The following is a 288,358-nucleotide window of genomic DNA, read 5'->3' on the forward strand; positions in this document are numbered from 1 at the left end:
ATAAATAATAGTTAAGAAATAGGCAATTAAGCCGATATATTATGACAGGAATTTCAAATGCTTGGGTGATATTTGTGTGGCGTGTAGATCTGTACTTGGAACTATAACTGTTTCACACAGTATATACTATATATATGTTATATTTATAATATGATGGGAAATTCAATATAGTAACGAATCAGGAAAGTCTTCCTCTGTGAATATGAAACGTAACGTAAGTTCATGGGAATTAAGTTTTAAAATCTCCATTTGATGTGACCTGCTCATACAGCGAACAGGTACGTGTTAAGATACACTAAAAGCTGAATGCTATTTTTAAAAGGAACAATCTATATTTAGATGATTTGCTAAGGCATGTCAGTCAAACAAGATTTTATTGTTCTTTTCTTGGTGTGTAACGTAGAATAAAATATGTACATAAAACAGAAGAGTATGTAGTCTCCTGCTCCAGTTATCGTACCGGAAATGTCTTGCACGACAGGTTAGTCGGATCAGTGACATCATTAATTAATATATTACCAATGGCTAAAAACTGAATTAAAGTAATTTTAAGCCCCCCCCCCCCCCCCCCCCCCCAAAAAAAAATCAAAAAAATCAAAAAAATAAATGAAAATCAATAAATCAATAAATCCCTGGCTCAGTAAATACTGCAACGATTCGGCTTATAAGGGGTATGATATCTAAATCGCCATATATAATGACCTCTTATTTACATTTAATGTAATGAAACTTTAAAACTGGTAGTTTTAATGCTTTTTTTGTGTGTCCCAGTGTATGATATAACCATCAATTTCATTCATATTAAGATACAGATAATATCCAAATATAAAGATATATAATTCCTTGTTGCTGCCCCTCAGGTTGACACGCTAAAGAACGGGAGCACCATGGGAATTGACTATATATATGCTTCGTTAGAAAGAGGTAATATGCCGCAGTTACTGAATAGCAACACAAATGACGAAGGAAGACATTTTATGACTCAAGCCATGACTGGATCTCGAACTCACGATCTACGGGACTTAATCCCTAGCCAGAAATACCTACAGCTTATACCACTACGCCACATCCACGTTCTTAAGGAAAGAACGGTCAATAGCGCAGTGATGGGTTCGACCCGATACCCCAGTTTAGGTGTTAATGTGAGATGCTCGTCTGAATATACACGTATGTTTTAATCACAATGGTTTATCTTTCTCTTATTTATATATCATGATATTTTTCTTCAAATAATAATTCATAAAAGACATGTTTAAGATTAAACTAGATTTCTCCAGTGTTAGATTTAACACGGGTAGAATCTCTTTAGATTCTAGTGTTCCCTGTTGATTGGTTCGAGGTGGAATCTCTATAGATTCTATTGTCCCCTGTTGATTGGTTCGAGGTGGAATCTCTATAGATTCTATTGTCCCCTGTTGATTGGTTCGAGGTGGAATCTCTATAGATTCTATTGTTCTATGTTGATTGGTTCGAGGTGGAATCTCTATAGATTTTATTGTCCCCTGTTGATTGGTTCGAGGTGGAATCTCTATAGATTTTATTGTCCCCTGTTGATTGGTTCGAGGTGGAATCTCTATAGATTTTATTGTCCCCTGTTGATTGGTTCGAGGTGGAATCTCTTAGATTTTATTGTCCCCTGTTGATTGGTTCGAGGTGGAATCTCTATAGATTCTATTGTTCTATGTTGATTGGTTCGAGGTGGAATCTCTATAGATTCTATTGTCCCCTGTTGATTGGTTCGAGGTGGAATCTCTATAGATTCTATTGTTCTATGTTGATTGGTTCGAGGTGGAATCTCTATAGATTCTATTGTTCTATGTTGATTGGTTCGAGGTGGAATCTCTATAGATTCTAGTGTCCCCTGTTGATTGGTTCGAGGTGGAATCTCTATAGATTTTATTGTCCCCTGTTGATTGGTTCGAGGTGGAATCTCTATAGATTCTATTGTTCTATGTTGATTGGTTCGAGGTGGAATCTCTATAGATTCTATTGTCCCCTGTTGATTGGTTAGAGGTGGAATCTCTATAGGTTCTATTGTTCTATGTTGATTGGTTCGAGGTGGAATCTCTATAGATTTTATTGTCCCCTGTTGATTGGTTCGAGGTGGAATCTCTATAGATTTTATTGTCCCCTGTTGACTGGTTCGAGGTGGAATCTCTATAGATTTTATTGTCCCCTGTTGATTGGGTTGATTGGTTCGAGGTGGAATCTCTATAGATTTTATTGTCCCCTGTTGATTGGTTCGAGGTGGAATCTCTATAGATTCTATTGTCCCCTATTGATTGGTTCGAGGTGGAATCTCTATAGATTTTATTGTCCCCTGTTGACTGGTTCGAGGTGGAATCTCTATAGATTCTATTGTTCTATGTTGATTGGTTCGAGGTGGAATCTCTATAGATTCTATTGTTCTATGTTGATTGGTTCGAGGTGGAATCTCTATAGATTCTATTGTTCTATGTTGATTGGTTCGAGGTGGAATCTCTATAGATTTTATTGTCCCCTGTTGACTGGTTCGAGGTGGAATCTCTATAGATTTATTGTCCCCTGTTGATTGGGTTGATTGGTTCGAGGTGGAATCTCTATAGATTCTATTGTTCTATGTTGATTGGTACGAGGTGGAATCTCTAGATTCTATTGTCCCCTATTGATTGGTTCGAGGTGGAATCTCTATAGATTTTATTGTCCCCTGTTGATTGGTTCGAGGTGGAATCTCTATAGATTTTATTGTCCCCTGTTGATTGGTTCGAGGTGGAATCTCTATAGATTTTATTGTCCCCTGTTGACTGGTTCGAGGTGGAATCTCTATAGATTCTATTGCCCCCTGTTGATTGGTTCGAGGTGGAATCTCTATAGATTCTATTGTCCCCTGTTGATTGGTTCGAGGTGGAATCTCTATAGATTCTATTGCCCCCTGTTGATTGGTTCGAGGTGGAATCTCTATAGATTCTATTGCCCCCTGTTGATTGGTTCGAGGTGGAATCTCTATAGATTCTATTGCCCCCTGTTGATTGGTTCGAGGTGGAATCTCTATAGATTCTATTGTTCTATGTTGATTGGTTAGAGGTGGAATCTCTATAGATTCTATTGTCCCCTGTTGATTGGTTCGAGGTGGAATCTCTATAGATTCTATTGTTCTATGTTGATTGGTTCGAGGTGGAATCTCTATAGATTTTACTGTCCCCTGTTGATTGGTTCGAGGTGGAATCTCTATAGATTTTATTGTCCCCTGTTGACTGGTTCGAGGTGGAATCTCTATAGATTTTATTGTCCCCTGTTGATTGGGTTGATTGGTTCGAGGTGGAATCTCTATAGATTTTATTGTCCCCTGTTGATTGGTTCGAGGTGGAATCTCTATAGATTTTATTGTCCCCTGTTGACTGGTTCGAGGTGGAATCTCTATAGATTCTATTGTTCTATGTTGATTGGTTCGAGGTGGAATCTCTTTAGATTTTATTGTCCCCTGTTGATTGGTTCGAGGTGGAATCTCTATAGATTTTATTGTCCCCTGTTGATTGGTTCGAGGTGGAATCTCTATAGATTCTATTGTCCCCTATTGATTGGTTCGAGGTGGAATCTCTATAGATTTTATTGTCCCCTGTTGACTGGTTCGAGGTGGAATCTCTATAGATTCTATTGTTCTATGTTGATTGGTTAGAGGTGGAATCTCTATAGATTCTATTGTCCCCTGTTGATTGGTTCGAGGTGGAATCTCTATAGATTCTATTGTTCTATGTTGATTGGTTCGAGGTGGAATCTCTATAGATTTTACTGTCCCCTGTTGATTGGTTCGAGGTGGAATCTCTATAGATTTTATTGTCCCCTGTTGACTGGTTCGAGGTGGAATCTCTATAGATTTTATTGTCCCCTGTTGATTGGGTTGATTGGTTCGAGGTGGAATCTCTATAGATTTTATTGTCCCCTGTTGATTGGTTCGAGGTGGAATCTCTATAGATTTTATTGTCCCCTGTTGACTGGTTCGAGGTGGAATCTCTATAGATTCTATTGTTCTATGTTGATTGGTTCGAGGTGGAATCTCTTTAGATTTTATTGTCCCCTGTTGATTGGTTCGAGGTGGAATCTCTATAGATTTTATTGTCCCCTGTTGATTGGTTCGAGGTGGAATCTCTATAGATTCTATTGTCCCCTATTGATTGGTTCGAGGTGGAATCTCTATAGATTTTATTGTCCCCTGTTGACTGGTTCGAGGTGGAATCTCTATAGATTCTATTGTTCTATGTTGATTGGTTCGAGGTGGAATCTCTATAGATTTTATTGTCCCCTGTTGACTGGTTCGATGTGGAATCTCTATAGATTTTATTGTCCCCTGTTGATTGGGTTGATTGGTTCGAGGTGGAATCTCTATAGATTTTATTGTCCCCTGTTGATTGGTTCGAGGTGGAATCTCTAGATTCTATTGTCCCCTATTGATTGGTTCGAGGTGGAATCTCTATAGATTCTATTGCCCCCTGTTGATTGGTTCGAGGTGGAATCTCTAGATTCTAGTGTTCCCTGTTGATTGGTTCGAGGTGGAATCTCTATAGATTCTATTGTTCTATGTTGATTGGTTCGAGGTGGAATCTCTATAGATTTTATTGTCCCCTGTTGATTGGTTCGAGGTGGAATCTCTATAGATTTTATTGTTCTATGTTGATTGGTTCGAGGTGGAATCTCTATAGATTTTATTGTCCCCTGTTGATTGGTTCGAGGTGGAATCTCTATATATTTTATTGTCCCCTGTTGATTGGGTTGATTGGTTCGAGGTGGAATCTCTATATATTTTATTGTCCCCTGTTGATTGGTTCGAGGTGGAATCTCTAGATTCTATTGTCCCCTATTGACTGGTTCGAGGTGGAATCTCTATAGATTCTATTGTTCTATGTTGATTGGTTCGAGGTGGAATCTCTATAGATTTTATTGTCCCCTGTTGATTGGTTCGAGGTGGAATCTCTATAGATTTTATTGTCCCCTGTTGACTGGTTCAAGGTGGAATCTCTATAGATTCTATTGTTCTATGTTGATTGGTTCGAGGTGGAATCTCTATAGATTCTATTGTCCCCTGTTGACTGGTTCGAGGTGGAATCTCTATAGATTCTATTGTTCTATGTTGATTGGTTCGAGGTGGAATCTCTATAGATTCTATTGTCCCCTGTTGACTGGTTCGAGGTGGAATCTCTATAGATTCTATTGTTCTATGTTGATTGGTTCGAGGTGGAATCTCTATAGATTCTATTGTCCCCTGTTGATTGGTTCGAGGTGGAATCTCTATAGATTCTATTGTTCTATGTTGATTTGTTCGGAATCTGCAAGTGATCTAAAGCTTTGTGCCATCAAATTTTGAACATTATGTTTTTAATGGGAATCCTTTCTAATTCCCCGAGGAGTTTCGAGTGGTATAACAGATGTACATACATATTAATAATAAAGTAACTAAGGACGTTACTACCTCTACGCAGTTCAACGCATGCGTACATGTGATTTTGCTTTTTTTATTTATTCATTTTATTTTTTTTTCTCAATTATGAGTAAATATTTTCACGATTGTCGCGAGGTTAGTGTTAGGGCTAAGGTTAAGGTGGTGTCAAGAAAGCCGGAGAAAAGTTAACGTAGATATTAAACTGAGTGGATATGAAATAACCAGGATGTTGTGGTTGGGAGCATCTTCGCTAACCAAGGGTTACTCTAGGCTAAGCTCCATCTCACGTGAGCTTAGCGTAGAGTAACCCTTGGTTAGCGAAGATTGGTTCGGGGGGGGGGGGGGGGGGGGGGGACTCATCAAACATCTTTAAGTGGGATTTGTGGAATGTAAATTTTGATGAACTCCAAAGATATTTTTATCAATCGCAAACGCTCGCTCTTAAAACGTCTCTGATATCAAAATATTTGGTTTTAGAAATCATCAGACTTTTATTTTCCATTCCAAGCTAAGGAAATGCATATATTTTCCAGTTATGAGAATTTGTTTCTTTTCCAAGAAAGGTGACTGGCGTTGCAAATCCATGACAGTGAACTTCAATGCCTCGCATTTCGATCGTTAAACACACCGAGGATGAGTACGGGGGCTATCACTTCCTGGTCGGCGACATTTTGTCGAGTTCAACGACACCGTCTTCCAACACACGAAAAAAAAGTCCCTAAATGTTTGTTTTCGTGCGATTCTGATCATATTGAAGATCCTGTCGGAGCAGTTAACGCGACAGTTACCACATACAGATGTAATGATTGTCAATGTGACCTATCCTGACGAAGTTGGAATCAAGAACACTACAGACTTACAACATAACGAGCAGTGTCTCATATATTGAGAGTTTATTTATTTTCGAGATTCAAAGACTTGTTCCAATTATCACTATATCAGGGACAGATGTCGGCTACTAACGAAACAAGAAATATCTTTAAAAAAGATAAACGGCATAGTTTTAATGCTGGTGGTTATAATGTAAAACTACTGGTGAAATAAGTTAACGAACTACATTGTAATTAATAAATGCGCAGTTTCAGCACGGATAACAAAATTATATCAGTTTGAATCATTTTTGGTGATAATAAGACTGCAAATGTGTCATTTGAATAGATGCATCAACTTATTCAGCTTGCATTCAATTTAAAAGGGACATCACGGTAAAAACGTTGCAATTTTCACTGACTGTACGCGTTTTGTTCCTTTCCAGTTATGTTTCTGTGCTGTCCCAATGTTCACAGTCAATCCCTATGTCCAGCTTGACCACTCGATTTAGTTGGGAATCCCCCTCTAAATTTAGCGCGGAAATTATTTTTAAATCATTACGTGACTGTTTTGAAATCGTGGCAGCACAAACACACGATAGTTTACAAGGCGATATATATATTCCATCTGGGTTAGTTGGATAACGATATTATACAGTGGTTTAAATAACACGTTCTGTATATATTACGGCACACATATTTATGTGTAAATAAGTGTAAACATTGTTCATATAGTATAGTGACAGTAGCGATGTACTGGTACAGACTGTATAAATATTACAGAGTTTGTGGAACTATTACAGAGTTTGTGGAAATCTTATCGAGTTTGTGGAAATCTTACTAAGTTTGTGTAAATATTACCGAGATTGTCATGACCTACTATCAAACAATCAAGCAGAATACGAGCGGCGTCCGTATTACTGCTGTTTTCATGTTTGAACTGTTACAGTCTATTGTACTGCTTCCCAAGTTTAATTCTAGGATTGTGTTTGACCCATTTTCCTATTATTCTCTTCATTGCGGAAGCTGTTATCGTTTTCAACCGCAGTCGATTCACATTGGAAGCCATTTTTGTTTCCATGTGTTTTAGTTTGTTGTGCGCATGCGTTTATCGTATATGTCACAAAATGTTTGCATATTCAGATTGTTTGATAACCTTTTAATAATTGATAATTGATGTTTTTATGTACATAGGCCTACATCATCGAATTCGAATGGTTATTGTTCAGAAGGTTATTTTTTTTAAAGATATAATATGATAAAAAATACAAAATAAATATTGGTTTACCGTGAGGTCCCTTTAACTTTGTTTCGTTTTTAACTGTATATCTGCATTTTGCATTGACCGCTACATTGACCAATCACATACTTCATCTTGACCAGAACGCCACCTGTCGCGTCATATCCGGGGCCAAAAGAAAATTAGACGGCCATGCCGAAAAACCCTTATAACATAGAGTTTCGAGATAAGACTTATGGTCGACATGATAATGTTTGGAAATGAATTATTTTCTTGTGCGATATGAAATAATGACTATTCGATACTTGTAGTTGTGCCTGGTGGTTCCGTTATCACTAATTATCATTGTCTTTTGTACACTCGCAAAGTGACGCTTTACCTCCCGGGATACATGGTCGTATTATCCTTGCGATTTATCCAGACATTCAATTCAAAATTAATTACCCCGTTTTATTCTGCCGCAATGAAATGGAGGGGGGGGGGGGGGGGGGGGGGGGGGGGGCATATAGTGTTACCCATGTTGTCCATCCCATCCCCATTCGTATTATCCTCGGTTGGCTATACCTACCCGAGGAGTTCCGGATGGTCCCGTCCCGTCCCGTCCCGTCGCGCCAATTTCTCGTTGCAATGTAACTAGGCTTAAAGTGAATAAACAATAACAATAATAGCTAATCTCGGGAACTGCTGATGTGATCCTCACCAAACTGTGTTCCTGGGCGTCAAGTGGCAGCGGGGGCATTTATGTCTTACATACATTTTCTTGTTGATTTTTAATTCCTTTGTGGGGGGATGGGGGGTCCTCTCTTGTAACCATTTCGTGTCGTATACCTACCATCACTACTGCTAACCATAACCATTTAGCAGTATATGGCGGATCCCGTATATCAATTAATTAAATTAGTATTTCTATCGGATCATTACAAAATTATAACGGTCACCGCGGTACCACGGTATCCATCCCAGACCTGACCACGTTCGATTTTGCTTAAAAACTAGCCAAAGTATATCTAGCTATTTGAATGAACCGTCACAATATCACAGTGTGAGTGGGAAATCTGTGAAACTGCTACTGTAACACTAAGTAATAGGAATCTAGTCTAGTTACTGATAAATAATCGAAAAAAACTTCGCCCATTTGCGATGCCGATATTTGACATAATTTCGGGTAAATATACGTAAACGTGCCAGCTTTTCGCTCACGAATGAATCTTTAATTGATCAAATAAAACTAATTCTGGATGTAACTTGTAACAACCTACTCCACGTAAACGCTACATATTGACGTTGAGAGGGGATGTGTGTTCCTTGCGAAGTTTAATACAAATACCCAGCGTTAATTGACATTAACATATTATAAGTATATTGCACCAAATCATTCTACATTTAAGATGCATTTCAGAACAGCATCCGTCACGATGGAATGTTTAATTACGTAATCAATTGAATCGGCAACCAACTACATAGCATCCTTTTCCGGACCGAAAATGGACTGGCATCGCTCTGCCATTCTTGTTACGGAGATCGGCGAAGTTTGCATAGCAAAGTTTTTTTCAAAGTTGACGAAAATGGTAAGACAATGTAAATATAAGTATTGAACAGTTGTTTTAATGTTGTTATAGTCGATAAGGCAGCAAGATGTATGGTGGGCAAATGTAACATGGGAACCCCTGGGAACTCTAACGGTTCACATGCTACATTTGCTCATCATACATCTTGCTGCCATATCCACTATAACAACATTAAAACCAGTTTTATTTCATTCTCTTTACATCTCTGTACATAGATAATCAACACAGCAATACATACATACAATAATTTGTTTACAGTTGATGAAATAGACACCAATGTGAACTTATTTATGATGACAGACAGTGGATACTATAATCATTGATACCAATTACATGGAAATATTTGTGTGATTGAGTATAAATATATGAGTCAAATGTTTTATATATGTGTGTGTATGTTAGTTTGTGTACTACTTAAATGATTACGTCTTGTGATTAAGATGTTATTTACTATCATGCATCTATCATTTTTCCTTTAGTCAATTTAATACCATGATCCCTCCTTCCTTCACTCTCCTTCTTTTCGCTTTTCTCATCCAATAATATTGTGCATACTTATGAATTTCTAAAGCCATCTTATGATGTACACATACGTGTAATAATATTATAAGGAACAGGCGTTTATAATGTTCTTGTAACTTGTGCCCAATCCTTTTGTCGTTATTGGCAATAAAATGTGTTTAAACTAAAATACACGAAAACCCTTGTGTCTAACGCAAGCCGATACTAATTCGCAATCGCAACATCTCGGGGAAATTTCCGGTATTTTTCGGAAATCAACTTCCGAAGATCGCCGGAAATTAGCTTGTGCATCGCCTCGTTACGTTTCGGACAGAAAAGTATCGGAAGTGACGTTACAGGCGTATACGTCCCTCAAATGAAATGCGCGATTTGATTGGTAGAATACAAGTGTATCGGCTACTCTACTATGCCCAGAATATGTTTGTTTAATTGTTCAAACATGGTAATACGAAAGCCCTGGAGGAATTAAGCCGTCTCGGCAGATTTAAATTTTAAGGTATAAGACAAGAGCTGTATATTTCTTTAACTCGTACTCGACTTTGTCTTGCTGTTTCACATCCTGATTATGTTTTGTGTGTTGTGTAATATGTAGTCATTAGCCGTGACAGTCAAAAAACCAAATTCAATCATGTTCTGTCGCACGATTCTTTACTATAGAACCTTTGTTTTGATAAAAGTATGCAATTAAGTTGATTGATTGTTAATGCTTATGATTTTAGCACCTATCTAATTAAGAGTTAGCACAAAAACTGAATTCAAGTGACACATACCTGTAGCTGTTTCGTCCTTCTAGGACTCGTCAGTGATGATCAGGGCCAAAAAAACTGTTGATAGAAATTAACCATTCTCTATCTAAACCGAGTAGATAAGGATTCGGAATATGTTTTTAAATACCACCTAAGATATTACATCATACAGCTGTTTCGTCCTTCTAGGACTCGTCAGTGATGTTAGGGACATCATACAACTGTTTCGTCCTTCTAGGACTCATCAGTGATATTAGGGACATCATACAGCTGTTTCGTCCTTCTAGGACTCATCAGTGATGTTAGGGACATCATGCAACTGTTTCGTCCTTCTAGGACTCGTCAGTGATGTTAGGGACATTATACAGCTGTTTCGTCCGTCTAGGACTCATCAGTGATATTAGGGACATCATACAGCTGTTTCGTCCTTCTAGGACTTATCAGTGATGTTAGGGACATCATACAGCTGTTTCGTCCTTCTAGGACTCATCAGTGATGTTAGGGACAACATACAGCTGTTTCGTCCTTCTAGGACTCATCAGTGATGTTAGGGACATTATACAGCTGTTTCGTCCGTCTAGGACTCATCAGTGATATTAGGGACATCATACAGCTGTTTCGTCCTTCTAGGACTTATCAGTGATGTTAGGGACATCATACAGCTGTTTGGTCCTTCTAAGACTCATCAGTGATGTTAGGGACAACATACAGCTGTTTCGTCCTTCTAGGACTCATCAGTGATGTTAGGGACATCATACAGCTGTTTGGTCCTTCTAAGACTCATCAGTGATGTTAGGGACAACATACAGCTGTTTGGTCATTCTAGGACTGATCAGTGATGTTAGGGACAGGGACATCATACAGCTGTTTGGTCCTTCTAAGACTCATCAGTGATGTTAGGGACATCATACAGCTGTTTGGTCCTTCTAGGACTCATCAGTGATGTTAGGGACATCATACAGCTGTTTCATCCTTCTAAGACTCATCAGTGATGTTAGGGACAGGGACATCATACAGCTGTTTCGTCCCTTCTAGGTTCTAGACACCAGAAACCTTTGCATTAATTCAGACGCAATCGTGCATCCTCTGCGTTTTGCAGAAAAATGTAGCAGTCGATTTGTAAGATGGGACAGTAAGAACGATGTAAGTGTGTGTGTCGTACTCGTGAGAAAATGCAGTAATAAAGACGTACGACAGATATACGACACACGTACGACAGACATACGACAGATATACGACACACGTACGACAGACATACGACAGATATACGACACACGTACGACAGATATACGACACACGTACGACAGACATACGACAGATATACGACACACGTACGACAGACATACGACAGATATACGACACACGTACGACAGACATACGACAGATATACGACACACGTACGACAGACATACGACAGATATACGACACACGTACGACAGACATACGACAGATATACGACACACGTACGACAGATATACGACACACGTACGACAGACATACGACAGATATACGACACACGTACGACAGACATACGACAGATATACGACACACGTACGACAGACATACGACACACGTACGACTGTTGTACGACACACGTTCGATACACATACTACACACGTACGACACGTGAACGACACATGTACGACACACGTACGACACATGTACGACACGAGTGCGACACACGTACGACACATGTTCGACACGTGCATGACACACGTACTACACACGTACGACACGTATTGAACACACGTACGACAGCCTTACGAAACGTACGACAGTCGTATGACAGACGCACGACACGCGTACGATATATATATTACACGCGTACGACACACATACGACGCATGTGCGTGTTCCTTACGTCTCTCTCACGTCCATGGCCATACTGTCACCCACGTGTTCATTACTTCTCTCTCACGTCCGTGGTCCTATTGTCACCCACGTGTTCCTTACGTCTCTCTCACGTCCATGGCCCTACTGTCACCCACGTGTTCCTTACGTCCCTCTCACGTCCATGACCCTACTGTCACCCACGTGTTCCTTATACCCCCATCACACTAGGTCACGTTCCCACTACGTCCAACCACGTCCTGGAAAAAATTGAAGAACGCAATGCGAACGCAGAAAGAACTTGTACAACGTAGTAAAGACTCAATAGAGACCGATAAGGACGTGTTATGGTCTTCATGGACCTGGAGGACGTGAACAAACTTTGAGCATGTTAAAAAAAAGCGTAGCGAGGACGTGGTCCAATCGGGACGTAGTAAGAACGTAACAGGGACGCAGTACCAGCGGTATTGACGTGGTAATGACGTAACCAAAACCCAATGAGAACTTCATTGACGCAGTGGAAGCGTAGCGCTGATGGAAAGGATTGTATTACGTTCTCATTGCGTTGTCAGTGCGTTCTTGCTACGTCAGTGTAGTTCTTATTGCGACCTCTCTACGCTTGTACAATGACCAAGGTACGCCAATACCACGTTGTTGATGACCACGTGTTAGGTTTCCAGTACGTTCTTACGGTGCTCATTAAGTTTACGACACGTCTGTCACAGGTTACCACCACGTCAAATCCACGTCCAGAGGATCGGCTGTATAAATACTCATTTCAAGTTTAATTCATTATCACTTTCGTTCAAACTACAAAAGAAGATGGTTACAAGTTATCAAGAACTTCTTATGCATCTTGCTCTGATTCAAGGACAACAGGTTTTTATTGATGCACAGGCCGCACTTTTGATGCTGCGAAGAAGGCGAAGAAGGAATAAAAGACAACCTAGGCTTTTTTGGGTTCTTGGACTGTCCGGATTTTCTCGGCGGCATATTGTGAATATTGCAGGGGAATGGAAAAAAGAAACAAGTCAAGTTGTATTTATAGGGAACGGGCAAACGCAGAGAGAACGTAGTAATTACGTAATGCACGCGTAGAAAGATCTTTTTGGACGTAGTAAGAGCGTATTAAGAACACACAGAGCGTGGTGCACGCGCGAACATGCGCGAGATAAGGTCTTAGTGGAAACGTGTAGGACGTAGTAAGAACCCAGCAAGGACGTAATGAGGGCGTAATATGAACGTGACAACTGCAAAATTCTCCATTTTTGCCACGACCCCGCTGCGTTTCTCGAAATTTTAAGGACGCAGTGCGGTCTTCGTGGTCTTTGTCTTAGTGTGATGGGGGCATTACGTCTCTCTCACGTCCATGGCCCTACTGTCACCCACGTGTTCCTTACGTCTCTCTCACGTCCATGGCCCTACTGTCACCCACGTGTTCCTTACGTCCCTCTCTCGTCCATGGCCCTACTGTCACCCACGTGTTCATTACGTTTCTCTCACGTCCACGGCCCTACTGACACCCACGTTAGTTATTAACTAATAACGAATCCGCTGCTTACTTCTGCCCGCTAGCGTCAGGTCCGTGGGTAACTGAGAGTGCGTGAGCTACAGGACGGCGTGAGAGAGTGCGTGAGCTACAGGACCGCGTGAGAGAGTGCGTGAGCTTCAGGACCGCGTGAGAGAGTGCGTGAGCTTCAGGACCGCGTAAGAGAGTACGTGAGCTTCAGGACCGAGTGAGAGAGTGCGTGAGCTACAGGACCGCGTGAGAGAGTGCGTGAGCTACAGGACCGCGTGAGAGAGTGCGTGAGCTTCAGGACCGCGTGAGAGAGTGCGTGAGCTACAGGACCGCGTGAGAGAGTGCGTGAGCTTCAGGACCGCGTGAGAGAGTGCGTGAGCTTCAGGACCGCGTGAGAGAGTACGTGAGCTACAGGACCGAGTGAGAGAGTGCGTGAGCTACAGGGCCGCGTGAGAGAGTGCGTGAGGTACAGGACCGCGTGAGAGAGTGCGTGAGGTACAGGACCGCGTGAGAGAGTGCGTGAGCTTCAGGACCGCGTGAGAGAGTGCGTGAGCTTCAGGACTGCGTGAGAGAGTGCGTGAGCTTCAGGACCGCGTGAGAGAGTGCGTGAGCTTCAGGATCGCGTGAGAGAGTGCGTGAGCGCCAGTGAACGTCTCGTGAATTTTTTACATGTACATACATGTATATTTTGTGGAACAGAAATTGCTTTTCATCTTTACAAGACGTTATTCCAGGCGACATGGATTTCTTTCTATTTCTTGGGTCTGTGTCTTAGAGTGACGTCGAACCAAAGTAATTAACGTGTCAAGCTCATGTGCGTTGAGTGACAATTGTTCTCCTTATGTAAAGCCAAGAATTGTAAACGGATTTATTTATTCATTTATTTATTCATTTATTTATTTATTTATTTATTCATTTATTTATTTATTCATTTAAGAGATTTTACTCCTGATTTTACGGTCATACCCGAGAACGGAAGGAAACATCGCTTTTAATAACAAATGTAGGTCTCTATGATTTAAATTTATTCGATTACAAAACAACACTCATATATAAAAGAGAGTGTTTAAACAAAACTGTAATTATAACTCAAAATCAATAGAACGAGGACAAAATATCAACAAAATATAAATAGATGACGACCCTTAAAATAGATGATGGCCCTTAAACGATTCAGTGGTGATACGAGCGTCTGTTCCAATGAATTCATTTGTTTGTTTGGTTGGTTTATCCCCATGTGACCAGCCATTGTCATTTTGAGGTGGGGTATCCTTGTAGTAGTTGGTGACTACCTCATCGAGCAACACAAGGGAGGCCCATCGCATGCCATCCATAGCAATAAATGTGAAGTGTCTTGCCCAAGGACTCAACAACGACAGCACAGACCGGCCTGTTTCTCAGATTCCCTAAACACAAACCAACACGGGTAGGGGATGTCGAACCACGTACCCCGGTACCTCGTATCTCCACCTGAGATTACGTGGGCGGCGCTCTAATCGACTGAGCTATCGCGGCCCCTTATTTCCAGAAGAGTTGGTGTCTACTACTTTATCGACAACATCCGCCATATAAGTCTATGTCAGATCAGGCAATGTCACTTCCTCAAAATATTAATCGGGTCAGTGAAAACGGAACCACTAGGCATACAGACTTATTAATGGCTATCGTTAATATTTAAAAAAAATAATCTTCATAAACTTTTGTTAAATGCCAATCAATGCCTAAATCAAGGTGCTATTCTATTCTCAGACTTCGCTTCACTTCTGTTGAATCAAAACCAAGTGTTATATCTGCTAGACAATGATAATCTGCTATAAGTATGTAACAAAAAAGAAAAGAAAAAAGTGTAGGCAATAGTTGGTGTTGTTTGTGATTGGTTTGCTTCTACATTTAAGCTCAGATATCCGACAATGGCTATCAAAAATATTTCTACATTTCAAATATATGTTTATACCTTATATTTTTCTTGTAGAATTTGGCAAACATGACTTTTAACTGGGAAAGTGTTAATTTGAAAAGAAAATTAATTTTGTGCGATATAAGTTGGTCGGAGAATCCACTGACGATGGAATACTGACAGTTAATATATCATTTCATTATCAGTTTAAATATTTGTACAAGATAAACACCAATGATTGGGTCACTTCAAGGTAAATTGCTATTATTGGTTTTTAATAAATCATCTGTTGAAATGTCAAACGTTAATTATGTTACTATTTCTGCTTGCTTGTGACATTTTGTTATCAGAAGCTGCAACAAGTTTACCAATTATATTCGGTCTTTAGCTAACCACACCTCCAAACTGTATTAAACTGTTAAAACTGATCAACCGATGCTGTTCGAAAAGCTCGGTAAAGTGAATCATGAACATGTTAGTTGATGATCCACACAGAATAATTATGATTACAAGGATTATTTTCCTTTATAAAACAATAATTCACTTTTTAAACTGTATTCTATGAGATATATTGCAGAGTACCATGCAAAACTGAATGCTATATTTACAGTGGAACTTCGTTAACTCGAACTCGGATAACTCGAATACCCCGCTTAACCCGAAGTACCTCGCCGGTCCCGGCCGAATTCGCTCTTTATCTTAGTAAAAAAAACTCGGATAATTCGAATTCGGATAACTCGAAAAACTCGGATAATACGAAGTAAAAATTTGGTCCCAACAATAAAAATCCTACTTGAAATGTTCGAATAACTCGAAGTATAATTTTCGTCGATCGGTGGCAAACGCCGACATTTTTTAAGAGCTAAATTCCGTTTGTAATACTGAACATATCGGCACTACTAACCTACATGCTATTATAAGTGTTTCATAAATTCATAAAAGAAATTGTCGGTTGAATCTTATAACAACAAGTCTTGGTGATATGTATATATAATATAATGTTCAGTCCAATATCATCACAGAACTTTAATTTACATTTCTAATGCTATAAAACTCTCTTATTGTGAGTTTTTCTCCTCTTCTTTAACGTAATATAGTAGTACAATGTTTGTGTACATTCTATTGTTCAATGTAAAGTGAGTGTTTTTAGGGACTTTCATCACAAAGAACGCCCTATTGATCGTTCATAGCCAATTAAGTTTAACAATAGTTTTAAATACCAGAACAGTTGATTTACTTGTTTAAAAAAGAAAAAGCATTTTTGTTGAATATATATTTTAAAATTTCCATTTGTATCCATAAAAGTATCATACCCTAAACAGAGTTCTGTCTGTGGTCTGTAAATCGTGGTTGTACTTGAAGATCATCTATCTACCATTTACTGTGTGACAGTATTAGTACACAGTGTTTAATACATTTACTTCACAATTTCCCACTGACACAATGTTAAGAGGTAGTAGCCACCATACACCTATATTTACATTTGCTCCGCATTTCCCCATTGACACAATGCTAAGAGGCAGGGTTCCCATGCTACATTTGCCCACCATACATCTTGCTGCCATATCGACAATAACAACATTAAAACCGCTGTTCATTGCTTAAATAACACCCGTCGCCTCAGGCTATAACACCCATTGTCTCAGGCTATAACACCTAGTGGGTCATATGACCTTTAAAAAAGACAGCGTTGTCTTGTTGGTTCAGTTATCAAAATTGACGAAAATGGTACTATAAAAAATAAGTACTAGTATAGAACAGTGGTTTTAATGTTGTTATAGTCGATATGGCAGCAAGATATGTGGTGGAAATGCCATGTTCATTGTTTAAATATCTACATAGATAATCTACTGTATATCCATATTGTATTACTTGGGTGTATTTACGTCATTTTATTGTGTTGTAAGTCATTAAATTTAAGATACATTTGTACCAGAAAGTTTCTATCTGTTCCGAAAGGGTACCTGGGGGGTAAGCGTCTTCGAAGACATCGCCATTGTAAATCCTGGTCAAATACACGCATTGTCGCGTTACCGAGACCTAGGGTGATGACAACGGAACCAGGTATTTCGACAAACAATGGTGCTGTTTGCTGGGTTTATCGCACTGTGAACAACCAGGGTCATTTCGAGTCAGTGTCTCCTTGTAGTAGTTGGTGACTAACCCACAGAACAACATACGGAAGGCCCGTCGCATGCCATCCAGAGGATTTAGAGTAAAGTGTCTCGCCCAAGGACACCTCCACGACAGCACAGACCGACCCGTTCCTCAGCTTCCCGAAAACACACAAACCGACACGGGTAGGGAGAGTCGAACCACACACCTCGGACCTTCACCTGAGGTTACGTGGCCAGAGCTCTGTCGCTGCCCCATCGACGAACAATGAACACGTCTCGCCAAACGTCATTTCGCACAAGGAAACATCATCCTTTCCAATGGGATTATTTTGTTGACCACAAAACTTCAGCATAGTATCCTCTGTTAATCCTATGCTGCTAGTTTCCCGGTCAACAGTTAACATAAATCAAGAAAATCGAAATAACGAAAACTAATTGAATATCGAATTAAGTAGGACATGAAACATCATCTATTAGGGAAGATGGCATACTAACGACAATAAATGGGAAATTAACAATACGGAAATTGAAATGATCACACGATCTAATTCTAAATATGGAGGCAATCTACCAAAGTAAAAGCTAGAGTATATATATATATATATGGAAAAATTAAAAAAATGACTCAGACAACATCTAACGTTTTCGTCCCGTCTAGGGGACTCTTCAGACTTCTAGACGGGACGAAAACGTTAGATGTTGTCTGAGTCATTTTTTAAATTTTTCCATATATTTTCTTCCACAAGGACTACTATTATTTTTTCTCTATATATATATATGTATATATTGGCCTCGATGCCAAACACTTTAGGGTGTATTCGATCGACGTTGCCGTTTTTTTTTTTGTTTTTTTTTTTTGTTTTTTCATTATAATCGGCCCCGCATGAAAAAAAAATCGGCCTACAATTAGATAAATAGATTAATCATTTCTGTACTCGTATTTTTTACAAAACTTTTATGTTCGAATGTATTCCATAATGGTATATATGTACCTGTACCGCCGCTCGATTTTCTATGAAAGGAGAGCTGTAAATAACATGAGAAATGACGTGTTTCTCTGATCAGGAATAATGGGGTATGGCTGATAAATATCGTAAAACAATACCGTTTATAATGACTGTCGACCAGTCAGTTCATCTGTGTCCTGTAGAATCTCACATAGGAAACCTTGATAATAATTCGTCATTTGATACAATAACTGCAAGGCCTTCCTTGTTCTCTATTCTGAACTTATTTCTAATTCAAATTGGAAACACGAGGAGCGTTAGCTTTAGACTCGTATGAAGACCATTTATTTTCTTCCTGTGTAATGCATGATATTTCCCAACAATATTAAGAAATCTCGCCAATTGGACGGTATTGATTGAGCATGTCCACATAATTCTCGAACGCAATATATATATGATACGAGAAGTTGGATATTTCTGCAGAGTTTCTTGCAGAATATAAACTTTATTCGTTTTACATTAATTGCGAAACAAGACGTCAAACCAACTGATGTTTGTGCGCAAGGGGTCTAAGTGTGGAGGAAACCGGAGTGCCCGGAGAAAACACATGGTAGGGCAGGTAGCCCCTAACCTATTTATGTTCGGTCATGGAATCGAACCCCGGCAAGTGTGTCACCATTGTGCCACCGACCGCCCAAACTTGTCCCTTTCATGATAGAAAGAAGAAATTAGGGAAGGAGATTATCATCCACAAAAGCATTTAGCATAACAGGATAACCCTTATCAATAACCCATACCACTAGTAACCCTGTATGAATGACCCATACCACTAGTACCCCTGTATCAATAACCCATACCACTAGTACCCTATATCAATAACCCATACCACTAGTACCCTGTATCAATGACACATACTTCTAGTACCCCTGTATCAATGACCCATACTACTAGTACCCCTGTATCAATGACCCATACCACTAGTACCCCTGTATCAATGACCCATACCACTAGTACCCCTGTATCAATGACCAATACCACTAGTACCCTGTATCAATGACCCATACCACTAGTACCCCTGTATCAATGACCCATACAACAAGTACCCCTGTATCAATGACCCATACAACAAGTACCCCTGTATCAATGACCCATACAACAAGTACCCCTGTATCAATGACCCATACAACAAGTACCCCTGTATCAATGACCCATACTTCTAGTACCCCTGTATCAATAACCCATACCACTAGTACCCCTGTATCAATGACCCATACTTCTAGTACCCCTGTATCAATAACCCATACCACTAGTAACCCTGTATGAATGACCCATACCACTAGTAACCCATGTATCAATAACCCATACCACTAGTACCCCTGTATCAATAACCCATACCACTAGTACCCCTGTATCAATAACCCATACCACTAGTACCCCTGTATCAATAACCCATACCACTAGTACCCTATATCAATAACCCATACCACTAGTACCCTGTATCAATGACACATACTTCTAGTACCCCTGTATCAATAACCCATACTTCTATTTCCCCTGTATCAATGACCCATACCACTAGTACCCCTGTATCAATGACCCATACCACTAGTACCCCTGTATCAATAACCCATACCACTAGTACCTCTGTATCAATAACCCATACCACTAGTACCCTGTATCAATAACCCATACCACTAGTAACCCTGTATCAATAACCCATACCACTAGTACCCCTGTATCAATGACCCATACCACTAGTACCCCTGTATCAATGACCAATACCACTAGTACCCCTGTATCAATGACCAATACCACTAGTACCCCTGTATCAATAACCCAAACCACTAGTACCCCTGTATCAATGACCAATACCACTAGTACCCCTGTATCAATAACCCATACCACTAGTACCCTGTATCAATGACCCATACCACTAGTACCTCTGTATCAATAACCCATACCACTAGTACCTCTGTATCAATAACCCATACCACTAGTACCTCTGTATCAATAACCCATACCACTAGTAACCCTGTATCAATAACCCATACAACAAGTACCCCTGTATCAATAACCCATACCACTAGTACCCCTGTATCAATGACCAATACCACTAGTACCCCTGTATCAATAACCAATACCACTAGTACCCTGTATCAATAACCCATACCACTAGTACCCCTGTATCAATGACCCATACCACTAGTACCCTGTATCAATAACCCATACCACTAGTACCTCTGTATCAATAACCCATACCACTAGTAACCCTGTATCAATGACCCAAACCACTAGTACCCCTGTATCAATGACCAATACCACTAGTACCCCTGTATCAATAACCCATACCACTAGTACCCCTGTATCAATAACCCATACTACTAGTACCCTGTATCAATGACCCATACCACTAGTACCCCTGTATCAATAACCCATACCACTAGTACCCTGTATCAATAACCCATACAACAAGTACCCCTGTATCAATGACCCATACCACTAGTACCCTGTATCAATGACCCATACTTCTAGTACCCCTGTATCAATGACCCATACAACTAGTACCCCTGTATCAATAACCCATACTACTAGTACCCCTGTATCAATGACCCATACAACTAGTACCCCTGTATCAATAACCCATACTACTAGTACCCCTGTATCAATAACCCATACCACTAGTACCCCTGTATCAATGACCCATACTTCTAGTACCCCTGTATCAATGACCAATACCACTAGTACCCCTGTATCAATAACCCATACCACTAGTACCCTGTATCAATAACCCACACCACTAGTACCCCTGTATCAATAACACATACCACTAGTACCCTGTATCAATGACCCATACCACTAGTACCTCTGTATCAATAACCCATACCACTAGTACCCCTGTATCAATAACCCATACCACTAGTACCCTGTATCAATGACCCAAACCACTAGTAACCCTGTATCAATGACCCATTCTACTAGTACCCCTGTAGCAATGATCCATACTACTAGTAACCCTGTATCAATGACCCATTCTACTAGTACCCATACGAGACTATATATGATGTATATGATTCGAAAAAAAAACCCCCCGAAATATTAAGCTTCTCGTGAGAGGCGACTAACGTCATGGGCACTGCATAACCTCGTCTTTCATATCGGGAACGTGGGGAAATCAAATTAGATCTTTTGTCTCATACTCATATCACATAATGCTGCTATCAGAAACTCTTCTCTACCAAAGTCATTACTGCTATAAGGGACGCAACTCTTGAACTAAACAGAACCTGAACACAAACCAAACTCATTTCTTTCATTCCTCGAAACCAAGCATTCTCTATTTCAAAACTAAAAAAAAAAAAGTTTCATAATAAAGATTAAAATCGGTTATCTATAACGAGTATAACTTATTTCAGGTGTAAATAATTAGCAATTGGGTATGTGTCCACTTACTGGAGATACAGAGAGCTTCACTGTTAGCTACATACAAATGTGTTTATAAAGCATGTTGATGAATTTCGTCATTGTGAATTAAGGAGGACACGGATTTTAAAACATTTTTTTGAAAAAGCTTTACCTGAATTCCTTACTTTTTTAAAGATTTATTGCTTGGTGTATGACCGAGTTTATAAAAATTATTTCTACTGTCTAATACAGATGAATTATGGAATTTGTGTAATGATATTTTATCATTATTTCTGACACTTTGCTTGAACAACATCTCCATATCCATCAATACGGGAGAAGATGCGTTTAATATGATATATATTTATAGAATAAAATCTCTAGTTTCTATACATACATGTCAGATATCGTAATTGACTTTGGAAGGACGACACACTAATTTTCTTCTTTTAATCCGTTAAGATATCATAATTTTGACGAGATGTTATACGCTCCCGGTACGACTTGAACATATAGGCCTACATGTGTTTAATGTTGAAGCAGGAGTATTCTACAAAGATTGATTGCCATGGAAACCCATTTTACATAATAACCAATTCCACATAGTATTCCGACATGCAGGACGATTTGTAGCATTTGAATAAGCATTTGATAATTTCATATGTGGCCGATTAAATCGATAAATAAATGGATATATTAGATAAATCAGAGACTTATATACTAAATTAATATAGGTCTCTGGATAAATGAATAGATATTCAGCATCGATATTTTTTTTTCATTTTTGTATTGTATTACCATGATTTAAGATATGCGGTGTGGAGACAAATCCTATAGCATTTGCGTTTACTGGAACACTGTTCTATGTAACTGTACGAGTTGTCTCTCTTAGAGAGCAAACGCTTTTAAAAACGTTCGTAAGTATATCCCATTTCCAAAATTACAATCAACCATATCGGAAGTCCCATAATGCACTCAGGGAATCGCCATTTCCACTTTCAGAGTTGGACTTTATTTTAAATGTTTGAAAGTTTGGCTTCTACCTTTAATTGGAGTGCACTGATCTGTAAATTTACTGGTAAGTTGAATATAAATTATGATTATTTTTACATTTTGATCAATAGCTGTGCGTTTCCTTGTAAAGTGTTTCTTTTTTTCGTTTATGTTCAGCCGGCCAAACCCAAGTTCGCGGAGAACTGACAATACACTGTCATTGCAATACACAACCCGTGTATTCAAAATCAAGTACCTGTCTGTCGTTTCTGAGTTGTTGTTACTATTGTTGTTCAATGACTGAAAGTAGTTATATAAATATAATATAAATCATGTGACATGTTGAATCAATATATGAAAGTATATTGGAAATGTGATATAGACGAGCTATCATGTGTCACACCCTATCAGTCGTGTGTTTACCATCTGTATGTCACAAATAACAGTTTGTGTACCATTCGTGTGGGGTCCACCCCAGCAGAAGTCCGCGACAGGAAGTGATTGTAAGATGACTTTCGGAGTGTTTACGTTAGGTTCCTGTATTGATCTTGGTTCAATGTGACAGCACCTCAGTTATTTCCCCTATCTGTTTTAGTATGACTCAGACATGTAAAAATAATGACTGGTTCGTCCAAGAAATGACCAGTAATAGCCTGATTTAGAGTAAATGTTGTAAGGAGACAGTGACAACGACAAAGTTTGTAAGACAGTGTCATTTAACATAAACACAGCTATCTGTATAAGTATATGTTTGTGTATATCGGATTTTTATCATGTTCAGTTGTTGGAACCGGCCACCCAAGCCTGCAGTCATGTCGAAGGCAAAGACACAGCAGCCTGCAGTAATACATAAAGTTATTATGGTTGGAAGTGGAGGCGTGGGCAAATCTGCACTTACACTACAGTTCATGTATGACGAGGTGAGTTGAACTGACATGATAAAGATGTGCATCAATGTTTTTATCAAATTATGATTACGCAGGACACTGATTGTTTTTACGGAGGTAGATAATATATGTCTACATACACTTATGTCAGCTGCCGGTTGTTTAGATTTCAAATTGATACTGAGCATGAAACATTGTGCATCAGATCAAATGATATCTTACCAAACTGTTTGGTTCCCAGTTCCATACTAACAGTGAATACTGTATTGATGACTTTGATGTGCAGCTGTATTAAAGTTGGGTAGTACTGTGATATTGGATCTAGTTTAATATTTTACAAAAGTAAATTTTGAGAGATTTTACTTGATCACATGGACTGTATTTCAGTGTGGTAGACAAGATGTATTCACAGATATTACGATTATGCTGTCAGGTACCCCCTGGTGATTATGTTTAAGATGTGTGTCGCACCTGCTGAGCTATAGCTATTCACCAAATGATACAACATAAACATTTACTGTAGTGTAAATGGTTCACACTGTGGGATATTACTTCTTGCTGGTCTGCAATATAAATATCAGTATTTTTTTTTGTCCACTTCCTCAATGCTGATAGGCTGAACTACAGCTGGCATCCCGTACTGGTCAGTTTTAGGTCAAGTAACACATATTTGAGATTTCATCAAATGTAAGTCTGTGTACTGCTGGTCCAGATACTTGTACCTGACTTCAAGATTCCACTAACAACAACAAATATTAATTATGTCTGATAATAAACATTAATTATCATGATATGAACCTTAGTATTGATCCACATATCTGTACAAGTTTTATTCTGGTCTAATGACTTGCGCCTGTGTTGTAATACTGGTCCAGATATTTGTACAAGTGGTGTTTATTGTTCCAAATACTTGTTCATGTTTAAGCATTGGACATGTGAGGTACATGTTTAGGTGTAGTATTGATCTGGATAATTGTACTGGTGTTATATATATTGGTCAATGATACTTTTATGTAGAAATAGTACCAATTCTGGCACTTGTGCAAGTGAAACATTGGCAAAAATACTTGTAAAGCCTAAAATTTATATAATATTTGTCAAGATCCTGTTACAAAGATGTACTGATAATGGTCCAAAATCTTGTACAGGTGTAATTACGATATTGATCCAAAATCTTGTACAGGTGTAATTACGATATCAGTCAGTATTAAGATTTGTACATTTGTAATCATTGCTCAGGTGGAGATTTATTATTAGTCGGAGGCTTAAGCTTGTACAGATGTAATAATGAAAAAAGACTGGCATGAGTCACTGGTGTTTAAAATTAGTCCAAACACTTGTCCAGGTGTAATGATAATATTGGTCACAGACTTGTACAGGTGTAATAATTGGTCACTCGAAAGGATTTATACATGTGTATATATTTGTCCAACAGACAAACAGGTGTAATATTGACCACCAAGATGACTTATAAAGTTATAATAGTTATACAGGTGTAACATTGGTCAGAACTCCTTAGGATAGTCTAGATGTACATGGTAAATGTCTGCTGTGGTTATAATGTTCCAATTCATCATACATGCACAAATGGCCAGACAGATGAGTGGGAAGTAATGAGCATTGATTTGTGACTCCTGTGTATCAGCTCACACTGCATTATAAATACATTGATTGGAGCTGATGTATTAGTAGGTCACCTGACCTCGTCTATGATAGGAAGCTGAGGATACCTGTCAGACCCTAGTGTCGGCAGCTGTATCAGATGTATTGTGTAATCAAATGTTAGTGTAAACAACCCAAAGTGTCTCTAGTACACATATTGTTTTGCATTGCACTGTAGTATATATAGTAATTCTAAGGCATATTTTATCTTGAAAGTTGGTATTATGAAATAGTGTTAATTCCTTTATAGAAAAATCCATCTTCTGTCAATTATATAATATGTTGGACACAGCAACCACTGAGAGTGACGGTTGTGTTTAATGTTTAAGAATGGCTGATCTCATCTGACCCCAGCCCCTATAAAATATCTAGTGTATACCTGGTCATCATTGTTGCATTGGAATTCATTTGCTTTCTTTTTATCATTTTATAAAGCTATCTCTGTAACAGTTACATTGTATCATGGTTTATAATTATAAAGGATGACATAATCACATAGTTAATTATTACACATAATAGAACAAAAACAGACTTATTAATCATATATATATATGTATATAAATTAAAATGATTCATACTTGACAAAGGTTTTTACAGGATATAATGATGTACTGTCGGAAATTACCCATACTTCCCCTCATACTGCTGTAACAATGGGGTAAAAATGAGATTGTTTTGTCAGTTAGGATTGTAACATAAGCGAGTGATGATGTGACAGCCGAAACATGTATGACGGTCAGAGGGTGGAGTTACATTTGTTTGTAGGGATGTTGAATCACTTGTACACTTCAGAGAAATTACTTTAACAGTTTGTTTACACCACATAATTCATCAAATTTAAATACCTTACAGATCTTTTAAATAAAAGTGTAGAAATACCTTACAGATCTTTTAAATAAAGATATACGGTAGTAATTTTGTGAGGCTTTCACAATTACCTTACAATGACTAGTTTGATTAAGATGTTGCACATTATATGTAACTTGAGTTTTTGTATGATATTTTCACTGACGTAACGAAAAGAATCATTCGGATGTGAAACTAAAAATGTTTGTCTCTCTTGTGTAAAGATAGTTCTGCTAATTATAATAACACTTCTGTCAATTTTCTGTATGCTTCAAGATAGACAAAGATTTTTAGCTCACCATTTAGGAGTAACTTGTGCACTGTTTGCGATAGCGCGCTCCCATCACTGAATCATTTATTGCACCAGTTTTGTTGTGATGAATTTTCAGCTGAATACTTGGCTGGGGATGACAATGCTTTTGAGGAAAGATATTTCAGTTTCTAACATTATAATACTAGTAGTTGTTTTCTGATAATTTATCTTGCATGTTGGACCAATTTCCAGCAAAATATTGCAGGCCATGTGGCAGGATAATAGCTTGAATACCTTGCATATTAACAGATCTAATCTACAGTAAACCAACATTTGTTTAGTAAAATATGCTATCCATGATCATATGAAATTAAAACATTGAAGAATGAAATGATTGAATTTGTTAGTATATGTGATTACAGAATGGTAGATTTAATACCCAAGAGGAAAAATATGACTTCAATAGCTACCAATGTATGCATCTATAAATAGAACTAGAGAACTAAACACTCCTGCAGTACTCCAATTTTAAACCAGCTGTGTTTTAAGGAAAGAAAAGATCACATTTTATGATAAGTAATTATTGATGCATCATGTGGAGTGATGAACTGGGTTGAAAGTACTCTGTATCTATAAAGATCAACTTCAAACTGGAGCTAGGTTGGTATGCCTTAGTAAGTCGAGTCATCCAGTGTTAAGTCGAGTCACCACATTGACTCATTTTTAGAAGTGTGGTTGAAAAAGTTATATAATGGATTCGACTCAGAACGCATGTCTTGTTGAGCTTGGTTGATATGGTGATGTCCTACACTGGATTTCCTGTTCTGAGGATCAAACTTGGTTGGTGTGGTAGAGCTGAGTTGTTCTGAGGACCGAGCTTGGTTGTTATGGTAGAGCTGGGTTGTTCTGAGGATCGAGTTTGGTTGGTGTGGTAGAGCTGGGTTGTTCTGAGGAGCAAACTTGGTTGGTGTGGTAGAGCTGAGTTGTTCTGAGTATCAAGTTTTTGGTTGGTGTGCACGTGGTAGAGCTGGGTTGTTCTGAGGATCAAACTTGGTTGGTGTGGTAGAGATGGGTTGTTCTGAGGATCGAGTTTGGTTGGTGTGCACGTGGTAGAGCTGGGTTCTGAGGATCGAGTTTGGTTGGTGTGGTAGAGATGGGTTGTTATGAGGATCGAGTTTGGTTGGTGTGGTAGAGCTGGGTTGTTCTGAGGATCGAGTTTGGTTGGTGTGGTAGAGCTGGGTTGTTCTGAGGATCGAGTTTGGTTGGTGTGGTAGAGATGGGTTGTTCTGAGGATCGAGTTTGGTTGGTGTGGTAGAGCTTGGTTGGTGTGGTAGAGCTTGGTGTGGTAGAGCTGGCTAGTTCTGAGCAGCTTACAGTTAAGCTTCATTGAAATCTCCTGTTCTGAGCACCTTAAGGTTGACTCCTATCTGCCCTTCTGAGGGTGGTTGATGTTGTGAAGCTCAGTTAATTTGGTGTATTGTACTTCACTTTTCTGATATAAAACCCTGTCTAAACAATCTGTAGGGTAAATGCATTGCCCGCTTAGAAGCAGACACTGTCTTGTTTATTTTAGAACACATTGTAAGGATTTTGAAATTGCTCTTTTATTCAGAAAACACTTAGCATACCAACTTGTTTGGTTGCATAATAAGTAATGTTTATAAGTAATGTTTTAATGAAACCATCATGTAGACTCAGATTTATATATATAGACTAGACTTTACATCTGATTAGCTTTAATTTCTAATATAAATACAGCTGTAGGCTATAGAAACGCAACTCAAGTAGTGAGTGTTATTCAGCTGTATATAGATATAGGTGAAGCAACCAGAGGGTGTTTTTTCCTTTTTGAAAAAAATAGAATTGGCATAATACTTTTCAATTGAAGATGATTAAAACAAACTAAACTTGGATCAGTGTTGATTATTATTTTCTGTCACATTAACAATGATATGGAGAGTCAGAATAATGAGTGAAAAATATGGGTGTATTGTTCTCAAGACAGATAAGGTACAGAGTACAGTCGCCCTGTTTTAACATCTTGTCCAACAGTAGTGTTTATTAGTCCCCTACTGATGACACTGATGAGGATACTATAGGTCTCCTCTCTGTCTGTTATGTTATGGGAGCCGCAGTGGCCGAGTGGTTAAGGTGTACCGACACTTTATCACTAGCCCTCCACCACTGGGTTGCGAGTTCGAAACGTACGTGGGGACAGTTGCCAGGTACTGACCGTAGGCCGGTGGTTTTTCTCCGGGTACCCCGGCTTTCCTCCACCTCCACAACCTGGCACGTCCTTAAATGACCCTGGCTGTTAATAGGACGTTAAACAAAAACAAACCAAACCAAACCTCTCTGTCTGTTATGTAACGTCAAAGCTTGTCAGCACTCTACTTCATTCCTTGAGGGATTTTAATTAATCTTCACATTATGATAAAGGACAATAATATATTATAATACAAGGGTGAATTTCAGGGATGTAAGGTCAAGGTCATTGTTACTATTGTTAGTGGGCTGGTAGGGGGACATGTATTGCTTTTTAGCTTGTTTAGATATATCAATGGAATATTTGTGTAATATTTAGGGGTTATTAGCTAATTTGTTGGAGTATCTTCATGTCAAGCAGCTGGCCACTTGTAATTCAAGGAAGAAGGTTATTATTGGTGCCTGGCCCATGTGTTTGATGTGGTCACATCCTGGATATCATGTTCCGTACCAAGTACACAAAATGGATGTCTCATAGACTGATATAAGCTGTGGTAGACCTCTGGATCAATCATTAAATCTTCCAAAGGTCAAGGGTCATGTTGAGGTGTACGTGTGACACTTGTAGTAGTTGTCTTGAAATTATATTCTGAATATCTCCAGTTTTTGTTGAGAAACGTTGTGGATTTGAAAATATTTCTGTCTCACAAGATTTCTTTAATAAATCACTCTTTGACCGGTCACTCTTTTAAGTCAAAGAACTATATATTTTATTAAATAGATACTACAATGCGAGGATAAGTCACTGATTTTTTCCCCATTGTGATACATGCATATACAAATTAGGGCTAAAACAATTGAGTATTTCCAGAATCGGTTATTCTTATTCATATGACCTTGAAGGCCTGCTTATTCTGTTGTGGTGCACGACAGCAGTCCATTTAACTTGACAGCCGGACTTAACACCAAGTTGTGTTCATCTGTTCTCACTCTCACAAAATCACAATAAATCATGGATCATTAGCCCTAATTCAAAGTACCGTATGTTGAATTGCTGAAGGCAAGGTTTCTACGTTTTGCTTTATTCTTTTTGACATAGTACAGATGCTGACAAAAACTAAATTTTCTTTATGAGGACATTTAGTGCACTTTATGTTTAGTAATAAGCTTTAAATAAGTGTATAATTCCTGTGCCTATAAAAAGTGAAGGTTAGGTGAGCGAATTAAAGTTCAGAGTCAATGACCTTTAGTGTAGTGGTTCCACCAGGTGATTGTCTACCTGTAAAGTATAATGACCACAAAAATCTCGGTTATGTGAAAGGTGAAGTGTAGCGTGTAGATTATTCAAATGAGCATTGTAAGCCATATGCATTGTAGCTGTCAAACCTAGGGAATATATCTTATGTCAGCTAGTGTGGCCATATTCAATGTTTTTGGCCGTGTTCAACGTTGAAAGCTGAAGGGTAATCAAAGTAGATTATACCCATGACCTAGACTGGCCACCAGCTCCCAAGTTTTTTGTTAGGAATTGCTCAGCTAAATTCTAAAACTAGAACATCTCCCCCTAGTTTGAAACTTGAGATTCAGACATCCTAGAGACCAAATTCATAAAACTCAATTTTATTTATAATTTTGATATTCTAGAGACAGTTGGCCAGTCTACCCATGATGCTGTGAGGCAGAATCGCAATTGGGATCAGTGTGTCTGTCTTTTTGACATTGGTTCCTTTCACTACAAAGGTCACAATCTAATGAAATGCTATTCACAGGATAAAGCAGTTTTTATCTGGTTAATATTTCTTTACTTTAACGTTTTTGACCGAGATATTGTACTTCTGTTTGACCTTTCCTTGATGTTATAGGCCGATTTCTATGAAACTTTCAATTAAACAGATCACAATTAATACCTCTGGAGTTAGAGTAAACTGTTATATGAACATAGCCTTTATAATATAACCTGTTTTAATACATTCACTGTTAAAGGTTCATTCCTGCCCTTTACCATGATAATGCTGTGAACACTTTCACTAATGGAAAACAGTCATTGAAGCTCCTGGTAATCCCATGATATTTTCTGGAACTTGTCTTCAGTATCAATGGAAAACCATGTGATGGTTAAAGTCGGGAGAGTTTATCGGTAGTAATAAAATCGGGGTCTCAACATCCTCCTATCACGATTACAGGTTTTATCAGTAAATAGAGGTACTCTTCACACATAGACATAACTTCTTATGAAGATCAATTTCAGGCTCCTAGCCAAACCCAGGCCTTATCTGACAGGGGTAGGCCTTATTACTGGTATATTGAGGCACCAGTTATGACCGGGGTTTAACATGTTTATATATGTTAGTAATCAGCTAATGAGAATGTTATTCTGTATGATGCTGCAGAACATTGTACCTGTATACATAGACTAATTTTTGTTTGTCCATTAATACAGTTGACTTTGATCTTTTAGTATTTGTTTAAGGAATTGGATCATCCAACAAAGGCTTTTAGTAATTAATGGCAAATTGATGATGAATATGTAGAGTTTTAGTTTTGTTTTGTTGATATTTACCTGTTGGTTTGTGTTTTTATTTATATCCCAGTATAGAACTGTACCGGATCCCCAATACGATGAAATATATTAGATTGGACTCCGTTATAATGTCTCAGAATTTCAACAGAACATCGATCAGCAAAAGTATTCATCAAATAAGGCTTTTTTTTCAAGGAGATTTAACTGGGGAGAGATTGTGTGATGTAAGGCAGAAATATTAATGAATCAATTCTATAGACTTTGACAAGTGGTCTTAATGGGACCAGCAGACAGTGATGTTCCTGTGTGGGCGGATAGCATTACATGTGGGATGGAAATAGAAACACATTATGATTAATTGGAAGTGCATTTCCAATCAATCTTACGGCTTAAATGAATAGGATTCTGGAGGAATCTTCTTTTAAAATAACAAACCATCCATACTGTCTAATTTGTTGGTTTAGGGTTTTGTCCTTGTATCGGGTCCAATATTAACACCACACTGATGAAAATCATGTGAATGCTGGGAAACTTACATGTTTCGAACAGTTTACAGATTATTTTAGTCAAAAATATATCCTTAAAACTGAGTTCAACGTTTTAATTAATAAAGTTACAGAAATTCAGTAGCTTAACCAGAAAAGTCCAGTTTGTGAAGGGTTTCTTAACTGGAGATCTTCAATTTTTCTAGTTTTGGCCCCTTGACAGGTACGGTAGTCCTCAGTGTATCTTTATATGGTAAAACAGAAAAAAAATACTGGTATGAATAATTAGAACAGATCAGCTTTAATTAGTGAAATAGATGTATTAGTACAGTGGTAAAGCCAAGGTAGGTACTGTTCTCAAATTTTACTGAATATAAGCAAGAGGTGCTGCTTTAATTGATAGGAAATTTATGAACTAGAGATTCGTTTATTGACAATTCTAATTTATTTGTTGCTAGTTTGTGGAGGACTATGAGCCAACTAAGGCCGATTCCTACCGTAAGAAGGTGGTCCTAGATGGAGAGGAGGTTCAGATTGATATCCTAGACACTGCAGGACAGGAAGACTACGCAGCTATCCGAGATAACTACTTCCGGTCCGGAGAGGGATTCCTTTGTGTTTTCTCCATCACAGAACAAGAGTCATTTCAAGCTACAGCAGAATTTAGGTAAGAACTCACAGGACATTTTTTTCACTACTTTAGGAACTGAGCCCACTGCTTTGAATTTAGGGAAAAAGTGCAGCAAACTCTCAAGTTGGGAAAATAACAAAACACCAAGATATTCAAGTTTAATCATAATTTCTCAGTTTAATTGTCCCCACTGTACTTTGCTGAAGCAAGCAAACAACCATATGAAGGCAGGGCTGGCGATCAACAAACTTCAAATTTGATGGCTCCAGCCAGAAATTTTGACATGGTATTCAGCACCAAATCCTGTCAAAAAAGCCTCAGTATAATTGTGAGATGGAGAGAAGGAGTATGTACGGACATATTATATAGACAATAGATATTTAAATGAAGACAGTCTGCCAGTAGCTTTATCACAGGATCAAGACTTTTTGCACATTTGCAAAAAGAACATGATTTTCATGTCATTCCTGATGTTCAGTATATATTGTCTCCAATGTGATATTTTGATACAATATGACATTTCATTATCATTAGATGATGTCACAAGAAGCCATAAAAAACCCACTGAAGTTGTGTTTATCAGAGCTGTCGTAACTAGATACCAGTGTTTTTTCTCTAGTGTATGAAGTAACTTCGACTAATTAGTGTCTAAAAGGGAAACAGAGCCAAGCTACATGTGGCAGAGCAAGGGCAATCACACAATATGATATCATTTAGATCAACGGATAAAGAGGTCACTTGACCCAGATTGTCTGTTCTACAATTTCTACTGTAATTTGCTTTTGCTTTGTTCGATGAAGAGGTCTCCATGCTGAATTACAAAACTGAAAATTGTTTTTAAAGTATGAATAGGTCACATGATTAGCGACTGGAAAAAATCTATCTCAATGAGGTCTAGAGTATAATAAAGGGAATAAATCAAACTAATGGATGGTGTTTGAAATAGAAAAATGTTAATTAGTGTCAAAGACTGTACAGATAAGATACATTTTTCATGCTTTTTGATAGTTTTATTATAAATCTTATTTGTTCAGTTTTGTTGACATGTTTTTATACTGAACAATCAGAGTCATGCTTCCTTTAACTAATTGGTCATTAGTCACTTTCTCTCAGCTAATTACTAATTGTGAATTGTGCCTTTGGTTTGTCATTGGTATATACTTGTGTTCATTGATAATGAAGTCCCAGGCAAAGTTTATAACAAGCCACATACTCGTAAAACATGCTATGGGTATTGTTAAAAGTTAGATTAAAACAATAAAAAATCAGGGGATCTGACAGCTCTCGACGAGGAATTATGATACTGTGTACGCAGTGGTTTAATTAAATGTTGAATGTCGGTCCAATGATCTATACTATAAGGACCTAAACATGTGATGTTCAAGTGTTTTACAGTTTTTGATATGTGAATAATTGGTTTGATGTAGGTGTCAGTATGTAGTAGAAAATGTACTGAATACTTGGTTTGATATAGATGTCAGTACGTAGTGGAAAATGTACTGAATACTTGGTTTGATATAGATGTCAGTACGTAGTGGAAAATGTACTGAATACTTGGTTTGATATAGATGTCAGTACGTAGTGGAAAATGTACTGAATACTTGGTTTGATATAGATGTCAGTACGTATAATGTACTGAATACTTGGTATGATATAGATGTCAGTACGTATAATGTACTGAATACTTGGTTTGATATAGATGTCAGTACGTAGTAGAAAATATACTGAATACTTGGTTTGATATAGATGTCAGTACGTATAATGTACTGAATACTTGGTTTGATATAGATGTCAGTACGTATAATGTACTGAATACTTGGTTTGATATAGATGTCAGTACGTATAATGTACTGAATACTTGGTATGATATAGATGTCAGTACGTATAATGTACTGAATACTTGGTTTGATATAGATGTCAGTACGTAGTAGAAAATGTACTGAATACTTGGTTTGATATAGATGTCAGTACGTATAATGTACTGAATACTTGGTTTGATATAGATGTCAGTACGTATAATGTACTGAATACTTGGTTTGATATAGATGTCAGTACATAGTAGAAAATGTACTGAATACTTGGTTTGATATAGATGTCAGTACGTATAATGTACTGAATACTTGGTTTGATATAGATGTCAGTACGTATAATGTACTGAATACTTGGTTTGATATAGATGTCAGTACGTATAATGTACTGAATACTTGGTTTGATATAGATGTCAGTACATAGTAGAAAATGTACTGAATACTTGGTATGATATAGATGTCAGTACGTAGTGGAAAATGTACTGAATACTTGGTATGATATAGATGTCAGTACGTATAATGTACTGAATACTTGGTTTGATATAGATGTCAGTACGTAGTGGAAAATGTACTGAATACTTGGTTTGATATAGATGTCAGTACGTATAATGTACTGAATACTTGGTTTGATATAGATGTCAGTACGTATAATGTACTGAATACTTGGTTTGATATAGATGTCAGTACGTATAATGTACTGAATACTTGGTTTGATATAAATGTCAGTACGTATAATGTACTGAATACTTGGTTTGATATAGATGTCAGTACGTAGTGGAAAATGTACTAAATACTTGGTTTGATATAGATGTCAGTACGTATAATGTACTGAATACTTGGTTTGATATAGATGTCAGTATGTATAATGTACTGAATACTTGGTTTGATGTAGATACTAGATGTCAATACGTAGTAGAAAATGTACTGAATACTTGGATTGATAATTATATAATAGGTGTCAGTACGTATAATGTACTGAATACTTGGTTTGATATAGATGTCAGTACGTAGTGGACTTGGTTTGATATAGATGTCAGTACGTAAAATGTACTGAATACTTGGTTTGATATAGGTGTTAGTACGTAGTAGAAAATGTACTGAATACTTGGTTTGATATAGGTGTCATAAATAGTAGAAAATGTACTGAATACTTGGTTTGATATAGATGTCAGTACGTATAATGTACTGAATACTTGGTTTGATATAGATGTCAGTACATAGTAGAAAATGTACTGAATACTTGGTTTGATATAGATGTCAGTACGTAGTAGAAAATGTACTGAATACTTGGTTTGATATATATATAGATGTCAGTACGTATAATGTACTGAATACTTGGTTTGATATAGATGTCCGTACGTAGTGGAAAATGTACTGAATACTTGGTTTGATAATTATATAATAGGTGTCAGTACGTAGTGGAAAATATACTGAATACTTGGTTTGATATAGATGTCAGTACGTAGAAAATGCATGACATGCCATACTAATATAGGGAAACTATGAATGGTGGATTTGGGTTCACGACTCTATATCTTTGAACATTACTACTGTCTTGTCAGTTTTATGACAGCCTTATGACTGCTACAGGGCAACATTAGTGTCTGCTGGTTCACAGTAGAAGGGATGGGTAGGCTGATATTAGTCCTTCTCACATGCTGATGTCAAATTTAGAAAATTACTGACAATGTAAGGACTCTGAACAGTATGTGGAATATCATCAGTTAAAATCAAGGACTCTGAACAGTATGTGGAATATCATCAGTTAAAAATCCTACAACAGTTCGAAACCTATTCTATCATTCGCTGGCAATCTGACTTTATGTGGTATAAAAATGTACTACTGTTTTATCCATTGTTCTTCATCCATTGTGGTGTGTTTTGTGCTGTCGGCCATGCATAAATTTACTTTTCACATTTCAAACTTCTTCTCAAGTTCCACCTGTGGGATTCAGCTCAAACTTGTCTGATATGATCTGAGATGGTTATTAATAACAAGTGTTGATATTTTCCAGGTTGGTCAGAAATACAAGATGGCTACCATGGCCAACAACACCACTATACTTGCAACTGAGTATGAATACCGCAACAGTCCTTTAAAGTCAGATGGCCATGCCATAACTTCTAGTTAAAAATATTTAAAGTTTTACTTTCCATTGAACCAGTAAAAATATAAATATATATAGAAAACTCCTTAATAGTCATAAATTAGAATATTGCCTAATATCTCATAGTGACTTGTATTTTACTTAATCCTTCTTACTTACAGCTCAAGTAGACAATAATTGGTGTTATTCCTTACAACAATTTGTGATCAAGAGGGTTACTTAATCCTAGACATATGAAACTGGTATTTTACATAGGTCTTCGTCTGAGGATAAGTGGGACTGGATGTACGCCTCACCATCACTTGAGAAATAGAGGTGTGTCTGTGAGAGGGATCACTGGCTGTACAGTGGACCACCTGTTACACAAATTTGTCTGTTTAATTAATGGCTCTTAATCATACAATTTTAGTGTTATTTAGGGATATACTGTAGTGTACATTTGCCATGAGGAATCATAAATTACATTTGACAGGCATTGTAGATTGGAGTGGTAGGTGGCACCATTTGGCAGGTTGAGTGTGTAATGATGGTATATATATAAACACTAACAGGTGCCCTTCCATATGTCACAAGAGTTAGTCTCCCACTCCCATCACCACAGCACGCCTCTGCCAGCAGTTGGTCTATATTTATTTTTTGAATGTCTTGATATCTATTAAATTCAGAAGAATGTACTTTAATGGAGGCCCGATTTTGCCCAGTTGTATAAATGGCTGCCAGCATGTATGCTGTGAAATAGCTGTGTGATGGATTAGTGTTATAGACCAGCTCTCTCATATTCCTTCTGGATTAGCATGATAGCGAGATTAAGTCTCTGGTATATATACATAATACTAGCCTAAATATTCAGTTATTAATCAACACAAAAGTTTGTTAAAATGTCTGTCTGGAATTCTCCTGCCTAGCTAGTCTTGGGTTCAAATCTAAGTATGCATGTGTTGAGTGACTAATGTCTGATATCAGTCGAAATCTTATTGAAGTAAAACCAGGGTAATAGATCTCGGGGGTATAAGTGGATTAGGAAACTTGTTGATTTATAACCGTCAGACAGCACTATTTGTTTGTCTATTAATTAATTTAGTGATCATTGGTTTAAATCTGGGCTGTCAAAGCTCAGGTCCAGATACAGTAATCTTCTTTGTGTCGAGTTCTACTTATTTTGTGATGTTTTTTAGCTGTAGGCTAAAGGTGGATATCAGATTTATTTCTAGATACACATTTGAAGCTAAGGTTCATTGATGACATCAATGTTGATATAACTTCTTCATTACCAGGTGCGTAGCTTGATACACTGATAAAAAGATAGAAAGAAGGTATTTGGGTTTTGATACAGTTCTGTGACATTTTGTATTACTAGCGGCTATCTGGCTTTTAGTTTCTGTATTTGGAGCAGAGAAACAAATGATATATTTATTTGAACATATGTAATGAGGAATACATGTCAGTTTCAACCTCGATCTGATGATAATGGCAGGGAAGAAGACAAAGACAAGATTTCCCTGGTTTGTAATTCTGTGTATCTAGTATACTGAGTAGGTTTTTATAGACAGAGTTATTGCCCTTTTTGTTGTTGGATTAAATATTCTCTTACCCTGGACAGGGATATCCACATTTCACAGGTGTGTGATTTTCTTATCTCTTGCTAGCTAGGGTTGAGACAATTACAACTACCTGAGCTCTTCACACGTGCACCTTCTCAACAATTGTATGACGTCACAGCAACAATACAATGATGTCCCATGTACAATTCAATCACATCACATCAACACTGCCTTGAATTGATGCAATGTTAATGTTAGATACATATGAGTATAAATAGGGTAAGATAAAAATAATCATTCACCTCTTAGGAGAGAGGGGGATCTCCACCAAAGGGGGAAGATTGATTGAGACGGGGATCTCCACCAAAGGGGAAAGATTGAGACAGGGATCTCCACCAAAGGGGGAAGATTGAGACAGAGATCTCCACCAAAGGGGGAAGATTGAGACAGAGATCTCCACCAAAGGGGGAAGATTTAGACAGAGATCTCCACCAAAGGGGGAAGATTGAGACGGGGATCTCCACCAAAGGGGTAAGATTGAGACAGGGATCTCCACCAAAGGGGGAAGATTGAGACGGGGATCTCCACCAAAGGGGGAAGATTGAGACAGAGATCTCCACCAAAGGGGGGAGATTGAGACAGGGATCTCCACCAAAGGGGGAAGATTGAGACGGGGATCTCCACCAAAGGGGGAAGATTGAGGCAGAGATCTCCACCAAAGGGGGGAGATTGAGACAGGGATCTCCACCAAAGGGGGAAGATTGAGACAGGGATCTCCACCAAAGGGGGAAGATTGAGACAGAGATCTCCACCAAAGGGGGAAGATTGAGACAGGGATCTCCACCAAAGGGGGAAGATTGAGACAGGGATCTCCACCAAAGGGGGAAGATTGAGACAGGGATCTCCACCAAAGGGGGAAGATTGAGACAGAGATCTCCACCAAAGGGGGAAGATTGAGACAGGGATCTCCACCAAAGGGGGAAGATTGAGACGGGGATCTCCACCAAAGGGGGAAGATTGATTGAGACGGGGATCTCCACCAAAGGGGGAAGATTGAGACGGGGATCTCCACCAAAGGGGGAAGATTGAGACGGGGATCTCCACCAAAGGGGGAAGATTGATTGAGACGGGGATCTCCACCAAAGGGGGAAGATTGAGACAGGGATCTCCACCAAAGGGGGAAGATTGAGACAGGGATCTCCACCAAAGGGGGAAGATTGAGACGGGGATCTCCACCAAAGGGGGAAGATTGAGACAGGGATCTCCACCAAAGGGGGAAGATTGAGACAGGGATCTCCACCAAAGGGGGAAGATTGAGACAGAGATCTCCACCAAAGGGGGAAGATTGAGACAGAGATCTCCACCAAAGGGGGAAGATTGAGACAGAGATCTCCACCAAAGGGGGAAGATTGAGACAGGGATCTCCACCAAAGGGGGAAGATTGAGACAGGGATCTCCACCAAAGGGGGAAGATTGAGACAGGGATCTCCACCAAAGGGGGAAGATTGAGACAGAGATCTCCACCAAAGGGGGTAGATTGAGACGGGGATCTCCACCAAAGGGGGAAGATTGATTGAGACGGGGATCTCCACCAAAGGGGGAAGATTGAGACAGGGATCTCCACCAAAGGGGGAAGATTGAGACAGGGATCTCCACCAAAGGGGGAAGATTGAGACGGGGATCTCCACCAAAGGGGGAAGATTGAGACGGGGATCTCCACCAAAGGGGGAAGATTGATTGAGACGGGGATCTCCACCAAAGGGGGAAGATTGAGACAGGGATCTCCACCAAAGGGGGAAGATTGAGACAGGGATCTCCACCAAAGGGGGAAGATTGAGACGGGGATCTCCACCAAAGGGGGTAGATTGAGACGGGGATCTCCACCAAAGGGGGTAGATTGAGACAGGGATCTCCACCAAAGGGGGGAGATTGAGACAGAGATCTCCACCAAAGGGGGAAGATTGATTGAGACGGGGATCTCCACCAAAGGGGGAAGATTGAGACAGAGATCTCCACCAAAGGGGGAAGATTGAGACAGGGATCTCCACCAAAGGGGGAAGATTGAGACAGAGATCTCCACCAAAGGGGGAAGATTGAGACAGGGATCTCCACCAAAGGGGGGAGATTGAGACAGAGATCTCCACCAAAGGGGGAAGATTGATTGAGACGGGGATCTCCACCAAAGGGGGAAGATTGAGACAGAGATCTCCACCAAAGGGGGAAGATTGAGACAGAGATCTCCACCAAAGGGGGAAGATTGAGACAGGGATCTCCACCAAAGGGGGGAGATTGAGACAGAGATCTCCACCAAAGGGGGAAGATTGATTGAGACGGGGATCTCCACCAAAGGGGGAAGATTGAGACAGAGATCTCCACCAAAGGGGGAAGATTGAGACAGAGATCTCCACCAAAGGGGGAAGATTGATTGAGACGGGGATCTCCACCAAAGGGGGAAGATTGAGACAGAGATCTCCACCAAATGGGGAAGATTGAGACAGAGATCTCCACCAAAGGGGGAAGATTGAGACAGGGATCTCCACCAAAGGGGGAAGATTGAGACAGGGATCTCCACCAAAGGGGGAAGATTGAGACAGGGATCTCCACCAAAGGGGGAAGATTGAGACAGAGATCTCCACCAAAGGGGGAAGATTGAGACAGAGATCTCCACCAAAGGGGGAAGATTGAGACAGGGATCTCCACCAAAGGGGGAAGATTCTTCATCCCCACGCCATGTGTTTGGCAAATTAAGAATCTTCTCCCCTCATGCTGACATCCCTTTAACTCTAAATCTAAACCCGAAGGAGGGGAAAATATTCTCTGTTTCCAATGAAGACATATAGCTATATATAGGCCTATAGCCTGTCCATATACTATGTTTTTATGAGGAACACACGTTTTAGGAAAGCATTCTTTTTGTTGTGTTCATTTTGAACCTGCACCTGTATTTCAAACACGCTGTTTACACACAAACCACTTATGTATATACAGTGGACCCTCGATAATCCGAACACCTTCGTTCCCAGTCCAAACCGTCCGGATTACGAGTTTTCCGGACTGCCGAATTTCGTGTACCAGGTCAAAAAAAAATGTCGTGTAAGAGTTATCTCCCTTGATTATATACAATCCGGGACGTTTCATAAACACGTCTAAATATTGTCAGACTTTTTAACAATAAATATACTTATGTTTCTGATATGATTCTTGTTTTGTTTTGTAGAAAGTAACAAATAAACTATGTTTTTTAAAGAACATGTAAAGTGAAAGTTGTTTTATTTATAGCGGGCATATGTGACCTACAAACAACACACATGTGTCACGTCCCGGAGGTTCACAAACAAGTAGAAATTACAAACGTTAAATACCTTAAATAAAATACCCGGATTTTACAACTTACCGTCAGTATGATTTTTACGTACCAGAAACCCCAAGCTATCTATTTAAAAGTACGCGACACCAGCGAGAACTACCCAAGATGTCCGTTAATTAGTATTCTATTAAACCCGTATTCACTTAACAATGTGACGCTTAGTAAGTATCAGACGACTATTGACTAATTTGTGTGTAATCAACCCAGTTCTTGTGATCACTGCTTAATACGTAAATGTGTATGTAATTAATAACATGCATCTTTCAATGAGTCGTCGTTTCACGTAACGGTGTTACAAAGCCGATATCCGTGTTTACCCAATACAAGTGTTAATGATGTTAATTTCCGATCATAAATTTATTACATGTATTTGAGATTGATTAATTATCGTATCACGTACTGTATGTTTGTGCATAAATTCTGTAACATTTAGATCGTAGAGAAAAAGCAATGTACCGTTATAAAAACAAAAGCTACACATTGTAACACAGGTAAACACCCGGGGCTATGACCTGGCAGCGGTCGCTATGACTACGCACAGTGTCAAGCGATAGTCTGTACAGTTGTCGACACGGGTGACTTGCCCCGACATTTTTTTCTCCTCGTGGTGAAAAAATCGTCCGGATTATTGAGGGAAATTTACTAATGAAAAGTACGTTCCGTTCCCAAAATGGGCTTCCGGAATCGGAATCCGAATTTCCGGACTGGTGAGTACAAATAACGTTACGGAAATCCGTTCCCGTGCATTTCCGTCCGGACTGTGAGTTTTCCGGACTATCGGCGTCCGGATTATCGCGGGTCCACTGTAATCCTATACAAACCTTATGATTGCTGCCAACAGAACAACAGTCTAAATCAGCAGAATATGAATGAACCAATTAACTCAGGCATTCCTCCCAGGATCAGTAATATCACATAGCAACAATAAAAAAATCTACATCAACAGCACTTCTAAAAGATGTGTAATACCTGTTAGTCACCACATCTGTGTGAATGACTGAGATAAAGTTCAGTAAAAATTTACTCAATATTGTATCCTTGTCATATAACTGGAGAAAACATTCTAAAAAAAAGTTATAATTTCATTGTCACGTTTCAAGCCCATCCCATATTTTGAGTAAAAATATTTGATCCCTGGGTTAATTACAGGATAAATATGGTACTAGAATTTATGGAAGAGAAATAAATACATGTATTACTAAATACGAGACTATACTACCTGCCGAGACTGAAATATCAGCTGACCTTACCAATGATAAAATGGTTTTCTGCTGCGTCCATGGTTAGATGAGTCAGGTAGTCAAGGGAGTTGGAATAATTATTGACAGATCACATGATCGATACATGAATTACACTGGTATTGATCCAGATGATCACCAAGGCAGAGCTACAGATGAAAAAGGACTTAGGGAAAAGGCTGGTATCGGCTACGTATACACTGTTGCCTAATTCCCTTTGTACTAAGATCCATGCAATAAATTATTCTGAAATGGGGGGAAAACAAATAATAATAAAATCAAGGACTGATCTGCTGGTGACAAATTATCTCAAATCATAATTCCTGGAGTTTATATTTTATTAATACATGTACAGAGAAATTTTAAAAATATCATGCTACACAAATTTCAGATTTGTTCAAGTGTGAACAGTAACAATATAATAACAACATGAAAATGAAAATAATGTGGTGATTAATCACAGAGGTGTTATGTTGTAATTAATTCTCTGATGTAAAAATCTCATTATTCCAAAAGACATCCTGTCAGTGCATGCATTTGCCTCCCTCCCAAGAGGTCTGTACAAACCAATTAGATTTCCTGGTATTTCAGCCAGTGGTCCTAGGAGACCGGCTTCGACACCCAGTGTGTCATACTCTCCATTGCACTTCAGCCAATTTTACCAGTGATCAGGATTTTGATGGAACTGATGTGTTTCCCCTAAGGAAAGACCCTACTTCTCATCCTCCATCCGGCCAACCATAAAATATCCCAACTACAACGAACAATCTGTAATAACATAGTGATCTGTTGTAATGTTGTATTATCTGAAATATTCAACAGATTTCAGCAGTACAAACCTTGGAATTTTGTGATGAAACTTGCTTTCTATAAAGTGAAGCTGTATTTAAAGAATTTTTTACTGTGACATGTGATGTCGTTTTTGTTTATGAGCCCCTCGATCGGCAGTTCCGTATTTAGATGTCAGGCTTGTTTGTAGTGGTGTTTCAATAGTCACAGTCATCCTCATTTACCTATAGGCTATACAGCACTGGTGCAACGTTGTAAGTCATGATCAAACGAACGTCATTATCTGTGACTGTATAGTCTGGAGGGAAAAACCCATCAATGCAAATTTGTCTCTGGAGAGGAAGTTCCTGAATTAGTGGTGCTGAATATGGATCACTGTCATGTTAGCAATATTCATTATATCTCCCCCCCCCCCCCCCCCCCCCCCCCCCCTTCCCGAGCTTTAGTAAGGGGGAGGGGGTATATTCGTCACTTTGTCTGTGCATGTGTCTGTCTATATCTGTTATTACCTTGTGTACAGTATGTCATGAACCCCTGGACAGAATTGGTTCATATTCACACCATAACATGATCACCATACCATCAACCCTTCCTCATTAATGATAAAATGTATACTGACTATATTCATTTTATAAACCTCCGTATCAGAAACATTGTTCTAGAAGCCTAATCAACTTGTTAATTGGTACCTTTTATGTACCTGTAACTAGGATGTTTTGAGGGTAGTTACCACAGTGTCAAGTACATTATCAGACCAGCTTGTTGATATGGTTCCTCCCTGGGCAGATAGGATGTGGTCCCCAGTTGATAATGCGATACCCACCCCTCCCTGTGCTGATATGGTATTTTAGATAGATATATAGACCTGGCTGTATGATAACCTCTCAATATTGCTGGTTTCTGTTGATATATGTTTTCTAGTCAGAGAGATTCCTTCATCAACCTCCCAGGTTGATTCAATACTGAATACTTCCCCTGTAATGTTGGGTATCAGAAACTGAAATCATGATCAGTGTCATTTGAAACCAATGTGATATTATACATTTTTAAATGTATTGTGATTCTTCATATGTTTTAAAGTCGATTTTAGAACTAGGGCCACTAATTATAATTAAAACTGCACTAATATAAAGACTAAAAGCTTTGCTGGTCATATTCTACAATGTGCTTGTATTGATCTTGACCTAGATCTCCTGTAAATTTCTGCTTATATTAACATAGTTATAACTAGGAAATTATAATCCATGAATTTTTAGGTCACCTGAGACTAATTTTAAGTCTCAAGTGACCTATATATATATATATAAAATCTAACCGTCTTTTGTCCGTAGTTGTGCATTGTCAGTTGTGCGACTGTAAACAATTTACATTTTCGACTTCTTCTCCAAAACCGCTGGACCAAATTCAATGAAATTTGACAGAAGCTACCATGGCCAAAGGTCAAACAAAATTGTGAATTATATAGTCCCAATCCCCCATGGGCCTGAAGGGTGGGGACAGAAAGGGTCAAATTGATTGAAATTTAAAAAATCTTCTCAACTCCCAGATATGGTAGAATCAAATACTTTACAGATAGAAAGGTCTTATAAAGTCCTTTACCAAAATTGTGAATTTCATGACACTGGGGTCTCACGTTCCCCCCTGGGGACGGGATAAAGTTTACTGTAGTTTATATAGGGAAACCACTTTTTTGAGCATTATTTGTTCCAATTGCCATTGGAAATAATACAAACTTGGTTAGAATTATAAGTAGGAGATGCCTATTGTAAACTACATGTATATTGGCACTGACTGAGCCCCTCGGCTGATGTGCGGGGCCAAAAAGGGTCAATTATACTAACTTACATATTTCAAAACTCAGGTGACCGTTTAGGCCCATGGGCCTCTTGTTTTCAACCTTATTTATTTATTTAAGTCCTATAATGAATTTGCAGATAACAAAATATTTCCATGGTCTAATGGAATTAGTTATAAGCTGTAATATATTACTGGCATAAGATCTAGTCTATTAGATCGTTTTATTCACAATATTTTTTGCCCATCCCTTCTGTAGGTACCACCTACGAAATCTGGTAGTAGATACCTCCCAGGGTACATAGCTAAGCTTATCCACAGGTGCAGGAAGCCAGTGTCAGTTGTCTTCGTTACAGGTCCAGGGGAGAGGTTGTACAAACAGTTCCTAGTGAATGAGGATTAACTGTTTCTCTTATCTCTGTGTGTTTACAGACCAGATACACAAAAAAACACTACACTCCAAGGATATGCTCAGTCTGATGAAAATCTGGTTTTATTTTAAGCCAATTAAAGAAGACTGTTGATAAACACCTACATGTATCTAACCTAGATTTTCTTTCTATTACTGATAGTAACTAATAGGTTTCAGGTGAAGGAAGAGTCATTGAATTAAATATAAAATTATCTGATTCTGTAGAGTTGAAAGAATAAAGAATTATTGTCTATTGAATTGATAGTGTCATGTCTAAGCAATTTGAGGTGAAAGAAGAGTCATTGAATTAAACATGAAATTATCTGATTCTGTATAGTTGAGAGAATAAAGAATTATTGTCTATTGAATTGATAGTGTCATGTCTAAGCAATGCCCCATTTAGCTGGTTAAGTATCTTGAGTGCTGGAATCTTGAAATGGTAAATGTCAACTGTCAACTTATTGATTCCCATCAGCTAATGTCACAATGATTATAGCTGTTTTCCATCTTAACCTATGAAATTGAAAATGAATTATTCCTGAAAATCATATTCTATGATAACAATAAAGTTATTCTGTTAACAAAATTTCAGAAAAGTCTTCAGAAAAGTCTTCCGATTTGCTCCCTTTAGGTTGTGAAGGTTTCATTATAGAAATATAAAAGTTCTTCCTCAGGTTGATAAAGGTGTATTATTCCTGGTATCCAGGCCTATTTTCCCTATCAGATTGCTATCACCAAGGATCAATACTGTTCAGAAGTGTTCCTAGAAAACATTAATGTAATGTAGATGGACATCTCACCTTTCTTTACTTAACTCACACAGCTCTAGCATACCAGCTAGGAGTGTTAATTGTTTTACGTCAGGTGTGCTACATGTAAAGTTATGTGAGGTTTTGGTTAGGATTTGTTTCGTCTTGTGAAGGACGTGAGGGAGGTAAAGCAGGGTGTGTTATGTAAAGGTCTCACACAACTAATTCAGCCAATCAGCTGGTGTTTCACCTGAACCAAGTCCCTGAAGAAAATGTGTTTCTTAGGTTTGTAGGTATTTCCTGAGTAAATAGCACATGAAATGGGTACTTTCTACATATGAAAATAAAGAGTAGGGTCTTGAGATTTTGAATATATTAGAAATATACACTCCTGGTATAAATAGAAAGACGTAGGATTCCAGGTGTAAAAAAGGTGGGGATTCGCCTGGTGGGGGTTGGTTCCCTATGATATCCACTGTAAATATCAGGGATGCTGTCTTCCAAGTACTGGTATGCTCTTATATGCTATTAAACCTATACAATAATGTCATTTTTCTGGTAATGAAATCTTCAAACTTAAATTTGATATAAATTTCACAACATTTGAACATCAAATGATTCATTGAGGAGATGGTGTCAATGGTAATAACATGTTATGAAATAATTAGTTGTGTGGGACCTGTATAGGGGAAGATGTAGCAGGATGTGTTATGTGGGGGAGGTAAAGCAGGATGTGTTATGTGGGGGAGGTAAAGTAGGGTGTGTTATGTGGGGGAGGTAAAGCAGGATGTGTTATGTGGGGGAGGTAAAGTAGGGTGTGTTATGTGGGGAGGTAAAGCAGGGTGTGTTATATGGGGGAGGTAAAGTAGGATGTGTTATGTGGGAGAGGTAAAGTAGGGTGTGTTATGTGGGGGAGGTAAAGCAGGATGTGTTATGTGGGGGAGGTAAAGTAGGGTGTGTTATGTGGGGAGGTAAAAGCAGGGGTGTGTTATATGGGGGAGGTAAAGTAGGATGTGTTATGTGGGGGAGGTAAAGTAGGGTGTGTTATGTGGGGAGGTAAAGCAGGGTGTGTTATGTGGGGGAGGTAAAGCAGGATGTGTTATGTGGGGGAGGTAAAGCAGGATGTGTTATGTGGGGGAGGTAAAGTAGGGTGTGTTATGTGGGGGAGGTAAAGTAGGGTGTGTTATGTGGGGGAGGTAAAGCAGGATGTGTTATGTGGGGAAGGTAAAGCAGGATGTGTTATGTGGGGAAGGTAAAGCAGGATGTGTTATGTGGGGGAGGTAAAGCAGGATGTGTTATGTGGGGAAGGTAAAGTAGGATGTGTTATGTGGGAGAGGTAAAGTAGGGTGTGTTATGTGGGGAGGTAAACCAGGGTGTGTTATGTGGGGGAGGTAAAGTAGGGTGTGTTATGTGGGGGAGGTAAAGCAGGATGTGTTATGTGGGGGAGGTAAAGCAGGATGTGTTATGTGGGGGAGGTAAAGCAGGGTGTGTTATGTGGGGAGGTAAAGCAGGATGTGTTATATATGGGGAGGTAAAGCAGGATGTGTTATGTGGGGAGGTAAAGCAGGATGTGTTATGTGGGGAGGTAAAGCAGGATGTGTTATGTGGGGAGGTAAAGCAGGATGTGTTATGTGGGGAGGTAAAGCAGGATGTGTTATGTGGGGGAGGTAAACCAGGTTGTGCTATGTGGGGAAGGTAAACCAGGGTGTGTTATGTGGGGAGGTAAAGTAGGGTGTGTTATGTGGGGAAGGTAAAGTAGGGGTGTGCTATGTGGGGAGGTAAAGTAGGGTGTGCTATGTGGGGAGGTAAAGTAGGGTGTGCTATGTGGGGAAGGTAAAGTAGGGTGTGCTATGTGGGGAGGTAAAGTAGGGTGTGCTATGTGGGGAGGTAAAGTAGGGTGTGCTATGTGGGGAGGTAAAGTAGGGTGTGCTATGTGGGGAAGGTAAAGTAGGGTGTGTTATGTGGGGGAGGTAAAGCAGGGTGTGTTATGTGGGGAGGTAAAGCAGGGTGTGTTATGTGGGGGAGGTAAAGCAGGATGTGTTATGTGGGGGAGGTAAAGCAGGATGTGTTATGTGGGGAGGTAAAGTAGGGTGTGTTATATGGGGGAGGTAAAGTAGGGTGTGTTATGTGGGGGAGGGTAAAGCAGGTTGTGCTATGTGGGGGAGGTAAACCAGGGTGTGCTATGTGGGGGAGGTAAACCAGGTTGTGCTATGTGGGGAGGTAAACCAGGGTGTGTTATGTGGGGAGGTAAAGCAGGGTGTGCTATGTGGGGGAGGTAAAGCAGGGTGTGCTATGTGGGGGAGGTAAAGTAGGGTGTGTTATATGGGGGAGGTAAAGCAGGATGTGTTATGTGGGGGAGGTAAACCAGGGTGTGTTATGTGGGGAGGTAAAGCAGGGTGTGTTATGTGGGGAGGTAAAGCAGGGATTTGTTATGTGGGGGAGGTAAACCAGGGTATGCTATGTGGGGAGGTAAAGCAGGATGTGCTATGTGGGAAGGTAAAGCAGGATATGTTATGTGGGGGAGGTAAAGTAGGGTGTGCTATGTGGGGAGGTAAAGCAGAATGTGCTATGTGGGGAGGTAAAGCAGGATGTGCTATGTGGGGAGGTAAAGCAGGATGTGCTATGTGGGGAGGTAAAGCAGGATGTGCTATGTGGGGAGGTAAAGCAGGGTGTGTTATGTGGGGGGAGGTAAAGCAGGATGTGTTATGTGGGGGAGGTAAAGTAGGGTGTGCTATGTGGGGAGGTAAAGCAGGATGTGTTATGTGGGGGAGGTAAAGTAGGGTGTGCTATGTGGGGAGGTAAAGCAGGATGTGTTATGTGGGGGAGGTAAAGTAGGGTGTGCTATGTGGGGAGGTAAAGCAAGGTGTGTAAAAAAGAAGGAGGTGAAGGAGGGTGGTTCTATACGGGGAGTATAATATTATGTGCTATGTTGGTTAAGCTATTGCAGGTGTTGGTAAAGTACAAGGTAAGTTGCATAGTAATAATTGAACTTAAATTTGAGGTAACAGTGTACATTAAGAAATAAATATAGTACATTCTTCCTGTAGATGCACTTTTCTGCTTACATTCTTGTTTGATAACTTGATACACTATCAGTACTCAAGTCAAGAACCATTGATAAGATGTGATGTACACTGGAGTATCATACTGGTGGTGGAAAGCTAACCATGCGCCCACTACTCTGTTCTTGGTCTGGTATACGTAGCCATTAAAAACTTCTACTCTTTGAAAAAACAACTAAACACTTGCTTTGACATCCTGCAAATTAATAAACACTGCATCCACACTAGTGTTCAACTCAGTAAACATGCTGCATTCTTACTCAACGCATTGTCAGAACTATAGCATATTGATTTAAACAACAAAACCCTGGCTGTCAAACTGAGCTATAGCAAGCTTCCCTTATATCCTCTAGTACTTTATTCTTTGAAAATTTAAGGATTTTGTTTAGTGATAGCTTGATATGCTTTTGAATATTTAGATAAATCGCTATTGACGGCACAATTAACTTGATATGGATCCATCATTTGTCATATCACCGAATTAACAGCCGATAAATAGAGGTATATTTTCACTGAATGTAAAGAACAATAGGAAAAGAATATAGCTCTTGTTTAAAGTTCAGCATAGTCTCACTTAACTTTGAAAGGCCTTAAAGTTGATACAGTGAAACAGGAATGCGGATGATGTAAAATTGACGCCTGGGTGGTGTCTGCTGCTGATACTGTTTACGATTAGCTACCATTATCTACCGTTTATACCTACTCTATTGAGTATTTTATAAACATCAGACTTGATCCCCATCTGCCGAAGTCTTACCTCTCATGCTTGTATTATAAAGTATGTTTTTGATGTGTTTCCCCGGGGAGAAGTCCCTAGTACACCTGTGCAGTGTAGATCGTATATATATGTAGCCATTATCACTTATTTGGGGAATGTTTGGCATGAGCAAACACAATGCACATGCAAGTGCTATTGTGATATATTGGATAATTCAAACAAATATAGTTACATGTTAGATTAGCTGATATTTTGGGTTTTCATAGGTTCTTAAGGAAATTCAGTCAAATATAAATAAAAGAGTAACTTGATTTGAATTTGCTGAAGTTTTCTTAACAATGTGAAATGTTTGCTAAGTTAAACTTTCACTGTGAAATGTTTGTTGCAATTCAGCTCTCGCTGTTAAATGTTTGCTGCAGTAAGCTTTCACTGTGAAACATTAACTGCAGTTCAGCTTTCACTGAAACATTAACTGCAGTTCAGCTTTCACTGTGAAACATTAACTGCGGTTCAACTCTCACTGTGAAACATTTACTGCAGTTCAACTTTCACTCTGAAATATTTGTTGCATGCATTTCAGTTTTTCCTGAATATCATTATACAGTTGGTAGTATGTAGTATTGTGGTACTAGTGTAAAAGGCCAGTTATCACTGGACAAAAAGTGTTATACTGGTACATTTATGTATTAATCATATAACTGCTTATCCAGTGAATTCACCCTTGTAATATTTTTTTGCATATTCCACTAGTGTAATATACCCTGGAGCGTTTTTTTCATTGACTGCATATGCCAGTCAGAAATCCAATGTGACCTCATAATATGGACAATGACATAAGCTCATGTATTGAGAATTAATGGCACAACAAAATGGCTGTCTCCGTTTGATTAAGCACTCCACATTTTGGTTTTAACACCAGTCAAAATTTATGTTTTCTGAATTACGTGATAAAAGTGCGCTTAAATTTGTTTTTATTTCCTATGAGATTTTATGGCACTAATAAAAACTAGTTTCATTGATAAAATCTCATGTGGAATGAAACTCAATTATGTTCCGTTATACATAACATTATATTTACAAGATATTGCACTGTCTGCCCTCTTGATTTTGTAGAAAACTAATTACCCTACCACTGTATCCCTATGAATAATATGAAACCAAAATGAATGTCCTTGAATTGTCTGGAGGTTTATTCCTACATTTATTCCTATTTATACAGTGATGGGCTGTACACTAAAATACCTTGGCTGTTATACAATGTTGACCTTCCCTTGTACTAATGATTTGTGTCTTGTCATTAACAATGGGAAAAGGAAATGTGCTGTTTCACCAAAGTACAGCCGACATTTTGTTGGAAATGAAGTCACACTGTGAACCAGCAGTGACAGAATGCTAAAGTCTACGGTACTCTCTGCAGCATTAGGATATGATTAGAAAAAATGTTGACTGCGGAAGCTGAGGCAAATATAATTGATCTGTAAAACACTAATACTGTCAACCAGGCACTGTTGGGAAAATGCATCTTCAACAGTCAATTACAATCACATCTGCAGTGCCTGCACATAATTCTGCCTATTGTTGCAGAGATAATAATTTCAAGACACAATTTTTGCAGCTTCTGTAATTAAGGCTGTGTGGTGCATTTATGTTAAGATAAGGGCATAGGAAATTAAAACACAATGTGGTCATAAATATCAGATTGGCTGTTATTGTTTACAGGCAAGATTGTGTACAAAAAGCAGAAACAGATCACCTGCTTTTATTGCGTTTGGCCTGCCTGAGTTGCTATAGTATAATGAGAATAATTAAAAAATACCCAGCTCACGCTTGGGTCCAAACTAAGAATCTCTCGTTTACGATTTTGTTTGTAAGTTTTCTGGCTTTATCGCCCCGTGAACATCCAGGATCATTTTGTGGTGGGGTCGCCATGTAGTAGTTGGTGACAACATATTGGGGGGGGGGGGGGGCATGTTATCCAGAGAATACGGGTCAAGTGTCTTGCCCAAGGCCACAACCACAACAGCACACAGGGCGGCCCGTTTCTCAGCTTCCCAAGAAACAAACCGACACAACACCATGACAGACAGGGATCATTGGACCCGTGACACACCTGATCTTCACTTGAGATTACATGGCCGGTGCTCAAACCAACTATCATGTATCCTGCATCAAGGAAGACAAACCCATCAGTCTGAGCTGGAAACGTGACCTTAGATATTCGCCACTTTACGTGCTCTCTGCTTCACAAAGACTTATACCACACAACAGTTGTGTTCTTATAACACCAATTATCATCTCAATCTCCTATATACCTTACACATTGAGTGATCAACGCACCAATACCACACAACTGTCAGGTTCTCAAACACCAATTATCATCTCAATCTCCTATACCTTACACATTGAGTGATCAACGCACCAATACCACACAACTGTCAGGTTCTCAAACACCAATTATCATCTCAATCTCCTATACCTTACACATTGAGTGATCAACGCACCAATACCACACAACTGTCAGGTTCTCAAACACCAATTATCATCTCAATCTCCTATACCTTACACATTGAGTGATCAACGCACCAATACCACACAACTGTCAGGTTCTCAAACACCAATTATCATCTCAATCTCCTATACCTTACACATTGAGTGATCAACGCACAAATACCACACAACTGTCAGGTTCTCAAACACCAATTATCATCTCAATCTCCTATACCTTACACATTGAGTGATCAACGCACCAATACCACACAACTGTCAGGTTCTCAAACACCAATTATCATCTCAATCTCCTATACCTTACACATTGAGTGATCAACGCACCAATACCACACAACTGTCAGGTTCTCAAACACCAATTATCATCTCAATCTCCTATACCTTACACATTGAGTGATCAACGGCACCAAAAGTCTGTTCCAACTAGCAACCTAATGCTTTAATCGGAGGTCCTACCATGATAATACCTACAGGTATCAGCCATAGTCAAAAGATGATCTTATACTCTGCACTTTTACAGTATGGCACATTTTACAGGGTTCATCCTGGACTCTAAAATCATGGGCCATTTTGACAAGATTTCAGAAATCGTATGGGCCAATTAAAACATAGAAAATTGAAGAAATTTGTGAGTTTTGGTCGGCCATTTTGGAAAATATGGGGCAAATGGCCCCCTCCAGAGTTATCCCTGTCTTATAACTTTTACAGTATGGAGCAATAACTGAATTTGTGTGTTTACATCTAATATGTATATAACGGGAAACTTTCACATGACTTTGTTTTCTATATTTTTTTCTTCATTTTGTCATTGCAGGGAACAGATATTAAGGGTAAAAAATGATGACAACATTCCTTTTCTACTGGTGGGAAACAAATGTGACTTAGAAGACAAACGTCAAGTAACAATAGACGAGGCACAGACACGAGCTCAACAATGGGCAGTTCCTTATGTAGAGACGTCCGCAAAGACTCGCGCTAATGTAGATAAGGTAAGCATGCAACAGATACAAAATAAGTCATTTCAAAAACTGTTTCAACTTAACAGTGGGAGACGGAATTGATTGAAACAAACCTTTACATGCTTAGGTTGGGATAGAGTCACACAAAGTTGTGTGATGTTTTCAAAGCATCACGTATACTCTTTCTCAACTGGATCTTACTGATAGACATACTTCTATACAGTTGATGTACCCCTGGCCCCATCAAGACATGTCACTGGTGCTTTTAGACAGTGACACCTCCATATCTATACAGACTGACTGATTAAGGCTGGTGTTATACTGCCTGTCAGAAAATTGGATGCCACTGTTTGCATGTAGACAAGTATATTCCATCATGACAACTGTTTGATAAACCATTTGTTATCATATAGGCACGAATAATCATGAACTATAAATTTTCTGCGTTTAATGGTGATATTTCATGCTGCTTCACCGCCAAAAACATGCAGATTCTCAGGCAAAAAATTGTGTTATTTTCCCAAATTACACAGAAAAATGAGGATTATCTTTTGAATTTTACTTAACATACTTTTGTATTTCACTTATTTGTGTGCAGAATAATCATCAGAGCTCTGATGCAGCTTGAAAACTGAGTAGAAAATAAAGATATTGAATAGTCTCTCTGGGCAGAAGCTAATCTGTACCTGTATCTTGGATAATACACATATGTCTAGAACATATATTTCTAAATTGGTATTCCTGGAAGATCTGTACAATCTACAGATAATGATGTATTTGATATTTCTTATGTATATGTTTGGTACTGATTACTTTGGCGTTTGTAATAAACTAAGATTTTCTAGAATGATAAATTTCCCCACTAATCACAGTGTTGGAGTTTGCTATAGAAATCATTTGGTCCTGATTACAGTTTACATCCACTGTAAACTTTACACTTGTGTTATTAGTTGTTATATCTAATAAGTATTCTGGATTTCTGTGAGGAAGCTGGAGAAAATAGCTGTGATTCCCTGCTGACCGAGATAACATACATTTTGTGCCTATGGTATAACTAGTGTTGAGGTCGAAGGCACAGCTCCCTATCTAACCCAAAAGCTGCTGCTATCTTCTTACCCAGTACATTTTATAAAACTCAGCGGGAGGCTGAACTTCAAACAGATTTTAGCTTATAGGTAAATGCCTATGAATTTGAAACAGAAAAAGGAGATAATAAATGTATCGTAATGCATAATACAGATTTTTGAGAATCTTTCCTTACATACAGATAATTAAATCTGACCATGCGTTTGTACATAAGTGCTGTACCATATGTAGTTACTGAGGTACATGTTCTTCAGTTTAAAAACTATGTTTCTTGTTAAGTCCCTTAAAATTGGCATTCAAATGAAAATAACCATTTTCATTTAACATCATTCAACAAGTTTTTGTAAGGCCCTTGGTTGACAATTATTTTATAATCATAAATATGAAACTAATAGTAGGTATAACAGTTTCTGTGGTCCCTTGGGCTGTAGGTAGGGCATAAGAATTATACTTGCTGTCCTCATTGCATGATTTTACCTTTTCTCTTCTTTCTAATCTACTATCTTCTTCCTAATGTCTCTCTTGACACTGTCTCATGTTTGTCTTTAGTTGTCTCATGTTTGTCTTTAGTTGTCTCATGTTTGTCTTTAGTTGTCTCATGTTTGTCTTCAGTTGCCTCATGTTTGTCTTTAGTTGTCTCATGTTTGTCTTTAGTTGTCTCATGTTTGTCTTCAGTTGTCTCATGTTTGTCTTCAGTTGCCTCATGTTTGTCTTTAGTTGTCTCATGTTTGTCTTCAGTTGTCTCATGTTTGTCTTTAGTTGTCTCATGTTTGTCTTCAGTTGCCTCATGTTTGTCTTTAGTTGTCTCATGTTTGTCTTCAGTTGTCTCATGTTTGTCTTCAGTTGTCTCATGTTTGTCTTTAGTTGCCTCATGTTTGTCTTTAGTTGTCTCATGTTTGTCTTTAGTTGTCTCATGTTTGTCTTCAGTTGCCTCATGTTTGTCTTCAGTTGCCTCATGTTTGTCTTTAGTTGTCTCATGTTTGTCTTTAGTTGTCTCATGTTTGTCTTCAGTTGCCTCATGTTTGTCTTCAGTTGCCTCATGTTTGTCTTTAGTTGCCTCATGTTTGTCTTTAGTTGCCTCATGTTTGTCTTCAGTTGTCTCATGTTTGTCTTTAGTTGTCTCATGTTTGTCTTTAGTTGCCTCATGTTTGTCTTTAGTTGTCTCATGTTTGTCTTCAGTTGTCTCATGTTTGTCTTCAGTTGTCTCATGTTTGTCTTCAGTTGTCTCATGTTTGTCTTCAGTTGTCTCATGTTTGTCTTCAGTTGTCTCATGTTTGTCTTCAGTTGTCTCATGTTTGTCTTCAGTTGCCTCATGTTTGTCTTCAGTTGCCTCATGTTTGTCTTTAGTTGCCTCATGTTTGTCTTTAGTTGCCTCATGTTTGTCTTTAGTTGCCTCATGTTTGTCTTTAGTTGTCTCATGTTTGTCTTCAGTTGTCTCATGTTTGTCTTCAGTTGTCTCATGTTTGTCTTTAGTTGCCTCATGTTTGTCTTTAGTTGTCTCATGTTTGTCTTCAGTTGTCTCATGTTTGTCTTCAGTTGCCTCATGTTTGTCTTCAGTTGTCTCATGTTTGTCTTCAGTTGTCTCATGTTTGTCTTCAGTTGTCTCATGTTTGTCTTTAGTTGTCTCATGTTTGTCTTTAGTTGTCTCATGTTTGTCTTCAGTTGTCTCATGTTTGTCTTCAGTTGCCTCATGTTTGTCTTTAGTTGTCTCATGTTTGTCTTTAGTTGTCTCATGTTTGTCTTTAGTTGTCTCATGTTTGTCTTCAGTTGTCTCATGTTTGTCTTCAGTTGTCTCATGTTTGTCTTCAGTTGTCTCATGTTTGTCTTCAGTTGTCTCATGTTTGTCTTAGTTGTCTCATGTTTGTCTTTAGTTGTCTCATGTTTGTCTTCAGTTGTCTCATGTTTGTCTTCAGTTGTCTCATGTTTGTCTTTAGTTGCCTCATGTTTGTCTTTAGTTGTCTCATGTTTGTCTTCAGTTGTCTCATGTTTGTCTTCAGTTGCCTCATGTTTGTCTTCAGTTGTCTCATGTTTGTCTTCAGTTGTCTCATGTTTGTCTTCAGTTGTCTCATGTTTGTCTTCAGTTGTCTCATGTTTGTCTTTAGTTGTCTCATGTTTGTCTTCAGTTGCCTCATGTTTGTCTTCAGTTGCCTCATGTTTGTCTTCAGTTGTCTCATGTTTGTCTTTAGTTGTCTCATGTTTGTCTTCAGTTGTCTCATGTTTGTCTTCAGTTGTCTCATGTTTGTCTTTAGTTGTCTCATGTTTGTCTTCAGTTGTCTCATGTTTGTCTTTAGTTGTCTCATGTTTGTCTTTAGTTGTCTCATGTTTGTCTTCAGTTGCCTCATGTTTGTCTTCAGTTGCCTCATGTTTGTCTTTAGTTGCCTCATGTTTGTCTTTAGTTGCCTCATGTTTGTCTTTAGTTGCCTCATGTTTGTCTTTAGTTGCCTCATGTTTGTCTTTAGTTGCCTCATGTTTGTCTTTAGTTGAGCGTTTGTCCTTCTGACATGTCAGAGTCTATTCAAATAGTGCTCAACATGTTTAGAGTTGGACAGCTCTTTCTCTCATATCTCGCCATGTTGGATAGAGTTTGCCCATGTAAGATAGCTATGTAAGATAAATCTATCTTACATAGCATTTCACGCGCGCGGATTAATCTGCGTTCAAGGGGGACAACTCTCACAACGTCGTCTACTTGTGTTCACATCCGACAGTCCTTATCGTCGGTGTCGGTTTTGAAACGTTGGACTTAACTATAAAAATACATACATTCTTAGATAAATATATATCATATCAGCAGTAAATCAATAGGGCTACACGGTTAAACGATTAGACATTTCATCTGAGCGAACATATAACTCCGTTACTGTAACAAACAGTTAGACTACGCCTACAGGCCTGTTGTAACAGTTACAGTACAATACAGACTTGCCTACCCGACAGATTTGTCATTTGTCATTAAAAACATGTAAACACACACAATCACCTGGCAATGACAGGAAGTAAAATAAAAGCCATACATAAAAAAAATATAAAAAAGAAAATGTCAAACGTCACAACCTATGAAATGGTTCCGTTTGCGTCAGCAGGGGGCCCTGGAATTTGTTTACTCTACGGTACTGTCAGTAACTGTTAGGCCTACTCAGTAACCTGTGTATTTGGAAGTTGGGAATTGGCTCTTAAATGAACGAACATTCGGTAAAAATGACACCCCTCGATGTTCATATAAAAAATATTTATTTCAATTGTAACTCAGAGTCTATATTTGTGTAGAGTAACCATGAAAACTAACTGCCATCCTAGCCTTTCAATATGATCATCGTTAGCCTATCGACTGACCTACCTTCGTCATTCCATCAAGACAACCGGTTAAACACATATAATCCTATGTCACAGAAAAGATCGAATACTCGTATAGAGTCACTGTTCGCTGGTTCACACACAAAGTTGCCAAAATCACAGTGAAATTAAAATTACCAGCCACGAAACATCGCCGCGTCATGGCGATCGAGATCGACATCACTCTCATTGAACTATGAATGGAATTCCAATGACAGTCGTGACGTCATGCAGTGACGTAGTATTTTATAAAAAAAAATTTGACTTGACATTTAAAAGTACAGTGTGTTCTGTGAAATGATTAAATATGTCGAGGTGCAAATCAAATTATATGTGAAGTTGGGAAACTCATTTCAGCGTTGGCTTTCAGTATTGTTGATAGAACTTCTTTTTCTCGGATGTTGACAATTTGATCACGGCCACGTAAAAGTCGGTCAAGTTACGGTAATTTTTATCGGCGAATTGTTCATTCGTTCATCACTTAACCACAAAATGAATGAAATTTGTGTGCAAACATTGTTTGCCAAAAATAGGGTATGATCTTTCAGAATATCATAAGTATATTTAGTAAAAACGTCAAATAAAGAAATTAAAAAATTGAAGAAAATGGATGGCTGAGGGACACTTTCGCCAGAAATTCGGTAATGATATGAGAGAAAAAGACTCTTTCATTATGTGTGTATGTAGGATAGGGATATTCCACCCTCGGGATCACAAAATGTGGTAAAACCCTCGGCAAGCCTCGGGTTTCACCACATTTTGTGACCCCTCGGGTGGAATGTCCCTATCCTACATATACACATATGAAAGAGTCTTATATTCTTTTGCCTGTAGTCAATATATTGTGACCAGGTGGTGTGTCCTGCTGGATGTCCTCGCCATTATACTTCAATGAGGTAGCACTTTAAGTTCAGTAGGTATAACGGTCCCTGTGGGCCTCTTGGCAAGGACTTGTTGACATGTCTAGATTATATATAGTTACAGTAGGTGTATAAGTTTGGCAGTGTCCTAATTGGTGCATTAGTATTATCTCCAGCACTGATCCTAATGTGTCCTGACATACAGTGATGTCTGTATGGTGTTGTATGATAGCATGACTCCATCATATCAAAGTTTGACCTGCTATTACACTTAATTCTATTTAGACATTTGTTTATTTGGCTCTGTACCAGAAATAGTAGCTATAGTCAGTTTCATATTAGTTAGAAAACTGGTCATGATTTACCAAAGGTTTATTTCAAATAAGTAATGCACTCGTAATGAATTGGAAGTAGTTATGTAAGGCAGATTGCTGAGATAGATCAGTAAAAACTATTTCAGCACTGGTATTAGTCTTAAAATGTCTATACAACATAAAATATTGGACAGTCTACTCACCGGTTTTAGACAGTTTGAGACTTACATCTTAACTAGAACTTGTTTATACGAGGACAGATCTTCCCCTTTGTGGATAGTTAGACAGTATTATATGTTAAGTATGTGTAAGTGCATCCATCACAGCTGTGTGAAATATGTCGGGAGTAGAATTTAATCTCATCCTAACTATTATATTGTCTGCGTCTTTTGAGGTACCAGCATTGGGTATTATAATGTATTACCCATCTGCTTGATTTATTGATTAAAAAAAAAATTAAAAGGAAAAAAGAAAAAGGAAAACACTTTTTCCACTATTATATTTCTGGGATTTTAATACATGTAGCTGCCACAAGGGATGGAATGATAGAAAACACAAATTGTTAAATAACAGCAACCACACATCCAAATTTTATAACCAAATATATGATATATTTCACAGGAAATTACTATTTATATCGGAAATGTATGAAGTGTCAATATACATATACAATTGTTGAATTGTTTCATTTACCGGTAATATAAGTGTTCAGTGAATCATAGTTTTTTTGGAAAATCATAATGCCCAGGAAACTTCATTGTATATAACACATAGTACTGGGAGTGCTCAAATTTTGATTCTGTATTGCATTCAAAAAATATTTATTTTCTAATGCCATCGTTACTATAAAGTGTGTCTTGCATGTATACCTGTTAAGTTACCTATTTCCAGGAAACATTTTGGACAGAGATACATGTAAATTAGTGTTGGGCAGATGGATGTAACTTATTGGGCAGAGATACATAAATTTACTGTTTGAGATGAATTTATTTTGGTTTACAATGTAATGCTAAATGATCGAAAACAACAGACATAGCTATAGGTCTGTGGTAAAACTCTAGTTGAATCGGTATATTAGTTTTTCTATCCTATTTACTATTTCTGTTAGAATCTCCAAAGGGTTTACAATAACTCAGTCGGATAGAGCGCCAGCCACGCAATCTCAGGCAATGATCCGAGATGTGTGGTTTGACGTTTCCTACCTGTGTTGGTTTGTATTAATTGGGGAGCTGAGAAACAGACCGCCCTGTGATGTCATGGTTGCGTCCTTGGGCAAGTCACTTTACCCTATTTGCTCTGGATGGCATGTGACCGGGCTTTAGTATTTTTTTCAGTGAGGTAGTCACCAACTACTACAAGGAGACCCTGTCTTAAAAATGGCCCAGGCAGTTTATAGCGCGATAAACCCAGCACACAAAGTATCTCCATAGACAGGTGTGTCCACAAAAGAGCAGCAATACTATTCAACCTTGATTTTGAAAAACATTTTAAATCTTCAAAAATGTATTTAAAAATTCATGTCTACCCATTTATTGGAGTAAGAATGTAACTGTCAATGCTACTATGGAGGATTTGTGTAGGAGCGAAAGATAAGGATATATTACGCAACTCACTGATCCCATTTTGTGATGTCTTAAGTAACTGACAAATGTGATAGATGAAGGATGGTAAAGGTTGATGAACTATAGGGATGTCATTATTCAATTGATCTATGAGCAGCAAAATTTATACGAAATAAAACAATTACTCAGCAAGTTGTTGGATGCTATTCTACTGTGGTGCACACTATCGATTCTATTCTAGCAGTTACCATTACTTTGTAACATGCTTGCATTATGCATCTTCATACAAATAATAATAATTACAGTATTGATTATAAAAATGTCAGATTTTAATCAAACTTCTAATTCCTAAAACCATCTGATTTGATTCTTTCATGTAGTTATGCTTTAGATGGATTCATATCAGATCCTGTGTACTATGGACAGATATAGAACTACGCCCAGGAACATATCTTCTATACCCAGAATCAAATTTGGCATGCTTTTATTTCACTGGTATTTCCACGCAGAGAAAATACCATTTTCCTTTCAAATTCTCTTAAATAAGAAAACTCTACCTGAAATTGTACCTTAGCCATTATGATCGTACATCAGATTGAGACACACCCAGTAAGCTCTAGGTACAGTGCAATACTACCAGAATAGTTGGTCTCACATTAAATTGGAATGACCAGCTGAAGGATATCACTGTCAGTCAGGCTTGGGAGATCACACAGAATCCTGAGTTATGGATTTGATCAGCTTCCAATACCATGCCTTTTGAACCAGAAACACTGACTTTCAAGTATAGCTGCATGTATTTTGGTGCACTCTGTTTTCAATGGCACATGTGTTTAACAAAAGTTCTACATAAAAAGATCTAAACCTGCTGTATCCTGCATGATAGTCTTTATAGGTAATTCTTAATGTATTGTGCTGTTTGTATTTCCTGTAATGATCAGTTGTCACATAAAACTTCGGAAGAGCTGGATTTTAATTATAACATTTCTTTTGCATAAATCCAAAATCAATTTAACTGTAGTCAATGGCAACAGGTCTGACCAATTAAATGACATGATTTTGCTCTGTTACATAGCTGTCATGAAGAACAATGTTGCATGTAGAATGTTTGTGGAGTCTGAAACTTGTGATCATGTTCCTTCGTAAAATCAATTTTACTTTGTATGCTGAGGTTACAGTATGCAAACTTGATTTTCTTCTATTAAATCTGCAACTGGAATGTTGGTATATAATATTGACTTTAATTTATTTTCTATCCTTGGTTCATGCACTTATTCATTTAACCATTGTTTGATATTTATTTCCTACCTAATATTCAGTATCTTTAATATTTTCATTTATTTTTTCCTTTTCCATTTTCTGTTCTGACTTTCCTTTTTTCAGAGTTTCTATGATTTATTGCGCAACTGTAAAAAGTGTAAGCTTGGGATCTCTAGTCGAGGTGGGCGTGCGACCTTCAAGAAGGTTGATGCCAAACGGGACAGCGTCGTTCAACTGGAGACAACTCCATACCCCAAGTCTGACAAAGGCTGCTGTGTACTTCTCTAACTCTATGCATACACAACTCATATTTATTCTGATTTTTGATGATTTAAGACAATAGATTGATTTAATTGTGATATTTCTAAGCAGCATTGTTGTACAACTACATATTTTAAAACTTTCATCAGATGTCATACATATAATACATGATTGAGGTACAGACATTGCTAGGCATGTGGAACTCTTCATATCTCCCAAACATTACTCGGATATCACACATGGATTTTAATTTCTCAGTAAGTATGGTTTTGATATCCCTACACTCAAGCCCTGCCTATACACATCGGAGCCATATAAACATCCACCCACACCTCTCCTGACTCTCCCAGAACCTCTGCAGTCATTTAAGTCCAAAAGGTGACAAATGTTAAACAGGAAGGTGACGCTTTACTTTAGTGCTACGTAACTTGCTCAGCCACTGGTCAATTCCTGACGATCACTCGACACCTTGGAGACTACATCTCCGGTGTCTCTAGCCCATTATTCGCCAGAGTCTCCAGCTTGTCAAGCTGCACAGTGCACCAACCTGTAGGCCATGAATGGATCAATCGATGTTGCATGGGTGTGGAAAGACATGCTGATCCCTACACACAATCTGAATTAATGCTTCATAACTAACGTTAGATGCACAGATATCAGTCTCTGGAATTTAAACCTAAAGGCCAAGGTGTTCATTTGATATTGGACAGTTTGCTGCCACAGTTCTGCCCACTTACTAAAACAACTCCAATAGAATGTATTACTCGATCTTCAAGACTGAATTTATTTTACAGCTTAGAAAACAATAGTACAAAGAAAACCTATGTGTTTTGCCATTATATTCCCTGCCTTTTCATATCTAATCGAGGAATCATTCCCTAGCCTTCAAGATAATACATTGGATGTTTGAAGTTGTACTTTAACTGAAACTTTTCATGATTTTCCCTGATCCTCTGCAGTCTAGTCTATATAATTATCATAAAACCCCGGTATAGTGAATGTTGATACTAATAAGGCTTTGATTTGGCTATTGTAGGATTTCCTTCCCAGACCACTGTCAGCCCTCCCAGACAACAGATGGTCCTCCCAGACTACTGACAGTCCTCCCAGGCTACTGACGGTCCTCCCAGACTAATGTCGGTCCTCCCAAACAACTGTCAGTCCTCCCAGACAACTGTCGGTCCTCCCAGACCACTGCCCGCCCTCCCAGACCACTGTCAGTCCTCCCAGACCACTGTCCGCCCTCCCAGGCTACTGACGGTCCTCCCAGACTAATGACGGTCCTCCCAGGCTACTGTCAGTCCTCCCAGACAACTGACGGTCCTCCCAGGCTACTGACGGTCCTCCCAGACAACTGTCGGTCCTCCCAGGCTACTGACGGTCCTCCCAGGCTACTGACGGTCCTCTCAGACTAATGACGGTCCTCCCAGACTAATGACGGTCCTCCCAGGCTACTGACGGTCCTCCCAGGCTACTGACGGTCCTCCTAGGCTACTGACGGTCCTCCCAGACCACTGTCGGTCCTCCCAGACCACTGTCGGTCCTCCCAGACCACTGTCGGTCCTCCCAGGCTTCTGACGGTCCTCCCAGACTAATGACGGTCCTCCCAAACTACTGACGGTCCTCCTAAACAACTGTCAGTCCTCCCAGACCACTGATGGTCCTCCCAGGCTACTGATGGTCCTCCCAGGCTACTGACGGTCCTCCCAAACTACTGACGGTCCTCCCAGACCACTGATGGTCCTCCCAGGCTACTGATGGTCCTCCCAGGCTACTGAAGGTCCTCCCAGACTACTGACGGTCCTCCCAGACCACTGTCGGTCCTCCCAGTCCACTCTGGGTCCTCCCAGACCACTGTCGGTCCTCCCAGACCACTGTGGGTCCTCCCAGACCACTGTCGGTCCTCCCAGGCTACTGACGGTCCTCCCAGGCTACTGATGGTCCTCCCAGACTAATGACGGTCCTCCCAAACTACTGACGGTCCTCCCAAACTACTGACGGTCCTCCCAGGCTACTGATGGTCCTCCCAGACTAATGACGGTCCTCCCAAACAACTGTCAGTCCTCCCAGACCACTGCCCGCCCTCCCAAACAACTGTCAGTCCTCCCAGACCACTGACGGTCCTCCCAGACTACTTACCGTCCTCCCAGACCACTGCCCGCCCTCCCAGACCACTGTCAATCCTCCCAGACCACTGTCCGCCCTCCCAGGCCACTGTCCGCCCTCCCAGGCTACTGTCCGTCCTCTCAGACCACTGTCCACTCTACCAGACCACTGTCTGCCCTTCCAGACCACTGTCGGTCCTCCCAGACCACTGTCGGTCCTCCCAGACCACTGTCGGTCCTCCAAGACCACTGTCCGCCCTCCCAGGCTACTGTCCGTCCTCTCAGACCACAGATGGTCCTCCCTGGCTACTGTCGGTCCTCCCAGACTACTAACGGTCCTCCCAGACCACTGTCCGCCCTCCCAGGCTACTGACGGTCCTCCCAGACAACTGTCCACCCTACCAGACCACTGTCTTCCCTTCCAGACCACTGTCGGTCCTCCCAGGCTACGATCAGTACCCCCAGACCAATGTTTGTCCTCGTAGGCTACTGTCAGTATACGTACTCCCAGACCACTGTCGGTCCTCCCAGACCACTGTCCTCCCTCCCAGACCACTGTCGGTCCTCCCAGACCACTGCCTGCCCTCCCAGACCACTGTTGGTCCTCCCAGACCACTGTCCGCCCTCCCAGACCACTGTCCGCCCTCCCAGACCACTGTCCGCCCTCCCAGACCACTGTCCGCCCTCCCAGACCACTGTCCGCCCTCCCAGACCACTGTCGGTCCTCCCAGGCTACGATCAGTACCCCCAGCCCAATGTCTGTCCTCCTAGGCTACTGTCAGTATACATACCCCCAGATCACTGTCCCTCCTCCAGTATTAGTCACTCTCCCCAGCTTGTAACAGCTCATAATACCTCAAAATTACAATCTCATTGTCATAATTTGTTTCATCATTTTGACTGCTTTTCCTTTATTTTTGTAGTCAATTACTCAGCGCCAAATTTAATCTGAAGCTGTTGTTGTATAGTGAAATTGAGTATTAAGAGCTTTCAGCCTTTGAGAATGGATTACTTATCAAAATTGTGTAACAATCAGATATGTCTATGAATATTAAGAAACATGTACGTAAATGTTCAAAGATCATCCAAAACTAAGCAGTTATCAGGTTATTGTGGCAGATCCTATGACGTAAGACATGCATTATCATTTGATAGTGTAATAATATCAGCACTAGGCTTGCATGCATGCTCCCATACCCATGCATGTGAATCCTGTTTCAGAGCTATCAGGCCATCTCCAAAAACCATTCCACGCCATGCACTCACTGCAAGATAAGATCATTGTAAAAGTAAAATTGTACATTATAGTTTTGTGTTATCAAAGCATGTGGGAGGTTTGTATAGACATACATATAATGGAAAGTTACTCCTGAAATAATCCCTGTGGTCCAACATTCTTAGTGAAGTTACTCCTAAAACAGTCCATGTGGTCCAACATTCTTAGTGAGGATACTCCTAAAACAGTCCATGTGGTCCAACACTTTCTTAGTGAGGTTACACCTAAAACAGTCCATGTGGTCCAACAATTTCTTAGTGAGGTTACACCTAAAACAGTCCATGTGGTCCAACAATTTCTTAGTGAGGTTACACCTAAAACAGTCCATGTAGTCCAACACTTTCTTAGTGAGGTTACACCTAAAACAGTCCATGTGGTCCAACACTTTCTTAGTGAGGTTACACCTAAAACAGTCCATGTGGTCCAACATTCTTAGTGAGGTTACACCTAAAACAGTCCATGTGGTCCAACACTTTCTTAGTGAAGTTACTCCTAAAACAGTCCATGTGGTCCAACATTCTTAGTGACGTTACTCCTAAAACAGTCCATGTGGTCCAACATTCTTAGTGAAGTTACTCCTAAAACAGTCCATGTGGTCCAATACTTTCTTAGTGAGGTTACACCTAAAACAGTCCATGTGGTCCAACACTTTCTTAGTGAGGTTACACCTAAAACAGTCCATGTGGTCCAACATTCTTAGTGAAGTTACTCCTAAAACAGTCCATGTGGTCCAACATTCTTAGTGAAGTTACTCCTAAAACAGTCCATGTGGTCCAACACTTTCTTAGTGAAGTTACTCCTAAAACAGTCCATGTGGTCCAACATTCTTAGTGAAGTTACTCCTAAAACAGTCCATGTGGTCCAACATTCTTAGTGAAGTTACTCCTAAAACAGTCCATGTGGTCCAACACTTTCTTAGTGAAGTTACTCCTAAAACAGTCCATGTGGTCCAACATTCTTAGTGAAGTTACTCCTAAAACAGTCCATGTGGTCCAACATTCTTAGTGAAGTTACTCCTAAAACAGTCCATGTGGTCCAACAATTTCTTAGTGAGGTTACACCTAAAACAGTCCATGTGGTCCAACAATTTCTTAGTGAGGTTACACCTAAAACAGTCCATGTGGTCCAACACTTTCTTAGTGAGGTTACACCTCAAACAGTCCATGTGGTCCAACACTTTCTTAGTGAGGTTACACCTAAAACAGTCCATGTGGTCCAATACTTTCTTAGTGAAGTTACTCCTAAAACAGTCCATGTGGTCCAACACTTTCTTAGTGAGGTTACACCTAAAACAGTCCATGTGGTCCAACACTTTCTTAGTGAAGTTACTCCTAAAACAGTCCATGTGGTCCAACACTTTCTTAGTGAAGTTACTCCTAAAACAGTCCATGTGGTCCAACACTTTCTTAGTGAGGTTACACCTAAAACAGTCCATGTGGTCCAACACTTTCTTAGTGAAGTTACTCCTAAAACAGTCCATGTGGTCCAACATTCTTAGTGACGTTACTCCTAAAACAGTCCATGTGGTCCAACATTCTTAGTGAAGTTACTCCTAAAACAGTCCATGTGGTCCAATACTTTCTTAGTGAGGTTACACCTAAAACAGTCCATGTGGTCCAACACTTTCTTAGTGAGGTTACACCTAAAACAGTCCATGTGGTCCAACATTCTTAGTGAAGTTACTCCTAAAACAGTCCATGTGGTCCAACATTCTTAGTGAAGTTACTCCTAAAACAGTCCATGTGGTCCAACAATTTCTTAGTGAGGTTACACCTAAAACAGTCCATGTGGTCCAACAATTTCTTAGTGAGGTTACACCTAAAACAGTCCATGTGGTCCAACACTTTCTTAGTGAGGTTACACCTCAAACAGTCCATGTGGTCCAACACTTTCTTAACCAGGTTACACCTAAAACAGTCAATGTGGTCCAACATTCTTAGTGAGGTTACTCCTAAAACAGTCCATGTGGTCCAACACTTTCTTAGTGAGGTTACACCTAAAACAGTCCATGTGGTCCAACACTTTCTTAGTGAGGTTACACCTAAAACAGTCCATGTGGTCCAATACTTTCTTAGTGAGGTTACACCTAAAACAGTCCATGTGGTCCAACATTCTTAGTGAAGTTACTCCTAAAACAGTCCATGTGGTCCAACATTCTTAGTGAGGTTACACCTAAAACAGTCCATGTGGTCCAATACTTTCTTAGTGAAGTTACTCCTAAAACAGTCCATGTGGTCCAACATTCTTAGTGAGGATACTCCTAAAACAGTCCATGTGGTCCAACATTCTTAGTGAAGTTACTCCTAAAACAGTCCATGTGGTCCAATACTTTCTTAGTGAAGTTACACCTAAAACAGTCAATGTGGTCCAACATTCTTAGTGAGGTTACACCTAAAACAGTCCCTGTGGTCCAACACTTTCTTAGTGAGGTTACACCTAAAACAGTCCATGTGGTCCAATACTTTCTTAGTGAGGTTACACCTAAAACAGTCCATGTGGTCCAACACTTTCTTAGTGAGGTTACACCTAAAACAGTCCATGTAGTCCAACACTTTCTTAGTGAGGTTACACCTCAAACAGTCCATGTGGTCCAACACTTCTGTAGCCAGGTTACACCTAAAATAGATCAAACTGAGGCCAGGCACATTAAAATACCTGTAATCAAGAAAGAATACAACATTAAATATCATTTACTTGACAACACATTTCTAGGCTCGTTTTCGTTATTGGAAAATCTGATAAATGTCTGGTAGTTTACACTGACAATTTAGAACAATAATTTTGTGAGGAATATAACATAACACAGCCCTTGTTGTGGGAGTGGAGAAATAATATCCTTCTGTATCTTACTGTATGATAGATTGTATAAGATGACTTAAAGTGAGCCCCTGAAGAATCGGGGATTTTATTCCATGTCTCCTATTTAGGGGACATTAAATAGACCAAAATATATCTTTGTCCCCATTGTAACACTTGTGATCTTAAATCTGTCCTTTCTTTCCTCACTGCTCTGCTGTGTTTCATTTTCCTCTATAGGCGTCTCCTCGGCACGTCTCCATATGACCTTGCAATTGGCTGTTTCCAGGATATTAAACCCCCTGAAAACAAAAACATGAAGATAACATATACAATTCATTTTTATCATGAGCCTATTAAAATTTTATGGGATGAAGAGCCTATTAAAATTTTATGGGATGAAGAGCCTATTATTTTTATGGGATGAAGAGCCTATTATTTTTATGGGATGAACATCAATTATTATTCAAATAATTTGCATTATGGAAGCTTAGAACATACCTAGATCAAATTCAGCTACTTCATGTGCTTCATCACAAAATGGTGTATTTTGGGTAATCATATAATTTTGGATAATATTTTTTTATTGGATGCTATATTTCAGTAAATTTTTGCTGATCAAAGTTTTAAAGATCTAACCACATTTGCCGTAACCTCCTTTTGAGACCAGGGGAGGGAGCCAAATGTTTCTCAAATTCATGCCCAAATGATTAAGGGAAAAAAATTTGTTTTAATTTGTATAATTTCACATAGATTTGTGTTTACCAGATTGTTGGAATTATGCCAGTGTATGATTTCTACAGACTTATCACAGGATGTATACGGGCTAGTTTGGGTTTTCCCAGTGGAACCACGACTAATGATACTGGTATACAATATGGCTCCCCTCCCTTACTCCAGAAGCCTCTGAGTAATCCTTTTTAGTGGTCAGGTCAGGAGATCGGTCAATTTCTCATATAAACAAATGTATGCCTGTCTGGGACTAATCTCATCTATTTCAGATGTTTTATCTGGTCTCTACCAACATGTTGAGAAACATAAGTAGGATCTAATAAAATCTTTTATTATACTACTTGACTTGCCTCATCACGCCAGTCGATCCTAGTGTATTACTAATGTATTACTAATGTATTACTGTTTGTTGTCATGTCTCCAAAATATTCTTTTGTTTTCCTTTATTTGAAGGTCAAAAAGACAACTTCATTTCATTGTCACACTACATGTCACCAATATCACTGTTCTATTTTTTTGTCAGATTTCAATGAAAAATTTCCTGGTGTGAGTGTTTAATATTTCTAGGCCTCTATCCGAGGACTTTTTGTGGCTGAAATTGGACTCAATAATGGGTCCATTCCAGGTTAAAATTATTTCATATCAAGGCCTCATTCCCAAGTTTGTTATTTTCTTCTGAAACTTTCCTTTCTGATTCACCAATTGTTAATATTGGTCAAACATAAGGTGAGATAAAATGCAACAGAAAATGGCTATTATGATCATTCACTTGGCTAATAGGCAGGTGGTGTGTGATATTGTTTCTATCAGTAATTAACAAATTATTCTTGTGAATTTTGTGAAGACATTTCAAGAATGTATATTATATAATGTATATCCTCAACCCTGAAAACTTGTTTTAGACGATACAATGAAATCCAGGTTGGGGTTGCCAAGGCGTTTTAGATGATACAATGAAATCCAGGTTGGGGTTGCCAAGGCTACTGATGAAATATGAACAAATGTTAATGGAAAATTCCTGAAGTATGCAATCCAAAAGTGATCTTTTGTAATGGAGGTTAAGACAGGCACATTGATTGGGAGAACCTGGATACATACATGTACATGTACCTGTGTATCTCTTCTGTTCCCGTGAACAGTTAGGGATGTTCCTGGAAACTCTCTAAAAAAAATAATAATAATCAGAGTCTAAAAGACATGATTAAAATTGTTGAATAATGTTTGTATAAACAAATTTTCATTTTACAGTGGAGATAAAATTGTGTACCTGGATATTTTATTATTTATTTATGCCACTTATTGTAATCCCTGGAAATCATTATTTATTATTATGAATATTAATTACAGACCAAAGACCATAAGGAATGTAACCTCTATAGTGAAGATTCACATGTTTTCATTTCATTCCGCTTGTTTGAAGTGTGTTAATTTAACATGTTATAGAAAACTGCTTTATTATGTTGGACCATTAACTTCACAGACATTGCTAATACTTTATTTGGTGATCAGGAATAACAAAGTTTTGCTGATAGGGATATGTTATAGAGTTACACAATAACGTATTTGGTATAAATGATGTGTAGGAGGATAGAATTGGTGGTTAATAAATCGTGTGGACTGTTATCAATACTGTACATGTTCATTAAGTTTTCTCTCCTCTTTACTTTTCAGGTATTTTATGATTTAATGAGGGAAATCAGATCACGGAAGATGGAGGCAATCCGACAGAGCAACGGAAAGAAAATTCGCAAAAAGGAAAGCAAGAAAAGGAAGTGTACCATTTTATAAAAGAAAAGTGTGCTAGGAAGACCAGCTGGTTTTAATAGAGAAACTTGACACACGGTGACCGAGTCACCGCAAAGAAAGGGAGATTACTCTCATCCAATATCTGAAGTGGGGAAACAATCAGTCTACATATGAAGATGTTCTTTGTTCCTTTGACTGTTTTCTGTCGTCCCCATGTTTTAGAATCTTCCTGTGGGGATTGGTTGTAGTCATACACCAGAAGTCTGTAGGATACTTTTTCTGAGGGAAGGGAGACCATCCTGTTCTAGTGTCAAGGACCCATCTTTTTTATCTGAAGGAAGGGAGATAACTCTTTGAGGTTTTACTCAATTATAACCCAGTGATTGTAACCCTAATGTGTCAACACAAGTTTACACAGTGTTTACTATTTTTGTGCTCAGTTTAAAACCAGGTGTTTTGTGATGATACTTCTTTTTGTGATGTGGAACTGCTCCAGGAAGAATCGGATCTGACATCCAACAAACTCACAATATATTTTCTACTCATACGCAATTCTTGAAAACTGATAATTTATTTCACTTCCATAATCAAGCCAGGAAATTCTCAGTCAGTACAAAGGGAGACAACTCTTGTTGAAATGGAGAAAATAAACTTGGTGCACCAACATACACAGACTAGATCTCGCTGTTCCGACATAGAGACTACAACTTGGTGCAGTGAGTGGGATTATCTGCACCAATACACAGAAATCGGCAGTTCATTGTCTTTTTTTTTTTTATTTATCTATAGTATACATGTTCAAATCCAATCTCCCCTCCTCAAACTTAGGAGTGACGCCATCTATTCCTTACGCACAAGAAAACTAAACAAAAAATCTTATTTATTTTTAAACAGTGACCCAGCCATGATATATTGTCAGATAAAATTCTAAACATCAGCCATCACTTTATTCAGAATTCTGTTGATATCAACAAATAAAACAATCTGGTAAGTGGTAATGATATCCATTTTTTTAGAGAGTTCATTTATAATACTTGTGATAAAGGCACTGTTGGTGATCTTTGCAAAGCTTCTGATTTAGCTGATAATGCTAAAGTATCAATTTGCTTTCTTAATACTATGGAAGTTTATATTTTCTGTAATGTCACACATGTAAATACCTGGCGATTCTCTTAAGATTTAAGTTAAATTGTATATATGGTGAACTCTTTCCTAGTGTAAAATATTGTGATGTATCCATACACCCATTACCGATATGTCAACCTTGACTTTTCATACATTAATCGTCCAAGTCATGCCATTTGTAGTTATTTTTCAAACATAGGAATCTTTTTCAGTCATAATTGCTTTTGGCTGCTGAACCATGTCAAACTTTACATCTGAATTGAATCAGAGCAGCTTTTAATATATTGTCTCCAAGTCAATGATCTCGAAAGGTTTAAGGTCAAACTGGAGGTGGAGGGGAGTGTGGTTTGGATCATGCAAAATTACAATTGTCCATGTCATGTTTGAAAGTTTTAAGCATAAAGCTATACATTTTTTGTATGTCACATTCAACGATGATCTCTTCAGTGACATGGTATTGGTTAAACATTTCACTAAGTATGTAAATGGTATTGTAAAGAGATTTCAAACCTAAGTCATATACACTACCTACATGTCCGTCATAACAACTTGAGTACATGTATCCACTGGAAGGCTGAATCATATGTATATGTATACCCTGTCTGTCAAGTAAGTAACATAATCTGTCAATTCAATCACAATTGTAAGCTTGAGTTTGAAATGTCTTTGTGAATGTCATCCTGTGTTTTATCTCCAAGACTTGGAAGGAAACATTTTACTTTTACTTCAACGTTTTTCAAGCTCAGATTTAAATGTGTCAAGGAATATGTGTGTGTGGTGTTGACTTAAGGCTGTATGCTGCCTTACTCTTGCATGCATCTCTTTCTCAAGAATTTCATACAAAAAAGAGAGAAACATAATATTTTACAAAGTTTCATTTACTCTAATTAAGTTAAAACTAATACATATAAATGATGCATCCTTAAGAAAATGTACTTTGTGATGTCACGAGTACAGTATGATATTATCATGTACTGTGATATGTCATACTGTGTGATGTACGTTATTCAGGGACCCTATGGTATCCTATAGCATTATGTCATAAGGAACAGTAATATTTTATGAAACCATGACGTCATAGTGTGTGATGACATCATGAACCTTGGGATACTACCGGTATACCAGCCTTGTAATGTAATCAGTGAGATTATGATGTCATGATGTAATTATGATGTCATAGTGTGTGATGACATCATGAACCCTGGGATACTACCGGTATACCAGCCTTGTGATGTAATCAGTGAGATTATGATGCCATGATGTAATTATGATGTCATAGTGTGTGATGACATCATGAACCCTGGGATACTACCGGTATTAATTATGATGTCATAGTGTGTGATGACATCATGAACCTTGGGATACTACTGGTATACCAGCCTTGTGATGTAGTCAGTGAGATTATGATGTCATGATGTAATTATGATGTCATAGTTTATGATGACATGATGAACCCTGGGATACTACTGGTATACCAGCCTTGTGATGTAGTCAGTGAGATTATGATGTCATAGTGTGTGATGACATCATGAACCCTGGTTGATGTAATCAGTGAGATTATGATGTCATGATGTAATTATGATGTTATAGTGTGTGATGTCATTATGAACCCTGTGAAACTACCGGTATACCGACCGTGTGTTGTTATATGGGAGAGCATGATGTCATGATGGTTCTATACCAGTCATATATGTAATTGTGTGTTATTCCGTTTCCTTTTATACTGTGATGATTGCCTTTTGTTGTGTAGGCACAACACACCCCAGTAGTTCAGCAGGCATGCTTGCTATATCTGTACCTCAACCATATTGTTCGTTATAATGTGTATATAAATATATAATTACAGTGTCCTTCAACCTGGGCAGTGTTTAAAAGATTGGGTAAATCAACAGGTCACAGAATTTGGTAGATCAACACATACAGGTATGAGTGAATCAAGCACAAGAGAGATCTAGAAAATTTTTTGGAAAGATTTAAAATAAGTTACATGGTACCCTGCCTGATTGGTTTAAACTCGCCCTGGTTTAAGGACACTGTCTCGGTGCAGCCAACGAAACTATGTTAGCATATGAGCTGGCTTCCTGTCTTAATGGCCTTTTATTTGTAAGTTGGTAGAAATACTTATTTTAATTGTAACAATCTTGTCGTTTACTTTTGAGCCGAGCTTGTATGTTAATTATGACATGCGTGTGCCAGTGTGTACGACAGATGTGTACGACAGGTGTGTACGACAGGTGTGAGTGTGTGTTAGCCAGGTGTGACAGTACTAGTTTTATACATGTGGTGTGTGCAAGGTTCTTGGTATGGTGTCAGAAAGTGTCTCGCTTGGTATGTGTGTTGTCGTTTGACGGCTAAGATTACATAAATGTACATGCAGATATATGTGCATTACCAAATATAGAGATTTGTTTTTGCAATATGTATGTGTAATTCTGTGCTGTGCTTATTGTGTGGGGGAACTAAGGTTTTATCCGATCCTCTAATAAATGTCATTAAACCGGTGGGATGTTTTTCCTCAGCTGGTAAAAAAAAATCATCATTTATTGGCTGTTAAAATACGTTTATGTTCAGATTTGTTCACTTTGTACAAGGATAGAAAATTCAATGATAACACAATTAAAAAAATATATCGGGAGATCGACAAGAAATAAAAGGGTGACCTGATCTTTGTGTAGAGGTAATACGGTAGTATCTTTGTGTAGAGGTAATACGGTAGTATCTTTGTGTAGAGGTAATACGGTAGTATCTTTGTGTAGAGGTAATACGGTAGTATCTTTGTGTAGAGGTAATACGGTAGTATCTTTGTGTAGAGGTAATACAGTAGTATCTTTGTGTAGAGGTAATACGGTAGTATCTTTGTGTAGAGGTAATACGGTAGTATCTTTGTGTAGAGGTAATACGGTAGTATCTTTGTGTAGAGGTAATATGGTAGTATCGGAGTCCCCCACACAGTAACGGCGGTATTTTATGGTGGACTGTGAGTCGACCATCGGTCTAGCTTGTATACAGAAGCTTACTATAAAATTTGTTAATTTTGTATGGACTGACCAATGCCATAAGTATGTACATGAATGTATAATTATTTTATACCAATATTATAAACAACTGTTTTATTAGGATATTTTTGAGTTGTACATGGTCGATTTATCAGTTAATTTTCAATAAGTCAAATATTGTATTCAATTCACTCATTATTAATAAGTGTGCATGAAATAGACGTAAGCTAAAACTATTAAACCTTCTTAAAAATCTTCAGAGTTGTGTTGTCTATTCACAGAACAAAACAACCTAGTCGGCATACACACAAGTCATACCAAAGAGGCCAACAAACTTGTTTCAAATGCATAAGCTGTTAAGAAATTAAAGGATTTTCGACACAAAAAAGTACAAGTTGTCTACAGATTTGTTCTCTGTAAAGCCTGTCAAAATGCCTTACACTCCTGAGTTGTGTACATACACGGCATGGGTCCATCTGGACAGCTGACCTTTATGCAAAATTTCATTGTGATAGAGAGGTCGGTCAGCCTCCTACGTCATTGGTTCACAGCTGCTGAGACGACAGATAAACTGAGAGGAATAATGGCTGTTAAGGACGTTAAGGACAGAAATAATGGCTGTTAATTATATATATAAAGTTAAGGAGAGGAATAATGGCTGTTAATTATATATATAAAGTTAAGGAGAGGAATAATGGCTGTTAATTATATATATAAAGTTAAGGAGAGGAATAATGGCTGTTAATTATATATATAAAGTTAAGGAGAGGAATAATGGCCGTTAATTATATATATAAAGTTAAGGAGAGGAATAATGGCTGTTAATTATATATATAAAGTTAAGGAGAGGAATAATGGCCGTTAATTATATATATAAAGTTAAGGAGAGGAATAATGGCTGTTACGAAAGTTAAGGAGAAGAATATACATGATGTATGGCTGTTAAGAAAATCAAGGAGAGGAATAATGGCTGTTAATTATATATAAAAAGTTAAGGTGAGGAATATAATTGCTGTTAAGAAGTTATGGAGACGAATAATGGCTGTAAAGAAAGTCAAGGAGAGAAGTAATGGCTGTTAATTATATAAAGTTAAGGAGAGGAATAATGGCTGTTAATTATATATATAAAGTTAAGGAGAGGAATAATGGCTGTTAATTATATATATAAAGTTAAGGTGAGGAAAAATGGCTGTTAATTATATATATAAAGTTAAGGAGAGGAATAATGGCTGTTAATTATATATATAAAGTTAAGGTGAGGAAAAATGGCTGTTAATTATATATATAAAGTTAAGGAGAGGAATAATGGCTGTTAATATATATATAAAGTTAAGGAGAGGAATAATGGCTGTTACGAAAGTTAAGGAGAAGAATATACATGATGTATGGCTGTTAAGAATATCAAGGAGAGGAATAATGGCTGTTAATTATATATAAAAAGTTAAGGTGAGGAATATAATTGCTGTTAAGAAGTTATGGAGACGAATAATGGCTGTAAAGAAAGTCAAGGAGAGAAGTAATGGCTGTTAATTATATATATAAAGTTAAGGTGAGGAATAATGGCCGTTAAGATGTTCAGGAGAAGAATAATGGCTGTTAACAAAGTTAAGGTGAGGAACAATGGCTGTTCAGAAAGTTAAGGAGAGGAATAATGGCTGTAAGCAAAGTTAAGAAGAGAGATGATGGCTGTTAAGAAGCTAAGGAGAGGAACAATGGATGTTAGGGAGAGGAATAATGGCTGTTAAGATGGTTAAGGAGAGGAATAATGGCTGTTAAGAAGTTAAGGAGAAGAACATTGACTGTTTAGATGGTTCAGGAGACTAATAATGGCTGTTTACAAAGTTAACTAGAGAAATAATGGGTGTTAAGATGGTTAAGGAGAAGAACAATGGCTGTTAAGAAGTTAAGGAGAAGAACAATGGCTGTTAAAAAGTTAAGGAGAGGAATAATGGCTGTTAATTATATATATAAAGTTAATAACAGCACATCCACATGTAGACAGACATTACTTGTATCGGGAATGTAATGTAATAAGTAATCCTATAGTTGTCCTGGGATTCAGGTTGATAAGGGCATGTCTGTTAGATTAATAGGCATGGAAACCTCAAGAAAGGCAGTAAAAATAAAAAGTGAAAGCTACAAAAGCCAGCCATTTAAAGCAAAATAAATAAATAAAAATCCTAGTACCGAATTGGCAACCTAAAATAACTATACAGGTGCCAGTGTAAACATTGTTCCGTCACATCGAGTCTGGAATGAGGAAGAATCGTGGTGTAAAAACCACCCATTGTGATATTGATTTACCTGACAACTTGCCATTAAGTTTCCAGACAACATACAAAAATTTGTACGACTTTATCAATGAAAAAACAGCGAGGTATCAATTCAAGACTGAACCTGACTTTCCATGATACAAAGATTCGGGGAAAAAAACTCTTACCAGAACAACTATACATACTTAAACACCACGAATAGATTGGAAAACAAGAGGCCCAAAGGGCCTTAACGGTCACCTGAGATTTGAAATATTTCAGTTAATTTAATTGACCCTTTTTGGCCCCACCCATCAGTCCTTGGGGTCAGTCAGGGCCAATATGTGCTTATCATTAAGCTGTCATCCCATGCTGATAATTTTAAGAAAGTTAGAATGAATTCCAATAGAAATAAAACAAATGATTGTCAAAAATATGAATTCCCTATATAAACTATAGCAAAGTTTACCCTCTCCCTAGGGGCAAACGCGAGACCCCAGGGTCATGAAATTCACAATTTTGGTAAAACACCATGAAACCCTTCCTTCTATGAAAAGTATTTGATTCTATTTTATATAGGTATTGAGAAGGAAATTTTTGAAATTTCAGTCGATTTGACCCTTTTTAGCCCCGCCCATCAGCCCCTGGGGGTCAGTCAGGGCCAACATATGCATACCATCAAACTGTTATCCCATGCTGATAATGTTGACCAGGTTAGAATGAGTTCCAATACAAATCCAACAAATAATATTCAAAAATGTGATTTCCCTATATAAACTTTAGTAAAGTTTACCCCCTCCCCAGGGGCAAACGTGATACCCAAAGGGTCATGAAATTCACAATTTAAGTAAAACACCATGAAACCCTTCCTTCTATGAAAAGTATTTGATTCTATCTTATATAGGTATTGAGAAGAAGATTTTTGAAATTTCAGTTGATTTGACCCTTTTTAGCCCCGCCCCTCAGCCCCTGGGGTTCATTCAGGGCCAACATGTGCATTCCATCAAACTGTTATCCCATGCTGATAATGTCGACCAGGTTAGAATGAGTTCCAATACAAATCCAACAAATAACGTCAAAAATGTGATTTCCCTATATAAACTATACTGAAGTTTACCCCCTCCCCAGGGACAAACGTGAGACCCAAGGGTCATTAAATTCACAGTTTTGTTAAAGCATCACAAGACCCTTCCATCTATGGAGAGTTTTTGATTCTACCAAATATGAGAGTAGAGAAGAAGATTTTTGAAATTTCAGTCAATTTGACCCTTTTTAGCCCCGCCCCTCAGCCCCTGGGGGTCAGTCAGGGCCAATATATGCAAACCATCAAACTGTTCTCCCATGCTGATAATGTTGACCAGATAAGAATGAGTTCCAATACAAATCCAACAAATAATAGTCAAAAATGTGATTTCCCTATATAAACTATACTAAAGTTTACCCCCTCCCCAGGGGCAAACATGAGACCCCAGGGTCATGAAATTCACAATTTTGGTAAAACACCATGAAACCCTTCCTTCTATGAAAAGTATTTGATTCTATTTTATATAGGTATTGAGAAGGAAATTTTTGAAATTTCAGTCGATTTGACCCTTTTTAGCCCCGCCCATCAGCCCCTGGGGGTCAGTCAGGGCCAACATATGCATACCATCAAACTGTTATCCCATGCTGATAATGTTGACCAGGTTAGAATGAGTTCCAATACAAATCCAACAAATAATATTCAAAAATGTGATTTCCCTATATAAACTTTAGTAAAGTTTACCCCCTCCCCAGGGGCAAACGTGATACCCAAAGGGTCATGAAATTCACAATTTAAGTAAAACACCATGAAACCCTTCCTTCTATGAAAAGTATTTGATTCTATCTTATATAGGTATTGAGAAGAAGATTTTTGAAATTTCAGTCAATTTGACCCTTTTTAGCCCCGCCCCTCAGCCCCTGGGGGTCAGTCAGGGCCAATATATGCAAACCATCAAACTGTTATCCCATGCTGATAATGTTGACCAGATAAGAATGAGTTCCAATACAAATCCAACAAATAATAGTCAAAAATGTGATTTCCCTATATAAACTATACTAAAGTTTACCCCCTCCCCAGGGGCAAACATGAGACCCCAGGGTCATGAAATTCACAATTTTGGTAATGCACCACAAGACCCTTCCATCTATGAAGAGTGTTTGACTCCACCATATCTGAGAGTAGAGAAGAAGATTTTTGAAGTTTTAGTCAATTTGACCCATTTTGGCCCCACCCCTCAGGCCCCTGGGGGGTGGGGACCATATAATTCACAATTTTGGTTGACCTTCAGCCATAGTAACTTTCTGCCAAATTTCATTGCATTTGGTTAAGTGGTTTTGGAGAAGAAGTCGAAAATGTAAATAGTTTACGGACGCACGACGGACGACGACGGACAAAAGGCGATTAGAATAGGTCACTTGAGACTTCGTCTCAGGTGACCTAAAAAACAACAAAAACTAAAATAGTTTGATATTTTGCTTTAAAACCCAACGAAAAAACGAAAATGGAAAAAACGCCAAAAATATCGATCATCATGATGTCATTCAAACTAAATTGTAGAACAGACGAAAATGTGTGTCGACATTTTTGGCAGTGACTTTACACTTGCACTCTGTCATTTGCACTCTTCGAAAGCTCTCGGACAGATTACTAGTAAATCACTCGATTTCACTTCGAGCTAACTATAAACATCGTTCTACAGGCGTTGTCCTCGTCTGTTGATACATCCAATGTGTGTGATGCATTGCCAGTACAACGGACGAGCAACTGTCATTGTACACGGAGACACCAGAATTTGTTACGGTCTGTGTATTTGGACCTACCCTAGTGTGTACAGCACATTTTCAGACGTCTTGGGATCCGGAGTCCCCCTCGGAGAAGATTTTTGAAATTACAGTCAATTTTACCACTTTTTTTTGGGGGGGGGGGGGGGGTTCATCTCTTCGGCCCCTGGGGGGTAGGGACCATATAATTCACACTTTTTTGTTGACCATTGTTCATTGAAAGTCTCTGCAAAATTTAGTTGCAATCAGTTAAAAGAGGCTTACCCGCAGACGGACCGGTAAACGGCACATCTCCGATCACTAAATAAACTTCAGTACACGTTTCTATGTGACAAAATTAGAGGCTTTCCGACTTTATTTCTTGAAAACAATTACAGAATATGTATTTAAAAGACGTTTTAAAACTCAACCTGAGAGGGAAATGTATGGAATATAACGGCAAATCTTCTTTGTAAATCGCCGCTGCCTTTGAAGTTATCACTGTGCGGCACTGTGCACGTGCTTGTTTCTTTGATGTGTCAATCAAATTAGACTTATTGCGGGTTGCGATTAAATAAATAATATTTAAAAATGAGGTTTTAATATCACTTTTCAGCGTTTTATAAGGAAACTAAAATGAAAAACTCAACAATTCCAACAATCTGTCATGTGTAAAAAATCTTTTTCTATTAGCCAATTTTTTCTGATCTCTCTGCGGGCAACCCTCTTTAAGGGGTTTCTGAGAAGTCAAATTGTTCAATAAGATTATTGACTCGTAACGGACGACGGCGAACAAGGCGATTAGAATAGGTCTCCCGAGACGAAACGACAAAAACTGCACAAGATATTATTTTTGCGAAGACGGTTTTGTATGAATTCACGAAATCAGAAAGCAGCTATGTGGACCGTCTACTTTGGTATTAATAGTTGATCGTGAACCTTTTTTGGTAAATAATTACCAGCTTTCAAAATATTGGAACAAATTCCAGGACCCTAAACTAAGGCAATCGTGATACCTCTTCAGGAAGCCATCGGAAAATTATGGACTGACAGCAATTCCGAGTCAATTATAGGCAAAAACACATAATCTGGCGGTATTGAAAAACTCGCTTTGATATCAAATCTTACAAAATCTGTTCATGAAAATGGGAATGTTGAGCAAAATAAGAAAAAATATGGAATACGTAACAACAAAACAATGTTGTGAGGGTAAATTTATCAAATCGACAGAAAAAACACACACATCCTATGTTTAGATAGTATTTCATAAGCCATTACATACATCTGTGACGATTATTATGATGTTAATTTCCGGCGGCGCGACGGCGTCGTCGACAAGGAACATAGTGCACTTTAAAGTTTTCCGTTTAGATCCGTCGCTCAAACAGTATAAGTCTAATTAACATTCACGAAACTTGATATATATATATACATGTAGTTAGATCACATAGTGGACATCTCAGTACACTCTTCATTTACGGAATATTACCCATAATTTATGGTCCATGGTCCCGTCTCTGGAAATTATGGATGCTCGGAATCTGGTATGAAACAGTTTTGTGTAGTTCAGTTTCTCAAAAAGTGTCCGATGTTATTTCAACCAAATCTGAAATATAGTTATATGGTAGTATGGGCATCTCAACACACTCAGATGTATGAATCTTTTTTCATTTGTATTTTGGTTTAAAAAACATAAATTATAATATGAAATTTGATTAATTTACAAATAGTGTATTGTCAAATTGAAATGAATCGTATAATAAACCAGATGTATTTTCTTCTCACTTTTAAGAAAGAGTCATTTGGGGGCAAACATGACATATTTAGGTGATTTTTGAGAATTAGAGATTTTGCGATTTTTTCCCAATGCGTCAATATTTAAACATGTCAATAATGTATATGGGTTGCTTCCGTACTAGCAAGTGGAGATTTTGGGGAGAAATTCTGAAATTTTACTGAGTAAAAATATCAGATGTGTTTTGTTTAAGTCAATTTAGGAGCTGGCTAAATGAGAAAATATATACATCAGAGAAAGAATGGGAAAGGGCGTTGATAAGTTGCAAAAACTTGTGCCCAATCCCTTTGTACGCTTTGACAATAAAATATGTTTGAATCAAAATCAATCAAAGAATGGGAAGTAGAGAGAGTACAGATAAAAGCACGGACCAGAGAATTTGTTACAGTTTACGTGTATCTGGAGCTTCCCTAGTGTGTATCACAGGGATCTGAGAATTTGTTACAGTCTTCGTGTGTTTGGAGCTTCTCTAGTGTGGATCACAGGGATCTGAGAATTTGTTACAGTGTACGTGTACTTGGACCTCCCTAGTGTGGAACACATATGGACCTGGGAATTTGTTACAGTGTACGTGTATTTGGACCTTCCCTAGTGTGGATCACAGGGACCTGGGAATTTGTTACAGTCTACGTGTATTTGGACCTTCCCTAGTGTGGAACACATGGATCTGAGAATTTGTTACAGTCTACATGTATTTGGACCTTAAATCCTTAGTGTGTATCACCAGAGACATATATATGTGTATATATGTCTCTGGTATCACAGGGACCTGGGAATTTGTTACAGTGTACGTGTATTTGGACCTTCCCTAGTGTGGATCACAGGGGTCTGAGAATTTGTTAAATTACATGTACAGTCTACGTGTATTTGGAGCTTCTCTAGTATGTCAACAATTATTGATAGAGATTCGAAACTCAAAATTAACACACGTTTATGATTTGTCTGGGGCAGAGACCTATATATAGGTCTCTGTCTGGGGGAAACACTAATTCTTTATTCTGATACTACCAGCGCTGATGCCGCCGATAAGTTATCCATTGATCACTAGGCCTAAGTATTACTAGGCCGAATTAAATGTGCCAAGGCTCGCCACTTTTGTCTTTCTTTACCCTCGCCAAAATACAGCTTATATTTTAAGACACTGGCCATGTATTCTCTATGTGTAATAATTTTACAGCGAACCAGGCCTACTATGCATTCTGTTGTAGAAGGCCAACAATCAAACAGGGACGAGACGTTGTGACAAACGGAAATCCATCAAAAGGTATTTTTAGATTAACAACATGGTACGATATTACACTGATGCGTCATGTTATTTTTTAACCAATGTTTTCAACTTTTTAACCAATCAAATGCCGTATTCCAAATGTACACCGTATGACCGGAAATAGAGATAAGTCCACTTCCTATCACATTGTTTTCCAAGCAAACAAATTTAGAAGGGATGTTTCTGTGAGGTATTATTCTCTCTAATCTACTTTGAAAATGATTAAAGCAGACGGTAAGTATATTGTGCTAAATAACGCCGACCAGACTTACAAAAATTAAACAGACCAGTCACAAATCGCCAAGTTATATTCACGAATAGGCCTAAACCAGTTTTCAAACGAAAGACGATACGCTTGGTATTATGTAACCTTTCTTCTTATGCGAGCAACGGGAATGTATGCCTAAAACCTAGGGTGTCCATGTTTGGTTTATCTGTGGTTTTAACACCCTAGCAATAGCTATGGTTATTGAAGGATGGCCTCCCCTGTGTGGGATTCTTTCTTGGTGCATGTTTTGGGAGCTTGTGCGGTATATGGTCGTGTTTGTTTCCTTGAGATACCGCAGAACTCATGCCGATTTTTAATCCTACCTCACTGAAGCATTACTGCCAAAAACATTCCACCCGGACACATTATACTGACAACTGGCTAATTATATAACCAGGCCAGTCGTCCCACTCCCAAAATGTTGAGTGTTGGAATAGTAGCTATTTAAGACCCAAATACATACCAGACTAGCTAGGTCGTCTGACGTCTAGTGTTGGAACTAGATGAAATTGGCCAGATGCCTGATAGTAAAAGGACCCAGTTAAGTTCCAATGCATTCATATACAATACAGTAATATTTATTTAACGTTGCATATATATGATACAATAACATTAGCTCATGAGAGCTATTATACCTTATTATCGCAACAAATTCAAGTTCAGTAGAGACTTTGACTTGAAGACATACAATCTTATGCGCTCACCATGGGATATTATTCAGTTGAGCACCATGGTAACTGTAGACTCTGTTTAAGATGAATCCGAATTCGTACCAACTGCCATGATCAAATCAAAATTCAAAATACCCCCCATAAATTATATATTCGTTACCTCCTTTTCAACGTTCATGCTACAAACACTGTGATGTCTGAAGTATCTCCCATTGATAATGCTTGGTAATTTTGTTATATAACCAGCTCAGACGATTTGTTATGAATTCCAACAGTAAGCTTGGAAATTACCTTCAATTACAGATATGCCTGACAAACACACTACACAATTGACAAAGTAATATTAAGTGTATTCGAGGTGGAAAGCATACCAAATATAATTTCATAGCCAATTATTTCTTTGGCAGACACTGACCCCCTCAATTGAATTCACTGAAGTCAGACACTGTTTAACAATAAAATGAATAAATAAATAAAAAAAACCCATTATTTTGAATATTTACATTAAAGTTAGTTTTTAGCTTAGACTGTTATGCTAACTCAATTATGACAGTGGACATTGTCTGTCCTGTCGCATTATTACAGTCCTTGAAGCCCAATTGCAATATGTAATCAAACAGTAGGTCAAACATCCTTTTTAACTTCTACTACTACTACAAAAAAAAAAGTTTCTTACTCGTTTTGCTCTTACTAGCACCCATGTGCACTTCCTATAAAGCCTTGCAGTTGTCATCATTGACATAGGGTTACACATTAAGAAAAGAGAACAAATGACAGGTGCCAATAAGCCAGATGTTCTGGATGTGATCCAGGGGAGATAATCACTCCATATTCATTACAATATTTGAACTGTTTTACCTTGCTGGTTATACCACCTTAACCCTTTCATCCCTACTGACCATATTGGACTTCAAATGATGAATGAATGACAGAGTCCATTAAAGTTTCTTAGGGTTGAAAGGGTTAAAAGTGTTATCCCTAAATATTCATTTAGGGGTTAAAGCTGTTTTTGCCAGGATTATTTTTAGTTATGATGATATCAGTTGTGGCTCATAGTTAATAACATCAGTCCTTATCTAAACACAAAATACTAACAGGTTGAAAACACTATTTAATATCACACTTCATAGCCTGAGGGCTGATGAGAACACATTTATAACGTATTGGTAACCAATAAATTTAACTAATTGTACATGTGTATATAATGTACATATGCTAGTAATTAACTAAGTATGGAATTATTTACACATTGTTTGAATTAATGGGATTAAAATTTTCAGGGATTTGACATGTGAAGCTGTGACAGGTCTATGCTGAATTGTGAGGATTGTGTGGTCGGCAGTGATCTGCCGCCATGTCCATACAGGATCGAGTGGCGCGGATATACTACACTCATGGATTGTTCTGTGCCAGTCACCCGTACTCCATCCTCTGTCTGGTCATCACACTCATGCTCATCACATTGTAAGTGACTATTCAAAGAATGAAATAAATAAATATTGTTACAGTATATATATTCAGTCTCACCTTTGTGACCAGTCATATCCTTGTACTGTCTCAACCAATCCATGTAAATGTGATTGATCTATTACAATGCTATGGCAGTTATATGATAGATAGAAAATTAAATGTTACCTGTTGTCAGTATATGTCATATATATTTCACATATATAACTAAATATTGATGTTTTTCTCAAGGGAAGTAACTTCTCTCGTACTCATAGTGAAATGTATACACAGTAATTATATACCCAAGTATATTCGAAAGGAAATTGTTAATTTTCTTTACTTATTAAAAAAAAAACAAGAATAAGCACCTGTATCATATAATCTTTGCTGTCTATTCTATAATGATGTACATGTTATGACTGACAACAATATAGTGCGAATGTAATTCAGGATTTCTGTACATGTTGTCATGATCACCTGATTAGGTTTGGTTCCAAATGTGCAACCTACACAAAATTTCATCTGAAAGGTCTCATCGTAAAAAATTTCATTTCTCCTTTATAAGTATGACAATATGCCATCTGAACAGAATTCTAATGGCCACGTTCCATTTGTATGAGCATTTTGTTGATACACATAAACTCTGATATCAATGAAAGAAATAATTCTATATACTTGTACACACGTCAAACTTTAATTACTGCTAATAGTAAAGTTGATATATATATATAGAAATTAATTCCACTTATAATGTAATTTAGGTCATTTGACCATTCTATACAAGAATTTTGACTACTAGCTTGGGGCCATATTTTAATTTGCTGTGTATCAATGCTGTTTGTATATAGGTCATGAGGAGAATAGATAAATTATATTGAAGTTGAAACACATGCCTAGTTGCCATAATAACATACACTTTAAACATATCTTTGCATATAAACTCATCATATTTATTAAGACATATTGTAACAAAATGAAAATGAGTCGGCACTCATTTGCAGATTTGTTTATGTATTAAAGAAGTCTTAGTAAAGAGATAAGTTGACTTCAAGAATGACACGATGATGGAAGTTTCTTTAATATATATAGTGCACATGCATTGACCAGCACTGAGTTATTGAAACAAATGTTTTATCAAAGCTCACCAGACTTCCTTTATAATGAATTTGAACTTTGTATTTTACAGTCTGCCGTTACTGTATGTTCCGTTGCCAGGAAATGTACCGTTGGAGTACAGTGTGCCCCTGAGGGAAGACATTTCCCCTGCAGATTCTGTCCCACCCAGTCCAAAAGATACCAACAATGAGGGCGAGCTGAAACCTAGATGGGTAAGGACTTATGGTAGTAGGGGAGGAGGAGATGTAAAAGGGTAGAATCAGTAGAAAGTCAAAGAATTAAGTTTCGCTTCTAAGTTTGGGTTGAAATATATAGATTATTATCACCCCTCTCACTAACAGTGAAAGATAGGATATACCAGAAAAGGGATGTTTGTATGTCTGTCACTAAACAGAAGATTGGCCCCAAATACTCTTTATTTACACTCTCCTCCCATTTATATGAAACTCGGTACTCAGGATTAGTACCTAATTTCAGTCGTGCACTCGGGTTTAAATTTCATTTACGATTGATTTTTGTGTGAATAATGTCCATTTAAAATTATTTCCTTACATAAATTTTTATATAGGAATGCAAGATTTGACTTAGGGCTGTTCCAGGAAAACATATATGGGGCGGGGAAAAGGCACTTTGAAATTAGGGGAACCACCTATAGAAGTGATTTAAAATTTTGATGACTCTCCCACATATCCACTGTTTTGTGAACAGTAACCTGGTAAAGAAGCAATTTCAATGGAAAAAAATGGAAAATGGAAAACAGAATCAATTTATTTCCAATCCCACCACCCATAGATGTGATTTTAATTTAAACCTTCCCCACCACATGTAATTAATTAAAGGGCCTTCCCCGTCCAATATATGTTTTCCTGGAACAGCCCTTACAGATCTAGACTCATTATTCTATGTCCAATGATGTCATTAAAATAAAATTAGTTAAATCTTGGATGATACCTCATTGATTTCATGTTCCTAAATGATGATATTTTCCCAGCAATAAACACATGTTATCATCATATTACATGGTAATTTCAGCTAAGAGGACCACCAGTTGGGTACGTACAGCAGATTACAGTTCGGGCGGCAGTGTATCCATGGGCGTCCGACTTCCTTGCCCCAATGGATGCTTTCCGTACCCCACTGAGTAAGGTGTTTGACGTCATACAACAACTGGACAGCTTCATATTCTCTGATAAGTAAGAACTTGAATGAAACTTTCACATAGTAAGATATTATTAAGATTCATTATCAGATCTGCTAACTTCAAGATACTCCAGAAAATTTAGCACAAATGGGAATTGGGCAACAATCGTAGCCTATATCACCCCTCTTCCTAAAATGTTAACTGTACATACACATCATTATATCAATATATATCATACATTAGTTATCTAAAATAGAAAGATATTGTAATGGAAACAGGATAAACTGTCTGATCATAGATGTGTCTCTCAATTTCTTTCATTGCAAAATGAAAGTTATCTGAACAAGAGAAACTTAAGAATCTTCCCCTCAGGTTGTGATTCCCCTGTCTCACTTCCATGGGGGTGAATGATTATTTTTCTCTTACCCTGTTTACCCTCTTATGTATCTAATATTGACATTATATCAATGCAAAGAAATGTTGACGTGACGTGATTGAATTGTTGACGTGACGTCATTGTACTGTTGCTGTGACGTCATGGTATTGTTGATGTGATGAAATACAATTGTTGAGGACGTGAAAAGAGCATGTGTACATTGTCTTTTCCCTAGGGTGTGATAAGAAAATCTCACCGGTAAAACTGCGGATATCCCTGTCCAGGGTAAGAGAAAGAGTTTTCTCCCATACTCCACGGGGTTATCCGGCAGTTGCTAGGGAAAAGATAAATCGATCTTACATGGGGTAGGTAAAGACGCTGTCACAATAACGAAACGTCATCATTTTGTGTTGAGTAACCAAGTCGTAAATGATGACGTCATCAATTTTGACATACATTCCAAGGAGCATTGAAGATGGTGCGATGAAAAACTTTCATAAAAACTTACGTTTGGTTGCAAGTATGTGAGAAAAATAATCAATCATGTGTCTGTTCCGCGAACAAGGATATCTCAACCCTCGTGAAAGAGTTTGGCTGGCCAGCACTCGGCAAGCCTCATGCTGACTGGCCAAACTCTTACACGAGGGTTGAGATATCCCTGTCCACTGGCCCATGATAGATTCTATTAATCCCATCTCCAGGAACCATGGGATCACCCTGTGAACTGTATGAGAATCACTAAGTAAATTGACTTTTTGTTTCAGTGGGAAAGATTTGTCCTTGGCTGACGTATGTCTGCGTGTATCTGAGACAGTGAAAAGTAGGAAAGTAAAGGAGATACTCCCGGAGTATGTTTGTCTGGAGGTGTCGCCCGCTAACTTCTGGGGCCGTAACAGAGAGAGGTTAGTAGTAGTAAGATATACTCCCGGAGTATGTTTGTCTGGAGGTGTCGCCCGCTAACTTCTGGGGATGTAACAGAGAGAGGTGAGTTGTAGTAAGATATACTCCCGGAGTATGTTTGTCTGGAGGTGTCGCCCGCTAACTTCTGGGGCTGTAATGACTACAGTTGAAGTTCTTTACTTGGAAAAAGTGTGATGTCTTCATGCTATTTAAATGTATTTACACACTAATTTATAGACATAATGAGTGTTTGGATGATAGAAAGTTTAGTTATGCTTGGGTGGATATGAGATATTTAGGATGAATAAAGTAATGATCTGTTTAGTACATCAAGAAGTGAGAAGATGAATACTAAGGCAGTCATAACGATAGTACTCATTGTAGGTAAATTAATATTTTGTTTACTGTATATAGATATTTTGTTTACTGTGTATAGATATTTTGTTTACTGTATATAGATATTTTGTTTACTGTATATAGATATTTTGTTTACTGTATATAGATATTTTGTTTACTGTATATAGATATTTTGTTTACTGTATATAGATATTTTGTTTACTGTATATAGATATTTTGTTTACTGTATATAGATATTTTGTTTACTGTGTATAGATATTTTGTTTACTGTATATAGATATTTTGTTTACTGTATATAGATATTTTGTTTACTGTGTATAGATATTTTGTTTACTGTATATAGATATTTTGTGTACTGTATATAGATATTTTGTTTACTGTATATAGATATTTTGTGTACTGTATATAGATATTTTGTATGATATTTTGTTTACTAAATAGTTGTTTGTACACAACATTTAAAAACCCCGTCACAGTCTTCATGTTAGTAAATATCTATTTCTAACCTCGCGCCTTTGATCACGTGATGTTCTTGACCAATGGAAATACGTCAGGGGATAGCGCCACCTGCATTCATTTTCAAGCAGCGTGATTATTTGTAGCAGCAGTGTTTTATTCATCATTATTTTCTCCTATTGTTTACTTTCGTCGCAACAACTCCTATTGACTTTTGAACTTACGAGTGTTTTGCCTGGAGTTGTCGTCTCCTACGACAGTGAAGTACACACCAATAACGGTATTTACACGTGTGTTGTGTTTGTTTACATTTTTATCGACGTGTGTCGAGGACATTTCCTTTAGTTTACATTGACGAATGTCATTCGTCATCGAGCTGTGTATTTCCTATTTGGATCCTAACAGTCTTTATGCAACCACAATGTGTTCTCTTTGCTATCGGGATCTAACTTTGTGTGTGACTTATTCGTGCTAGTGGAAATCGAAAGACATCAGTTTGTAAACCGTCTCGGGTCATCTAACATGGCGGCCAAGCAGGTCAGGAACGCGTCACTACCAGCAGCTTGGTGCGCGATCCCAGGATTCCGTGCGGGATTCAAGATGGCAGCGCCCATGTCTTGTCGAACACTGTAGGGCATTGCATCGTCTTCTTTGGCGTTTACGGTTAATTTTGTAGGGGTAATTATCTGATTTAAGGAAAAATAATTAAGGAACTACACGTACAACATTATTAGTCTAGATTTCCATCTCGCGATATTACGACATGCAGTGTACTCGGAACTAACCGAACAACTTAACTAGTCGGAATTTCAATCTCCCGACGATTACGACATGCAGACTCCTCGGATAATCAACGAACAACTTTGATAACTACATACAGACGACTCGGAAACTCACCGAACTACATTATGCGTTTCCATCTCCCGATGATAGCGACATGCAGATAAAGTGGAAATCGTAGCATCAGCTTACTATGCTTCCAACTCAGTTGTCTTGGACTTTTCAGCGGTGAGATTACTCATCAATCTGTCTATTTTGACTTGTTGTACCTGACCAGACTTTGGTTACAGCGTGGATATCAGAGGAGCATTCTCGATACTTGTTACTCTAGTAAACATTTATATCTTCGCGTTCACACCTTCTATCTGTATCTAGCGTTACTGTTTTCTATGTACTTGTCACAGATATTTCTAAATAATTGGTTTACGGCATAGCTGTCACACCTTTTATCTGTATCTAGCATTATTGTTTTCCTTGTACTTGTCACAGATTCTTGTTTATACTTGTGCGGAATATATTATGCAACTGTTAAGGAGAGCTTTGTCATAGATGTATATAGAGATGATGTTTCTTCCTCACTTTATTTAGTCTGTTACTAGATTGTTATTATCATGTACTAGGTTTAATTAGTTATCAGTCAGATCAAGCCTCTTCTATTACGAGTCAAGTCACTCATCTCATGAGTAATCACAACTTAAAGTCTAGGATCTTCTCAGCAGCCATAAGAAGTGAAGTTTTTCCTTACAATAGCCACCAACCTATGCCATGTTTTATTTGTTTATTTTGTGGGTAATCAGGTCATGTCTTCAACCACAATCAAGTCACTCTTCTCTTGAGTTGTCATAACTCGAAGTCAAGGGTCTTCTCAGCTGTGTCTGCGAGTCAAGTTTCTTCTCACGAGTCACTGAGACTCAGAGCCAAGGGTCTTCTCAGTAGCACTTAGGAGTCAAGTTTGTCATGCCACCAGCTACTACTTCGCTGTGTTTTGATTCGTTAGTTTATGCAGTCATGTCATCGCTTCTCCAATCATGAGTCAAAACTCTTCTCATGAGTAATCACAACTCAAGAGTCAAGGGTTTTCTCAGCTGTGTCTGCGAGTCAAGTCTCTTCTCATGAGTCACTGCGACTCAAAGTATGTAGTCTTCTCAGTAGCACTTAGTCAAGAGTGTCCCGCACTAGCTACCTACTACTTCGCTGTGTTTTGATTCGTTAGCTTACGTAGTCAGGTCTTGCTTCTCCAATCATGAGTCAAAACTCTTCTCATGAGTAATCACACTCAGAGTCAAAACTCTTCTCAGCTGTGTCTGCGAGTCAAGTCTCTTCTCACGAGTCACTGAGACTCAGAGCCAAGGGTCTTCTCAGTAGCACTTAGGAGTCAAGTTTGTCATGCCACCAGCTACTACTTCGCTGTGTTTTGATTCGTTAGTTTATGCAGTCATGTCATCGCTTCTCCAATCATGAGTCAAAACTCTTCTCATGAGTAATCACAACTCAAGAGTCAAGGGTTTTCTCAGCTGTGTCTGCGAGTCAAGTCTCTTCTCATGAGTCACTGCGACTCAAAGTATGTAGTCTTCTCAGTAGCACTTCGTCAAGAGTGTCCCGCACTAGCTACCTACTACTTCGCTGTGTTTTGATTCGTTAGCTTACGTAGTCAGGTCTTTGCTTCTCCAATCATGAGTCAAAACTCTTCTCATGAGTAATCACACTCAGAGTCAAAACTCTTCTCAGCTGTGTCTGCGAGTCAAGTCTCTTCTCACGAGTCACTGAGACTCAGAGCCAAGGGTCTTCTCAGTAGCACTTAGGAGTCAAGTTTGTCATGCCACCAGCTACTACTTCGCTGTGTTTTGATTCGTTAGTTTATGCAGTCATGTCATCGCTTCTCCAATCATCGAGTCAAAACTCTTCTCATGAGTAATCACAACTCAAGAGTCAAGGGTCTTCTCAGCTGTGTCTGCGAGTCAAGTCTCTTCTCATGAGTCACTGCGACTCTGAGCCAAGGGTATTCTCAGTAGCACATAGGAGTCAAGTTTGTCACTACAGGGGTACTAGAGTCAAGTCGCTTCTCTATGGCTCAGTAGGGTCAAGCTTCTTCTCTAGTAGGACCTTTCAGTATGAATGATTTAGAGTCAAGTTGCTTCTCTGCTGTCAAGTAGAGTCAAGCTTCTTCTCTAAGTCAGGCATTTTAGAGTCAAGTTGCTTCTCTGCTGTCAAGTAGAGTCAAGCTTCTTCTCTAAGTCAAGCATTTTAGAGTCAAGTTGCTTCTCTGCTGTCAAGTAGAGTCAAGCTTCTTCTCTAAGTCAGGCATTTTAGAGTCAAGTTGCTTCTCTGCGGTTCAGTAGAGTCAAGCTCCTTCTATAAGTTTCGAGTACTCCATTTTCTTTCTTCACCGTGAAATACCTGGAGTCAAGTTGCTTCTCTGGAGTTCATCAGAGCCAAGTTTCTTCTCTGGGTGTTTCTCCAAATACTCAAGTCTTGTTAATTTAAGTTAGCTGTTTAAGCCCTGTACACCATTCAGTATCCTTATTGTATTTCTGCTGTTCAGTAGAGTCAAGCCCCTTCTTTAGTTTTGAGTACTCAATTTCTTTCTTCACTGTGAAATACCTGGAGTCAAGCTGCTTCTCTGGAGTCCGACAGAGTCAAGTCTCTTCTCTGGGTGTTTCTCGGAATACTCACATCTTGTTTATTTAAGTTAGCTGTATAAGCCCTGTACTACATTCAGTATCCTTATTGCATTAAGTACTTATAACTTTAATCGTATCTCCTTTTATGCATCGTAATCAGTTTGAGTGTTGGCAGGTTCATTATAACTACCTGTTCTGTGTATGTAAGTTCCTTAGTCTTGGCAACCAGTTTGTTGACTTTCTTAGGACATCTGCAACCCTTTCTTTGTCTATTATTAGTAGATATAGTTGACATACGGAGCTTGTTATCCTCTTACATCTTCAGGGTGCGTTCCCAGTACCTAATTATCATCCTTAACACTTTATCATTGGCACTGTTTCCTTAATTAGACCTCCATCAGAAGGATGTAGTTCTTGCATCTGTCTCATTCACAGACGCAGAATCTAGTGCTCCTTTAAATACTATCTCACTTTATAGTATTAGGTATGTTTTTCCTCTCTTTTTCAGCTTTATTCCATACGTGATATAACCTTTCAATCATTTGAACTCTTGTCATTACTTGGTTTATCTGCAAGCTTTATACCAGTTACTGTGCCACTGACCACATTTAACTTCTTAATGTCTCATTTTAGAGCATATGATAATTATGTGTGTATATATGTAATACGGTGCATTAATTTCTATAGGCAAATTTGTGCTTAGTTGTACTGATTATAATCAATAATTTTCTAGTTCATCATCGATTCACTTTATCTACACTCTTAAAAATATTACATTGTCATATCCTTCTTGCACATAATTTCTTTCTTGGGGGCTCTCATTCGGTTACTTTATTGTAACCTCTTCGATTTGGCCTTTTAAATTCGGGGAATTTCTTGCCCCCAATTCATTATATCATATTTTGTGTATTTATTTCTTATGTAGATGATATGCTTGGGATCGCCCAAGCTCGGGGGTCGCCCCATCTGAAACAGTCTTAGCAGAACTGCCTGCTTTTTAGCTACCAACTGCTTACTCTGTGGCTTGAGGTCGCTCAAGCTAGGTTTCTCTCCTCTCTATTAGTCATAGCTAGCTAAGCTATGATCGCTCTAGCTTGGGGGTTGCATGCCCCTATAGTATAATTAGTATCTTAATTGTTTAGGTGTATCTTTTGAGTAGCGAGTAAAAATTTATTATGTAATATTGTTAGTTGATGTTATTTAGTTGTAAGAATGAGCAGCCCCTAAGAATGCCAAAACCTTTAGATAATATTTAATATGAGCCTGAACAAGTTATTGGTTCCATTCAATAAATTTTTGACTTTCATACTGTTTTGGTGTGTTGTGTATAAAATGATATTTTGTTTACTAAATAGTTGTTTGTACACAACATTTAAAAACCCCGTCACAGTCTTCATGTTAGTAAATATCTATTTCTAACCTCGCGCCTTTGATCACGTGATGTTCTTGACCAATGGAAATACGTCAGGGGATAGCGCCACCTGCATTCATTTTCAAGCAGCGTGATTATTTGTAGCAGCAGTGTTTTATTCATCATCCACCATCCGCCCCACCTCCACCTTTGATAATTTGCAGTTTTCTTTACTGTGGTTTGTGTATAATTGTTTATATTATATTATAATTACCTTTTAATATTTATATACTGTTGTTTTGTTTTGATTGCCTGTACTTTTCATGTGTATATGTTGTTTTTATTATATGTGTTTACTTATAATATTTATATTTATTACATGTCTTTTTTACTTGTTTCGGGCTCATTTGTTTAGGGGTAAGTAAGGCCTCATGGTGAGACAACACCTGGCAAGCTGGTCTGAGCATTGGATAAACCTACCTCCCTGATTCAGGTTGGGGCAGCCGGCTCGCAGCACCTTTTTGTACATCTGTGTTGGTTAATTATAAGCTTTATTTTGTTACAATGCAAGCTGTCACATTTTTATTTTTATTTTGGGCTGCTCTTCTTAGTAAGGAATAGTTAGAGGATATCACTCACAGTAATGAATTTATCACGCCGTGATATTAGCACTTTTAAATTCGGGGAATTTCTTGCCCCCAATTCATTATATCATATTTTGTGTATTTATTTCTTATGTAGATGATATGCTTGGGATCGCCCAAGCTCGGGGGTCGCCCCATCTGAAACAGTCTTAGCAGAACTGCCTGCTTTTTAGCTACCAACTGCTTACTCTGTGGCTTGAGGTCGCTCAAGCTAGGTTTCTCTCCTCTCTATTAGTCATAGCTAGCTAAGCTATGATCGCTCTAGCTTGGGGGTTGCATGCCCCTATAGTATAATTAGTATCTTAATTGTTTAGGTGTATCTTTTGAGTAGCGAGTAAAAATTTATTATGTAATATTGTTAGTTGATGTTATTTAGTTGTAAGAATGAGCAGCCCCTAAGAATGCCAAAACCTTTAGATAATATTTAATATGAGCCTGAACAAGTTATTGGTTCCATTCAATAAATTTTTGACTTTCATACTGTTTTGGTGTGTTGTGTATAAAGTACTGTATATAGATATTTTGTGTACTGTAAATAGATATTTTGTGTACTGTATATAGATATTTTGTGTACAGTATATAGATATTTTGTTTACTGTATATAGATATTTTGTGTACTGTATATAGATATTTTGTTTACTGTATATAGATATTTTGTGTACTGGGTATAGATATTTTGTTTACTGTATATAGATATTTTGTTAACTGTGTATAGATATTTTGTTTACTGTGTATAGATATTTTGTTTACTGTATATAGATATTTTGTTTACTGTATTGCAGATTTATGTCAGACGGGGATATCCTAAGAACAATTTTTCAGAAACGTGGACAAACACTGGACACATCCCCTTACCTACGAGGTTGGTTAAACTCATGGCTGAGATTTGTAAATATCTGTTTATCAAATCTAACCAGTCAGACAGTGTTTGTAATCTTGAGTTTTGAGTTTTTGACAATATTTACCGGTGCAATTGACTGTGATTTTAATGGAAGTTGATTCTGTGATAATAGAAATTTTTTATTACATTCTGACATTGAAAAATACAAAGAGATAATCTCCTAAGTAAAATAAAGTATACATTAAGTTGAAGTTTCTGTTGAATTTCTGGAAAACATTTTCTAGTCCATTAATATACAACAAAATGTCTTAAAACTCTTATTCTAGAGTTAAAAGGGGGCAGCGGTGGCCGAGTGGTTAAGGTGTCCCGACACTTTATCACTAGCCCTCCACCACTGGGTTGCGAGTTCGAAACCTACGTGGGGCAGTTGCCAGGTACTGACCGTAGGCCGGTGGTTTTTCTTCGGGTACTCCGGCTTTCCTCCACCTCCAAAACCTGGCACGTCCTTAAATGACCCTGGCTGTTAGGACGTTAAACAAAAACAAACAACAAACAAACAAAATCTAGAGTTAAAAGAGATAACGAGGTCAAACTTGATTGATTTTTAATTGTGAGACTTCAAATTTATAGAATGGTTAAAATTGGCTGAAGAATTGCGGGAAATGAAGAATTTTTTTTTAACTTTGTCCCTCTATTTCATCAGTAAGTCATTTGTTACAGATATTTTGTTGGGAGTACCTTACAAGAATTCTGGCGTGTCAAGATATTTCATCAGGAATCAACAAAGAACAATATCATTTGCTGTCACCATTGTGTTGAAGAAAAATAATCAAAAGTAAGTATTGTAGTATGGACATCTTGATTTTTTTTTTTTTTTTTTTTTTTTTTATATAGTTTGGTGTTAAAAACCTCAGATCTTCAATTGACTAGCAAATTAGTTCATAGTCAAATTGTAACATGTTCTGTATTATATCAAATGTATTTTCTGCTCACTTTTAGGAAGAATGATTTTGTTTTTTAGCAAATTATCATCCAAATGTATTTGGTTGAATTTTGAGAAATAGTGATTTAGGGTCTATGCTCATGTAATACATGTACATCAATATTTACACTTGTCTACAATGTATACAGTGTGGTTCAGTACTATCAGTTTACAAATGTGAAGGTTTGGTAAGTTTTTTCTGGAGAAAAAGACCTAGACATTTTATTCAATTTTGGGGTTTGTTTTAAATTTACTACACTGGCAAAGCGGGACAGTAGATATATTATTATACTTGATTATTGTTCTCTTAAGTTTATTGAGTGGGACAGGAGAGATATAATTAGATTTAATACTTATTCTCTTAGGTTTATTGATGCCTTGAAGAACAAACTTGTGCTGGCGTTCCCAGATACTGTGAAGAATGTGAACAATACAAATCCGGAACAACTTGTACATGTACACTACAAGGAGAACCGAATTCTCCTCGAATACAAACCTCTCATCCTGACCTACATCGCCCTGGCCATGTATCTCTACTTCTCTGTCCGTGAGTATATAACTGATATCTATAGGTAACCAACTCTGTCCTTGAGTATATAACTGATATCTATAGATAACCAACTCTGTCCTTGAGTATATAACTGATATCTATAGATAACCAACTCTGTCCGTGAGTATATAACTGATATCTATAGGTAACCAACTCTGTCCGTGAGTATATAACTGATATCTATAGGTAACCAACTCTGTCCGTGAGTATATAACTGATATCTATAGGTAACCAACTCTGTCCGTGAGTATATAACTGATATCTATAGGTAACCAACTCTGTCCTTGAGTATATAACTGATATCTATAGGTAACCAACTCTGTCCGTGAGTATATAACTGATATCTATAGGTAACCAACTCTGTCCGTGAGTATATAACTGATATCTATAGGTAACCAACTCTGTCCGTGAGTATATAACTGATATCTATAGGTAACCAACTCTGTCCGTGAGTATATAACTGATATCTATAGGTAACCAACTCTGTCCGTGAGTATATAACTATATCTATAGGTAACCAACTCTGTCCTTGAGTATATAACTGATATCTATAGGTAACCAACTCTGTCCTTGAGTATATAACTGATATCTATAGGTAACCAACTCTGTCCTTGAGTATATAACTGATATCTATAGATAACCAACTCTGTCCTTGAGTATATAACTGATATCTATAGGTAACCAACTCTGTCCTTGAGTATATAACTGATATCTATAGATAACCAACTCTGTCCTTGAGTATATAACTGATATCTATAGATAACCAACTCTGTCCTTGAGTATATAACTGATATCTATAGGTAACCAACTCTGTCCGTGAGTATATAACTGATATCTATAGGTAACCAACTCTGTCCGTGAGTATATAACTGATATCTATAGGTAACCAACTCTGTCCTTGAGTATATAACTGATATCTATAGATAACCAACTCTGTCCGTGAGTATATAACTGATATCTATAGGTAACCAACTCTGTCCGTGAGTATATAACTGATATCTATAGGTAACCAACTCTGTCCGTGAGTATATAACTGATATCTATAGGTAACCAACTCTGTCCTTGAGTATATAACTGATATCTATAGATAACCAACTCTGTCCGTGAGTATATAACTGATATCTATAGGTAACCAACTCTAAGTATTACATATCTAATAGGAGAGCTCCAGAAATAAAGAAATTCTATTCAATTTCAACAAATTTTATTTCGGATGCGAAAAGATAGTGCGTGAGACAAAGCCTTTATAAGCTTTCTCCATATAACTTCGGTATGATTAGTATTTAGGATTAGGATTGGTATTGAAATTATCTTATTAATCACTTCCATGAAGAAATCCTATTCATTGTGGGTGTGGGAAATGTGACTTACTATACAATGATGTTAGCTCAGGTAAATCACCTATACAATGATGTTAGCCCTGGTAAATCATTTCAATTGGTGGTCGCTCGGGCTGTTTGCCAAAACTGTAGTCCTCTTATATTTGACTGGAATAGCCCATACTATTGACCGATCTATGAGTTTGTCTCTGTGATAGCTAACTTCATACTTTTTTCAGGAAAGATTGAGATGGTGAAGTCTAAGTGGGGTTTGGCTGTCAGTGCAGTGGTGACCATTGTATCATCTCTTCTCAGTTCTGTCAGCATCTGTACCGTGTTCGGACTTACACCAACACTCAACGGAGGGTACGTAGTTCTTCTCTTTGGAGAATAATTACTGGTTATATACAGTCTGATAGTTTACATGGAAATTTAGATGTCTTATTCTCTACAATTTAATGAATGAACATTCAGAATCAAAATTTCCATCTTTACAGTAAATGATTGATGGTCAATCTCTCCTATTTTGTTGATTCAGTTTAATTTTTAGCTCACCTGGACCGAAGGTCCGGTGAGCTTATGTCATGGCGCAGCGTCCGTCGTCCGTCCGTCGTCCGTCTGTCCGTCCGTCCGTCCGTCCGTCGTCCGTCAACATTTGCTTCAAATCGCTACTAGTCTAAAACTTCTTATTGGATTTTGACCAAATTTGACCAGAAACATCCTTGGCAGAAGGGGAACAGATTTTGCATAAATGGTGACTCTGACCCCCGAGGGGCCAAAGGGGTGGGGCCCAATAGGGGAAATAGAGGTAATTCCTTTAAATCGCTACTTGTCATAAAGTTATGAATGGATTTGAACCCAATTTGGTCAGAAACACCCTTGGGAGAAGAGGAACAGATTTTGCATAAATGGTGGCTCTGACCCCGGAGGGGCCAAAGGGGTGGGGCCCAATAGGGGAAATAGAGGTAATTCCTTTAAATCGCTACTAGTTACTAAGTTATGAATGAATTTGAACCCAATTTGGTCAGAAACATCCTTGGGGGAAGGGGAACAGATTTGGCATAAATGGTGACTCTGATCCCCGATGGGGCCAAAGGGGCGGGGCCCAATAGGGGAAATAGAGGTAATTCCTTTAAATCGCTACTTGTCATAAAGTTATGAATGGATTTGAACCCAATTTGGTCAGAAACACCCTTGGGGGAAGAGGAACAGATTTTGCATAAATGGTGGCTCTGACCCCGGAGGGGCCAAAGGGGCGGGGCCCAATAGGGGAAATAGAGGTAATTCCTTTAAATCGCTACTAGTTACTAAGTTATGAATGGATTTGAACCCAATTTGGTCAGAAACACCCTTGGGGGAAGAGGAACAGATTTTGTATAAATGGTGGCTCTGACCCCGCAGGGGCCAAAGGGGCGGGGCCCAATAGGGGAAATAGAGGTAATTCCTTTAAATCGCTACTACTTACTAAGTTATGAATGGATTTGAACCCAATTTGGTCAGAAACATCCTTGGGGGAAGGGGAACAGATTTTGCATAAATGGTGACTCTGACCCCAAAGGGGCCAAAGGGGCGGGGCCCAAAAGGGGAAATAGAGGTAATTCCTTTAAATCGCTACTAGTCATAAAGTTATGAATGGATTTGAACCCAATTTAGTCAGAAACATCCTTGGGGGAAGGGGAACAGATTTTGCATAAATGGTGACTCTGACCCCCGAGGGGCCAAAGGGGTGGGGCCCAGAAGGGGAAATAGAGGTAATTCCTTTAAATCACTACAAGTCATAAAGTTATGAATGGATTTGAACCCGATTTGGTCAGAAACATTCTTGGGGGAAGGGGAACAGATTTTGCATAAATGGTGGCTCTGACCTCAAAGTGGCCAAAGGGATGGGGCCCAGAAGGGGAAATAGAGGTAATTCCTTTAAATCGCTACTAGTCATAAAGTTATGAATGGATTTGAACCTGATTTAGTCAGAAACATCCTTGGGGGAAGGGGAACAGATTTTGCATAAATGGTGACTCTGACCCCAAAGGGGCCAAAGGGGCAGGGCCCAATAGGGGAAATAGACGTAATTCCTTTAAATCGCTACATGCCACACTATAACCATATATAGCATTTTTGGAGATTTACAAATAAAACAAATTGAATATGAACATTATTTTGACATTTGGTCTAATCCAACCAGGTGAGCGATACAGGCCCCATGGGCCTCTTGTTTTTTAAATGTACATGTTAAGACAGCCATGATATATTATAAATGATTTTAAGTTCGGAGGTGGCTAACTAAGTTTTAAGAACTTGTGCTTAATCCTTTTTGTGATTTTCAAGGCAATAAGAATATGTTCACAACAATCAATTTAAATATTTGATTCTGTGTGGTATTACAGCGAGATTTTCCCCTACCTCGTTGTACTGATCGGTGTGGAGAATGTGATGGTTATTACCAAATCTGTTGTGTCCACTCCAGTCAACCTAGAGGTCAAACATAGGATTGCCCAAGGTAAGCATTTATGGTGTAGTAACTGATATGTCCACTCTCGTCGGTCTAGAGGTCAAATATAGGATAGCCCAAGGTAACTGTTTATCACATAGAAATCAACATTTTCCTGCACAAGAATATGCACATGTAGCAAAATAATTTACCTGGCCTCAATGCCATAGTTATTCTGCTCACTCCCTTTTATAAATATAGTGTTAAAATGAAGAACAGTTTATATCATTTTTTATTATTAATTGACATTTTAAAGATATTGATATTTGAATTTTATATCAAATGTAATAATAAATCTTTGTGTGATATATCTGAAAATAGCAATAACATTCTGTGATTTGTCTGTATCTCACTGGTTGCAGATAATTGGACTTCTGTTTACATCTCACCTAACCAGACTGATTACTGTAGACATCTCACCTAACCAGACAGATTACTGTAGACATTTCACCTAACCTGACATCTCACTGTAGACATCTCACCTAACCAGACTGATTACTGTAGACATCTCACCCAACCAGACAGATTACTGTAGACATCTCACCTAACCAGACAGATTACTGTAGACATCTCACCTAACCAGACTGATTACTGTAGACATCTCACCTAACCAGACAGATTACTGTAGACATCTCACCTAACCAGACTGATTACTGTAGACATCTCACCTAACCAGACAGATTACTGTAGACATCTCACCTAACCAGACAGATTACTGTAGACATCTCACCTAACCAGACTGATTACTGTAGACATCTCACCTAACCAGACTGATTACTGTAGACATCTCACCTAACCAGACTGATTACTGTAGACATCTCGCCTAACCCGACTGATTACTGTAGACATCTCACCTAACCAGACTGATTACTGTAGACATCTCACCTAACTAGACAGATTACTGTAGACATCTCACCTAACCAGACTGATTACTGTAGACATCACACCTAACCAGACTGATTACTGTAGACATCTCACCTAACCAGACAAATTACTGTAGACATCACACCTAACCAGACTGATTACTGTAGACATCTCACCTAACCAGACAGATTACTGTAGACATCTCACCTAACCAGACAGATTACTGTAGACATCTCACCTAACCAGACTGATTACTGTAGACATCACACCTAACCAGACTGATTACTGTAGACATCTCACCTGACCAGACAGATTACTGTAGACATCTCACCTAACCAGACTGATTACTGTAGACATCTCACCTAACTGACTACTGTAGACATCTCACCTAACCAGACAGATTACTGTAGACATCTCACCTAACCAGACAGATTACTGTAGACATCTCACCTAACCAGACAGATTACTGTAGACATATCACCTAACCAGACAGATTACTGTAGACATATCACCTAACCAGACTGACTACTGTAGACATCTCACCTAACCAGACAGATTACTGTAGACATATCACCTAACTGACTACTGTAGACATCTCACCTAACCAGACAGATTACTGTAGACATTTCACCTAACTGATTACTGTAGACATATCACCTAACTGACTACTGTAGACATCTCACCTAACCAGACAGATTACTGTAGACATCTCACCTAACCAGACAGATTACTGTAGACATCTCACCTAACCAGACTGATTACTGTAGACATCTCACCTAACCAGACAGATTACTGTAGACATCTCACCTAACCAGACAGATTACTGTAGATATCTCACCTAACCAGACTGATTACTGTAGACATCTCACCTAACCAGACAGATTACTGTAGACATCTCACCAGACAGATTACTGTAGACATCTCACCTAACCAGACTGATTACTGTAGACATCTCACCTGACCAGACTGATTACTGTAGACATCTCACGTAACCAGACTGGTTACTGTAGACATCTCACCTAACCAGACAGATTACTGTAGACATCTCATCTAACCAGACAGATTACTGTAGACATCTCATCTAACCAGACAGATTACTGTAGACATCTCATCTAACCAGACAGATTACTGTAGACATCTCACCTGACCAGACTGATTACTGTAGACATCTCACCTAACCAGACTGATCACTGTAGTCATCTCACCTAACCAGACGGATTACTGTAGACATCTCATCTAACCAGACAGATTACTGTAGACATCTCACCTAACCAGACTGATTACTGTAGACATCTCACCTAACCCGACTGATTACTGTAGACATCTCACCTAACCAGACTGATTACTGTAGACATCTCACCTAACCAGACTGATTACTGTAGACATCTCACCTAACCAGACAGATTACTGTAGACATCTCACCTAACCAGACAGATTACTGTAGACATCTCACCTAACCAGACAGATTACTGTAGACATCTCACCTAACCAGACAGATTACTGTAGACATCTCACCAGACAGATTACTGTAGATATCTCACCTAACCAGACTGATTACTGTAGACATCTCACCTAACCTGACAGATTACTGTAGACATCTCACCTAACCAGACAGATTACTGTAGACATATCACCTAACCAGACAGATTACTGTAGACATATCACCTAACCAGACTGACTACTGTAGACATCTCACCTAACCAGACAGATTACTGTAGACATTTCACCTAACTGACTACTGTAGACATCTCACAGAACCAGACAGATTACTGTAGACATATCACCTAACTGACTACTGTAGACATCTCACCTAACCAGACAGATTACTGTAGACATCTCACCTAACCAGATAGATTACTGTAGACATCTCACCTAACCAGACTGATTACTGTAGACATCTCACCTAACCAGACAGATTACTGTAGACATCTCACCTAACCAGACAGATTACTGTAGATATCTCACCTAACCAGACTGATGACTGTAGACATATCACCTAACCAGACAAATTACTGTAGACATCTCACCAGACAGATTACTGTAGACATCTCACCTAACCAGACTGATTACTGTAGACATCTCACCTGACCAGACTGATTACTGTAGACATCTCACCTAACCAGACTGATTACTGTAGACATCTCACCTAACCCGACTGATTACTGTAGACATCTCACCTAACCAGACAGATTACTGTAGACATCTCACCTAACCAGACTGATTACTGTAGACATCTCACCTAACCAGACAGATTACTGTAGACATCTCACCTAACCAGACAGATTACTGTAGACATCTCACCAGACAGATTACTGTAGATATCTCACCTAACCAGACATATTACTGTAGACATCTCACCTAACCAGACAGATTACTGTAGACATCTCACCTAACCTGACAGATTACTGTAGACATCTCACCTAACGAGACTGATTACTGTAGACATCTCACCTAACCTGACATCTCACTGTAGACATCTCACCTAACCAGACAGATTACTGTAGACATCTCACCTAACCAGACAGATTACTGTAGACATATCACCTAACCAGACAGATTACTGTAGACATCTCACCTAACCAGACATCTCACCGTAGACATCCCACCTAACCAGACAGATTACTGTAGACATATCACCTAACTGACTACTGTAGACATCTCACCTAACCAGACTGATTACTGTAGACATCTCACCTAACCAGACAGATTACTGTAGACATCTCACCTAACCAGAATTATTACTTTACAGGTATCAGTAAGGAGGGCTGGTCCATCACTAAAAACCTGGCAACAGAACTTATGATCGTAATTTGTGGCTTTTTCACCTTTGTACCAGAAATACAGGTATACAATGCACCTAACTTAGTATATATAGGTACCTAACTTAGTATATATAGGTACCTACCTTAGTATATATAGGTACCTAACTTAGTATATATAAGTACCTACCTTAGTATATATAGGTACCTAACTTAGTATATATAGGTACCTAACTTAGTATATATAGGTACCTAACTTAGTATATATAAGTACCTAACTTTGTATATATAGGTACCTAACTTTGTATATATAGGTACCTAACTTAGTATATATAGGTACCTAACTTAGTATATATAGGTACCTAACTTAGTATATATAGGTACCTAACTTAGTATATATAGGTACCTAACTTAGTATATATAGGTACCTAACTTAGTATATATAGGTACCTAACTTAGTATATATAGGTACCTAACTTAGTATATATAGGTACCTACCTTAGTATATATAGGTACCTACCTTAGTATATATAGGTACCTAACTTAGTATATATAAGTACCTAACTTAGTATATATAGGTACCTAACTTAGTATATATAGGTACCTAACTTAGTATATATAGGTACCTAACTTAGTATATATAAGTACCTACCTTAGTATATATAGGTACCTACCTTAGTATATATAGGTACCTAACTTAGTATATATATAGGTACCTAACTTAGTATATATAGGTACCTAACTTAGTATATATAGGTACCTAACTTAGTATATATAAGTACCTACCTTAGTATATATAGGTACCTAACTTTGTATATATAGGTACCTACCTTAGTATATATAGGTACCTAACTTAGTATATATAAGTACCTACCTTAGTATATATAGGTACCTAACTTAGTATATATAGGTACCTAACTTAGACTATATAGGTACCTAACTTAGTATATATAGGTACCTACCTTAGTATATATATAGGTACCTAACTTAGTATATATAGGTACCTAACTTAGTATATATATAGGTACCTAACTTAGTATATATATAGGTACCTAACTTAGTATATATAGGTACCTAACTTAGTATATATAGGTACCTAACTTAGTATATATAGGTACCTACCTTAGTATATATAGGTACCTAACTTAGTATATATAGGTACCTAACTTAGTATATATAGGTACCTAACTTAGTATATATAGGTACCCAACTTAGTATATATAGGTACCTACCTTAGTATATATAGGTACCTACCTTAGTATATATAGGTACCTAACTTAGTATATATAGGTACCTAACTTAGTATATATAGGTACCTAACTTAGTATGTATAGGTACCTAACTTAGTATGTATAGGTACCTACCTTAGTATATATAAGTACCTAACTTAGTATATATAGGTACCTAACTTAGTATATATAGGTACCTAACTTAGTATATATAGGTACCTAACTTAGTATATATAGGTACCTACCTTAGTATATATAGGTACCTAACTTAGTATGTATAGGTACCTACCTTAGTATATATAGGTACCTACCTTAGTATATATAGGTACCTAACTTAGTATATATAGGTACCTAACTTAGTATATATAGGTACCTAACTTAGTATATATAGGTACCTAACTTAGTATATATAGGTACCTACCTTAGTATGTATAGGTACCTAACTTAGTATGTATAGGTACCTACCTTAGTATATATAGGTACCTAACTTAGTATATATAGGTACCTAACTTAGTATATATAAGTACCTAACTTAGTATATATAGGTACCTAACTTTGTATATATAGGTACCTAACTTAGTATATATAGGTACCTAACTTAGTATATATAGGTACCTAACTTAGTATATATAGGTACCTAACTTAGTATGTATAGGTACCTACCTTAGTATATATAGGTACCTACCTTAGTATATATAGGTACCTAACTTAGTATATATAGGTACCTAACTTAGTATATATAGGTACCTAACTTAGTATATATAGGTACCTAACTTAGTATATATAGGTACCTACCTTAGTATGTATAGGTACCTAACTTAGTATGTATAGGTACCTACCTTAGTATATATAGGTACCTAACTTAGTATATATAGGTACCTAACTTAGTATATATAGGTACCTAACTTAGTATATATAGGTACCTACCTTAGTATATATAGGTACCTAACTTTGTATATATAGGTACCTAACTTAGTATATATAGGTACCTAACTTAGTATATATAGGTACCTACCTTAGTATATATAGGTACCTACCTTAGTATATATAGGTACCTACCTTAGTATATATAGGTACCTACCTTAGTATATATAGGTACCTACCTTAGTATATATAGGTACCTAACTTAGTATATATAGGTACCTAACTTAGTATATATAGGTACCTACCTTAGTATATATAGGTACCTAACTTAGTATATATAGGTACAATTCAGTCAAACTTAGAACAATTTACCATTTCATACTTTAATTGACTAAGTTTGATTATTTAGTGTGAAATATATATATTTAAGAAGAAGAAGAATGAGGTTTTAAATTGAACAAACAATTTATAGTACAGATTTGTATCAAATTGATGTACATTTGTAATTGTGATTAAATTGATATGTTTAACTGAATCCGTCTTGCCTTGAATTTAGTTTTTTGGTGTAAAATATTTCTTTATTAAGTAGTAATATAAACTTTGTATGAGCTTTACAGTCAACCGTGCAATTTTGAAATAGAACTTTGTAACAAATTGATATAAATAATGAAGTTTTAAATCTTTATTAATGTGAGTGTGTTTTAAAACTATTCCCTTTACAACACTTTACTGAAATATTGTTTATTATCATTGATGTTGTTTTAGGAATTTGCATTATTTGCCCTGGTGGGTCTCCTCACAGATTTCTTCCTCCAGATCGTCTTCTTTGTGACAGTGTTATCGGTGGACATCAGGAGGATGGAGGTGGGTAACAGTGGTGTATTGTGGGTATTTATATTGTAAATGGAGAAATCGCCAAAGATGCTTCAAATAATTATTATAAAAAAAAAGATATAATTACTCATCTAATCTGCTGAAGGAAGGTAATAATTTAACAAAAAATGGTTTAATTCTTAACTTTAGAAAAATAACAGACAAATTGTTTCACAGAAGTGCAGGAATTGTCATAATAAGCTGATTTATTTTTACAGAAACCATCATAAAGTTTAATCATTTTTATGTAATCCTTACATAATGTTAACAGGAATGTTATTTTAAGAATCCTCACCAAAAAAAAAATTACTACAAACATCATGTTACTTTTACTGTCCTAGCTGTCTGACCTTAATAAACAGCCGCTGAACTCGTCTGTGAGTACGATGACTGAGAACAAACAGTATGAGCCTCTGATCCGATGTCCAGTGAAGGCTTATATGGGGGACGCGAGTCACCCACACATACAGAGAACTCCCAGTACACCATCTACACAAGATCCTCCAAGGTCTCCTCCTATCACACCCAGAGAAATCGACCAGTTCTTTGAAAATGCAGCAATTAACATCCAGTCACGTCGCCTGAGACTGCTGTACTTCTGGGCCAGCACACGCATGGTACAGAGGATGATCATGGTGAGACTCGACTGTAACAGTTAATTTGTCTTTGGTATATTGATGTAGTGAGTCTGACTTTGGTATAGTAAGTCTGACTTTGGTATATTGATGTTACAATAAGTCTGACTTTGGTATATTGATGTTGTAATAAGTCTGACTTTGGTATATTGATGTTGTAGTGCGTCTGACTTTGGTATATTGATGTAGTAGTAAGTCTGACTTTGGTATATTGATGTAGTAATAAGTCTGACTTTGGTATATTGATGTAGTAGTAAGTCTGACTTTGGTATATTGATGTTGTAATAAGTCTGACTTTGGTATATTGATGTAGTAGTAAGTCTGACTTTGGTATATTGATGTTACAGTAAGTCTGACTTTGGTATATTGATGTAGTAATAAGTCTGACTTTGGTATATTGATGTAGTAATAAGTCTGACTTTGGTATATTGATGTAGTAGTAAGTCTGACTTTGGTATATTGATGTTGTAATAAGTCTGACTTTGGTATATTGATGTAGTAGTAAGTCTGACTTTGGTATATTGATGTTACAGTAAGTCTGACTTTGGTATATTGATGTAGTAATAAGTCTGACTTTGGTATATTGATGTAGTAGTAAGTCTGACTTTGGTATATTGATGTAGTAGTAAGTCTGACTTTGGTATATTGATGTTGTAATAAGTCTGACTTTGGTATATTGATGTAGTAGTAAGTCTGACTTTGGTATATTGATGTTACAGTAAGTCTGACTTTGGTATATTGATGTAGTAGTAAGTCTGACTTTGGTATATTGATGTTGTAATAAGTCTGACTTTGGTATATTGATGTAGAAGTAAGTCTGACTTTGGTATATTGATGTAGTAGTAAGTCTGACTTTGGTATATTGATGTAGAAGTAAGTCTGACTTTGGTATATTGATGTTGTAGTGCGTCTGACTTTGGTATATTGATGTAGTAGTAAGTCTGACTTTGGTATATTGATGTTACAGTAAGTCTGACTTTGGTATATTGATGTTGTAATAAGTCTGACTTTGGTATATTGATGTAGTAGTAAGTCTGACTTTGGTATATTGATGTTGTAATAAGTCTGACTTTGGTATATTGATGTTGTAGTGCGTCTGACTTTGGTATATTGATGTAGTAATAAGTCTGACTTTGGTATATTGATGTTGTAGTGCGTCTGACTTTGGTATATTGATGTAGTAGTAAGTCTGACTTTGGTATATTGATGTTGTAATAAGTCTGACTTTGGTATATTGATGTTACAGTAAGTCTGACTTTGGTATATTGATGTTGTAATAAGTCAGACTTTGGTATATTGATGTTGTAGTGCGTCTGACTTTGGTATATTTATGTTACAGTAAGTCTGACTTTGGTATATTGATGTTGTAGTGCGTCTGACTTTGGTATATTGATGTAGTAGTAAGTCTGACTTTGGTATATTTATGTTACAGTAAGTCTGACTTTGGTATATTGATGTTGTAATAAGTCAGACTTTGGTATATTGATGTTGTAGTGCGTCTGACTTTGGTATATTGATGTTGTAGTAAGTCTGACTTTGGTATATTGATGTAGTAATAAGTCTGACTTTGGTATATTGATGTAGTAGTAAGTCTGACTTTGGTATATTGATGTAGTAGTAAGTCTGACTTGGGTATATTGATGTTGTAGTAAGTCTGACTTTGGTATATTGTTGTAGTAGTAAGTCTGACTTTGGTATATTGATGTAACAGTGTGTCTGACTTTGGTATATTGATGTAACAGTGTCTGACTTTGGTATATTTATGTTGTAGTAAGTCTGACTTTGGTATATTGATGTAGTAGTAAGTCTGACTTTGGTATATTGATGTTGTAATAAGTCTGACTTTAGTATATTGATCTAACAGTAAGTCTGATTCTGTATTTTGATTTGTAGGTATGTACAATCATTTGGATCTCACTCATCGTCTATAAATCAGGCCTGGTAGAACACCTCACTAATTCAACATCAGTTATCAACCTGACATCAGCATCATATGAAAGCCTGGATAAAGGGAGATTACCCAGTCAACATCACCAACAACCAAATGGCCACCAAAGGGAGGATGCTGGGATTGGGTGGTCATGGCGACCGGGCGAGGAAGAGGACACACGTCCTGTTGAGCACACACAGTTTGATTTGTGGAGACAGTTGAACTACAAACACTGGCCGTCTCTGTTTGGCTACTATAACATTACACTGTATGGAAAGTAAGTCAATATAAATGTCTGATGCTGGTGTTTGAGTAAAAAGTTATTAAGTTTTTTTGAGGCATTTTACTCTTAAGCTGATCTCACCCCTGTGGAAAAAGAGGAGTGGAATGTATTTTAAGTATTCATTTTTAGCTCACCTTGTCCGAAAGGCTTGTGCTGTGGTGTGACATCCATTCCCTGTCAAATTCTTTCCTTTAAACATTCCTTCTTAAAAACCAAAAGGCCTAGAATCATGAGTTTTTGTTCGTTTATTGAATACATGTTAACTATGTTAGGAAGCCTATGAGCATCCTTGCCACGCTGAAACATTGTGTACAACACACATCTATTAGAGTGTATGGCACATAAGCCAAGGTTTCTATATCAACCATGAGTGAAGTGTACAGTAGTATATTTTTAAAGTATTGATTCAGAATATCTTCTGTTTCTCTTCTAGATTCATCAGCATTCTACCCACAATTCACCTCTCTGTGATAGTGGACCCACAGGAAGCCATCACCATGCGTCATCCATCAGACCAGGATGGTAGTCCTTCTAAGCCAATCATTCCACAGTTCGACAAATCTCAAGAATCGTCTTCTTTACCTGTAGACAAAAGTGAGGTACCAGATGATCTCTCAGCCTGGTATTTACACAACTATGCAGACACAGAACACATCAAACAGCTTTATCCTAAATCTTACCGCGAGGTCATCATCACAGTATTTATAATCATTCTCGGCTTCATCTGCATCAGTTACTTCATCGCTGCATGTTACCACAAATTATGTCCTCGAGACTATGGACGCCGAAAGTCTAAGAGCAAGCAGAGAAAGAAGGGCATGTACTATAAACAAATTAAGGAGTCTGTCCCCAAGGTTCTACACGGACATGTACAGGTAAGCTGTAGATATGTACTATAAATAGATTGAGGAGTCTGTCCACAAGGTTCTTCACAGACATGTACAGTTAAGCTGTTGAATTGATATGTAAACTATTGTGTAAAATGACTGAATAGATATATAATATACAACAATGTATAATATGCCAACAATGGCAGATGTAGTCTACGATCACGCCAGTGAGGTACGTAATTACGTCCGTGTACAAGCTTGACCAGGTGTAGACTACGCCGATAGTGGTCACGCACGGCCGAACATCAACTCCGGGACAAGGTGACTACACCTTCACTTAGAGAAGTGAGCTCGTCATGTACATTCAGAACACTACGTACTCTAAATATATTTTGGAGTCTGTCCCCACAGATTAGGAAAAAAATTTAAATGAAGGTGTATTGCAGTGACTACCATTAGTGGTAAAGATTCCAGACAATTTGTTTGATTAATTTATGAAACACTTTTAATAGAACATAATAGCCTTCAGTATTACAACCGGAAATTTGAGGTTGAAAAAATCGCGATGTTATCCACCTTTTGTTGTTAGACTAAAAAACAATATTTTGAGTTAATCGATCAAGTAATTTTGTAGGAGATAGAGTGTGTTGTGACTGATTTGACTTTTGTAGGAGGTAGAGTGTGTTGTGACTTTTGATTTGACTTTTGTAGGAGTATCATGACTGTGTTTTGGTTTTTGTAGGAGATAGAGTGTGTTGTGACAGATGGTCACTTTATCATCAGCTCCTGTCTGGGAGGTCAGATCCGTGTTTGGGACTCCGTGTCAGGGGACTGCCTGATGTCAATCATTAGAAAAAGGTGGGTGTTCGGAGGAATTAATTATTCTAAAAAATTGTTTTTTCTATTTTTTGTAGTAGTACTATGGAGTATATCCTCAATTGCACTTAATTTTTAGCTCACCTGGCCCGAAATTCCATATCCATAAATCACGAGTCGTGTGACCTGTTTCTACCACAATAATATCGGCTTGAATCAAAGGGAAACATGGCCAAGTTTTATTTCATGTATGCAAATAAGGTGTATGGGTGACAGCCGGGACCCGATGATGTGACGTCATTCGATTATTGATGACATCAATAACAATTGCAGCTCGGGTCAAAGTTCGAATTCTAGACCAATCAAAAGAATTGAAGATCATATACCACTAGTGGTATATAACATATATTTATCCAACAGTTGGCACAGCGTATTGTGGTAGAAACCTAATTAGGCAAGAGTTTTCTGGTGTCTGAAATATAGGATAAAGTTAGCCCCGATTTGGGAGATGTACCTATTCAGGATTTAGACGAAATTTTCAATGATTTTCCAAGGCTATCCTGCATAATCCGGGGTGATTGACACCTATGGAGTCTTCCTGTTGGTTAGATATTTTACTGGCATAGACCTTAACATCAGCAAATGTAAAAAAGGTAATACAGTATTCTAAAAATTTAAAATAGAAGCTTTTGTAGGGTGGTTATAGCATATCGTAATGTCATTATTGTATAAAACTATATAACATATTACAGCTCGTTCTTCTTTTCAAACAAGCATAATTAGAAGTTTGTGATTCGTTGCGGTAACATTTCTGATATTTTCTATTATATAATACAGTGCTACTCCACCTGTGAAGAGGAAGCCTTGTGTTGGTCGTAACATTGAAGACAGCGATGCTGATTTATATGATGAATACCATGGCGACAGCAGTATGGTATCCATGGATACATCTCTACATCAGCAGGAGGGAGGCAACATCAGTGGAGGACCCCGTCTCCGTGGTCGTAGTAATGCCAAACAACCGGGCGATGTGTGTCGTAGAAATATTTTTAATTTTGAACCTGATTTAAACAGTACTATAGAAACAGACTTTACAGCATTAAACTCACAGGAAAATGTACAAATACCTAAGGGAGATCACTCTAATTTAAGTTCTGTTTCATCTGTAACTTCACCTGGAAGTCTCGATAGTTCATCCCCGTTGTCTCCCGGGGGTGATGCCCCTGTGTATACCCCCTCCCCTGGGGGTGGAGGGGCTGGCAGTGTTAACACTGGACAAGCCTTTGACTTCAGCAGTAGGTTTGACCCTATCTACCGGGATCATAGACAGTTAGTGATGGAGAGTCGGGCAGGAATGGCTGTCAACAATTCACAGATGTGGGAGGATAGTCGAGCGCGTAGCTGGAGTGCAGGTAAAAAGATCTATACAGAATAGAACACCACTAGTAAATCAATTTCAGGGATGTTGACAATGGTATTTATGTTTATTATGATTTCTATTGTGAGGCAGAACTCATAACTACATATCCTTCTACCGTATTTATGCTCAAGTAAGCCCCTCTCCCAGAGTAAATATTTAGTATTGTAGTATGGGGAGGACTTTATATTGGAAGATTTTGAATGATTTAAAGCGTAATACTGTAAACATGCTTTATTTGGCGTCCTCAAGTTTTAGCACATTTTCCATTTTTAACAGACTAGTGCTCTGATGAATTAATGTGCCACATAATTTTATAAAGAAACAGTATATTGAAAGTGAAATTAGCACAATCATAATTTAGCATAATACTTCTAGTGTGAATAGCGCTAAAACAAGATTATCGCTAAAATTTGTACGTTTACAGTATTTTGAAATTGATGGTTCTGCATAAATGAAGAAGGAGGCTTATTTGTGGACAGAGGTTTAGTTGTGGATAAATGGTTTGGTTAAAGCTGGTCTTATTTATATGAAAACTATTATTTATACATTATTGTAAAATCCTCAAAGTTTGATCACATTTCTGTTGCTTGTTGATTTATCAGATATGTAGTAGTGGACATTACTATGTTGTGTAGATTAATCCTATTGACCTTCATCATGACCTTCATCCCCAGGTGACCTTCCCCTTACTCAGCAGCATGATGCCGTTCTATTTGACACTGGTTTCCAGGACAACCAGGCTCCTTCTGTGTGGTGTATGACATGTAATGATGGCCTAATTATCGCAGGCTGTGGTAACGGACGAATAGAGGTAAGAACTCAGAGGCGAAATACAAGGGTCAAAGGTCAAGGGTTGGAGGTTAGAACTTGTGTCAGAGGTGATATACATGGGTCAAAAGTGAAGGGTTAGAGGTTAGAATACAGATCAGGTACCTCCATTGCAAATATCAGAAACCAGTATAAATGGACTCATTAGGGTCCATGTAGTCAACTCAGGTCAGAGGAGGGAATGTTGATACAATGTAAATGGATATATATTGTAATTTACTGTCTGTGAAGCAAATATGATTCTCATATGATGGAAGCAAAGAATAAGTGTTCATATTTTCAACCCCCCCCCCCCCTCCCCCCCCCCCCCCCCCCCCCCCCCCCCAAAAAAAATAGCAAAGAAATAAGTAAAATATGATATATTGCCTTTGATTTATGTAGTAGTATGTCCTATGTAAAACGTCACTAACTACTTTGCATGTTGTATTACAGTTTTGGGATGGAGGGTCAGGAACACTCAAATGTCTGTATGGTGACAACAAGGAAGGTGTGACAGCGCTCTGTTTCATCAGAAATCGGTAAGTCACAGTGTACCAAGGAGGGTGGGCCAGCGCTCTGTTTCATCAGAAACCGGTAAGTCACAGTGTACCTAGGAGGGTGTGACGGCGCTCTGTTTCATCAGAAACCGGTAAGTCACAGTGTACCGAGGAGGGTCTGAAACCAGTAAGTCACAGTATACCAAGGAGGGTGTGACGGCGCTCTGTTTCATCAGAAACCGGTAAGTCACAGTGACAAGGAAGGTGTGACGGCGCTCTGTTTCATCAGAAACCGGTAAGTCACAGTGTACCAAGGAGGGTGTGACGGCACTCTGTTTCATCAGAAACCAGTAAGTCACAGTGACAAGGAAGGTGTGACGGCGCTCTGTTTCATCAGAAACCGGTAAGTCACAGTATACCAAGGAGGGTGTGACGGCGCTCTGTTTCATCAGAAACCGGTAAGTCACAGTGACAAGGAGGGTGTGACGGCGCTCTGTTTCATCAGAAACCAGTAAGTCACAGTGACAAGGAGGGTGTGACGGCGCTCTGTTTCATCAGAAACCGGTAAGTCACAGTATACCAAGGAGGGTGTGACGGCGCTCTGTTTCATCAGAAACCGGTAAGTCACAGTGACAAGGAGGGTGTGACGGCGCTCTGTTTCATCAGAAACCGGTAAGTCACAGTATACCAAGGAGGGTCTGAAACCGGTAAGTCACAGTATACCAAGGAGGGTGTGACGGCGCTCTGTTTCATCAGAAACCGGTAAGTCACAGTGTACCTAGGAGGGTCTGAAACGGTAAGTCACAAAGACAAGGAGGGTGTGACGGCGCTCTGTTTCATCAGAAACCGGTAAGTCACAGTGTACCAAGGAGGGTGTGACGGCACTCTGTTTCATCAGAAACCGGTAAGTCACAGTGACAAGGAAGGTGTGATGGCGCTCTGTTTCATCAGAAACCGGTAAGTCACAGTGTACCAAGGAGGGTGTGACGGCACTCTGTTTCATCAGAAACCGGTAAGTCACAGTGACAAGGAAGGTGTGACGGCGCTCTGTTTCATCAGAAACCGGTAAGTCACAGTATACCAAGGAGGGTCTGAAACCGGTAAGTCACAGTGTACCAAGGAGGGTGTGACGGCACTCTGTTTCATCAGAAACCGGTAAGTCACAGTGTACCAAGGAGGGTGTGACGGCGCTCTGTTTCATCAGAAACTGGTAAGTCACAGTATACCAAGGAGGGTGTGATGGCGCTCTGTTTCATCAGAAACCGGTAAGTCACAGTGACAAGGAAGGTGTGACGGCACTCTGTTTCATCAGAAACCGGTAAGTCACAGTGACAAGGAGGGTGTGACGGCGCTCTGTTTTATCAAAAACCGGTAAGTCACAGTGTACCTAGGAGGGTCTGAAACGGTAAGTCACAGTGACAAGGAGGGTGTGATGGCGCTCTGTTTTATCAAAAACCGGTAAGTCACAGTGTATGTAGGAGGGTCTGAAACGGTAAGTCACAATGACAAGGAGGGTGTGACGGCGCTCTGTTTCATCAGAAACCGGTAAGTCACAGTGTACCAAGGAGGGTGTGACGGCGCTCTGTTTCATCAGAAACCGGTAAGTCACAGTGTACCAAGGAGGGTGTGACGGCACTCTGTTTCATCAGAAACCGGTAAGTCACAGTGACAAGGAAGGTGTGACGGCGATCTGTTTCATCAGAAACCGGTAAGTCACAGTATACCAAGGAGGGTGTGACGGCGCTGTGTTTCATCAGAAACCGGTAAGTCACAGTGACAAGGAAGGTGTGACGGCGCTCTGTTTCATCAGAAACCGGTAAGTCACAGTGTACCAAGGAGGGTGTGACGGCGCTCTGTTTCATCAGAAACCGGTAAGTCACAGTGTACCAAGGAGGGTGTGACGGCGCTCTGTTTCATCAGAAACCGGTAAGTCACAGTGTACCAAGGAGGGTGTGACGGCGCTCTGTTTCATCAGAAACCGGTAAGTCACAGTGACAAGGAAGGTGTGACGGCGCTCTGTTTCATCAGAAACCGGTAAGTCACAGTATACCAAGGAGGGTGTGACGGCGCTCTGTTTCATCAGAAACTAGTAAGTCACAGTATACCTAGGAAGGTGTGACGGCGCTGTTTCATCAGAAACTGGTAAGTCACAATGTACCGAGGAGGGTGTGACGGCGCTCTGTTTCATCAGAAACTGGTAAGTCACAGTGTACCGAGGAGGGTGTGATGGCGCTCTGTTTCATCAGAAACTGGTAAGTCACACTGTACCGAGGAGGGTGTGATGGCGCTCTGTTTCATCAGAAACCGGTAAGTCACAGTGTACCTAGGAGGGTGTGACGGTGCTCTGTTTCATCAGAAACCGGTAAGTCACAGTGACAAGGAAGGTGTGACGGCGCTCTGTTTCATCAGAAACCGGTAAGTCACAGTGTACCAAGGAGGGTCTGAAACCGGTAAGTCACAGTATACCAAGGAGGGTGTGACGGCGCTCTGTTTCATCAGAAACCGGTAAGTCAGAATATACTGAGGAGAGTGAAATTTAAATCTCCTACCACAGTTTTACCTGTGTATCTAATGTGTGGCTAGTGTTTAGGTCTATTTCTGTGTTTCCTACAGAGATTATATGTGGATTCCATGTGTACTATACCTCTGTGTAAAAGGTCATGGCTTTTACTGTAATTTCACTGATTTTAGTTGAAATTTATATTTAACTTAAGTGGAAAAAAAGAAAAGAAAAAAAACCTCTAAATTCCTTCTTCTTGAAGAATGACTGGATTTGGTCCATATTCGGTTTAAACCATAGTTGGAAGATTCATAAAAAAAGGTAGAAAAGTAATTGTAATGTAACTTAGAATACTTTGCCATGATTACTGAAATATCCAAGTGAGCAATACAGGCCCTCTGGACCTCTTGTTTAATTTATGAAGACAAACATTAAGCTAATATCTAATGTAACCGTGAAAGTTAATTATGAACATAGTTCTGATTTTATAATTTTCTCTATCACCAGGGTTGTTGCTGCACGACTGGATGGTACTATTGACTTCCTGGAGATGGAAACATTCCAGAACCCTGTCCAACCTCCACATAACCCTCCACCAAGCAGCCCAGCCAAGGGACATGTCCGTAATTATAGCCAGTCCCACATCAATCCTAGTCCCAATAAGAAACCTGGACACGTCCGTAATCATAGCCATACCTACGCCCCACCCACCATCAGCCACGCCTTCCCAGTCCCCACCAGTATGAGAAAGTGGGAGGAGATCATTCATGTCACTCAAATCCAAAGAATCAAAGCCCACCAACAACCGATTATCTCGCTTCAGTGTCAAGGAGGGCGTGTTGTGTCTGCTAGCTCTGACCACACCCTGAAGGTTAGTAAAGCCAATCATTATCCTGTCGTCTCAAATTAGATTTTTTCGTCCAGACAGGACCTGACTTTAAACTCTAACCAGTGATTTTAACTGTAGAGAGTTAATGCCTACTGTTACTGAGGGAGTTTTCGTACACTGTCTGTCAACTTGTACATCACTGTAAATGTGGGTATTTCAGCATGGGTTTAATTTTGGATTTAGATTTGTAAACTTTTTTTGTGACTTTTTCTCTTTTGACTCTTCCATAATACCACATACCAGTACATCACAAACATTTTTGCGGCCAAATGGCCTTAGCCTGTTAATTAGTTATTTTTTTTCCTGGCGTCAATTTCCACATTTTTAGTACCTTCTCCAGGGCATATATAATTTGCTTCTTACCTACAATTGATGTATTTTTCATGTGATTACCTCTTGGTTTGACAAACTGTCAAATACTGAAGATAAGTCTTTTACTGATTTACATAAAGTTGTATATATAGCCCTTCTGTCCACTGTGCGTCACTTTTCCATGGCTTGTCCAGCAAACTGAATCATATGTATTGACAACTTTCGCAAGCAAGTATCTTGAGCCTGTATAGAGATTATTTTGCCACTTTGTGTATAGAATGCATTGGGGTGCATACTGCATCATGTTTCGTTGTCAAATTTTGTTTTCTTCTTGAGAAATTGTAGACACATTTCTAAAATTGGATCATGAGTTATGTCCCTTTATTTCAATGACGGGAGATAGTATCTGTATTTTGAAAAAAAAAAAAACCTGAGGAGTTCCAGATGGAGATAGTGCAGGGGACTATGGATTGCTTGTAACATTCAGACTTGTTGTATATGACTCATATGCTGTAAGCAATGTTTATTTTTCAGATTAACTATAGAATGATTTGGTTTGAATGAGGAGATACCTATAATATGTTTCAGGTATTCAAGCTGGAGAGCTGCCTTACCCTCTACACACTTCATGGACATGAGGATAAAATTACTGTGTTATATCTCGATAAGGTAAAACTCCAACAAATATAGTTAGAAATGTTTATAGTATGATAAACCTAATATCTCGATAAGATAAAACTCCAACAAATACATCAGAAATGTATATAGTACGATAAACTAAAGACTCAAACAAATACAATTAAAAATGTCCAAAGTATGTTTATCCTTTGAAAAACCTTTGTATTACGATTAACTAATACATATTATTTTTGTTGGAATTGAACTAATATTAGAATCACTGAAAATCCAACACATGCATTGCATGAAGTTTTGGTTTGAAGATGAAAAGAAATATTTTCTGAGTTCACATCCCCAAGTACTGTACATGGAAACTTTCCTTAGAATCTTAAAAATTATTCTCTAACTTATAAACTTTTCTCCAGTTACCACCGTATGCAGCAGCAAGTGGTGACGCAGACGGTACTGTCCGACTTTGGGACCTTCCCACTGGGTCATGTATACACAAGGTTAAAGGTCATGAAGGCAGTGTGGTAGCTTTGACCTGTACTACCAGATATGTGATAAGTTCAGGACTGGATGATACGTTGATCATCTGGGACCGTAGCAAAGGAAACATCCTCCACAATCTCAGTATGGTAAGTGCTTTAGAAATTTAAAAATGAAATAAATATAAAGCCTATTTTTTCAAGATCAACCTATCGGCTATAATTGTACAATGGGTACTGGGCCCCACCAATATTCATTAACTTCAAAAATACTACTGATAATTATTTCAAGCTTTGAAAAATAAATTTTGCTGCAATAGTTTTATTAGCTGTCATAAAATTAAGAAGACTTTGCTGGAAAATAAAAATCCCTTAAAAGTCAGCCTGACAATATAAATTGTGTCTGCTTAAGACAGGAAAATGTCAATATAATGTATCTCCGCTTTTCTTTATTACAGGACCCATGTGGTAACAACAGTTTGTCTCTTCTCAACAACAATTTACTAGTAACAGGGGGTCAGGTGAGTAATGGTTTACAAAAAAAAAAAAAAAAAAAAAAATGGAAATCTACAGGTAATGGTGACTAAGTTGGGAAATCTACAGGTAATAGAGACCAGGTGGGGAAATCTACAGGTAATGGTGACCATGTGGGGAAATCTACGGGTAATGGTGACGAAGTGGGGAAATCTACAGGTAATGATGACCAGGTGGGGAAATCTACTGGTAATGATGGCCAAGTGAGGGAATCTACAGGTAATGGTGACCAGGTGGGGAAATCTACAGGTAATGGTGACCAGGTGGGGAAATCTATAGGTAATGGTGACCTGGTGGGGAAATCTACAGGTAATGGTGACCAGGTGGGGAAATCTACAGGTAATAGAGACCAGGTGGGAAAATCTACAGGTAATGGTGACCAGGTGGGGAAATCTACAGGTAATGGTGACCAGGTGGGGAAATCTACAGGTAATGGTGACCAGGTGGGGAAATCTACAGGTAATGGTGACCAAGTGGGGGAAATCACAGGTAATAGAGACCAGGTGGGGGAATCTACAGGTAATGGTGACCAGGTGGGGAAATCTACAGGTAATGGTGACCGAGTGGGGAAATCTACAGGTAATGATGACCAGGTGGGGAAATCTACAGGTAATGGTGACCGAGTGGGGAAATCTACAGGTAATGATGACCATGTGGGGAAATCTACAGGTAATGATGACCAAGTGGGGGAATCTACGGGTAGTTGTGACCAGGTGGGGAAATCTACAGGTAATGGTGACCAGGTGGGGAAATCTACAGGTAATGGTGACCAGGTGGGGAAATCTACAGGTAATGGTGACCAGGTGGGGAAATCTACAGGTAATAGAGACCAGGTGGGGAAATCTACAGGTAATGGTGACCAGGTGGGGAAATCTACAGGTAATGGTGACCGAGTGGGGAAATCTACAGGTAATGATGACCAGGTGGGGAAATCTACAGGTAATGGTGACCAGGTGGGGAAATCTACAGGTAATGGTGACCAGGTGGGGAAATCTACAGGTAATGGTGACCGAGTGGGGAAATCTACAGGTAATGATGACCAGGTGGGGAAATCTACAGGTAATGGTGACCATGTGGGGAAATCTATGGGTAATGGTGACCAGGTGGGGAAATCTATAGGTAATGGTGACCAGGTGGGGAAATCTATAGGTAATGGTGACCAGGTGGGGAAATCTACAGGTAATGGTGACTAAGTGGTCACTAAATCTATGGGTAATGGTGACCAGGTGGCGAAATCTACAGGTAATGGTGACCAGGTGGGGAAATCTACAGGTAATGGTGACCAAGTGGGGAAATCTATGGGTAATGGTGACTAAGTGGTCACTAAATCTATGGGTAATGGTGACCAGGTGGCGAAATCTACAGGTAATGTTGACCAGGTGGCGAAATATACAGGTAATGGTGACCAAGTGGGGAAATCTACAGGTAATGGTGACTAAGTGGGGAAATCTACAGGTAATGGTGACTAAGTGGGGAAATCTACAGGTAATGGTGACCAAGTGGGGAAATCTACAGGTAATGGTGACTAAGTGGGGAAATCTACAGGTAATGGTGACTAAGTGGTCACTAAATCTATGGGTAATGGTGACCAAGTGGGGAAATCTACGGGTAATGGTGACCAAGTGGGGAAATCTACGGGTAATGGTGACCAAGTGGGGAAATCTACGGGTAATGGTGACTAAGTGGGGAAATCTACAGGTAATGGTGACCAAGTGGTCACTAAATCTATGGGTAATGGTGACCAGGTGGCGAAATCTACAGGTAATGGTGACCAGGTGGGGAAATCTACAGGTAATGGTGACCAAGTGGGGAAATCTATGGGTAATGGTGACTAAGTGGTCACTAAATCTATGGGTAATGGTGACCAGGTGGCGAAATCTACAGGTAATGGTGACCAGGTGGCGAAATCTACAGGTAATGGTGACCAAGTGGGGAAATCTACTGGAAATGGTGACTAAGTGGGGAAATCTACAGGTAATGGTGACTAAGTGGGGAAATCTACAGGTAATGGTGACCAAGTGGGGAAATCTACAGGTAATGGTGACTAAGTGGGGAAATCTACAGGTAATGGTGACTAAGTGGTCACTAAATCTATGGGTAATGGTGACCAGGTGGCGAAATCTACAGGTAATGGTGACCAGGTGGCGAAATCTACAGGTAATGGTGACCAAGTGGGGAAATCTACTGGTAATGGTGACTAAGTGGGGAAATCTACAGGTAATGGTGACTAAGTGGGGAAATCTACAGGTAATGGTGACCAAGTGGGGAAATCTACAGGTAATGGTGACTAAGTGGTCACTAAATCTACAGGTAATGGTGACTAAGTGGGGAAATCTACAGGTAATGGTGACTAAGTGGGGAAATCTACAGGTAATGGTGACTAAGTGGTCACTAAATCTATGGGTAATGGTGACCAAGTGGGGAAATCTACGGGTAATGGTGACTAAGTGGGGAAATCTACGGGTAATGGTGACCAAGTGGGGAAATCTACGGGTAATGGTGACTAAGTGGGGAAATCTACAGGTAATGGTGACCAAGTGGGGAAATCTACAGGTAATGGTGACCAAGTGGGGAAATCTACAGGTAATGGTGACCAAGTGGGGAAATCTACAGGTAATGGTGACCAAGTGGGGAAATCTACGGGTAATGGTGACTAAGTGGTCACTAAATCTATGGGTAATGGTGACCAGGTGGCGAAATCTACAGGTAATGGTGACCAGGTGGCGAAATCTACAGGTAATGGTGACCATGTGGGGAAATCTACAGGTAATGGTGACCAAGTGGGGAAATCTACAGGTAATGGTGACCAGGTGGGGAAATCTACAGGTAATGGTGACCAGGTGGGGAAATCTACAGGTAATGGTGACCAAGTGGGGAAATCTACAGGTAATGGTGACCAGGTGGGGAAATCTACAGGTAATGGTGACCAGGTGGGGAAATCTACAGGTAATGGTGACCAGGTGGGGAAATCTATGGGTAATGGTGACCAAGTGGGGAAATCTACAGGTAATGGTGACTAAGTGGGGAAATATACGGGTAATGGTGACCAGGTGGGGGAATCTACAGGTAATGGTGACCAAGTGGGGAAATATACGGGTAATGGTGACCAGGTGGGGGAATCTAAAGGTAATAGTGACCAAGTGGGAAAATCTACGGGTAATGGTGACCAGGTTGGAAGGGTTTTCAAGTGCCATATCCTTTATCAACATGATGCAGTAGTCGCTATTATATTTAACAAAAGTCCCAGGTAAAAAAAGTGATAAAAGTCAATACATATAATTATTTTGGTATGGTAGATAAAGAGGCAATTCCTTTAGATGTAAATTTCTGTCACAAAAATTCTGTCAATCTGCTTTCATTAAATGTAAAATTAATAAACTGAAATATTTGTTTTTTCCATACTAGACAAATTCCCATCCATTTTACTTCATGTCCCATCTAAGATTTATTTTGTTTTTTGATTTTGAAAACCACATATATGGACTCAATAATACCAAAATGATGTCTGTGTCTATCCTATAGTTAGTATAATCTGGCTGGGTTAGGTGTTGTGCTATGTCCAGGTTTTGACATTTTTATATAACGATCCATCATCCATGGACAGTCTTTAAATGACTTTATATTGTATGAAGAACCCCAAAACCTGTGTATGGAATTCAGTTGGTTATCAATATTTAAAATACTAGAAAAGTTAGGTAAGGGCTCTTTCAGTAAAGTTTATCCCATGGGAGGACTCCAGAAATTTAAAAAAAAAATCTATGGTGGGCACAGGTAAAAGCTGTGATAACATAAGTCAATACCAAATTAGTTTCTTTTCATTTTACTTCATGCCGCATCTTAGAATAAATGTCTTCGTTTTACAGGGTTGTATCAATCTGATAGACGTGAGTAAGGGCGATGTTCTACGTACAGTGTATCTTAGCGACTCGGAGAGGATGGCATTTGTAAATCAGATAAAGGTAGTCGACAATACAGTGATTGTGTGTGATTATGCCAGCGAGATGAAGGTCATACACTTTCCTACAGTACTGGAGAAGGCCGAGTAGGAAAGGAGGATTTAGTACGGCTTGGAAGAAGGAACACTGAAACGAAATGAAAAAGCAGCTAGATATCACCTACCTATTGTATTGGAGATTGTAGCGTCACATGGCAGCCAAATCATCTACTCATTCGGAAAAAAATGCATCTCTAAGTTTTCATTTTACATTTCGTGCCTAATCTTAATGCTCCTTTCAATAGAATATATTTAAAGAACACTTCCTATAGATTACTGTATTTGGAGATCCTAGCACTGATATCACTCAACTTTTATAACCCAAATTAGGTTTCAGCTTTTTCTGAACTGTTTCGGGTAAATTCGGGATTTCTTAATAATATAGATATTTTAGTATTACCGTTATAAACATTTGTAGAAATACAAATCAACGATATCTCACTAACCATTCCTAATCTGAAATCTTTTATAAGCATCATGATAATTTTATTACTGGTTGCTAAAAAATATGACCCTTTTAAAGAAAATTTCAAGTGGGTTTGTTTGGTGTTTTTTTCCCAGTTAAACAAGATAGAAATATAGAAAATGATATCCACTACATGTATTTAAGTATAATCTTCAAATAAGTATCGTAATATCCTGTGTATTGCCCATACCAGTGCCTGCAGTATCTAGAATAAGGCATTTTAAAGCATTTTGTCAAGTAAATTTCAGATATCCCGCCCTGGCAGACTACTGTGTAATAAGACAATTAAAATCATATGCATCTACATGTAAATAGGATGTTGTGTTTTAGTTTGGACCTTCATGGCCGTGCAAATTGAACAATAGATTGTTTTTTCCCTTTCAGACATTTATTGTGTAGACCAGGAAACAAGTACATGTAGCAATGTATAACCCAGATTTTTCTTCATATATGGAAAAAAAAAAATCCCACAGATAGCCTGTTCGTGGAGTTAGTAGCCCACTCCGGTAGTAAGTCATCAAAAGACATCTCCAGATGTAAAAAATTGTAAAGCCTGCAGGTTCTGCGCAGGTAATTACGGTAATGAGTTTCGCCCAGAAGTGTTTCAATTAAATCAGATCAAATTCATAAGTTGTGATATCTATGGCAAGTTTTTGTGAAGAACTATTTTCACTTTTGAATTTTCCTCCCCAGAGTAATAAATTCACTGATGTACAAAGGAAAAGGTGTTTATTGCGGTCTTAGAATTCCATCAAATCAGTGTTGACATTTTGAATATTTATAAACTGTACATAATCATGTATTTACAATTTTTTACCGAGTGAATTTCTATGTACATACTGTATATATATTTATAGATAGAAAAAAATAAAAGCTTTCTGCGGTTACCTTGAAGTCAAGTTTCGACGGCAAAATATAGCTAAATTGAAAAAAGTCAATGTTGTGGTTTTTAGGTTTACGTCTGGGTATCCAAAGCTTTGATGGTTTAATGTATATCGGTAAAAAATACAAAAGATAAAGATTGATGAGGTAGCCCCAGAAAGCTGGTTACATGAATGGTGCTGCTAGGTCACTAGATGTACATTTGGCTACAGGTAGTTTGTGATGTTGTGGATTTTTGTGCTTTCTATTAATGTAATGTAAAAGTCAGTTGGCCGTCCTTCAAGATCAAACATGTCCATGTTCCCCCTTTTCCTGATATTTTGTAAATTTTCTTACTGAGTTTATCCAAATTTCCACCAAATCTTTGTAAATACTTGGTACATTGTACACAATAATGTTATTGATTATAAAACTGTGCTATTGAATGTGCAATTTCCAGATAAAAGTCTGTAGCATAATGTGTATTAGGTTTTATTAGAAATGTGTACCGGAAGGTTTAGCTCGTGGATTTAACACTTGTACAGAACAATGTATATATTGTCTTGTCATCCTGATCGATTGCAGATGCTTTTTAACAAATGACAAAGAACATGGATATTTAATGGCCAAATAGTGTTTGTTTACAAATTTTGTATTTCTCCATCATGGAATGTTTGTACTGCCCCCAAGACCGATAAATTTAGTAAGTTTTGTGAAAAAGACATTCATATATTTTCATAACAAAGAGACACACCTTTTAAAGTTACATGCTTTCATTGATCAATCTATTTAACAAACATTGCTTATTTGATCAGAAATCATATCTCCATTAGCTGTCTAAAAATTTACAGTGTAGGGTCCAGAATCTAAAATTAAAATATTTAACTTTATTTCATTTAAAAATGTTCATTGCCACACATGAAGTTTTTATTAACATATATACTAACCAACCTGATTAAACTCCTTCATGATATCATGAAAACATAACCTGTTAGCATAGTTAAATGATTCGTATTGTTTGTTTTCCTTTTCTTGAGACTGTATTTTTTGCCACAGACATCGTTACCTTTCTATTAAGTATATTTTTTGTGTGTGTGCTTTGATTTGAAGGTCACAGGCAGCTAAGTATTATTTATTAAATGTCAAAAAGGACATCTTTCATTTTCGTATTTAATAATTTTGGCTTTGTTTTTTCTGGCCATTCTCATATCATATGTGAAAAGGTGTGATTTTATATCCCGATTGCAATGAACATTGTGGATAGAATATATTGAATACTGATTAATTGAATTGGTGAGAGTTCAACAGTGTATTGTACAAGACATAGAACAATTATCTTACATCAAACATTTATTATGTATATGTTACTAAACTGTTGCCTGTTGGTTTAATTTGATGTGTGTACATGTTGGTCATAACCTGTACAATGTTGTCTGTTTGAAAATTTATTGTTTTACCAAGTTGTATTTTGTGAAGTATATTGTTAAGGATGAATTGTTTGTGTTGAGTGATTTTAGGAAAAGATATGTTTTGTGTTTCGATGGACAGCAGTTGATCAATTCCTTTACAAGCAAATATATAGATTTAGGGATTAAGTGAAGTTAATACAATATTGAAAAAATCTTGGTCGTAGAAAATATGTCCAACCTATGACCTAAGTCAGAGAATTATTATAAAGTTTTCAACTGAAGTCGATTGACCTTATGAAATCGGCCATTTAGATCAAGGTTATAGGATCACAGTAAATAAACTTGGGATGTCAGAACCTTTTTCTGTCCCAACATTTGTGTTGCAATCGAAAGTTTATAATAATGATAAGTGCTAATTAATACTGACACATTTAATAAATAATTTTATGAACAAAATCCAAACCCCATCTTCCAATGATTAATGTCTGCATAGGAGCTAGTCACTGAGAGATGGTGATTTTGTGTTATTAAGCTTTAAATCTTCACTAAGATTATATTGATATTCAAACGAAAACCCACCTAAATCTCTTATTGTAAAGTTATTTATAACAGGGAACAAAGAAACATAACTGTATTTAGATACTTTTTGATGATTCTGTCTGTTAAAAGGAATTTCTCTTGATACATCATTGATTTTCTATGAAGATTGACAGATGTTAGATATTTTGTTAATGATAAATTGAAGCTTCACCTTAGCAAATTGTGTTTAGTAATAGATTATGGATAGTTTATGATAACTTTTAATTTGATTCTCTTAAAAAAACCAAATTAATTACATTGCGTGCTATTAGTAGATTAGTTTTGAATATAAAGGCAGGAGTGGTCGTCCAGCAGTCAACTTTTGATGTCTTTCAGAAAACTACAAGAAACTAGGTAATGATATTTGTTAAGAAGGTACATGGGCTGGAATACACTAAAATTTCCTCGTATGAAGGACTTTGATCTATTGTACAGAAAACCCAGAAGCGTGATATTTTGCCAGCAGGAACCTAGGACAAGGTGCTATAAAGTTTCCTCATATAAATGACCTTGACTTACTCTCAAGGTCACTGGAGTCAAATAGAGAAAATTCTTCTAGGGATCTTCTTCTCTAGTTCTAGAAGGCCAAGAGGCTGACATTTTGCCTACAGGTACCTAGGATGGAATAATATAGTTACCTCACATAAATGACATTGACCTTCAGCAATACCCAGTATGTTTGTTTCGTAATAAGTAATTACAAGCCGCATGAGCAATTCAGGTACCTATGTAATGAAATATTTCAAATGATTTTTATGAACTATAAAAAGTTATAATCAATGCTGTTAATTTAATGTTATCACAATTTGTGAGGTTTCAGAAAGTATGAAATTGAAAGTGTGATACTGAACAAAGTGTTTGTAACTGTTTTTGAAACATGAAGATCTCGCTGAAATATTCAAATTGCTCAAATTAATATCTAGATAAGAAGAGTTCCTTTCATTTTGTCCTGAAGAGTCCATCAGAATATCTCCATGATTATTTTGTATGTATGAAAGAAGTTAGAATATTTTTCATTAGATCACATCTACCCACTTCCTCGTTAAACACATTTTTCCTTGGAAAATTCTGGTTCAAACATAGTTCATATTGCAGTGTGTTTCAAATACTGATGGTATTCAATAACACAACTTTACTGATAGTTGTTTAATATCACAGAACTTACATTTCACAGATTTCTGTTGAGAGCTGGTTATATTAGCAGAGCATTTTAGTTTGGCGACTAGTTTTAGTTATTACGAGTGAAATTTAACTGGAAATACAATATAACACCAGCTATAGTTATTAAATTGCTATAATTGTAGTGCAAGATTAGTTGGTTCTATTTATTTGTGAACCAGAAGAGTCTTGTGAAGATGCATGCTGCCAGTTTCCTGGTCTAAAGTGTCCTACATGTACTTAGTATTATTTATTTTGCATGTGACAGGATATCAAATGATAATGTGGAATTAATGAATGGTAAACTATCAAAACAAGGCAAACTTCCTAAAGATATAGCAATGTATTATAACTTGTAAAAAAAATCTTTAGTCCACCTTCTCACTTCATTCCATTTGACCTACCCTACACATACATAATTCATTTAACCAAATTTGTATTTCTTTTTGTTTTGCATGTTTCATTTTACAGTATTGACTGGTATAGAAGCAACATAGGAAGCTTTAAACTATTTTCATCAAATCATTTAGCATTATCAATGCAATTCATAAATAGAGGATTTATTAGCAAGTTTGAGTTCTTATGATTGTTGATACGTGTACCTTGTGATTTATATCTGATTTACTGTCAACTAAACTATACTCTAACATCATAAGATGATGTGTATAATTTATTTTTCTGTAACCAACATATTAACTTCGTACTGTTTTGGTGTCCTTATCTGTTTGTCATGTTAAAATAAGTTCACACTACGGTGGAGAAAATAAAATGTGCTTATGAAAATTGTTTTCTTTGATTTTCTTCTTTCGATACCTATCTCCTGTGTCCATTGGTGTTTCATGGGAAGTTGATAAACAGGACATTCTGCTCTCTTGTTTGTGTCCTTTGGCAAGACACTTCACCTTAATTACTCTGGATGGTATGCAACGAGCCTCCTGTATGTTGTTATGTGAGGTAGTCACCAACTACTACAAGGAAACCCAAACTCAAAATGACCCTGTCTGTTTACTGGTCTATAAAGACAGCAAAGAAACAAATAAACCTCCAGTTGGGAATACACACCAAGTGGGGTGAGTTAGTGTTATTTATTAGTCCCCTGCCGTTTGAAAAACGGGGGGACTATAGGTTTACCCTCCGTCCGTCTGTCTGTCTGTCTGTCTGTCTGTCTGTCTGTCCGTCTGTCTGTCTGTCACGCAATAGTTGTCCGGACAACTCCTTCTAAAGTACTGCTCCGATTTTAATAAAACTTGGTATACATGATCAGTATAACATGTAGTTGTGCATCCCACATTTTTTTTCTCGAAAAACCAATTTTCAAAATGGCCGCCGACTTCTCATTGGTTGAGACTTGTCCGGACAACTCCTTCTAAAGTACTACTCCGATTTTAATGAAACTTGGTATACATGATCAGTATAACATGTAGTTGTGCATCCCACATTTTTTTTTTCCAAAAAACCAATTTTCAAAATGGCCGCCGACTTCTCATTGGTTGAGACTTGTCCGGACAACTCCTTCTAAAGTACTGCTCCGATTTTAATGAAACTTGGTATACATGATCAGTATAACATGTAGTTGTGCATCCCACATTTCTTTTTTCGAAAAACCAATTTTCAAAATGGCCGCCGACTTCTCATTGGTTGAGACTTGTCCGGACAACTCCTTCTAAAGTACTACTCCGATTTTAATGAAACTTGGTATACATGATCAGTATAACATGCAGTTGTGCATCCCACATTTTTTTTTTCGAAAAACCAATTTTCAAAATGGCCGCCGACTTCTCATTGGTTGTCTTGTCCGGACAACTCCTTCTAAAGTACTACTCCGATTTTAATGAAACTTGGTATACATGATCAGTATAACATGTAGTTGTGCATACCACATTTTTTTTTAAAATTCATTTTTCAAAATGGCTGCCGGCTTCTCATTGGTTGAGACTTGTCCGGACAACTCCTCCTAAAGCACTACTCCGATTTTAATAAAACTTGGTATACATGATCAGTGTAACATGTAGTTGTGCATCCCACATTTTTTTTTTCGAAAAACCAATTTTCAAAATGGCCGCCGACTTCTCATTGGTTGAGACTTGTCCGGACAACTCCTCCTAAAGTACTACTTCGATTTTAACGAAACTTGGTATACATGATCAGTATAACATGTAGTTGTGCATCTGACATTTTTTTTTCAAAAATTCATTTTTCAAAATGGCTGCTGGCTTCTCATTGGTTGAGGCTTGTCCGGACAACTCCTCCTAAAGTACTACTCCGATTTTAATAAAACTTGGTATACATGATCAGTATAACATGTAGTTGTGCATCCCACATTTTTTTTTTCCGAAAAACCAATTTTCAAAATGGCCGCCGGCTTCTCATTGGTTGAGGCGTGTCCGGACAATCCTAAAGTACTACTCCGATTTTAACGAAACTTGGTATACGTGATCAGTATAACATGTAGTTTAAAAAATGGGAAATAAATAGTTGCACTCCTGGTTCAGGCAGGGGACTTTGTATTGCTGTTGCAATACTATCCATCCTTGTGTTACAATGTAATCTTGCTCTAATATGGGATTTATGCAAATATTAAAAAGTCAAATACATTTTACTGTTTTGAAACAGAAATAAATCAACAAAGCTTTATTTTGGCATAAAACAAAAGACATATATATATATTTCATAAGATAAATAAAATAATTGGTGATAAATTTGGTGTACATTAAAATGAAATAACAATGAGATCCTTATTTAAAAAAAGAAAAAAAACCCAACTAACAATGATATAAAATATATGAGTTAACAGTAATTCTGTCGCATCTGTAAACTAATATGATAATGAACAATGAGGATACGATGTAATAAATTTGTCATATAGATCAACTAAAGAAATAATACTTAACCATTAAATCATATATAGTATGTTTACCAGTAACTTTGTCACATTTGTAAACTAAAGAAACAATACTAAATACAGTAATTAAATCATATATAGTATGTTTACCAGTAACTTTGTCACATTTGTAAACTAAAGAAACAATACTAAATACAGTAATTAAATCATATATAGTATGTTTACCAGTAACTTTGTCACATTTGTAAACTAAAGAAACAATACTAAATACAGTAATTAAATCATATATAGTATGTTTACCAGTAACTTTGTCACATTTGTAAACTAAAGAAATAATACTAAATACAGTAATTAAATCATATATAGTATGTTTACCAGTAACTTTGTCACATTTGTAAACTAAAGAAATAATACTAAATACAGTAATTAAATCATATATAGTATGTTTACCAGTAACTTTGTCACATTCGTAAACTAAAGAAATAATACTAAATACAGTAATTAAATCATATATAGTATGTTTACCAGTAACTTTGTCACATTCGTAAACTAAAGAAATAATACTAAATACAGTAATTAAATCATATATAGTATGTTTACCAGTAACTTTGTCACATTTGTAAACTAAAGAAACAATACTAAATACAGTAATTAAATCATATATAGTATGTTTACCAGTAACTTTGTCACATTCGTAAACTAAAGAAATAATACTAAATACAGTAATTAAATCATATATAGTATGTTTACCAGTAACTTTGTCACATTCGTAAACTAAAGAAACAATACTAAATACAGTAATTAAATCATATATAGTATGTTTACCAGTAACTTTGTCACATTTGTAAACTAAAGAAACAATACTAAATACAGTAATTAAATCATATATAGTATGTTTACCAGTAACTTTGTCACATTTGTAAACTAAAGAAACAATACTAAATACAGTAATTAAATCATATATAGTATGTTTACCAGTAACTTTGTCACATTTGTAAACTAAAGAAACAATTCTAAATACAGTAATTAAATCATATATAGTATGTTTACCAGTAACTTTGTCACATTTGTAAACTAAAGAAACAATACTAAATACAGTAATTAAATCATATATAGTATGTTTACCAGTAACTTTGTCACATTTGTAAACTAAAGAAACAATACTAAATACAGTAATTAAATCATATATAGTATGTTTACCAGTAACTTTGTCACATTCGTAAACTAAAGAAATAATACTAAATACAGTAATTAAATCATATATAGTATGTTTACCAGTAACTTTGTCACATTTGTAAACTAAAGAAATAATACTAAATACAGTAATTAAATCATATATAGTATGTTTACCAGTAACTTTGTCACATTTGTAAACTAAAGAAATAATACTAAATACAGTAATTAAATCAAATATAGTATGTTTACCAGTAACTTTGTCACATTCGTAAACTAAAGAAATAATACTAAATACAGTAATTAAATCATATATAGTATGTTTACCAGTAACTTTGTCACATTCGTAAACTAAAGAAATAATACTAAATACAGTAATTAAATCATATATAGTATGTTTACCAGTAACTTTGTCACATTCGTAAACTAAAGAAATAATACTAAATACAGTAATTAAATCATATATAGTATGTTTACCAGTAACTTTGTCACATTCGTAAACTAAAGAAATAATACTAAATACAGTAATTAAATCATATATAGTATGTTTACCAGTAACTTTGTCACATTCGTAAACTAAAGAAATAATACTAAAAACAGTAATTAAATCATATATAGTATGTTTACCAGTAACTTTGTCACATTCGTAAACTAAAGAAATAATACTAAAAACAGTAATTAAATCATATATACATGTAGTATGTTTACCAGTAACTTTGTCACATTTGTAAACTAAAGAAACAATACTAAATACAGTAATTAAATCAAATATAGTATGTTTACCAGTAACTTTGTCACATTTGTAAACTAAAGAAATAATACTAAATACAGTAATTAAATCATATATAGTATGTTTACCAGTAACTTTGTCACATTTGTAAACTAAAGAAATAATACTAAATACAGTAATTAAATCATATATAGTATGTTTACCAGTAACTTTGTCACATTTGTAAACTAAAGAAATAATACTAAATACAGTAATTAAATCATATATAGTATGTTTACCAGTAACTTTGTCACATTTGTAAACTAAAGAAATACAATGTAATACTAAATACAGTAATTAAATCATATATAGTATGTTTACCAGTAACTTTGTCACATTCGTAAACTAAAGAAACAATACTAAATACAGTAATTAAATCATATATAGTATGTTTACCAGTAACTTTGTCACATTTGTAAACTAAAGAAATACAATGTAATACTAAATACAGTAATTAAATCATATATAGTATGTTTACCAGTAACTTTGTCACATTTGTAAACTAAAGAAACAATACTAAATACAGTAATTAAATCATATATAGTATGTTTACCAGTAACTTTGTCACATTTGTAAACTAAAGAAATACAATGTAATACTAAATACAGTAATTAAATCATATATAGTATGTTTACCAGTAACTTTGTCACATTTGTAAACTAAAGAAACAATACTAAATACAGTAATTAAATCATATATAGTATGTTTACCAGTAACTTTGTCACATTTGTAAACTAAAGAAATACAATGTAATACTAAATACAGTAATTAAATCATATATAGTATGTTTACCAGTAACTTTGTCACATTTGTAAACTAAAGAAACAATACTAAATACAGTAATTAAATCATATATAGTATGTTTACCAGTAACTTTGTCACATTTGTAAACTAAAGAAATAATACTAAATACAGTAATTAAATCATATATAGTATGTTTACCAGTAACTTTGTCACATTTGTAAACTAAAGAAATAATACTAAATACAGTAATTAAATCATATATAGTATGTTTACCAGTAACTTTGTCACATTTGTAAACTAAAGAAACAATACTAAATACAGTAATTAAATCATATATAGTATGTTTACCAGTAACTTTGTCACATTTGTAAACTAAAGAAACAATACTAAATACAGTAATTAAATCATATATAGTATGTTTACCAGTAACTTTGTCACATTCGTAAACTAAAGAAACAATACTAAATACAGTAATTAAATCATATATAGTATGTTTACCAGTAACTTTGTCACATTTGTAAACTAAAGAAACAATACTAAATACAGTAATTAAATCATATATAGTATGTTTACCAGTAACTTTGTCACATTCGTAAACTAAAGAAATAATACTAAATACAGTAATTAAATCATATATAGTATGTTTACCAGTAACTTTGTCACATTTGTAAACTAAAGAAACAATACTAAATACAGTAATTAAATCATATATAGTATGTTTACCAGTAACTTTGTCACATTTGTAAACTAAAGAAACAATACTAAATACAGTAATTAAATCATATATAGTATGTTTACCAGTAACTTTGTCACATTTGTAAACTAAAGAAACAATACTAAATACAGTAATTAAATCAAATATAGTATGTTTACCAGTAACTTTGTCACATTTGTAAACTAAAGAAATAATACTAAATACAGTAATTAAATCATATATAGTATGTTTACCAGTAACTTTGTCACATTTGTAAACTAAAGAAATAATACTAAATACAGTAATTAAATCATATATAGTATGTTTACCAGTAACTTTGTCACATTTGTAAACTAAAGAAACAATACTAAATACAGTAATTAAATCATATATAGTATGTTTACCAGTAACTTTGTCACATTTGTAAACTAAAGAAATACAATGTAATACTAAATACAGTAATTAAATCATATATAGTATGTTTACCCAATGACTTTGTCAGATTTGTAAACTAAAGAAATAATACTAAATACAGTAATTAAATCAAATATAGTATGTTTACCAGTAACTTTGTCACATTTGTAAACTAAAAAAACAATATTAAATACAGTAATTAAATCATATATAGTATGTTTACCAGTAACTTTGTCACATTTGTAAACTAAAGAAACAATACTAAATACAGTAATTAAATCAAATATAGTATGTTTACCAGTAACTTTGTCACATTTGTAAACTAAAGAAATAATACTAAATACAGTAATTAAATCATATATAGTATGTTTACCAGTAACTTTGTCACATTTGTAAACTAAAGAAATAATACTAAATACAGTAATTAAATCATATATAGTATGTTTACCAGTAACTTTGTCACATTTGTAAACTAAAGAAATAATACTAAATACAGTAATTAAATCATATATAGTATGTTTACCAGTAACTTTGTCACATTTGTAAACTAAAGAAATACAATGTAATACTAAATACAGTAATTAAATCATATATAGTATGTTTACCAGTAACTTTGTCACATTTGTAAACTAAAGAAACAATACTAAATACAGTAATTAAATCATATATAGTATGTTTACCAGTAACTTTGTCACATTTGTAAACTAAAGAAATACAATGTAATACTAAATACAGTAATTAAATCATATATAGTATGTTTACCAGTAACTTTGTCACATTTGTAAACTAAAGAAACAATACTAAATACAGTAATTAAATCATATATAGTATGTTTACCAGTAACTTTGTCACATTTGTAAACTAAAGAAATACAATGTAATACTAAATACAGTAATTAAATCATATATAGTATGTTTACCAGTAACTTTGTCACATTTGTAAACTAAAGAAATAATACTAAATACAGTAATTAAATCATATATAGTATGTTTACCAGTAACTTTGTCACATTTGTAAACTAAAGAAATACAATGTAATACTAAATACAGTAATTAAATCATATATAGTATGTTTACCAGTAACTTTGTCACATTTGTAAACTAAAGAAACAATACTAAATACAGTAATTAAATCATATATAGTATGTTTACCAGTAACTTTGTCACATTTGTAAACTAAAGAAATAATACTAAATACAGTAATTAAATCATATATAGTATGTTTACCAGTAACTTTGTCACATTTGTAAACTAAAGAAATAATACTAAATACAGTAATTAAATCATATATAGTATGTTTACCAGTAACTTTGTCACATTTGTAAACTAAAGAAACAATACTAAATACAGTAATTAAATCATATATAGTATGTTTACCAGTAACTTTGTCACATTTGTAAACTAAAGAAACAATACTAAATACAGTAATTAAATCATATATAGTATGTTTACCAGTAACTTTGTCACATTTGTAAACTAAAGAAATACAATGTAATACTAAATACAGTAATTAAATCATATATAGTATGTTTACCAGTAACTTTGTCACATTTGTAAACTAAAGAAATAATACTAAATACAGTAATTAAATCATATATAGTATGTTTACCAGTAACTTTGTCACATTTGTAAACTAAAGAAATAATACTAAATACAGTAATTAAATCATATATAGTATGTTTACCAGTAACTTTGTCACATTTGTAAACTAAAGAAATAATACTAAATACAGTAATTAAATCATATATAGTATGTTTACCAGTAACTTTGTCACATTTGTAAACTAAAGAAACAATTCTAAATACAGTAATTAAATCATATATAGTATGTTTACCAGTAACTTTGTCACATTTGTAAACTAAAGAAACAATTCTAAATACAGTAATTAAATCATATATAGTATGTTTACCCAATGACTTTGTCAGATTGATAAACTAAAGATATCATACTAAATACAGTAATTAAATCATATATATAGATTGTTTGCCCAATAACTTTGTCATATTTGTAAACTTAATAAACAATTCTAAATACAGTACGTAATTAAATCATATATAGTATGTTTACCCAATGACTTTGTCAGATTGATAAACTAAAGATATCATATTAACTACAGTAATTAAATCATATACAGAGCAACCCGCTTATTTGCATAGCCCTTTTTCCATGACAAAATATGCAAATAACCGGAGTATTTGTATAGGCGGAGTTGGGTTTTGGCCCCTCTTATACCGTACACATGTAGATCATCAGGTAGGTACTCAAAATGGGCGCTATATGAGTGTTTACGTTATTTGCATTAAATGACAAAATATGCAAATAACCGGAGTATTCGTATAGGCGGAGTTGGGTTTTGGCCCCTCTTATACCGTACACATGTAGATCGTCAGGTAGGTACTCAAAATGGGCGCTATATGATTGTTTACGTTATTTGCATTAAAAATATATTTAAAAAAAATACATTATCTAAAATAAAATAGTAAATACGAAATACAATAAAAATATTTGCATACACTTCATTGTTTACTACTTGTCACTCTGGGTCCGATATTGGTCTGGATAACTAAATGTCGATATCGATGCATTGAACATTAATTAAACCTGTAATGACGAAGTGTGAACCAACGATTACATACGTTGTACATCGTGTCAAATCAATATGCAAGTTAAAACACTTTTCATAACACTTTGATTACGAGAAAATCACAAAAATACCATAAAATCAATTAAAATTTTTCGATTTTGTGGAATTTTTATATGCATATAAGCGGGAGTCGGTGTTTTAGTCGATGCAAATACATGGGATTAAAATACAAAGATAAAGAAGAAAAAATTGGGACCTGAGAATTTTATGCAAATAAGCGATATGCAAATAAGTGGGCTCCTCTGTATATAGATTGTTTGCTCAATAACTTTGTCAGATTTGTAAGCTTAAGAAATAATACTAAACAATTAAATCAAATATATATGTATAGCATGTTAATCCAGTAACTTTGTCACATTTGTAGACTAAAACTAAAGAAAAATACTGACCCATGAGATCCGATATATTCTTTACCTGATAATTGTGTTACATTTGAACCCATTTGGAATATGATTACATCTTTAGTGATGCAGCCAGTTTACCTCCTGTACAACAAGTTCTGAGAACATGCATGACTCTCTACTTCTTGTCTCATTACATTATGCAGAACATAAGATACATAACACATCGTGGACAAAAAACTACAGATCAATCCTGAGACTTGTTCATTTAATCTGAAATATATCCATATACACTTTCATAGCTACACAAGAAGTTGGATGAAGGCAATGAATGCATGTGGTATTTGCAAACTATACTCGACCAACAATAAGCCCCTGCTCGGCAATACGTCTCTACCTTTTCTACCAAGTTTTCAGGCCTCCATTTGGTTATAAGTCCCCTCCCCGATTATGTAAGTAAATCTTGTGATGTATAAAGTTGATCTGAGCATTAACAAAAAAGACAAAAATAAACAAGAGGCCCATGGGCCTTAACCGTCACCTGAGTTTTTATATACTTTGGCAGATATGATACCTGTGACCTTGAATTTGAGGTCAATGTCATTTACCTCAGCATGCTACAGGCACAACATGAGATTGCTGGGCCTCTTCCTTAGTGAGAAGTCATTTGAATATTTTAGCATATTTTACCCCTGTGACCTTGAATGAAGGTCATGGTTATATATATTTGAACTATCTTGATAGCCTTTCACCCCAGCATGCTATAGGCCCAATATCAGGTCTCCGAGATTCTTGCTTAATGAGAAGAAGGCATTTAAAGATTTTAGAACATTTGAACCCTGTGACCTTGAATGAAGGTCAAGGTAATTCATTTGAAAGATCTTGATAGAAGCCTCTATAGTCCTCTTGGTTAGTGAGAAGAAGTCATTTAAACATTTCAGCATATTTGACCCCTGTGACATTGGATGAAGGTCAAGGACTTTCATTTGAACAATCTTTATCCCAGTGGACACAAAACGTTCGGAGAACGTCCGGAAAACATCCTATTCAGGTCACAACGTCCGGGACTTTCCTACAACGTTGTGAGAACGTTTCATGTCAAACGTTAGTGCAACGTTAGCTTTTGACGTTGTGACAACGTTGTAACAAGGTTTTAATGCAAACTTTGTGTATTTGTTGTTAATTTTAAACGGCTTGCAAGTTTACACAAATGCCAAAGACATACCGAACGAAAACATCAAATTTCATGATAAATTTAATTATCTAATTGGCTCGAAATTTTATTTGTCAATAATGAATATGTTTAGATTAGTTTAAAAGCAACCTACGTCGCCTATAATGTGCCCTTATAATATAATATCGATCATTGATTCTTTCCTGATCCAATTGTGCTGTTAGACCTCCTTTTATACCAATAAATGTGATCAAACTCGAACTTACGGGGTTACGATAACAAATCGGTGTTACCTCCCTTCATGTTGCAATATATATCCGCCAGGGGGCAATACAAACATTCACATTCATTTCAAAAACATTTTTTAAAACGACTTTAATTTCAGTTTTAACTGCATGAAAATATCATGTTTTGGTTGAAACCGTTGCAATTTTTTTCGGGAAAAGAATTAGATAAAGAGAAGAAAAATCAGTATTGATATTTGCGCGGTAATTTTAACTTCCGGTTCTTTGTTCTGCAAACACACGTGAGCCGTACACACACACATTTCAATCGGACTGTTGACTTGCTGTACTGGATTATGTATTTGCTTTCAAAATAACATATGGAATCAGCTTTCTTCCCGAATACAGATCAGTAATTCAAGGTAAGTTCTATATGATTCGTATTTTGTTTATTACACTGCGTTTGATTTTGACTTGTGTTTATTTACAAACAGATCAGACATGTTATGATTTATCTTCACGTACGTACGTACAACGGATGTACGTTTTTGGTATCACCGGGCATAAGTTTAGTTTCACGCATATTTGTTAACCGAGCACGTTATGATATATTGCCGAAAAGTTTACGGTATATCAATAATTATTGTTTTGATTTTTTCTTTACAGATTAAATGGTGATAACTGGATGCACCGAGGTAATCAGAGACATCAGATAGGAGTGATGTGAGGAGTGCAAGCACATGGACACATGGAAATAAAGACATTAAAATACTGTTTAAACAAGAGATCCCAGAGGGATCTTGGCGCCCACCATTGAATGATCTTCATAGGTTCCATGTCAGATTGATCTTTTCTCTACTTTTCCCTTCCTCTAAGTCTTACTAATCCGTGTAAATTCAGAAACAGCCCTCTATAGCTAGTACTTTTCAAACAAGGGGAACCTATATATAAAATTTAAGATTTAGCGATAATGGCTGTCTGTCGACCATGTTGTTTTTGGATTGGTCCCAATATGCAAAACTAGGCACTGAGGGGAACCTACATATGAAATTTGAGAAAGATCTCTTCAGTACTTTCTGAGAAATAGCGATAACAAACTTCAATTGTCAAAATCCAAGATGGCTGCCTGTCAGCCATGTTGTTTTCTGATTAGTCTCAAAATGCAATATGCATAACTAGGCACCGAGGGGAACCTGTGTATGAAATTTGAGAAAGATCCCTTCATTTCTTTCTGAGAAATAGCGATAACAAACTTCAATTGTCAAAATCCAAGATGGCTGCCTGTCGGCCATGTTGTTTTCCGATTGGTCTCAAAATGCAATATGCATAAATAGGCACCAAGAGGAACCCTACTTATGAAATTTGAGAAAGATCCCTTCAGTGCTTTCTGAGAAATAGCGATAACAAACTTCAATTGTCGAAATCCAAGATGGCTGCCTGTCGGCCATGTTGTTTTCCGATTAGTCTCAAAATGCAATATGCATAACTAAGCATCAAGGGGAACCTAAATATGAAATTTGAGAAAGATCCCTTCAGTACTTTCTGAGGAATAGCGATAACAAACTTCAATTGTCAAAATCCAAGATGGCTGCCTGTCGGCCATGTTGTTTTCCGATTGGTCTCAAAATGCAATATGCATAACTAGGCACCAGGGGGAACCTACATATGAAATTTCAGGAATATCCCTTCATTAGTTTCTTAGAAATAGCGAAAACAAATTTCAATTGTCGAAATCCAAGATGGCTGCCTGTCAGCCATGTTGTTTTCCGATCAGTCTCAAAATGCAATATGCATAACTAAGCACTGAGGGGAACCTACATATGAAATTTGGGAAAGATCCCTTCGGTACTTTCTCAGAAATAGCGATAACAAACTTCAATTGTCAAAATCCAAGATGGCTGCCTGTCGGCCATGTTGTTTTCTGATTGGTCTCAAAATGCAATATGCATAACTAATCACCACGGGAAACCTACATATGAAATTTCAGTAAGATCCCTTCATTAGTTTCTTAGAAATAGCAATAACAAATTTCAATTGTCGAAATCCAAGATGGCTGCCTGTCGGCCATGTTGTTTTCCGATTAGTCTCAAAATGCAATATGCATAACTAAGCATCAAGGGGAACCTAAATATGAAATTTGAGAAAGATCCCTTCAGTACTTTCTGAGGAATAGCGATAACAAACTTCAATTGTCAAAATCCAAGATGGCTGCCTGTCAGCCATGTTGTTTTCCGATTGGTCTCAAAATGCAATATGCATAACTAGGCACCAAGAGGAACCTACATATGAAATTTGGGAAAGATCCCTTTAGTTATTTCTGAGAATTAGCGATAACAAACTTCAATTGTCAAAATCCAAGATGGCTGCCTGTCGGCCATGTTGTTTTCCGATTGGTCTCAAAATGCAATATGCATAACTAGGTACCAAGGGGAACCTACATATGAAATTTGAGAAAGATCCCTTCAGTACTTTCCGAGAAATAGCGATAACAAGAATTGTTTACGGACGGACTCTTGGTTATTGAGAAGAAGTAAAAAAAAAGTTAATTGTTTACAAACAGACGACGTATGACAGAAAAGTAGCAATTAGAAAAGGTCACTTGAGCATGCGTCTTAGGTGATCTAAAAACATTGATTTTATCAATTTAATATCAACATGAGTATGTGCTCGTTTATGTCCAATTAAACAACCTTCAGATCAATAGATGTGACTGTCAGATCAGCTCTAAGGTATTATACACACAATTAATTATTAGACCTGGTGATCGACAGTGATTGAAAGCCTTATACCTTACTAGTTCATTCTACCGTTAATTAGTGACAAAGATGAGAAGATCCGTCTGTGAGCTGTGATGATGATAGGTTAAGATAATACCTAATTCAGGTAAGTTTATGTTGTAAACTTTGTGGGCGTCATGTTTACACAAATATAAGACCTTGACACGAGTCGAGCGAATTTTGACAATCAGAGAACACTTAGCAATAGCTATGTCTTTAACTGGGCACCGAAATCTTCTTTCTAAAACAAATCAACATTCTTTCTTATTAATTTTTCGTACCACATCAGCAATATTCCATCACCCTGAACTCAAATTCAATAAATACGGAATATGTACATTTGTAAATTCTAAACATTCTTGTTAAAGAGCAAGCAACTATCCTGTTGTTGAAATTTTATAAAGACAAATGTCAAAATTGGAGATTCAGCGTGAAGCCCTTTTTCATCAGAGAAAACCAGCCATTTCTTTTTCCAACTGTTGGAACTCGTCATCCAGAACTAGAAGTTCCTGTAGTATCTGATCACTCTGGCTAGGATTGTCACTGTCCATATCTACACTGGGTTGGCTAGGCACCATCTGGGCATCTTCCTCTGTCAACACACAATGGTACCAAAAATAGAACATAATAAAATTTTAATCAGTCATAAACTTTGCTAATGCTAGTTTGTACTCCATCCTATACAAAGCATCCCCCCCCCACCCCCACCACCATAACTCATATTTTTCAGCTCCAACAAAGCCTGATAACCAAATGACACAAAGACTAACAACCATACAACACAGTTTCACCTGACATTACCTGGAAGGAAGGGGAAGCCAAACTCCGAGGACGTGTCTGCCAGTTTGACTCCCGGAGAGAAGATACTCCCAGAAGAGTCGTCATGGTATGTGATGTCTATCCCCAGGCGCTTCTGTGCTGCATCTACATCTAGACAAACCAATTAAGGATGATAATGACTTTAATTAAAACTAATTTCCCCATAATGACACCATATGACCCACCTGCCAAATCAACACATATACATTATGTAAATAATGTGTAATGGTGGTATAATGCGGAAAGAGATATACTGATAATATTACCAGGTATATGGGAAGCGAGTTAAATTTATAACATGCATATTTGAGGTTGATCTGTTCCTCAATAGAACATTTAGTATGGAATGAGTTGGACAGAAAGATAAAACGTAGGGTTGAACCCTCCAATCAATGTCGCTACGGTAAGTTAATTGGCGTTGGTGCTGGATGAGGAATGGAACAGTCTACCAGTTAGGAGGATCAATATCCTGATCAGTTCTATGCACAAAAGAGTCTGTGCAACCACTGCAGCTTATTAGGGCGATTACACGATAAAGATTGGCCCGAAAAGCTATCATACTGAGAGGGGTGCCCTTGGATCAACCTGAGATCTGACGAGGTTACTAAACGTACATGAATGGAATTTTCACAGGCTACAGATTGGTTCCCTCTCTTTTACTTACACTATAATCACATTCTACTACATCTTTTTATGCCCCATATGGGAGAACATATAGTGTTAAACATGTCTCGTCCCGATGTAACTAGCTAATCTCAGGAAATGCTGATACAATCCTCACCAACTTGTTTTTGGAGGTGTCAAGTGGCAGTGGCGGTATTTATGTCTTACAGACATTTTCAAGTTATTTCCTGCAGTAAACCGGTCCATTTCTATTTCTATTTCCTTTCAGTATATCACACAAGTGAAAATAAAGACATTTTATTCATGATGGGTGTTGGAGTAAAAAGTAGCTTACTATTTGGTACTGTTTGAGTTATCTTCTGTGGTCTTGACATACCTGGAGTCTTCCAGTTGGGTGGATACTTAACTGAAATAGCTAGTCTGTAGTTCAAGTTGTCTTGATAGGATTTCTTATGTTATTGAAAAACCACTGCACTGAATATTTTTTCTCTGTGAATACTTATACATACCATCCTCTAGTTGACACATATCACTGTAGGCCTCTAGTTGTGTCAACATTGCCTCTAAATCTACATCCTCCTCCAACACATCCTCCAGCTCTCCCTCTAAATCTACATCCTCCTCCAACACGTCCTCCAGCCCTCCCTCTTCATTATCTTTAATGTTGGCAGAAAATTTAAGGTTAATGAACGACTGAGGCAATTTTTTAAGTTGAATGATTAAATACACAATTCATACAAACATTTAATTAATTTGTGTAATCTTTTTGAACTCCCCCCCCCCCCCCCCCCCCCCCCCCCCCCCCAAGTTTTTTAATACCATGGCCAATTCAAATTCAAACATGAATCACTCACAACAAACCAGTATCTCTTGAGAAGAAGTTTTTTAAAATGAAAAAAAGTTGATGTCAGAAAGAATAAGGGATTAAGGACGCCAAAATAATATGGCATGTATAACATGAAAACTTCATTGTATATAAATTTTTGTTTTCGTGGTTGCTATGGAAATACATATATATACATGTATATGAAACAAGCATACTGGGTATTGCTATACATGTCCCTACTGCCCCTGCTAGAAACAGTGACCTTGACCCAAAATTCCTGAAACTGGAACTTATCTGAGATATCATAGTCCTTTGCATTTGTGTGAAGTTTGATCAAAATCCCTCAAGGAATGAAGCCGAATGAGAGCCGACAGGTGGCGTTACGTAGGTACATACAACATAAACAGAGAGGAAAACTACCTGCTTCACTGGCAATTTGAATAATTTGAAAGCTCCAAACCACGAAAGAAAGTACAATGTACACATGAACATTTCTAGACTGGCCACCAGCCCCTAAGTTTTTTGTTAAAATTTCTCCACTAAATTCTAATACTACATTATATCCCCCTAGTTTGAAACTTATTAGGAATCGGACATATCCTCCAGACCAAAATCATAAACCTCAATTCATTATTTTGATCTTCTAGAGACAGGTGGCCTTCGGGAAAGGTGAACTTAAAATTGACAGGTGAAAATTCATAAATATAGGTAAGGTAAATAGCAAATTAAGTTCATCGATTAGAAGCGTTTCTTGAATTGTTTTCTTAACAATTAATGCAGAGGTTCTGCCATTTCATTAATACTTTTAAGCAATGTTGCACTGTGAAACTTAATATGAAGATATGTACCAGCCACTCTGATCAAAGCATGAATTGTATTGAAGACCTTACCATCAACAGAAGTGTGATCAGATGAATGCCTATCACTATCTGGCACGATTGATGTTGTTGAGGCTTGGTTGGGTTTCACATTTTTATTTTTCCTTATATTGTCCAGGGCAGTTTGATGGTCTCCTCCAGTGACATACAACTCATATGGATACAAATTTCTGAAATATTAAAAAATACATATTTTGTTTGACCTCCTGTATTCAATTTGGTAATTCTTGTTTTCTTGTATAATTTTTCTGATATTTCTATATTTCCAAAAGATTTATTTTTTCTACATTTTATTTATAAACAATTTGCTGGTATAGATATTTCTCCACAGGAGAATTTTTTACATCTTCCGTTTTACTTTTAAAATAATTTCAGAAAATTTAACTGTCTTGTTTTCAAAATTATGCAATTATTTTGCCAAACAATTAAAATAGACACATGTTGAATATTTCTGGATTTTGCCTACCCAGTATGTGGATTGTCTTTTTTCTATTGAAAAAAACTGATCTTTAAGACAAAAATCCGCTGAATATGAAAGCTACAAGACAGTTTATAATTATGACCTTTGGTAGTATTTCTTGGCGATTCCTCCTGCAGAAGCATGACCAACATGTACAGGGAGCTCTGTTAGTTCTTTGTAGACAGCTGACCAGCTCCTGGACAAACACACCTAGCAAGAGTGGAAACATGTTAACATACATTGTATATCATTGACATTGCAAATACCCAACAGCATACAATCTTGTTAACTTATAATAGAAGCTGCAAGGAAATTTAGTAGAAATTTAAGCACCATTCATATACATGTACATGTACAATAGTTTATTTCCGCTTCACATATCTCCAGACATCAATGGATAAGGAAATTCAAGCACTTTGTTTCCCTAATTAAGATTTGTGGGGATATTTACAATTTTGTTGTGAATGTACGTGACGAGCTGACTTCTCTAAGTGAGGTGTTTATGTCAGCTTGTCGTAAAAGTGATGTTCGGCCGTGTGTGACTTGGCGTAGTCTACACCTGGCCAAGCATGTATATGGACATATTTACATACCTGCACTAGTGTGCTCGTAAACTACACTTGCCACTGTCAGCATACTATACTCGTGTATATATATATATATATATATATTCGGTCATCTTTCACAACAATATTATGAAATTATACTTTTTCTGATAAATCTATAGTTACCTTTTTGTAGCCTCCCCGCTCAAACACAGACAAAAACAATTGGAATAGTCCTATAGGTACACGCTGCCATACAGGAATCCTGCTGACAGTAACCTTGTTTCTGTCCATAAATCGACGCAGATCATGGTCAAATGCTTTCTCGTTCCTTTTATACATCTGTAATGAGACAGTCATAATCTAACAACTCAGCACATATCTTACCTTGCATATAAAGAGAGTATAATTCATTTAACAATTAGTTAATATTAGTCTACATCATATACAGTATACTTAACCAACATAAACAAAAACAAACAAAAAAATTGAGGGGCCGCGGTGGCCGAGTGGTTAAGGTGTCTCGACACTTCAACACTAGCCCTCCACCTCTGGGTTGCAAGTTCGAAACCCATGTGGGTCAGTTGCCTGGTACTGACCGTAGGTCGTGGTTTTTCTCCGGGTTCTCTGGCTTTCCTCCACCTCCAAAACCAGGCATGTCCTTAAATAATTCTGACTGTTAATAGGACGTCTAACAAAATAAACCAAACCAAACCCAAACAAGGGCCCAATGGGCCCGAATCGCTCACCTGCAATGCAGTGATCTTTTCATATATGGATCCTGCAGTTATTTGAAAGCATGCTACAGGACCAATATAATGTCTCTCGGCACTTAAGCTATTCACTAAAAGTCATTTAAAGATTTAAGCATACTTGATTGACGTGACCTTGAATGTGAGTCAGGGTCATTCATTTGAACAAACTTGGTAGCCCTTTACCCCAGCATGCTACAGACCCAATATCAACTCCCTGGGACTCTTGGTTATTGAGAAGAATTCGTTTAAAGATTTTAGCCTTTTTGACTCCTGTGACCTTGAATGAAGGTCAAGGTCATTCATTTGAACAAACTTGGGAGCCCTTCACCACAGCATGCTACAGGCCAAATATTAGGTCTCTGAGACTCTTGGTTATAGCCTTTTTGACTCCTGTGACCTTGAATGAAGGTCAAGGTCATTCATTTGAACAAACTTGGTAGCCCTTCACCCCAGCATGCTACAGACCAATATCAGGTATCTGGGCCTCTTGGTTAATATTGAGAAGAAGTCATTTAAAGATTTTAGTATGTTTGACCCCTGTAGGTCAAGGTGAATGTCATTTGTTTGAATTATGTTACAGGGCCAATCTCTGGGCCGCTTTGTTATTGAGAAGAAGTTGTTTAAACGGTAAAGTTGAAGCTAAAAAAGAAAAAGAAAAGATGCTGCACCATAAACTCACATGCCCTTCAGGCAGGTAAACTAACTAATGATGAGATAAAAGTGTACAAGTGTTTCTATCAAAGAGGAAGTTAAACAGAGTACCTCAACGTCAATCTTGAATTTCTCTTCTTTACTCTTGTCTACAAGTGTACTTTTGAATTCTAAATTTTCAAAGTGGAATTTGTCACTTTGACTGGGAGTGTCATTGTCAGTGTCATGAGACAGGCCAGTCGGACAGCTGGGTACTACAGCATCAGCCTGCTGTAAGGCCACTGAGATTCTCTCTGTTATATATCGCCTGTCAGGCTTCTTCTTCACTTGAGTATCCCCTCCACACAATTGACAGCAGCTCTGCTGGGGATTCTTCTTACTTCTTCTCTTTCTGCCATCTGTTTTAACCTGAGATTCTAAAGTAAATGGTTAAAAGGCAGTGCTAATTATCAACTTATCACACATTGACTGCATGAATACTTTCAGAATTTGAATTTCTTTCAACAATAAAAGCCTGATATTATTAGCACTAGTTTCAATCTAATTGAAATTAGACTTGTAATTTCCATTCCTCTACGATACACTGCAATACAAGATCTAACAATACCCCGTTGGAGGTCATCTCAGCATGACATTTGAGCTTCAAATATAAGCCAATGAAAACTGGTCGATGACGTCATTAATCAACCAAAGACAAACAGTGTATCATAGAGGAGCAGTAATTGCAAGTCTAATTTTAATTAGATTGCACTAATTTTTAAGTAATTTAACAAAATCTAAACAGCAAGTCAGCTTTTACAGTCTGACATAGACAAGTATTATGTATTTCTTCTATCCATGGATATCCTCAACCATAGTCATGACAATTATACAAGCTTGCTGCCCTGTCCTGTCAATCAATGATACCAAATTGTAAGTTGAATTATGGCTGAATATAATATATTATGAAAAACATGGCAACAGAGGACTTCTCAATTATAAGATACATTTACTCCAACAATGTTAGAGGTTTTACACGGCGAGATACTTTTGACAGGCGCCGTGTCACAGTCGGCAAAATCATATCCGATAGAAAAAGAGCCGACCAGCTGCCTCTTATGTTATAGGAGTAAAGATACATTATGCTGACAAGGAGCTCCTTTTGAGAAACTCCAACCAACTTGATCTATCTCCCCTACCCCCACCCTCACCACAAAAAAAAGAAAGTAGGTTTCTCAATATTACAACTAAGAAGTGTTTTTTTTCCAGTACCCCAAAATCGAGGCCATATCATCAAACCCTGCCTCTGAAGGACTTGTCCCATATTAGTAGTCCCTTTTGATCATGCAGTTGGAGGTAACATGTAATATTTACATACTAACTTACAACTTATAACTACACAAGAAGTAAAACCAGCAGATCAAGTTATGGTTAATAGGGTAATATCAATCACATATTGCCATAAAATACCTGTTTGTTTTTCCTCCTCCAATTTTTTGATTAACTTAAATGTACACAGGGCCAACCTTTGGTCTTCATTCAGGCGGAGTAAATCATCTGCCTCCATAATGGCGAGGTCGACTGGCACTTTGTGGTATTTCCTCCTCTGTATCTTATTATTAGCCATGGTGAGTGCCATCTGTTTAGTCCTGCACTTCCTCTGTTCTCAATAAACATGTACGTAACTCGGCATAAAGCATAAATTGATACTAAAAATATAGCAGCCATTTCTATCTTCATCTCAAAGTTTCCCCTAAATACGAGAGCCTGTAAGGATTTTCTTACTTACCTTCTATGATAAATCACCAGCGTAAACAGCATATTAACCATTGTTTCATAATGTTAATTTTGTAATGAAATGTTTGCTTGTCCTCAGTGACATTTAAGCACAAGTGCTAGGCACCATAGCTCAAGAATCATGCATCAATGGGCCAGTTGAAACAACTCTCAAAATAGTACACTGTATAGAAGAGAGGAATTAAGTATACAATGCTCCCTCGACCTATCACAACCCGATAATATCGCCACCCTCGTCTCCCACCAAAATATACAATGCTCCCTAAACCTATATTGCCATCCGATAATACTGCCACCCTCGCCTACCGGCAAAATATACACTGCTCCCTTGACCTATCACCACTCGATAATACAACAACCACCACCTGCCACCAAGATATAGTGCTCTCTCAACCTATTGCCACCCTCGCCTACCGCCAAAATATACAGTGCTCCCTCGACCTATCACCACCTGATTATACTGCCACCCTCGTCCTTCGCCAAAATATACATTGCTCCCTAGACCTATTGCCACTCTCCCCCACCGCCAAAATATACAGTGCTCCCTCGACCTATTGCCACCCTACCCACCGCCAAAATATACATTGCTCCCTAGACCTATTGCCACCCTCACCTATCGCCAAAATATACATTGCTCCCTCGACCTATTGCCACCCTACCCCACCGCCAAAATATACATTGCTCCCTGGACCTATTGCCACCCTACCCACCGCCAAAATATACATTGCTCCCTAGACCTATTGCAACCCTCCCCCACCACCAAAATATACATTGCTCCCTAGACCTATTGCCACCCTCCCCCACCGCCAAAATATACATTGCTCCCTGGATCTATTGCCACCCTCCGCCACCGCCAAAATATACAGTGCTCCCTCGACCTATCACCACCCGATTATACTGCCACCCTCGCCTACTGCCAAAATATCTCTCGACCTATTGCCACCCGGTAATACTGCCATCCTTGCCTATCGCCAAATCGCTGTGGACAAAAGGTGGTGGTATAAAGAGGGTAGACTGTATTAGACTATAAAGAATAAATCACCTTTAAACGGCATAACTGGTCCCTCTCTTTAGTTATTCTTACCTTTGTTTTTCTTTATACTCTTAACATTATTCAATTTATCTAGCTTGCCTGCCATTTTTATTGGTTTCCCTAACTCAGATGTTTCAGATGTAGATGGACCTGTTTTCTTACCTTTTGTGGGTTATCTTCCTCCTTATGGCCATAACGGGTCAATTTGTCAGCTCTGATCCAGCCGTGGCTGTGTTTTGTCCCAAGGTACTCCACATGGTAGACCTGAGGTTCGCCTCTATTGTCCCACTCACAAGACATACTACAAGCTGGGTCCTTTGTTATAAGAGCCGGCCATCTGAAAATGAAAAAAAAACAAAAAAACTTCAACAGTAATTCTACATATTAATCAAATAATATGTACCCTACAACTTTTCCTTTATTCTTTCCAAGGCCTACCTTATAGCAGATGATGATACTATTTTAGTAAAATAACAATTCTTTCTCCATATTAAAGTTTGTTAAGGGAAAAATCGGCTAGTTTAACCTAAGTACAAGTGATCTCATATGGATCTTTGTGCAGAAGTCAGTTTAAAAACAGCAGAAAAAACATTGCTTGCTTTCAATATCAATGTCATTTTTCATTTAACAAAATTATTCACTTAAAAGGCATGCAGAATTTGACCACCAAATCTGATGTCCAATACCTTTACCTTTACATATTCTCAATGTTCTTAATAAAATTAATAAAGTTATGAAGATATCTCTTGACCTCTGAACATAAACCAATGCAGTAATTCAAAAAAATATTAGGGAAGGGATCAGTTAGTTTTTGCAAAGTTTCACATTTGACTTTGATATTATTGCTGTTAGGAAGATATCACTTGTGATCTCATGACCTTGACCTCTGACCATAAACCAATGTAGTAAGGGAATGGATCAGTTAGTTTGCATGACCTTTACCTTTTATCATGTGACCTCAATGTTATAATATGAGGCATTTAAATCTCTTCAAAATAAAATGCAATTTTTGCTATCGAGAGGAAATTAAAACCGTGACCTTGATCTTGGCTGATCATGTAGCACAGTATAATTCCACAATTTGGACCCAAGGTAATAAATCTGAGCAAAACCTCTACATGCTGTACTAATGGTGGCCAAAACTTGTTCCAGTAGAAAAATTTCTAGCTAACACAGAATTCCCAATATAGAAAGTGAAGACTTACAGCTGATATTTGCCAGCAAGATAAAGAATTCCTGATATGATAAAATAATTATTGTAGAAAGTAAACACATACAGTCGATACTTGCTAGAGAGAAGGATTCCTGATAGTGATAAAATAATTAGAAAGTTGTGAACTTGGCTTCTTCTCAAGAAACTTTTAAATGGAGGTGTCCTAACCCTAGAAACTCCAGATGTATATTATATATAGATGTATATATTCTACCTGCAGTAGCCCATCATCTTGGCCCAGACCAGGGTACCTTCAGCCAACTGAGACATAACATAATTGAGCCCCAGTTTTCGTGCCAGCTTATCATAGGCTCGGTGGTCCTCCTCTGGAACTCCACAACTGTTGTACTTAGGGTCAGTCCCCATGTGGCAGTACCACTGTTTTTGACCGAGATCCTCACACTCACTAACAGGTAAACGTCTCCATTTCTGGCAGTCAATATCATCACACTGTACCCAAGTAAAGTCTGTGATCTGTACAAATATATATCAATTACAGAGGTTAATCTAGGCCATTTTTATTACCGAAATTAGGTAGTATTCCCCACTGATGGTGTTTCCCCTTTGAAGAAAAACCAATTCCCCATCAAGAAAAATCCCGTAAAACAGGGGAAAATTCTCAAAAGCAGGAGAAATCCCCCAAATTTTGATGAAATATGTAAGATAGCTGTAAAATGTTCAGATTTAAGGAATAATTCAAGACACTGCGGTCCTTCATTTCCCCTAAATTTCATAATGAGTACTATTTACCAAATCCTAGATTAACCCATGCAATATATAAATTCTTTTTAATCTATAAGTTCTTCAACTTATTGGACACATTAGTAAATTCATCATCATCATCATCATAATCATGTATGTTCAGTTAAACTTAAAGGATGATGAAGACATTGTAAAACAAGATAGCATGGGACAAAACAATATCCATCCCATACCAAAGTGGCATATCAATCAAAATGCTACTTTATAGCAACTCTTTCAAAACACATTTAAATGTTTGATTATTAACCAACAAATGTTTTTAAAAAGCAGCTTAAAACTGAGAGTAGATTTCAGGACAAAAAGTTGACAACCACAAGACCTTGTCATGTACCAAAATACTCCCATCAAAATATGACAGGCATATAAATACAATGTTGATATGAGAGCATCTGTCTAAAAATTCACCATACATTGAAGGTCAAAGTGTACACTGACATGTTTGAAAATTGAGGGACATTCCATTGTATGATTCAATAGACATTGAAGGTCAAAGTAATATATTTGAGACTAGAGAGAACCTGTTTTTCAAGCTGGTCTCGCTGTGCTTTCTGTGATTTTGTAGTTTCCTGAGATAAAGTCATAGTGTCATCGAACAAATCCTGGCTCATCTTTTCCATTTCTTCAACTTTTGCATCATTTTGATCTATAATCAGAAATATTTATGCTGATATACCTTTAAAGTTAAAAAAAAAGAGAAAAACAAAGTATTGACTAATTTTCCTTTAAATAATCTGATTTTGAAATATTCCAAAAGTCTACAAGTGCATTATTATCTTTTAATTGATTTTCACAAAATGGTGATTTTTAATGAAACATCACCTGTTGTTCACTAAAACAAAACTGCAAAGTATAAAAAAAATCACATTTTGTGTTGTCAGAATTTGTTTACTGTAGGTTTGGTGAATATGCATTCAAAATAATTTCAAGAGGTAAAAGGGGAATTTGAAGTGAAAAAATGTATCAATTTACTTGGGGTAAAGACATACACTAGTATTTACAAAATACTAGCATGAAACACACAGCACAACACAGGGATCACTTTGGGCAGAGATTTGGGGATTTTTACCCATGTTTTTCAAAAAAATCTCATTAAACATTCAAAATTGTACCTCTTTATACAGACAAATCTCATAGGAATTTTGCTAATCTCATAAAATCTCCCATAGATCCAGAGTTATCCCTGACAACATGAGGAGTTCTATTAATTCACGAACTTCAAAAAGCATTAAACACAAGATAACAAACCCTGAGGGACATATTTTGTGTTGAACTGTAAGACAATGTGAATCTACCCTTCAAATTCTTTTTCTTTTTATGTCTGGTGTTATATTTGTGATGCTCCATCTTCTGGGGCAAAATTTCTTCACACCAAATATCACCTGTTGGAAAATATCAAATAATGAAAAAAATACTTAAAGTGATTTTGGTTACTAATAATGAATATCTAAAAATGTTTTTGTCATTTTACAGCTGAAATAATTGTTTCCATAGCTAAAACGTGTCATTTTAATGAACTGTCGGTTAAAAAAAACAACAACCAAATCCAACTTTTTATAACTTATGCAGACACATACAATGGAACTAGAAAATATGTGTTATTAATGACCACACCTGTCCATATTTGATGAAGAATAAGTGATAAAGCCTGCTAAAACTGCGCTAGCTTCTCCCTTATGAAATGGGAAACTTATCAATTTCTAGTGAGTTCCTCTTGATTACCAAGACCCTCCAACTATCCAATACATAAAACTGATATAGTATGCGGTGTTGATGCATAGGCCTGATGATTGCTCATATTTCTGAACAAACTGCAAGTCGTACATATTTACTAAAACCAGAGACCTATATAGGTCTCTGCTAAAACGATATATATTTAATTAAGTTATTCTTGTGCTAAATAAGTTAGTAACGTTATTCCATATGAACACACCACTAAATCTACATTTTGTGACAGTCTATTAAACGATAGCAATGCAAAACGAATCCCATTGAATGTATTGGACAAGACTTCTAAACATTCAATAGGTATTATGTCTTTTGTACCTATATTACTATCTCTACTTCATAATTTCCACTTCTTGTAACTTCGATAGCCTAGCAGACGAAAAAATTGTCCTTGGTCACATGATGTAAACTCTAAATATGGTAGCTCGTTATAATTAAAACCTAATAAAAATCGGTATATATCACTTGATTGTCAATAGATTAGTACATTATATCTTTTAAAGTAAATTAAGCCGTTACAAATTACCAAATCAAACCAGTTTATGATAAATATATGGACATATTTACTTTGTTTAGAGATTATACACACCTAATCATCTTAACGCTTAATTTACACAACCTATCGCGTTCAAATCAAACGTTTCTGTGACCTAAATTCACCTGCGGCATTGGAATCAATATCGACAGGTTGTTGTGATATTTCCGGAAGTTTACAGGTGTGATTTTATTGTGGATATTTTCCAGGAAGGAAAACTGTTATCATCAGCAAAGTAAGTTCAAATGTGTGTAAATGTGTAGTTGTTACAACAACAATGTCACGGGGATCTGTAGTAGTAATACCAGAAACAACACATGACACCGTTATCAGAAAGCCAGCCTCACTCGCTCACTGTTGTGTTGACATTCGGTCTGTGTAAATGACTTATCAGTACGTGTGTAACGTAAACATATTCAGACCAGTGAACAGACAAGTGAATAACGTATTTTCGTTGTTTAAACAAAGGCTATCACGTGCACGGTATATAGGTCTATGTGTTTTCTGTCTAGCTGTGTAATGACTAGTGTGTGTCATATATGACTTGAGCATTCCAAGAGTCCATACCTACCTGTTGCAGGCAAAGTTGGTATTTACTTTATGACAGTAGTTACAGAAGGTGGAAACCAAATGACATAGTTTCTAGTATTAATTGTGCATATAAACATTCCTTTATATTTAATATGTGAAAGAACAGTTAACCATTTCTTTTAGTGTCCTGATCATGGGAAACATGGGTCTCTGGTATGATAACCCATAATTTATAACTCTAACCAACTGCATGAGCCAAGGAAGCATGCTCTGTCAGATCAGCTTATAACAGATTTACATGTACAAATAGATACTCTAACCCGATCCTTTTACTTTAACAAGTTGCTTTATAATACATCTTACATATTTGAGTCTTTGACTCATCCTCAATTCTCTTTGGGACTATTAACTCCACATGGGAATCACCAACATTTTGGAAATGGTGTCTTGTACTTGGTTGAAAAAGAATCCTTCAAATATTACAGTTTTTAGATTAAATTTTTTTTTTTATAACTTAAAGACCCCTTCATGCTTACAAAATGGATTTTCAATGCTTGATTATCTTCTTTACTGTAACGTGTATGTGCTGATTAGACACACTTATCACTACCAGGATGTGCTATATACTGTTTCTTAGAATGGCAACATAACATCATGATGGTCTCTTCTACTAGCTGTTATTTTTATTGTAAGTAATAAACAAGGTTCTGCTTCTTATATTCCTTAACATATATGTTTTGGTACACGATCTTTAAGCTCTTTCATTCAGAACACAGACACTAGTAATATTTCATTTGAACTGACAATGGACATTAATTCGTGTTTGTTTTTATCATTCCTTTTAAAAAAATATTTCTTGGACTGCAAATCTGATTATGGTTTTTGGCAGTCTTCCTCTGATATGACAAATATCTTAATAATTAAATGCTATGCGTGAAATCTCTTCCAAATGACTAAACTTACTTACTGGGTAACCATTGTTCTCAAATGATTGATAATAAACTTTAGATTTAAACAAAGAGATAAATAAGTAGAAACATTTACCAAAATCTAGAAAAATGTCATTATAAATGAGCTTTTCAGATCTGCTACATATCAATAGATCATGGGTTTTTAAGAATTTTTATTTTTTACTAAAATATGATTTTTTTATTATAAATCCAAAAAATTACAGGTTAATCATGATCAGATGGTAGAGTAAATTCATATCACCATTTGTACATGTTCAATTTTGGGATTGATAAAACAAAAAATCACATTTTAATAGAAATAGGAAAGTAATATTTAACAAAAATGTCATATTTTTAATAAAAAATAAAAATTATTATTCTATTTTTGCCAGTGAAATATAGAAATTTATCAAACAAATTAAATAAAACTTATATTTTCACTGCATCGATGAGCAGTAAAGTTTTGCATTTTCCGTTTTTGACCAGTGAGAGCGAACCTTTGTATGTTCACCTCATTGAAACTTGACGATTTTTCCAAACGAAGCGAAGATAGATAAATTGGTTATTTTGCTGTATTTCTGAAATATTCAGACTAGTTTTTGACAAAATACATAACTCACTTGACAATATTTAGCTATTCATGCACAGATCCTCCGATAACAGCAGAAAACTCTTAAATTATGTTAATCAGTCCTTTCAATATAGCACCGTCAAGTTATGTTGAGTAACATCACAAAGGGATTATGTCATAAATTATGTTACTGATTCCCGCACTTTTTGACACTATTAATTTTTTGGTGTTTTGAATTTTGTTTTTAAGTACATGAAATTCAATAAAAAGAAAATTGAATAGTTTCCCGTTTATATATATCATATATTTCACAAGTATGACAGAATATTTTAATATTTTTCCCTTGTGCTTCGCACTTGTGAAAATATCGATATTCTGTCATACTCGTGAAATCTATGTTGTGGAAATTAAACCATTCAATATCCTCTATATTTTAACAAAATGTCATATTTTAATAAAGATAAAAAATATCAAGTTTCTAACAAGGTATGATAACTATCAAAATCATTGGTTTACAAAAAAAAATGTTTATCATCTACGATAAGAACAAGAAAAATAAATAATTATAAGGAGATAATGACCATTGTTTTCTGCTGACTCATTATTAACATATTAATGATAATATAATAACCTACCAGTTTTCTACTAAAATCAAATTTCTCATGTAATATTCAAGATAACATTTTCATATTTTTTTTCCCATTAAACATATAGTTATGCATATGTATCAGTTAAAACAGACAATGTTTTTGTGAGGGAATATTGTAGATACTACACATTTAATTTTCTTTATATTTGTGTTTGTCATCCGATTGTTTTACAGTAAATTTATGACATTGTGCAATGAATAAACACATTTTCACATGAAAATACAGTAAAATAATGATAAAAAAGTTTCATTTGTAACCGGTTATCAATATAATGTTATTGGTTTTTTTCAAGCTATATATTATTATCTAACTAGGCACAGAATTTCCATCTGTACTACTAGTACAGTATAGATCTGTCTGTATTGGACGTCCGGTTATATATTTTGATAACTGTCAAAATGTCTCCCGGTAGTCTCTGAGTTATCAGACTGTGACCGCCAGATGTCAAAATATAGAAAAAAGGTGGTGTCAGGTGAAACGACCCATTTGTTTACTTATTACTATACTATATAGTTTAACGGTATATGATGTGTTGGTGCACGTGCCAGTCACTCATATTATGGAAAGTATTTCCACTCGTATAAATTGTCTTCAAATCGGAAGATTTGCAATTTTCTTATAAGTTTAATTTCTGTTCCTTTCTTTGACAATATAATGCCTTTTAACTAATATAATTTCATAATGAATAATATAAACAAAAACTTAATGATATTATCAGAGATGTGATGACATCACATCCACATGTGCAAGACTGATACATTCTGATACATTATATAGCACGTATACGTACTTATCCAAGGTTTTAATCCCCCATGATGGGACCGACATACCCAGGACTGGCCTACGTACCCAGGACTCTCATACCCAATATTAAATTGCTTTAGAGAAAATCATTTAGATTGAGAAGCAACATTATCCATCTTCTTACTTTGATTATAAGTAATTTATGTATACATTTGTTGGCTAATGAAGACTGTTTCAAGCTATAACGATTTAACATCGTGATTGAACACCAACCATAAGTTTGACAACCGAATGTCCTGAAGCATTTGTAGTTAAAATGATGATCAGTGCTTAAACAGGCAGATGCATGTTTATTTTGAAGTGCTCAATATCAGAATTTTAATTAGCTATAGCTGGGGTGTACTGGCAAAAATGTATCATGTTTATAGGTTCTATATGTAAATCAGACTTTCAACTTGAATCAGCTATCTGTACATGTGTATACTAGGATTGAAACCAACATAGTAAAAAATTGCCTTGTTTATGGAGATTCATAAATATCAGCCCCATTCTCTAATAACAGGATATATTTATATACATTGTATATAACTCACCATAATTTTTGTCTTGATTTTTAAAATTTAATCTTAAATTGTAATTCGTTTACATTATATAGTTTGGTAAAAAATTATTTATAATGCTATTAATATTGTACAGCTAAAATACTTAGACAAAAGTCTCCAGAGAATTTCCTATTAATTTGGTTGAAGATTTATAGTACAAATATATCTTCTCTGAGTGATTTCTGTATGTGTATATGCATACATAAATGTATATGCCCCTGCTTATTACGAGAGTAAGAGTTTGGGATACAATACTTGATTTTTATAATATATATATCTGTGCACTGGTCTTCATATGTAATAAATCATATCACATGTGCAAGACCTGTATCCATTTTATAAAGTTACTAATTAGACATGCAAAGAAAATAAAATGCAATTCTGAAGTTTTTACTCAATTATGTTAATAGAAACATAAAAAAACTAGACATACATGTATATATATTGTGGTTGTCTTATATGAATCAGGTGTTATCAGAAACATAAACCTGGAAATTACTGTTGTGTAGACTAGTATTAAAATAAAAAAAGATGTATCATGTACATGTATATTTCACACATCCTGGTGCATAAAACAAGGAAGCACAGGAAAGTAGTTATGAAACAGAGCCAAGGCTATGTCATTCTATTGCATAGATTTTCTATTTAAACTTTCAAAACGAAGAACAATCTTGAAACACTTCTTGTCTTATAATTAGCAAGAATGGGAATTAAATTTTTTATTTTGATCATATTTGATTTAAATCTATGATTTTAGATTCAGAAACACATTACAGTCAGATTTCATTCTATCTTGAACGCTGATCATATGCACAGTATTTTTTTGAATACACTGCATATAATAAAATAACTTGATCTAAGAATTTGATGAGTTCCGAGAGGTGCTTGGTTACCTTGAGTTGAATACTCCGGATATGTCTCAAAGTTTTTTTCATGAACTCATTGAGATAACACAAGGTTTGATGGTTTTTTTTTTGATTTTCCCATTTTTGTCCCTAAATTGGAATTAATGTGAATTGGTAATTGTAAAAAGCTGGTTATACTGGCACTTCAGAAACTTACTGGGACCATATAAATAATTATCAATATTTAACAGGTTATTTTTTAAAATCAACCGTCTGTATTGAAAACTTATTAAAGCAAGAACACTGCACAGTCTGTGACTTATTTGTAAATTTAAATGTGTCGTGTCGCTTGTAGTAAGTTCACTGTATACCAAATTTGTAACCTCTGTGACCCTAATTTATAACCTCTGTGATCCTATAAGCTATAGACTCACACCTTTTTTGTACTGGTGTATATAACATATAGTAGATAGATTGTATTCTGAAATGAAAATGAATTGCTGTGAAACATGAAATGAAGTAAACTCAGTTAGACTGCTGTCTAGCTAAATTAAAATGTAAACTTTCATTTATTTTACAACAATTGCAAAACAAGTTATATCAATTATATTAATCATGCTTGTTGGCCTGATTGAAAGAACGCAAAGGGTCTTATATATTAGTTTAGGAGGAAACCCTGAGAAAACCCATCTGGTTGGGCAGGTGACCCTACAACCTTTCACATCCGATCAGGAAATCGAACCCCAGTTGCCTAGGTGAAAGTCAATTGTGTTAGCATTGTACATGTGCCACCCAACCACCCACATTTAATTTGACAAGGTAAAAAAAAACCATGGAGATAGTTTGTATATAGACCTTGAAAAGTGCCTGAATTTCAGATCAGTGCTTGAAAAATCCTGAAATTAAGTGCTTAAATTTCAGATCAGTGCTTGAAAAGTCCTGATATAAAGTGCTTGAAAAGTGCTTGAATTTTCATATGTTGTCCCTGAGTTTTACTGAGAGAAGAGATGTGTACTAGCTATATATAGGTCTACAGTAAAAAAAAAACATCATTTAATTTGTCACGGTTAAACAGAATTGTACTTCTAAAATAAAACTTAAAGATGAAAAGATATAATTGAAAATGTTGTGTACAAGTTAATTGCTTTATGAAGAACTGGACCTTCTATCAAACAATGCTGCCCTATAACGTACATGATATGGCCATTAGCACTAATCTACGGAGGGCTTCATGTCGGCATGCTGTAACAGATTTAGACAGATCGGCATGATGTCACCTAGTACAATGTTTTTGATATTGTATTGTAATGGTCGTAGTAATTAGATTTTTGTCAAAATTGATTGATGTAAAGTGATGTGAGAATCAAATTTGTGTCATATCCAATTTTAACACAAGCCATTGTATCGAAACCCAAAATGCATCATTTTTTCGAATCAATCCATAACATTCTCTGTTTAAATATATATATAGCAACAATTTTAAAAATCTTTTAAAGAGCAGTCCATATAACATAAACATTTTTTTTTTCAAATTCGCAAATATAACTGAGTGCATGCATATGGTTAGAATAAACAAATGTTATGTTATAGACCATATTGCTAAAAGTGGATGTCACACTCCTGTCCCTGCCATCTTGAAAAGACCCGATTCCCTGATCAGGTACATGACATCTGTAATTGGGTGTCATTCTGTCATAGTTTTATTTTGCACTCTTTTACTCTATTTGAACAAGACCAGCTTGTAATTTACTTCGATCCTTGGTCTACCAAAACTGACAACCATCGATCCTTGGTCTACCAACCGACAACCATCAATCCTTGGTCTACCAAAACTGACAACCATTGATCCTTGTTCTGTCAAACCTGACAACCACCGATCTTTGGTCTACCAAAACTGACAACCATCGATCCTTAATTGTTTTACCAAAACTGACAACCATCAATCCTTGTTTTACCAAAACTGACAACCATCGATCCTTGTTTTACCAAAACTGACAACAATTAATCGATCCTTGGTCTACCAAAACTGACAACCATCGATCCTTGGTTTACCAAAACTGACAAGCATTCATCCTTGGTCTACCAAACCGACAACCATCGATCCTTGTTTTACCAAAACTGACAACCATCAATCCTTGGTCTACCAAAACTGACAACAATTAATCGATCCTTGGTCTACCAAAACTGACAACCATCAATCCTTGTTTTACCAAAACTGCCAACCATCAATCCTTGGTCTGCCAAAACTGACAACCATCGATCCTTGGTCTACCAAAACTGACAACCATCAATCCTTGTTTTACCAAAACTGACAACCATCGATCCTTGGTCTACCAAAACTGACAACCATCGATCCTTGGTCTACCAAAACTGACAACCATCGATCCTTGGTCTGTCAAAACTGAAACCATCGATACTTGGTCGGTCAAAACTGAAACCATCGATACTTGGTCTACGAAAACTGACAACCATCGATCTTTGGTCTACCAAACCTGACAACCATAGATCCTTGTTCTGTCAAAACTGACAACCACCGATACTTGGTCTACAAAACTGATAACCATCGATACTTGGTTTACGAAAACTGATAACCATCGATACTTGGTCTACGAAAACTGATAACCATCGATACCTGGTCTACGAAAACTGATAACCATCAATACTTGGTCTACGAAAACTGATAACCATCGATACTTGGTCTACCAAAACTGACAACCATCGATCCTTGTTCTGTCAAAACTGATAACCATTGATACTTGGTCTACCAAAACTGACAACCATCGATCCTTGTTCTGTCAAAACTGATAACCATCGATACTTGGTCTACCAAAACTGACTTGTTAAAGGCCACGTGTACTCTTTTTGACAAAGTCTATCACTAAAAAAGTTAAAAACTTCTCTTTGGTGATGTCAATCAAACATGTTTATCTTTCTATCGCATCATACCCACAAGGGAGGTAATTGTGTGAAATTGAATAAATTAAAATAAACACAACACTTTGGCATAATGTATGATGTTTTCGTGTCACCTGCGAAGTATGGCTGACACTTTTGGATGACATTGTCCGTCATCACACGTTGGCATCGTCAGTCGCACTTTCCTTTTCCCGTCTTTTTTCCTTACCATTTACCACATCAATTCGTAACTTAGTGTGTGGCTTTATCATAATGAATTAAAGATTGAGTTCAGACCCACGTCAATATTCTATTTTTTTGCAGGAGTTATTGCCCTTTCACATAAAAAATTCTCTCTGACAACATCATTAATTATCTAATTGTCCTAAAATTTATTATATTTACTCTCAACCATGATCTCTTACACTGGTTTTCGTTTGAACCATCAGGGATCAAAATGGAGGTCACTGTTTTACATTATTATTATTAGTCCTTCGTGTGTGGGGATTTTGAATTATTGAATGTTATTTAAATTTACCCATTTGTTTTAAAGTTGAAAGATTATTTGTAGCATTATATAGTGACAATTGGAAAACTGTCAGGATATTTTATTTTAATTATAATCATATATTTTGTTGTGTAGAAAAATTTGTGTAAATAGTTTGAAATGATCTATGTATAATGAATTAATTTGAAAATTAATGTCTCTGAAAAGCTTGAAAATGTTTAATTACATGTCATAAAAACCAATAATTAATAACCTAAACAGTATACATGGATATGCACTGTATTAATTACTGACAATTATAAACATCTACATAATGCTATATACAATTAAGTTCACACAGGTACAGACCAGAAGGCCTTGTTAATGAAATCATTAAATCAAAATAAAAATTATGCTTTAGTCAAATTCAAATTCCTTAGAGTCTCATTTTATAACCTGATTTTGAAAACAATACATATATGGTTGAAATTGTTGGAATACCCAGGCCAGATTAGTTGTATTTTGGCATGAGCACTGAAGTAATGTAGGAGAAATTTAAGGGATTTTCATCAGATGGTGGGCTAGCTATTCGAATCGCCCTGCATCCATGGTCTGTTGTCCGTCTGTCATCCGTCTGTCGTCCGTCCATCCGTCTGTATTCTTGTTACCGCCATTTCTTGAAAAGTACTGGAGGGATATTCCTCAAATTTCATGTGTAGGTTCCCCCTGGTCCCTGATTGTGCCATTTCAATTTAGATTTTTGGTCAGAAAACAAAATGGCCGAAGGGTGGCCATCTTGGATTTTTAGAATTGAAGTTTGTTATAGCTATTTCTTGAAAAATACTAAAGGGATATTTCTCAAATGTGATGAGTATGTTCCCAAAAGTCCCTAGCTATATATAATTGTATGAATTTCATTAAGGTTTTTGATCAGGAAAACAAAATGTCCAACAGGCGGCAATCTTGGATTCTTAGAATTGTTATTATTATTTTTTTGAAAAGTGCTGTAGGGATATATATATATCAGATATCATATTAATCAAGAGGAAAATATGAAAGTGAAGGGAAAAACAGACAGAAAATTATTCAATGGTGGGTGCCAAGATCCCACTGGGATCTTTTGTTATATTTTTATATCAATCATTTTTTCAGTAATATTCTGAAACTCGGGTCTTGGTGAACAGGAATATTTGGAAGCTTTAGTCTTATTGTGAACACTTACAGGAATACATCATATGTATTCTGAAACTGTCAGGTCTTTGTGAACAGGAATATTCTGAAACTGTCGGATCTTTTAGTGAACAGGAATATTCTGAAACTGTCGGGTCTTAATGAACAGGAATTTGAATATTCTGAAACCTTTGGCTCTTAGTGAACGGCTCTTAGTGAACAGGAATATTCTGAAACTGTCAGGTCTTTGTGAACAGGAATATTCTGAAACATTCTGAAACTGTCAGGTCTCAGTGAACAGGAATATTCTGAAACTGTCATGATCAGGTCTTAGTGAACAAAAATATTCTGAATTTGTTGGGTTGAAGTGAACAGGCTAGGAATATTGATATTTCAGTAGGTACAAATGTATACAATTCTGTAATCGATTTGACAATAACATTGAGGAAGAATGAGTCATTTTATGTAAACTTTGTGGTCATGTCATGAGGCAAGGCCATTTTGATTTCCCTCCAAATATTGTGTTATAAAAAAATAACACCACCATTCATGTGAAAGGATCTTAAGTTAATTGAATTCTGTAGGAGGAAGTCTGTTATAATAGTTCTGCCTAACATGTCATATTGTATACCAAACTCTGACCTGTTGGAGTGGTCAGATGGTGAAGTGGATATTGTCTACTGTTCAATACCCCTATCTGACAAAAAATGGCCGGGTGTATGGTTCGATCACCAGTCTGGCCGGGTGTGTGGTTCGATCACCAGTCTGGCCGGGTGTGTGGTTCGATCACCAGTCTGGCCGGGTGTGTGGTTCGATCACCAGTCTGGCTGGCCATGGGTGTGTGGTTCGATCACCAGTCTGGCCGGGTGTGTGGTTCGATCACCAGTCTGGCCGGGTGTGTAGTTCGATCACCAGTCTGGCTGGCCATGGGTGTGTGGTTCGATCACCAGTGTGGCCGGGTGTGTGGTTCGATCACCAGTCTGGCCGGGTGTGTGGTTCGATCACCAGTCTGGCTGGCCATGGGTGTGTGGTTCGATCACCAGTGTGGCCGGGTGTGTGGTTCGATCACCAGTCTGGCTGGCCATGGGTGTGTGGTTCGATCACCAGTGTGGCCGGGTGTGTGGTTCGATCACCAGTCTGGCCGTGTGTGTGGTTCGATCACCAGTCTGGCTGGCCATGGGTGTGTGGTTCGATCACCAGTGTGGCCGGGTGTGTGGTTCGATCACCAGTGTGGCCGGGTGTGTGGTTCGATCACCAGTGTGGCCGGTGTGTGGTTCGATCACCAGTCTGACTATGTGGGTTTCCTCAGATACTGTAGTCCCTGGGCTTGGTTTGGTTTTTAGGATGGCTGGGTCCATGTCCATTTCCATGCCCATGCCAACATGGATGATATTTACAGTGCAATAAGTAAAATTATAAATTGGTTCACCGTTAAAAGTTGTAAAATAAATAAAATTTAATTTCAGCTTTTGATCTGCCCTTTTATGGTTTTAAAATAAAGATGGTTACTGTATGGGTTTTTCTTAATTGATAGCAAGTTATTTTGATAGACAGTATTCTAACCTAGCTCACAGCAGTAAAACTCTCTATACTTCTCACTAGAGTTTAACTATATTAGGATGTTTGTAGCTCAAGAGGGTTTTTATATAGATATTTAAATTTATTTCAAGTGATATATGACTACATGTAAATAGGATTTAATTACTAGATCATGACAGTAACGGAAAAACAATGACAAGGTTTTAAATCTATGAAAACCTTGATGTACAAAAAATTGTGATGACAAGGAACAGAAATTTGATCTACCGGTATTTCATTAAGATAAAAGGTGTACAAGCCTGAACCTAGCCAACAGATATAGTGTGTTCAATGTTAATTGAAATATAAGTACAGGTTCTCTGTGGTTTTATAATGACAACAAATGATAATGAAAGTAGGTCAAGTTGTGTGGATCAGGTTTCAGGCTAAACTTCTATAGGACAGGTGTAGGAGGTTAGGACTAAGTGGATCAAATTCTTTCATTGGTTTTTATAGAACAGTTAAATAGAACACTTTATACTTATAACAATGTTGCTGTCAATATTATAAACAAATGTTTTCCAATTTATTTTGAGATCTGAGGAAGATGTACAGGCCTAGGCCTACACACATCTTGACTTGTATGATTACACATTGTGATAAGTTACTGATAACATGTTTGTTTACCTAGATCTGCTTGTTGTGAGTTTATAGCCATCAAATTACTACTATATAACTATAGATGTACTAATGTTGGATTTTTAGCCCACCATCATCAGATGGTGGGCTATTCAAATCGCCCTGCGTCCGTGGTCCGTCGTCCGTCCCTCCGTCCGTCCGTCCGTCCGTCCGTCCCTCCGTCCGTCCGTCCGTCCGTAAACAATTCTTGTTATCGCTAATCCTCAGAAAGTACTGAAGGGATCTTTCTCAAATTTCATATGTGGGTTCCCCTTGGTGCCTAGTTATGCATATTGCATTTTGAGACCAATCGGAAAACAACATGGCCGACAGGCAGCCATCTTGGATTTTGACAATTGAAGTTTGTTATCGCTATTTCTGAGAAAGCACCGAAGGGATCTTTCTCAAATTTCATAGGTAGGCTCCCCTTGGTGCCTAGTTATGCATATTGCATTTTGAGACCAATCGGAAAGCAACATGGCCGACAGGCAGCCATCTTGGATTTTGACAATTGAAGGTTGTTATCGCTATTTCTGAGAAAGTACTGAAGGGATCTTTCTCAAATTTCATATGTGGGTTCCCCTTGGTGCTTAGTTATGCATATTGCATTTTGAGACCAATCGGAAAACAACATGGCCGACAGGCAGCCATCTTGGATTTTGACAATTGAAGGTTGTTATCGCTATTTCTGAGAAAGTACTGAAGGGATCTTTCTCAAATTTCATATGTAGGCTCCCCTTGGTGCCTAGTTATGCATATTGCATTTTGAGACCAATCAGAAAACAACATGGCCGACAGGCAGCCATCTTGGATTTTGACAATTGAAGTTTGTTATCGCTATTTCTGAGAAAGTACTGAAGGGATCTTTCTCAAATTTCATATGTATGTTTCCCTTGGTGCCTAGTTATGCATATTGCATTTTGAGACCTATTGGTAAACAACATGGCCGACAGGCAGCCATCTTGGATTTTGACAATTGAAGTTTGTTATCGCTAATTCTGAGAAAGTACTGAAGGGATCTTTCTCAAATTTCATATGTAGATTCCCCTTGGTGCCTAGTTATGCATATTGCATTTTGAGACCAATCGAAAAACAACATGGCCGACAGGCAGCCATCTTGGATTTTGACAATTGAAGTTTGTTATCGCTATTTCTGAGAAAGTACTGAAGGGATCTTTCTCAAATTTCAAATGTAGGTTCCCCTCGGTGCCTTGTTATGCATATTGCATTTTGAGACCAATCGGAAAACAACATGGCCGACAGGCAGCCATCTTGGATTTTGACAATTGAAGTTTGTTATCGCTATTTCTGAGAAAGTACTGAAGGGATCTTTCTCAAATTTCATATGTAGATTCCCTTTGGTGCCTAGTTATGCATATTGCATTTTGAGACCAATCGAAAAACAACATGGCCGACAGGCAGCCATCTTGGATTTTGACAATTGAAGTTTGTTATCGCTATTTCTGAGAAAGTACTGAAGGGATCTTTCTCAAATTTCATATGTAGATTCCCCTTGGTGCCTAGTTATGCATATTGCATTTTGAGACCAATCGAAAAACAACATGGCCGACAGGCAGCCATCTTGGATTTTGACAATTGAAGTTTGTTATCGCTATTTCTGAGAAAGTACTGAAGGGATCTTTCTCAAATTTCATATGTAGATTCCCTTTGGTGCCTAGTTATGCATATTGCATTTTGAGACCAATCGGGAAAACAACATGGCCGACAGGCAGCCATCTTGGATTTCGACAATTGAAGTTTGTTATCGCTATTTCTGAGAAAGTACTGAAGGGATCTTTCTCAAATTTCATATGTAGATTCCCCTTGGTGCCTAGTTATGCATATTGCATTTTGAGACCAATCGAAAAACAACATGGCCGACAGGCAGCCATCTTGGATTTTGACAATTGAAGTTTGTTATCGCTATTTCTCAGAAAGTACTGAAGGGATCTTTCTCAAATTTCAAATGTAGGTTCCCCTCGGTGCCTTGTTATGCATATTGCATTTTGAGACCAATCGGGAAAACAACATGGCCGACAGGCAGCCATCTTGGATTTTGACAATTGAAGTTTGTTATCGCTATTTTTCAGACAGTACTGAAGGGATCTTTCTCAAACATTTTTGTAAGTTCCCCTTGGTCTGTAGTTCTGCAAATTGCATCTTGGGACCAATAGGAAAACAACATGGCCGACAGGCAGCCATCTTGGATTTTGACAATTGAAGTTTGTTATCGATATTTATCAGAAATTGTTGAAGGGATCTTTCTGAAATTTCATTTGTAGGTTGCCCTCAGTGTCTAGTTATGCATATTGGATTTTGAGACCAGTCAGAAAACAACCTGCCCAACAGGCAGCCATCTTGTATTTTGACAATTGAAGTTTGTTATCGCTATTTCTGAGAAGGTACTGAGGGGATCTTTCTCAAATTTCATATGTAGGTTCCCCTTGGTCCCTGGTGTTGCATTTTGGGACCAATCCGAAAATAACAGACAGCCATCATCGCTAAATCTTAAATTCTATATATGGGTTCCCCTTGTTTGAAAAGTACTAGAGGGCTGTTTCTGAATTTACACAGATTAGTAAGACTTAGAGGAAGGGAAAAGTAGAGAAAAGATCAATCTGACATGGAACCTATAAAGATCATTCAATGGTGGGCGCCAAGATCCCTCTGGGATCTCTTGTATTGAAGTGTTATCCACATACACACTTAATTGTTCTTCATTCTTGTCCAGAGTTGAACTCCACTGCAATTTAATTTAGAACTAAACCCATGTTTGGTAAAAAAAAAAACGAGGGGTACTCCAATGGTTAAAAAGTTACAACATCGTAGGACTGTGGGAGCTACCAGTTGATCATGAGTGGCAAAGCATTTATATATAGGTGTCTAATTAGCTTAAGCTTGTGTTGCTGATCCTGAAGAGACACATCTCATCTGGGAGTTCGGGTAGATCCTCAGTGACTTGTCACTGAAAGCGGAAGTGACGTCATAGACATCTTCCAACTTCCCAGGAATGGTTTCAACAGCAGGAGAGAGGGGGATATCTAGTCGGATGCCTTGAAACGGTTTATATGGGCGACTTTTCCTGAGCTGGTGTACGTGGATTCTTGTTAGCTCTCTGGATCCTCTGTCATACCTCCGGCCACTTTCCTCTAATACTCTAATATTACAGTTTATGTACATTTTGTCTAAATGTTTTCCTCCTCATTTTATTTGGCTTTTTCTTGTGTCATTGTTTAATATGGCAGTCAAAGTCATTATAAACGCCAAACTTTTCATCTAGAAATTGTCATTTAAAAGTTTGGTTAGGCTGACCAACAATGTTTACCCTTGATATATACATTTCTAAAATATGCTTTAATCATGTATATCAAGTCACTTGAAAATGGCATCGGGGTGGGGGGTGGGGGGCAGTGGAGGACATAAGGTTTCCTCCCGGTCTCTCTGTCCGTCCGTCCGTCCACTCAGTTTTCCACACTTTTCTCAGCCATACTTCAAGGTATATATATGTTGATGAAAATTTGTATATAACTTCAGTATGAGTCGCTACAGATCAAGTTCGAGTTTCAGGGTTTTGGGGTAAAGGTCAAGGTCACTGTTCCTATGTTTAGCGGAGGTCGATAGGGGACATGTATTGCTTTAACAATACCCAGCATGTTTAATTGGCTTCTACATTGCGACTTTAACTTTTGACTTTAATCTCAGTGGAGGACATTAGGTAATACTTCACAGTATTCCTCAGATGTGTTTTAGAGAACATGTGCTGGACGCGAACTTTGATATATGTCTGATCACGGTAAGGCTTGGTAAACTAGTTCTGATGTCCCTTACCTTGTCCATGAACTATATATGTAGTTTCAAAATGACATGATCAGTATTGATGTTTAATGCTGTTGATTACAAGTCAGGATATAACGTAGCAGACGGTAATTAAAGTTTATTTATAGACGTTTTCTTCTTTAAGTTCATGTACATGGATTGTACCTTGTCATTTTACTAACATTTGGAGTGTGTCGTGTTAAATGCCAGGTCGGCACGTAAGGTTTACTGAATGTGTCCAGTCAGCTGTGCGCCAGCTATTTAGTCTTTACAATGGAAGTGCTATTGCTGTGTTGTATAAATATCAATACACGATTGTTATTTGGCAGATTATGCTAACAGTGCAGTAATTATATAAGCTATGCAGAGTCGGGTGATTGATGGGTTTCTGTACAATGTATACATTATCTCATTTTATGCTAAATTACAATATTACACTTACAGTTGTAAACTGATGAAGTCAGAATCATATGTAGGTGTAAAAGGAGTAGATCAGTGTGGCTTGTACATGGTATTAAATAAAAACAATCACGTTTTTATATATATTTATGAAAGTGCAAATTATGAAAAAAGCGGCTGTAAGATCTCTAATTCAATACATCCTTGCATAACAGCCATCCTGTACACCAGTGAAATAAGGTATTTCTCATTCAGCTGACGATGGTGCTCAGATTTGGCTTATATACAATATAATATAAAATATTGTTGATGGGAACCATAGATTATCATAATGAGAACCTGTGTTTGATTTCCATCTTTTCCGATTCCTGTCAGGGTGCTTGACAGAAATGTATTGTTAAGTTGTTAGATCCACAAGTTACACATAATGTCAGTAATACCGGTTTATCAAAGTATGTATGTTCGTGGTTTGGTTTGTTTTGTTAAAGTCCTAATAATAGCCAGGGTCATTTAAGGACATATACGCATGCCAGGTTTAATTTTGGAGGTGTAGGAAAGCCGAAGTACCCGGAGAAAAGACTCTAGCCTACGGTCAGTACCAGGCAACTGCCCCATGTGGGTTTTGAACTCGAGACCCAGGGGCGGAGGCTAGTGATAAAATGTTGAGACACCTTAACCACTCAGCCACTGTGGCCCCTATGTATTTTTGTGGATATTTACATGGGAAATGAGTGGTTTAAAAGAGTACATAATAAAAAAAATATCCTGCTGGTGGTACTGCATGGTTCTCTAAACTGACATCTTGCCACTAGCCACAGGGAAAATTCCAATCAGTATTAGTTAGTAATTATAAGCTGACCTTTGCATAATAAATGAGAGACTCATTACTAGATTTTTTAAGTTGATAACTACATATACCTATAATATCAAAATTGATAATTATATATACCTGTATTATCAAAATTGATAATTATATATACCTATAATATCAAAATTGATAATTATATATACCTGTATTACTGAAATTGATAATTATATATACCTGTATTACTGAAATTGATAATTATATATACCTGTAATACTGAAATTGATAATTATATATACCTGTATTACTAAAATTGATATTTATATATACCTGTATTATCAAAATTAATAATTATATATATATATGTACCTGTATCATCAAAATTGATAATTATATATACCTGTAATATCAAAATTGATAATTATATATACCTGTATTATCAAAATTAATAATTATATATATATATGTACCTGTATCATCAAAATTGATAATTACATATACCTGTATTATCAATGTTTAAAATGGTATTTACTTCTATTTTAAGTGTATGCTAAGTATCAGTCATAATTATAACATAACGCTGTCTTTTAAAATTTCCAAATTCCAACTGTGTAAATTTTGAAATTCCCAAAATGCTGTTTTTTTCGGGCAATGATCAAATTTTACATTGACAATTTGATTTATCATATTTGGATATTACTGAACATGTACACTTCCAGTGATAAGAATCTTGACAGTGTTGTAAAATAAACTATATATATAAATAATGGTGTGAGACCTTCATGACAGGCCCAGGGTTGGTATTGTTTACATTGAACATTGTGTATACATATGATATACACTACACCATATATATACTGATGAGGATTTGACAACTTAATTCTAATAAATGATTGATCAGTTATCTGCATAAAAAAAAAGTCTGTTCTCAATTCAATGCAGCCTTGTATGTGTGGAGGGCGGACACGAGCTCAGGGCATTGTTTATATACACAAGGTATACGTACTAGCTATAGACTTAAATACACTATAGCTCTCCTCGGCTAATTAACATGAACTAGATAGAGGCTAATTACGACTATATATACAGGTATAAGTGGGGCAAGGTGGGGAGTGTTGTTTGATGACTAATATAAAGTGACCTTATAATCTGTGTATAATAGTAAAGCACAGGTTTGTATGTTTATCCCTTTAAAGGCTTTTAGGTTGTGTAATAAACCATCTAATAAAAAATATAAGTTTCTGGTATCGTAACGAACACTCATATCATCTTCTGTAGTAAGAACAATGAAACAATGAAAGTGTATTATCACAGATTTATGTTAAATTACAACTCGGGGCACGAGTCAAAAAGTTGTCTTCCTTCGTCATTTGTGTTGCTAAGTTATATACTTAGTAATATAACTAGATAATCATATATATATATATATACATGTATATATATGGAAAAATTAAAAAAATGACTCAGACAACATCTAACGTTTTCGTCCCGTCTAGGGGACTCTTCAGACTGTTTATTTTCAATTGCACCATGACGTCATAATGATCATGACGTCATAATAACAGTTACGTCATACAATACCAACAACTTACAACAATAACAACTTACATGTACATACAAATGAAAACTGTTTACGCACTATTCAGACTTGGTTTTAATAGCTTGATAAACTCTGACTCCTTTGATTCTCGTTTTATTGTATCAGAAGTATCCATCTTATATAAAGGGAAAATTTTAAAATCACCATTACTACAATTATGAATATGCTTACTAACATTTAAAAATCTGAGATTATCCGAACGTATTTGTTGACGATGGACTGTCATTCTGGTTCTCAATTCATTACCAGTTTGTCCAATATAGAAATCACTACATTGAGAACAAATCATAGCATAAATAACATTACGGCTTTTACAATCTATATTTCTTTTAACATTAAAAGTGAAGCCATTTTTGAAATTGAAAGTGCTACCTTCCACAATAAGTTTACATGTACCGCAACGCGGTGTATTACATTTAGAAACCTTTGTGCATTTTAAATTATCATTGAACTTAGAACTTGTCAAAATATGACGTAGGTTTTTAGGTTGTCTTTTACTATTTATTAAAGTATACTTGTTTAAAACCTTACCCATTCTATCATTACTTTGCTTAAGTTCTTCACATTTATTGCGAATAATAGGAAATATATCAAAATTACGAGGATTGAAAGTAGATACAAAAGGCAATACTGATTTATTGTCGTCAACAGAATGACGGGATGTAAAAGGTCCCTTATCGATTGCTAATTGTTTACCTTTTTCTATCATTTCTTTAGGATAGCCTTGTGATTTTAAGAATACTGTAAGTTCATTTAGTCTTGTATTTACTGTTTCTTTTTCACTAACGATAGATACTATGCGTGACGCTAAATTGAAAGGAATATTATTTTTGATATGTTTAGGATGATTAGAATAAAAATTTAAGTAATTATGCGAATCTGTAGGCTTTCTATATAGATCTGTTGAAATAGTATCACCTTTTATTGCAACCAACACATCTAGAAAAGGAAGTGAAGAATCACTCGCCTCCGTTGTATAATTAATCGACGGGTGTAAACTATTGAGGTCTTTGTTTAGTTCTTCTATAGAAATATTAGGTGGACATATAACAAAACAATCGTCTAAAAAACGGAAAAAGTTATTTTCAAGGAAATCACGATATTCCCTACCGTATTTATGTTCAGATATAGCGTACAATTGTTCTTCTAGGTAACCAAGGACTAGAGTGGCATAAGTAGGTGCCACTTTGGTACCCATAGCCGTACCCATCTTTTGATGGTAATATATATCATTAAAAAAGAACACATTTCTGTCTAGAATAATTTCCAAAGCATTAAGAATGAATTCATGATCAAAACGTTGAACGATAATTTCAGGGTGTTTTTTCAACCAATATTTTACAGCTTTCAATCCTAGTTCATGAGGAATCCTGGTATACAAACTAACAACGTCAAAAGTAACTAATTTAGAATGAGGTTTGACATGTTTAGGCAAATGGTCCAAAAAATCAAAGTCGTCTCTTATAAAACTTTTGACAGTATTACAAAGAGGTTTCAAAAGTATATCTACAAAATGACTGAGACGTTGCGTACTACTGTTTGGACCACCGACAATAGGTCTGAATTTTAAGTCATCAGGATCTAGTATCGTAATACACTCTGAATTTTGACTTTTGATAGCTTCATTTATTAATTTACTTTTGTGTATTTTAGGCAAGCCGTAAAAATAACTAGTACTATGTACAAAATCAGTAAGATAGTCAATTTCTTTTTCCATAAAATTATTTTTGAACTTATCAATTAATTTATCGATTAGGTTACGGGTAGTCGCATCGGCATTACAATCTACAACCTCGTAAAAATCACCATCAGTCAACATTTCTATGATCTTTTCACAATAGTATGTTTTATTCATAATGACTACAGCGCCGCCTTTATCAGCCTCTTTAATTATGATAGAATCATCTTTCCGGAGATCATCTATAGCTCTTTGTTGATTAAACGACAAATTACTTTTTATTCTTTTATTAGAAGAAGAATTACCCTTATTGTCTAAAGGAAGTTTTTTAAGACTGTCTATAACATCCTCCAATTGACAGTTACTACTTTTAGGGGGATTATAATTAGATTTGTTTTTGACAATGGGTTCTTCTTTTGAAGAATCATCACTTGTGCCTTCCTTAAAGAATTTTTCATTTAATCGGAGCCTTCTACAGAATTCTAACAAATCTGTTTTTAATTGTGTATTATCTTGTTCGGAAGGAGTAGGACAAAATTTCATTCCCTTGGACAAAACCTTCATTTCATCAATACTTAAAATTCTATTGGATAGATTTACAATTTTAGGTTGTTTAATATCATATTTACCTGTAGAACTCTTATCTTTCTCTTTATCCGTTAAACACTGTTTTTTGTATTTTGTTTGTATCCTCCTCCTTTGTTTATTTTTTGGCAATGTCCTAAAAAATGATTAAATGCTGATTTCCCAATGTAGGTAATTCCATTTAATCTCACAGGAGACTCCTGAGTGTCATTTGCAGCACTATGATTACTCCGTTGGGAACGTGTGTTCATCTGATGTTTCCTGTATGTAGGCGAAGTAGCCCGTGAAGTTTTCCGTGCCGTCATGCTTGGTAACTTAGGTGTAGTTCTGGACTTGTTCGGAGATGGCGTCGCCATCGCTTCTGCGTAGGTTTTTTTAGTTTTTGGTGTAGAAGGCGTGTTTGGTATCTTCTTTGTCGACGAAAATCTATGTTTTTCTTGGTCTTTCTTTGGAGGGGTTTGGTCATTGATAAATACATCCGTACCATAATTCACGGCATATTCGTTCAACCACTTTCTTTTTTTCTCCCATATTTCTTCGGATCTTGTTTCTTCATTCCGACATTCTTGTTCCCATTGATTCATCAAAATTCGTATGATGTCCGTATTTTGGGTTCGGTTCTGGATCATTTTGTATAGATCTTCGTCAAGAGATAGACATTTTTCTTGTGCGCGATTCATTTTGTTCAACATTATCTTCATTTCAGATTGGAAATTATATATAGCTGTTTCAGCCCGGATTTCTTTGTCATCTTCATTCTCCCCCGGAATCAATTTTGGTCTAAATTTTCGCGGTATGATGACAACGTCCCGTTCCATCCAATCTTGGTATACTTCCCCGGTCTTTGTTAATTTCAAAGTGTTCCAATAAGCCTGCTTCCGTTCATTAAGGATACGTTTCCAATTATGCAAAATGGATTTCCGTAACTTCGCAGCTTCTTTCTTGTTTGAATTGTTGTCTGGCGTAAAATGGTAATCCGGTGTATCGGTAGTAAGTTGTTGCAAACATGTTGTTGATTTTTCGATGACAGGAATAGCAAAGATTTCCAGTAGTTGCTTAATGTTTTTGTTCATCTCGGTCAACTTACCGGAGATTTCTTTTAAGTAACTCTTTTCATCCATTTTGGTCTTCGCACTTGAATAAACAGCTTGTCTGTGTCACATCCACAAGTAAAATATATAGAGAAAAAATAATAGTAGTCCTTGTGGAAGAAAATATATGGAAAAATTAAAAAAATGACTCAGACAACATCTAACGTTTTCGTCCCGTCTAGGGGACTCTTCAGACTGTTTATTTTCAATTGCACCATGACGTCATAATGATCATGACGTCATAATAACAGTTACGTCATACAATACCAACAACTTACAACAATAACAACTTACATGTACATACAAATGAAAACTGTTTACGCACTATTCAGACTTGGTTTTAATAGCTTGATAAACTCTGACTCCTTTGATTCTCGTTTTATTGTATCAGAAGTATCCATCTTATATAAAGGGAAAATTTTAAAATCACCATTACTACAATTATGAATATGCTTACTAACATTTAAAAATCTGAGATTATCCGAACGTATTTGTTGACGATGGACTGTCATTCTGGTTCTCAATTCATTACCAGTTTGTCCAATATAGAAATCACTACATTGAGAACAAATCATAGCATAAATAACATTACGGCTTTTACAATCTATATTTCTTTTAACATTAAAAGTGAAGCCATTTTTGAAATTGAAAGTGCTACCTTCCACAATAAGTTTACATGTACCGCAACGCGGTGTATTACATTTAGAAACCTTTGTGCATTTTAAATTATCATTGAACTTAGAACTTGTCAAAATATGACGTAGGTTTTTAGGTTGTCTTTTACTGATGACGTCACAAATAAACCCTTTCATGTACCGCAACGCGGTGTATTACATTTAGAAACCTTTGTGCATTTTAAATTATCATTGAACTTAGAACTTGTCAAAATATGACGTAGGTTTTTAGGTTGTCTTTTACTGATGACGTCACAAATAAACCCTTTCATTACACCTGAAGAGCTTGCTCTCAAAGTATGTGAAAGTATGATTTTCTGGTTTGTGTTTTTTATTATTATTACTATATATATATATTTACCTACAGATAATCATATATATATATACATGTATAATGAAGCCCTGTAAGAAAAAAAAAGACAAACTGACATTCAGCATTACACATATCATCTGCCTTGGTTATATTACCACAATAATGGTGATTTAATTGTCCCTTTATTGATTAATTGTTCATTTTGTAATAAATATCGAATGAAGAGAGATCCGATTTGATGAACATAATGTGTAGTTGTTAATAGTGTTCATTTTTTCCTGTGATAAACTTATTATACATTCATTTCATCTTATAATTTTTTTTTTTTCATGTAAAATCAACACTTGATCAGGGCTTCTCCTGATTGATATCATTCAAGTCTGATTTATATCACATCTGTAGAACTGACAAAGGAATAGTTTGAAATAGGAAAAAATTATGCATGAGGAATAAAATACAATGGCTGTACATGTACAATGTAGGTCATCTTGATCAACCTAAAAATGACATATTGACCACATGCATCAGCATATATGCATGCATCTTGCACAAGCAAGGGAGGCCGTCCTTGACCTTAGATGTTAATGGGATGTTTAACAATACACAAGGGAGGCCGTCCTTGACCTTAGATGTTGATAGGATGTTAAACAATACACGAGGGAGGCTGTCCTTGACCTTAGATGTTGATAGGATGTTAAACAATACACGAGGGAGGCCGTCCTTGACCTTAGATGTTGAAGAGGCCGTCCTTGAATTTAGATGTTGATAGGATGTTAAACAATACACAAGGGAGGCCGTCCTTGACCTTAGATGTTGAAGAGGCCGTCCTTGACCTTAGATGTTAATGGGATGTTTAACAATACACAAGGGAGGCCGTCCTTGACCTTAGATGTTGAAGAGGCCGTCCTTGAATTTAGATGTTGAAGAGGCCGTCCTTGACCTTAGATGTTGATAGGATGTTAAACAATACACAAGGGAGGCCGTCCTTGACCTTAGATGTTGAAGAGGCCGTCCTTGACCTTAGATGTTGATAGGATGTTTAACAATACACAAGGGAGGCCGTCCTTGACCTTAGATGTTGATAGGATGTTAAACAATACACATGGGAGGCTGTCCTTGACCTTAGATGTTGATAGGATGTTTAACAATACACAAGGGAGGCTGTCCTTGACCTTAGATGTTGATAGGACGTTAAACAATACACAAGGGAGGCCGTCCTTGACCTTAGATGTTGATAGGATGTTTAACAATACACAAGGGAGGCTGTCCTTGACCTTAGATGTTGATAGGATGTTAAACAATACACATGGGAGGCCATCCTTGACCTTAGATGTTGAAGAGGCCGTCCTTGAATTTAGATGTTGATAGCTATAGGATGTTAAACAATACACAAGGGAGGCTATCCTCGACCAAAGATGTTGATAGGATGTTAAACAATACACAAGGGAGGCTGTCCTTGACTTTAGATGTTGATAGGATGTTAAACAATACACAAGGGAGGCCGTCCTTGACCTTAGATGTTGATAGGATGTTAAACAATACACGAGGGAGGCTGTCCTTGACCTTAGATGTTGATAGGATGTTAAACAATACACAAGGGAGGCTGTCCTTGACCTTCGATGTTGATAGGATGTTAAACAATACACAAGAGATGCCGTCCTTGACTTTAGATGTTGATAGGATGTTAAACAATACACAAAGGAGGCTGTCCTTGACTTTAGATAAGGGAGGCTGTCCTTGACCTTAGATGTTGATAGGACGTTGTACAATACCATTTAAACTAAACTCTTTAAGCTTCAATCTTGATTATGTTGTATATATATTGTTATGCCTTTGTAAATATACCAACATTGTGGTACATATTTATCTACATACTAATATTGACAACTTGTACATTTCCATATCTACATATATAATATGTACATACAAATATTATTTTATCAAACAGCTTTAAATTTACTAGTACAAATTTTTTACTGACACTGTTACAGACACTGAAAATTTTTTACTTGGAAATTGCTGATAGCTATATATATAGTCCTATAACTATTACACAGTACCTTTATATTTACTGCATAATATCTTTATTGTACACTTAAAATGATTACAATAATGATTTTTTAGATTTTTTTTTTAGAAATATGATTTATCATTTACATGAAGGGGAGATGTATGTTTTATTTACCTGTGTTACAGTGTACAATATATATATACTATATACCTAGTGTATCTACGAGTGATTGTTCGAAGTATTACAACTCATAATTGTAAATCATTTTTGACATGACACATGATCTGACTGTTTTGTTTTCCAGAAAGGTCGGAATGTAGGACAATGTACGTTTGTGACCCGGTGACACCATCACCAGGACGGTTCTCCTGATGGAAACCATGGATACGGTGGTCGCCGTAGCGATTGGTGTTTTGGCAACCATCTTCCTGGCATCACTTGTGGGACTATTTGTTGTGTGTAAATACAGGTGTAAAAAAAGCACAGATCTCATCTCCTCACAGCACAAAGACACCAGGTAGGTCACCCAAGGTCAAAAGGTCAAATGTCAAATAAAGTTATGTTTCAATTCATATTTCAATTTACAAGGACCTTTTATCTGGACACTGGTTGAAATTTATGAGAAAGCAGGTTTGAAGAAACATGGTATCATCTGGATCCGAGCGGGAAACATGATGTCGTCTGGATCCGAACGGGAAACATGATGTCGTCTGGATCCGAACGGGAAACATGCATATGGTGTCGTCTGGATCTGCCACTGTCATCAGTAGTAAAGAAGGAGTAAATGATAAAATATCCCAGCCATTTATTCTCACCCACCAAGGATACGGTTTAATACCTACAACATATTATTCACACAATACAACTAATTATAAGTTATAATTTTGTTTTCTCACGAGTAACGACCACATTTCTTCATGGGAATCTTCGTTCATGTTCAATATATGTATGATGTGTACTTGAAAGATTCATCACTGTTGATTTCGTTGATTACATCATTGCGTACACAAAGGTCAGTTAAATGCATCACAGGATCAGCGATGTTGCCTCACAAAACATTGTTGTCTGTGATATAATATATAATGTCTAATGAAAAGACATACAAAAATTTCTTTTACTTTGAATATTTGACAAGAAATGTGATTTTTGTATGTTGAAAATCTGCAGGTAATTGTTATGGGTCTGGTAATAATAAGTTGGCGGAAAACATTTGTCAATATCTCCTTAATTACGATTTTGAGAGTAAAAAATAAAATCAATATTGAATATCTGCTAAATTAAGATTATGACAGTGAAAACAAAACAATGACATGTATGTTTTTTAATTAATTTATTCAGTTTGAGAATAGTTTCCCTAAAAAATCTAGATTACATTCAGAGTTATCATCAACAACGCTTACTTGACCAATTGTTGATTTTCTTATGCTAATCATAGATCAGATGTGGATATTATAAGGCTGTTGTCCATCATAAATCTTTCGATCCTTGCGAATCACTTCTTCTGGACAATAACTCATGATCAGATTATCCAGAATGTTTCACTTTAGGTTTCTTTAATTTCTGGGTCAAAGGTCATTGTCACTAAAAGTAGAAAATTAGATTCTGAACTGTAACTCGAATTCAAGTGTACCAATCAAGCTCAAATTTCCCCCACTACTTTCTTATACACAAGACTATATATAGCTATCAGTTTTGTTTGATTTCTTTTGGGTCAAAAAGAACAATGAGGTGACCGGGAGGATAAGTACCGATAATGTTAAGAGATGTATATTACCTTGTTTTCTCTGATCTACTGTCAACCCTACTCAGCAGAGATAATGTTATGTGCAGGGTCAGTTAATATGACAAGTAAACCCGGATACAGCTAGGTCTGGTTTTAAATTTCTGGTACCTGTGACAGTCCAATTATTTAAATTTATGCAAATGTAGTTTTCTGCTTGTTATGATATCAGAGCCTCTCTATACTTACGTCTACAAAAATATTAGATAGAAAACATGTGCTTTTTACAACTACTGCAAAACAACAAATTATTAATATTTATCGTTCATGTGGGCCTGGATGGAAGCATACTAAGAGTCTTACTGTGGGAGGAAACCTGAGTATACATACCCAATGAAAATCCACAAGGTCCGGCAGGTGACCCAAGCTATGAAATAAAATGCCTTTAAATTAAAGTATCCATGCAGGGTTGTCTCGGAATTAAACATGATGCAGTATATAGGTGAAGGACAAGTGTACATGTGTTACCACTGCGCCATGCCCACCTGACTACTTCTGTCTATTGGTGTTTGTTATAGCTCTATATCTATTTTACAGAGTTATGGGCCTTTCCATGAAATGTCACTTTATCTATAAACCGTACTGTATTATCATATTGATACATTTTGGCCCTATGTGCATTATATTATGTCATTCAGCCAGGACATATCTTGTATTAAATTGTTAACTACCAACTTTTGTATTAAAGTATATATAATCAAAATTATGGTTGCAATCCTTACTTTGGTATGTTATATATATTTTTAAAATTAATGAATTTACATTAGAGTGCCTTTCGTATCGGGATCCCAGGATCATGAAATACTCAATATGTCACATACACAGGGGGTAGGCGCGGACCTACGTCACAAAAAAATAATTGTCAGATAAACAAATAGCCTCTCCCGAGTATGACCCGTCCCACGACTACATATATCCTTTATGTAGTCGTCTCAAGGATAAATATAGTTGTGGGACGGGCCATACTCGGGAGAGGCTAATTTTTTATCTGACAATTTTTTTTTTGTGACGTAGGTCCGCGCCTACCCCCATGTGATTTGGGTACTGTAGTTTGGCTGGAATTAAAAGGTTTTGGATTGACAGCTTACATCATTCTGTACTTGGTGGAAAGGAGAACTTTTAACCAAGGCATTCATTTCCAGTGACTTTTACTTCAATAGATCTGTGGCCATACCCGTAGTGTTAGGACACTGTCTAAGAGTTGATTTAGAACATGTGTCTGAAATGTAAGAACGCCAGACAGATTGTCGCCGATTATATGATATCATCAATAATTATAAACCGTTGGAATATTTACGGGGTTATCACCTGCACAGCCTCGTTTTGAAATAATTAACTTTGCCCTATATTTTCAACAATGTAGATTTTAGAAATATTTTCATTAAATAATGATTGCTGTTCAGAATATAAACACAATTATACGTTGATTTTAATTCAAAATATGGAAATGTCAGTCATGTTGCTTTCATTTCTATACAATGCTCTTGCATGTTTTGGCGTGACTATAGATATCGGGTGATGTCTGGTTTTTTCTATCAAGGTTAAAATCAAGTAACGAAGGTCAAATTACCTGGCTGGCAGATAGCCACGCAGACTTTTGGAGTAGCTAAGTGCTTTTAGCTCTTAAATCTTTACTAAACAAAGCAAAATTATCTGTTCGTCAGGCAATCAGCCCTAGTCCTCACATCGACCTACAATTACTTGCGATGTTCCTTAACATTGGTAGTCAAACTTGATTTGTCTGAGATAATCGTTAATTTTCTGTCTCGATTTTTCGAAGATAATTATTAGCATTTATTTTCTATTCTAATTTTCAGGATTGTGTAAAAATTGATCAGAATACATCACAGTTTGTAATTAGAAACGGAAGATGTACGTGCTACCTTTGATATATTTTGTAATGTCAAATGCAAATATAAATTTATTTATATTGCAACAATTGCGAATCAATTCACATCAAGTTAATTACTCTTGTTGGTCTGGATAGGAGAGCGTGAGGGGTCTTAACAGTCGTAGGAAGCTGGAGTACCCGGAAAAAACCAATGTCCTCAGGCAGGTGACCTGTACACCTTTTATGTCTGATTGGGGAAGTCAAACCATGACCGCAAAGGTGAAAGTTAATTGTGTTACAATCGACCACCTGGTAATGTAACTGTTTATCTGAATAAAGTAAAATTAGGTGAAAGTTAATTGTGTTACAATCGACCACCTGGTAATGTAACTGTTTATCTGAATAAAGTAAAATTATAGGTAAAAACTAATCATACCAACATATTCTAAGTAACGGAGGTTTTAAGGATACTGTTTGTTGTGTGCTGGGTTTATTGCCTCATGAACAGCTAGAGTTATTTTGAGGCGAAGTCTCCTGGTTATAGCTGGTGGCTACCTTACTAGTACAGGAGGCCTGCCACATGCCGTCCAGAGCAGTTAGGGTAAAGTGTCTTGCCCAAAGACACAACAACCACAGCACAGACCAGCCCGTTTCTCAGCTTCCTGAAAAATTCTTGCCGACACGAAAAGGGAGAGTCACACTATATGTTTTTATATTTTACTTCGGAATTGGTATATAGGACAAAAAAATGAATATAACAGTGGACAGTATGAAGTCAAATTTGCAGAGTAAGACTGACTAATATAATAACATGTACAGTTTCCAATATACTGGCAGACCACAACGTACAGTGTTTATTGTGGAAATAGTTTGTGGTATCGGTTAAACCGAACATATCAACAATTGATGTAATATTAACTAAGGGGTTTGTAGAGTGGAAATCAAACAAACTTGTTTACTGTTTGTTTGAACTGTTTGAACAGTAATAATGTTTGTTAGGGATTTAAAATTTGATAGTCTGACATCAAAGACATGTGTTTTATCATGGGAACAGAGAGGTGATAGATTTGTTTAATGGATTTATGTTTTAAAGTGAAGGGATCAGTGATCATAGTGTTTGGACATTTGAATATTGACATATAGTAAAAGATCTATGTCGGCAACCAGCATTCCTTTTCAATACAACATTTAGATACCTGGATTCAGGAGTTGGCACTCTTCTTTTTATTTTGTTATTTACCTGGATTGTTTAAGAGGCCTCTGTATCTACTATGGATCCTCCTGGAACCAAGCGATGAAACAAAGCATCTCGTTGAACTCTGCAGGACGTTAGGGAGAATTTTCTCTTCTGATTTTATTTATCTGGGTAATATATAGTACAGGATGACCTACACTTGCTGATTTGGGATTTACACTTAGAGGAATGCTATCTCATATGGCCCCTACCAGAATGCTTAGAAATTATTTTCATATATTTTCTGTCTTATGGGCCCTGCTAATTATTTTGAACACCTATTGCATTCACATATACTCTGAGATATGTAGCCAAACTGATGTTGAGCCCTCATCCTTGATACACCAGGGGTAAAGATCTAGAGAGTGCATGGGATTGTAATCCCTGGCGTTAAATCAAGGATGTTCAATACTTAAGTAGTGTACCAATTAACAATCAAGGTCATTTCTATGTAACATTTACGGTAGATAGGTAGGAAGTGTACCAATAATTAAGGTTATTTCTCTGTAACATTTACGGTAGATAGGTAGGAAGTGTACCAACAATTAAGGTTCTCTGTAACATTTACGGTAGATAGGTAGGAAGTGTACCAATAATTAAGGTTATTTCTCTGTAACATTTACGGTAGATAGGTAGGAAGTGTAACATTTACGGTAGATAGGTAGGAAGTGTACCAATAATTAAAGTTCTCTGTAACATTTACGGTAGATAGGTAGGAAGTGTACCAATAATTAAGGTTCTCTGTAACATTTACGGTAGATAGGTAGGAAGTGTACCAACAATTAAGGTTCTCTGTAACATTTACGGTAGATAGGTAGGAAGTGTACCAACAATTAAGGTTCTCTGTAACATTTACGGTAGATAGGTAGGAAGTGTACCAACAATTAAGGTTCTCTGTAACATTTACGGTAGATAGGTAGGAAGTGTACCAACAATTAAGGTTCTCTGTAACATTTACGGTAGATAGGTAGGAAGTGTACCAACAATTAAGGTTCTCTGTAACATTTACGGTAGATAGGTAGGAAGTGTACCAACAATTAAGGTTCTCTGTAACATTTACGGTAGATAGGTAGGAAGTGTACCAACAATTAAGGTTCTCTGTAACATTTACGGTAGATAGGTAGGAAGTGTACCAACAATTAAGGTTCTCTGTAACATTTACGGTAGATAGGTAGGAAGTGTACCAACAATTAAGGTTCTCTGTAACATTTACGGTAGATAGGTAGGAAGTGTACCAACAATTAAGGTTCTCTGTAACATTTACGGTAGATAGGTAGGAAGTGTACCAATAATTAAGGTTCTCTGTAACATTTACGGTAGATAGGTACATGTAGAAAGTGTACCAACAATTCAGATGAATTCTCTGTTAAGATGTATACACATATTATACATTGTAGTACTAATTCCATACATTAAACTTGACCAGCATCGTTTGCTACAGTAGTAGTTGTAATGGTATTTATACACAGGTATATGCCATCACAGGTATACAGGCAATACATACCTAATGTCAGCTGGCTAATTTAATATGCATTAAATACTACAGCGATGAATTAATTCAATGTTTATGATTTTGTTACTGTGGATGGTGACATTTTTGTCTGTCGTTAGATACTGTATGTGTATTTTTGGTACATATTGTTTACTGATGTGTAGGGTTAACATGACTTTATGACTGTTTTAATGTTTGAATGGTAATCCTGTGATACTTTATATATATAAGAACGTAAGCACCAAATTGCCTTGGCGTATAAGCACTCATATCTATTGCAGCTAGAGTAGAAATAAGTTAAAATCCAAGGCCAGAAATTTCAATTTTTATTTTATTCCGTATGCCATACAGTGTGTTAGATTCCTGCCCCGGTTACATTCCTAGCCTGGATGGGTTTTGTTTCTCATGAGATCATCTCTACAGTTGTGATTATGGCCTTGGACAAACATGCCGGGTAATATTACTCCAACTGATATCTGCATATAACATATGCGCAGTAAAATGTAAACTTTATTTTAAAATTGCGAAATACTGAAGTTATTTAACCACACTTGGTGGCTGAAGGAAGCGTGTATGAGGGTACGTGTACTGTTATATAGAACTCGGAGGAAACCCACGGGGTCGGGCAGGTGATCTCTATACCTTTTAATGTCTGATTCGAGAAAAAACACTGCCTGTCTGTAAATGAACGATGAGCGTGTTAGTAGTGCGGTAGGAAACTAGAGCATGCATGGAAAACCCATGTTGTGGGTCAGGTGATCTCCATACTTTTTAAAGTCTGATTTGAGAAAAAAAACTTTGTCTTTTTATAAATGAACGGTGAGCGTGTTAAGTAGTGCGGGAATGAAATTAAACAAGAGCACTCGTGAAAATCCATGTGGTTAAGTGAACTCCATATCTTTTTAATGTCCGATTTGAGAAAAAATAATACCTGCCTAGATGAATGGCGGGCGTGTTAGTACTGTGCCTGCCGACCACTCATAGCACATACATGCTTCCAGCATTTTGTTTATGGTGTCTCAAAATGTTCACAGGTTGATAAACTAGCAAACAAACAAATATTTGATACTGAAATAACTATCAATCAGCAACAATAAGAAAATAAAAAGAAAGAAATGATACCATGATGTCACTAGTTTAAAAATTCATCAGTTTCAAAAGTTACATACTGGTGTTGAAAACTGCACAGAAAACCCTGTGTCAATAAAAATCACTATAATATTACATGTGACTCGAGTGAGATCAAATTATGAAGGACATATAATTAAAACAGTCAATATCTATTTTAATTATGTGTGTTTGTATAATTTATGTACTGGTATATTAAGGTGTTCCGATACTTTATCCCAACCTCTGGGTTGTGAGTTCGAAACCTACGTGGGGTAGTTGCCTGGTACTGACCATAGACTGGTGGTTTTTCTCCGGGTACTCCGGCTTTCCTCATGATCAATGGGGCCGCGGTGGCCGAGTGGTTAAGGTGTCCCGACACTTTATCACTAGCCCTCCACCTCTGGGTTGCGAGTTTGAAACCCACATGGGGCAGTTGCCAGGTACTGACCGAAGGCCGGTGGTTTTTCTCCGGGTACTCCGGCTTTCCTCCACCTCCAAAACTTGGCACGTCCTTAAATGACCCTGGCTGTTAATAGGATGTTAAACAAAAACAAACAAACCAAAACCTCATGATCAACCTCCTAAACCTGGCACATCCTTAAATGACCCTGGCTGTTAATAGGACATTAAACAAAATACACCAAACTAAACTATGTATTGCCATCAAATTACTAATGTAATTAGAATTGTGAAATAAACATTTAGAATTTTGAAATTTTGCGATAAACATTTAAATTGTGCAATAAAATTTAAGAATTTTTAAATAAACATTTAGAATTGTGGAATAAACATTTTGCATTTTGAAATAAACATTTAGAATTTTGAAATTAACATTTAGAATTTTGAAATAAACATTTGAATTCTTTCTGTAGATATATGTATACTGTATAGTTATCATTTTGTAATCAGCTGAATTGGAAAAGGTGGGTAATGTTAGTACAGGTACTTCCTCCATCTCTTCTTAGTTGTAAACTATTTTCTGTGTTAATGGAGTACTTTCTGCCCGCTCCATCATATCATATTTGTATCCCATACAAAAAGTCACCAGTATCGATGTCTAATTGATTTTTTTTACAATTGATAATGTCTGTCACAAATAAACACAGGAAATATATTCAATTTGTAAGTTATAATGTTTTGAATGTTGATACAATCTCCGTTAATGGTTTTTTATAGGCGTGGAGTTAGATGTGGCATGTAGTATTTTAGTGTTCAGGTGAATTATTCTTTATAAAAGTCCAGAAAGTGTTTCTCACTTTGTACACACATGATTTATACTGAATGCGATACTGTGGTAGGTCGGGCACTGTTAAAGTGTAGGACACCCAGCTGCAGCCTTATTTTATTAGCATTTTAAATTTTTTATTTATAAGTAATAAAAATGGTTTAGTGCTCTTATTGTGCATTTCATATTATCAAGGTCATGTTTTCAAATAGATGGTTACATTTAATTTATTCGTTGGTACAGACCTCAGGAAGTCAATTATTCATTTGGTATGACAGGGAACAGTGCATCTGAACTGTACATATGCACGTGGTTAGATCATAATGTTGTACAGTTCAATATAGAGATTTAGAGTCAGTCCAGATTTGGACAGTCCAGGGTTTGATGGTAAAAGCAGTGTATGTACACTAGAACTGTATATTACAAATTAATTTTGCATAATTCCATGAATGCTACCATGTGCTGCTTTCAGATTCTGTATTCCATTCACACAGGTCAAAAGGTCAAAGATATGATCTGATCTTATTTTGCCAATGTACTGTATTGATCATCAAATAAAATTTCCTCTAGTGTAAAATTTATTACAGTATCTATACTCAAATAAGCCCCCCTTCCCTAGTGTAAAAGTTTAGTACCATATTTATCCTCATATTAGCCCCTCCCCTACTGTCCCTGAGTGTACACCCTAATTAGGTATACATGTCCCTTAGTGTACACCCTAATTAGGTATACATGTCCCTTAGTGTACACCCTAATTAGGTATACATGTCCCTTAGTGTACACCCTAATTAGGTATACATGTCCCTTAGTGTACACCCTAATACATGTCCCAGAGTGTACACCCTAATTAGGTATACATGTCCCTTAGTGTACACCCTAATTAGGTATACATGTCCCTTAGTGTACACCCTAATTAGGTGTACATGTCCCTTAGTGTACACCCTAATTAGGTATACATGTCCCAGAGTGTACACCCTAATTAGGTATATACATGTCCCAGAGTGTACACCCTAATTAGGTGTACATGTCCCTTAGTGTACACCCTAATTAGGTATACATGTCCCTTAGTGTACACCCTAATTAGGTGTACATGTCCCTTAGTGTACACCCTAATTAGGTATACATGTCCCTTAGTGTACACCCTAATTAGGTGTACATGTCCCTTAGTGTACACCCTAATTAGGTATACATGTCCCAGAGATACACCCTAATTAGGTATACATGTCCCTTAGTGTACACCCTAATTAGGTATACATGTCCCTTAGTGTACACCCTAATTAGGTATACATGTCCCAGAGTGTACACCCTAATACATGTCCCAGAGTGTACACCCTAATTAGGTATATATGTCCCAGAGATACACCCTAATTAGATGTACATGTACCTTAGTGTACACCCTAATTAGGTGTACATGTCCCAGAGTGTATGCCTGAGATTAATTTCAATGTACGTATTTCAGCTGTAACCTCATTTCACTCTTTTCACACAGTATTGTGCTTATTTATGATTACGCTTAAATCACACTTTCTATATTCTATTTTCATAGCAGTTTCGTGGATACGCAAATTTAGCGTCCAGGAAATCTGTCAAGCTTTGTAGACAACTTGCAGTGTATAGTACACAGTATAAATGTATAAATGTATGCTTTTGAAAATTTATACTCTCTCTGGAATATTGTTGGGTGTTAATATGACGTATGAATTTAGAATAAAGTATTACCCATGATTACTTATAGATCTAGTTTGCTAAAATCTGGCTTTGTGTTTCAGACCCGATATCCAGCTGATACAGGATAGCCCTCAGGGGCAGATAACTGATGTAGAACTAGATGATGTTCGAATTAATAACCCGCGGCTGGACGCCATCCTCCAAGATGAGAACTGGGTGGATGACGCAACGTAAGTTACTTGGGGTAATGTGATGGGGACGATCAGTAAGCTACTCTGTGATACTCTGTGATGTACTTAGACGAGCGTTATGTACCCAAGATTGTATCTTTGTCAGCTCATCCAGATTTAAATCTAAGACTTCAGTTTTACAAGTTATCATTTCAGTATTAGCCTAACCATATATATATGCAGTCTTTCTCAGAATCCATTATCAGCCCACCTGCCTGAAAGCCATAGAGTGGCTTCTCTCATCCCATCAATGTCTGTCGTCTGTCTGTTGGGTGTTAAAACATCTTCCTTTAAAAACACTTCTCAATTATCAAGGGATCCATTAAATCCTAATATTGAGCCAGTAGCGTTTTGGAATAAAGAGCTATGAAATTGTTAAATCATTGACGTTGATCTGCCTTCAATGTTACTGTTCAAAATATATCTTTAAATTGTCAATTAAATTAAATATTAAATTATAATTTGCATTAACAATTACTGGAAAAAGTTTTATTATTTTCAGTAGTCATCAATGACTGAAATAAGTTTGTAACAAAGAATAACTGAATCACATAAAAAATTCATGGATTTTGATCAAAACTTCTCTGGAAATTTGACAATAGATGGTGCCAGTACCTGAGCTCTCTTGTTCTCACTTGTTCTCTGAGTATTTTATACATTTGAAAAACAAATTTTCAAGATTTGTTCAGATGAAACTCACTGTGATTATTAAAAACAAAATTGTATTTGTTTATTCAGGGGTCTTATGCCTCACTGTATCTCCATACTGAAGACCTGCCATCAACTCACAGAGAGGCTGGTTGCCATGACGATGGGAAACTCACAGACGATTCAGACGCAAGAACTGCTTACTGACATCATCGCTGTGGCAAAGAGGATTAATCCGAGGGTAGATGAGGTTGTCAGTTCTATGTATCCACCTCTGGATCCCCGCCTTCTTGAGGCAAGGTTAGTAACCCCGGGAACTCACTTACAGGAGGCAAGATTAGTACCCCTGTGACCTCACCTACAGGAGGCTTAGGGCAGGCCAGTAACCCCTGTAACATCACCTACAGGAGGCAAGATTAGTACCCCTGTGACCTCACCTACAGGAGGCTTAGGGCAGGCCGGTAACCCCTATGACCTTGTGTACAGGAGGAAAGGCAAGTAACCCCTGTGACCTCACCTACAGGAGGCTTAGGGCAGGCCAGTAACCCCTGTAACATCACCTACAGGAGGCAAGATTAGTACCCCTGTAACATCACCTACAGGAGGCCTAGTCCAGGCCGGTAACCCCTATGACCTTGTGTACAGGAGGAAAGGCAAGTAACCCCTGTGACCTCACCTTCAGGAGGTCAGGCCAGTAAACCTTTGACCTCACCTACAGGAGGCCAAGCCAGTAACCCCCTGTTACCTCACCTACAGGAGGCCAGGCCAGTAACCTCTGTGACCTCACCTACAGGAGGGCAGGCCTGTAACCCCTGTGACCTCACCTACAGGAGGCCTGGTCCAGACCAGTAACCTGTAACCTCACCTACAAGAGGCCAGGTCAGTAACCCCTGTGACCTCACCTACAAGAGGCCAGGCCAGTAACCCCCTGTTACCTCACCTACAGGAGGGCAGGCCTGTAACCCCTGTGACCTCACCTACATGACGCCTGGTCCAGAACAGTAACCTGTTACCTCACCTACAAGAGGCCAGGTCAGTAACCCATGTGACCTCACCTACAGGAGGCCAGGCCTGTAACCCCCTGTGGCCTCACCTACAGGACGGCAGGCCTGTAACCCCTGTGACCTCACTTACAGGAGGCCAGGCCAGTAACCCCTGTGACCTCACCTACAGGAGGCTAGGCCTGTAACCCCCTGTGATCTCACCTACAGGAGGCTAGGCGAGTAACCCTTTGACCTCACCTACAGGAGGCCAGGCCTGTAACCCCCTGTGGCCTCACCTACAGGAGGCCAGGCCAGTAACCCCTGTGACCTCACCTACAGGAGGCCAGGCCTGTAACCCCCTGTGATCTCACCTACAGGAGGCTAGGCGAGTAACCCTTTGACCTCACCTACAGGAGGCCAGGCCTGTAACCCCCTGTGGCCTCACCTACAGGAGGCCAGGCCAGTAACCCCTGTGACCTCACCTACAGGAGGCCAGGCTTGTAACCCCCTGTGGCCTCACCTACAGGAGGCCAGGCCTGTAACCCCTTGTCACCTCACCTACAGGAGGCCAGACCAGGCCAGTAACCCTTTGACCTCACCTACAGGTGGCCAGGCCAGTAACCCTTTGACCTCACCTACAGGTGGCCAGGCCAGTAACCCCTGTGACCTCACCTACATGAGGCCAGGCCAGTAACCCCCTGTGACCTCACCTACAGGAGACCAGGCCAGTAACCCCCTGTGACCTCACCTACAGGAGGCCAGTCCAGGCCAGTAACCCTTTGACCTCACCTACAGGAGGCCAGGCCAGTAACCCCTGTGACCTCACCTACATGAGGCCAGGCCAGTAACCCCCTGTGACCTCACCTACAGGAGGCCAGGCCAGGCCAGGCCAGTAACCCTGTGACCTCACCTACAGGAGGGCAGACCAGTAACCCCCTGTCACCTTCTTATTTACATGTACCATGTCATTTTGACTTGTGATCAAAACCTGAAATTTTCTGAGTTTGTGTGTCGGCCATACTTTTAGGAATTCAACATTTAGAAGGTTGTACATTTTGTAATTATAAAAAAAAAAAAAAGAAAAACGGGTTTTATTTCATTTTTGCATTTAATATCGTTTTTATATTAGCAAAGCAATTAATTAGCAATTTTTCAGACAAATAAAAAGTGACACTAACATATCTGTTTCAGATGCACAGCCCTTGTGCTATCAGTCAGCCATCTTGTCCTAGTCACCAAGCATGCTTGCCGTATGAATGGAGGGGTAGACTGGATTGATCAGTCGTTAGCCAATGTAGAGGAGCATTTAAGGGTAGGTATACACACCCCTTCCTCTCTATCTGTTCTACATATGTTTTATTTACAGCGATATATAGGAATAGCTGGGATATCAGGTGTATGCTGCAAATTCACCTGGGCCATTTTCTTTTTTATGGTCCAATCATTTGGGCCAGGGTTGTTCATTAATGAAGTAAGGATGGACCTTGTGATTTTATTTTCCGACAAGCCTTGACTAAGACTTGTAAGGCCCGTGTTAAATCTGTCCATCTAGATATTTGCCTGAAATATTACATTTTAAAACAGACGAACTGATTTGTCCATATTAATGAAAAGGCTCATATTTAAACTATTTGACATGTAGGAACTTACATATTAATCATTAAAAATGTGAATGGTTGAGTGGTGTACTGGACATTTACTTCCTTTAGCTAACGATAACTTGGCACAATTCTGAATTTGAATAGCAAAAAAAGAAATAATGACATCATGCTTGTGCTTTCAGTTTCTAAGAGAGGCCAGCCTTTGTTCAGAGTGGACTAGTCGACTTCCTTCATGTGATTCAGATGAGGAGACGGAGCAAGACATAGCCAATCAAATCACTCCTTCAAACCAGTCATCGATGGTGTAGACCAATCAAAACATTTGTTGCATATCATTAAGGACAAGCAGTCTTCTTATTTCATAAATGCTTGATACATTTAGCATTACGTGACATTGACTACCCGTTGTATTGAATATAAAATGAGATATTTAAAAATTTAAAGCAATGTTTTTGAAATGTAATATACACAAATGTACCTATGAATACATGCAATTATTTGTTTATATCAAAATATAAATATATGATGTGTTGTGCCTTAATATCTATCATTGTAAAACAGAGTCACAAATATATATAATATTTATGTTTTTAAGTTTTTAAATTGGATAGAATTACAAGATAGATAAACATAAATGTTGCCAAATCTTCTGTCTGTAATATCCTGTAATAAGCCCAGAGGGCCAACACATATTTTAACGTTGGCTCAACGTCGGGGTGGGTTTGTTAGCATTTCAACTAAACTGCAGTAGATTATGGGTGGGCATGTTAACAGACATGGGCTTACTGTAAACTGATAAACTTAAGCTTGTAGATTATAAGATTATCCTCAAATCTTGAAGCAGCTGTAAACAAATTTGAATAGTTTTAAGTTTCTCAGTTTATTTGTCCCCAACTTAAACTGGGAGGACTGACAGGTTTCCCTCTCCGTCCGTCTTGTACGTATGCACGTCACACCAAAGTTTGTCAGCGCTTTCGTGGCTGATTCCTTGAGGAATTTTGATCAAACTTCACACAGTGATAATGAACCGTAATAACTTGGACAAGTTTGAGTTTCAGGGTTTTGGTCAAAGTCACTTACTATTTTTAGCGGGGCATGTAGGGAACATGTTTGCTTGCTTCCTGTGATAAACCAAGGCAGCGTAGTCCTGTGAAGTGTTTAATTCCTTTAACTTCTGATTGTGATGCTCATTTCTCCCTCAATTCTCAGGTACATTCCAACTTTGGTAGGGAAAAGACAGCTCATGCACTTTAATCCGAAAATGTCCGACCTCGTAATATCCTTCTATTAAACGTAAAAAATTACACTCTTGAGTTGAGGTATCTCTGTAGACATCATACTGGTGTGAGAGACTATGAACCACGGGATGAGCTTATTACTGAAGTCTCTTGATCACACCTCTATATATCACCTATAATTAGGGTCATGGATATATTTGTCTGGTATATTAAAAATGTTCATACTTTAAGGTACATGTAGCCAGCAATTCAGCATTAAAACCTAAACTGATAATTGACCACTTGTGCCAGAATCATTGAATACCCATCAAAGAACTGCCACTGTAAATGTTGGCTTTGAATTAAAGAATTAACTCATTTAATAGGAACACAGTCATAGAAAGGGTTGCCTAGATACCTGGAACTTTTAGTTTAAATGTGTATGGCAAAGCACTCTAATGAGACAGGAATTGAACTTTTGTAATAAAATCAAATTTTAGCTTTAAACATAAGTCAGTTTGAAAGTTTTCTTGTCTAAAAATAAAGTACAAATATTTTTAGTTATATTTTTCAAAGCTTTTATTGATGTCAAATTTTGGCAGAAGCTGTGTACAATTTATTTAGAGACTTAATTCAGAACCATTTACAGATATATATATAAATGTGTATATTTTGTACTACATGTTCAAGTTGATCTAATATTTTCTCTTGAAGTAAGATGTCAGCTTAGTCCTCAATTCACAGTGTTGAAATTGCATATGTTCTATATATAGCTAAAGGGATATTCTGCACTTTTTTTTTATTTTTGTTTTTTGTTTTTGTTTAACATCCTATTAATAGCCAGGGTCATTTAATGACGTGCCAGGTTTTTGAGATGGAGGAAGGCCGGAATACCCGGAGAAAAACTACCAGCCTACGATCAGTACCTGGCAACTGCCCCACATGGGTTACGGGGTTTCGAACTCGCGACCCAGAGGTGGAGGGCTAGTTTGAGTTGTATTAGTCGATCAGTATGAGGTATTTGTGTATATGTTGGAAATTTACATGAAATAATTATGACAAAGCAATGAAATGGCTATTCCATTAGAAATTATATTGCCCAATATTTTGCATAAAATCTAAAAAGGGAGCTTTCCAGTTCTGGATGTGGTGGTACGCTGTATTTAGGCTGTCTAATGGCTGGGGGTATTTCCCACCAATTTTGCCTGTGTCCAACCTTACCACCGGAAAGATTTTGTAATACTAACAATAGTTTCAAAAGTCAATAGAAAGTGCTCTTAAAAAGTACTTCAGTACTTTTTCAGAATATCCCTTTAAGTTTAGAATGGATAACTTTTTTTTTCTTTTGTATGTATTAATATTTAAAAAAAATAAAATCGAATCTATATTATATACTGTTGTATTAAAAGTATAATCTTGATAAAATTACATATATTTATGTATAAATCAAAAGTTCATGATATTTGAAATTCATAAAAATGATTGATTTAATATAGATGTTGTTAATTGTCGGAGCTTTTCGTCGAGCTTTTCATACATATGTTATGACTTTGTAACCTGGTCTGACCCTGTTATGTAGCCTATTCTGTCTAAGTAACCTGTTTTGACTAAGTAACCTGTTTTGACTAAGTAACCTATTTTGACTAAGTAACCAATTTTGACTATGTTTCATATACCGTCTGTTCTTTTACAGACACAACATTTTCTGCTGCTATGTAGCACTCTATGCTTTTGCTTATTATGCTTCCATGATAACAGAATTCTATACAGCCAAAAATAATTAATGAAGTACATGTTTACAGTGACTCATGCTGAGCATTGACAAAGTAATTGTCAATTTTTCCAGGCAATCCATACCCCTTTAAGACACAAACACACATTCTCTTGATAACATTGAAAAACCACTGTTTTAGATTGTCCCAGCTCAGGATTAAATTACAGAATTAACAGTTATCTCAATTTCAAATAATTGTATCTTAAATGCAAATCAGTAACTTGAATGTAAAAGATCATATATTATACCCATTTGGCCAGAAGCAGGGAAAGGCGGGTCAAGATAGAAAAATTAATATTTTAAATGACGCACACGTACAAAAATTATGAATTAATGATATTATGATAATTTAGGATGTATTGTAGTAATATCTGATTACTATGAAGGTAAATCTTGATCCCATATTATTTAGTCATACATACTAAGTGTATGTATATGTCTACTTGACTAGTAATGATCCCCAGTGGAACTTATCACGAAAGTTCGTAAGTGGAACAGTTACGATTATCGTATGTGAAACCATTATAAGTGTTTTTCACGAAAATACTCGTAAGATTATTTTTACTCTTACGATAATTCTTAAGTTTTAAACTTACAAACTTTTGTGAAAAAATCCACAGGTCTTTACCACTTTATAAACAAAGTTCTGGTCAAATCCACCTTACATAACAAATTGAATTGATGTCAAATTTGATTGGTTTTTACCTGCACTGCTTTGTTGCCAAATTCTTGTGATATAAGGAAAACTGTTGAATATAACCTGTTGTGTAGGAGCACTATGTTTAATTGTACTTTTGTTAAAGCTATAGAATATTTGCCAAATATCAAAAAACAAAAATCTTAATATTAATAACCATCTCATTATGATGATTTAAAGCAACTAGGTTGTTAAATATGAGTTAACCATCGATTGTGAAATGCTTCTTTGCTGTTTAGGTAAAAGATGGTAGATTTTCTGTTAGGAGTGCTGCTGTGATAGAGTTAACCATCGATTGTGAAACGCTTCTTTGCTGTTTAGCAAAAGATGGTAGATTTTCTGTTAGGAGTTCTCCTGTGATAGATGGAGGTGAGGAAAACACATTTAGGATGTTTTTTTAAATAATTTTTACTAATCTTATGCATATTCAAACAGTAAATATATTTCCACTTGCTAGACAACTGGTTACAATTTGTAACATTCCTTGTATGAATTTCTGGTCCCTACTGAAAATTATTTTACATTCCGACTACGCATAATTATCCCTTAATATCGGAGAGACACTGCCATAAATTACAGAACAAAACGTGTAAAAATGATATCTACAGCAATAGTGTATAATTTAGCCAATATTGAATTCTTATATAATTCCAATCACCGATATGTGTGATCACAGCTTCCATACACAGCAATATTTTGTTATTGTAGAGAAAAATACTGTTTTATTTTAGGAGATAAATGCTCCTGTTCCAGAATTTGACATTGTAATCATTGGATTTGTAAGTGTCATTACCCTTGTAGAGATCACCTTGGTACAAACTATCTCTGAATTATTATAGTCACTTTTGTAGCAGTATATTACATTAACACTCTCATATTTCAACCAATCTGTGTTAATGTAGCTGTACAGCTTTCTGTAACGAGATTTAGTGTTCAGCTGTCAAATGTATTGAGATTTTATATGGATACTGTTGGTCACTTATTTTAATTTGTGTGTCTGACATATCTTATTATGATTTATATTACCGTATTTATCTGCAAATAAAAAGCCCTGCCCACAAATAAGCCCCCTCCTCCCTTTCACGCTTCATTTTTACAGAATCATCGATTTTGAAATAAATAAGCCCTCCCCAAAATTAAATACTGAACATATGGGAAGTGGGTGATAAGATGTCCGTGTGAAAAGTTCGGTGTGGTTCAGTGTTACCCAGCTGATGGATTCCACAAGGAAATATTGAACTTGTACACAAGGGTAGGGGCTTATTTGATGATAAATATGGTACTAATCTTTTACACCAGGGCGGGGGCTTGTTTGAGGATAGATACAGTACTAAACTTTTACACCAGGGCGGGGGCTTGTTTGAGGATAGATACAGTACTAAACTTTTACACCAGGGCGGGGGCTTGGTTGAGGATATATATGGTACTAAACTTTTACACCAGGGTAGGGGCTTATTTGATGATAAATATGGTATTACTTTAGTTGGGGATGCAGCATTCCATTCAGATTCCTATTTGAATTAAACATTCCATCTCAGCACAATACGTGATTAATAATTTTAAAATAATGTCAAAGAATTTCAAATCATTCCATGATACATATTCCAGTACAAACAAGTGGTTGTAAGCCAATAATGCATGTTTTTTAAGAATTATGTGAAATATTGAAATATGTTTTTATATGAAACTTTTATTTGAACAAATATATGTGTTCCTATGTAATAGTAGAAATGAAATGTACATTATAAAACAATACATATGATGATGTCAAAATATTAGCTATTTGGAATAAGTGATTTATGATTATACAATTCACAATTCCATCAAAATTACAACCTAATGAAATATGAATATCCAGCATTGTTTATGTTAGGAATGCATGTACAGTCCATCTCCAAAACCCACGGGGTTCTTCTCTCAGCATATCCTCTTAACACCTTTGTAATATATTGATGTAGAGGAACTGGACTGGGCTGAATGCCATTAGCCGGGTAACTTGTTAGAGCATCTAGAGTTCAGAGGTCCCGGGTTTGAGTCCGGTCTGGTCACTACGTTGTCCCTCTCCTGTTACATCTGGCACCCAAATAAATACCCACAGAGGTAATATAGGGTATCGTGTGTGTCTTCGGGGTCGACGACTTTGTTGAAGGAGGGAGGAATGTAGTGGAACTGGACTGGGCTGATGAAGGAGGGAGGAATGTAGTAGAACTGGACTGGGCTGAACGCTTGTGGCCAAGTAGCTGAGGTTAGAGTCTAGAGTTTGGAGGTCCTGGTTCGAGTCCCAGTTTGGGAGTTTCATTTTTCCTCTCCTGATACATTGACAAGTCAATTTGCAAGTATGCTGCAAGTTTCGAAAACGTTTATGATATTTAATTATTTGTTGTGTTAAATTGTTAATTTTCGCTTACACTATGTCTATGAAAAGGGAAACCTTGGAAATTGAAGATAGGTAACTGTTAACGAAAATGCTCGTGTCTATACCAATGAGATTTGATATTGATATTAATCCAGAGCTGAAAGTACTTTGTGTTGTAAACATACAAGGGCTGTGGAAAGATAGCATCATTAATTCATATTCCAACATTCAGGTTATATTTTTCTTCCCAATAAAACTGAGTTTTATGGTATTATTGATATATAATGGTTTTGAATACTTAAATTAGAAGTACATTAAAATGTACTTTTATATTTAAGATTCAATACTGACTTGATTTACAGCAGGAATAAGTGCTCTAAAGTTATACAATATAATCACAGACGGTGTGTGTCTCTGTGCAGGAGTACGACACACAGAACTGTCGTAACTCTACCTGTTTATACAGACAATGAATTCTCTTATTTAGTCATAAAAAATGGCTTTGCCAACTCTTTGAGGTGGTAAGCATATCTAGTTAGTGATAAAAAAGGCCTGTCTGACCCGACGGGGCTGGAACAGACGTTCGGCAGTCTGTTTACTATACCACCCTCTGTACTGGGTCTGTATAGAGACAATAGTTACAGGACGTCTACCACACAATCTGAGTACTATGTTACAAGTCAGATTATCAGATCCCAGTACTTAACTGTCATTTGACACCAATTAAATTAGTTTAAATGTTCTGCTGGCCCAGAATTAATTGAAATATCACATGACATTTTATCAGTAAAGGTTTTAAGCTGAATGAGTTTAAATCTATACATGAGCACGCCTGATTGGTTTTTCACGCCGATACATCTGCCTGTTGATCACTCAATGACAATTGTCTGTGTCGCTTCCTTTGTTTGTGACAGAGTTATCTGACCTTAGTTCTGACGGTCACAGATAACATGTCAGTTTTGAATTAACAGAGCACCTGACAATCTTCCATGTACGGTTAATTAGGAATGTACAATAGGTACATGCACATAAAATCAGAGTAACATAATGATTTTTTTACCTCGTTAAAAATCCATTAAGTCTGTCATTAAACATACGTTTTTGCCTCAGAATGTTACTTGCTTTAGAAAATCAGCGTTTAGAATAAAGGAAAGTCAATATGTGATGAGCTTTCTTGTATGTTTACAATACAAAGTCAAACTTTATTAAATCAAGAAAAATTCCCGCCACTAACCAATTTTAAATCCCTTATTGCAATAATCATTGACAATTCAGTACACATTATAATTGTTGTTTTTATTCTACCGAAAATCTAATTTGGGAATGAAAGTTGTTTGAACAATATTTTGTTATGTATGGATCATTGTTATGTGAACTAGAAAAAATACCCCACTAACCCTGAATGCTGAAGTCACTTGACAGTACATGTGTGCAAGATGGCAGTTTTTCAGTATATACTGTGTGTATTTTTTCTTTCCTTCACATTTATTTTTAGTGTCACCAATTTCAAGCCTGCTGAAAATATTCACATTTTCAGGTCACCTGATTATGAGATGAAGTGTTAAGTGATCTATTGCGATCGTCTTTTGTCCATCGTCGTGTGTCGTCTGTTTGTAAACAAATTACACTTTTAACTTCATCTCAATAACCAAGAGGCCCAGGGTCATGATATTGTGCCAGGAACATACTGGATGAAGTGCTAAAAGGTTGTTCAAATTAATGACCTTGACCAACTTGGTCACAGAGGTCAAATGTTATGAAATCTTTTGATAAAATCTTCTCAGTAACCAAGAGGCCCAGTGACATGATATTGGGTCAGTATAATACTGGGATAAAGCACTTAAACCAAGATTGTTAAATGAATGAACTTGACTTACTTTCAAGGTCACATTGGTTAAATGTGTCAAAATTTAAAAACAACTTCTTATCAGTGCTCTTGGTGGTCAGATGTGTTAAGTTTTTAAGAACATAAAAATCAACTACCAGTATATACAATGTATGTCATATCTCAGGTGACTGTTAAAGGACCATGGACCTTCTGTTGTAGATGTATAAACATTTTCAGTGCTTCGTAATATTGAATATTATATGATATACATGTATAGACACCAAAAACATCTCCAGAAAGTCTGTGTGTGACAGCTACTGTTTGTGAACACTTGTTGGTGTAAATAATATATTGCTGTGTAATTTGTCCATTTGAAATTTTATTTTTACCAAAAATACTTGCACAAATTATGTGAGTTTTTTTATGATATATTATATTCATATGATGCACATCCTTCACCACGCACAAATCATTCATACTCTGTAATTACCATTGTCAGTGCAGCTTTATAAAGAGATTATAACCATTGTACTTTAGACTACAGCAAAACCTTCATACTTAAAATGAGTATTTCCTTAAAATGTATTTCTTGTTTTAAATACATGTGTATGTTATTTTAATGTAATTTTTAGGTCACCTGAGACGAAGTCTCACGTGACCTATTCTAATCGCCTTTTGTCCGTCGTCTCGCATCGTGCGTCGTGCGTCCGTAAACTTTTTACATTTTCGACTTCTTCTCCAAAACCACTTAACCAAATTCAATGAAATTTGGCAGAAAGTTTCTATGGCTGAAGGTCAACCAAAATTGTGAATTATATGGTCCCCACCCCCCAGGGGCCTGAGGGGTGGGGCCAAAAAGGGTCAAATTGACTAAAACTTCAAAAATCTTCTTCTCTTCTCTCAGATATGGTGGAGTCAAACACTCTTTATAGATGAAAGGGTCTTGTAGTGCTTTACCAAAATTGTGAATTGCATGACCCTGGGGTCTCACGTTTGCCCCTGGGGAGGGGGTAAACTTTACTATAGTTTATATAGGGAAATCACATTTTTGACTATTATTTGTTGGATTTGTATTGGAATTCATTCTAACTTGTATCAAATTATCAGCATGGGATGACACTTTGATGGTATGTACATGTTGGCCCTAGTTGACCCCCAGGGGCTGGTGGGCGGGGCCAAAAAGGGTCAAATTGACTAAAATTTCAAAAATCTTCTTCTTTACTCTCAGATATGGTAGAATCAAATACTCTTTATAGATGGAAGGGTCTTAAGGTGCTTTACCAAAATTGTGAATTTCATGACCCTGGGGTCTCACGTTTGCCCCTGGGGAGGGGGTAAACTTTACTATAGTTTATATAGGGAAATCACATTTTTGACTATTATTTGTTGGATTTCTATTAGAATTCATTCTAACTTGGCTCAATTTATCAGCATGGGATTACACTTTGATGGTATGTACATGTTGGCCCTAGTTGACCCCCAGGGGCTGGTGGGCGGGGCCAAAAAGGGTCAAATTGACTGAAATTTCAAAAATCTTCTTCTCTACTCTCAGATATGTTAGAATCAAATACTCTACATAGATGGAAGGCTCTTCAGGTGCTTTACCAAAATTGTGAATTTCATGACCCTGGGGTCTCACGTTTGCCCCTGGGTAGGGGGTAAACTTTACTATAGTTTATATAGGGAAATCACATTTTTGACTATTATTTGTTGGATTTGTATTGGAATTCATTCTAACTTGGTTCAAATTATCAGCATGGGATGACACTTTGATGGTATGTACATGTTGGCCCTAGTTGACCCCCAGGGGCTGGTGGGCGGGGCCAAAAAGGGTCAAATTGACTAAAATTTCAAAAATCTTCATCCCTACTCAGATATGGTAGAATCAAATACTGTTCATAGATGGAAGGGTCTTAAGATGCTTTACCAAAATTGTGAATTTCATGACCCTGGGGTCTCACGTTTGCCCCTGGGGAGGGGGTATAGGGAAATCACATTTTTGACTATTATTTGTTGTATTTCTATTGGAATTCATTCTAACTTGGTTCAAATTATCAGCATGGGATTACAGTTTGATGTTATGTACATGTTGGCCCTGGTTGACCCCCAGGGGCTGGTGGGCGGGGCCAAAAAGGGTCAAATTGACTAAAATTTCAAAAATCTTCTTATCTACTATATGTTAGAATCATAAATACTCTTCATAGACTGACCCCATTAGGACTGATGGGTGGGGCCAAAAAGGATCAATTTAGTTGACCGAAATATTTCAAATCTCAGGTGACCGTTAAGGCCCTTTGGGCCTCTTGTTTAGTTATCTCCAAGGTTTTTTTTTGATATTATGAATATCTGAATTATGGAATGGAGGTTTTTTATTTATGTTAATATTTGTTATGGAAAATTAATATTAAATGCCAATTATCTTGGGACTAGGACGGTACAGAAACTGTTTTAAGTGTTTAGCCTGTATGTATAAATGTCAGTGTATTGACATCTAAGTTACCAAAACATTTTCAGATTATAACGATATGAATAAGTATGTTCAACACGATTACATTTTGAATTGTAGAATATTGATGGCCTAAATCGTAAAGATTTAATTTGGGATAACTCCAACAAAAAATGTATAGTCCCTTCACCTCAATATCTATAACACATGCTCCTCACTAAATAGGGAGGTACTGTAAATATACCCAAAATACCACCTGCCCACTATACATCAGTGTACATAATACACAAATATTTACTGTATGACAAAGGCATATGGTATCTACAGCGTAGGTCAGGAGATCGTACTGCCTACAGCGTAGGTCGACAGATCGTACTGCCTGCAGCGTAGGTCGACAGATCGTACTGCCTACAGCGTAGGTCAGGAGATCATACTGCCTACAGCGTAGGTCAACTGATCGTACTGTCTACAGCGTAGGTCGACTGATCGTACTGCCTACAGCGTTGGTCGACAGAGTTTGTACTGCCTACAGTGTTGGTTGACATAGATCATACTGCAAACAGCAATGGTAGAGAGATCATACTGCCTACAGCAATGGTAGAGAGATCATACTGCCTACAGCAATGGTAGAGAGATTGTGCTGCCTACAGCGTAGTTCATACCTCTGCAAGGTAAAGAAGATATGCTGATGTGTGTATAACATAATATTATAATCATAAGGTAATTAAGTTGATTAAACCTTGTCCCTGAGGTGTCAGGTTACTGTAGGACATGATGGCCTACAATGTTAACACAGTTCTATAATTCTGGTACTTGGATAGGACTGAAATTGGCTATATTAGTGCCTTTTTACACTGGCTGTGAATGCCATTAAACACATTATATAATAGATGTTAGCTAGCTGTAACACTGGCTGTGACATTCACTGTGTACGGACCCCTGTTTACATGGCTGTGAATGCCCTGTATCACATTATATCATGATGATGGCTGTGTATCGCCTTTTGTTTTGTATGTGTTTTTGTTGTAAGATGGTTGTGAGTACCAAAACTGCTTTATCTGGAATAAAGATAAAATGAAACCACTTCTCAGCTTGTTATATATGGTCATAGCTCTGTGTCAAGTCTTTTAAACTTTATTAGGTCACCTGAGCGAAGCTCAATGACCTTTTCCAATCCAGCTTTGTCCGTCGTCATTCATAGTCTGTCGTTAGTGAAAATTTTCACATTTTCGACCTTTTCTCAAAAACTCCTGTTACAGGTGTGGGTATATATAATCCAATGCCACTTTGTTGTTCATGGTAGTTTTATTATCCATTAATAAAACCCTACAATTACAAGAAATACTAATCATACACACATACATACTAAACTACAACTCACCCCACATATCATGCGGAGGTTTCCGGAACATTATTCATTACCACCAACCAGATTCACAAGTAATCACCAGCTGTAATCAATGAATAATCTGGTCTAATATATATACAAATAAAAAGGTCATATACAAAATATATTGTATTATGATACCTATCAATTCCAATTAAACATACATGAAGCACATAACTTCTGACAAAGTACCAGATATGCTTTCTACACAGATCTTTTCAAAATACTTATTAAAACACAATATTACATGTTGTTTTATAATACAACATTAATATATACTTAGTTACAAAATAGTATCAAATGAAAGTAAAAACTCACCAGATCTTCAATATAATTTAGGCTCTGACTTCTACAGATTGTTTTCAGCTAGAGCGCCAGAAGAGAAGTGATTTGAAATACTAAGAGGATTAAAAACATGCAATACAGGTAAAAACTGTCCAATGAAATTGTCCATGTCAGGTCACATGTCATACATACTCACATTCCTTTCATTCCTATTAAGGTTTCTCACACCAAACAAATACCAACAGTACATTAAAGATGCACACTCCATGAAATATAACATACAATGATTTTACATAAAATATAACCCTGTGACACACTCCCCCTCACAGATGAATGACCTCCGTGTCATTGTTGTGACGGAGATATCAATGTTACACACCTACAAGAAAATGGATAAAAACAACATACATGTACTACTAAAATAACAAATAAAACATCATGTTGACCCACTTACAATGGTCAAAAGAGAATCCAATATTCTCTCTGGCATTCTGTCCAGATTCCCTTCCTTGGCCAATTCCTGCAGGTAGCTTGCCCTTGACATCCAATCTGGTGTCACTGGGGTCTGGCGCATAGCAAATTCACCCGAGGTTTGCCAAGTCGGGGGTTGATGTCTTCTGATAGTTTTCCTGGGAACAGGTACTGGTCTCTCATGATCAGGTCCTCGGTGCTTGGCACTGACAGGTGCCACTTCCTCCCCCTCCGAAGAGTTGAGGACCCTCCTGGGCGACATCTGGTGATCCTCTGCAGTAGAGTTCTGATCGTCATCAGCACCACTGCCACCCTCAGTTTCATCTGGCAATGGGTCGTCATCCACGTCAGAAGAAACTCCAGTGTCCATGCCAACGTCTCTAGCCCCCTCAGCACTGGATGAAGTGCTAACTAGATCAACTGCTGGACCATGATCATCTCCATTGATGACTACCTTCTCCACGGTATCCCTAGATCTGTTCCGTCTGAGTCTTGGCTTCGGAATCACAGGATCAGGGTCCACATCCCCGCTCTCCTGAGAGAATAACTCCCCTACTGGTAGTAGCAGGTTCCTGTGGAGCTTCCTGGTACGACCTGTTCCTGTTTCCGGCCTGACAGTGAATACCGGGATTTCGTTGTTCTCCTGTTTTTCCACTACATACACTGTATCTTCCCATTTGTTGTCAAGCTTATGCTTTCCTTCATGTACCAGCTTCTTAACCAACACCCTATCACCACACAATATGCTTGAACCGCGTATCCGTCTGTCATAGTTTTCCTTTTGTCTCCCCCGAGCTTTATCTGCACTCCTTGTGGCAACATCATAAGCAGACTTTAGTCTGGTTCGCAGCTCATCCACATACTTACACGGGCTTGAACTCTTCTCCTTTCTCTCAATCCCAAAAGCTAAGTCCACTGGTAACCGTGGCCTCCTCCCAAACATAAGGTAGAATGGACTATAGCCAGTCTGTTCATGCCGTGTACTGTTGTAAGCATGTACCAAGGGTCCTACATGTTTCTTCCAATCACCCTTCAGGTCCGGATCCAATGTTCCCAACATGTTCAGTACAGTTCTATTGAACCGTTCACACATCCCATTGCAGCTCGGATGGTAGGGTGAAGTCCTTGATTTCCTGATTCCTGCAACATGGCACAGCTCATGGATCAATTTTCCATCAAAGTTTGGTCCCTGGTCTGAATGAAGCCTAACAGGAAAACCATAATGAAGGAAGAAGTTGTTGTATAACACTTCCGCTGTTGTCCTGGCTGTCATATTCCTGGTAGGGTAGGCCTGGGCGTACCGCGTAAAATGATCCGTAAGTATCAGTAAATGTTGAAATCCACCCTTGGACATCTCTAGTGTCAGAAAATCAACACAAACCAATTCAAGAGGTTGAGAGGTCCTGATGTTGACTAAAGGTGCTCTCTGAGTTGTAGGAGTTTTCCTCAAAGTACAACGCTGACAGTTAGAAACCCAGTCCTCGACATCCCTGGTCATTCCAGGCCAATAGAATCGCTCCTGGACCAATGAAAGGGTACGGTCTCTCCCTGGATGTCCTACGTCATCATGCAAGTATTGCAGAGTACACTTCATCATAGATGTAGGTAAAACCAGTTGTCGAATCTTCTGAGTATGCTTAAGTGTCTCTCTGTACAAAACACTGTTGTCTAGAGTGAGACGACTGAAGTTACGCAGGAGCATTTGCTGCTTCGGACTCAAATTCTGTCTACTGGGTTTCTTCCCTTCTCTAACAGCATGGATGAATGGCTGTAGTACTGGATCCCTTGACTGTACACGTCTCCAATCCCTATTGGACATCTGCTCCAAGTCACAAAGATCATCATCCCATGTATCAGCTGTTGACAGAATATCAGCTCGTCCATCTCCCTGCAAACTTCCACATATGGCCTTGACCGACTCCGTATCCAACTCCTCAGGCAGACGAGACAAAGCATCAGCGTCTGTGTTGGTACGACCTGGTGTGTACCTAATCGTGAAGTTGTAGTTAGATAGAGCCGCTAACCATCGGTGTCCTGTGGCATCCAGTTTAGCTGTAGTCAAGACATACGTTAAGGGATTGTTATCTGTTAAGACAGAAAACGTTGTTCCGTACAGGTAATCAGAGAATTTGTCAGTTATAGCCCACTTCAACGCAAGAAATTCCAGTTTATGAGCAGGGTATCTTCTTTCTGCCTTGTTTAAACCTCTACTTGCATAACTGATAACCTTCTTCTTTCCATCCTGAGTCTGGTATAGTATTGCCCCGAGTCCTCGTCCACTAGCATCGGTATGCAGCTCAAAGGGTAAAGTCAGATCTGGATATCCCAGTACAGGAGGTGTAGTAAGTATTTCCTTGAGCCTGTCAAAAGCTTCCTGCTGTTCTTTACCCCATGTCCAATCAATCGGAATTGATTTCTTGCTAGGTTTTATCTTCTTCTTTACTGTAGGTGGGAGCAGGTCATTCAATGGCTTAGCGATAGTAGAAAAATTCTTAACAAATTTCCTATAGTATCCTGCAAAGCCAAGGAATTTGCGAAGTTCATCTGGACTCTCCGGTGGTTTCCATTCCGCAATCTTTGATATCTTGTCAGGGTCAGCTTCCACACCATCTTCAGAGACAATAAAACCTAAATATTTCACCCTTGACTGGAACAGTGAACACTTCTTCGGCGATAGCTTTATCCCGCTCTCCCTCAGCCGCTGAAATACCAGTGCCAGGCGATCCATATGTGTGTCAACATCCTTTGAAAAGATAATCAAATCATCCAGATATATAAAACATATAGATCCAATATAGTCTCATAAACAGTCTTCCATTAATCTCTGGTAAGTAGCCGGAGCGTTCACAAGTCCAAATGGCATTCCGTTATATTCCCATAGTCCCAAAGGTCCAACAGTAAATGCTGTCCTCTGTTTGTGCTCCTCCGTTACTTCCACCTGATGGTATCCACTCTTCATATCTAGAACTTTTGATGATATTTTGCAGAAGCCTTCCATGGCTGATAGTCTACTAAAATTGTAAATTATAAGGTCACTACCCCTAAGGGGACTGAAAGGAGGGGCCAAAAGGGGTCAAATTGACTGATATATTCAAAAATCTTTTTCTCAAGACCCAGATATGGCAGAATGAATTACTCTTGATGGATGGAAGGCTCTGAAGGTACTTTATCAGAATTGTAAATTTCACATTTCACAGTCCTCATGTTTCACATCCCCCCTTTGCAAAAGTTACGCAAAAAGTTGACCTTGACCATCAAAGCTCAATGTCACATTATTCAAATGAGCAACCATCAGATCGATAACATATCTGAGATCATTTCCTTGATGTAAATTCCATTTTTTTGGTAAAATTGACTGGAATCTCAAAAACTTCTCAAGACCCAGATTTGGTGGAATAAAATAATCTTCATCGATGGAAAGATTTTAAGGTGATTTATCAAAATTGTAAATTTCATGGCCCTTAGGTTTCGTGTTTCTCCCTGGAGAGTTGCTAACTTCTCCATAGTTTAGTAGGAAAATCACATTTTAATGGAAATGATTGAAATTGGTTAGAATTATGAGCAGGGGCAGAACTATGCTACTATTTAAACAGGAACTGTTAATTAATGTACATTGTAAATACATAGAAGATAGTTACATATTTAAGACTCAGGTGACCGTTAAAAGGTCCTTAGTTACATATTTAAGACTCAGGTGACCGTTAAAAGGTCCTTAGGCCTCTTGTTTATTTTACAACAGTTTAGAAACAAATACATTGTATAAACTAAATCATATTTTTTGGCCTGTATGGAAGCGCCCAGGGGTTTTACTGTGGGAGGAAACCAGAGAAAACTACGTGGTCGGACTACCCTGTGAAATGTCCTTACATATGTATCTGTACAAGTCTTTGGAAATAAGTGTGTAAACATGGATCTGAGGAACAGCAATGTTAACAGTATTTTGAAAAGGCTCAATCTAATTGAAATCTAGATGGTCATTCTTGCTACGTTTCATGAACATCTAACAACATCCCATAAGGGGTCACGTTCTGATGACCTTTGAGATGTGTGTATTTCACTTTCAGTGCGAATTGTCAATTTGTCGATGTCATAGAAAAAAAAACATTTCATCACAGCATGCATCTAAAGCAAACCATTTCGGCACAACATGTATATAGCTATATGCTATGTGGGACGAAATGACTTTTTGACAGATTAGGCAAATTATGCACTCTAGTCTTGCTAATTCGGGCATATAAAATTCACTTCCAAGATTCTGGAAGTAGTCATTTGATTGGCTAATCCAAAAGGTCATCAGAACATGACCCCTTATGGGATGTTGTTAGATGTTCATGTAACATAGTGAGAATGACCATCTAGATTTTAATTTGGAAAAGGCTCACTGTGATCGGACCATCATGGTTGCTATAATGGAGAGGAGAATTTAGGAATGGCGATGTACAATGGAGCATTCACCCATGATTGACATTGCTTAACTTTGGTAGATAGACACGACACTCATTCATACACCTAGCTATTGGACTATGCAACTGAAACGCCCATACCCATGAACCATCACATTTAGTACACCTGTTTGGACGAGATTGAGAACTTTCCCCAGAGTCCTTGTCACCACATCCAATAATTGTTGTGTCTTACTAAGAACTCAATACGATAGTAAAACGGACAACAAAAGTAAGGTTTTTAGACATTTTATTGATATAATTATCATCAATGCTTCACAATTATCCTGAAGATTTCAATGTTATCAACATTTCTATTTAAACTTTAATTGACATTTTAGTCTGAATGATTCCCTCTATCTGTATTAATATACTGCTAGTTGTCAATGTTTGTCTGTACTATTCTATCTGTCTGCCGTCTCTAGCAGTATATCAAAGCAGATACTAAATAGATAGAATCATTCGGAATCGGCCCCAATCGCAGTATATTAAAGCAGTATGTTACTAAATAGAATCATTCAGAATTGGCCACAATCGCAGAATATCAAAGCAGTTAGATCATCAATCATTCGGACTATATTTATTTCTGAACCGCTTTCAATTGTATGAAATATTTCCCCCTGATATTTATTTCAATATTTAAATCATTAAGAAACTTTTGAATCAACTTAAAAAATACTATATTTCCTTATACCTTTTCATGGCAATTCCAAGGGATTTTATTTATAATTTTTGAAGAATTTCCTCCTGACGGTATTTTTGAGATAAATCCTCAAACCTAATTTCAGAACAAAGATATATAAGTACAGTATATATATTCAATTCAACAAGCAATCATTAACAAATGACTTTGTCCACTACAAATTAGAAAACTGGAAAGGAATATTGTACTTGAAGCCTGTGGTCAAGATCAAGACTTGAAAACAGGACACAGTTTAACACAGTACCGCTGTATATGAAATGAGTCCAGAATAACCATGCTTGTTTGTAGAGGGTTTAAAATCTATGGATCAGCCAGAGTCATAAGAGGATGAGTGTCAAGGAGACATTAACAGCCAGGGTCATGTGGGGATGGGTGTCAAGGAGACTCCAACAGCCAGTGTCAAAGAAGATGAGTGTCAAGGAGACTCCAACAGCCAGTGTCATGTGAGGAAGAGTGTCAAGGAGACATTAACAGCCAGAGTCATATGGGGATAAGTGTCAAGGAGACACCAACAGCCAGTGTCAAAGAAGATGAGTGTCAAGGAGACACCAACAGCCAGGGTCATATGAGGAGGGTATCAAGGAGACACCAACAGCCAGGGTCATATGATGACAGGTGTCAAGGAGACACCAAAAGACAGTGTCATATTGGGATGAGCGTCAAGGAGACATTAACAGCCAGGGTCATGTGAGGATGAGTGTCAAGGAGACATTAACAGCCAGAGTCATATGGGGATGAGTGTCAAGGAGACACCAACAGCCAGGGTCATATGAGGAGGGTATCAAGGAGACACCAACAGCCAGGGTCATATGGGGATGAGTGTCAAGGAGACACCAAAAGACAGTGTCATATTGGGATGAGCATCAAGGAGACATTAACAGCCAGGGTCATGTAAGGATGAGCGTCAAGGAGACATTAACAGCCAGAGTCATATGAGGACTGGTGTCAAGGTGACACCAACTGCCAGGGTCATGTGAAGATGAGTGTCAAGGAGACACCAACAGCCAGGGTCATGAGAACCAATGTCAAGGTGACACCAACTGCCAGGGTCATATGAAGATGAGTATCAAGGAGACACCAACAGCCAGGTCATATATATGAGAAAGGGTGTCAAAGAAACAACACTAACTAGGTAACTGTAGACACAAGTATACTAACAAAATTTACTGTTCAGTATACACTAAAGTTATAAAACAAAGCACAATGCTCAATTGTACACACTGACCAAGTGTCCTGACTAAGAGGGTACCTACACACGAACCATTAAGACTTTCTGTATAAACAAACCAAGGTGTCAGTGGACATACAGCCCAAGACTGGCTTGCTCGTTTACACAATCATCATACTATGGCAACTATTTACAAAAATACATAAAATATATTTATCAATGGCTTGAAAATAATTATGATGTTTCTATATGAATTAGCCGTAAGACGGTTGCCAAAGCACGAGTACAAAATCAGTCCACAGAGACAATAACAATGTTTCCTTGAATCTCATTTAAAGGGTTTGACCGAGTATAACTCATCTATGTTCTTTCTACAGTAAAAACTTCAGTTTTCTGATCTTTCTATCTTAAAGTTTAATACTGTGATAGTAATATTAACCCTACAGTGAAAGTTAGTGTGAAAGTGAAATTTATAGTGAAGTAATTACTTTACAGGACAGTGGAAGTTACTGTGAAAGTGAAATTTATAGTGAAGTAATAACTTTACAGGACAGTGGAAGTTACTGTGAAAGTGAAATTTATAGTGAAGTAATTACTTTACAGGACAGTGGAAGTTACTGTGAAAGTGAAATTTATAGTGAAGTAATAACTTTACAGGACAGTGGAAGTTACTGTGAAAGTGAAATTTATAGTGAAGTAATTACTTTACAGGACAGTGAAAGTTAGTGTGAAAGTGAAATTTATAGTAAAGTAATAACTTTACAGGACAGTGAAAGTTGGTGTGAATGTGAAATTTAGTGAAAATTACCACACCATAGTGATAGTTACTGTAAAAGTAACTGTATGTGAACGTTACTGAACTGTACAGTGAAAGTTACTGAACTGTACAGTGAAAGTTACTGTGAAAGTAACTGTATGTGAAAGTTACTGTAAAGTACAGTGAAAGTTACTGTACAGTACAGTGAAAGTTACTGTACAGTACAGTGAAAGTTACTGTACAGTACAGTGAAAGTTACTGTACAGTACAGTGAAAGTTACTGTACAGTACAGTGAAAGTTACTCTACAGTACAGTGAAAGTTACTCTACAGTACAGTGAAAGTTACTCTACAGTACAGTGAAAGTTACTCTACAGTACAGTGAAAGTTACTGAATCGTAGAGTGAAAGTTACTGAACTGTACAGTGAAAGTTACTGAATCGTAGAGTGAAAGTTACTGAATCGTAGAGTGAAAGTTACTCTACAGTACAGTGAAAGTTACTGAATCGTAGAGTGAAAGTTACTGAACTGTACAGTGAAAGTTACTGAATCGTAGAGTGAAAGTTACTTTACTGTACAGTGAAAGTTACTGTGAAAGTAACTGTATGTGAACGTTACTGAACTGTACAGTGAAAGTTACTGAACTGTACAGTGAAAGTTACTCTACAGTACAGTGAAAGTTACTGAATCGTAGAGTGAAAGTTACTTTACTGTACAGTGAAAGTTACTGTGAAAGTAACTGTATGTGAACGTTACTGAACTGTACAGTGAAAGTTACTGAACTGTACAGTGAAAGTTACTCTACAGTACAGTGAAAGTTACTGAATCGTAGAGTGAAAGTTACTTTACTGTACAGTGAAAGTTACTGAACTGTACAGTGAAAGTTACTGTGAAAATAACTGTATGTGAAAGTTACTGAATCGTAGAGTGAAAGTTACTTTACTGTACAGTGAAAGTTACTTTACTGTACAGTGAAAGTCACCATACAGTACAGCAAAAGTTATTGTGAAAGTGAAACTGATAGTTTTATAGTCTTATAGTCTCCACCTTTGGTTTATAGACACAAATTACTAGAAAGTGCTTAGTCACTAACACATCATGAACAAGAAAAACATTAACTAGGTAATCTGATTCATGCTGAGATAAGATTTATTCAAACTGATCTCATGTAAGTTTTATTTAAACAAGGGTTTGGTTCTCAATGTAAACAATGATCAGAACAAGAATTCCTCTGTACCATCCAAATCTTACAAGTTAATCAACAAGGATCCTCACTTAATCCTCGTTTAATGTATGATCAACAGTATATATCAATACAGTTGTAATGAAAATGTCTGATTCAATATTTATAATATACAAATTAAAACAGATTTGTACCATCTTACTCCGCTGCTCTAGTTAACAACCATATGTACCACCTGTACATACAATCAACACCAACAATTTACATAAAGTCACGAGTACGATTACCTGTACAAACAAACTTATAAACATCCACACCTCCATTCATGCCTAAAACATATACTAGTGCTGAGACAGACCCCAGTACTAGTTTTTGGTAAAAGTCTCACAACATTGATGAAATGATGATTTATCATGATCTAAAACATTTGTATCGGAAACCAGACATTGACTCCAAGAGGAAGAAAATATACTGATTGTATAGTAAAATATAGTGATACATAGGACATCATGTGGTAGTTTGTTCTAGTTTTCTCTCCTATACAACTACCTACTATAACAGGCTGCTAGTCGGCCATTTTAACATCTGACATGAATGTGCCGACAGCAAGGCCACTCTGTACAAACAAAAGGGGGATAACTCTGTTTTGTTTTTAAAGGAATATTGTAATGAAGTACATACATATATATATATATATATATCTACTAATTATATAAATAGGCCATGCAATCCTCTAACATTGTTGGTGTACAGGAAGACAAGCAGGAACTTTATATTTCCATTTGTCATCTTGCTAATTGAAAATCTTTATTTTGCATGGAAAAATTCTTAAATTCTATAAATAAATATTACAAACAGTACTTCTAATAGGGCAATGAAAGTTGAACATTACATGATCAGGTCAATCTCTCAAATATCAGAGATTTTTAAATATAAGATATTCTTGCAATATTATGAAAATATTCGGACCAATAAAATCCATACACCACATATATAAATCTGAAACATCTTACTGGTAGTATTGCACAGATTATTTTACTTTCAAACACAACTCACACATACCTCTGATGACCTAACACTAAAATGTCTACCACAACGACAATCACAAACTGTCAATACCCTACTGGGACACATAAACATATCTAGCTGGGGCAGAAAAGATTTTACAATGACACTCGATATGTCTCTTTTTATAACAGTACAACTCACAATTACGGTAGGAACATTGAAGATCTGCTGATTTTAAGATGAAGTTTAGGGGATTTAACTCGGGGCACAGCATGCAGACTTTTAAAATAATTTCACAGGTATGGTAACTACTAGGTGAAGTCTTTCACTTTTATAACAATATAAATTTTATTTCAATTGAATGGCACTATATTAAATACATCTAAAGACAATTGAATAAAAATACATTATTGTATATATACATTTCATGTTAGAATTTTTGTTTTTTTTAAATGGACCTGATAAAATCTACCAGGTAGTTTTGTCTTCATGAATCCGTTCAGTGCTTTCAATTTCATTGAAATTTCACATAATACTGCTGACAGTAAAATTTTCTTACAGTTTTCGTATCAAAGGGCAACAACCTTTTCAATTAAATGTTTGACCAGTCATTAAATTTTAAAGTATCAAAACTAAAAATTCCATGAACTATCACCATAGATATATCATCTATCTATCAACGATTCTTAAGTCCATATCGTACATAAGTCTATCTATCAACGATTCTTAAGTCCATATCGTACATAAGTATTCTGAAGAAACTCATGAAACTCTCAGTAAGGTTGATATTGTATCAAGACACAGTATAGGGTCTCCAGTTCTGGACACCTCTAACACAACGATTGTCACATCCAATGACTGACGTGCAGCGAAGCTAGCAAATGTGTCTAGTCTTCCCCGAAACATTTCACAGATCCAATTTTCCTTTCAAATGTCATCAGGTGTCAGAAAGGCTTGGGTCTGTTGGTATCAAGTCTCCCAACAGAGGTCATGACCTATCGACCTTTTCACTGATAACCAGTCATCAACCTCCTTTGGACTAGAACAGCTCGTCAGATGTTGAACTCCTTGACATGTAATACATTAACGGTAGTCTTTAACGAGTCAGTTTGTTTATCAGTCCCAACGTGACCGTTTTTTACGTTTGTTGTTGGGTTCCTCCGAGGATTCTTGGGATGGAACAGGATTTTTTGTTGCATTGATTGGTTCTAGGATATGACCAGTCTTCTGTGGTACGATACTGTCAGCAGCTGCCACAAAGTTAGATCTGAACTGAGCCTACAACGTCATAAAAACTGGATATAAAATACAATCTAGACTGTGTCAACACATCACAAGCATCAGATATAAATCTAGGTCTAGACTGTGCCTACAACGTCACAAGTACTAGATATAGATTACAATCTAGATTGTGCCTACAACGTCACAAGTACTGGATATAAACTACAATCTAGACTGTGCCTACAACGTCACAAGTACTAGATATAGATTACAATCTAGATTGTGCCTACAACGTCACAAGTACTGGATATAAATAATAAAATTACGATCTAGAGTGTGCCTACAACGTCACAAGTACTGGATATAGATTACAATCTAGACTGTGCCTACAACGTCACAAGTACTGGATATAAATTACAATCTAGACTGTGCCTACAACGTCACAAGTACTGGATATAAATTACAATCTAAACTATGCACGTCAAAAGTATGGATATAAAGTACCATCTTAGCGCTGTCTCCTTGATGTACAAGTGTACAACACAACTATGGGGGCTAGATGCAATTGGCATTTAAGAGAAGTTGTCACAAGTTCTTTTACAAAAATAATCATAAAATCTAATCTAATATAAAATGGAATTAATGGTGATTTTGGTATCATAAATCAAATATAGGATCTTTCAATATTTCATAGAAATTATAAGGATGAGTCGTTATCTATCTATAATAAAATGAGGATCGATCAACAGTCACTTACAGAGAAGGCTTGTTTCATGGCAGACATACGGTCACTCTGAGGACCAGCTGACGTCCCAACTCCTCGGAAACTAGCCATACTGGTGGAATCCTGGGTCCTGGTACTCTGTACAAACAAAAGAGGGACAACTCTGTACAAACAAAAGGGGATAACTCTGTACAAACAAAAGGGGGATAACTCTGTACAAACAAAAGGGGGATAACTCTGTACAAACAAAAGGGGATAACTCTGTACAAACAAAAGGGGGATAACTCTGTACAAACAAAAGGGGGATAACTCTGTACAAACAAAAGGGGGATAACTCTGTACAAACAAAGGGGAATAACTCTGTACAAACAAAAGGGGAATAATTATGTACAAACAAAAGGGGCTTTGTTTTAAAAGGAATATTGTAATGAAGTATCTACTAAATAAATGTTCTCTGAACAGTAGGAACTTACTGATACTGTCCCTAGCCCTGGCTTCAACTTGAACAGTAGGGAACTTACCAATTCTGCCCCTAATCCTGGCCTCTCCTTGAATAGTAGGCAACTTACCAGTTCTGCCCCTAATCCCGGCCTCTCTTTGAATAGTAGGCAACTTACCAATTCTGCCCCTAATCCTGGCCTCTCTTTAATAGAAGGGAACTTACCAATTCTGCCCCTAATCCGGCCTCTCTTTGAATAGTAGGCAACTTACCAATTCTGCCCCTAATCCTGGCCTCTCTTTGAATAGTAGGCAACTTACCAATTCTGCCCCTAATCCTGGCCTCTCTTTGAATAGTAGGCAACTTACCAATTCTGCCCCTAATCCTGGCCTCTCTTTGAATAGTAGGGAACTTATCGAATCTACCCCTAATCCCGGCCTCTCTTTGAATAGTAGGTAACTTACCAATTCTGACCTTAATCCTGGCCTCTCTTTGAACATTAGGGAACTTACCAATTCTGCCCCTCCCTAATCCTGGCCTCTCTTTGAACAGTAGGGAGCTTACCAATTCTGCCCCTAATCCTGGCCTCTCTTTGAACAGTAGGAATTTACCAATTCTGCCCCTCATTCTGGCCTCTCTTTGAATAGTAGGGAACTTATCGAATCTACCCCTAATCCCGGCCTCTCTTTGAATAGTAGGTAACTTACCAATTCTGACCTTAATCCTGGCCTCTCTTTGAACATTAGGGAACTTACCAATTCTGCCCCTCCCTAATCCTGGCCTCTCTTTGAACAGTAGGGAGCTTACCAATTCTGCCCCTAATCCTGGCCTCTCTTTGAACAGTAGGAATTTACCAATTCTGCCCCTAATTCTGGCCTCTCTTTGAATAGTAGGGAAACTTACCAAATCTGCCCCTAATCCTGGCCTCTCTTTGAACAGTTGGGAACTTACCGAATCTGCCCCTAATCCTGGCCTCTCTTTGAAACCAAGTCCTTTTCCGCCCACGTTCAGTTTCTTCCCCTTTCCTTGCTTGAATCTACTTTTACTGAACCATGGATTCTACAAAGTACAAACCAACATGACAAAATTATCTATATAAATGTATAATTTCGGTTGAAGGTTTGCCAGGGTGTCAGCATATGAGAAAATTCAGTGTAGCATTAACTGACACAATACATTCCTGAATCCTTCCATCAGTCTGTAATGATAAAGTTCGAGATATCTTGTTGTTTGAAATTATGAAACATATTCCTTAAATAAGAATTTGATAAAAAACAAACAACAGACATATTTTATCATTATCAATATTGGATAATTTCCTTCAAATTTTGATGAAAAAAGTCATTCTATCATCTTGAATTGTCAAATTTATTTTTTAAATCTTTTCAAGTCTCGGTGTGACCACAGTACCTACCTGCATTGCCAGGTCCATCAAGGATTTAGGTACATACTGGTTAGCTACCTCCATGTTCCTCACCAGAGGCCCAGCAAAGTCTTTGTCCTTCTCGGTCAGCAGGGTATAGGCAAAACCCTTCTCACCTTGTCAAACACGAAAGTCATTACCTTACGATCCATCAACAGGTTTAATGTCTCTCATAAAATAATAAAGGAATAATATTACTATGAAATTATCACCCAGAGAAATGTCTCCCTTTCCCTGATAAAATCCTTTAATCCTCTATCTAATTATATTTGACCCCTATGTTTCCCCTACCATTCCTCTATCTACCTGAAAATGATCTACATTTACATGGTCACTACAGAATTTTTATATATATTTACATGGTACAGGTATTATATATATATTTACATGGTACAGGTATTTTATATAAATCTACATGGCACAGGTATTTTATATACCTGCTCGGCCCGTTCGACCTATCCTGTGTGTATGGGTATCTATATCCCTATATACCTGCTCGGCCCGTTCGACCTATCCTGTGTGTGTGTGTGTGTGTATATCTATATCCCTATATACCTGCTCGGCCCGTTCGACCTATCCTGTGTGTATGTGTATCTATGTCCCTATATACCTGCTCGGCCTGTTCGACCTATCCTGTGTGTATGGGTATCTATGTCCCGAGCTACATCGTAGTTCACCACCGTCCTGATGTATGGAATGTCCAGACCTCGAGCTGTAAGGAACAACATCGTTATCAGTTCTATAATCTTACCTTAGCTTGAGCGTTACAGATATAAACAATCACTTATCAATAGCTATCTATATGTAAATATTAATAAGAATCTAATTTTGATTATGTTTTGAACTTTTAAATGAAATAATACAAAGTTTCAAAAGTTGATAATGCTAGACGTGTTACACTTTGCATAACAAACAAAGAAATCCCAGTACTGTTCAAGTGTTATTCAAAGATCAAATACATGTAGGTCAAACTTATTGAAAAATTCGCGCGAGTCTCTAGAATTATAGTCTAAAAATGATTTTGAGGGCTACCGTATTTTTGTAAAATATTCATTCTACAGGAGGACTCGATCAAGAGAACAAGAAATTCTATACATGATAGACATGGAAAAAATGCAATTTGCTATATGTCTGTTTGAATCACTTGTTTTGGTGGTTCATGTTAGACAAACATGGAGTCTTCCCATTCAGATTTTTATTTTTACTTCTAGTTTAAAATAAAACTTGATTATCAGCAGAAAACACTGACCTGCTACATCTGTGGCTACAAGGATGGGCATCTCCTTGCGTTTGAATGCTGTAATGATCTCGTTCCTCTCCACTTGTCCCATATCACCATGGAGGAGGCCCACTGAAGTTTAATAAAACTCTACATGTACATGGTGTATTTTTTCAAAGGGTTATATTTCTTGGTTTAAGAGTAAAGAATAAAGTTACAAAAATTAGAAACCTTGATATGGAATTGCTTACCATATTTATTTTCAATTAAACCGCATCACCTGGTGTTAAAGATATAAGTATCAAAGTTTGGAAAGAGCTTATTTTGTAAACCACTTAAAGCTTACTAGCTTAAACTGGACAGTTTTGTAAAAATGAAGAAGGGGCTTATCTGTGGGTAGAGGCTTATTTTTGAACAAATACAATATTTGTTTCATAATTTCTATGGAAAAATCCTAACGTTTCAAACTTTTGGTAAAACATCAAACATTTGAACCATCATAAGTACCAAATTTACAGAAAATAATGCTATTTTTTTTCCAATTATACAACCTGATTTTGCCACAACGAAGAAGAAGGCTTATTTCTGAACATACTCTTATTTGTGGATGCATATGGTATGTCATTTGAAGATTAGTTCAGATAGCAGGATTTTAAGAATTAAGAACAGAACAGAAAGTACATGAACAGGAAGTAAAATATCTACAAATACATTCACCAAAACGGGGAGCATGTATTAAATATGTTTTAAGGCATCTTATGATCTAGTTAAGTTTTGAAATATTATTTTAATTTTAATGCATTTTGATGAAATTTTATTGTCAGTTGTAAAATGACTAATTATCGATTAAACAGTTCAATCAAAATAACATTACTTTAAACAAGAGGCCCAGAGGGCCTGTATCGCTCACCTGGTTTCATGAGATATGAAACAAGAATGATGCTTGAGTATATTTGTTGCTGGTATTGCTACATTGTATGTCAATATATATCATAAGCATATATGGGTACATGTACATTGGTTTTATTTTAATACTAAAAAAGGCCACAAAGTGCATTAATCCATGAAATGAAATTGACTTTTGGCGCGACCCATAGGGATGCTACCACACAAATGTGAGTGATATCCATTGCTTAGTTTCAGAGGAAAACTTGTTTAGACCAATTGACCCCGTTTGACCCTGCCCTCTGCCCCCTGGGGGGTCAGCTCCTTCCTTTATACAATTTTGAATCCCTACTTCAATCCAATAGGATGCTACCAGTCAAACCATTGCTAAGTTTCAGAGAATAAGCATTGCTAAGTTTCAGAGAATAAGTTGTTTAAATCAATTTAGCCAAATTGACCCCTTTTGGCGCCACCCCTCAGCCCCCTGGGTCAGCCCCACCATCATTTGTACAATTTCAAATTCCTACCCCAAGGTGATGCTACCAGTAAAATATGAGATATCCATTGCTTGGTTCCAGAGAAGAAGTCAATTATATGAATATAGCCCGATTGAACACATTTGGCCCCGCCCCTCAGGCCCCTGGGGGGTCAGCCCCATCATTTGTACAATTTTGAATCCCCACCCCATAGTGATGCTACCAGGCAAATATGAGCGACAGCCATCGCTCGATTTCAGAGGAGAAGTCGTTTATATCAATATAGCCGGATTGATCACATTCGGCCCCGCCCCTCAGGCCCCTGGGGGGTCAGCCCCATCATTTGTACAATTTTGAATCCCCACCCAATAGTGATGCTACCAGGCAAATATGAGCAATATCCATTGCTCGGATTCAGAGAAGAAGTCGTTTATATCAATGTAGCCCAATTGACCACATTTGGCCCCGCCCCTCAGGCCCCTGGGGGGTCAGCCCCATCATTTGTACAATTTTGAATCCCCACCCCATAGTGATGCTACCAGACAAATATGAGCGATATCCATTGCTCGGTTTCAGAGAAGAAGTCGTTAATATCAATATAGCTATATTGACTCATTTTGGCCCCACCCCTCAGGCCCCTAGGGGGTCAGCCCCATTATTTGTACAATTTTGAATCATCACCCCATAGTGATGTTACCAGGCAAATAGGAGCAATATCCTTTGCTTGATTTCAGAGAAGAAGTCGTTTATATTAACAGAGCCAAATTGACCCCTTTTGGCCCCGCCCCTCAGACCCCTGGGGGGTCAGCCCCACCATTTGTACAATTTTCAGTCCCCACCCCATAGGGATGCTTCTGACCAAATTTGGTCAAATTCTGATCAGTAGTTATGAAGAAGAAGTCAATTGTTGACGGACGGACGGACGGACGACGGACGCCACGGTATGGCATAAGCTCACCTTGGTCCTTCGGACCAGGTGAGCTAACAATTGTAATTGGCATGACCTAGTTAAGTTTTAAAGTATTATTTCAACGCATTTTGGTAAAAATTTATCATCGAGGTAACACAACTAATTATCAATTAAACAGATCAATCAAAATAACACTACATTTAACAGCTGGGTTTGGCTACAATAAATATGTCAAACTCATGGATAACATAAAACTAAGTAAGTGACACTTTCTGATTCTCTATCGGAGTTTGAGAAGTCACAAAACCAATGTGAAATATACGTACATGAAAAGTCCCTCGTCCGTAAATTTGTTGCTAATTCCTCCGAGTTGGATTTCCGGGTGACAAATATCAGCACACTACCAACTGAAATAATAAATAATAATTGTAATGATTGTAATTATTTTAATAGGAAGTGGGAAGTAATAGATAGCTTATTTTTGGTAAACAAAAGGTATACAGGGCTTGTATCATACACTTAAATCTCACTTGTTTTCATCTGAATTAATCATTGGTCATCTGTGATTTTTAAATGAATCCAAAAAGACCACAATCATATAATATTTCAGACTGGGACTAGAAACTGTATCAATATAAATACTTCAAAGTTTAGTTTGACCAGCAGTCACCAATTTATCAAGTAACAGATATATAATGTATTATGTTTAATTTCATTGATTACAGTATTATCTGGGTCTTTTTAAACAGAAGCTATATTGGTAAGGATACATACTTGAGGTAAATCTAACAAGGTTTTTGATGAGCCACGTCCACTTGGCCGGTCCAGCAGGCATCACCTCCACATACTGGGTCACGTCCTCATTTGCCTAGAAATTAAACAATGACAAGTTACAAAAAACAATGATGAGTTACAAGTCAATCCTTACATACATTCTCATTCACCAAACAGCACAGATTAATTATCTGCTATTAAATGTAAAATTGTAGTCCCCAACTCCCCTTTTACTGAAAATATACTGCTTTTGATAAGACTTATTTCCCCTGGATAACCCTTAACTGAGGATGACAAGACTTACCTCCCCTGGATAACCCTTAACTGAGGATGACAAGACTTACCTCCCCTGGATAACTCTTAACCGATGATGGCAAGACTTACCTCCCCTGGATAACCCTTAACTGAGGATGACAAGACTTACCTACCCTGGATAACCCTTAACTGAGGATGACAAGACTTATCTCCCCTGGATAACCCTTAACTGAGGATGACAAGACTAACCTCCCCTGGATAACCCTTAACTGAGGATGACAAGACTTACCTCCCCTGCTTCCCCCTGGACCACTCGTACAGGATCCAGAAGTATGTCTCTAGCCAAGCGCTCTACCTTTTTCTTGAATGTGGCACTGAAGAGTAATGCTGAAACAAACATTGAATGTGGCACTGAAGAGTAATGCTGAAACAAACATTGAATGTGGCACTGAAGAGTAATGCTGAAACAAACATTGAATGTGGCACTGAAGAGTAATGCTGAAACAAACATTGAATGTGGCACTGAAGAGTAATGCTGAAACAAACATACTCCCAGTGTTGTAACACTGTACATAGCATTTGTCTGTATAACGACTGAGTTGTACACTGTATTGATGATGGGATGTAGACTGGAAATCCAATATCATTCCATGATATCACATATAATCTGATAGACTTTCTCATATAGTTAATCACATAACTGGCTAACTACAGTGCACTCTGTCCAAACCGGACTCTGTCCAATCTGGATATTTGCCAAAACCGGCCAAATAATTTGGTCCCGAAAATTCCCTTCTTTATTTAAAGTTAATAAACTCTGCATAATCCGGACTCTGTCTATTCTGTAATCCGGCCATATATCCCGGCCCCATTCCTTCTGTATACTAGTAAATCTACTCTGTATAAACCGGCGTCGGTCCCATTGATGTTTCACTGGTAGCGTGCGGTAGCTTCAGGGGCTCCCGACGAATGTTTATACAGTTGTAATTGCCGCACAGGTGTATTATCAATTGACCATTAAACGTCATTGTCCACGGGTGGCTACGGCTGGATAAACACCTAAACAGTTGTAAGGTACAATAAAGAATACATTTTGTCAATTAATACCCATAATGTTACGTGTTTGTAAATGTATCGTAATTAAGTAATGTTTCATGCTGGCTGGCTTCCCCTTCGCGGACCTCACTACACGAACGTACCCGGATGAGGAAGTCAGAGATGATGGTGACGACATAACTTTGTATTACTCCGTTTCTATTATCAACAAACATGGATCTCATGGCAGCCGCCAACATTAAGGACCAATTAGAAGTTGAGGCTAATTCCTCAGATTGGGAATCTGCATTTGTAGACAGTGTCAGATGGGTTGATTGTTCGAACTCGGTGGAAGGCCTCGTAAAACAAACAACAATCAGTGATTGTTTTCAACCGATGTAACATACACATAGTGTCAAATTGCCAGTGTTGAATTAAATTATGTTATTCAATTCAAAGTTTGTATATCTAATATGCATGAATAATGAACAATGATATCTTCTTTGTAGTATACTTTTATTATTATTATTACAAGCTAATCGATAATAAGTATTTATATATTCAAGTATTTAAAAGGTAAAAATTGAAGTAATCCAGACGATTGATACATTTATTATGAGGTGTTTACTAAAGGATACGATAATAACGTGACCCTGTGGTCAGGGTCTGATGAGGGTAGTCAGATCAGACCTGCAGACCAGTCAATTTTAAACAAAGATGCACTGTACATGAGAAGTACAAATATTCTTAATAGAAAAATCCCGCGGATAAGCAATTAGATCGACTATGGTTGAGAAGATGAATTATTTATACGACCATATCTGTAAACTGTAAAACGAAAGTAGGTCTAGCCAGGTGAAGCAAATGCTGCTATTTTCGCAATAACTGTTCGTTTTACTTGATACGATAGCTATGAACAAAATCAGTGTTACCTTCCGTTGTAATTTAGTACATTGGTGTCTCAAAAAATGCGAAAATAATCCGGTATAATGTTCAATGATCTTCTGTTTTTATTATCGTTATGCATGTTTTCCGGGTCACGTTCTAATAGCATGTGAACTTCCGGTTACGTCATCAAATTCATTTCCCGCGAATTTATTGGGAAATCTAAATCAACACTTGAAATGAAATGAAATGGAAGAAACAAAAAAAATTCTAAATAAAAATATTGTGATCAATATTTAGTGCAACATTAAACTTTCATCGTAAATAATTGCTACGATTCGCCAACCTAAAGCATAAGTAATTGAAATCAAATTATTCTAGAATTCACATTTCGTTTCTATTTCAATCTTTTTTTTTTTATTACAAGATCGTTTAGAAGCTTTGCAGTACTGACTCTTTCAAACGCACAGATGCTTTGATTTGAGCAAAGATGGCGACCTGAAGCTGTGTGGCGGTTTGGATTGGAATTAAATTGCGTATATTTCGGCAAGTAAACATCGTACAAGGTTCCCGTTTGGTCAGATCATCTAATTTTGTCATCATGTATTCAGAACAGTTGTTGTTTAGTCGCTACCGCCATTAACATAAAAATTCGGATTACAAGCTTACCGGTTATAAGTATTTATACATTAAAGTATTTAAAATGCTGAAGTATCCATCCACGTAAATATGGTATATCATATACACGTCTCTTCCAGAAGGTAGTAATCCAAACGAATCAGTCGTGGATACATTAATTATGAAGTGTTTACAAAGGGATACGATAGTAACGTGACCCTGGGGTCAGGGTCTGCTGAGAGTAGCCAGATCACACCCGCAGACCAGTCAATTTTAAACAAAGATGCACCCTGTACACGAGAAGTACAAATATGCTTGACAGAACTATCCCGTGAAATAATTCGACTATGGTTGAGAAGATGAATTATTTATATGACCATACCTTAAACTGTAAAACGAAAGTAAGTCTTGCCCAACTACATACATGTAGATTACGATACGATAGCTATGAATTAAAACAGTGTTACTTTCCATTGTAATTTAGCAACAATGGTGTCTCAAAAATTGCGAAAATAATCCGGTAATGTTCAATGGTCTTCTGTTTAATATCATCGTGTTTTCTGGGTCACGTTCTAATAACCGACGCCACGAAATGTCATACAGCTAATGGACCGAAGTGTTATCCACTAAAAACCTCCACTTATCGACTATAGATGCCTGATTCTATAGCATGTGGGCTTCCTACGTCATCAAATTCATTTCCCGCGAAATTACTGGGAAATCTAAAACAATTCTTTAAATGAAATGAAGCGAACGAAATAGAAAACGTCTAAATAAAAGCATCGTGATCAGTATTGAGTACAACGTTAAAGTTCATTGTAAATATTTGCTACCATTTGCTAACCTAAAGCTTAAGTAATTTAAATGAAATTATTTTAAAATCCATATTTCGTTTCTATTATAATATTCAAATTTGTATCACAAGATCATTTAGAAGCTTTGCAGTACTTAACTCTTCCAAACGCACAGATGCTTTGAATTTAACAAAGATGGCGACCTGAAGCTGCGAGGCGGTTTGGATTGGAATTAAATTCCGTATATTTCGGCAAGTAAACATCGTACAATGTTCCCGTATGGTCAGGTCATCTAATTTTGTCATTATGTATTCAGAACAGTTGTTGTTTAGTCGCTACGGTCATTAACATAAAAATTCGGATTATTATATAAATACTTATTTAATTACAAGCTAACCGGTAATAAGTATTTATATATTAAAGTATTTAAACGGTAAAAATTGTAATCCAGACGATTCTGCCGTTGATACATTTATTATGAGGTGTTTACAAAAGGATACGATATTAACGTGGCCCTGTGGTCAGGGTCAGCTGAGGGAGTCAGATCTGACCAGCAGACCAGTCAATTTTAAACAAAGATGCACCCTGTACATGAGAAGTACATGTACAAATATACTTGATACAAATATCCCGCAATTAAGTAATTAGATCGACTATGGTTCAGAATATGAATTATTGTATGACCATATCCTTAAACTGTAAAACGAAAGTAGGTCTAGCCCAACTACATAGGTTACGATACGATAGCTATGAATTAAATCTGTGTTACTTTCCGTTGTATTTTAGCATATTGGTGTCTCAAAAATAGCGAAAATAATCCGGGAATGTTCAATGATCTTCTGTTTTTAGTATCGTTGTGCTTTCCGTGTAACGTTCTAATAATTAACCGACGCCACGAAATATCATACAGCTAATGGACCGAAGTGGTATCCACTCCAAACCTCCATTTATCGACTATAGATGCCTGATTCTGTAGACTAACGGTTACGTCATCAAATGCATTTCCCGCGAAATTATTGGGAAATCTAAATCAATTCTTAAAATGATATGAAGAGAAAGATATAGAAAATGTCTAAATAAAAACATTGTGATCAGTATTGAGTACAACGTTAGAGTGCATTGTAAATAATTGCTACGATTCGCTAACCTAATGCATAAGTAATTTAAATCAAATTATTTTAAAATCCATATTTCGTTTCTATTATAATCCTAAAATTTGTAACACAAGATCATTTAGAAGCTTTGCAGTACTGACTCTTTCAAACGCACAGATGTTTTGATATGAGCAAAGATGGCGACCCGAAGCTGTGAGGCGGTTTGGATTGGAATTAAAATGCGTATATTTCGGCAAGTAAACATCGTACAATGTCCCCGTGTGGTCAGATCATCTAATTTTGTCATAATGTATTCAGAACAGTTGTTGTTTGGTCGCTACGGTCATTAACACAAAAATTCGGATTATTATATAAATACTTATTTAATTATATAAATACTTATTTAATTATATAAATACTTATTTAATTATTATTCATTTTTTTTTGCATTCAACGATGATATCAAGTAGAATCTCAACAATCCGGAACTCTTTACAAACCGGCCTTATTTTGTGGTCCCAAAGGTGTCCGGTTTAGACAGAGTGCACTGTACAAGCATGACTATTGTTGAAATTTCACAGAAATTGAATACGTCTTTTTTCATGTCACTCAATTTTGTTTGTTTGTTTATTTGCTGAATTTGTCACCCTGAGAACAACTAGGGTCATTTTGAGGCGAGGTCTCTTAGCAGACGTTGGCGAATACCTCACTGAACACTGTATGGGAGGCCTCTTGCATTCCATCTAGAGCAATAAGGGTCAAGCGCCTTGCCAGAAAAGGCACAACAATGACAGCTCAGATTAGCCTGTTTTTCAGCTTCCCAAGAAACACAAACCAACACATGTAGGGATCATGGAACCACACACCTTGGATCTCCACCTGAGTTTACATGGCTGGCACTCCAACCTATCATGGCCCCCTACATTACTCAAAACATCTCACCAAAGTAGAACTGACATGCCCTGAATTAATTATGAAAACTAGTACTTTATGGGCTACAAAATTTGTTTTACAGGAATCAATGGAAAATTTTAATGCACTGAAGATGGATTTAGAAAAAAATTCAATCATAGGTTTCAGTGATGATAAATATTTACTTATTATATTGATAATTCTGATACATGTATATTGTCCTATCACTACTGTGAACTTTATACTGTATATAGCGTCAAAACAGTACATTTATAGCCTACATGACTGATCACTGTCCATAGGACCTGGTACTCTACACACCTTACACTGTAAAATTGTAAAGGGAGATAAATGTTGTTTAAAGTTAAACCAGGGGCTGTTTATTTATGTGGACAGACTGGTTTGTCAATATTGTAATGGAACATTTCAGGCATAAACATTAACGGACCTACAGGCATTAAAAGTCTGCTCCGAAAAAAACATAAAATCACAAGGTCAATCATTATTTCATACACAAACAACTCTGGTCTAACCGTTTGGGACGGCAATAAATGAAAATGGTCGAGAATAACAGGCATCACAGATGTTACACTTACATTGTCGGTCCTTCCTCACATGGTTAGCTATAGACCTGACTTGTGGCTCTGGAACAGAATTGGTACAGAATTATGTCACACAGTCACCAAACATCAGATTGACTTAACTCACTATAATTCAAAATGCCAAATTAATTATGTTTTTTAATTTGACAATGTATGCATTTGTTGTAAGGATATTGAACAATAACCAGCCTGGTAACTATATATCATGGTAACCGTTATCAATAATGATGTGAAATTAAATTATTTTATTAAAGATTAATATGTATGATTAAAACCAGTTGAGTCTATTCTTGAATGTTAAATCGGATATTCTGGAGCTTATTTACATTAATTTTTATTTGAAATCTTGAAAATATCTCAAATTCCAGTTTATGATTTTGTGAAGTTTGCATTTTTTTCTGCAACTTCAAAGCATCTCCATTCAGTTTCAAATTCAGTTTCCCCAGAAAAAATCCCAATCTCTCTGGCTGAGAGAATCAACTTACCAAAGCCCATGTCAAACATGCGGTCAGCTTCATCGTATACCAGGTAAGTCACACGCTGGAGATTGGTAGCCTTCTTCTTCACCAGGTCTATTAAACGACCCTACAAACACGGATAATAAACTTCATCAGGAAGGCCATTTGAAAGCTAAATCCGTAAGTATGTGAACAATGGTTTGAAAAAAGGCCATAACATAACTACTGGCATGGTCACGAGTAGTGAGGGTTACATAGAAGACTCCTTAAATAATCTATTGTCCAATGTGGTAAATGACCATTGTGAAGTCATATTTACTTATAGTCATGTTGACCATATCAAATTATATTAACATATATAGTCAAACCTGCTCCAACGGCCACCTTGAATAAGCGGCCACCTCCATTAAGCGGCCAGTCTGTGGTCCGCCCGATGGAAAACATTACATACATTGTAATGAACCTTAAATAAGCGGTCACCTGTCTAACGTGGCCAACGGCCACAAAATTCTGCCCCGAGTCGTTGTATCATCCTGTATTAAGCGGCCATTTTGTCCGGAAGTAGACATCCGCGATGATCACATGACCAGGTATTTTTATCAAATTCATCAAAACTTTGATCTTTGTTGGTTTTTATTTCAAAATACACTGTACATGGTATATTGTTATCAATATCAATAAGTGCATTATAATATGATAAATTCAATAAACTGTTGAAAAAAGAATTGGGCAACAGACCGTTTCTGGCCAACCTGGTTTAAGCAGCCATCTGTCTTAAGCAACCAATATCTGTCGGTTCCTTGGGTGGCCGCTTAATACAGGTTTGACTGTATATATATTAGAGAAGTGAATGAAAATATAGCCACTGAAGACTGGCTTGATATGACATACGTCTATATCAAATTAATGCCAGCTTAGCCCTCAACCCTAAAATATTGTACTTATTGTAAATACATTATGAGCTTTGCCATATCAAGACATATTATTGTCAACTACCGCCACACAACATGCAATCATCTGTCATGTTTCCCCTCTCCACCTCTATATTCATACATACAGGTGTGGCTATAATGATCTCCTGCCCCCTCCTGACACACCTCCCACCTGTTCCCCTCCCACCTGCACCCCTCCCCACCTACAAAGTCATACATACAGGTGTGGCTACAATGATCTCTAACCCCACCTGACATACCTATCACCTGTACCCTCCCACCTGTACCCCTCCCCACCTACAAAGTCATACATACAGGTGTGGCTACAATGATCTCTAACCCCACCTGACATACCTATCACCTGTACCCTCCCACCTGTACCCCTCCCCACCTATAAAGTCATACATACAGGTGTGGCTACAATGATCTCCGCCCCCTCCTGACATGCCTTCGTCTGTTCATACATGTTGCCTCCTCCATAGGCACACACTACATTGATATTGTACACTTTCCCAAATTTCTTGGCCTCATGGTAAATCTGAAACAATGTCAAAACAAACAAAACAAATTTAGAAGATTGTGTGACTATATTCCATCAAATTAGATATTGAAAATATTCAAAATTTTACTGGTCCCTTGCCATAAATACCTGGCAGAGACTACCTCTAAAGTCCTGACAATGGAAAATAATGATTAAACTGTAGGGAACTGTGCCATTTTAGTGAATATAGTCATCTTAAAGCACTCTTTTCATCTTTATTTCATTCTTCATTGAAAGCATTAATCAATTCTGTTAACAAAGCATCAACAAAACAGAAACAATGAACTTGAAGGTTTTTCCTACCTGATTTTTTTTTTTTAAATAATCTGATTGTTTTTTAGTTCTATCTATATTTTTTTAGTTTTTATTTCATATTTACTTTGGGACTTTTCTAAATCATTTTCAAATGAAAAAGAAGAAGATATATACACAAAGGATTTTCATTAACATAGGGAAAACTACTTGAAAAAAATACGGGATACTTAATTCATATATATGTTCTGACAGCAGGATTAAAATGTCTACATATCTGTTATGACATGAACAGTTCATCAGGAATCTGTACAGATTCTACAGTAGGTACGTACCTGTTGCGACAGTTCCCTAGTAGGGGCCAATATCAGCCCTATAGGTCCATCCCCAGGCTCCAGTTCCTTCTGGTCCATAATGTGTACAAGAAGGGGCCACAGATATGTGGCAGTCTTTCCACTACCAGTCTTAGCTAATCCAATGATATCTCGGCCGTTCAGGATGATGGGCACCCCCTGTACATGTACAGACACATTACGAAACATGTTATTTATACGTAATTTCTAAAAAAAAATAATTCCTTCACACCAACTTTCCTTTCTAAATAGAAATTTAATCTTGGCTAAATTTTATTTCTTTGTTTTAATAATAATTATGCATGGCATAAACCCAAGCAATATTCCCATTTCAATTAACATAATTCTTATATCTGCAAATCTATACCAATGACATTGCTGCCACAAACTTCACTAAAATCCCAGTAATGTGTCATTAGTATCCAAATAAGAACCCCATCTCCCCCAAAAAACTCATTTAAGTGCGTGATTGCATGTCCTCAAAGGATGATAAAAATCAATTTAACATTAATTATGAACAAATAATTGCAATTATTATTCCAGACCGTCAATAAAAGGGGATTTCATTTTTCTCTGTCCACCATTAATTTGCTACGACAGAATATTCTGTTCATAAAGATATGATGAAATTGAAGCATTATTTAAGCACAAATTCAAATGTTTAATGGAATATTAGCTCCAAATTTATTGATGCCATTAAATTAATTTCATTTATATATAATATTGAGTACTAATGACTTTCTGCTCACTAACCTGAGCCTGAATGGGCGTGGGCTGTGTGTATTCAGACTTTCTGATCACTGTCAACAGTTCATTATCAAAGCCAAAGTGTGCGAAGCTGGTTGTCGGATTCGGAGGGGAAAACCCAGATACCTAAAAACAGAAAATCAGTTTTCTATAAATAGTGACAACAATGATATACCGGTAATTTTTATTTCATTGTTCATCAACTTGACTTTGTGAATATGTGTTCATATAGAAATCAACATATTCTTGGTAGTATCAGGACAGGAAGAAAAATTCCAACATCACTGGTCCTTCGGGCAAGTTTGGGTTCAAAAGTACTTGCCCAAAGGTGAAACATAGTGGTCCAATCAAACTGATACTCTAGGGGAAAGGTAAAAAAAAATGAGAAATTTTGCACTTGCCAATCGGGCAAGTAGTCAGCAATATTTACTTGCCCACAGACCAAATCTACTGGCCCCGGGCCATCGGACCTGGTTTTTTTCTTGCCCTGAGTATATTCTTCATAATATTGGCTTTTAAAAACTATATGTTTTAGAAATATTAACTTTACTAGTTCTGAATCTGATATATGGTTTTATTCAACATTTGTAGAAATGGACACTCTGATCATTAATTAGCACATGTATGTAATAAAGATATCATAGACCTACCCTGTCACTATAAGTCAGACATCGAAAATATTTCTTGGGGCCATTTCATCAATATTCCTTAATTAAGAAAATTCCTAATCTCAAATTTTATTCATACGAAAGCATAACTGGGTTTAAAGTTCCTTGATTAAGTTTTTTTCTTTTAATTCTGTAATGCTTTTCTAAGAGAAATTTTAAGATAAGAAATGTCCTTGTTTGAGGAACATTGATGAAATTGGGGGCCTGGATGAATCAATGCAAAATTTACTGAATACTTTCTGCAAATGATGCTGAGTTTACTTAAACTTTTGAAATACCCGCAGTTAATGATGCTAAGAGATGATTTTTGAGTACCAATATACTCCAATTTACTGCTGCTATCAGCAGAGTCTTACCCTGATGCCCAATTTATTTCGTAGTTCATCAACCTGATTCTGTGTTAGTTTAGAAATCTCCTCATGTTCCTGGTAGAAATTCTTTTCAAACTTTTTGTAGTCAATATCTGTATGGTCAATAGGGGGCAGAGGATCAATCATCTGAAACAAAAAGAGTGCTGAATAAACCTATCTGAAATATCAGAAATAATTTCTTATTTACAGTGCATGTATACATTAAAACAAGCTGTACATGAACAGAATTGCTGAACATTAATTAGATCACTATTAATAATTTTTTATACTCTAAATCCATTCTATGCTTAGATTAATATCTTTTACTAAATTTTAACAATTTTCAGAGTTACCTTGTTTTTCTCTGGTATAATAGGGTTCCCGTCAGCATCATATTCAATTCCTGACTCATCCTCATCAAGGATCACACCAGCCATGGGGTTTTCCTCCATGTAGCGGAAAAACGCTTCCTGGACATCTTCATTCTCAATGTCGTCTCTCACACCTCTGTAAGTGTACAACAGATCATGGTTTAGTCAATAAATATTGACAAGATTTTTAAGAAATCTAGAACCTTAAAAGTTTGAAATGTTTAATGTACACGTACATATAATTTATTAATTACCAATCTATTTGTATATTAAGCTAAGAGCAGGAATGACAAATACAGGCTTTCTAATGCTGGACTTTTTTGTCTTAAAACATACATACATATACAAGTGTATCTCATTTAAGGATCAACATGAAATTGAAATGTGTTGGGAAAATCTACTTACATGGCTGCTCCGCTCTTTAGCAACAATTAATAAAATTATCTCACCATTCCAAACCGACTATTTAGACGGTGTTTCTAAACAACTTATAATCAGATTATTTAGCCATTAATCAACAACTACAGTCAAACCTGTCTATAACGACCGTCCAAGGCGAGGCAGAAAAACGGTCACTATAGACAGGTTGCCTTTTATAAACAGGTCAAAATTATCGCACCAACCAATTTACATGAAACTGCCAGAAATAACTTGTCATTGAACAGGGCATTCAGAAGACCAGTCAGAAGTCAAATAAATGCATAAACTTTATAAATCTGAAGGGTTTATTCTTTAATGATTTTGTGGACCCAAAGGCAAAATATAACTCAAAATGGTCTTATGGATACTTTTTAAAAATATTTTGTTCTGAAATAATGCTATATGTATCTATCAAATTATCTCCCTTTCTTTCTTAAATAAAGAAAAAGAATACACAATAATTAATTATTTTGTGATATAGTCTAACTTCTTAAAACCAAAAGATTTTTTTTCTGACCCAAACTGAAATCCGGATATTTGTGGCAGTTTACAACTTTTTATTAGTAGTGACTAATTAAAGATGGCGGCAGTACAAACGCTTGTACCGACAGCTACGATTAAGAAAGGCATTATTGGCTTTCATGTGAGTAAATCTTGTTGACAGATATGACCAGTGTTTGTTATTGAAGTGATGTATCCTAGTTGTAATCACAAAATTAACTGACCATGTCAAATGAAGCCACCTATGCATAGTTGTAATGTAATACCGACACGCATGGTGACCCGACTCCTCTCTCACCGAGCCCCAGGCCAGGGCAGCTACAGTAATTATAGGCTAACAGGTGGTAGGGGTCTTTTGTTTATATAATCAGGCCAGGGTTGTGGTGGTCCTTTGTTTGTATAATCAGGCCATGGTCGATGTGTCAGAATTTTCAGGGGATTTTATGAGGGATGACTGCCGAGAGAAGAAGATGGCTAACAGAAATCGGTCGCTATAGAAAACAAATTAGCGACCACCGTTCCAAAATCACCGGTCGTTAGTCACATTAGACAGGTAGTCGCTATACAGAGGGTTGTTATATAGTAAAATCTCACGAGGAATCTTAAAATCGGTTGTTATAGACAGGCAGGCGTTATATACAGGGAGTCGTTAGAGCAGGTTTGACTGTACATACCTGTCCTTTTTCTTTTCCTTGGACTTTTCTTTGTGGTCTTTACCTTCTTTGCTCTTTTCTATTACTTCTGCCTGAAAATCAATCACAATTAATTGAATATAAATGAAGGTGCACCCTTTTGTGATTTGCTTCCAAAGCATTTTTAAAATACATACCTGGTATATGAATGTTAAAAAGGAAAAGAAAACTCAACAACATGTCCTTTTTTCAACTTTATATGTATTACTTCGCCCATAAGGATCATACTTAACAATTTTATAACGTTTTATATTATAATGTTTTCTATATACATGTATTTATATAATATTTATTTTATCACCCTGATATAGGGTAAAACCATATTAACATATTGAAAAATTTAAAAGCCTTGTATTACTCACAGTCTAAGTGAAATCTTAACCTGTCCACAAGCATTGAACCTTGTACTCTTACACTAATTCACATTCAACTTTCTACCTAGCAGAGAAATTGACCAAGTGTCAATGAATCTTTCCTGCAGAAGTGCTTTTTGTGTCGAGAATCAATTAAAAGACTCTATTCTAGAAAGGTGTAGTAGTTTATTTCTGTGGTGGGAAGTGGCCGAGAACGATAGAACTCTATCAAAACTTCTCTTGAGAAACTGTACATTAACATGGTGGGACTTACCTCAATATCTGCCATGAAGGCATCCAAAGGATCGTCACTGTCACTTCCATCTTTGTTTTTGTCCTCAGCACCAGGACTTCCAGGGGCAGGCTGGTACTCCAAGTCACCTTCTTCATCATCGTCATCAAAATACCTATTACACAAACAGAACCATCATTATTATACAAAAGTATACAATTTAAATCATTGTATGTATCAATTGAAACTTTTTTTCTGTCAAACCAATAGAATTTAAAAATTGATTTTTAATACAAATGTATACAATCATCAGACCCATTGAAAAGTTCTGAAGCTTAATGTATGTGTCCTCTCAAATGTGCTCGTAATTGTATTTCAAAAATATCTTTAATCTGTTCTGTAGTCTCTATAAAGGAAACTTAAGAAATCCTGATTAATTCATAATTATGTAACATTACTTTCACATATACACAATATTAGCCCCAGATCCCGACAGCTAGGTCAAAATGGATCATTTCTTCCAACCGAACCTTTTCAGCCAAATATTCACGTACACTGTACCATGCATGATTGATTAAGGGAAGTTGCACTAAAGATATTATCATTATTAATGGTGCCTGAGTTATATAGATATATCAGTTAACCTGATGTTTTGTTTATCAGAAGTAAAATTCTATGTAAGTTATACTCGGTTACTTTGATTAACTGTTCTCGAAGTCTTTTTAAGACTGACTTCGAGATAATGAGACTCAACAGTAATTTCTATCTGATTCGACTAATTATCGAAATTTGTTTCAAAGAAACTACTATGAACATTATTAATTTCCAAGGAATGAATTTTGTTATTTTCGAGAATAGAATAAAACTGCAAAAGTAACAGATATCTTGAAAGTAAAAATTACTGAAAATTAAGAAAATAAAATAATCAGTCTAAAATATTTTGGGAAAAAAATGTCAATCTGCCGTTATATATACTTTTTGGTAATTAATTAAAACCAAGAAAATTTTAACAGTTAAAAAAAAAACACCAAATATTGAATGTCTGTGTAAAACCATCGAATGATCAGACTGGTTCTAATTAACATACTCGTCTTCATTTCTGGCTCTCCGCTTCCCTATGTTAGTACTATATCCAAATGATCGTCCAGGCATGAACCTGCCACCAGCATTGCTTGGCATCCCAGCCATACCAGACACAGGTTTAGTAGGGTCAACTTCATCTGGTTTCTTGCCGCCAAGTGCAAATCCTGAAAATCCGAACCCCCGAGGCTTTCCATCTCCTCCTTTGTGATACATGGCTTTAGAAATTAGGAAAACATCTGTGAAACATAAACAATATCATGTATTGGCATATAAACTAGATATTTAGAATCTATACAAAGGTGAATTGTAAGTCAAATACAAAACAACTATATACCTCACGCCATACAAAAGGTATGTAACACTGATATGAAAGACATATAGCTCCTCAGGAAATCAAGGCAAAATAAATGGTAACTGCAAAACTACCCGAGACTTTAAATAAATATTTTTGCAGGTTGAAAGAATGACTCAACTGTTCCACTTAAGACATCCTGAAATTCAGACTGCAAATTTTCCTTTTTTTTTAGATAAATGTTTATTCTGTAAAGAATAGACAAAAAATTAAGTGTGTACACAAAATGAGTGGATCAATTGCAAGTTATAACCATATCATATTGCATTAATTGATCATAATTAGTATGAATTTCAGATGTTTTAATTGACACCAGGCCGATATATACAAGAGGCCAAATTAAAGGCCAGAAGGCTCTCTCAGTAAAAGTTTCTTATGATCTATCCTGATTTTATTCCCTACCAACTTTGTTTTGTATTTTTTTCTTATCATTTTGATGTTCTATACAAACTCAAAATTTTGTTATTTTCCGAACACTAGCTGGATGCTCTACCAATTGAGCTACCTGGTCACCGATGATCGACCCAGTCCAGTCCCTTCACACACCTCCCTCCTTGTTTTCCAAGTCTTCGCTCTCGAAGACACACGAGACCCTATTACTGAATATCAAACTCAACAACATGTTATCTGTAGTCTTATTCAATTTCCCTTGCTTTAATATAAAGTCACGTCGATACAACTGAGCATCTAATAATAAAAATAAATAAGCCTATAAAAAGGTAAATGTACACAATACAATTGTAAAAGTAGGGAGTATGTCACCTTAATAGCTCTGACTAGTGGGAATTTCCCTTTAGCCTATATAGCTAGTGATAGGATGTTTGACTTGAGATTGAAAAGTCACTAGTTCGAAGCCCCGTACGGGCAGGGTATTTTTCCTTACTCCTTCCTACTACAAATTAAATGATATGAGCTACACTGGGACAATGTTACCCCGTCCTCGCTAGGACAGCATGCAGCAAATGTCTTGCTGTGCTTGACATCAAGTTATGTGTAGTCTGTTCCAATTATAACTTCTTGCTGTTATTATGGTTATATGTGTGTATTTGTTATGCTTTTAAAATGATGACAATAGATCTAGACGTTATCATGAAAAAATGTATGTTGTATTTTTAAACATCTGAAATCAACGGTCATAGAAATACACTGAGAGAGGCTGGTAGGACATGTATGTTACCATGTACTTGGTATTATCTAAAATTTGCATGTGCACAAATAAGTCGCACACATTGCAATAACTTACCAAATGCATAAAATGTTATAAAAAAATACTAGTTTCGATGCCCAGTATGGCTATTGCTGAGAGTTAAAAAGTCAATAAAACTTCAGAATGATTCAGACATTGATCATGACGGATATATTGCACTTTTGTTATCATTACACTTGCCAAATCAAGTCAATCAAATGCTTCACCAAAGCGAAAATCAGTCTCAGATGTGCGACTCCGGACGATGTCGACTCGATTCAGCGTTTAGTGCAGACATTGAATTTGGGTACGTGTGGCTAGAACATGGTGTTGACCGTTACTGTATATATTTGGACTTCACAGTTGCTGTACTGTGTAAGCATGCTGGAGAAAATAATGCTCGAGAAGGGTACTGTAATCGACAGAGACTTGGTCATTTAGGTTAAACTTTCCCTTGGGTATGCAGAACGAAAGCTTTAACAACTATGATATGGCTTTACGATTACCAAAATTCATTAGCAGGAATGGTTTCATTTCTGAATTTTACCTGCACAAAAAAGTTTCCCTCAGACGCCATTCGCATAAATTTCTTACCTTCCTGTCAGAAGAGTTCCTCTTGATTTAAACATAAATGATACACGCCACCAGACTCTCCTCCATATTGTTCAGGTTATGATGCAGAAATGTCTGTAAATATTTATATTATTATGCATAAAAAAGTTACATAGAAAATATATCAGGTTCATGTCAAACGAGAGTTTTGCAATAACATTTCATTTTTAACATAACTCCCCACAGACTTAATTTTGTCCAGGGACATATAATAAGATATGTCCATGTTTTGTCCGTTAAGAAAAACTCGCTCAATCCACTGTTTAATTTCTCTCGAAATTCCAACTCTAATTCGTATCAAATTCCAGAACACATACTTGAAAATCCACATACTTAAACGATTGAGTAAAAAACCAGAGAGAATACCGACATATGAAACGAAACCGTAATTCTAACTCAAAATCGATTAAACGAGAACGAAATGTGAAAAGATCTAAAATTGTATGGAGATCATTGATAGAGATCAAGAAGAATAAGACCAGGTGTTCCGGGGGAGTAAGCGTCTTCGAATTCTGTTCCACAGAGAACAGCCGCCTCAAATCCGGCTTAAGTCATCTTCGCTAGCCAAGACTTCCGATTACGTTGTGGAGTGCACGTGTAACAGGAGAGGAGAAAATGTAGCGGCCAGACCGGGGTTCGAACCCGGGACCTCCGAACACTAGCTGGATGCTCTACCAATTGAGCTACCTGGTCACCGATGATCGACCCAGTCCAGTCCCTTCACACACCTCCCTCCTTGTTTTCCAAGTCTTCGCTCTCGAAGACACACGAGACCCTATTACCACCACCTTGGGTATTTTAGCTTGGCGCCAATTTTTTAACAGGAGAGGAGAAAATGTAGCGGCCAGACCGGGGTTCGAACCTGGGACCTCTGAACACGGGACCTCTGAACACTAGCCGGATGCTCTACCAATTGAGCTACCTGGTCACCGATGATCGACACAGTCCAGTCCCGCCACATACGTACGTAATCTGAAGCCATGGCTAGCGAATATAGAACTAGCGCGGAGAAGAAAGAACCACTGGACATTTCAACAAGCATCTATTAGCATTTATTAGCATAAATAATGGACGCAGGCTTGTAGCCTCTATATCCATATCAATATCAATACATAGTATAATATAAATATTTCCTATGTAATTAATAGCTTTATATTAGTTCCTGTACATTCATGAATAATAACGTTTATTTTTCCAATGATCATCTAACATTATTTCAAATTTTATGACAGAATCAGCATCGACAACAATTTGTGGCAAGCTATTCCATAAATCAATAACTCGGTAACTGAAAAAAATGTTTCCTCCCATCAAGACGGAGGTTCACTTTTTGTCAGTTGCGAGTTGCGAGTTGGAAAATGCGAGTTGCGAGTTGGAAAATGCGAGTTGCGAGTTACAAAATGCGAGTTGCGAGTTACAAAATGCGAGTTGCGAGTTGGAAAATGCGAGTTGCGAGTTGGAAAATGCGAGTTGCGAGTTACAAAATGCGAGTTTCGAGTTACAAAATGCGAGTTGCGAGTTGGAAAATGCGAGTTGCGAGTTGAAAATGCGAGTTGCGAGTTGCAAAATGCGAGTTTCGAGTTACAAAATGCGAGTTGCGAGTTGGAAAATGCGAGTTGCGAGTTGCAAAATGCGAGTTGCGAGTTGAAAAATGCGAGTTGCGAGTTACAAAATGCGAGTTGCGAGTTGCAAAATGCGAGTTGCGAGTTACAAAATGCGAGTTTCGAGTTACAAAATGCGAGTTGCGAGTTACAAAATGCCATTATTTATGTTTTCATTACAAAATGTTAGTCTTTAAAGCATACAACTCCCGAAAAATATTTGGTAGCGTGACCACTCCAGGTGAACGCTGTAGGAGAAGGGCCTAGTGTATAAGCCTATTGGTAGGATGTTTGCCTTGAGAGCGAGAGGGCGCTAGTTCGAGCCCCAGCGCGGACAGGCTATTTTCCATTACGCCTTCCTGTTGCGTATATAATATCCAATCGACATGGACAGGTTAGATTTTTTTTTATTTAAATACAACACATCGTCAATATATGTGAAATTGAAGGTCTTTGCAAGGCCCTGTTACCTATTTTGATAAGCTCTTTTCTAATCAGCCTCGTAAAAATGAAAACAAAAACAAGTCGGCCAATTTGACTACAAGTACATGGGGTATGCTTATGGTCTGTTGGAAGATCTGGTCACCAAACAACCAAATAGGTTGTCGATCTGAAATTCATTCATTTCCACGATTTCATCTTAAGGGGACAAAACCTTCCCCAGAGGAACCGTAAAGTCCAAAAGCGAAGCAGTGCACGCGTCACACGACGGTGTAGGACTCGCTTGTGGTTTATATTCAGTAAAAAGTTTTCTCGAAAATTGTTCACAGTATCAATAGTATTGCCTCTCTGATTATCTTTTTTATCCGATTAAAATATCTGTATTGAGTATTTATGATGCATAAAATATATTACCGTACAAATATACGGTACACCGGAAATTGCTATCAGCGAAGCGAAACTGCTGGATGGACGCGGTCAAACACCCGAAAGTTTTTCAATGGCGGTTTGATAACTTGTCGTTCACCGATTGATCAACCTGTCGTGTATCTGGCCATTTTATTTTTTGTTTTATTTTTATTTAGTGTAATGTTGGTGCGAGGGACGTTTTCAACGTGCAGTATAATGAATTGCCATTGCCTATTGATTTGTCAATTTGCATTTAGCGGTACCAGGCAGCATGTTATAAGCTTAAACAGACATGTTTTGAAAGACACATACGGATCGTGGTTCTATGGCCATTCGGCTAACCTCGGCCGATTCCGGTACCCTATGTGGGTACGGAATCGGCCGAGATGTGACGAGTGGCTCCATGACATGCATATAATAAGCTTGACATAAAACAATTTACACGTCGTGTAAAACATTGACGGCATCAACCCAGCAGTTTCGCTTCGGTAATAGCAATTTCCGGTGCACGGGTATCTATTATACGTAATTTAGTGTTGTGTTATTAGTTCTGATGTAAAGACAATGATCTATAGCTGAGGCAATTAATTTCCGGAAGGCGCCCATATTTAACCCCTACCCATTAGGACTTTATATATATACACTATGTACTGTATAAGATAGGTAAGCGTGTCGTGGAGAAATCCCCTGCCCAAATAAGGCCATGCTTTCGAGTGCTCGCCAAAACAGTGATAACTTTTATACTTTTGTATACGATCTTTATTTCTTATCAAGCTCGTCATTATTTCCGCAGGCTGTGAACCCATCACTGCAATAACAATATAATCTAGCCCCCAAAAAGGTCTGAAACTGTGCTATACACACAATGGAATGTTAAATCACATAAGACTGTAACGAATTCTCAGGTCCCTGTGCTCTTTCTACACAGGGAGGGCGTATCGAGCGGTGTCAGCGATAGGAATCACACACTCACTGACCGACATACCACACGTGTATTATAGTTGTCAGAGTGGTGAGACCAGCTGAGGTCAGTATTCAGTACGTTCTCGGCGATATATATTGTTGACTCCAATCTAGATCGCCATTTACAGTTGGTCATCAGACAAATACTGAGGTAAGTTTATTTGTAGTCTCAGTTTTATGAGGTATAGTTACGAGAGAGACTTTCAGATAGTTTTAAAAAGTTTCTTCGCTCAAATTTTTACATCTCTGACAACATAGATCACCATTTCATGCCTCGTCTGTCAATGATAAATTTAGTATATTTACAGACGAGGCGAGTACCTGTGCACAGACAGCCATGTAGATAAATTTCCTGTTTAAAATGTATAACGTAGATAACAAACAATGAGCTAATATATAGTGAGAGATAGGAATATCCTGGAGTATTACTTTATGCATCACATGAAGTATGGTTTACATTTGATCGTAAAGAATAAGTTGTGTCTATATAATCAGCATGGGTACAAAGTATCAAAGCTAGGCAACAGGGCTATGTTATATATTATAAAAATAGCCAGAATACCTATATAAAGATTTATATAAACATTTAGGTATTTCTAACTATTCAGGGGCCGCGATGGCCGAGTTGTTAAGGTGTCCCGACACTTAATCACTAGCCCTCCACCTCTGGGTTGCGAGTTCGAAACCTACGTGGGGCAGTTGCCAGGTACTGACCGGTGGTTTTTCTCCGGGTACTCCGGCTTTCCTCCACCTGCAAAACCATGCACGCCTTAACTGACCATGGCTGTTAATAGGACGTTAAACAAAGACAAACAATAAATTTAGCTCTACTTATAACACTAGACATGGCCCTGTGGCTTGAATGATAGATATATATCTCCACAGGGACTCAGTTTTGAGACTATGAGTAACGCACGGTTCAGTAATATGCACAACATTAATCGAGCATAATTACTGTGTATGACCGACACCGGAAATAGCTCCAGCCTGAAGCGAGGAGAGGCGAACACACAAACTGGCAGCAGTAAGTAATTTTGTAATATTTCTTGGTAAGCAACATTATATTTGCAAATTGATTGATCACATAGTAGGACAGATGTCAGTGGACATTTCATGGCACAAAGGGATTCAAATAATGTACACAGAAATAAATAAACATGTGCAACATGTACGTAGTACCGGTAAATTTTGTGAGTTCCGTGGACATGAACCTGGAATTCGCAAAAAACTAAGGTGCTAACATGTAAAGTATCGGTCGAGATTTGATAAATATATCATAGGTATTATGTTGAATCAATATTTGTGACGAGTCTGTACAGCAAAGAGTGGAAAATTGACAAAAACATTTTGCACTTGTGTACGGCGTATAGTTTTCATCTATACGCCGTACACAAAAAAAACTATCCGCCGTGCAATAAGTAAAGAAATAAATGTCATTTTACTGGGATATTAGCAATATTTGGCCTTAAAAGATGATATAAGATGTTAATGATTACAAGTTTTCAACTTTTTGTATCTGTATCTTCCGTTTCACACAACGTTTAGATATGTTAAACAGCTGAAAACATATTTGGACGAGCGAAAACGACGGTACTAAGCACCTTAATTTAATTAAACTAACATGTATTTTCCATTCATTCATAAAGTTAATGATAGGTATCCAGAACACAAACATCTATCCTGTTATATGATCAATCAATTTGCAAATATAATTTAATATAAGAAATATTACAAAATTACTTACTGCTGCCAGTTTGTGTGTTCGTCTCTCCTCGCTTCAGGCTGGAGCTATTTCCGGTGTCGGTCAATAGTCGAGGGTAACGATAATTTTATACAACGATACCCCCGATATAATGATGCCGTGTGTAACATTGTACTCAATTCAAACTTCGTCAGCTTCATCATAGTCAAGCATAATTTGATGGCTTACAAAACTTGATCTGAGCCATAATCAGCAACGTCCAGGAGGTGTTTTCGTTGATGACTAAACATGTAATTTGATGGCCAAGGGAGAACAACATGGAAATAATAAGATTATATATATAATACTAAATCATACCTGTCTTTAGCCCGAGTTTTCTCTGGCCCTCTGACAGGCGCGGATCCAGGAATTTGAAAAGGGGGGGGGGGGGGGGGGGGGGCTGTTTGGCATAGGTTTATGATTTTCCTCATCCGATAATGGGGGGGGGGGGGGGGGGGGGGGGGGACCCCAGGACCCAGGACCCCCTCCTCCTGGATCCGCTAGTGTCTGATACCATTTTACACCAAACATGGTGTCAGGGCTAAAGGAAACCCAGGCTAACCTGTCTTCAGCAGTTCTAATGGCCATTTGATAAACAAACAGGTCTAAAGTATGATCTTGGTATTTGACGACGACATGATATTTGTAAAATTTGTGGAATCACTTAGGGTTGAGTTAAACATACCGCAATGTGGGGATATAACTCGGATCTAATCTATTCACCTAGCTGTCTTAATAACTGATTTGACAGCATTTTTTGTTTAACAATGATTGTGCTTAGTTTATTTACAGAACTGTCTGTATGAAGATCCTGTTTGGTTTATCATTATACACAGGACTACCGGTGTAACCATGGACGTGCTTGGTTTGGTGGATGTCCCGACCTGGCTACAATGGGTGTTGTTATTGGTTGGGATGATTGTAGCCTACGTCGTGTATGTACTCATTAACTTCTTTCTAGGTTTTTTTTTCATTTTTTTTTTTTGCAAAATTGCAAAATGTTTTTATTTTCCTTTTTATACAAAGCATAGTGACAGTAATGCAAATCTATAATTTTCTATATATTAAATCATCTACATGTTGAAGTATATTTAGAATTTGCCAAGTACACTTTATACATGTATATGAAGCTGTAACTTATTGCAATTAATCATAACATGGGAACACAAAAGATTTGAATTAAAGAAGTGCTTATTTTAGGTAAGGTTTTTGGAAATTTTAATGGAAAACTTGTTATCCTTCTACTCATGTGAGTAAAGATTTTCAACCTGGTATGGACCTTATGTAAAACTTCTTTCTAGGTTAACGATAAACATCACTTACCATTTCATACTGTAACAACAGAATGAAAGAAAAAAATCCCAAGGCCCGTTCCCTCATATCACTTATTGTCAATTATCAGCCTCCGTGCCTTTATTGCGATTCGAGGATGGTAATACCATATTTAAGTAGTTATATATATTGCGATTCGAGGATGGCAGTACCAAAGGTTGTAAAATACATTTTTAATTGTGTACGTCACTCTGTATTGAACTTGGTGCATATTGTGTAGTTATTTCCCAGTTTGAAGTAAACAACCATCACGCCGATGAAATGTTTAGATTAATGTATGTATATAGCAACGATTGACAATTCTCCATTTATACATGTAAAAATGAGTCTAAAACCCATATGGAAAAGATCAAGTAAATTGATCGAAAGTGTAAGATAATCTAGGTTATAAAAGCAGTATACACAGTAATGTTTAAATATTAATACAATCTGTGTTAGATAGACACGAACGACTGATACTCTACAAAGACTGCATTCGTATGGAATAGATACAATCTGACGGCCGTCCAATGTTTACATTTTTGGCCTTTTAAAATGTTTAATGATTCGTGGAAATCTAGTAATTTTAGATGAAGCATCAATTTTCAAATTAACTGTCTGTTAATTTGTTTTGCGTTTTCTTTTATTTCGCATAGTTCTTTCTTGATTCATTCATTATAAGCTGGTCCTTGATTTCTTGTACCTCACAAACCAGTGATTATAAGTTCGTTCTAACTGCGATAGGTGATCTGCTGTATAGCTGGCAATTTAACTTCACTGTATTTGCGGTTATTAAAAACAGCATGAACATAAATATACCAAACGCAGTGTTAGCTGCATACTTTTTTCAAAGCATGGCTGCGCGAAATTAATACTCGCGGTCTCGCGATCGGTCCGACTGGAAATAATAAGCCCCTAAAATAAAAACTACACCATATTGAATTCTCAACGGCTGTTTAACAGATATAATTTTCTATTTTGTAGCTTCATGTCTTGGGATCATAATACTTTCAAGAAAATGGGGATTGATGGGCCAAAGCCAAATCCAGTTTTTGGAAATTTCAGGACATTGTTCAAAGAGGTAATTGCATATTGGATATATTTAGGATTTTTGACTTTGACAATGCTTTAATTAAATCTGACTTGGATACTGAAACTATTATCATTATAAACAAAATGAATTATCGATGCTACTGAAAATCATATTTTTCGCGTTAACACACGAGGTGAACCTCAAATCCGTCACGATTTACTTCTACGAAAATAACACCTTTGGATGGTGGCCAAGCTATCATTTACCGATATACGAATCTTGCATAGTTCATGACTCTAAAAGTTCATCATTTTTTAATTTAAAATTATTTCTAGATCAGCATTCGCGAAACAATGTATGCGCGAATATGTTTGAAGAGCCATATTCGCGAAATCTAAGTGATTTACAGTATAATACTGTTCTATACAAAAATAATTATTTGCCGGGTTGTTTTTACACTTTGTAGGGAGTCGTACAGGCCGATATGACATTCTATAAAAAGTATGGCAGAATATTCGGGTAAGTACAGTTATACGTACTAGTTAAACGTTATTATGATGTACAACAATAGCTTCCAAGTGAAGAACCAAGAAACAATACTGAAGACAATAGAACAATAGCTGTATCTGGACAGAAATGCAGAACTTTTGTGCTTGAAGTATCCAGATAGAAATGCAGAACTTTTGTACTAGAAGTATCTGGAAAGTAATGCAGGACTTTTGTACAAGAATATCTATAAAGTAATGCAGGACTTTTGTACTAGAAGTATCCAGAAAGAAATGCAGAACTTTTGTACTAGAAGTATCCAGAAAGAAATGCAGAACTTTTGTACTAGAAGTATATAGAAAGAAATGCAGAACTATCCAGAAGTATTCGGAAAATTCGCAGAAACGTAGGGGAATACCTGAAGTAATCGGCGATGGTATGACATTACCGGGAATTGCCCTTATTGGTCATTGTTTTATTATAAGTTGCAATAAAAAGTTGTTTGGTGTAAAAAGTGAATAACATTTGTTACAGGACCTTTGAATCTCGACATCCTATCTTGTATATCGCCGAGCCTAAACTACTAAAGGAAATTATGGTGAAGCAGTTCAACAGCTTTGTCAATAGACGGGTGAGTGGACATTTTAACGGAAATCATTTTATGAAGGCTCATGAAATCTTTGGATAATATTTTAACGACTTAATGTAAACACACACTGTTACCACTGTCTTACTGTGATAGCTCGGTTAATAATAATCCAATCTAGTTCTTTTATTGGCGTTATTATAACTACAAAGTAGATTGAAGGCAAATAACGTGTAAAAAGTATTTAATTCTTCATGGTTAATTTCTTAATTAGAATTCCACAGTATTAATTAGTTAATTAGAATTCCTCAGTATTGATAATTAAAATTCCACAGTATTAATTAGTTAATTATACTTCCTCAGTAATAATCAGTTAGCTAGAATTCAACAGAATTGATTGGTTAACTAGAATTCCACATAATTAATTAGTTAACTGGAAGTCTACATAATTATTTAGTTAACTAGAATTCCACAAAATTACTCAGTTAGAATTCTACAGAAGTAATTAGTTAACTAGATTTCAACAGAATTACTTAGTTATCTAGAATTCCACAGTATTAGTTAGTTAACTAGAATTCCACACAATTAGTTAGTTAACTAGAATTCCACACAATTAGTTAGTTAACTAGAATTCCACACAATTAGTTAGTTAACTAGAATTCCACACAATTAGTTAGTTAACTAGAATTCCACACAATTAGTTAGTTAACTAGAATTCCACACAATTAGTTAGTTAACTAGAATTCCACACAATTACTTAGTTACTAGAATTCCACACAATTAGTTAGTTAACTAGAATTCCACACAATTAGTTAGTTAACTAGAATTCCACAGAAGTAATTAGTTTACTATAATTTCACATAATTAATTAGTTAACTAGAATTCCACATAATCAATTAGTTAACTATAATTCCACATTATCAATTAGTTAACTAAAATTCAACAGAATTACTTAGTTAATTAAAATTTCACATAATCAATTAGTTAACTATAATTCCACAGAATTACGTAGTTAACTTAAATTCCACATAAATAATTATTTAACTAGAATTCCACAGTATTATTTAGGCAGATAGCATAATATTTCACAAGTCCAGTCAATAAACAAAAGTTCAGTTTAATTGAGATGCAGATTATCAATTGACGTCAGCAGTTAAACATTTACTGCGACACTACCCAGTAAGTGTTTAGAAAAAGATAGTCCTCCCTGGGTCGTTTATACAGAGGACAGTAATAGCTGTACCCTATCTACTCGACAAGAAAGCACTCATTTTTAGCTCATTCGTCAGAGCGTTAATCTACTATTACATTTATACTTAAACTAAAGGACATAGTCCCTCCTGGGTGGCCGAGTGGTTAAGGTGTCCGACACTTTATCACAAGCCATCCACCCCTGTGGCTTTCCTCCACCTCCACAACCTGGCACGTCCTTAAATGACTCTGGCTGTTTATATGACGTTAAATAAAATAAACCTCAGCCTCAAGAACACACGCGTGCGTACTGGCATGCACATAATGGTGTACCGTCAAATGTTGTTCACGTCCTTGTTAATCACGAACAATACTGATTGATTACCCACAGGGGAGTTTCGCGGACGTAGTGGACGTTGAGCTGTCACAAATGCTAACGCTTCTAAAGGACGACCACTGGAGAAACGTGAGGAATATAATGACGCCGACCTTCAGTGCCAAGAAATTACGACAGGTAAATAAAATATCATAACGTACAGGTAACACAACACCAACCTTCGGTGCCAAGGAATTACGACAGGTAAATAAAATAATATAACGTACAGGTAACGCAAAACCAACCTTCGGTGCCAAGAAATTACGACAGGTAAATAAAATATCATAACGTACAGGTAACACAACACAGACGATGGCATAACTAAACTCTTTGAAAGCTTTTTTTATGTATAGATTGAATATCTATGACTCTATCACTTAACATAATACCATAATGACCAAACGAAATAATCTTAATTTTTGTATTAGATATAAAATTGATTGCAATAAGGTAGGATGGAATTTATCTTTATAGGAAAGTTACGTTGGGATTTCACAATGATTATGACGTCATAAACGCAATATCATACGGTTTTCCAGCATTGACGTAAGTAGTGAAGTTGATTTGTCTATAGAAATAGATGTGTTTCTTTACAGATGACGCCTTTGATCAACTCTGCCGGTGATCGGATGATGGAAAACATTGAAAGTAAGATAGCAACAGATGAGGACATCGATATTCACAAGTAAGGCATCATCTGTTACATTTTATTTGTTTGTTTGACTTAAATTAAAAAAAGGCGTTAATTTGAAGTGTACATTTCTACTATGTTGTTGAAAAAATATTTATTTTTAGATGATAACATCATTACTTCCAATTACGTATTCCATTAAAGCAGATTTCAAGTGGTGTTCGTTTTGGTTATTTCTCGCATATTGTTGGTAGGGCTGACCCCGAAAAGCTCAATATGAAATACCGAGATATTATTGAATTTGGTTGATAACATGCATAATATGCCAACAATTGTTTGACATACGTATTGAAATAAATATTTTCTCTCCTGGACTACTTGCTTTTCGCTCACCCAGTCAGAAGGGCCAAATGAATTTATGCCATGGTGCTGCGTCTGCCGTCCGTCTGACGTTTGTCGTCCGTCTGTTGTCCGTGTGAAGTCCGTCGTCCGATTCCCATGAGAGTGAATGATGATTATCTCTTGCCCAGTTTTCGCACTCGTATTTATCTAATATTGACATTACATCAATGCAAGACAATGTTGATGTGACGTGGTTGAATTGTCAAAGGGACATCATTCATTGTTGCCATGACGTCATTACATTGTCGTTGCGTCGTCATGCAATTATTTTACAAGTGGTCAACCCTTGATGAGAAAAAGAATTTCCAATCATTGACATGCTTGTCTGTTGTTTTACCTGTTAACGATTTCTCTGCCACTAGGGTATGTTACATCGACAGTTGTATCACGTGACGTCAAGTCTACCAGCAGAGCTCACCACACAGCAAGATCAATGGATTGTATAAGACAAAGCTTCTCGTCATTTAACACATGCTTTAAATACTTCATTTCTATCACCATGGTTATATTTTACTTACTGAAGTTTGTCACAAGTTTAATCTTGTTTCTATGTATTAGAGTAACGCTTGGTAAATCTCACCAGCAGACCCATCATTTGGTACCCTATGTACATAATAGTACCTTATCCAACCATTGTTTGCCTTTAAGTTAAATGTGTAATAATTATCTTGCTAAGAATGGTCGGACGGCGAAGTGGTAGTGCACTTGCGTTTTAACAAATTGATTTCCCGATTTGACGTGAAAAGGTATGGCGTCACCTGTCTAAGTGTAGTGGTTTCTCTGGGTGCTTCAGTTTCTTAACGCATAGATATCACTTTAGTGCTACCATATGACTCTATTCCCTGTAATATAAAAGTATATGTCTGGTATTTTCATCACAGATTGCTGTCAGCCTTTACTATGGATGTTATCGCTAGCACAGGTTTCGGACTTAAAGTTGATGCACAAAAAAACCCAGACGACCCTTTCATGAAGAATGCGTTTTTATTCAGAGATTCTAAATGGTTTGCAACTATTGGGATACTATCTAGTGAGTATAATTTATCAAATTTCATACAATGTGTTTTTATCAAAATCAAAAGTTCTTTTAAAGAGGATTTAGCTGCATGGACTTGATTGTGATATGTGTTCTCAGTATTAATGTCCGTGTTTTTTTTTGTATGTGGCACCAGGTGTTCTATATTTCATTGAAGGCTGCAATAAATTATGTCAATGGTATATTTGAGAAGTTTGTTAAGTGCCTGCATTGTATTTGCAATGTTTTTAATGAGTGATATTCTATTAAAGTTTGTAGGTGAAATGATAAAAAGGTATTAGTGAAATGTCTTGATGAATGCTTAACAGCAAATAAATCATACTGATTTAGTGTTTAGAATGATATTCCAAGGTGAATGACTTTTCAAATCGTGGTGACATAGCTTCTCATTAACATAAGTAGTTAAGGTGTCCAGACACTTTATCACTAGCCCTCCACCTCTGGGTCGCGAGTTCGAAACCCAAGTGGGACAGTTGCCTGGTACTGACCGTAGGCCAATTGTTTTTCTCCGGGTAATCGGCTGTCCTCCGATTCCAAGCCCAGGCACTTCCTTAAAGAACCCCTGCAGTCAATAGGACGTTAAACGAAACAAACCAAACTAAACCAAACTAAACCAGTCATTAACTTAAGCATTCACAATTTCACAACAAACAGAAAAGGGTTACATGTATATTTCCAGACTTGGAATTCTGACCGGATATGTTTATCATATCAATGTTCCTCAAAAAGGTCTGTTTATTTACTGCCAGTCAGCAGAATTATTTAATCATTGCGCTTGGTTTCAGTGTTTTTACCAGTCTTGGCCCGGATCCCTCGACTCCTAGGCATATCATTCGTAAAAAAAGCCTCAACTTTTTTTGTCAAAGCGACCAAAAACGCTCTTAAGGAACGAAGAGCTAATCCAGGGGTACGTATTCTAGGGGTCTGTTTCTAAGTACTAACATGACTATATTACATCGCAGAAAAAATTATAATTTACACGACAATTGAATGTATGAGACTTTGAATTTTAGGTATATACAGATTTCATGAGTATCATGGCAGACGCAGAAGATACTGAGGAACAAGACAAAACCTCCGGTAAAACAGGTAGGTTAAACGCCACACACATCCATCGTGACAGACTCTTTGATAGGATTTAAATTAAAAAGATTATGATTTTCTTCATGCATCGTGCGCATCTACTTATCGCACAGGTTGGGGAAGCATGGATGTTACTATTAAGAAATAACTTTATTAATATCGAACATATTGACACAATCAGGCTAATCCTATGCTTAGTCGTAAACTCTCCCTATTGGATACATTGTAAGAAACGATCGAGGTACGCAGTTTCGGAAAAGTCTGATTAATCAGATGGGCTTTAGAGCTCTTAATTTTAAGTTGCTTCAGGCAAATCTGATCGATGTGGTCCGTGATTGTATGTATAAACTTTATATATTTTTTTACAACAAGTCATATCAACTTTATTAATCAATCTTGTTGCCCCGATTGGAAGCGCGCGAGGGGTCTTGCTATTGGAAAACAAACTAGAGTGGCCGAAGAAAATCTACGTCGTCGGGCATTTGTATGTTTTTGATCGCCAGATATTCTTGTTTTAAAGAAATCAAAATGTGTTTTAGAAAAAAAGTACTCTGTGAGTAAAGATGTATATCCTCTTTAAATACCTTGTCATGATTGTTTTCCGATTCCGTAACAAAATATGATTGATTCTTTCAATTTGAAACAGACATAGTAAAAATCGTACATGTGATGACAAATGATTAATCTAAAACTCCTTATTAAAAGAGAGACAAGTGAGCTTATGTTGTGGTTCGTCGTCCGTCCGTCCGTCTGTCTGGCGTCAACGTTTTCCTTTAGTCGGGTGATCGTTTCCTGGGATGACGTACAACAGTGGTTTTGTAAAGGAATGGCTTTGTTAAAATATTTAAATGACTTTTATTTCCTGGTCAACCAAGAGGCATGGAATCATGACATTTAGCTTTTAAGTTTCTTGGAAGAGGTACAAAAACTTAGCAAACGGAAAAGTCTTTTATCCATATTCAGGGTCACAGGGTTCAAATTTGTTAAAGAACAGAAACCAGTTCTTTTGAATACTTGCTGTGCGATACAGGCCCATTAGGCCTCTTGTTAAACGATATTATCTCTCAATGTCGGAATCTCTGTATTGATAGTACTCACGGAATCCGAAATAGCGTCCCAGGCTGTGCTGTTTTTCCTGGCCGGCTACGACACGACCGCAAGCACGTTGACCTTTGTCACATATCACTTTTGCATCTATCCGGATATCTGTGACAAGGTCATTCAAGAGATTGATGAAAAGCTTGGCAAGGTAAGTGGTGGGAATACAGAGATCATCGATACACAGGAAAAATGATAAACAATACATGAAAATTACAGAATGTCCTAGTAATGTATCATTTTCCTGTTCATTACCTCGTTATCAAATTAACTAATAGTGGAATACCCCTATTGTGTTTTAAAAGTTCCGGGGAGAAATGGAGCTACGCGTCACCAGTACAACTTTTATATTCGACAGTATAATCACGGTATACCGACACAATTGCGTTATGTAATTTACTGAAACTCTTGAGTAGTCCTGGCTTCGTATGGCGGGCATCGTCGATGAAGCAGAAGACGCTTTCTCGTCCGGAACACCTGGTCTTATTCTCCATATCTGTATCCAAATACAAAGGAGATAACGTGATCAATATTAATACAAAACTATAATTTATATATGAAATAGCACTTACTCTGCTTGAGAAACGAAACCGATCAACTATATAGTACTTTCTGCAAGTTTTGCTTTTAACAGGCCACCCCTAACTATGACAATGTTCACGAGCTGACCTACCTGGAGATGTGTATACACGAGACAATGAGACTTTTCCCTCTTGCTTCAAGGTATGGTTTATGGTTTTAACGATTAAGTGATATCATTAACCAGTCCCGAAGACAATGACACACTTTTTCATTTATGATATTAATGAATTGTTTCTTTAAAGTTGCTTTTGTACAATCCTTTATTGATGAAAACATGGTATAACACAAGGTGCGAACTCTTGTTATTTACTCTGTATGTAGACATAGACTTATTTTACCTTAATGTCCGAATTGTTTGTTGTCTATTAGTCCGATACTGCCTTGTATCTTAACGTTTTTATTATCAAACTTTGTAGAATTGACCGCGTGGCTTCTCGGGACGTCACTATAGGAAATATCGAGATACCAAAGGGAATGATCGTGAATATTCCCGTTGGCGCTATACAGAGGGATCCGGAATTTTGGCCGGAACCGGAGAAGTTCATCCCAGAGAGGTAAGGTAGCTTAGCAGAATTTCTTGCTCAAAGTGATAGCTAGCGCGAGTGAAAATGCATCCTTTTCTGGTGTTATTTAGGATACATAAAGTTCAAAGTTTACTCTCGTGTAGAAAAGAGAGTAATGTGCCTCCCATGAGATCGTGTCTCTATCCACAGCTTTTCCGTTGGCCTCTCTTCTGATTGGGCTCCCGAAAAAGACCCTCCAGTGTGGAACCAGGGAACGGACATATAAAGTCTGTCATATATATAAAGGTTTCCAGATGTGTATATTTATAAATATCCCATGAGAACCATTTGTATAGATCATTTAAATGTTTTACAGGTTTTCAGCTGAAGCCAAAGCTAAGATGGACCCGTTTGTGTTCCTCCCATTCGGAGCGGGGCCGCGGAACTGTATTGGACTGAGATTGGCCTTACTTGAAATGAAGATGGCCATTGCCCGGATATTGCAGAATTACAGACCAATTAAGAGCCCGAATACCAAGGTGCGATTTTTGATAATTACAACATCCTTCATTGGAAATTGTTGCCTTACAATGTCCCCACTCGTCGGATACCCCCTGTTGATGACACTACACTACGCTACACGTCATTATAGGGTAGCGTAGCTCAATCAGCTGTGGGTATCCGACGATAATTGACCACCTGGTCGGAATTTTCTTGGTAGGACTGCACTTGTTTTGCTTTTGTGGTAATTAGTAGGTCAATATTTGCTGTCGGATAAGGATATTTGTACTTCAAAAACAGTTAATGAGCACAAAGTTTGTAGTGACAATACACAACATAGTTGTTGATCCAGTTGTTTTGTTTGAATGATGCTTGTAGTTGTTGGTGTCTATGTAGGTGACATACCGGAAGTGATGATATACAAGATTTAGTGCGTTAGAGAAGTGATAGATACATTAGTGGTATACTAATTAATTTAACGCTATTTCTTACACCTTATATCAACATATTGCTAGTTAATTGCTATAATTGTATTGCTAATTTACTGATATAATCAGAGTATTTTTGTGATTTACATATTTAAGTTAATGTGCTGATATTCGATAATAGTTGAGAGTATGTAAATCATCGGATAACGGTCGGTGTCCTGTTTTATTTACAGGTGCCTATCGAGATAATGAAGCTTGGAAATCGGCCAAAAGGATTTGTGATGAAATTCGAAAGGAGAAAGTGATAATATTTTACTGGAGTGTAATGGACACCACACCGTACAGAGTTGACCTTTTCTGTTTGTTGACTAACGTTTACAAATATTTGCGCGCTTCTTTGATGGGTATAACTTTGATCAATAACCCGATGATGTTTTGTTAAATATAGCGGTATACACATATGTAGTAACTTCATAAGAGGGCTTTGAAGATGTGATAAAAAACCTCTTTACCAGCCCAATGCTGGAAAATGTTCTGAGCCAATTACGCACCATTACAAAGGTACCCGTACGAAGGTACACACAATGTCCTCGAGGAAGGAAACCCAGACATTTGTGTTTATTGTCTATTAAAAGTATTAATGTGTATGTTTCTATGTCAACCCAAACAAGGAAAACAATTTCAAATTGATAGTTAATTATTGGTGTAGCGTAATGCAATTGACTATCAGAACGTGAAAGAAGAAATTTGTAACGAATTAAGTAATTATATAAAAGATATATATTTCACACCGGTAACTTGTAGTATGTATGGTTGAAGAATAATCTAAAAATAAATCATGTGTCAAAATCTTATTAAGATACTATATAGATTTTTTATCCAATCAAAACCTGATTTAGAAACTATATATAATTTTAATCCAATCGAAACCTTATTTAGATACTATATCGATGTTTTATCAAATCAAAACCTGATTTAGATACTATATAGATTTTTCATCAAATCGAATCCTTGCCAAGTTTCAGAAGTTATATTGTCAATTTTAGAATAAGAAGAATGTTTATGCATTTCATTAGCCTGTCATTTATGTTACTCTATACTGATGTATACATGCATTCTTCGCTGCCACACGTGGGTCGAATTTCGTTGATAAAGAAATTTAATTAAATTGTTTCAACCTCAATATTGGGTGGCGTACTGTATTGTTTGATATCGACCATCTCTTCCTCTTCATAATACATAATGGATTGCATGGCCTGTGTGGAAAACACATCACTTCATTAATTAGGAATTCAGTAACGATAAAATGGCATATAATGGATTGCATGACTTGTATGGAAAGCATATAACTTCTTTAATTAGGAATTTAGTAAAGATAAAATGACACCATTCACCCGTCTTATAGGACTGGTCAGTGACGCTTAAGGCCAAAACTGTTTGTTTCAGAAGGGAAGACCCATATCCTTACCCTTTTGGTAAGAAACTTTTGTATACATACAAGTATGTTAGCTTTACGCAAACATAATAAGTACAAATGGTTCCATACTGATATCTTGCCAATGGTCTCTACAGTCAAACGTTAGAGTGCCAAATATAGTTTAATAACTGTTGTTAGGAAACTCCTGTAGCAAAATAAAATACAGTATATCAAGTGTACATTTTAACACTGTATATAAACTGTTCACAAACATGTCATTGTATAGTTACTGTTCACAAACATAACAAGGTATATTAACTGTTCACAAACATAACACGGTATATTAACTGTTCACAAACATAACATGGTATATTAACTGTTCACAAACATAACACGGTATATTAACTGTCCACAAACATATCATGGTGTATTAACTGTCCACAAACATTTCATGGTGTATTAACTGTTCACAATTATATCATGGTGTATTTTTTAACTGTTCACAAACATTACACGGTATATTAACTGTTCACAAACATAACACGGCATATTAACTGTTCACAAACATAACACGGTATATTAACTGTTCACAAACATAACACGGTGTATTACCTGTTCACGCACATAACTCGGTATATTAACTGTCCACAAACATATCATGGTGTATTAACTGTTCACAAACATTACACGGTATATTAACTGTTCACAAACATCACACGGCATATTAACTGTTCACAAACATAACACGGTATATTAACTGTCCACAAACATATCATGGTGTATTAACTGTTCACAAACATAACACGATATATTAACTGTTCACAAACATTACACGGTATATTAACTGTTCACAAACATGACACGGTGTATTAACTGTTCACAAACATAACACGGTATATTAACTGTTCACAAACATAACACGGTATATTAACTGTTCACAAACATAACATGGTATATTAACTGTTCACAAACATAACACGGTGTATTACCTGTTCACACACATAACACGGTATATTAATTGTTCACAAACATAACATGGTATATTAACTGTTCACAAACATAACACGGTATATTAACTGTTCACAAACATAACTCGGTATTTTTTAAATGTTCACAAACATAACATGGTGTATTAACTGTTCACAAACATAACACGGTATTTTTTAACTGTTCACAAACATAACATGGTGTATTAACTGTTCACAAACATAACATGGTATATCAACTGTTCACAAACATAACACGGTGTATTACCTGTTCACACACATAACACGGTGTATTACCTGTTCACAAACATAACTCGGTATATTAACTGTTCACAAACATAACACGGCATATTAACTGTTCACAAACATAACACGGTGTATTAACTGTTCACAAAGATAACACGGTTTATTAACTGTTCACAAGCATAACACAGTATATTAACTGTTCACAAACATAACACGGTATATTAACTGTTTACAAACATTACACGGTATATTAACTGTTCACAAACATAACACGGTGTATTAACTGTTCACACACATAACACGGTGTATTAACTGTTCACAAACATAACACGGGTATATTAACTGTTCACAAACATAACACGGTATATTTACTGTTTACAAACATTACACGGTATATTAACAGTTCACTAATATAACACGGTATATTAAATATTCACAAACATGACACGGTGTATTAACTGTTCACAAACATAACACGGTATATTAACTGTTCACAAACATAACACGGTGTTTTAACTGTTCACAAACATAACACGATATATTAACTGTTCACAAACAATACACGGTATATTAACTGTTCACACACATAACACGGTGTATTAACTGTTCACACACATAACACGGTGTATTAACTGTTCACAAACATAACACGGGTATATTAACTGTCCACAAACATAACACGGTATATTAACTGTTCACAAACATAACACGGTATATTAACTGTTCACAAACATAACACGGTGTATTAACTGTTCACAAACATAACACGGTGTATTAACTGTTCACAAACACAACATGGTATATTAACTGTTCACAAACATAACACGGTGTATTAACTGTTCACAAACATAACACGGTGTATTAACTGTTCACAAACACAACATGGTGTATTTACTGTTCACAAACATAACACGGTATATTAACTGTTCACAAACATAACACGGTATATTAACTGTTCACAAACATAACACGGTATATTAACTGTTCACAAACATAACACGGTGTATTAACTGTTCACAAACACAACATGGTGTATTTACTGTTCACAAACATAACACGGTATATTAACTGTTCACAAACATAACACGGTATATTAACTGTTCACAAACATAACACGGTATATTAACTGTTCACAAACATTACACAGTATATTAATTGTTCACAAACATAACACGGTATATTTACTGTTTACAAACATTACACGGCATATTAACTGTTCACAAACATAACACGGTATATTAACTGTTCACAAACATAACAAGGTATATTAACTGTTCACAAACATAACGTGGCATATTAACTGTTCACAAACATGACATGTTATATTAACAGTTCACTAATATAACACGGTATATTAAATATTCACAAACATGACACGGTGTATTAACTGTTCACAAACATAACACGGTGTATTAACTGTTCACAAACATAACACGGTGTATTAACTATTCACAAACATAACAAGGTATATTAACTGTTCACAAACATAACACGGTATATTAACTGTTCACAAACATAACACGGTATATTAACTGTTCACAAACATAACACGGTGTATTAACTGTTCACAAACATAACAAGGTATATTAACTGTTCACAAACATAACACGGTATATTAACTGTTCACAAACATAACACGGTATATTAACTGTTCACAAACATAACAAGGTATATTAACTGTTCACAAACATAACACGGTATATTAACTGTTCACAAACATAACACGGTATATTAACTGTTCACAAACATAACATGGTATATTAACTGTTCACAAACATCACTCGGTATATTAACTGTTCACAAACATAACACGGTGTATTAACTGTTCACACACATAACACGGTGTATTAACTGTTCACAAACATAACACGGTGTATTAACTGTTCACAAACATAACACGGTATATTAACTGTTCACACACATAACACGGTATATTAACTGTTCACAAATATAACACGGTGTATTAACTGTTCACAAACATAACACGGTGTATTAACTGTTCACAAACATAACACGGTGTATTAACTGTTCACAAACATAACACGGTGTATTAACTGTTCACAAACACAACATGGTGTATTTACTGTTCACAAACATAACACGGTATATTAACTGTTCACAAACATAACACGGTATATTAACTGTTCACAAACATAACACAGTATATTAACTGTTCACAAACATAACACGGTATATTAACTGTTATCATACGTAACACGGTGTATTAACTGTTCACAAACACAACATGGTGTATTTACTGTTCACAAACATAACACGGTATATTAACTGTTTACAAACATAACACGTTATATTAACTGTTCACAAACATAACACGGTGTATTAACTGTTCACACACATAACACGGTGTATTAACTGTTCACAAACATAACACGGGTATATTAACTGTCCACAAACATAACACGGTATATTAACTGTTCACAAACATAACACGGTATATTAACTGTTCACAAACATAACACGGTGTATTAACTGTTCACAAACATAACACGGTGTATTAACTGTTCACAAACATAACACGGTGTATTAACTGTTCACAAACATAACACGGTGTATTGACTGTTCACAAACACAACATGGTGTATTTACTGTTCACAAACATAACACGGTATATTAACTGTTCACAAACATAACACGGTATATTAACTGTTCACAAACACAACATGGTGTATTAACTGTTCACAAACATAACACGATATATTAACTGTTCACAAACATAACACGGTGTATTAACTGTTCATAAACACAACATGGTGTATTTACTGTTCACAAACATAACACGGTATATTAACTGTTCACAAACATAACACGGTATATTAACTGTTCACAAACATAACATGGTATATCAACTGTTCACAAACATAACACGGTATATTAACTGTTCACAAACATAACAAGGTATATTAACTGTTCACAAACATAACACGGTATATTAACTGTTCACAAACATAACACGGTGTATTAACTGTTCACAAACACAACATGGTGTATTTACTGTTCACAAACACAACACGGGGTATTAAATGTTCACAAACATAACACGGTATATTTACTGTTCACAAAAATAACACGGTATATTAACTGTTCACAAACATAACACGGTGTATTAACTGTTCACACATATAACACGGTGTATTAACTGTTCACAAACATAACACGGTATATTAACTGTTCACACACATAACACGGTGTATTAACTGTTCACACACATAACACGGTGTATTAACTGTTCACAAACATAACACGGGTATATTAACTGTCCACAAACATAACACGGTATATTAACTGTTCACAAACATAACACGGTATATTAACTGTTCACAAACATAACACGGTGTATTAACTGTTCACAAACATAACACGGTGTATTAACTGTTCACAAACATAACACGGTGTATTAACTGTTCACAAACATAACACGGTGTATTAACTGTTCACACACATAACATGGTATATTAACTGTTCACAAACATAACACGGTATATTAACTGTTCACAAACATAACATGGTATATTAACTGTTCACAAATATAACACGGTATATTAACTGTTCACAAACATAACACGGTATATTAACTGTTCACAAACATAACACGGTGTATTAACTGTTCACAAACACAACATGGTGTATTTACTGTTCACAAACACAACACGGTGTATTAACTGTTCACACACATAACACGGTATATTAACTGTTCACAAACATAACATGGTATATCAACTGTTCACAAACATAACACGGTGTATTAACTGTTCACACACATAACACGGTATATTAACTGTTCACAAACATAACATGGTATATCAACTGTTCACAAACATAACACGGTATATTAACTGTTCACAAACATAACAAGGTATATTAACTGTTCACAAACATAACACGGTGTATTAACTGTTCACAAACATAACACGGTGTATTAACTGTTCACAAACACAACATGGTGTATTTACTGTTCACAAACATAACACGGTATATTAACTGTTCACAAACATAACACGGTATATTAACTGTTCACAAACATAACACGGTATATTAACTGTTCACAAACATAACACGGTATATTAACTGTTCACACACATAACACGGTGTATTAACTGTTCACACACATAACACGGTATATTAACTGTTCACAAACATAACACGGTGTATTAACTGTTCATGAACACAACATGGTGTATTAACTGTTCATAAACATAACACGGTATATTAACTGTTCACAAACATAACGCGGTGTATTAACTGTTCACAAACATAACACGGTATATTAACTGTTCACAAACATAACATGGTATATTAACTGTTCACAAATATAACACGGTATATTAACTGTTCACAAACATAACACGGTATATTAACTGTTCACAAACATAACACGGTGTATTAACTGTTCACAAACACAACATGGTGTATTTACTGTTCACAAACACAACACGGTGTATTAACTGTTCACACACATAACACGGTATATTAACTGTTCACACACATAACATGGTATATCAACTGTTCACAAACATAACACGGTGTATTAACTGTTCACACACATAACACGGTATATTAACTGTTCACAAACAGAACATGGTATATCAACTGTTCACAAACATAACACGGTATATTAACTGTTCACAAACATAACAAGGTATATTAACTGTTCACAAACATAACACGGTGTATTAACTGTTCACAAACATAACACGGTGTATTAACTGTTCACAAACACAACATGGTGTATTTACTGTTCACAAACATAACACGGTATATTAACTGTTCACAAACATAACACGGTATATTAACTGTTCACAAACATAACACGGTATATTAACTGTTCACAAACATAACACGGTATATTAACTGTTCAGACACATAACACGGTGTATTAACTGTTCACACACATAACACGGTATATTAACTGTTCACAAACATAACACGGTGTATTAACTGTTCATAAACACAACATGGTGTATTAACTGTTCATAAACATAACACGGTATATTAACTGTTCACAAACATAACGCGGTGTATTAACTGTTCATAAACACAACATGGTGTATTTACTGTTCACAAACATAACACGGTATATTAACTGTTCACAAACATAACACGGTATATTAACTGTTCACAAACATAACATGGTATATCAACTGTTCACAAACATAACACGGTATATTAACTGTTCACAAACATAACAAGGTATATTAACTGTTCACAAACATAACACGGTATATTAACTGTTCACAAACATAACATGGTATATTTACTGTTCACAAACATAACACGGTATATTTACTGTTAACAAATATAACACGGTATATTAACTGTTCACGGCCATAACACGGTGTATTAACTGTTCACAAACATAACACGGTATGTTAACTGTTCACAAACATATTCTGGCATCGTTAATGTACCAAAACGTAACAAAAATATCGGTAAGCAGAACGGTACATATACTTTATGACATGAAATGGTCACTGTGTATACACTTTTCTATTTTCGCGGTTGGTATTGAACCACGAATATAAACAGAACGGACATTGCTGGTTACATGCTGATGGTATTATTGTTGGGCTAACCACGGAAATTTGTAAGTAACATGAAGTCAGGAAATGATATACACATGATTATGTCATGGTATACAGTATCTCAACCCCATGTACATAGATATACAGGTACATATATACAAGGCAGCATGCACTGTAGGTTGGTAACTTTGTCGCGTCACTACGATATGAGATAACGGACTTGTAGATAACATGTAATCTCATATATTATCATGTGTCGTAGGGGTCAATTTAAACCAAGGGTCACTAAATAGCACAATTATTTGTTTCGCGTATGTTGGTACGTGGACTAAAAATAGAATCTATAGTGTTCCCTTATAAATACGGCGTATATTGGTGACAAAATATCGCAGATTTCCCATTTGAGAGAGTTCAATAAATACACATATGAAAGAGCACATGTCACCGAGGTATATACATTGTATATTGGTCTGTACCCCTGCAAGGCCAGATAAGTTACATGTATGCATGTGTGTATATATTGGAGCGAAAGACGTAACTGTGTTTGGTGTGTGTGTCAGTCGTGCTATGGGCCGTTTGTTTAATGTGTAGGATTTCTTCCACGAGAATAAAACCATTTAACTCATATCTGTCTTGGGTATTCAGGTGACAAACGGCGCCCAACCAAGGGATACTTAGCGTTGCTTGCGAATGAATACTTCATTATCACACAACGGCTCGACATACCACAGTTGTGTAGCTGTTGTGGTCAAGGCTAGGTCATAATTGTAAATCACTCCAGAGCTGCAAGGTCATCCAGTGAAATACCGCGGTGAGTAGCTTTTATATTATCAATCTTACGACATATTTACCTGAGATAATTTCAGATGACTAAACATAATTTACAATAGATGTAATATACAAGGTAAAAGATAAATATAGGCAGTGTCAAGGTAAAACAATGGTGATATTTATGGTCCGTTTGAAGCATTGGCAGAATTAAGGTAAGCTACCTATGTTATTGAGTTAGGGTTATGATTTTGCGAGTTATATGCCTGTTTGAGAGTTGTGTCCCTTAGTAGTAGTATTTGTGTATGTATGACAGTATTTTGTAGAATTATAGTATGCATTTGTGTATGTATGACAGTATTTTGTAGAATTATAGTATGCATTTGTGTATGTATGACAGTATTTTGTAGAATTATAGTATATATTTGTGTATGTATGACAGTATTTTGTAGAATTATAGTATATATTTGTGTATGTATGACAGTATTTTGTAGAATTATAGTATGTATTTGTGTATGTATGACAGTATTTTGTAGAATTATAGTATATATTTGTGTATGTATGACAGTATTTTGTAGAATTATAGTATGTATTTGTGTATGTATGACAGTATTTTGTAGAATAATAGTATGTATTTGTGTATGTATGACAGTATTTTGTAGAATTATAGTATATATTTGTGTATGTATGACAGTATTTTGTAGAATTATAGTATATATTTGTGTATGTATGACAGTATTTTGTAGAATTATAGTTGAATTATTGATTGTTGTGCGAATCTTTGTGTTCAGAATGTATATATATAGTATGAGAGTATGTTTTTAGTTTGAAAATGATAGGGAGTGATTACGATTGTGTATTTCATATGGAAATTGGGTATGGTGATCAATGTGTACCATTGCGAATGGAAAAGTGTGCGTCACAGGCAATATTCCTTCACGTGAAATTCACGTGAAATTTTTTCCACGTGAATGTGAATTTCACACGAATTTCACGTGAAGGAATATTGCATGTGTAGTTTATATATGAAAATACTGGTATACTTGTTTATACTTTACAGAAGCCATTTACTGGTACACTTTATACTTTGCAGAAGTCATTGGTTGGTACATTTCTTTATACTTTGTAATTTATGGTTTTGGGTAAATACGGTTCTTGTATTATAGTATGGAAGTTGGTTTTATTCTGTGCTGCTGTATTTATTGGAGTTATTGTATATTGCAAATGATGGTTCATAAAATAAATGCAGGACCTGTATAATTAATGGGTTGATACAAATCGAACAGTTACATATCTATAGAATCAGGGATGGACATGCAGTCTATGTATGTCCCTGATGTGATTGCGTGTGTTAAGACATTTTTGGTTATTTTTATAGAACTACCTGTGTAGTTGTTATATTTATCATGTTTAAAGAAATGACAATATGATCGTCTGTACTATTTACAGGACTACCGGTCTAACCATGGACGTGCTTGGTTTGGTGGATGTCCCGACCTGGCTACAGTGGGTGTTGTTATTGGTGGGGATGATTGTAGCCTACGTCATGTATGTATATCTCCCTAAGTTTACTTCCTTCTAGTATGAAACATCGCATGTCAAAAACGAGATATTAACCTAAAATTCTAGGTGCACACATGTATTAATGGCAATCCAAAATGCTCATTCACGCTCTCCTGACATAAAGTGACTATTTGACTGAATGCTTGACCGAGAGAATCCCTGTGACATCAGTGGATAAAGATAACTCACCGCATTTATTTTTATCGCGAGATTTGTCACGAAGCCGAGAACGAAGCTACAACAACGTGCACTACACATTAACTACACACGTGGTCGTTGTTTACATATCGAGTATACGTGAATTTATGGCTAATAATGCTTTCATTTGAACATATTAGCATAACATTTAATGTTCTTGTTATAATAAATCAATATGAACATACAACTAAATACTTAATTTTAGAATATAGCAATATGCATACAACAAAACATCGAAAAATTTCAGATCGGTGAAGTTGAAGTTGACAATTTGCGAGGAATACGGAAAAGGTAATCAGCAATCCAACAGACGTCCGGCTAGAGATATCTTCTCTTTAGCTCCATCGATTGAGCATAAGACTTGTAAGTCAGAAGTCCCGGGTTCGATCCCTAGTGGAGGCAGTGCTATAGATTCATTTAATCATTCGCTCTGTAACAGATACAAGATATATTTGTACAATGCTGCATCTGGTACATTCTGATGACGTCACATTGTTTACAGACTTGTTCCGAGATGTGTCTGCACTCAACGACGCAAATGGTTCATTTTGTTAAGGGATTTACCAGTTTTGCTATCTTAGAAAATTGGTGAGATAATACAACATCATGCAATATTCCAGGTCATCAATGCAGGTTACAGAAAACGACAAGTAGAATCAAGCGACTGTGTATTTACAGAGACGTCTATATTGTGATATGTTCTGTAATGTAGTCTTACCAAGTCATCGGTATATTTGTAAACATGAGTCATGATCAATGAGAAGCTTAAATAAAGTCAGTCGAATGGCGGGAATCCAATGTAACATGGGTGTCTGTGCTGAGCATAACAAAGAACGAAACATGGCGTCACAAGTGGGATGAAGAACTCAAATACTTTGCTAAGTCTGTAAAAAGGGCATAAAAGACAATAAATGGAATCTTTAACTAGTGGTATGTCCTCAATGAACTGGGAATCAAGCGACTTAGAAGGCTCATGGAAAGCGTTCAAAAACCACGTGGAGTTCATCTTCACATGCCCGCTCAAGAGAAAGCCAGAAGTTGAAAAATGTTCATATCTAATGATCTGGGTCAGCGAAAGGGCAGACATATCTACCAAACATGGAACTTTAATGATGCAGAAAAGAAAGTTCTCGCAAATTATTTTACAAAATTTGGTGATTATGTGAAACCTCGCACAAACACGATCTATAACAGATACCAATTCCACACTCGAGCTCAAAAAGAGACAGAAACTCGATTAAGGGTCATCTATATAGCAGAATAGTGTTGAGTTTCAAATACGAATAAATACCTAAAGATTTGCACAAAAAATGTGATGTAATATACCAAAATGTTTGTTTGGACATGTAGCTTCTTACAATCACCAATAATATGCTATAGATGCTACCAGTTTCTTCTATAGAGTAACTTTGTGGTAAGATGTAGCATGGAATAATTCTAAGTCACGCAAATTATCAAACCTGAAAAATAGCCATGCTGTTATGTTCACAAGTGTCTATAGCACAGGGTAGGAGCATTTGTTTGACCGGATTTTACTGTATGTACGTATAAACACTTATTTTGTTTTGACCTTGAAATGCAAATGGCAGCTGAGAATAATATTACATAAATATGGCTTAGAGGAGGCATTTCAGTTAATAACAATACTCCTATATCGTACTTTTAAGACATCTTATCATAGTAACATGAACATTTTGAAGTCAATTTGTTAAACTGGTGAGTTTGGAGCCTTTTTCAGAAATAGGCTTATTTTACCCCAAACTCAACGGTTGAACATTTTTTCATAAAAGCAGTCTTCTTGCCACATCAAGAATACTTTATATTGTCTAATAAGAGCATTTTTGATGTTTTAAATACCTCCTAATATGCCATATTTGTGTGATATCATTCACGACCGCCATTCAATTCAAGGTCAAAATAAAAACAGCGTTTATACATATAATAACGTCAAAGCATGGTCAAACCAATGCTCCTATTCTGTGCTTTAGACACTTGTGAGCAAAACGACATGGCAAGTTTGTGTAATATATGGGATACAAATGAGTTAATTATGTCCCCCTGAAACATGCATTTTTCTTACGTTTTGTTGAAATTTACAAACAGCTTAACAAATTACATGTCAATAGCAAGTCCCACGGTTTGCCATGATACATACTAAACGTTCATCATGTTACTTCTGTGACATTGCACCATAATAGGGATTTATAGGCCTGTAAAATATCAATGTTTTGACTGGATTTGCTGTTTAGATGCCCCTTAATTTGTAACTGATCTAAAACTTTTAGTGAGAGATTGTGAGTATCGAGATCAGAACATGAAGGATGTGACGGTCCGTGACAGAATTGTCATCCGAATAAAAAGTCATAAAATCTGCGAGAAACTGATCACTTTTAGGTCAATAACAAAAGCAGAGGAACCTGTTAGACTTAATGAACTCTCAACAGCACAGGCAAAATCAATGTCACAATCCGTAGATGAAGATCCAAAGGTCAATGCAATAAAAACAAAAAGCGTCAATCGGAAAACTTCACATCAAAGTCGACGTCCTGAGAAATCCTCAAAACTGTGTAGCAGATGTGGGTACAACCATCCACCAGAAAATTGCCCAGCATGTGGACAAACCTGTAGAGGCTATGGTAAGCCTAACCATTTTGAAAAACTTTGTCGAAATAAAGAAAGTCGTAATAAAGAACAGAAGAAATCTTCATATCACAAAGTAAAGATGGTTCACGTGGTAGATGACGAGTACAGCTCAGATAGCGACACAGTTGAACTGTTTCTTGGATACATAAACACAATCAATCCTTACTGGACGGAACACATACAGGTCGGGAACAGTGGTAAATCTGTGGAGTTTCAACTGACACCGGGGCCAGGTGTAATGTGTTGCCAAAGTCACTACTGACCACTGTCAGTAAAGGTCACAAGCTGAAACCAACTAAGACGCGATTAAAATCGTATACAGTTGAGGTGGTTGACTACAAGGTTGAGCCAATCCTGGGTGTAGATGACTGTACTAGAATGGATCTTGTGAAAAGAAATATCACAATATTGAACACACAGACGAGGTAAATGAAGGAATGATACCAGATGATATTTTTCAAGAATTCAGTGATGATTTTCATGGTCTAGGATGTTTGCCAGGCAAACATGATATCACAATTGACCCCTCCGTGAGACCAGTGGTTCATGTTCCAAGAAAAGTGCAAATTGCACTAAGAGACAAGGTAAAGGGTGAACTAACAAGAATGGTTAAAAACGGCGTCATTGTCAAGCAAAATGAACCTACATCGTGGGTAAACTCAATGGTTACTGTAATGGAACCTAATGGAAATGTGAGGATATGCATAGAAGATAAAGATCTGAACACGGCAATACGAAAAGAACATTATACATTGAACACCATTGAGGATGTGATCCAGAAAATGCCTGATGCGAAAGTGTTTTCCAAGCTTGACGCCACATCACGATTCTGGCAAATCGCTCTGAGTGACAAAAGTTCAAAGCTATGTACCTTTAACAGTCGATAGGGAAGATAGAGCTTCACGCGATTACCGTTCGGCATTAAATCAGCATCAGAGGTCAACCAGCGATTAATAATGGACATGGTACAAGACATTGACGGATGCGAAGCCATAATAGACGATGTCCTTGTACGGGGAAAAGATATGGAGGAACATGGTCAACGCCGCAAACGAGTGCTGGAAAGGGTGCGTGAGTATAAACTCAAACTCAGCCCAGGAAAATGTCAATTCAGAAAAGTAAGCGTGACCTGTGTTGGACATATTGACATCAGAAAGCGTAAAGCCTGACAAAGAAAAAGTGAGAGCCATTGACGAAATGGCACGCCCATGCAATGTTACTGAACTTCAAACCTCTATGGGTTTCATAAATATTTGGCCAAATTCCTGCCAAATCTATCATAAATAAGTGCCACAATTCGTGAGCTTCTAGTAAAGGACACGGAATGGCACTGGAATGAACCACAAGAACTTTGCTTCAAAAAGCTCAAACAACTTGTGTTGAAAGCACCAGTACGAAGATACTTCAATTCAAAGGAACCGGCCACACTTACAGTGGATGCAAGCTCGAAATGTCTGGGAGCGGCGGTCATTCAAAATGACCAACCTCTCGCGTCGCGCGTTTTGACAAAGTGTCAACAGAACTATGCCAAAATTGAGAAGGAAGCAATTTTTTTATTTTGGCCTGGGATGGATGTGGAAATAGAAGAGTTCATCAGCAAATGTAGCAAATGTGCTGCCACTCTATAGGCTAAACCAAAAGAGCCACTGATGGAAACCGAGACTCCAAACTGTCCGTGGGCTATTGTATCAGCAGATCTGTTTGAATCCAAGGGCCACCACTACATTGATTAAGGCGTTAAATGCTAACGTGCTAAACACCTTAACGCGTTAAAACTATATTTAACTATTTAACACGTTAAATGTTTAACGCCTTAAATGTGTTTAACGCATTAAGTGCTAATGCATTAAATTTATCTCGTTTTTGACATGAACGGCCTTTCATAGTCTAGATGAATGATAAAAACGCAGATACTGTAAGCATGTATTACGTTATCTACATTGGATACATCACCTGTTACGATCATTATAGTTTTAGTATTCAGTGTTATCTTTAACAAACATGCATGAACCATGAACTTTTGCATTGGTGTTCAGGTCTCGTGTTCAGTAATATATAATCACGTGAACTAGTTAAAATCATTCCATGTGATACCATGTGTATTAAGTTTTCTTAATTAGCGCCAGGTTCATATTACTATACAATGTAGCGACAATTAAATGCTGAAATACATGTTCTTTTCAATGGTTTTAGTGTCCTAGTTTTCCATTTTTTTTGTTTCATTTTTCGTTGGCTGGTTTTAATTTATTGATTTATTCATTTTAAAGCATATCTTTACAATTGTTTTTTTCTTGTACTTCGTATCAAAGTGATGATTTTGAGGCTCTGTTGTTTAGTTTCTAAAATCAGCGAGATATTTTTCAATGATTTGATAACTACACTGACTGGAGAAGGTTATTGATTTGTTTGAGTTTAAACAGTTGTTGAATGATATTTCTTATATTTTGTAGCTACATGTCATGGAACCATAACACTTTTCAGAAAATGGGGATCGATGGTCCAAAGCCTCATCGAGTCCTTGGACATTTAAGTACACTATTTAAAGAGGTAAGCATTAAAATATATGATATACATTATAAGATGTCACTGCCTTTTCGTTTCGCGTTCCTAATTTCCCTTCTGTGCTCATCTGCTTTTTAGCAGAAATTAACGACAATCAAAACAATAAGTTTTGATGTTAGGACTAACTTAGGAAATGTACCCGACAGTTAGTATGTGGATGCATTCTGATTATGTTGTTGCCCTTTGACCAGTTGTTATGTTAAACAACTTAAGCTGGTAGAGATTCTCCGGAATAACAAGTTATTGCTCTTCGTTCAGTTTTATGAGAGACAGACTCGTTTGCATTTTATTCTCAATGTGTGACCGGATTGTTCTTAAATTTATTCAAAAGCTCTTTAGAGTTCAGCCGAATTAAATGTTGTCTCCACCCAACATCAACTGTGATCTTAAATATCGCCTTACGAAGACTTACCGTATTTCTTTCGATAATTTAATTGATAATACTCTGGAGAAATGAATTCTTTGCTTAATTGTTTTTACATTTTTAGGGAGTCATGAAGGCTGATTTGGTGCTCTGTGAAAAGTATGGCAGAATATTTGGGTAGGAACAGAAATAATCAAATATGCATATTCAACATAAACACTTAACACTTAGGGGTTAGTCTTACTGATGACTGTAAATGGAACGCACATATAGAGTTTATTGGCTGTAAAGTAACTAAATATATAGCAGCCCTCCGTAAACTAAAACTTATGTTAAAAAGAAATGATAAGGATGAAATTTATCTTACATACATGTACATTAGACCGCTGATGGAATATGCTATGACGTCAGAGACAACTGTGGTATCGAGCAAATACAGTTAGAAGCTGTTAAGATTGTCACAGAGCTGTCCGTATACACTAAAACAGAATTATCATACCGCGAAACTGGCTGGATACCTCTTAACAAGAGACAAGAAGCTAGAAAATTCGATATAACACAGCTACATATAATTTAGGTAATGCACATTTACTGAGAGAACAAAGTTTTCGCTTACAATTATTTCAGCACTCTTTTTTCCCTTCTACAATAAAACTTTGGAATGATTTAGACAACACTATACAAATTCTCCCTCTTTAAGCGTTTTTAAAAGTAATGTATAAAAGTCCATGTTTGTAAACCATGTCTGGGTCATTGAGACCTACTTTTTGACAATAGGTTATTTTTTTCAATTGGTTTTATTTTCAACATACAGTATCAATGCATCATAATTCTGAAAAAAAAGATTCCAAAAATATCATTATGCTTTATTATAATTGAGCTAATTTGGAAATTGCCCCCTACTTTACCCCCTCACAATTTGAAATGACATCTGTCCTAACCTTAATCTCATGTCGTATCATGACCACCTAACCGCAGGGTATTTATATTTATAACAAACAAAACAAAACAACTTATCGTTGATAGCCACCAGAGAGCCCAAATTGGCGCCCCTCCTTTGAAAGTATATATAAAACCTGGAATATAATTATCTGCACACAGAAGCAATGACAATTGCTGCCTATGGCATGAAACAAATGAAAAAAAATGAAGAACGCAGAAAACAGCTATTGGAACTAAAAATGAGGATACTGGGTGTAGAGATCACGTGACGCGGAAAGAGTTGGTTTTGGTATAGACACTGTTGCTAATATTTGAGTGTGAAAAGCTGAAACGGAGTCCGAGAGAATGGTGGAAAACGTCAGGGCAGGAATTATATACATGGTCTGATATTACCGGGATTAATTATCGCATAATTGATGATGTATATAAATAAGTATTAGGTTCGAGAAATATTTGGTTGACATCGCCACTATCCCTTGTTACAGGACCTATGAAACTTGCTACCCTACCTTGAATATCGCCGAGCCTAAACTAGTAAAAGAAATTATGGTGAAGCAGTTCAACAGCTTTGTCAATAGACGGGTGAGTACACGTTTTAATGAAACTCTTCCTTGAATAATTTTTATATAGACTCTTGTAATCTTCTAATCATTTTCTGTTGTAATGGCTTAGTGTAAACACGTACCGTTATTGTTGTCGTACTGCAAGTCTTTATTAAATATGTATACCTGATCACATCACTACAACTAAAGATCGCAAATACTGACCGTAATAGAATCGGACAGCATGCATGGTGAGTATTAGCTGAATATTCACACGTAAGAATTTCATCAACTTGGCGCAGTGGTACCAGCACCACATATTTTGGCTCGGCGTCTTGGTGCTGTAGATCATAAAACCATGCTCTATTTTATGTAAAAATAAAAATAACTGCAAAATTAAACCCCATTATCCTTCAAGAACACGTTCGTGCACATATGCATGACACGCAATGCACTTACCGGTTTTGTAGTTCCTATGAATAATCTATTTATGGACAGTAGTTATTCTCTATCCACAGACAACATTCGCTGATGCGATGGACGCTGAAATATCAGAAATGCTAACGCTTCTAAAGGACGACCACTGGCGAAATGTGAGGAATGTAATGACGCCTACCTTCAGTGCAAAGAAATTACGACAGGTAACTACAACATAACCTGCCTGTTTCCCAATGTCGCTCGTGTGCCATTTATTGTCGTTTGGATGCGCTAGTTAGGAATCAGTTGTGACTTCATAATATGGATAATATAGTTACGTGATTAATTGAAAATTGCACATCAAAGTATCTGCACCCCTTTCACTTTTCCTCCACATTTCGATTTTAAATCCTTACAACCTTCTTTAGTTATGAGATAAAAGAGATCTTAAAGTTTTCATTTCATACTACTGCGGTGACACCTAAAGAGTGCCACAGAAAGAATGAAGTGAAGTGATGGAGATAACTGTTTGAGTAGGATACACTGCTCAAGATGATGTTAGAGTGTCTGTCTCGAGTTTAGAGAGTCCATGCTTGAGTCCTGGTTTCATCAAAATCGCTCAATGTCTAAATTTCGAGCAATAAGAAGCCTCTGTGTGGTTCTATGGCAACAAAACCCATACGGTTATTTTGCACTCTTGTAATACCCATACATACCAATTTTCGTCGAAGTGGAAATAAATCTAAATTTTGACCAATCTGATGCTTCCACTAGGTTGCTATGGTAATAAAACGCATGTCTTTGAATTTGAAGTCGCCTAATACCCAATTTATCACTTTTGCATCCTAATATATCAATTTTCGACTTATAAGAAGCCCCTGTGTGGTTGATATGGCAGCAACCTCCATGCAGTTGAATTTGTAGTGCCCTAATATCATTTATCTATAAATTTTCATCAAAATAAAACAACATCTAAAATTCGACCAATCGGATGCTTCCATGTGGTTGCTATGACAATTATGTGTGGTTGAATTTGAATTCCCCTAATACCGATGTTAACCACTTTTATCCAAATGGAATATTTAAATTTCCACCAACAAGAAGCCTCCGTATGGTTAATATGGCAACAATACCCATGCTGTGGAATTCGCTGTCCCCAATACCTCTATATAACAATTTTCAGCAAAATCAAACAACATCTAAATGTCCACCCATCAGAGGCAAATTAAGCCTGTGGTGGTCACATTGGTTGACTGATCAGAAAGTAAAGGGTCAGGTGCACACCCCATGACCTTGATGAACACTTGTATCAAGGTTAATCAAGTGGGGACTTGATTATGTATTGGCTATCTTGTAATAATTCTCACAATTCTACATTTGTCTGGAATATGACACTGGTATTTTGATTCATTACTAGACATCAATTTGCATCTATCCAATCCTAAGTTCAGGGCATCTCAAATGTTGTTTAACGAGGTAGTCAACAACTACTACAGGGCGACCCAGTCTCTTTGGCGATAAATCCAGCAAACACACTTAGTTCAGCTACATTGTAAGCAACAGATACACTCGCTGTATTCTAATCGATAAATAGTGAATTGTCACCGAAGATTGAAAAAAATTATGCAAATGACGTCAAAATCATCTCTTTCCCGCCAACCCCACCCAAGCCTGGTAATACAGGTCTATAACTGTTGTAAGAAATTAATTTACATTGTGTTTACAAAAATATTATTGAAAAATCAATTGAAAAAGTGGTTTCATCCAATAATTAAAAAAACAAAAACTTTCTTCATTAGTTTAACAAAGTGAGTAAAATTAACCAGGATTCAGTATATAAGGATTGTTTGATACCCAGTTATTTTGGGTTAATTCTAAAACATTGAATAGTTTTTAAATTTTAACTACATTATCATCGATAATTCAATATCATGGCCAGAATCATCAACCTTTATTCCTCCCAAATTACAAATTAAGTGTGTAGCAAGTTTTGAATTATTTTTATGTGATTTTGAGCAAGTTCTTCCGATATAGAAGATTGTCTCCCTTGATGTGCACATATGACCTTGACTGTGCGAAGAGTAACAATGACCTCGCCTGAGAGTAGGCCCTTGTTTACTTATGTTATACTGATATGCAAGTTCAATTTTATTAGCTTTTAAATAATTATGAAATAGATACCTAAACATTAATAAAAAAAACGAAGATTTTAAGCCCGACATCATCAGAATTCCAGTCGCCCTGCGTCCGTGTTTGATCGTTCGTCCGTCATCTGTCTGTCGTCCGTCCCTAAAAAATCCTTGTTATCCCTATTTCTTGAAATGTACTTGGGATATCCCTCAAACTTTATGTGTAGGTTCCTTTTGGTCCATAGTTGTGCCATTTGAATTTAGATTTTCGTTCAGGAATGTCCTGAAATATCTTTTCAGTCTAAAGTTGCAAATTTTTAGGATGAATACACCTATTTTGTGTCCAGATAAAATACCTAGAATACCTATAGAGTATCGTCATTGAGACGTAAATAGTATCCATTTTGTCTATAGAAACAGGTGTGTTTATTTACAGATGACGCCTTTGATCAACTCTGCCGGTGATCGGATGATGGAAAACATTGAAAGTAAGATAGCAACAGATGAGGACATCGACATGCATACGTGAGTCGTTTTTTATTGTAATTATTTGCACTTAAATTGAAAAACAAGATAACGTTCATGTGATTGTCGTTCTTTATGTAGAAAAAAACACTGGGAGGTGATGATGTACGTTACGATTGTCAGCCATCTTACGTGGCTTCATTGCTTTAGCAATAGCCAGTATGCTTGTTTAACCTGTTTGCCATCTTTTGTACACGATTATAACATTGTGTTTCGTTGATGTTATGTCAATATTAGATACATAGAAAGGTATGCATGATGAGAGAAAAATAATATTTAGAATCCGATTGTTTAAAGAATCTTTCCTCCTGGGTTCAGGTCCCCTATCTCTTCCCCAAGGGGAAAACAGTTCTGTTACAATCGAGGGATACGTTGGGGGAATTACCCAGAGAAATGACAACACAACACCATCATTCTCGCTTCGTGGCGGCAACTCTTTATATTCCGGAAAACAACAAAGCAAACTAATATTCGAACCAACATATAAACAACTGGCTGACATTATCCGGAACTAAGACATTTCATGGTCACCTAAAATATATATTTTACATCTATATAACATGCCCCCACAAAACAAAAATTTTATCCTAGGGAAATTTTTTGAAGAACCATGAAATGAATTAGAAACCCAAAGTACATACATGTAGTTATTATTTATAAATCAATGATCTGATTATGATAGATCAACATTTAAATTTTCAGTCATTCCACAAAGTCCATATGCCAAATAGAAATGTTACTCATCATAACATAATATATAAAACTGAAACATCATAATCTCACTAGATTAATTAAGACACAATTGCAGCACCACACAACACAATAATCTGTAATATATACATGTATGCTGAAACTAAACTGTATAGTATACACTGTTTATAGGGTTACCATTGGATAATATTATCAATATTACTCGACAATGTAAAACATATCATCTATAAACAGTCTACAACACCGGCTTAAATCCCTTCAGTAATGAGATATTGTCAAATTATATAATCACTTATTTATCAGAAATGCTAGTAGGTCTTTAGAGTTGATCAAGCATGTCCCATCATCAGACTTTTTCACAATACTGTCAAAATTCGAAACAGTGGTCACATGATTGACTTGTGAAGATTTCAAGTTCCTCTTTCTCGACATTTGTTGAGCAAATGGGTTTGTGTCCCACCCAAAGTCATCATCACACAGACTTGTCGGTAGAGAATGGGCTTTCTCCTCACGAACGAATCCAGCTGTGATAGTTTTTGGAGAGTTGATCTGGTGCACATTATTGAAAGGTTGACCTGTTGGTTGAGAAATCAACTTTCCTTCACAAACGGGTTTACCAATATTAAATAGCTCTGTCTTTGGATGACTCGAAGGCGACTTTACACATGATGCAGCAATAACCTCAGGTTTAGGCTCAATGCTGATAGGCTTAACAGGTTTAGGGTCACACTGTGTCATCACACTTACACTACGTAAAACTGGCTTCTGCTTCTGAATTTCCTCTACACAGGCAGGTTCAACAGATACACCAGAGTCGTCTGTACGCTTTGGAATAACCACCCGATCATGACTCTTAATCCCTTTCCGCCTTTTCCATGCCTTGGTTCGTCGCTTACCGTGCCTGATCTGTGACGGCGACTTTGATTTCGGTTTAACCTTGGTAATATCACAGGAATCACCATGACCTGTCAAATCCCACTCAATACTAAGTGATAAATGATGCTGGTCGTCCTTGAGCTCGTATTTAAACGGTAAGGAATCGAACTTCAAGTCATAGGTTTGTAATATTCGTACTTTCTGATTTGGTAGCATCTCAATGGTATAAATCGTGTCAATCACAAAGACAGATGAACGGGAAAATGTTTGGATAATACAGTCACATCATAGGCATAACACACATCAAACGGTCACAGCGGCTGCCTGCCACACACGTGCTTATGCAAATAATAAGTTCACATTACAATTCGACGATAAAATCAAAATGAAACGATGAGGCACTTGCTTGGCAGTTGAGGTTTCCTTGAGTTTGGATTCTCCACCATGTTACAATCGAGGGATACGTTGGGGGAATTACCCAGAGAAATGACAACACAACACCATCATTCTCGCTTCGTGGCGGCAACTCTTTATATTCCGGAAAACAACAAAGCAAACTAATATTCGAACCAACATATAAACAACTGGATGACATTATCCGGAACTAAGACATTTCATGGTCACCTAGAATATATATTTTACATATATATAACAGTTCTGTCAATCTCGCACAGTTAAAAGATGTGAATTTTTTTCGGTCACAGATTACTCGAAGCCTTTACAATGGATGTCATCGCTAGTACAGGTTTCGGACTTAAAATTGACTCACAGAAAAATCCGGATGACCCTTTCCTGAAAAATACATTAGCATTGAAAAAATCAAAATGGTCAGCGATAGTGGCAGCATTCATTAGTAAGTATTAAAATCACATTCAAAACATTTTGTAGTTGATTTATCAAAGCAATCAGCTTGTTTGTGAATGGATTTAGCTGTTTTAAGTACGTGATGTGTATTTGTCACGGTAAGGTCTATGGCTAGGTTTAGTGAGTGACTCAGTAATATATACTGATACATTTGTCAGTATTTAGGCCCCTGGTCAGTCTTCATCAAAGGCTGGATTACATCTGATCAGTGTCAATATTCTATTTCAGAAGTTTGAAAAGTAACATTAGATTTTCAGAGCAAGGTGTTTAACGTTTGTGTAATGAGTGTGTATGTGGTATGATAAAAATATCAGTAGATTTTCAAGGTGAGCGTCTTCGTGAAAACATTAAAAGAATCATAACTTTTTTTACGTGCTATTCTAATTCTTATATATTCGTCTATACAGGAGTTGACAAAATAACAAAACTCCTCTATTCTTCATTTTCAGAACAAAATGCTAAGAAATATTCCGTAATAAAAGTTATGACACATCTAGTTAGTTTTATCAGAACATGGCTATTTTGGGTTAAGTTCCGAGATAAATATCACACAATTGTTTCTTTTGCTCCTTTTGTTTTGCTAGACAACAGTACTTATTCACGCATTGTTCTTTGTTTCAGTGTTTTTACCATTCATGTCCCGTTTGGGTAGAAGTCTAGGAATAACGTTTGCTAAAGAAGCTACGTCTTTTTTCCTCAAAGCGACCAAAGACGCTCTCAAAGAGCGGAGAGCTAATCCAGGGGTACGTGTTGTATAGAAATATGCCTTCGTCATGTCTCGCTGTGGTCCTGTCACCTTTTTATCATATATCACACGAAAAACAGATACTACTAATTAACTTATTAACGCGGCTGTTAAATGCACGCTACCTTGAATCATTTTAGGTATATGCAGATTTTATGGGTATAATGGCTGATGCAGGAGATGCTGAGCAACAGGACAAATCTTCCGGCAAAACATGTAAGTTTGTCGAATCAAAGTTCCATCGTTCCATCGTCTTACAAGAAAAAATGTGAATACCGAATAAAACCACAATTACCGAATAAACGAAAATTTAGATTTGCATGGAAACCACTGAAAAGATACTAGCATAACACCAGGTATTGTGGAGGGTCAGTCGTTTTCTTCTTCCGCGATAACAAAGGCCAAACATTCAAGGTTAAATATGGGTTAAGATCATGATGTCGACCATGAAATGTATCAATGGTCTTCGTCAAACTTGATCACTGAAAACCGTGTAATAAAGGAGATTTTTGACAGTGTCTCTCAACAAAGAAAAATCTACTTACAGATAGCTTTCGTACGGGGGCTGATTATGGCCATCTCATGTTGTCGTGTTATGGCATATCACCTTGCCGCATTCTCAAAAAGAGCTAAAACGGATTTTAAGAGATAAAATGTCGTTTGTCGCGTATTTAAACCTCCACAACCCGCCAACACTCCAAGCGACATTTAACAGTGCCAACTCGCAAACAAGCCAACACGTGAATTCCGCCACGGGGAAGCAGGGATTGGCTACACTTATATCTATATTTACCACATGTATTCACCGGCGTAACCACTTAGCCAACACGACCGATTCGTCAAAGTAAAGCTTCGGGCATCATTTTTAACTGTTGTATATATGTAATGTATATAGGTCTATTAGAGGATATCGAGTACCTTTAGTAATACCAAATACATGTCACGATTGGGACTAATATTTTGATTTTACATGATATATAAAAAAATACTAGCCGCACTCATGAAATATATTTGGTATTACTGGAGGTACTGTGTATTACAGTGTAATATTCTGTTTATTACATTTTTAGCTCACCTGGACCAAAGGTCCGGTGAGCTTATGCCATGGTGCAGCGTCCGTCGTCCGCTTCAAATCGCTACTAGTCAAAAAGTTCTTAATGGATTTTGACCAAATTTGGTCAGAAACATCCTTGGCAGAAGGGGATCAGATTTTGCATAAATGGTGACTCTGACCCCCAAGGGGCCTGAGGGGCGGGGCCCAATAGGGGAAATTGAGGCAATTCCTTTAAATCGCTACTAGTCATAAAGTTATGAATGGATTTGATCCCAATTTGGTAAGAAACATTCTTGGGGAAGGGGAACAGATTTTGCATAAATGGTGACTCTGACCCCCAAGGGGCCTGAGGGGCGGGGCCCAATAGGGGAAATTGAGGCAATTCCTTTAAATCGCTACTAGTCATAAAGTTATGAATGGATTTGAACCCAATTTAGTAAGAAACATCCTTTGGGGAAGGGGAACAGATTTTGCATAAATGGTGACTCTGACCCCTAAGGGGCCAAAGGGGCGGGCCTAATGGGGAAATAGAGGTAATTCCTTCAAATCGCTACTAGTCATAAAGGTATGAATAGATTTGAACCCAATTTGGTCAGAAACATTCTTATGTGAAGGGGAACAGATTTTGCATAAATGGTTACTCTGACCCCCAAAGGACCAAAGGGGCGGGGCCTAATGGGGAAACAGAGGTAATATCTTTAAATCGCTACTAGTCATAAAGTTATTAAAGGATTTGAACCGAATTTGGTCAAAAACATCATAGGGGGAAGGGGAACAGATTTTGCATAAATGGTGACTCTGATCCCTGAGGGGCCAAAGGGGGGGGCATGGCCCCATAAGGGAAATAGAGGTAATTCCTTTAAATCGCTACTAGTTATAAAGTTATGAATTGTTTTTAACACAATTTAGTAAGAAACATCCTTTGGGGAAGGGGAACAGATTTTGCATAAATGGTGACTCTGACCCCCGAGGGGCCAAAGGGGCGGGGCCCCATATGGGAAACAGAGGTAATTCCTTTAAATCGCTACTAGTCATAAATTTATCAATGGATTTGAACCCAATTTAGTAAGAAACATTCTTTGGGGAAGGGGAACAGATTTTGCATAAATGGTGACTCTGACCCCCAAGGGGCCAAAGGGGCGGGGCCTAATGGGGAAATAGAGGTAATTCCTTAAAATCGCTACTAGTCATAAAGTTATGAATGGATTTGAACCCAATTTGGTAAGAAACATTCTCGGGGGAAGGGGAACAGATTTTGCATAAATGGTGACTCTGACCCCCGAGGGGCAAAAGGGGCGGGGCCCCATATGGGAAATAGAGGTAATTCCTTTAAATCACTACTAGTCATAAAGTTATAAATGCATGTTGTAAACTCAGAGAGTCTGGACTTCATTATTTCTTTAAAGCAGTTGGGATCCCCACGCTATAACCATAAATAGCATTGTTTGAGGTTAACAAACAAAAGGAATTGAACATGAACATTATTTTGACATTTGGTCAAATCCAACCAGGTGAGCGATACAGGCCCCATGGGCCTCTTGTTATAAGAAAATATACCGGATCGGATTTCGATTTTCCCATTGTCTTTTGTAAGCAGTGTTTTGATTGGTCAAATCTGAAAAAGGGATATCATTTTTACAGAATGAATAATTTTCGATATTTCCTCGGTAAAAATGTAATAATATATGTTAACTTTAGGTTTTAAAAGCGATCATTATTAGTACTCTGTTGTTATTTGTTTTCATTTGTTGAAGGGTGCAGTTTTACGCGCCTTTTTTATCCTGATTTATAAACGAATGTGACTTATTATGAGATACAAGTCTGCAAATTATGACAGAAAATATGTATAATTTAACAGAGCATTCATCTACAGATTTCATACACACCAAACTAATTAAGTGTTACATACTTATCATACATCAGGTATAAAAAGGACATAATATTTCAGGGTCATTCCGTTGTTGAAATGGGCTTAAAATAACTTAGTTTAAACAATACTTTATTTAAGAATAAGTTGAACGATACAATAAATCAAAAGAGGATTTGGTATCATGCCTAGAACTGATGTAAAACCATCTCCTTGATCGTAATACACTTAAATTCCAAAGATAACCCACGGTCCTAGGAAAATGAAATAAAAAATTCAAAAGTTCCTGAAAATGTGACTTCGACTAAAAGAAAATGAGACGCCGCTAACTACTATCAATACGAGCATGCGCAGACAAGTTCACGAACAAAAAACAAGTAATTGGCCACTGAAAACGGATGAAAAGTCGTTTACATATAGGCCATCAGATGGAAACATGAACGTGAACAAAGGAGGTCGCGTCGGTGGAGTCGAACGAGGAACTAGAATTGTTCTCGGGATACTTGACTCGACAGTTTGACAGGATCGCAATGGAGTTATAATCGAAGTTACACGTGCTGACAAAGAGAGAAGAGAGTTTTCTGATAGTTTTTCCAGTCTTTTTCATCCCCCCCCCCCCCCCCCCCCCCCGGCAGCTTCCCCTTTGTTTCAATGTTTTTGACATGCAGTGAATGGGACAGCTAGCACTGTATCATCTTTAACGTTTATGATGAAAACAATAATGCTACTATAAAGAAAGAGGCATTTAATGATTATGGATATCAGCATTAGCTGTAAAAGTTGAAAATGAACTGAATTGAAAATATTTTAAGATATTTTCTGTCACTTTCGAATAAACCCATACTTTAAGAGCAACTTTTGTCATTGCAGTACTTACAGAAACCGAGATAGCGTCAAATGCTGTGATGTTTTTCTTTGCCGGTAACGACACGACCTCAAGCACATTGACTTTCGTCATGTACCACCTCGCCATCTATCCAGATATCTGTGACAAAGTCATTCAGGAGATTGATGACAAACTTGGTAAGGTAAGTAGTGTTCCTGATATTCCTGATAATCACGGAATGCCGGAACAAATTTCAGAACAAAGTAGTGTCAGAGTTATCCGTTATATTATGTGGTGAAGCTTACGCAACGAAAAGCATCATGATTTCTGTTGCTTCGCTCTGCACATGATTTGATTGCGAATGTTATGTTTACTTATTATAATAGAAACATAATTTTATTAGTCGCAATGCTTAATGCAATAATTGTAACATTAAGCGTTGGTATTACATGAAGAGTCAGAAATTGTCCTTTGGCTTGAGAAACGAAACCTTAAATTTGAATGATACTTCCGCATTATTTACATTTGTGTTCAACAGACTGTCCCTGATTATGACAATGTTCATGACCTGACCTACCTAGAGATGTGCATTAATGAGACAATGAGGCTTTTCCCTGTCAACGCAAGGTAAAAGTTTTACGTTTTTACGATTATATGAGATTCCAGTACTGCAAACTGCATGACAAAGCTACGAGGAACTTTTTGCTAAACATTGTCTTCAGATTGGAACGTATGTGAGGAATTTCGCAACACAACCAAGTAATGTTTATTATACTTGACGTTTCGATAACTAGTACGGTATGTACACTGTCATCTTCATCAGACAAATTACCAGGACAGCATGTGAATACAAAGGTGTAACAGGTGCTCGAGTTGTCTTCCAAACATGATCGATCTATCGATGTCGATTTCGGCTATGCTGCAGTGTACAATACTATGCTATAGTTTTGTTATTGGACCGAAATGACTCTACTACCTAATACCTGGTCATATATGTGAGAAATGACTCTACTACCTAATACCTGGTCATATATGTGAGATAGTCTTTATCAGTGTTTTAACAGAATTAGACCATTTCAATTGATATACTGTACAAATCCTATGAGAAAATCTCACTCGTAGTTGTAATTTATCAAAATCTAAAAGCTGATAAATTTGAGATACGGCCCTATACTTCTAAGCACTCCATGTTGGAGATATGTCCTTGTTCTTCGAAACAATCGATATGCTCTATCATCTCGATTTAATACTGGCCCACTGCGGCGTATCGATATGGCTTTGCATATCTATCGCCTCAACAGATTGCTCTCCCTGTCCAACACGTTTAGAATTCCCAGTCGATCACATAGTTTTTCTGTGTGGCGTGGTCTGTAACTGCAGAATTGTTTATCCGGAACTCCGACATCTGGTCTTTCCGATTAGGTAAATTTCTTTCCTGACCGGTATTCCGCTTCTTTCCGATGTTCCTCAAAGCGGACCCCTAAAAGTCTTTCCGTCTTTCCAATATATGGAGCTTTGCGGTTTTCGCATCTGATTTTGTATACGCATTCTGAGACTTTTTCCTTGGATACACTATCCTTCGGATGTATTACAGGTTGCTTCGGAGTGCCTTGTATGGTTTTGTGGTAGTAGTTATGCCATGACCGCGGTATATCTTCTGGATAGCTTTGGATGTACCTTTTAAATACGGGATGACCACGTAGCCATTAGTTTTGTTGCTTCTTTTTTTTTTAATTTTTTTTTCCAGCTTTCTTTTTGCTTTTTCTTTTATCTAAGCACTGTTTTTGTACCCGTTTAAGGCCAATTCCGGATATTCACATGTTTTCACGTGGTTCTGCTCTTGTAGTCTGTGCTGTTGTTCTGTGACTATAGTCTCACATCTTTTAAGCGATGTGCTCACTACGCCTGATTTCTGATATAAAGGATGATTGAGAATTGAAGTTCAGGTATTGGTCTTTTTTCAATATACTAATACTTTTAAGGTACCGCCTTCTTTACAAATAAAGTGTCAAGGAAAGACAAAGTGCTGCTGTTGATTTCTTCTTCACGTGTTATTACTGGCATCTATGGTATTGATGTGGGCGGTCAGTGTTCTGTGACCCCTTGATTAATCCAAGTATGTCATCAACGTTTCCATAAACTCGGCTTCGTGATTGACATGTTTCATGTTCCACATGGCAGTGCCGAAGCGTTGTAGGTCAATGTTGCCTCGGAAACTGAAATATGTTGTTGCAAGCACAAACACCAGCATTTCAAATTATTTCCTGAATCTGAAGGGTTGTATTTTTCTACCAAGAATTATCGAAACGTCACGTATAAACATTTATTGGTTGCGTTGCGAAAACTTTTACATAAAGCAACGAGGAATGGCTTTACGTCGTCCTTGTTAAATTTTCAAGAAATGATAAGCATTTAGTTTTTGCATATTCAGGGCTCATGATTAAAGAAGAAAAAAATAAAATAAAACCCAAATCTGCAAATTATTGTCACCGGTTCTTCATGCATATTGGATTTTCTGGTTAACGTATCGTAATTTAAAAAGCAAAATACTCTCTTACTCTGCCGAAAACCGCTTTTGGCATGATAAAGTCAACGTTATTGATGCTTATTACTTTAGATTGTCAAATGATTTTTGTAGAGTTGACAGGGAGGCTTCTCGAGACGTCACTATAGGAAATATCGAGATACCCAAGGGAATGATTGTTAACATTCTCGTAGTCGCTATACAGAGGGATCCGGAATTTTGGCCGGAACCGGAGAAGTTCATCCCTGAGAGGTAGGCTTGCTTATCCATTTAGAATGATGTAGAAACGAACTGTAAACAGATGATGTAAACACAATAGGCATACGAAAGAATCAATCCCAATGACACAGAATAAATTGTACAAAAGACATACATACACACAGCAACTCACCCTACGCAAAAATAAAATAAATTATCGAAATACAACTTAAACATTGTGTTCATTCATCTGCAGTTATCGGCAGGCTGTGTTGTATGTTTATTTGGATTTAGTCAACATCTATCACCGAAATTACGTTACTGTCAAAATTCTTTGAGGAAATATCAACTGCCACATACCAAAAGTATCGGAAGCATGGAAGTCATCATCAAGAAATGGAAAACTCCTATGTTCATATGTTAAATTTCGTCTCTTTAGAGGCCGTGATACAGAAAAAAGTCCCTCTAGACCCAGCGCCAATCTTCACTCATTTTTTCAGGTTTTCAGCTGAAGCAAAAGCTAATATGGACCCGTTTGTATTCCTGCCATTCGGAGCGGGGCCGAGGAACTGTATTGGACTGAGATTGGCCTTACTTACAATGAAGATGGCAATTGCTCGGATGTTGCAGACTTATAGACCAATTAAGAGCCCGAATACCCAGGTATATCTCTGATCTTCATCTTTTCCGACATTGAAATGTGCATCAATTCAATGACCGATCGGTCGGGGTTACCTCCCTTCAATGACCGATCGGTCGGGGTTACCTCCTTTCAATGACAACTCGGTCGGGGTTACCTTCCTTCAATGACTACTCGGAAAGAATTGTCGTGGCATTGTTGACTTTGATTTGTTATTTCTAGTTCGTAGGTGACAACATTTGATGTCGAGTATTCAGCTGATCAGTATTCCACTTTCTATTTTGACAGAAATATCGTTTTCTTTTTTTCTTTCTAAGTGGTAGATAATCATAGGAAATAATCACGTGACACAACTTAATAGAGTGCGCCTTAATAAAACATATCAGACTTCGGCTTTAATGTATGGACAAAGCATGCTATACTTGTCTTTATGATACACACGGACCAGTGGTTTAGTGCTAACGATCACATGATAATATACGTAGGTTTACTTATTGATCTACTCATATTGCTGACATATTAATGTAACCATACATGTATTTCTATCATAATGATGTAACCACACGTAATAACGAGATATTGGGACTTGTGTTTAAGTGGGATGCAGTTGACTGACCAACTAAATTATCCACTTACATTCGAGTGATTTTATTGAATGATAAGCGATGTTCTTTTTCTACCAGGTTCCTATCGAGATTAAAAAGCTTGCAATTAGACCAGACGGATTTGTGATGAAATTCGAGAGGAGGAAGTGATGTGATTTTTGTTAAAGACCATCAACATTATGTAAAAGAAACCTTCGTAATGTTTTCACCTGATTAATTGCAAACTTTTGCTACAAAGATAGGGGACATCATAGTTTGTGAAAGGATCTCAGTAATGTTGGTTTT

General features: G+C 36.9%; 7 protein-coding genes and 1 long non-coding RNA gene across 14 annotated transcripts in view; 6 read left to right on the plus strand and 2 right to left on the minus strand.

Annotated features, from left to right (window-relative positions):
- Positions 1-22,940: 22,940 nt before the first annotated feature.
- LOC117343672 (ras-related protein Ral-A-like) lies at positions 22,941-72,846 on the plus strand. Of its 2 annotated transcripts, XR_004536060.1 has the most exons (6): positions 22,941-23,088; positions 23,785-23,923; positions 32,321-32,529; positions 53,399-53,573; positions 70,800-71,088; positions 71,124-72,846. XR_004536060.1 is itself a non-coding variant. In XM_033906131.1 (5 exons), exons 2-5 carry the CDS (start codon positions 23,816-23,818, stop codon positions 70,914-70,916), a joined length of 609 nt encoding a protein of 202 aa, XP_033762022.1. In that variant the 5' UTR covers positions 22,941-23,088; positions 23,785-23,815; the 3' UTR covers positions 70,917-72,846. The 2 variants fall into 2 exon arrangements, 1 of the variants encoding a protein (XP_033762022.1); XM_033906131.1 differs by having other exon boundaries at positions 70,800-72,846.
- Positions 72,847-73,524: 678 nt separating this feature from the next.
- LOC117343673 lies at positions 73,525-75,250 on the plus strand. The gene is made up of 2 exons (XR_004536061.1): positions 73,525-74,676; positions 74,920-75,250. It is a non-coding gene; the product is annotated as an uncharacterized LOC117343673 (long non-coding RNA).
- A 7,968-nt stretch (positions 75,251-83,218) lies between these two features.
- LOC117344232 (sterol regulatory element-binding protein cleavage-activating protein-like) lies at positions 83,219-129,802 on the plus strand. Its single transcript, XM_033906908.1, has 24 exons — positions 83,219-83,327; positions 85,313-85,496; positions 86,668-86,809; positions 87,630-87,790; positions 88,879-89,016; positions 96,006-96,085; positions 96,785-96,899; positions 97,412-97,593; positions 99,155-99,281; positions 101,300-101,412; positions 105,017-105,111; positions 107,885-107,983; positions 108,334-108,627; positions 110,521-110,834; positions 111,274-111,715; positions 112,413-112,528; positions 113,324-113,898; positions 114,581-114,717; positions 115,167-115,252; positions 118,218-118,581; positions 119,500-119,580; positions 119,955-120,167; positions 120,476-120,538; positions 124,415-129,802. Exons 2-24 carry the CDS (start codon positions 85,387-85,389, stop codon positions 124,595-124,597), a joined length of 4,230 nt encoding a protein of 1,409 aa, XP_033762799.1. The 5' UTR covers positions 83,219-83,327; positions 85,313-85,386; the 3' UTR covers positions 124,598-129,802.
- A 13,448-nt stretch (positions 129,803-143,250) lies between these two features.
- Positions 143,251-175,918, minus strand: LOC117344085. Its single transcript, XM_033906735.1, has 12 exons — positions 175,459-175,918; positions 153,674-153,798; positions 152,608-152,867; positions 151,343-151,517; positions 149,821-150,010; positions 148,483-148,787; positions 147,152-147,328; positions 146,524-146,630; positions 145,973-146,130; positions 144,766-144,912; positions 143,615-143,743; positions 143,251-143,405 (listed from the first exon to the last, which is right to left on the minus strand). Exons 1-12 carry the CDS (start codon positions 175,916-175,918, stop codon positions 143,260-143,262), a joined length of 2,379 nt encoding a protein of 792 aa, XP_033762626.1. The 3' UTR covers positions 143,251-143,259.
- Positions 155,551-195,903, plus strand: LOC117343167 (transmembrane protein 98-like). The gene is made up of 6 exons (XM_033905501.1): positions 155,551-155,650; positions 180,333-180,545; positions 190,470-190,598; positions 191,337-191,546; positions 193,421-193,541; positions 194,013-195,903. Exons 2-6 carry the CDS (start codon positions 180,400-180,402, stop codon positions 194,136-194,138), a joined length of 732 nt encoding a protein of 243 aa, XP_033761392.1. The 5' UTR covers positions 155,551-155,650; positions 180,333-180,399; the 3' UTR covers positions 194,139-195,903.
- Positions 195,904-214,486: 18,583 nt separating this feature from the next.
- On the minus strand, positions 214,487-239,898 carry LOC117343679 (ATP-dependent RNA helicase DDX42-like). The gene is made up of 20 exons (XM_033906138.1): positions 239,856-239,898; positions 237,775-238,006; positions 236,730-236,862; positions 236,085-236,155; positions 234,472-234,625; positions 234,125-234,265; positions 233,107-233,226; positions 232,336-232,512; positions 231,617-231,745; positions 230,303-230,402; positions 229,812-229,859; positions 224,167-224,264; positions 223,623-223,716; positions 223,175-223,255; positions 220,608-220,709; positions 219,969-220,070; positions 219,350-219,474; positions 218,887-218,994; positions 217,530-217,634; positions 214,487-216,829 (listed from the first exon to the last, which is right to left on the minus strand). Exons 2-20 carry the CDS (start codon positions 237,981-237,983, stop codon positions 216,668-216,670), a joined length of 2,259 nt encoding a protein of 752 aa, XP_033762029.1. The 5' UTR covers positions 237,984-238,006; positions 239,856-239,898; the 3' UTR covers positions 214,487-216,667.
- Positions 239,899-243,356: 3,458 nt separating this feature from the next.
- Positions 243,357-257,506, plus strand: LOC117343439 (cytochrome P450 3A8-like). 4 transcript variants are annotated; one of them, XM_033905783.1, is made up of 15 exons: positions 243,357-243,484; positions 245,911-246,009; positions 247,370-247,466; positions 247,885-247,937; positions 248,439-248,535; positions 250,073-250,195; positions 250,654-250,742; positions 251,972-252,120; positions 252,912-253,033; positions 253,140-253,215; positions 254,301-254,458; positions 254,942-255,030; positions 255,306-255,443; positions 255,769-255,931; positions 256,555-257,506. In XM_033905783.1, the coding sequence occupies exons 2-15, from the start codon at positions 245,927-245,929 to the stop codon at positions 256,624-256,626; spliced, it is 1,509 nt and encodes a 502-aa protein (XP_033761674.1). In that variant the 5' UTR covers positions 243,357-243,484; positions 245,911-245,926; the 3' UTR covers positions 256,627-257,506. The 4 variants fall into 4 exon arrangements, with proteins under 4 accessions (XP_033761674.1, XP_033761672.1, XP_033761673.1 ...); XM_033905781.1 differs by having other exon boundaries at positions 243,364-243,484; positions 245,856-246,009; XM_033905782.1 differs by having other exon boundaries at positions 243,364-243,484; positions 245,867-246,009.
- A 7,444-nt stretch (positions 257,507-264,950) lies between these two features.
- LOC117343440 (cytochrome P450 3A8-like) overlaps positions 264,951-288,358 on the plus strand; it is a 24,123-nt gene continuing 715 nt past the window's right edge. The window contains exons 1-15 of one of the 3 annotated variants that reach the window (XM_033905784.1): positions 264,951-265,321; positions 266,728-266,826; positions 272,133-272,229; positions 272,733-272,785; positions 274,036-274,132; positions 274,611-274,733; positions 277,075-277,163; positions 279,455-279,603; positions 280,236-280,357; positions 280,500-280,575; positions 284,151-284,308; positions 284,645-284,733; positions 286,745-286,882; positions 287,329-287,491; positions 288,152-288,358. The exon at positions 288,152-288,358 is cut by the window's right edge and continues 715 nt beyond it. In XM_033905784.1, the coding sequence (XP_033761675.1) occupies positions 266,744-266,826; positions 272,133-272,229; positions 272,733-272,785; positions 274,036-274,132; positions 274,611-274,733; positions 277,075-277,163; positions 279,455-279,603; positions 280,236-280,357; positions 280,500-280,575; positions 284,151-284,308; positions 284,645-284,733; positions 286,745-286,882; positions 287,329-287,491; positions 288,152-288,223 (1,509 nt within the window). In that variant the 5' untranslated portion in view covers positions 264,951-265,321; positions 266,728-266,743 and the 3' untranslated portion in view covers positions 288,224-288,358. Of the gene's footprint in view, positions 265,322-265,475; positions 265,494-266,727; positions 266,827-272,132; positions 272,230-272,732; positions 272,786-274,035; positions 274,133-274,610; positions 274,734-277,074; positions 277,164-279,454; positions 279,604-280,235; positions 280,358-280,499; positions 280,576-284,150; positions 284,309-284,644; positions 284,734-286,744; positions 286,883-287,328; positions 287,492-288,151 lie in introns of those variants that run through there. The other 2 variants (XM_033905785.1, XM_033905786.1) reach the window with 2 other exon arrangements.

The sequence above is a fragment of the Pecten maximus genome, chromosome 15, assembly GCF_902652985.1.
Source record: "Pecten maximus chromosome 15, xPecMax1.1, whole genome shotgun sequence".
In the NCBI taxonomy this organism is placed as follows: domain Eukaryota; kingdom Metazoa; phylum Mollusca; class Bivalvia; order Pectinida; family Pectinidae; genus Pecten; species Pecten maximus.

Excerpts from the sequence above, each read along its gene's own strand:
- LOC117344232 (XM_033906908.1), top strand. The coding sequence starts at position 85,387 with ATGTCCATACAGGATCGAGTGGCGCGGATATACTACACTCATGGATTG. Across the intron at positions 108,628-110,520 it reads TGGTACAGAGGATGATCATG|GTATGTACAATCATTTGGAT; the intron begins GTGAGACTCGAC and ends TTTGATTTGTAG. Across the intron at positions 111,716-112,412 it reads TTCTACACGGACATGTACAG|GAGATAGAGTGTGTTGTGAC; the intron begins GTAAGCTGTAGA and ends TGGTTTTTGTAG.
- LOC117343672 (XM_033906131.1), top strand. The coding sequence starts at position 23,816 with ATGTCGAAGGCAAAGACACAGCAGCCTGCAGTAATACATAAAGTTATT. Across the intron at positions 23,924-32,320 it reads TACAGTTCATGTATGACGAG|TTTGTGGAGGACTATGAGCC; the intron begins GTGAGTTGAACT and ends ATTTGTTGCTAG. Across the intron at positions 53,574-70,799 it reads CTCGCGCTAATGTAGATAAG|GTATTTTATGATTTAATGAG; the intron begins GTAAGCATGCAA and ends TTTACTTTTCAG.
- LOC117344085 (XM_033906735.1), bottom strand. The coding sequence starts at position 175,918 with ATGAAGGTTTTGTCCAAGGGAATGAAATTTTGTCCTACTCCTTCCGAA. Across the intron at positions 153,799-175,458 it reads TTTTTACGAGGTTGTAGATT|ATCAAAATGATGCAAAAGTT; the intron begins GTAATGCCGATG and ends TTCTGATTATAG. Across the intron at positions 152,868-153,673 it reads GAGACCAGCTTGAAAAACAG|ATCACAGACTTTACTTGGGT; the intron begins GTTCTCTCTAGT and ends ATATTTGTACAG.
- LOC117343439 (XM_033905780.1), top strand. Across the intron at positions 250,196-250,653 it reads GTGCCAAGAAATTACGACAG|ATGACGCCTTTGATCAACTC; the intron begins GTAAATAAAATA and ends GTTTCTTTACAG. Across the intron at positions 253,034-253,139 it reads AACGAAGAGCTAATCCAGGG|GTATATACAGATTTCATGAG; the intron begins GTACGTATTCTA and ends TTTGAATTTTAG.
- LOC117343679 (XM_033906138.1), bottom strand. The coding sequence starts at position 237,983 with ATGTATCACAAAGGAGGAGATGGAAAGCCTCGGGGGTTCGGATTTTCA. Across the intron at positions 223,717-224,166 it reads TCCAGGGGGAAGCAGGGGAG|GCAAATGAGGACGTGACCCA; the intron begins GTAAGTCTTGTC and ends TTTAATTTCTAG. Across the intron at positions 217,635-218,886 it reads CAGGATTAGGGGCAGATTCG|AGTACCAGGACCCAGGATTC; the intron begins GTAAGTTCCCAA and ends TTGTTTGTACAG.
- LOC117343167 (XM_033905501.1), top strand. The coding sequence starts at position 180,400 with ATGGAAACCATGGATACGGTGGTCGCCGTAGCGATTGGTGTTTTGGCA. Across the intron at positions 180,546-190,469 it reads TCACAGCACAAAGACACCAG|ACCCGATATCCAGCTGATAC; the intron begins GTAGGTCACCCA and ends TTTGTGTTTCAG. Across the intron at positions 193,542-194,012 it reads ATGTAGAGGAGCATTTAAGG|TTTCTAAGAGAGGCCAGCCT; the intron begins GTAGGTATACAC and ends TTGTGCTTTCAG.